This window comes from Lissotriton helveticus, chromosome 2_2 (assembly GCF_964261635.1).
Source record: "Lissotriton helveticus chromosome 2_2, aLisHel1.1, whole genome shotgun sequence".
Classification (NCBI taxonomy): Eukaryota; Metazoa; Chordata; class Amphibia; order Caudata; family Salamandridae; genus Lissotriton; species Lissotriton helveticus.
The window spans coordinates 53,693,865-53,982,222 of record NC_136060.1 but is presented as its reverse complement, the minus strand read 5'-3'; positions in this window follow the sequence as shown (position 1 = coordinate 53,982,222).

Genomic DNA, 288,358 nt, shown 5'->3' with positions numbered 1-288,358 from the left:
GCGGCCGCTACGGACTGTTTGGAATGTTGACAGACGCCGGAGAACCAATCAGCTTCGCTTCACAAAGCTCAGTTGCGCGAAAAGTCCGCGAACCGGAGCGCTGCCCGGTCCGCTGTTACAGATATATATCTTTTTTTAAACGTTAATTTCTCAAAATCCACTGTAGCACATATATTGAGACCTACAAAAGGCACATCGGGCTACCAGTCCCTACAATTTTGCCAAGTTTCGTGCAAATCCATTCAGCCGTTCGGGCTAAAAGTGAGGCCAACCGCCCTATGGAAAACTCAATGTTAAAAACACGTTTTGGGACCCCCCTTTTTTCTCGACCCCCCCTGGACGAACCCCCCCCAATTTTCAGGGGCAGCTCAGAAACAAAATGTGCCATTTTCCTGAAAATTTCAGCCAATTCCGTCCACAAACGCCAAAGTTATTTGACATAGAATTTGTCCCATAGAGAAAAAATCCTAACTATATATACCTACTGGCGACCGCCAGTAGGTAATATATATTACCTACTGACGGTCGCCAGTAGGTAGTTATAGTTAGGACCTAGTTTCCATAGGAAATCCGCGACATTCTATTGGGAATAACTTTGGCGCCAGTTGAGGAATCTTTGCGAATTTCTCAAAGCGGATGGCCTGCTCCGCTCTCCTCCTTCCCTGAAAGTTTTGGGGGGGATTCGTCAAGTGGGGGCTGAGAAAAAAGGGGAGTCCCAAAACGTGTTTACCCCATGTTATTTTCCATAGGATGATTAGACACGACTACAGCCCGAACTGCTGAACGGAATTACAAGAAATTTGGCAAAATGGTAGAATCTGATTCGCATGCTGAACGGAATTACAAGAAATTTGGCAAAATGGTAGAATCTGATTCGCAGATCACGCTTTTGCTTAAATGGTGTAAATCCCTCCAGTAGTTCTTGAGAAAATCAAAAGAAAAACATATATCTATCTAGAAGCGTGCACTGTGCGCGCACCGTGCGCGTATCGGGTGTGCGCGAGCGGAATTCTGATTTGCTGTTAGACGTCTGTCAACATTCCAATAGGTGGAAACTAGGAAGTGTTGGCCGCTATTTTGTCACTCCGAGGCAGAAGAGAGACAAAACCAAAAGTGGAGAATGTGTAAAGGGGGCAGGGTAGAGACTCCCGGACCCCCTAGGCCTTCTCAGGGGGTCCCTGGAGGACCCCGAAGGCAAAAAAACAAATTTTTGGGGAGAAAAATTGCGGGGTGCGCATGGTGCACGCACCCCCGAGGCAGAAGAGAGTCAAAAACAAAAGTGGAGAACGTAAAATGGGGGCAGAGTAGAGACTTCCTGATCCCCTAGGACTTCTCAGGGGGTCCATGAAGGACCCCGAAGGGCAAAAAAACAATTTGTTTAAAAAAAAAAATCGTGATGTGCGTGCACGATGCACGCACCCGTACGCGCACGGTGTGCACAGGTCGGCAAAAAAAAGACCCAAAAAAATACAGTTAAATAACAATTTTGAGTGTTTAGATGTTGCTTGGCTCTAAAAAGAGCCATTGTGTTCATTGAGTGTTTTTTGTACCTACAAGTAAGTACCGATGCAGAGTCTAAAGTTCAAGAGGAAGACTCTGTTTCCCTCATCTGTGAAATGTACACTGTCTCCTCTATAAATGCCTTGCATGTTGTAACGCAAGTTGTTGTGGTATATGGAACCCATACCATAGTCTCTGAGGAAAGCAGAAACAGACTTATTCACATGTTTCCTTGCTTTCTCAATCTGTGAACAATATTGGTTGGACCAGTCCCATTTTTGCCTTTGGCATATATTAGAATATACAAAGGCAGTTTGTGGAAAAAGGGACATCAATTGCCCAAAGGTGTCCTTTAAAAGCATTTCCAGACCTACCCCAGTCAAAGGGCAGTCATTGCCACCAGAGTGCACAATTATGAGGTCAGGGTGTGGGAGATGGAAAAAGGATTTTACCAATGGCATCAATTGATGACATCTCAACCCTCTCTGGCCAATCCACATGATATCCACATTTGGTAAATCAAGGTTGAGAAAGCATCTATTGGCTGCATACCTTTCACTCCAGAAAATAAAGCTGTGTCCTACAATCCACACTCTAAGCATCTTGAAGGGAGATCTGGTTGTACTCAGATGGGCTCTGGAAATGAAATGGCAGTTTGAAAAGTAGGAGTTTAGAAAAAAATGTGGATGAGATTCAGTGCACTTGAAAAAAAAGAAATGATTGGTGGTTTCTGAAAATTCAACATTGAAAACTAGGGTGCATGCTACTGTTTTTTAAAAGGAGAAATGCTAATGGTTGAGAAAAAGTAATTGAAAGGAACATTGCACAGGATAAGCTGGTGTATTGAGAAGTCAAACACCCTTGCTGGTTTGGTTTGCAGATGAACTTTTCACCTGTGTGTTCAGTTAGGTGTTCTATGGAGTGTTACCATGGTAATAGGCAGAGAGAGCAACGGGGGAAGGTTGAATATTATGTGAGATTGAAAGTGCTGCAATGTAGAACCAATTAAAATGTTAGTTTGGTTTTGAATTCGTGTGGGAAGAAATTTCATTGGTTATCTACATGAATATGTGTGGAAAATGAGAGGGAAGCAATGCTATTCTATGGTTCAAGTGACTGGTGCACAATTCAGAGATTCTCCTTAAGAAAATCTGGTGTGTGATTGACACTGTTCTAAATCTACGAAAGGATTATTAAAGGTGAGTTGATAATTTGTAAAGGGATCTATGTTGTGCACTTTAAGTTAATAAGAAAACTGTGTTCTAAAGTAGAAGCAGGAGTTTATTTGTATAGAGTCTGATTCTGAATTTGTCTGCTTTGGGAAAAACATTGTGATAGGAGCATTTGGTATGTTAATGTGTTTGAGGAGATATTTTTTTGCAGTACAGTGCTGTTGTTAAAAATGTAGAGTGTGTACATGAAGTGGTCTAACCACTTACACACTTGTATATCAGGGTTAGAATTCTCAGATAGTCTTCTTGTAGTCTAGTAAACATTCTGGGTGTGCTGCACAAATGCCATAGAAAATCTTTCAGTAGCATGTGGCAGAATAATTTGCTTAGTTGATGTGTTTAAAAACTATGGGAATACATGTACTCATGGAGTGAGTCAGGCTTTAGGACATGCGGTGCGTTATAGTCCTAGCACTTGCATGATACCATACACTGCCCAAACACAACTGCATTATTCTAAACTCATACATATCAGTCCCACCTTGACCCCCTACACTGCCTGAACACCACTGGACTGTCCTAAAGCCTGAAACACCATCCCTAGCAAAACCTGCTAAACTCTTTCAACACTACTGCACTGCTCTAAACCATGAAACAGCACTCCCAGTAAGACCTTCTTTCACTGTAGTAATCATTTTACTGAAATGCAAGGGGATACTGTCATGTGTCTAGGATCACAGTGTGAGTCAGTATTCATTTCTGAAAAATGTGGCAGAATAATTTGCTTAGTTGATGTGTTTAAAAATATGGGAATACATGTACTCATGAAGTGAGTCAGGCTTTAGGACATGCAGTGCTTTATAGTCCTAGCCATTGCATGATACCATACACTGCCCAAACACAACTGCATTGCTCTAAACTCAGAAATATCAGTCCCACCTTGACTCCCTACACTGCCTGAACACCACTGCCCTGTCCTAAAGCCTGAAACACCATCCCTAGCAAAACCTGCTAAACTCTTTCAACACTACTGCAAATCCAGAATCACCATCTTCAGCGAATGCTCCTATAATGTTGAAACATCACTGCACTGCCCTAAACCCTGAAACAGCACTCCCTGCATGATCTCCTACACTGCCCGAACACTGCTCCTGTGCCTTAAACTCTGAAAGAATACCCCCTACTATACCCCTACACTGGGTGAATACTAGTGTCGTTTTCTAAACCCTGAAACAGCACTCCCAGCAAGACCCCCTTTCACTGTAGTAATCATTTTACTGAATTGCAAGGGATACTGTAATGTGTCTAAGATCACAGTGTGAGTCAGTATTCATTTCAGAAAAATGGGGCAGAATAATTTGCTTAGTTGATGTGCTTAAAAATATGGGAATACATGTACTCATGAAGTGAGTCAGGCTTTAGGACATGTAGTGGTAGAAAGTCCTATGCAGCATGTGTGTGAGGCCTCTTAATTCCCAAATAGTCTCCATGCTGTGTAATAGAGATCCTGGATGTGCTGCACAAATGCCATAGAATATCTTTCAGTAGCATGTAGTTATCATTTCAGTGAATTGCAAGGGATATTTTGATTTGTCTAGAAACAGAATGTGAGTCAGTGTGTTTTTGGGAATATTGTGACAGAATCACTTGCTCGGGCATGTGTTTGCCGACATGGGAATACATGTACTCATGGAGTGAGTCAGGCTTCAGGACATGCAGTGCTTTATAGTCCTAGCCCTTGCATGATACCATACACTGCCAAAACACAACTGCATTGCTCTAAACTCAGAAATATCAGTCCCACCTTGACCCCCTACACTGCCTGAACACCACTGCAATGTCCTAAGGCCTGAAACACCATCCCTAGCAAAACCTGCTAAACTCTTTCAACACTACTGCACTGCTCTAAACCCAGAAACACCATCCTCAGCGAAAGCCCCTATAATGTTTAAACACCACTGCACTGCCCTAACCCCTGAAACAGCACTCCCTGCATGATCTCCTACACTGCCCGAACACTGCTGCTGTTCCTTAAACTCTGAAAGAACACCTCCTGCTATACCCCCTACACTGGGTGAATACTAGTGTAGTTTTCTAAACCCTGAAACAGCACTCCCAGTAAGACCCCCTTTCACTGTAGTAATCATTTTACTGAATTGCAAGGGATACTGTAATGTGTCTAAGATCACAGTGTGAGTCAGTATTCATTTCAGAAGATTGTGGCAGAATAATTTGCTTAGTTGATGTGTTTAAAAATATGGGAATACATGTACTCATTAAGTGAGTCAGGCTTTAGGACATGTAGTGCTCGAAAGTCCTATGCAGCATGTGTGTCAGGCCTCTTAATTCCCAAATAGTCCCCATGCTGTGTAATAGAGATCCTGGGTGTGCTGCACAAATGCCATAGAAAATCTTTCAGTAGCACGTAGTTATCATTTCAGTGAATTTTCATTTCTACATTATCAGTCCCACCTTGACCTCCTACACTGTCTGAACACCACTGCACTGTCCTAAACCCTGAAACACCATCCCTAGCAAAACCTGCTAAACTCTTTCAACACTACTGCACTGCTCTAAACCCTGAAACAGCACTCCCAGCAAGACCCCCTTTCACTATAGTAATCATTTTACTCAATTGCAAGGGATACTGTCATGTGTCTAAGATCACAGTGTGAGTCAGTATTCATTTCAGAAAAATGTGACAGAATAATTTGCTTAGTTGATGTGTTTAGAAATATGAGAATACCTGTACTCATGAAGTGAGTCAGGCTTTAGGACATGTAGTGCTAGAAAGTCCTATGCAGCATGTGTGTCAGGCCTCTTAATTCCCAAAATAGCCACTGCCTGAGGTGACATGGTTGCATCCCCTGTACACAGCACAATGTAATGTGGTAGGGCCCGGGGCCCTCATGCATACATAATGACCACTCGGACACACTTAGATAGTTTGTGGAACTGACTATGGACACGTCTCCCCTTTATTGCCAGGATCACATGTCCAGTGATGCCTGTGCTGGATGGGTGCGGGATGAGAATAAGCCAGCCCTCAGGGAGTGGTTGTTACAGGCAATAACTACAACAGTGATCAGACAATCAGAAGTTCAAAGTTCAAACAGCAAGGGTCCATGACTTGACCTGCACAGAATTAGTGGGCCCGGATGCACTGCAGCCAGCACAGGCACAATGCCCCGGGACTGTGACGTGCGGTGCACTGAGGTAGGGCCACGAGATCTGAGCGGGTCCTCGTTGATGTTGAAGGTGAATGTCGCTGTGTGTTTCGGGGGACAGTGGAAGGTGTTCTTCCAGGGCATGATGCAGAGGGCAGAATAAAGCAGAAACAAGCAATATGAGGAGATGAATGCTACAGACTAATTTTTAACACCAAGTCAGTATCAGCTACATGATGATAAAGGCAACTCCCAGGCCAAATATTCAGACGCCACCAAAGTTCAACCAGAGAGTGTCCATGAATTTCGGGGCACAGAGTTAGTGGCACCAGAGCTGAAAGGGGATGCAGTCTGTGATGAAGCCTGTACAATGGTATAAACTCTGCCATAAAGAAATCAAGACTCTGTTCCAAATGTGTGACCTACTTGACCGCAGTGTAGGCCGGAGGCAGTAGTCAGCAAGGGACCACAGACACGTGTCGTTGGAATGCTATGCAGATAGTTGCTGGCACCACATCGAAGGGAGTACAGTGATATCAAACGTCCCATTAACGTATGAACTCGGCCATCATGCTATCAAGACTCAGTTCCAAATGTGGGACCTACTAGACCGCAGTGTAGGCCGGAGGCAGCTGTGGAGTACGTCAACGAGAAAGCGGTGCTGGGGGCCTGTGTCGCGGATGCCAGCGATGGTCTGAGGAGGCTGCCAAGGTAGCAGGCCTCAGGCTTGGAGCTTGCACCGGCATGTGGTGGGGCCTCTTTGACACACGCCGGTGTCAGCAGGTGAGCAGTGAAGCCTGGGTGCGCAGGGGGAGTCAAGACAGGTCTGGGGACCAGGGGCCTGGGGTGCAGCAGGCACACAGGAGCCCCGGCACCACCAATCACAGCATCAGCCTCGTGGTAGGGTTAGAGGCACCGCCCTGGCAGACACATTGGCCATTCCAGAAGAGAACCACACCCACAGCAATGTGCTTTTTATGCACACCCCTAAGCTAGCCTGGCATACGCTGGGCCAGCCCACTCCGCTCACGCTTACAGGCAGGGGACGTTACATGGTTGCGGCCACTGCCCACTACACTCCAAACACCAGCAGTGTATGCCGACATGGACATGTCTGTGGTCTGCATATTACAGCCTGGCCAGCATATTAACGCCACACTTGGCATTGTGTACATTCTCATTCATGGGTCATTTGCCTCCTTCGCACATGCCTGGTTCCCACCTCTCCCCACATTCTGCTATTGTGTGGCTGAGGTGACATGATGTTGATGGCTTGTGTACATAGCTAGCCCAGGTTATCACAGTAAGTTGTCCTGTTGTGTCTGATAGGTGGTACAAAAGGGGGTGGTGATGGACGCAGCATCTGAACCAATCAAACACTCACACCCAGTCAAAAGATCTGGGTTTGATCCATCACCGTTCTTTAGCCCACTCTGCCACCCCAGTTCAGACATGGCTATATGCAAATCAGTCTGACCCTGTGCCTCATGGGAACAGTCCAGCCCGAACTGCCAAGCCATGCCTTCCCTGGACCGGAAACAAGCTTCCGAGGACCGGTTTCTGGCATTACAGCCATCTTCAGCCTGGCTTGCTTGAATCCAGTGGCAAAGTGAGCAAGGGACTCACGTCTGAGCATACCCTGCCACACTTATGGAGGCCAAAGCGGTACAAAAGGGGGTGGTGATGGACGGAGCATCTGAACCAATCAAACACTCACACCCAGTCAAAAGATCTGGGTTTGATCCTTCACCGTCCTTTAGCCCACTCTGCCACCCCAGTTCAGACATGGCTATATGCAAATCAGTCTGACCCTGTGCCTCATGGGAACAGTCCAGCCCGAACTGCCAAGCCATGCCTTCCCTGGACCGGAAACAAGCTTCCGAGGATCGGTTTCTGGCATTACAGCCGTCTTCAGCGCGGCTTGCTTGAATCCAGTGGCAAAGTGAGCAAGGGCCTCACGTCTGAGCATACCCTGCCACACTTATGGAGGCCAAAGCGGTACAAAAGGGGGTGGTGATGGACGGAGCATCTGAACCAATCAAACACTCACACCCAGTCAAAAGATCTGGGTTTGATCCATCACCGTTCTTTAGCCAACTCTGCCACCCCAGTTCAGACATGGCTATATGCAAATCAGTCTGACCCTGTGCCTCATGGGAACAGTCCAGCCCGAACTGGCAAGCCATGCCTTCCCTGGACCGGAAACAAGCTTCCAAGGACCGGTTTCTGGCATTACAGCCGTCTTCAGCCCGGCTTGCTTGAATCCAGTGGCAAAGTGAGCAAGGGACTCACGTCTGAGCATACCCTGCCACACTTATGGAGGCCAAAGCGGTTCAAAAGGGGGTGGTGATGGACGGAGCATCTGAACCAATCAAACACTCACACCCAGTCAAAAGATCTGGGTTTGATCCATCACCGTTCTTTAGCCCACTCTGCCACCCCAGTTCAGACATGGCTATATGCAAATCAGTCTGACCCTGTGCCTCATGGGAACAGTCCAGCCCGAACTGCCAAGCCATGCCTTCCCTGGACCGGAAACAAGCTTCCGAAAACCGGTTTCTGGCATTACAGCCGTCTTCAGCCCGGCTTGCTTGAATCCAGTGGCAAAGTGAGCAAGGGACTCACGTCTGAGCATACCCTGCCACACTTATGGAGGCCAAAGCGGTACAAAAGGGGGTGGTGATGGACGGAGCATCTGAACCAATCAAACACTCACACCCAGTCGAAAGATCTGGGTTTGATCCATCACCGTTCTTTAGCCCACTCTGCCACCCCAGTTCAGACATGGCTATATGCAAATCAGTCTGACCCTGTGCCTCATGGGAACAGTCCAGCCCGAACTGCCAAGCCATGCCTTCCCTGGACCGGAAACAAGCTTCCGAGGACCGGTGTCTGGCATTACAGCCGTCTTCAGCCCGACTTGCTTGAATCCAGTGGCAAAGTGAACAAGGGACTCACGTCTGAGCATACCCGGCCACACTTATGGAGGCCAAAGCGGTACAAAAGGGGGTGGTGATGGACGGAGCATCTGAACCAATCAAACACTCACACCCAGTCAAAACATCTGGGTTTGATCCATCACCGTTCTTTAGCCCACTCTGCCACCCCAGTTCAGACATGGCTATATGCAAATCAGTCTGACCCTGTGCCTCATGGGAACAGTCCAGCCCGAACTGCCAAGCCATGCCTTCCCCGGACCGGAAACAAGCTTCCGAGGACCGGTTTCTGGCATTACAGCCATCTTCAGCCCGGCTTGCTTGAATCCAGTGGCAAAGTGAGCAAGGGACTCACGTCTGAGCATACCCTGCCACACTTATGGAGGCCAAAGCGGTACAAAAGGGGGTGGTGATGGACGGAGCATCTGAACCAATCAAACACTCACACGCAGTCAAAAGATCTGGGTTTGATCCTTCACCGTTCTTTAGCCCACTCTGCCACCCCAGTTCAGACATGGCTATATGCAAATCAGTCTGACCCTGTGCCTCATGGGAAAAGTCCAGCCCGAACTGCCAAGCCATGCCTTCCCTGGACCGGAAACAAGCTTCCGAGGACCGGTTTCTGGCATTACAGCCGTCTTCAGCGCGGCTTGTTTGAATCCAGTGGCAAAGTGAGCAAGGGCCTCACGTCTGAGCATACCCTGCCACACTTATGGAGGCCAAAGCGGTACAAAAGGGGGTGGTGATGGACGGAGCATCTGAACCAATCAAACACTCACACCCAGTCAAAAGATCTGGGTTTGATCCATCACCGTTCTTTAGCCCACTCTGCCAACCCAGTTCAGACATGGCTATATGTAAATCAGTCTGACCCTTTGCCTCATGGGAAAAGTCCAGCCCGAACTGCCAAGCCATGCCTTCCCTGGACCGGAAACAAGCTTCCAAGGACCGGTTTCTGGCATTACAGCCGTCTTCAGCCCGGCTTGCTTGAATCCAGGGGCAAAGTGAGCAAGGGACTCACATCTGAGCATACTCTTCCACACTTATGGAGGCCAAAGTGGTACAAAAGGGGGTGGTGATGGACGGAGCATCTGAACCAATCAAACACTCACACCCAGTCAAAAGATCTGGGTTTGATCCATCACCGTTCTTTAGCCAACTCTGCCAACCCAGTTCAGACATGGCTATATGCAAATCAGTCTGACCCTGTGCCTCATGGGAACAGTCCAGCCCGAACTGCCAAGCCATGCCTTGCCTGGACCGGAAACAAGCTTACGAGGACCGGTTTCTGGCATTACGGCCGTATTCAGCCCGGCTTGCTTGAATCCAGTGGCAAAGTGAGCAAGGGACTCACGTCTGAGCATACCCTGCCACACTTATGGAGGCCAAAGCGGTTAGAAAGGGGGTGGTGATGGACGGAGCATCTGAACCAATCAAACACTCACACCCAGTCAAAAGATCTGGGTTTGATCCATCACCGTTCTTTAGCCCACTCTGCCACCCCAGTTCAGACATGGCTATATGCAAATCAGTCTGACCCTGTGCCTCATGGGAACAGTCCAGCCCGAACTGCCAAGCCATGCCTTCCCTGGACCGGAAACAAGCTTCCAAGGACCGGTTTCTGGCATTACAGCCGTCTTCAGCCCGGCTTGCTTGAATCCAGTGGCAAAGTGAGCAAGGGACACACGTCTGAGCATACCCTGCCACACTTATGGAGGCCAAAGCGGTACAAAAGGGGGTGGTGATGGACGGAGCATCTGAACCAATCAAACACTCACACCCAGTCAAAAGATCTGGGTTTGATCCATCACCGTTCTTTAGCCCACTCTGCCACCCCAGTTCAGACATGGCTATATGCAAATCAGTCTGACCCTGTGCCTCATGGGAACAGTCCGGCCCGAACTGCCAAGCCATGCCTTCCCTGGACCGGAAACAAGCTTCCAAGGACCGGTTTCTGGCATTACAGTCGTCTTCAGCCCGGCTTGCTTGAATCCAGGGGCAAAGTGAGCAAGGGACTCACATCTGAGCATACTCTTCCACACTTATGGAGGCCAAAGTGGTACAAAAGGGGGTGGTGATGGACGGAGCATCTGAACCAATCAAACACTCACACCCAGTCAAAAGATCTGGGTTTGATCCATCACCGTTCTTTAGCCAACTCTGCCAACCCAGTTCAGACATGGCTATATGCAAATCAGTCTGACCCTGTGCCTCATGGGAACAGTCCAGCCCGAACTGCCAAGCCATGCCTTGCCTGGACCGGAAACAAGCTTACGAGGACCGGTTTCTGGCATTACGGCCGTATTCAGCCCGGCTTGCTTGAATCCAGTGGCAAAGTGAGCAAGAGACTCACGTCTGAGCATACCCTGCCACATTTATGAAGGCCAAAGCGGTACAAAAGGGGGTGGTGATGGACGGAGCATCTGAACCAATCAAACACTCACACCCAGTCAAAAGATCTGGGTTTGATCCATCACCGTTCTTTAGCCCACTCTGCCACCCCAGTTCAGACATGGCTATATGCAAATCAGTTTGACCCTGTGCCTCATGGGAACAGTCCAGCCCGAACTGCCAAGCCATGCCTTCCCTGGACCGGAAACAAGCTTCCGAGGACTGGTTTCTGGCATTACAGCCGTCTTCAGCCCGGCTTGCTTGAATCCAGTGGCAAAGTGAGCAAGGGACTCACGTCTGAGCATACCCGGCCACACTTATGGAGGCCAAAGCGGTACAAAAGGGGGTGGTGATGGACGGAGCATCTGAACCAATCAAACACTCACACCCAGTCAAAAGATCTGGGTTTGATCCATCACCGTTCTTTAGCCCACTCTGCCACCCCAGTTCAGACATGGCTATATGCAAATCAGTCTGACCCTGTGCCTCACGGGAACAGTCCAGCCCGAACTGCCAAGCCATGCCTTCCCTGGACCGGAAACAAGCTTCTGAGGACCGGTTTCTGGCATTACAGCCGTCTTCAGCCCGGCTTGCTTGAATCCAGTGGCAAAGTGAGCAAGAGACTCACGTCTGAGCATACCCTGCCACATTTATGGAGGCCAAAGCGGTACAAAAGGTGGTGGTGATGGACGGAGCATCTGAACCAATCAAACACTCACACCCAGTCAAAAGATCTTGGTTTGATCCATCACCGTTCTTTAGCCCACTGTGCCACCCCAGTTCAGACATGGCTATATGCAAATCAGTCTGACCCTGTGCCTCATGGGAACAGTCCAGCCCGAACTGCCAAGCCATGCCTTCACTGGACCGGAAACAAGCTTCCAAGGACCGGTTTCTATCAATACAGCCGTCTTCAGCCCGGCTTGCCTGAATCCAGTGGCAAAGTGAGCAAGGGACTCACGTCTGAGCATACCCTGCCACACTTATGGAGGCCAAAGCGGTACAAAAGGGGGTGGTGATGGACGGAGCATCTGAACCAATCAAACACTCACACCCAGTCAAAAGATCTGGGTTTGATCCATCACCGTTCTTTAGCCCACTCTGCCACCCCAGTTCAGACATGGCTATATGCAAATCAGTCTGACCCTGTGCCTCATGGGAACAGTCCGGCCCGAACTGCCAAGCCATGCCTTCCCTGGACCGGAAACAAGCTTCCGAAAACCGGTTTCTGGCATTACAGCCGTCTTCAGCGCGGCTTGTTTGAATCCAGTGGCAAAGTGAGCAAGGGCCTCACGTCTGAGCATACCCTGCCACACTTATGGAGGCCAAAGCGGTACAAAAGGGGGTGGTGATGGACGGAGCATCTGAACCAATCAAACACTCACACCCAGTCAAAAGATCTGGGTTTGATCCATCACCGTTCTTTAGCCCACTCTGCCAACCCAGTTCAGACATGGCTATATGTAAATCAGTCTGACCCTTTGCCTCGTGGGAAAAGTCCAGCCCGAACTGCCAAGCCATGCCTTCCCTGGACCGGAAACAAGCTTCCAAGGACCGGTTTCTGGCATTACAGTCGTCTTCAGCCCGGCTTGCTTGAATCCAGGGGCAAAGTGAGCAAGGGACTCACATCTGAGCATACTCTTCCACACTTATGGAGGCCAAAGTGGTACAAAAGGGGGTGGTGATGGACGGAGCATCTGAACCAATCAAACACTCACACCCAGTCAAAAGATCTGGGTTTGATCCATCACCGTTCTTTAGCCAACTCTGCCAACCCAGTTCAGACATGGCTATATGCAAATCAGTCTGACCCTGTGCCTCATGGGAACAGTCCAGCCCGAACTGCCAAGCCATGCCTTGCCTGGACCGGAAACAAGCTTACGAGGACCGGTTTCTGGCATTACGGCCGTATTCAGCCCGGCTTGCTTGAATCCAGTGGCAAAGTGAGCAAGAGACTCACGTCTGAGCATACCCTGCCACATTTATGGAGGCCAAAGCGGTACAAAAGGGGGTGGTGATGGACGGAGCATCTGAACCAATCAAACACTCACACCCAGTCAAAAGATCTGGGTTTGATCCATCACCGTTCTTTAGCCCACTCTGCCACCCCAGTTCAGACATGGCTATATGCAAATCAGTCTGACCCTGTGCCTCACGGGAACAGTCCAGCCCGAACTGCCAAGCCATGCCTTCCCTGGACCGGAAACAAGCTTCTGAGGACCGGTTTCTGGCATTACAGCCGTCTTCAGCCCGGCTTGCTTGAATCCAGTGGCAAAGTGAGCAAGAGACTCACGTCTGAGCATACCCTGCTACATTTATGGAGGCCAAAGCGGTACAAAAGGTGGTGGTGATGGACGGAGCATCTGAACCAATCAAACACTCACACCCAGTCAAAAGATCTTGGTTTGATCCATCACCGTTCTTTAGCCCACTGTGCCACCCCAGTTCAGACATGGCTATATGCAAATCAGTCTGACCCTGTGCCTCATGGGAACAGTCCAGCCCGAACTGCCAAGCCATGCCTTCACTGGACCGGAAACAAGCTTCCAAGGACCGGTTTCTATCAATACAGCCGTCTTCAGCCCGGCTTGCCTGAATCCAGTGGCAAAGTGAGCAAGGGACTCACGTCTGAGCATACCCTGCCACACTTATGGAGGCCAAAACGGTACAAAAGGGGGTGGTGATGGACGGAGCATCTGAATCAATCAAACACTCACACCCAGTCAAAAGATCTGGGTTCGATCCATCACCGTTCTTTAACCCACTCTGCCACCCCAGTTCAGACATGGCTATATGCAAATCAGTCTGACCCTGTGCCTCATGGGAACAGTCCAGCCCGAACTGCCAAGCCATGCCTTCCCTGGACCGGAAACAAGCTACCGAGGAATGGTTTCTGGCATTACAGCCGTCTTCAGCCCGGCTTGCTTGAATCCAGTGGCAAAGTGAACAAGGGACTCACGTCTGAGCATACCCTGCCACACTTATGGAGGCCAAAGCGGTACAAAAGGGCCAGGCACTGCACACCACTGGAGTCAAGCTATCCAGGCTGATGAAGGCTGATAGCCAGAAACCGGTCCTTGGATGCTTGATTCCGGTCTGGGAAAGACATGGCTTGGTAGTTCGGACTGGACTGTTCCCATGAGGCAGAGGGTCAGAGCTGATTTGCATATAGCCAGTGTCTAACCCAGGGTGGTGTGGAGTGCAAAAAACGATGGATTTAGGCCCAGATCCTTGTACTGGGGTGAATGTATGACATTGTTCTACATTCTGTCCATCAACTGTGTTTTTTGCAATTTCCACCCCGAGTGGGCTGGGTATGCTCAGACGTGAGTCCAAGGCTCTCCACACCACTGGAGTCAAGCTATCCAGGCTGATGAAGGCTGATAGCCAGAAACCGGTCCTTGGTTGCTTGATTCCAGTCAAGGAAAGACATGGCTTGGTAGTTCGGACTGGAGTGTTCCGATGAGGCACAGGGTCAGAGCTGATTTGCATATAGCCAGTGTCTAACCCAGGGTGGTGTGGAGTGCAAAAAACAATGGATTTAGGCCCAGATCCTTGTACTGGGGTGAATGTATGACATTGTTCTACATTCTGTCCATCAACTGTGTTTTTTGCAATTTTCACCCCGAGTGGGCTGGGTATGCTCAGACGTGAGTCCCAGGCTCTCCACACCACTGGAGTCAAGCTATCCAGGCTGATGAAGACTGATAGACAGAAATCGGCCCTTGGATGCTTGATTCCGGTCTGGGAAATACATGGCTTGGTAGTTCGGACTGGACTGTTCCCATGAGGCACAGGGTCAGAGCTGATTTGCATATAGCCAGTGTCGAACCCAGGGTGGTGTGGAGTGCAAAAAACGATGGATTTAGGCCCAGATCCTTGTACTGGGGTGAATGTATGACATTGTTCTACATTCTGTCCATCAACTGTGTTTTTTGCAATTTTCACCCCGAGTGGGCTGGGTATGCTCAGACGTGAGTCCCAGGCTCTCCACACCACTGGAGTCAAGCTATCCAGGCTGATGAAGGCTGATAACCAGAAACCGGTCCTTGGATGCTTGATTCCGGTCTGGGAAAGACATGGCTTGGTAGTTCGGACTGGACTGTTCCCATGAGGCACAGGGTCAGAGCTGATTTGCATATAGCCAGTGTCTAACCCAGGGTGGTGTGGAGTGCAAAAAACGATGGATTTAGGCCCAGATCCTTGTACTGGGGTGAATGTATGACATTGTTCTACATTCTGTCCATCAACTGTGTTTTTTGCAATTTTCACCCCGAGTGGGCTGGGTATGCTCAGACGTGAGTTCCAGGCTCTCCACACCACTGGAGTCAAGCTATCCAGGCTGATGAAGGCTGATAGCCAGAAACCGGTCCTTGGATGCTTGATTCCGGTCTGGGAAAGACATGGCTTGGTAGTTCGGACTGGACTGTTCCCATGAGGCACAGGGTCAGAGCTGATTTGCATATAGCCAGTGTCTAACCCAGGGTGGTGTGGAGTGCAAAAAACGATGGATTTAGGCCCAGATCCTTGTACTGGGGTGAATGTATGACATTGTTCTACATTCTGTCCATCAACTGTGTTTTTTGCAATTTTCACCCCGAGTGGGCTGGGTATGCTCAGACGTGAGTCCCAGGCTCTCCACACCACTGGAGTCAAGCTATCCAGGCTGATGAAGGCTGATAGCCAGAAACCGGTCCTTGGATGCTTGATTCCGGTCTGGGAAAGACATGGCTTGGTAGTACGGACTGGACTGTTCCCATGAGGCACAGGGTCAGAGCTGATTTGCATATAGCCAGTGTCTAACCAAGGGTGGTGTGGAGTGCAAAAAACGATGGATTTAGGCCCAGATCCTTGTACTGGGGTGAATGTATGACATTGTTCTACATTCTGTCCATCAACTGTGTTTTTTGCAATTTTCACCCCGAGTGGGCTGGGTTTGCTCAGAAGTGAGTCCCAGGCTCTCCACACCACTGGAATCAAGCTATCCAGGCTGATGAAGGCTGATAGCCAGAAACCGGTCTTTGGATGCTTGATTCCGGTCTGGGAAAGACATGGCTTGGTAGTTCGGACTGCACTGTTCCCATGAGGCACAGGGTCAGAGCTGATTTGCATATAGCCAGTGTCTAACCCAGGGTGGTGTGGAGTGCAAAAAACGATGGATTTAGGCCCAGATCCTTGTACTGGGGTGAATGTATGACATTGTTCTACATTCTGTCCATCAACTGTGTTTTTTGCAATTTTCACCCCGAGTGGGCTGGGTTTGCTCAGAAGTGAGTCCCAGGCTCTCCACACCACTGGAATCAAGCTATCCAGGCTGATGAAGGCTGATAGCCAGAAACCGGTCTTTGGATGCTTGATTCCGGTCTGGGAAAGACATGGCTTGGTAGTTCGGACTGGACTGTTCCCATGAGGCACAGGGTCAGAGCTGATTTGCATATAGCCAGTGTCTAACCCAGGGTGGTGTGGAGTGCAAAAAACGATGGATTTAGGCACAGATCCTTGTACTGGGGTGAATGTATGACATTGTTCTACATTCTACCCATCAACTGTGTTTTTTGCAATTTTCACCCCGAGTGGGCTGGGTATGCTCAGACGTGAGTCACAGGCTCTCCACACCACTGGAGTCAAGCTATCCAGGCTGATGAAGGCTGATAGCCAGAAACTGGTCCTTGGATGCTTGATTCCGGTCTGGGAAAGACATGGCTTGGTAGTTCGGACTGGACTGTTCCCATGAGGCACAGGGTCAGAGCTGATTTGCATGTAGCCAGTGTTTAACCCAGGGTGGTGTGGTGTGGAGTGCAAAAAACAATGGATTTAGGCCCAGATCCTTGTACTGGGGTGAATGTATGACATTGTTCTACATTCTGTCCATCAACTGTGTTTTTTGCAATTTTCATCCCGAATGGGCTGGGTATGCTCAGATGTGAGTCCCAGGCTCTCCACACCACTGGAGTCAAGCTATCCAGGCTGATGAAGGCTGATAGCCAGAAACCGGTCCTTGGATGCTTGATTCCGGTCTGGGAAAGACATGGCTTGGTAGTTCGGACTGGACTGTTCCCATGAGGCACAGGGTCAGAGCTGATTTGCATATAGCCAGTGTCTAACCCAGGGTGGTGTGGAGTGCAAAAAACGATGGATTTAGGCCCAGATCCTTGTACTGGGGTGAATGTATGACATTGTTCTACATTCTGTCCATCAACTGTGTTTTTTGCAATTTTCATCCTGAGTGGGCTGGGTATGCTCAGACGTGAGTCCCAGGCTCTCCACACCACTGGAGTCAAGCTATCCAGGCTGATGAAGGCTGATAGCCAGAAACCGGTCCTTGGATGCTTGATTCCGGTCTGGGAAAGACATGGCTTGGTAGTTCGGACTGGACTGTTCCCATGAGGCACAGGGTCAGAGCTGATTTGCATATAGCCAGTGTCTAACCCAGGGTGGTGTGGAGTGCAAAAAACGATGGATTTAGGCCCAGATCCTTGTACTGGGGTGAATGTATGACATTGTTCTACATTCTGTTCATCAACTGTGTTTTTTGCAATTTTCACCCCGAGTGGGCTGGGTATGCTCAGACGTGAGTCCCAGGCTCTCCACACCACTGGAGTCAAGCTATCCAGGCTGATGAAGGCTGATAGCCAGAAACCGGTCCTTGGATGCTTGATTCCGGTCTGGGAAAGACATGGCTTGGTAGTTCGGACTGGACTGTTCCCATGAGGCACAGGGTCAGAGATGATTTGCATATAGCCAGTGTCTAACCCAGGATGGTGTGGAGTGCAAAAAACGATGGATTTAGGCCCAGATCCTTGTACTGGGGTGAATGTATGACATTTTTCTACATTCTGTCCATCAACTGTGTTTTTTGCAATTTTCACCCCGAGTGGGCTGGGTATGATCAGATGTGAGTCCCAGGCTCTCCACACCACTGGAGTGAAGCAATCCAGGCTGATGAAGGCTGATAGCCAGAAACCGGTCTTTGGATGCTTGATTCCGGTCTGGGAAAGACATGGCTTGGTAGTTCGGACTGGACTGTTCCCATGAGGCACAGGGTCAGAGCTGATTTGCATATAGCCAGTGTCTAACCCAGGGTGGTGTGGAGTGCAAAAAACGATGGATTTAGGCCCAGATCCTTGTACTGGAGTGAATGTATGACATTGTTCTACATTCTGTCCATCAACTGTGTTTTTTGCAATTTTCACCCCGAGTGGGCTGGGTATGCTCAGACGTGAGTCCCAGGCTCTCCACACCACTGGAGTCAAGCTATCCAGGCTGATGAAGGCTGATAGCCAGAAACCGGTCCTTGGATGCTTGATTCCGGTCTGGGAAAGACATGGCTTGGTAGTTCGGACTGGACTGTTCCCATGAGGCACAGGGTCAGAGCTGATTTGCATATAGCCAGTGTCTAACCCAGGGTAGTGTGGAGTGCAAAAAACGATGGATTTAGGCCCAGATCCTTGTACTGGGGTGAATGTATGACATTGTTCTACATTCTGTCCATCAACTGTGTTTTTGCAAGTGTCTGATAGGTGTGCATGTTGTTTGGCATGTTGTATGTGAGATTGTAACATGTGCATTCCCAGAGTTGTGAGTTGCATGATTGTGGAGCTTAGGTGTGTGGTGTGTTCATTTGGTACTTACCAACGAGCAATGCATTTCCATAGGTGCCAGCCTCAAAGCGCTGGTTGATTATGGACTGTCGTAAGATGAAGGAGTCTGCCTGGGTAGTTGGCAACGACATTGGTGTAGAGTCCCAGGTGATCCACTATTGCCTGCACATTGATGGAATGCGTAGGCTTCCTGTTGCGATAACTGTGCGCAGTGGCGGCAGGGGGCACGAGTAGTATATGTGTGCAGTCGATTGCCCCCAACACGTGCAGAAAGCCAGCTATGGCATAGAAGCCTTGCTTGGTCTCCAGCTGTTCCTGTGCAGTGTGTTGGAAGTAAAGGTGCTGGGGTACCAAGCTGATGGTGGTATCCAAGATAGGTGTGAGGAACTTGGATAGGGCTGGCTGTGAGACTCCTCTGACTCTGGCAGTTGTTGGTTGGAAGGTCCCAGAGGCCAACAGGTGCAGAACAGCCAGCAGCTTTGTCTGCTGAGGGATGTTGGTTGTCCGCTGTGTTGGTACCTTCAGCCTGTGGGCAATGATGGTCAGGATGTGGAGGATGGTTGTCCTTTTGAGCCTGTAGTGGGCAATGACATCCTCTGGTGTTAAGTCTGTGAGGCTGGTGCGTTTTCTGAAGGTCCGCTGTCGTTGTCTGCGCTGCCTCTGTGTTAGTCCCGGTGGAGGGCAGTGGGGTCCGGGAGGGGTGGCGGGCCTGGATATGGTGGCGGTAGGTGTTGTGGCCCTCTTGGGGCTCCAAGCTGCATGATCAGTAGCTCCATGGCATCTGTTGTTCTTCAGGTGTGGCTCTGGGCTGGGCTCCCTTTTATGGTGCAGGTTGTCGTCCAACTTAACACCAGGTAAGAGCAGGTGTTAAATCCCTGCTGCTAATGCACCTTATCCCCTGTTTTGGGATCTTATCGCTGATCTGGCTGGTCGTTAAGAATATTGCAAAGTGGTGTTATCTTGGCTTTTTGCACAGAAAAGCCTACACTGCATCTCATTAGCGTTAGTTGCCGGTATCAACCATGCCAATGTATTTTGCAGCTGCTATTGCAGGAAAAACTGGCAATATCGGCTGTTAGCACCAGCTTGTGAATAGGGCAATAAATATATCGCCACTTTGGCTCCGATAAAGTGCCGCTAACTCAGCGATAAGTCCTTGAGAATATGCCCCTTTGTTAGCACATTGTGTGAAGTTCTGTCACCCTCTCATACTCTTCAATTGGATAGTCATCTAAGCAAATCTCCAGCGCTCCCTTAATGGAGTCACCTTCATGTGTTTCAATGTGATCACCCTCCCAAATAACAGTTTTCACAGTCTGTGGTGAGAAGACAAGTTTAAAGTTATGGAGACTCCAGCTTACAGCAATTACCGTTAAGAACTAATACCTCACCCTCATTTGGTATCCAACTGCTTGAAGTTGCCTTAACGTTTAAACGGGAGAAAAGCAGTTTTAGGATGTAACTCACAGCAAACCTGCTAAATCAAGAAGCAAAGCTGCTGCAAAACAGGGATTTACATCATAGAGTTTTAACTCCTTAGAGCGCAAGTAAGAACTACATACAACCTTTGATATGTGAGTTGGAGAGTTCTGTAAATTAAAAAGCAAATTGGCAGCAGATGTCCAAATAAATTAAGCCTGTAACTCAGAGTTCTGCTCCTGTTTTGTTGCAGCTGTCCTCAGCACCAAGTCACCCCTGCATGGGTAATTCGTGCACGACATCAACTTTAATTTACATAACATAATAGAACGCGGATCAAAAAAACAAGGCATACAAATATGTTAATGTGTATATTTGAAATTCATTCTCTTTGCGGATAGGCGCACTATTCAATCAGAATTGGTCTTGATAATGAAGTGTGGGGCGGATGGGAGAAACCAGAGGAGTGTAACCCCCAAAATAGCTGGCAAGGTAGCAGGATGTTTGTTGTGTAACTATCTTAGAGAGCAACACGTTTGTTTTCCTGATGCTTTATTGAACAGCAGTTTGCATTCTGGTACTTGTAGCTGCATCCATACCACCCCCACCCGCCTCCCCAAAAGGTACATCCTTTATTTAAAAAAAAGATCATCTTCACCTAAATTAACCATGAAGAATTGGTTTTTCCAGCGCCTTTTCTCTGTTATTAATACTTGCATATGTTTGAATGGGTTAGAGGACATTGGCAGGTGAGAGACACCGTTTTCCATTAAGGCACTGCTTGCAAAGTTTGTTAAGGCAATTAAAGTGTCCTTTAGGTGGGCTACCACAGAGATATGGAAATGCTTTAAAGTTAGTGTTGACCTTGTGAACATAGGGGTTACCCAGTGGACTGGTGTGTCCTTCAAAATGCCCTCTAGGAAATATGTAATTAATCATGCAATCAATATATTTTTTGTAATGGACACAGATTACAGAAAAATCTTTTTAAGCAGAGGTACTGTAATAATAGGACAGAAATCATGAAAATGTGCGTGTTTAATGTCTGGTTTGAAATAGCAAGAAAAGCATATAGGCATCTGGTTCAGATATTAAAAATAACCGAGCATGAAATTGTTAACATTCCGAAGGACATGGCCAGGTGTACGGTATATACCGTGCAGTACACAATCGTTGAACTGAAGGCACATTCCAAAATTCTCCAAGGAAAATAACCCGCTTTTTGTTCTACTGAGAGAATGGCCAAATTCATCCTACAGTGCCTCCAGCTAAAAACCAAAAATCGTTAAACTGTTTCTGCCTTCATTTGTGCTTCACCGTAAACATTACATTTGCAGAAAAAAATAAGCTGTATAGAGTGTGCCCCGATCTGCCGAGTTCAGTTGTAAACCACCACGCGGGAGTTTCTGTTTGAGAGCGGTACGTTCTTTTACTTTTATATTTTCTTTCTCTCTCATCATGGCGGCAATTTGACGAAGGTGCGAAACGAAGCGTTTGGATGCCCCCTAAACAAATTGACTGCGTCCTAAACCAACTCGATAACATAATTTACTGTGACTTTTAAATTCAGTTCGAATTCTGTGGAACAATGTCTGCCTCTTAATTCCTACTATCAAGTAAAGCGAAGGTAACTCGGTGAACTCAATGCGGGCTGGGTTTATGTGATGCTGGGAGCAGCTGGCGTGAAAATGGAAGGGCGTGGCGAGTGGATATATCTGAAAAGCGAGAGTTCCCTGTAGGAGAGCAATGGCAGAAAGGGGCTGTAAAGTGTACTGGACCACAGAGGTGCTTGAAATGTGTGGAAGCGGCAAGGTGGAAGTATGGAATACAAGAAAGCACAAAAGGGGCAATAAAAATAAAGAGCAAAGAGAAGCAGATTAAGACGGTGTATGCAAGAATGTGATTTCTGGGGAAGGGGGCGACGTGATAAGGTGATGACAACAGGGTATGAAGCGAGTGGCAGACGCAGAAAGCATATGAACGAACGTGACACAATAATACGATTATAACAAGAAAATGAGCACATTTGAAGGGTGGAGTTCAAGGCAGTGGAACAAAGGGTGAGTAAAACACAAGAGATGAAGGAATATGAGACAGGATGAGGGCACAAAAGAAAAAGGGAAGCTGAGACTTGGGCCCCCTATCAAGGTAGATATTTGGAAACTTGAGATACTGCTGTCAACCTATAACGTTTTAATGCATCTTTCACTCTTTATTCCCACTGTTTCTGTGTGTGAATGCCTCATTCACTTAGTGCCAAGTTATAGAGAAAGCTGGGAGCCAGGTGTGTTTTCTCGTTTTTTAAATTAAGTTTTTCTAACATGTACATCTACTCTGTAATGCTGTTTACCTAAGGAGGCTACATAGTCATTGTTTTACCAAGGTCTTCTAGATTGTGGTAAATAGTAAAATTATTGACTAATCATCATTTGTATCTTCTTTTCTTGGTTATACACTTAATGCACAGCCTCATGTGTACTCAATCTCTGAAATAATTGATTCTAGATATCAACGCTTTCTGCGCTCTTCTGGGCTAAGAATATAACGTGTACGTATAACTGCATGGGTGTTGTGGTTCACAGAGGTGCTAAAATGGACAAACTTTCAACACTGTAATTTCTATTCATTGTCATTCAGACCTGATTGTGTGATAATGCACATTGAGCCTCGGAAACGCTTCACCGGTCACATACTTGTAGAGAAGCAGGAATTAAATGTTAGCATATGAGTTATGGCTATAGCAGGCTCGGCACCTGAATAAGCCAACACTAATTTCTGAAAGAATAATTATAATTCTTCATTGATGTAATGATGCAAAATAGCACCTATCAAAACCAAAATATATATTTTCTGGGGACAACAAAATCCATGTCCGAAGATGGGTGTAATAAATTAAAAGATACATAGAAACTAGATGAACTAACATAATGTTATAGTTAGGGCTGTGCAAAAAACAAAAGTCAGAATGATAATAATTAGTAAGAGTTGTCAGACAAGGTCCCAGTAAAGCAGTTGACTTTTTGTGGTAAAGTTCAGAGTGGAAGAGATTTAAAATTCACATTCAAGGAAGGTTCCTTGCCGGCCAGATACTTTTGGAGCCTTTACCCAGTAAAGATTTCTACGTTCAGACTTCATCACGTTTTAGAGCACAGATTCCTCCATCTAGGCAAGGTTGCAAACCGTAGCCGAACAGGGCTACATGAGGCTGGATACCTTTTCTGTAACATTCTGCTGAAATAGATTTGCTGCTGTGGAAAACCTCAAAGCAATGCAACCGGAATCTTTGGACCAGAGGCAACGCACATTTGTTGAACTGATTTGGCATGGTTGTCCTGGTCCTCAAGAGATCTTTGGAGCCAAAAAGATTCTAAGTCCCAGGTTTGTTTGTTAGGATGGTAGGAGTAGCACAGAGCAAAGGGCCCTTGGACCTCAGGAAAAGCTACTGAGGTGGAAGGCTTACTCTAGCTGAAGCCACAAGCATAGTTCAGGGAAGGTCCATATGGAAATGGACAGCTGGGATCTTAATACAAATGCTTCTAGGAACTTGTTTTGCCCCTGAAGCTTAACAGGAGGTCAGCCAACTGACCCTTTGAGTAACCTTCTTTATTGTGGGTAGAAGTGGGAGTTGGTCCAGCTTTTCAGGTCTCATCACGTTTCTCAAAAGCAGGTGCAGGCTTTCTTCGGTCTTCCACAGGTCCAACGGTGAGAAGGTGCCCATATTTATGCCTGGCATTAGCCTTTGGTTGGGGTTGACTCCTGACCCCTACCTAACTAATAGGGAAAATGTTCACAGGCGTAACCATACCCACTTTTGCTGCAGTTCCTTTGTGCCCTACTTCATACAATCCCACAGTGACCATTGCTGCACAAATTCAAGATGGTGAAACCCTTCTCACCTTGTGTAGAGCTTGATTACCCACCACAGAGATGTAGCCAGGCAAATGAACAAAGCCTTCTCTGGTCACTTTAAATCAGGTCTAGGCCAACTCTTCTCCCACTGGGATTGGTATACCTGGTATACCTACCTTACTGGGAAACAGAAAATGGCCCTGTCCAGGTGTCAGCTAACATTTGCCTGACAGGATAGGCCTCTTTAGAGTTAATCAAGTTCCTTCATACAGCCCACATGGTCATCCCAAGAGAGGAACAGAACAACTACCCACACACAAGGCATTTGTTCTGCTCTGGTAGAAATGATCACACCTCATCAAGGGGGCTTTTTAGCTACCAGGTAATGGAACTCACGCAAATGGGCTTCTAAAGGCTTTGGGCAGGTAAAAGTTGACTTTATAAAAGTACACTTTCCAAATTATTTATTACAAATCTGACTTTAACTGTGGATTGGACTTTTAATAAATATTTCACAATGTCCAAAATTGTAATTCACATGTGTTTCCTAACCGAAGATAACATAATTACATTTAAAATTGTATCCCAAGGCTTTCCTACCGAACAGAAAACCCTCTGTTAAAAGTTAGGCTGAAAACCGTCAACATTATCGGCGCCCTCTTGCTTTCCTTAAACCTTTTGTGCGCGTAAAACAGCCGCCATTTTGGACACCATGGCTTCCCTGCTCTCGCCGAGAGCCAGCGCGTCTCTCTCTCTCTCTCCTAACTTCGCTGGCAACCCCCCCCTGCTTGCACCTGCCTTGAGTCATAAACCCCTCTTCGGCGCTGCTCTGCCCCAGGCCCTCATCCTGTTCCCAGCGCGACACCTCCCTGCTTCCCCGTCATGACCCCCGGCCCTTTTGATGCAACCCCCTTTTCCCCGTGTGCCCGTTTGTCTTCCCCGTTCCCAGGCCGACACCTAGCTCTGCCGATACCAATCTCTTGCCCCTCCCCATACAATAGGAAGCTTCCCTCCTCAAAGGACCCCCGAGATGATCAAAGCCCCCCCATCCCACGAGATCCGATCGAAACCCGCACACTCCGTGAATCGGCGGAATACCCAGCTGCGCGATGATCATCACCTGTTGTGAACGGGGCGGGGACTTCCACTGTAGCCTTGCATGGGAACGGGCTGGGAAGGGGGGATTCTGAGGATGTCTTTCCTTACATCAAAGTATCAACGAGAATGTGTTACATGTAATAAAGAGATAAACTTGTGTATAAGAGGCCAGGCCTCAGGGATGCAGTTAGAGCACCTCAGAACGATACCTTCTGTCCGTTTCGTTGTGTTCTCCTCCGGAGAGAATAAAAACCTTGTTTCCTGCCTTCCAGTCTCCAGCACCTGCCTCTTCAATAGTTTAACTTCTTTGTGGGTTCAAGAGGCGACATCGCCGGGCAATAATTAAGGATCTTATATTCTGGTTGGTAGTGCCCCCCCAGTTTGTATTTTTCCACAATTGGCGTCCCAAGCGTGGGGCCCATCAGCGACCCATGGATCCAGTGGGAGAGGTCCTGACGACAAAGTGAACGACTGCAACGATCGGGAACGCGTCTGTCCGATAGACCCTCGTCTGACAGCCGATCATCCGAACTTCACTGGTTCCGAACAGACCTCTCTCGAGTGATCTACGGTCCTGACTGGGAACCATCAGGAGTGCCGCGAGGATAACGAAGAAGAGAGGACGATCGGGCGCTGGATTCGGAAGTCAGGAAACTGTCCATGCGGTCCGGGTAAGGTCGTGTTACCACGACAAATTGCGAAAAAATTGCTTGATTGCTTGTTTGTTAAATACTAGTATTGCTCTTTTTGTTTATTTGGAGATTCACTGTCTGCAAACGGAGAAACAACAGGCTCTCTCTTTGCAAGCAGTGGAGGATAGGTAGGGCAGACAACCGTGCTTATTTTTCTCCCCCACTCAATAGTCACCTGAAACTGAGCTGTTGTTCACAAACTATTGTTTCCTGGAGATTCCCTGTCTGCAAACAGGGAAGAGACCACCCTTTTTGCAGATAGTAAAAAGGGTAGGTAACGCAGATCTTTGCGGACCTACTCATTCTCCCCATTGTTATTTATCGGTCTTTTGTTATCTTGATCTATGAGGGATTCACTGTCTGCAAACGGAGAAACAAAGGTCTCTCTCTTTGCAAGCAGTGGAGGATAGGTAGGGTAGCAGCCGTGCTTATTTTTTTCTCCCCCACCCTATAATTGCTTGAAACTGAACTGTTGTTCGCAAAATTATTGTTTCCTGGAGATTCCCTGTCTGCAAACAGGGAAGAGACCACCCTTTTTGCAGATAGTGAAAAAGGTAGGTAACGCAGATCTTTGCGGACCTACTCATTCTCCCCATTGTTATTTGTTGGTCTTTGGTTATTTGTGATCCATGAGGTATTCACTGCCTGCAAACAACGTAGAATAGAAATATTCTGTCTAGTCTTTGCACCTAGTGATAAGATAGGCAGTGCTGACTTTTTAGTCCCTCGTTACGAGCCGTCATGTCTGTCTTCTCCCCACTGATTAGTAGCCTGTTTAGCCCGGACCGCTTATTAGAGATGGACCATCCAGCCCCACTGGAAGGCACCCCTAATAAGGACATGTTCATGAAGCATGGATTGACCGCTATTGCCTATAGTAAACTATGGCATAAATATACAAAACAGGGCCAAGAAAGTCAATGGCCCCTGATAGGATCCTTCGATGATGATAAAATAAAAACGCTAGAAACTGCCCTAGGTAAAAACAAGACAACACCTACTATGCTTGATAGCTTCGGCATGTGGCGAAAAGAAACTGAACAGCGTAAAAAGAAAACTGAGAGTAGGTTGGAAAAAGAGCTGCAAAAAGCAGCCCACCTAGCTGCTCAGAAACTAAAAAAGGAGATAGAGGAAAGAGAGAAAGCTAAACAGAAACTAGAAAGGGAAATGCCAAGCCAGTGTCCGGTTAGAACCCCCTCCATGCTCTACCCTGATTTACCCTCGAAACGACAAGCCAATGAGGACCTGCTGTTAGGTCCCCCTATCATCTACATGCCCCCTCCATATGCCCCTTCTCAACCCTTGGCGCAGCACGCGCCACCCCCAGGTACAAACGAAGGTACCGCCACAGCGTCGGCCCCAATGGCCTCTGTGCCAGCCGAACCCCTTGTATTAAAACCCGCATCAACAACAACGTTAAACGAGCATGAGACTCGAGGGGCTGGCCTTGCAAGAACAAACAGGCTAGACAAAGATGAGCGAGCGGGGATCGACAAAATAGCAAGGACACTGGTAGAAAGGAAGGATGATGAAGAGTACATCACAGATATGTTCAGCTCGTATACAGGGAGTCACAGACGACATTTTACCGTACGACTGTGTTATCATGTCTTGAATACATACGAGGACCGATATCGAGACAAAGGTCCCGAGAGCCTAAGGACTCTGTACCGGAAGGTCGATATCGGGGATGAGGGCGAGTGTGATGTGTCGGACCTCCTTACGCGTACGCTTGAGGTTTTCCGCCACCTCACTGAACGAAAGCCGGGAGCAAAATCCGCGGCCCCCGTAGTGACCGAACCACCAACCGAGCAATCTAACACCATGATGCCGATACGTGAGGCTGCCCCTTACTGGGTTCCCCCTCGAGGTACAGGGACTCACGATGATGCAAACAACCAAGATGCAAAGGGAAGGGTAGTATACAACTGGGTCTACCAGCCATGGGACCGGCAAGAGATACTGACATTCCGGAAATCTCTACCCGACCTACGTAAAAACCCCACTGCCTTCTATACTGAATTGGGTACAGCCCTGGGTTCAACTATCATGACCCTGGCTGACATCGACTTGTTCTTCGGGTTATGTCTACCAGCTGATGTGTGGAAGCAAATCCGGAAAGTCGACCACCTTGAGCTGTTCGGACATACCTGGCCACAACTCGATGACTTGGACAAACAACGGGGACCAGGACAAAAGCCGTTGAAATCCATTCTAGACCTCCCAGATAAAATTGTAGAGAAATTAAAAACCCTAATCCCAGAAAAGAAAGTGGACTGGTCGATAGTAACAGCCTGTCGCCAAAAACCCCAGGAGGATGTATCGGAATACTTCTCCCGGTTTGAAACGGTGTTCTCCGATTACAGCGGCCAGGACATGACCACTGCAACCGGACACCATCTGTTTGTCCAGAATTATGTTAAGGGCCTATCATTGGACATCTCCCAGAAACTACAGGCCAGCGAGAGTAGTTGGGCAGCCTCCAAACCTACAGCGATTCTCCAAATGGCCCAATATTATGAGCATCAGAAAAATGAAAACGATAGGGCGACAGAGAAAAAGAAGAAAGACTTAAAAGAGAGGGTGATGATTGCCAAACTGCAAGGGGTGACTATAGGACGAGACCAATACCGGGGAAACTACCAGACAAACGTCCCTAAGACTGCATTTCCCCAGGACCGCACTCTGACTCCCTACAGTGGACGCACAGACCTTAGAGATGACCAGTGCGCTTTCTGCAAAGGGACTGGCCATTGGAAATCCCAGTGCCCAGTTCTCCTGGAAATGATCAGGAACAGAGACCCCAGGGATGTAGCAAACGGACCGAGACCTAAGGGACCACAACGAGGGCCCCCAAATGACGCGACTAATGACAGATCAAGCAGACCGAATACGTTCGATCGACCCAGACAGAACCAATATCAACAATCTGACTATGACGACACTCACACCTTTGCATAGGACAGCCAAGGGCGAGGGAGGGATCCAGTCGAGCTCTATGTTGACCAGCAGGGCCCTTATGTCACTGCTAAGGTCCTGGGTACCAAGTCTCCATTTCTGGTAGACACTGGCGCAACACGTAGTGCGTTATCTAAACGACTGATTCCAAGGGCACCCTTGTCTGGCTCACTCATAACATCGACAGGTTTCGATGGAACGCCCTCCACCAACCCTTTGTCTGCCCCGATTCTCTTTGACGTAGAAAACAACACCACCGACACCACGTTCTTGCTTTCCTCAAATAGCCCTGACGCCATTATGGGACTTGACTTACTGAAACACTTCCGAGCGACGATTAGGTGTTCTCAAGATGGAGTTCGAGTGTTTCTTTACGACAACCCCGTTCTGCTTAAACATTGTTCCCCCCGACACATGTTTTCCATCACCGACGTCGACGCGTCCCTGCTTGACACCCTACCTCCGTATCTGTGGGCCAAAGCGGATTCGGACGTAGGGCGTATGTTAATTGACCCAGTGCACATTACTGTCCGACCAGACGCAACACTCCCAAAACTCCCACAATATCGGATATCGCCAGAGGGCGAGAAGGCATTGGTAATGATTATCCAGTCACTGATAGACGCAGGAGTGGTAGAGGAAGTGGTTAGCAACGTTTGCAACAGCCCTATCTTGCCCATTATCAAGAAGCAGGGAGAGGGAGATGAGAAAGCATACCGTTTCATCATCGACCTCCGAGAGATCAACAAAGTGGTGGTACCCCAGTACCCTGTGGTCTCAGACATCACCACCATCCTGACCTTGATTCCATCCACTGCCACCACCTTTTCCGTCATCGACCTCAAGAACGCATTCTTCTCCATCCCCATCCACCCAGACAGCCGATATCTCTTCGGCTTTACCCTAAAATCCCGCTCATATAGGTTTTGCCGAGCCCCTCAAGGCTACACGGAGAGCCCTAGCATCTACAGCCAGGCCCTCAAAAGGCAACTAGACCAAGTCCGGTTATCCGACGGGGTGGTGTTGGTACAATATGTCGATGACATCCTTTTGGCAGCCGACACCACCCCTCTAGCGGTTACCGCCACCATTCAACTCTTGCACTTCCTTGCGGAAAATGGCCACAAGGTCTCCAAGAAGAAGTTGCAATTCTGCCTACCCCAGGTCACTTACCTAGGCCACCTTCTGTCCAAAGATGGAAGGAAACTCACCCCTGATCGAATCCAGACCATTCTAGACACCCCTGTCCCTAAAACCCAGAAGCAGGTTCGCTCCCTATTAGGCCTCACCTCCTTCTGCCGACAATGGTTGCCAAACTTCAGCCTCGTTGTAAAACCACTGCTCTCTCTCCTAAACAAAGACGTCCCTTTCCCACTCCCTTGGACTCCTGAGTGTCAAACCTCCTTCACAGAACTACGAGATGCCCTTTGCTCAGCCCCTGTCCTGGGTACCCCTGATTACAGAAAGCCCTTCTCCCTTTACACTCACGAAAGGGAGGGGTGCGCTTTATCTGTCCTGACCCAGGCCATCGGTCCTAAGCAACGACCGTGCGCTTACTTCTCTGCCACTCTTGACCCTGTCGCCAGAGCCTTGCCTGCCTGCCTTCGAGCTGTAGCTGCTGCTGCAGTCTCTATCCGACAGAGTGAGGGGATTGTACTCTCGAATTCCCTCACGGTACTGGTACCCCATGCAGTCGACACCCTCCTGAACCAAACCAAGACGCAACATCTGACGAGTGCACGACTGACTGGATACGAACTAACCTTGCTTGCCCCCCATATCACCCTGAAAAGATGCACCACACTGAACCCAGCAACTCTGTTACCCTTGCCAGAGAACGACCCCAATGTGCACCCCGTACATGACTGCGTGACTCTTACGGACGAACAGACCAGGAGTAGGGTCGATCTCAGAGACACAGCTTTCCCTGACCCCGACGGGGAGTTGTGGGTGGACGGTTCTTGCATCAAACTCTCCGATGGTACCACTTCCGCTGCCTATGCAGTCACCACGGCTCGAACTGTAGTAGAAACAGCCCGCATCACCCAGCGATCTGCCCAGGCAGCGGAACTGATTGCTTTGACGAGAGCCTGCATCCTGGCAACAGGAACCACGGCGAACATTTACACCGACAGCCAGTATGCCTTCGGGGTGGTTCACCATTTTGGGCTCCTCTGGAGGGAGAGAGGATACTTGACCTCACACGGCACACCCATTCTGCACGGGGATTTAGTCTCCGCCTTAATCGAAGCTGTCCTCCTCCCCAACAAACTTGCCGTTATCAAATGCCAGGCACACAAGAAGGTGACAGACATTATTGGACAGGGAAATGCACTAGCCGACATCACCGCCCGAACGACAGCTGAAAATAGAACGACAACACGTATGTACGTGACCAGGTCACAAGCAGAAAACTGGACTGACGCCAAGGACACAATTAGAGACATACAAACGGCTAGCACACAACACGAATTGACTGAATGGGCACGGGTGGGATTGAAAGACGATGAAGGCTGCTGGCGGACAAAAGACACGAACAGATGGTTGCTACCTGATTCATACTTGATTCCCATATTAACCATGGCACACTCCCCAGCCCACATAGGATCAGCCCCCATGATCGAACTTGTCTCCAGGGTTTGGTACAATGACAAGATCCCAGATTCCGCCAAACGCCTGGTCCAACAATGCTTAATATGCCTGCAACACAACCCCGGGAAGGGAACTGTAGTACCCCGGGGGGGATTTGGGGTCCCAAACCACCCATTTGAAGTCCTGCAGATGGACTACATCCAGCTAGACAGATGCCAAGGCCTGAAATATGTACTTGTCGTGGTGTGCGCATTTAGCAAATGGGTGGAAGCATATCCAACCCGTGACAACACCGCTATGGCCACTGCAAAGGTCCTGTTAAAGGAGTTTTTCCCCCGTTATGGCCTCTGTCGTGTTTTATGGAGTGATAATGGCCCCCACTTCGTAGCCAACGTTATCCAGCTCATCCTAAATGGGCTGGGTATCAAACAGAAATTCCACGCAGTCTTCCACCCTCAATCTGCTGGGCTTGTCGAACGACACAACGCCACACTAAAGCTTAAACTGGCCAAAATAGTGGCTACGACGGGCCTGAAATGGCCAGACGCCCTCCCATTGGCATTGCTATCGATGCGCTCTACCCCCACCCGACATCACTTAACCCCTTATGAAGTTGTCTTAGGTCGACCCATGAGCGTCTGGTCTGCCCCGAAACCAACGTCCATTCATGACGTTCCGGATGTCCTAATGTCTGATTATCTGTACAAATTGACTGAAACTTTGTCTGTCCTTCATCAGCAGGTGCGGCAGGCCATCCCCGATGCTTCCAGGGGTCCGGGTCACGCCATCCAGCCGGGGGACTTCGTGCTGATCCGAAACTTTCAGCGATCAAAGAGTTTGGAACCCCGGTGGACGGGCCCCTGGCAAGTGCTGATCACCACTCGGACCGCACTTCGAGTGGAGGGGAAGAAACACTGGCTGCACGCTCATCACTGCAAAAAGGTCTCTCCAGCCCTGGCCACGACAGACACCGTCAACACCCAAGAAGAGCTCCTGAACCGGGACCGACCATCGTTGAACTGCTACCCTGATACAGAGACACTTGAACTTTCAAAACATCCTGACCCCACTGTGCCATCTCGAGAAGGGTATTTCCTGCGTCGAAAGGAGGGAGCTTCGGCTAAGTAGGCCACGGACTAGGTTAAAGAATCTCAGAACGGTGACCCAAACTACCAAGGGTTACCTGGAGAGAAGCTAAAACTGAGTCTGTGGTCCTGCCCACTACCGAGCACCTTGAAGACGAAGATGATGGAAGCGCCAGATAAGAAGATGATGGAAGCGCCAAACAAGAAGCCGACTGAGACAACAGGAAATACCCACTACAGAAATCCGAGAACAGACAGACTCCATAGCTCAAAGACAATTGCACTCTTCATCGTAATCCTCCTCTGTTTTCTCCTCATGACTACGCTCTGGATTATGGAAGAACACGCACCTGCTCACGAAACATTCCTAACCACTGCTCAGCCTACCACCATGAAGGAACATTATCTAATTTCGCTCTCTCCTCAACTAAGAGAGAGGCGAAAGGAGTTTTGGAACAACTCTTTCGTGCAGCTACTTCACCAGCACAATCTTGCCACCAACGCCACCAACTGCTGGATCTGTGGGTTGCTACCCCATGCCACTGGACATTCAATACCATTCATCCCTTCACCCTTCTCCGTCCACGGCTCCTGCCTTGCCTGGCTGATCCTCCTGCAAGAGAGCTATACGGGAAATGCCACTTCCAGCAGAGCTGCAGCACATTCTTCTCATGGGGCCGGGCGAAACAAGACAAAGACACACTTCTGCCCGCTGACCCCCAGCGACTCAATCCAAATGGACATTCCGGCCAAAGAACGAATCGAAATGCAGGTGTTCAACAATCCAACCAGACCCACCTTCTCCTATCTGCGGAAACGAACGGCTGCCACTCTGACTGTGGCCCTGACGGTCATCAACGTCACAGGCCACATGTGTGTAGAAGGACTTGGGACACAGCTGGTGGGTCACAGCGCTTGCCGCTTTACCAGAACTTTGGACTCCACGGATCCACCTTCCTTTGTGTCATCCCCAAACATGTATTTCATCTGTGGCACGAAGGCCTACACCTGGCTCCCCAAAGGCTGGGGGGGCACTTGCTACATCTCCTTCGTCCTTCCTCCAACTTATGTGGCCCCAGCGAATCACCACAGACAAAAACGAGCCAAAGACGTTGAGCAAGCCGACTCAACAGGGGCACAGTTCCTCGATGCTATGAAAGGACTCGTCCCCCTCTGGGGCCCGATGGCAAACAGCCGTGCCATCCGACATTTGACTCAGGCAGTCGAGACAACCATGAACATCACAGCGGGCATCTTTGCCAACAACACTGCCGAGCTCCAAGCGGTCCGTTTGGTGGCTCTTCAGAACCGCCTCGTTCTAGATGTGGTTCTGGCGGACCGTGGAGGAGCATGCCGCATTATTGGGGCCAGCTGTTGTACATACATACCGGACAACTCACCCTCAGTGTACAAAGCCATCGAACATCTTCACAGACTCTCTTCGGAAGTTCACCAAGAGCAAGAAGAATGGTCGCTTGGTGGTTGGTTCTGGGACACCGTCAAAAGCTGGGGCTGGAGACTGCTCACCATTATCCTGATTCCCGTAGTTGTAATATGTGGCCTATGCTTAGGAATTCAATGTTTGCCACCTATGTGTTCTTTATGTGCGAGTTGTATTTTTCCCAAAACTGTGGACATTGGAAGCGAACATATGAGGGCATTATATGATACCGAAGTTAGGAATTTGATGAAAATTGACATTGAGTAAGCAAGTTGGCTAGATATGTTGAAAAGGGAGGACTGTTAAAAGTTAGGCTGAAAACCGTCAACATTATCGGCGCCCTCTTGCTTTCCTTAAACCTTTTGTGCGCGTAAAACAGCCGCCATTTTGGACACCATGGCTTCCCTGCTCTCGCCGAGAGCCAGCGCGTCTCTCTCTCTCTCTCCTAACTTCGCTGGCAACCCCCCCCTGCTTGCACCTGCCTTGAGTCATAAACCCCTCTTCGGCGCTGCTCTGCCCCAGGCCCTCATCCTGTTCCCAGCGCGACACCTCCCTGCTTCCCCGTCATGACCCCCGGCCCTTTTGATGCAACCCCCTTTTCCCCGTGTGCCCGTTTGTCTTCCCCGTTCCCAGGCCGACACCTAGCTCTGCCGATACCAATCTCTTGCCCCTCCCCATACAATAGGAAGCTTCCCTCCTCAAAGGACCCCCGAGATGATCAAAGCCCGCCCATCCCACGAGATCCGATCGAAACCCGCACACTCCGTGAATCGGCGGAATACCCAGCTGCGCGATGATCATCACCTGTTGTGAACGGGGCGGGGACTTCCACTGTAGCCTTGCATGGGAACGGGCTGGGAAGGGGGGATTCTGAGGATGTCTTTCCTTACATCAAAGTATCAACGAGAATGTGTTACATGTAATAAAGAGATAAACTTGTGTATAAGAGGCCAGGCCTCAGGGATGCAGTTAGAGCACCTCAGAACGATACCTTCTGTCCGTTTCGTTGTGTTCTCCTCCGGAGAGAATAAAAACCTTGTTTCCTGCCTTCCAGTCTCCAGCGCCTGCCTCTTCAATAGTTTACCTTCTTTGTGGGTTCAAGAGGCGACATCGCCGGGCAATAATTAAGGATCTTATATTCTGGTTGGTAGTGCCCCCCCAGTTTGTATTTTTCCACACCTCCCACAGTGAAAATAGCTTTTTTGGTCTTTTCAGTGTAAGGGCATGCTTAACATTAAGCTTTACGTGTCCTACTGTTAAATCCAATGCACCCCACCTTATTGACAGTAAGGCCTATTTAGGGGTGCCTTATTAATATTTAAAAGGAAGGTTTCGGCCTGTCAAAAGGGGTTATTATGACAGATCAAATATGTTTGTTCAAAACAGCACAGCCAGGCCACAAAGATAACTCAAACTTTCTCCATGCACTGGATATACACTTGCATGTTATAATACTTATATCATGTGAAATTAAAGCAGTTATAATAAGTTTTATGACATCTGAAAGACATAATTTCTCAGAACACAGTACATAATACAGCGGCAAATTATAGTTAATATAGGGTGGTGACAGATGCAAGAAGGATGTGTACGGAAGCACACGACGTATAATAAATTGAAGGTGGTGAGTAAATTATATATGTAAATTCTAAGTAGCTGTGTGTTAGAAATTTCAGTTATAACTATAACTTTATAATTTCTCCTGTTTGTATAGGTTAAGTTGGGTTTGAATAGAAAGAATAAATACATTTTTCCTAACTATAAACTTGGTTTTGACATTTGTTTTTTTAATGAACTTTAAATGGTTTTTATGTTTTAATAAAAATATGTATGAAATTGTTAGACCTGGCGTCTTTTGATGTGGTTTCCCCAGATTTTTTGGTTTCTGACCTAACTTTGACTTTGTTTTTGCTGACTTTAGGACTCAAATCACTTTACCACTGCTGACCAGCGCTAAAGTGCAAGTGGTCTTTTCTAAAATGTGATTGCAATTGGTTTATCCATGATTGGTATATTTGGTTCACTTATAAGTCCCTAGTAAAGTGGTATACCATATACCCAGGAGATGTAAACCAAATGCTACTAGTGCCCTGTAGCACAAATTGTGCCACCCACAGGAGTCTGCCTGCCTGAAGAAACCTGAATCAGGCTTGCCACCACAGGACACCTGTTTTCAAAGACAAGGGAACCCAAAGGTATACAAGGGACCGTGGGCAACGAGTGCTTATGGAGGAACAATAGATCTCTAGATATAAGAATTCATACACAAATACACATAGAAAATAAATATGTTCTATGCCACAATCTTGTAATAATTAGTATCATAATATTTATTCAATCACATAATAAAAAAAGAACTTAATAAGAGTGGGGAATAGAAAACGACATACACAGGAAAGATCTCAAGGGAAGAAACGAAAAACTCGGACATTTAGAGGGCAGTGACATGTAACAGTTTTACATAGAGCATGCCATGATTTCTGGTACCAATGCTATTATATTTAAGAATCATTTATGCGCAATAGTCATGGTACTGTGTGTGGACTGCATTTCGATCCCATTACCTAATATAGGGATCATCATCAGGTCTTAGATTATGCCTGGGAGTATCTATTATCTGTAAAAAAGAAAAGAAAAGGGTGGGAAATATTAAGGAAAGTTAATAGTAAAAAAAAGGATCTGAGGTAGAGACAAGGAGTAGACCATTATCATACCATGCATAGACGTGAAGCAGTGTTGTGCATCACAATATTCAATTTAGTGTAAAAAAAACATGCTATGTGTGGCCGAGCCATTGCTGGACTACAAGAGAATTGGTAAATGCCTGGCCTAGTCAAGGGAGTGCTGGGAAACAACAATGTTGTCCTAGTGGGGAAAAAACTCCATAGGAAAAGGATGATAGCAATGTGAGCCCGCTGGAGAAAAAGGAGGAAACGGAGGAATAATGGTGTGGTAAACAAGACGGAACAAGGCGTAAACCTGGGAAGCAATGTACAAACCTGCTGACTAAGGTCCTGTGCGAAGTGGAGTATTCGAGTGAATGCAGAGATGCAGACTCGTCCAATGACTGAGGGCAATCACACAAGGAATGCTTGCTCTGTAGTAATCGGAAAGTTGAACCCATCTGTGTTTGGTGAGGGCGATAACCTAAGAAACAGAATGGGCTCACAGTTAAGGAGGCCATGAAGTGAGTGGAGATAAGGAAAAATGGAATAAGGGGGAGTGGTAAACTTACTGCAAGGATGTGCGGAGAAGTGGCTGCAGCTGCAGGGAGTAGGAGAGGTCGGAGCACACCGTGTGAAGCGGATTCAGAGATGCAGACTCGTCCAATGCGTAGGGACAATGCCGCAGGGAATGCTTGCCCTGTAGTAATCAGAAAGATGGACCCATCTGTGTTTGGGTGGGGAGGGTGGTAAACCTACAAAACAGAATGGGCTCCCTGCTTAGGAGGCCATGCGTTGGGCAGAGGTGAGGGGAAAAAGGAATACGGGAGAGCGGTGTACTTATCACAAGGATATGCAGGGAACTTATCACAAGGATATGCGGAAATGTAGCAGCAGCTGCAAAGAGTAGGAGAGGTCCGAGCTCAATGAGTACGCGTACTGGACTGGGGTTCGGATTTGATGGAAATGACAACGATCATTATGAAGGGAGTTGGCAATGCGTGTCCAAGGACGTGGTTGTGGTACAAACTATGGTGGCCATATTGGAGAGGTGGTTTGAGAGTGTTGACTAGAGGTAACCTGTGCAATTGGCAAAATATTAACCCCTGTTGGTTCGGAGGGGATATAATTGTCATAAATGAACACCCAGTGAATTATGAGACAGTAAAGAGAAGGGAAAAGTAAGGCAAGTTCAGTGAGGAAGGTGGAGGGCCTAATCCTAGGAGATTAAAGTGCTCTTAATACTGAACAAGCAACTGGGTAGTGCCCATATTATGTGTTGCAACAGAGTCAAGGACAGGGAACACGGGCACAGTCACCTCAACTTGGCATTTCCAACTACTTGCCAAGCCTTAAACTCCCCTTGTATTACATCAGTCCCCTCTGAGGTAGCTCCCAGGCAGCCCTGAGGGCAGGGTGCTTTGTAAATAAAAGTTAGGACATGCAATTTTTTGTTTTACATGTAGTGACAACCACCCAAGTTCAGATTTTCACTACTGTGAGGACTGCTCGTCTCATAGATTAACATTGGGAATTCCTTAAATACCCATTTTAAGTGTAATTCCTTATTGCAGAGAGTAGCGGCTTTATGTTTTATATTGTTGAATTGGTAATGACAAATCCTCTTTAGTGTAAGTGAGTAAGTAAGTAAATGTTTATCGTTTAGTTAGTTAAAACCTTAACAGTATTTCACATAAAAAGAACAGTAAAATCTCTCAACATTTTAAAACATTATAGGTTTTGTATTGTCAGATTGTTACGAGTGCATGTTTTTAAAACATTATTGGCTGCACATTCTCATATTGTTGCAAGTAATTATCAACTTGTGCCTTCGGTAAAAATCGAACATATACGGAAAAATTCTAACTAAATTGTGGGATTTCCATGATCTATAGTGCAGCTGAAAGTTCAATGTACATGCCTGATGATAAAGTTAAGAGGTTTTAGCCATTTACATAACCTGTACATTAGATTTCTAAAAGTACATGATTTTCACATTCTGCTTCAAAGTTGGTGTTTAAATTTTCAGAGCATGTTCGTAAGATTAAAAAAAAACGTAATCAGTTTACAATTCATTTGAGGATCTCAGGGGTCTAGTGTTGTATGGCGTTTTAGGATCCGAGCGAATTTTCCCCGATTCATGCCCTTATATAGGTACAATTCACATTGCCCTAATATAGGCATAGAAATCATACCCATATTTATACATAGCCCATGCAGTTCAAATACAGGCATGGCAACATCCACCCATACCAAAACATAACAACAATTTCTTGGAAAATCGGCTTAAGCAGTCAGGGACCTCCCTTTGCTTAATATTGATTTGTCCAAGAACTCATGGAGTTTACAAAGAACTACTATTCCCATGGGGTTCTTTACTGATGTCATTATGCCCAACATTACATCAAACTAGGCACCTTCAAGGTATAAATATGCCTTCACTCGCTGTAGCAAGACACAGTGGTTCGGAGCAGTTCGACTATCTACTTGCCGGACGCAGCTCGCTACAGCAAGTGCCGAAGGAAGCCGACCCTCCATCTGACACACTGATCGAGAAGCTGTTCTTTCTCTCGCTGAGAATCCTGCTCCAGTGTTTCCAAGCTCCCCTCATGGGGTATTGGGAAATCGAGTCCCAAGACAGAGATACCATACCTCCTTCATTCTAAACTAAGGTATGGAGCTGATTAGACCTGATTAGACCCTAAGAGAAATCTTGGATAGATTCTTGGCAAAGAAAACCAAACCTATGCTACACAATACTTACTCCCTCCCGGGTACTAGACTTAGGTTAGGTACATTGGGGTAGGCGTATTTTAGAAGCACTAGTTTAGTATTTTTAGTCATGTTTATTTATGAATGTACTTTTATATGGCTTAGAAACCATACAATGCTTTTACAGTATTATTTTATGATTCTAATCTCGCTGTACCCATTATACTTTACAGTCTGTATTACGATTGTAGCAGTTCACTTTACTTGCAAGAGAAAGAAGACTGTTCAATAAACCCTTTTATTGAAACCGCCCGTCTCTCAATTTTCTCTGCACCTCTGTTGAAACGAAGCATGCACGATTGACTGAGTTTCCGCAACTCTAGAGATATATTTCTTATTCTTGGGAAACAAAGTTGTCATGTTTATGCGGTTGTCAGAAACTAATCCCTGCTTGTGAATTCACAAAAAGTTTCTAGCGACCTCTGACCTAGCTGGTACTCACAATTAAGTCTAGTATATTCAATAGAGACCTAGTAGACATAAGTCCTACGTCAAATCTATAGGATATATTATTCCAATGTGCAGAGGCTATTGGGAAAATAGGAACTACACTACATGGCGCCCAATGTTTGATAAGGCCCTAATTTAACTCTAAATACTAGAGTAACTCAGTCGTGCTTTTCACAGAGACCCTTTTTCCCGTAAAATACTCCAATAGACGTCTGGAGTGGGTAAAATCCTATGTATTAGTTTTTGGTTTGTTCAACGTTGAAGGATACAGTGTTCCAAAATATTGTGCACCTTATCTTTGTTTCCTTGAAACTTGCTCTGCAAACTTTCAGTTAACAAATAGTCGGATAGCAAAACCGAGAACGGTAGAGCTACAAGAGGCAATAACGCAACCAGTGGAGCTGCAGCAACTGCAACCTAACCGGGCCTAGACATTACAGGATTCCAACAAGACGACCCAGATGCTGTAATCATCCCGGAAAACTTAAGGAAAACCATCACTATAAAGCTCATAACCAATGGCCTTTAATTTTTGTCATAGAGGCACATGAATATCGGCAGACAGAGGTATTCTATTCATGGATTTTCATCCCTGAAGCAAATGCCGTATCACATGTGTTTCACTTCTACAAAGTAGAGGAACATCCAACTGAATATACTCCTTTCGAGGATGTTGAAATTCCACTAACATACCAAGAGCATGCGCTCTGGTTTAAAGGTGCCCTACAACATCAAAATCACATTACCAGGCTCGGTTCACTAGGTAGACCAAGAGCAACATGGCGGGTACTTGCCAGCTATACACCACATCCTGACATTGAAGAAATGACGGGTGCAGAACTATTAGTTCAACTGAAACAACTAATCAAATCCATAGACAATTGGTTCAATATGTCATGCGGACTCTAACAGTCCAACCTCCTATAAGGATTCCACAACAAACCCCGTACCAGGGGAACACAAATAAAATCACTAAGCGTGGGCGTAAAATCCCTTTCGTTCGCGGAATTTGCGGATTTTTGGCAATTTCGCGATCCGCGAATCGCGCGAATTTGTTCAAAAATCCACGAATTCGCAAGCTGCAGATTTTTTTGCTTGGTCACGCTTGAAAAATACAATATTGCGCGTTGACTTACCGTGATTCTGAGTCCGCCGAGTTGTTTTTCTCCTGGTTTGCGTGTGCTGTGCCATTTTGGATCTTGCTGCGTGATGTCGCGTGAGTTTTTTGACCGCATTTAGGTCATCGCGGTCCGCCATCTTGCACAGCGGGAGTTTGACAACACGAGTACGTCATAAGGGCCCGCGATCAAGCATCGCGGGAGTAAACAATGGCGAACAGGTAGATGCGGCGCGTAGCTGACATCCGGTGGGAGATTTGAACAGCTCGCTTTCCCGAAATTGCAAAAATTGCAATTCTGCACAAGAAATCCACCGCAGGCAGCATAAACCTTCTGAACATCATGATTTTGATCAGAATAACTCCTCAGATTGAGATTTGGCTGCACTTTTTTTGTGGAAGGAGTCCATTTTGGGGGGGGTGGGAGGAAGGAAGTGCCCCAGAGTCTCCAACTTCCTGTTCCTGTCCAGCAGGCTCCTCCCAGTGCTTTGTCCATCTCCTGGTCACTTTTCATTTGGATCTGGAGCTGGAAGGATTACTCTTTGTGGCTGTTGCTGGATATTTGTATTTGAGGACTTTTTGTACTTCACTTTTGGATTTGAGATTTTACAAGTAAGTTGGTGTTGTTTGTTTGGGGCATTGTAGTTGCTGCAACTACAATTTTAAAACTTTTTCCCAACTTTAAAAAAAATATATTGTGGGTAGCCACAGTATCTAGTAGGCCCAGGGTTAGTCATGGGTGCATGATACAACTGTTTCTGTGAGTTTTGTTGAACTTAAATCTCATTTATGTCATTGAATTTTAGCTCACTATATGTGGATTTTTATTTTTTATTTTGGGGTGCCTGTAAAGCCACACTAGCCAGTAGGCCCAGGGGTAATGAGTGGTGCATTGGCCAAGTCTTTCTGTGGGGTGTCTTGAATTTAAACATCATTGAGGGCATGGATGGCATTGGATTGTGGTGATTTTTGTGTGTTTTTCGACTTTTTGGGGTGGGGTTGGGGCCTGGCCATGTGGGTGGGGGCCATTTTTAGGCCTGGTCCAGGCAGGGCCTGGCCATGTGGTGGGGGTCAAGGGGCCATTTTGAAGCCAGGCAGTGTGCTCAGGCCTGCACCCAGGTTGCCTTGCTTTCATCCATTAGGCCCAGGGGTACTCAGTGGTGCATGGACCAAGACTTTCTGTGGGGTGTCTTGAATTTAAACATCATTGAGGGCATGGATGGCATTGGATTGTGGTGATTTGTGTCAATCAATCAATCAGGAGTTTGTTAAAGCGCGACTACTCACCCGTAAGGGTCTCAAGGCGCTAGGGGTGGGGGGGAGTTGGGGGGGTGCAGGTTCCATTCCATCAAGGAGGGGGTCTGTCGAAGAGCCAGGTTTTGAGGTTTCTTGCGAAGATGGGGAGCGATGTTGTCTGTCTGAGGTGGAGCGGAAGGGCGTTCCATGCTTTGGCCGCGAGGAAGGAGAAGGAGTGGCCTCCCGATCTGGTCTTTCTGGTGCGGGGGACCACAGCGTAGGAAAGCTGGGCTGATCGTAGGGTCCTTTGGGGTGCGTGGAATTTGAGTCGGCTGTTCAGGTATGCTGGTCCGGTGCCGTGGAGGGCCTTGTGTGCGTGGGTGAGCATCTTAAAGGTGATTCTTGCCTCGACGGGGAGCCAGTGGAGTGTGCGCAGGTGCTGGGAGATGTGGCAGTGTTTTGGCAGGTTGAGGACCAGTCTTGGCGTTCTGGATGTTCTGTAGCTTGCGGATGAGGTTTTTGTTTATTCCGGCGTAGAGTGCGTTGCCGTAGTCGAGTCTGCTGGTGACCAGGGTGTGAATGACTGTCCTTCGGTGTTCGAGGGGGATCCATTTGAAGGTCTTACGAAGGAGGCGGAGGGTGTGGAAGCAGGAAGATGAGACAGAGTTGATCTGGCGGTCCATTTTGAGCTCGGAGTCCAGGATGATTCCCAGGTTGCGTGCATGGTCTGTGGGGGTTGGCGGGTTTCCGAGGGCGGTGGGCCACCAGGTGTCACTCCAGGCATCAGGGTTTGGGCCCATGATGAGTACTTCTGTTTTGTTGGTGTTTAGTTGTAGGCAGCTGTTTTTCATCCAGTTGGCGACGGCTTCCATGCCTTCTCGAAAGTTGCGTCTGGCGGTGTTGGGCTCGTTGGATAGGGAGAGGATGAGCTGGGTGTCGTCTGCATATGACACGATGTTGAGTCCGTAGGTTCTGACGATGGGGGCAAGTGGAGCCATGTAGACGTTGAAGAGCGTCGGGCTGAGGGAGGAGCCCTGGGGGACTCCGCAGGTGATAGGTGTGGGGTCCGAGAGGAAAGGGGGGAGTCTGACCCGCTGCGTCCTGCTGGAGAGGAAGGAGCAGATCCAGTCGAGGGCCTTGTCCTGGATTCCTGCATCGTAGAGTCTGCGTATTAGGGTACGGTGGGAGACTGTGTCGAACGCCGCTGATAGGTCGAGGAGGATGAGGGCTACTGTTTCTCCTTTGTCCAGTAAGGTGCGGATGTCGTCTGTTGCGGCGAGGAGGGCGGTTTCCGTACTGTGGTTTTTTCTGAAGCCGGATTGGGAGGAGTCGAGGATGTTGTGTTCTTCAATGAATGTGGCGAGTTGGCTGTTGATGGCTTTCTCGATGACTTTCGCTGGGAACGGGAGCAGGGAGATGGGTCTGTAGTTTTTGAGGTCGGTGGGGTCCGCTGAGGGTTTCTTTAGGAGGGGGTTGACCTCGGCGTGTTTCCAGTCGTCGGGAAATGAGGCGGTCGCCAGGGAGCGGTTGATGGTTTGGCGGAGCATGGGTGCGATGGTGTTGGCGGCTCTGTTGAAGATGTGGTGGGGGCAGGGGTCCGTGGGGGCCCCTGAGTGGATTGACTTCATTGTCTTCAGTGTGTCTTCGGTGGTGAGGGCTGTCCAGTCATCAATCGCTGGTTTCCGGGTGTCGGGGGTGGTTGGTGAGGGTTCAGTGTGTTGGTTGTCTTCGTCGAAGTTGTCGTAGATGCTCTTGATTTTGTGGTGGAAAAAGATGCTGAGTTTGTCGCAGAGGTCTTGTGAGGGAGGGATGTCGGTAGACTCGCTGGTGGGTTGGGCGAACTCCTTGATGATGCTGAAGAGTTCCTTGCTGTTGTGTGCGTGGGTGGAGATTCTGTCTTCAATCGCTTTTTTCCTCGTTTCTCTGATGAGTTGATGGTGGGCGTTGGTGGCGGCTCTGAAGTTGTTGTGGGCTTCTGTGGATTTGGTGTTTCTCCAGGCCTTTTCGAGGCGGCGGCATGTGCGCCTGGACTCTCGAAGTTCGTGGTAAACCATCTGGCTTTCTTGGCACGGGTATTGTTGTTTTTCTTGAGGGAGGCTATGGTGTTGGTGCTGTCCGAGATCCATCTATGCAGGGTTCGGGCTGCGGTGTTGGGGTCGTCGTTTTACGCGATGGTTTGGGTGGAGTTGTTGAGTGAGGAGGTGAGCTGGTCATCGGTAATTTTGGTCCAGTTTCTTTGTGGAAGCAGGTGCTGGTGTCTGTGGATGGTGGGTGTTCTGAAGGTGAAGTGGACGCAACGATGGTCGGTCCATGGGAGTTCGGTGGTGTGGCTGAAGGTGATGGAGTTTCCTGTAGTGAAGAGGGGGTCAAGGGTGTGTCCTGCTGAGTGCGTGGGCTCGGTCACGATCTGGCGGAGTCCAATGTTGTGGAGGTTGTCCAGGAGGGATGTGGTGTTGGGGTCCAGTTGATTGTCGAGGTGGAAGTGGAGGTCTCCCAGCAGGGTGTAGTTGGTGGATGCGATGGCCTGCGGGGAGATAATGTCCGTGATGGAGTTGGCGAAGGGTCCGCGGGGTCCAGGGGGTCGGTAGATGAGGGTTCCTCGGAGGGCTGCGGTGGGGCTGGCCAGTATCTTGAAGTGAAGGTGTTCCATCAGTTCTGTGGACTCGTCAGGGAGTGTGCTCAGGCGGAGGCTGGATTTGTGGACGATGGCGATTCCTCCTCCTGGGTGGATGGGGCGGTCCTTCCTGGAGATCTTGTATCCTTGGGGGATGGCGATGGCGATGTCCGGTCCCGAGGTGGTGTTGGTCCAGGTTTCGGTGAAGAATGCTACGTCTGGGGTTGTGCTGTCGAGGAGGTCCCAGATTTCTGTGGCGTGTTTGTGGAGGGATCGGACGTTGAGGAGGATGAATTGCAGGGTCTTCGGTTCGGTTGTGTTCTTGTGGGCGGGTTGTGCTGGATCCGTGTTCTTGGCGGTGCTGCAGGTGTGCCGGCAGCGGTGACAGCTAAAGGGTCCATGGGTGTCGGCTGGTGATGCTAGCTTGCAGTTGTTGTTGCAGCCTGGGTTGAGTGCGTGGAGTGCTGCTGGGTCGTAGCGTTGGCGGGGCGGAGGCCCAGGGTTCCTGGTGCTGGTCGCGGACGGGTCGCAGACGGGCGCAGATGTGCTTGCCTTTGACGCGCCTTCGGTGCACCAGCGGCACGCCCGCAGCCCGCCTCGATCGGGCCTCGATCACCAACACTCAAGAGTGCAGGGGCAGGGGCACCTCACTTAATGGTGGAGCTGCGAGGGTGGGAGAGCAATTTCACTTAATTTAAACACAAGAAAACCTAGGGGTCTAAAGAAAGGTACATTTCGTACACTTAAACCGCAGCGTCAGCTTGCTGGAGAACTATAGTAGGGGTGGAAGACAGATGCGATTGAAAAGAAGAGGTGTGAGTGATTGTGACAAAGAAACCCGCTTGGTTTTGAGGATTCCCATCAAACACTTGTATGATCAAATTCTATCATTTGGTCATCCTCAGGGGTCTGGTGTCTCTAGATCATTGAGACCCAAATGTCCCCTGTAGTGTAGCGGGGCCAGTGCCCACAAGTACTCAGTGACCAAAGATAGACAGAAGATGGGTCTAGGTGCAGTGCAAAAACTAAAAAAGTGGTGAATTTAAAATAGAATAGAGGACAGAAAAATAGATTTATTAAGACACTATCCTCTTCCTAAATAAAAACAGCATGAACAGTGCAAGAATACAGTATGGGAACAAATTACTGCATATCAGGCCAACATGTTTCAACCTCAAAGGGAAGGACCCAAGGTTTTCGTCAGGGCCCTGTTCACAACGTTGCTACTGCGTAGTGACATACTCATAATATATCTTTAAGTATTACAGATCCTGTGTAGTAACCAAACAAAAGGATACAGCGTTAGGGATCAAAACTCCGCCGTGCAGAAGGTTCCAAACAGTGATCTACAAGAACAACACAAACACCCCAAATATCAAACCATCTCACATTTCAATCCTACACCCTCCAGTGTTTCACAAGGGTCAAAAAATATACCACTCACCCTATTCTGCCGGGGAGTAGACCTCACCTCACCTGGACTCTGACTCAGGGATAAAGGGGAGGCCACGCTCTAAAAAAGGAAAACTGAGGCGTCAGGAGTGGAGAACAGTGCAGAAGTGTACTACTCTGCTTAACATATTATCCTCCCCACAAATGAGTCAAGCCTCTATTCCTAAGTCTACTTTTTACACTAACTAACTCAAGAAAAACTAGCTCTACCTAATAACACTCCTCTACACTCATAGTTAATGACCTATATGATGGTCAATGAATTCTGGACAATACAAATAATCATAAGTCCATACAACTCTTAATACACTGTCGCATAGACAGTCACAGTCTAGTCTCAGAGCAAACCTGCCAGGAAAGCCTCTTCACATAGGTCCCAGTAACCCCATGGCAAACCTTACCTCTCCATCGTTGCCCCAAGCAAAACGCTGAGACAGGGGGAGGCAACGAACGGGAGAAGGACCGGTCTTTAAGAACCGGCGCCGGGCCCCGCCCAATAGGGGGTGTGCGTGTGGAGGTGTGCCCTCCATAACTGTCAATCGCGGGTAGTATGCTATTACTCACCGCTTACATTAGAGAAACGGCACCGCCATTGCCTGTTTACCCCGCGCGCCTCACCGGTGATAGTGTCAATGGCTGCGCGCATGCGCAATGGTGATTAGTGAAGTCGCGCGATACTCACGAACTACAGAATGACGTCAATCACGTCTCTTCTGTAGTTCGCACCCATTCTCAAACCCTCAGAGGATGCAAACAACGTTATAGGCATCATGGGCATTCTCTAATCTTCTAAGTGTTGTATGCACAACGGATGTGTATCCCATAGCAAAATGGTCCTCGCTACCCACTGTGTGCAAAACCATCAAATTATATTAAAGAGACACTGCGCCTCTCACTGTAAATGCAGATATCGCCCGCATTGTAGAACTGCCAATAGGGGCTTTTTTGTCAAAATTGCTGAGGGCGACCTCTCCCATGATATAAACAGAGAGTGTCTCCGTGGAAAATCTATAGGCAAACAGATCCCTGCAAAACCTATTAACTGATGCACACTATGTCTAGTGTTAAACGGACTGTACTTCCAAAAGTCCTTACAGAGTGGTCCACGGGATTTCATCATTGAGTCCCTGGCTCTCTAAACGCAATAAATAAATCCATTTTTGTTCCTTCAGATAAAGAAACCGTGTAGGGTTCGTAACATGGTTGGGTATGAATGGTTTCTCTAGGACAACCCAACTGAACTCGTCCTCTTTGTGATTGAGCTCCAAAAAATGTTTGGTCAGTTTGGACACAGTTTTCTTACATTTGAAAGAACTTTTATGTTCGAGCATGCGGGTGCGTACTTTACGGGTTGTCATACCCACATATCTTTTGTTGCACGGGCACGTGAGAATGTATATAACATTAGAGCTGTTACAGTTGGAAAAATGCTTTAGAATCCACGGGCGCCCAGTCCCTATATCAATCTGGCTAGTCTTCTGTGTCAACCCACACATAGAGCAACCCTAGGTCCTTGCGTGAGAACCTCCCATACGGACAGTTCCTCCGGGTTCGCAGGAACTGTTCCACGCATGAGACCTACAGCAAACACGCTGATAATCTCTGTCGACAACTGCAGGTTCGACATTATCCTACCACTCTGGTAAAGCGCTCATTGAAACGAGCAAGCAATAACAACCGCGAAGCCCTCCTGGAGATACCGGTGGAGAAGTCACCTTTAACCAGAATTACTTTTGTTAGCACTTTTAATGAGAAATCCAATCAAGTGCAGAAAATTGTCAAACGCCATTGGCGCATTCTTAACAGCACTACAGATAAGATCGAACCCCCATTGTTTGCTTTCAAGCGTTCTAAAAATTTAAAAGATTGTTTGATACACACCCGGCCACGTGAAGCACGGCGCGAGTCTAATGACACTCTATGGTAATTACCACCTGTACAGGGGCACCACCCATGTGGGGGTTGCTCTATGTGTGGGTTGACACAGAAGACTAGCCAGATTGATATAGGGACTGGGCGCCCGTGGATTCTAAAGCATTTTTCCAACTGTAACAGCTCTAATGTTATATACATTCTCACGTGCCCGTGCAACAAAAGATATGTGGGTATGACAACCCGTAAAGTACGCACCCGCATGCTCGAACATAAAAGTTCTTTCAAATGTAAGAAAACTGTGTCCAAACTGACCAAACATTTTTTGGAGCTCAATCACAAAGAGGACGAGTTCAGTTGGGTTGTCCTAGAGAAACCATTCATACCCAACCATGTTACGAACCCTACACGGTTTCTTTATCTGAAGGAACAAAAATGGATTTATTTATTGCGTTTAGAGAGCCAGGGACTCAATGATGAAATCCCGTGGACCACTCTGTAAGGACTTTTGGAAGTACAGTCCGTTTAACACTAGACATAGTGTGCATCAGTTAATAGGTTTTGCAAGGATCTGTTTGCCTATAGATTTTCCACGGAGACACTCTCTGTTTATATCATGGGAGAGGTCGCCCTCAGCAATTTTGACAAAAAAGCCCCTATTGGCAGTTCTACAATGCGGGCGATATCTGCATTTACAGTGAGAGGCGCAGTGTCTCTTTAATATAATTTGATGGTTTTGCACACAGTGGGTAGCGAGGACCATTTTGCTATGGGATATACATCCGTTGTGCATACAACACTTAGAAGATTATCACCGGTGAGGCGCGCGGGGTAAACAGGCAATGGCGGTGCCGTTTCTCTAATGTAAGCGGTGAGTAATAGCATACTACCCGCGATTGACAGTTATGGAGGGCACACCTCCGCACGCACACCCCCTATTGGGCGGGGCCCGGCGCCGGTTCTTAAAGACCGGTCCGTCTCCCGTTCGTTGCCTCCCCCTGTCTCAGCGTTTTGCTTGGGGCAACAACGGAGAGGTAAGGTTTGCCATGGGGTTACTGGGACCTATGTGAAGAGGCTTTCCTGGCAGGTTTGCTCTGAGACTAGACTGTGACTGTCTATGCGACAGTGTATTAAGAGTTGTATGGACTTATGATTATTTGTATTGTCCAGAATTCATTGACCATCATATAGGTCATTAACTATGAGTGTAGAGGAGTGTTATTAGGTAGAGCTAGTTTTTCTTGAGTTAGTTAGTGTAAAAAGTAGACTTAGGAATAGAGGCTTGACACATTTGTGGGGAGGATAATATGTTAAGCAGAGTAGTACACTTCTGCACTGTTCTCCACTCCTGACGCCTCAGTTTTCCTTTTTTAGAGCGTGGCCTCCCCTTTATCCCTGAGTCAGAGTCCAGGTGAGGTGAGGTCTACTCCCCGGCAGAATAGGGTGAGTGGTATATTTTTTGACCCTTGTGAAACACTGGAGGGTGTAGGATTGAAATGTGAGATGGTTTGATATTTGGGGTGTTTGTGTTGTTCTTGTAGATCACTGTTTGGAACCTTCTGCACGGCGGAGTTTTGAACCCTAACGCTGTATCCTTTTGTTTGGTTACTACACGGGATCTGTAATATTTAAAGATATATTATGAGTTTGTCACTACGCAGTAGCAACGTTGTGAACAGGGCCCTGACGAAAACCTTGGGTCCTTCCCTTTGAGGTTGAAACATGTTGGCCTGATATGCAGTAATTTGTTCCCATACTGTATTCTTGCACTGTTCATGCTGTTTTTATTTAGGAAGAGGATAGTGTCTTAATAAATCTATTTTTCTGTCCTCTATTCTATTTTAAATTCACCACTTTTTTAGTTTTTGCACTGCACCTAGACCCATCTTCTGTCGTTCTTTGGTCACTGAGTACTTGTGGGCACTGGCCCCGCTACACTACAGGGGACATTTGGGTCTCAATGATCTAGAGACACCAGACCCCTGAGGATGACCAAATGATAGAATTTGATCATACAAGTGTTTGATGGGAATCCTCAAAACCAAGCGGGTTTCTTTGTCACAATCACTCACACCTCTTCTTTTCAATCGCATCTGTCTTCCACCCCTACTATAGTTCTCCAGCAAGCTGACGCTGCGGTTTAAGTGTATGAAATGTACCTTTCTTTAGACCCCTAGGTTTTCTTGTGTTTAAATCATTGTATTGGGGGTTTAACCTAGGCTTGGTCGTTAAACTCCCCTAAGACCCCTTTTTCCTGTCTTTGTAATAGAGCAATTTCACTGACAATGAGTCAGTGGTCTTGCTCGCCTGTCCCCGCAGTGGCCGCCATTAAGTAGGGATCGGGGAGGGCTGGACAGCTGGGAGGCGGGAGCGGGGAGGGGAGCTGGATTGGGCCGGTGTTGCTGGGGGGGAGGGGCCGCGGGGGCAGCAGCGGCGGGGAAAGGTAAAGGGAGGAAAGAAGGGATAAAGAAAGAAGGGAAAATAAGCAGAAATAAGGCACAGAAGAGCAGAGATGCAGAAAAGAGCAGAAAGGTGAAAGATAGAAAGGGTAAAAAAACGAGTGAAAACGAGTGAAGGAGCAGAGGGAGAGAAAGGGAAAATGGGCAGAAATAAGGCACAAAAGAGCAGAGGTGCAGAAAGGTGAAAGATAGAAAGGGGAAAAAAAAAAGTGAAAACGAGTGAAGGAGCAGAGGGAGAGAAAGGGAAATGGGCAGAAATAAGGCGCAAAAGAGCAGAGGTGCAGAAAGGTGAAAGATAGAAAGGGGAGAAAAACGAGTGAAGGAGCAGAAAGAAAGAAAGGAGACAGAGGTCCACTGAACCACCAGGGATGAGGCGCAGGGAAACCTGCGGGTGGAGGAGGGCCTCGATCACCAACACTCAAGAGTGCAGGGGCAGGGGCACCTCACTTAATGGTGGAGCTGCGAGGGTGGGAGAGCAATTTCACTGACAATGAGTCAGTGGTCTTGCTCGCCTGTCCCCGCAGTGGCCGCCATTAAGTAGGGGTCGGGGAGGGCTGGACAGCTGGGAGGCGGGAGCGGGGAGGGGAGCTGGATTGGGCCGGTCGTGCTGGGGGGGGAGGGGCCGCGGGGGCAGCAGCGGCGGGGAAAGGTAAAGGGAGGAAAGAAGGGATAAAGAAAGAAGGGAAAATAAGCAGAAATAAGGCACAGAAGAGCAGAGATGCAGAAAAGAGCAGAAAGGTGAAAGATAGAAAGGGTAAAAAAACGAGTGAAAACGAGTGAAGGAGCAGAGGGAGAGAAAGGGAAATGGGCAGAAATAAGGCACAAAAGAGCAGAGGTGCAGAAAGGTGAAAGATAGAAAGGGGAAAAAAACGAGTGAAAACGAGTGAAGGAGCAGAGGGAGAGAAAAGAAAATGGGCAGAAATAAGGCGCAAAAGAGCAGAGGTGCAGAAAGGTGAAAGATAGAAAGGGGAGAAAAACGAGTGAAGGAGCAGAAAGAAAGAAAGGAGACAGAGGTCCACTGGACCACCAGGGATGAGGCGCAGGGAAACCTGCGGGTGGAGGAGGGCCTCGATCACCAACACTCAAGAGTGCAGGGGCAGGGGCACCTCACTTAATGGTGGAGCTGCGAGGGTGGGAGAGCAATTTCACTGACAATGAGTCAGTGGTCTTGTTCGCCTGTCCCCGCAGTGGCCGCCATTAAGTAGGCGTCGGGGAGGGCTGGACAGCTGGGAGGCGGGAGCGGGGAGGGGAGCTGGATTGGGCTGGTCGTGCTGGGGGGGGAGGGGCCGCGGGGGCAGCAGCGGCGGGGAAAGGTAAAGGGAGGAAAGAAGGGATAAAGAAAGAAGGGAAAATAAGCAGAAATAAGGCACAGAAGAGCAGAGATGCAGAAAAGAGCAGAAAGGTGAAAGATAGAAAGGGTAAAAAAACGAGTGAAAACGAGTGAAGGAGCAGAGGGAGAGAAAGGGAAAATGGGCAGAAATAAGGCACAAAAGAGCAGAGGTGCAGAAAGGTGAAAGATAGAAAGGGGAAAAAAACGAGTGAAAACGAGTGAAGGAGCAGAGGGAGAGAAAGGGAAATGGGCAGAAATAAGGCGCAAAAGAGCAGAGGTGCAGAAAGGTGAAAGATAGAAAGGGGAGAAAAACGAGTGAAGGAGCAGAAAGAAAGAAAGGAGACAGAGGTCCACTGGACCACCAGGGATGAGGCGCAGGGAAACCTGCGGGTGGAGGAGGGCCTCGATCACCAACACTCAAGAGTGCAGGGGCACCTCACTTAATGGTGGAGCTGCGAGGGTGGGAGAGCAATTTCACTGACAATGAGTCAGTGGGCTTGCTCGCCTGTCCCCGCAGTGGCCGCCATTAAGTAGGGGTCGGGGAGGGCTGGACAGCTGGGAGGCGGGAGCGGGGAGGGGAGCTGGATTGGGCCGGTCGTGCTGGGGGGGGGGGGGCCGTGGGGGCAGCAGCGGCAGGGAAAGGTAAAGGGAGGAAAGAAGGGATAAAGAAAGAAGGGAAAATAAGCAGAAATAAGGCACAGAAGAGCAGAGATGCAGAAAAGAGCAGAAAGGTGAAAGATAGAAAGGGTAAAAAAACGAGTGAAAACGAGTGAAGGAGCAGGGGGAGAGAAAGGGAAAATGGGCAGAAATAAGGCACAAAAGAGCAGAGGTGCAGAAAGGTGAAAGATAGAAAGGGGAAAAAAACGAGTGAAAACGAGTGAAGGAGCAGAGGGAGAGAAAGGGAAATGGGCAGAAATAAGGCGCAAAAGAGCAGAGGTGCAGAAAGGTGAAAGATAGAAAGGGGAGAAAAACGAGTGAAGGAGCAGAAAGAAAGAAAGGAGACAGAGGTCCACTGGACCACCAGGGATGAGGCGCAGGGAAACCTGCGGGTGGAGGAGGGCCTCGATCACCAACACTCAAGAGTGCAGGGGCAGGGGCACCTCACTTAATGGTGGAGCTGCGAGGGTGGGAGAGCAATTTCACTGACAATGAGTCAGTGGTCTTGCTCGCCTGTCCCCGCAGTGGCCGCCATTAAGTAGGGGTCGGGGAGGGCTGGACAGCTGGGAGGCGGGAGCGGGGAGGGGAGCTGGATTGGGCCGGTCGTGCTGGGGGGGGAGGGGCCACGGGGGCAGCAGCGGCAGGGAAAGGTAAAGGGAGGAAAGAAGGGATAAAGAAAAAAGGGAAAATAAGCAGAAATAAGGCACAGAAGAGCAGAGATGCAGAAAAGAGCAGAAAGGTGAAAGATAGAAAGGGTAAAAAAACGAGTGAAAACGAGTGAAGGAGCAGAGGGAGAGAAAGGGAAAATGGGCAGAAATAAGGCACAAAAGAGCAGAGGTGCAGAAAGGTGAAAGATAGAAAGGGGAAAAAACGAGTGAAAACGAGTGAAGGAGCAGAGGGAGAGAAAGGGAAATGGGCAGAAATAAGGCGCAAAAGAGCAGAGGTGCAGAAAGGTGAAAGATAGAAAGGGGAGAAAAACGAGTGAAGGAGCAGAAAGAAAGAAAGGAGACAGAGGTCCACTGGACCACCAGGGATGAGGCGCAGGGAAACCTGCGGGTGGAGGAGGGCCTCGATCACCAACACTCAAGAGTGCAGGGGCAGGGGCACCTCACTTAATGGTGGAGCTGCGAGGGTGGGAGAGCAATTTCACTGACAATGAGTCAGTGGTCTTGCTCGCCTGTCCCCGCAGTGGCCGCCATTAAGTAGGGGTCGGGGAGGGCTGGACAGCTGGGAGGCGGGAGCGGGGAGGGGAGCTGGATTGGGCCGGTCATGCTGGGGGGGGAGGGGCCGCGGGGGCAGCAGCGGCGGGGAAAGGTAAAGGGAGGAATGAAGGGATAAAGAAAAAAGGGAAAATAAGCAGAAATAAGGCACAGAAGAGCAGAGATGCAGGAAAGAGCAGAAAGGTGAAAGATAGAAAGGGTAAAAAAACGAGTGAAAACGAGTGAAGGAGCAGAGGGAGAGAAAGGGAAAATGGGCAGAAATAAGGCACAAAAGAGCAGAGGTGCAGAAAGGTGAAAGATAGAAAGGGGAAAAAAACGAGTGAAAACGAGTGAAGGAGCAGAGGGAGAGAAAGGGAAATGGGCAGAAATAAGGCGCAAAAGAGCAGAGGTGCAGAAAGGTGAAAGATAGAAAGGGGAGAAAAACGAGTGAAGGAGCAGAAAGAAAGAAAGGAGACAGAGGTCCACTGGACCACCAGGGATGAGGCGCAGGGAAACCTGCGGGTGGAGGAGGGCCTCGATCACCAACACTCAAGAGTGCAGGGGCAGGGGCACCTCACTTAATGGTGGAGCTGCGAGGGTGGGAGAGCAATTTCACTGACAATGAGTCAGTGGTCTTGCTCGCCTGTCCCCGCAGTGGCCGCCATTAAGTAGGGGTCGGGGAGGGCTGGACAGCTGGGAGGTGGGAGCGGGGAGGGGAGCTGGATTGGGCCGGTCGTGCTGGGGGGGGAGGGGCCGCGGGGGCAGCAGCGGCGGGGAAAGGTAAAGGGAGGAAAGAAGGGATAAAGAAAAAAGGGAAAATAAGCAGAAATAAGGCACAGAAGAGCAGAGATGCAGAAAAGAGCAGAAAGGTGAAAGATAGAAAGGGTAAAAAAACGAGTGAAAACGAGTGAAGGAGCAGAGGGAGAGAAAAGGAAAATGGGCAGAAATAAGGCACAAAAGAGCAGAGGTGCAGAAAGGTGAAAGAAAGGGGAAAAAAAACGAGTGAAAACGAGTGAAGGAGCAGAGGGAGAGAAAGGGAAATGGGCAGAAATAAGGCGCAAAAGAGCAGAGGTGCAGAAAGGTGAAAGATAGAAAGGGGAGAAAAACGAGTGAAGGAGCAGAAAGAAAGAAAGGAGACAGAGGTCCACTGGACCACCAGGGATGAGGCGCAGGGAAATCTGCGGGTGGAGGAGGGCCTCGATCACCAACACTCAAGAGTGCAGGGGCAGGGGCACCTCACTTAATGGTGGAGCTGCGAGGGTGGGAGAGCAATTTCACTGACAATGAGTCAGTGGTCTTGCTCGCCTGTCCCCGCAGTGGCCGCCATAAAGTAGGGGTCGAGGAGGGCTGGACAGCTGGGAGGCGGGAGCGGGGAGGGGAGTTTTTCGACTTTTTGGGGTGGTGTTGGGACCTGGCCATGTGGGCGGGGGCCATTTTGAGGCCTGGTCCAGGCAGGACCTGGCCATATAGCTGGGGGTCAAGGGCCCATCTTGAAGCCAGGCAGTATGCTCAGGCCTGCACCCAGTTTGCCTTGCTTTCTTCCATTAGGCCCAGGGGTACTCAGTGGTGCATGGACCAAGTGTTTCTGTGGGGTGTCTTGAATTTAAACATCATTGAGGGCATGGATGGCATTGGATTGTGGTGATTTTTGTCTGTTTTTCGACTTTTTGGGGTAGTGTTGGGGCCTGGCCATGTGTGTGGGGGCCATTTTGAGGCCTGGTCCAGGTACGGCCTGGTCATGTAGCTGGGGGTCAAGGGCCCATTTTGAAGCCAGGCAGTGTGCTCAGGCCTGCACCCAGTTTGCCTTGCTTTCTTCCATTAGGCCCAGGGGTACCCAGTGGTGCATGGACCAAGTCTTTCTGTGGGGTGTCTTGAATTTAAACATCATTGACGGCATGGATGGCATTGGATTGTGGTGATTTCTGTGTGTTTTTTTACTTTTTGGGGTGGTGTTGGAGCCTGGCCATGTGGGTGGGGGCCATTTTGAGGCCTGGTCCAGGCAGGGCCTGGCCATGTAGCTGGGGGTCAAGGGCCCATTTTGAAGCCAGGCAGTGTGCTCAGGCCTGCACTCAGGTTGCCTTGCTTTCATCCATTAGGCCCAGGGGTACTCAGTGGTGCATGGACCAAGTCTTTCTGTGGGGTGTCTTGAATTTAAACATCACTGAGGGCATGGATGGCATTGGATTGTGGTGATTTTTGTGTGTTTTTTTGACTTTTTGGGGTGGTGTTGGGGCCTGGCCATGTGGGTGGGGGCCATTTTGAGGCCTGGTCTAGGCAGGGCCTGGCCATGTAGCTGGGGGTCAAGGGCCCTTTTTGAAGCAAGGCAGTGTGCTCAGGCCTGCACCCAGTTTGCCTTGCTTTCTTCCATTAGGCCCAGGGTTACACAGTGGTGCATGGACCAAGTCTTTCTGTGGGGTGTCTTGAATTTAAACATCATTGAGGGCATGGATGGCATAGGATTGTGGTGATTTCATAGAGTTTGAGGACGACACCGAGGCCTGAAAATCACTTCCTTTTTTCCGTCCTTATTCACTTTTATTCCTGTGTGTCTTTCTTTGTTTTGCAACTTTTACCACAACAAAACTCTAATCACCTAATCACAACAAGTCCATCAGCAGCACTGTCTTCATCTTATTTTCCTTATTGATTTGAAGGTGCCGCAGTCTGCATTCCTGAGGTTCACAACTCAATCATGCTCCTCTATACCCCCCCTCCAGACTCCCCCTATCCATTTCCCTCAAGGCAGATGAATGGATTACGACGAGTCCCCTCAAGTGGGACTGAAATTACTGACTGAGTACATGCTTGCTGATTGCTGACAGAGTTACTTCTGATATTGACAGGAGAGGTTGCCCTGTGGGCCCTCACTTTCTGAAGAAGATGGGGACAAAAAGTAGAACAGGTAATGAATAATTGAGAAGATGGCATGCAATGGACAGCAATGGCTGTCTGGCTCTGATGAAACCAATTGCTGTTTGTTTTTTGTGCATGAAATGATGAATTATATGTCTTGTCTTAGTTTTTATTTAATCTTTTACACAGTAATTGTAACTCATGCTAACTACTCTGTTGTTTTTTTACCTTGTTTAATTCAAATTGTACTTCAAATTCAGGGCCCACTATGTTGCATTTTAGAATATGCAAAATATACCAAGATGATTGATTAAATAATATATCTTTTTTCTTTACAGTCACTCACTGGGATGGATGGATCATCAGTGTCGGTTTACGGAAGAACTATGGCTAATTCGTGAGTGGCAAACAGGTAAACCAGTCTACAACAACTACTACAGCAGAACTACATGTCTGTCTATTCGTGGTATGTAGTGGTCGAGGGCGAGGGAGTGTACTGTTGTTGTTATGCCGGGCAGAGTCTTTGAGGTTTATGTCCCTTCCTAGGGAGAGAGGGGGGTGGTCACTGCCGGATCTAAAGGTATATTATTGGGCTGCAGCAATACAAGGAATGGTTGGATTAATTGGGGGGGCTGAGATGGATGGATGGGATAAGACAGGTTCGTTGGCTATATATGGTCTAGCTCTGGGTACAAATGCTGAAAATATTTTTTTAAGATTTACTGATGGAAGTTATTTTAAAAGAACACGTTTCAAGATAATTATGGCGGCCTACAGTATTTGGAAAGGATTTTCCAAAAAAGTTGAAATAGGGAAATATAGTGTATATACTAGATTCAAAAATAATCCCTCATTACCTAGGGCTGTGTTTTCAGGAATGGTATATGAAGAATGGGAGATTCGAGGCATAAGAATGATTGGCGATATGAGGGACGATAATGGCATCTTACAATTTATAGATTTGAAAAATAAGTATATGTTAAATACAAATCATTTCTTTAAATACCTTCAAATAAGGAGCTGTATATTAAATAAAAAAGGGGGAGCTCTAGGCTTTGGGAGGAGTATAATGATGGATCTCATACAAAAAGGTAATGACTGTACTATAAAAAGATTTTATTTAGAAATGATAAAGTTAAAAAAGGATGATCTTGACAAATGGATAATTAAATGGTCCTCAGATTTAGATATAGCTAGAGAAAGAGATATTTTCTCTGAATCACTTGAGATGGGATGTAAATTACTATGCTCAGCGTCTCTTCAGGCCCAGCATTACAAGAGTTTGTATCATTTGTATTATACGCCATGGAAAATTGCTCAATAGGGGGCGGTGTCGGGCATCTCGTGTTTTAGATGTATGGAGGCCAATTTGTTACATATTTTCTCTACCTGTCCACATTTAGATAAGATAAAACAAGATATCGGGAATTTTTTTCGGAATGCCTTAGACACAACAATAGAGTTGGACTCAGCAACCATTTTGTTGGGAATATCCCCCAACGGACAAATTAATTGTAAATATTTTCTGTTTGTAGCAATGTCGATTTTTAGACTGCTTGTGGCCTCAACTTGGTTAGATCCAAATCCTCCAACGTATCATCAATGGCTTGGGAAAACTTTGTCAATACAAAAATTGGAAACAGCTATTTACTCTAGGAAAGGGAGAAAGGGTAAAAAGCTGGGTATGCAAATCTGGGGTCCTCTGATCCAATGGAAGGTTGGAACTGAATAAGGTATTTAGAGAAATATATGTATTATGGAATGTTAACATATATTATTTGTATCCGTATATATTATGATTGGATCTGTATGTAGTATATGTATTGTAATATTTCATTTTCCCTTTTTTCTTTTATACGTAGCTGAGTATGTGGCTGCCTTATGAAACTCATTGTGCCTTGTCCGTGTAATGGGGGAGAGGGTGGGAAATAAAATGTGGGGAAAAAATTTATCAATAAAAATATTTAAAAAAAAAAAAAAAAGGGACTGAAATTACTGACTGAGTACATGCTTGCTGATTGCTGACAGAGTTACTTCTGATATTGACAGGAGAGGCTGCCCTGTGGGCCCTCACTTTCTGAAGAAGATGGGGACAAAAAGTAGAACAGGTAATGAATAATTGAGAAGATGGCATGCAATGGACAGCAATGGCTGTCTGGCTCTGATGAAACCAATTGCTGTTTGTTTTTTGTGCATGAAATGATGAATTATATGTCTTGTCTTAGTTTTTATTTAATCTTTTACACAGTAATTGTAACTCATGCTAACTACTCTGTTGTTTTTTTACCTTGTTTAATTCAAATTGTACTTCAAATTCAGGGCCCACTATGTTGCATTTTAGAATATGCAAAATATACCAAGATGATTGATTAAATAATATATCTTTTTTCTTTACAGTCACTCACTGGGATGGATGGATCATCAGTGTCGGTTTACGGAAGAACTATGGCTAATTCGTGAGTGGCAAACAGGTAAACCAGTCTACAACAACTACTACAGCAGAACTACATGTCTGTCTATTCGTGGTATGTAGTGGTCGAGGGCGAGGGAGTGTACTGTTGTTGTTATGCCGGGCAGAGTCTTCCACTCCAGACAGCAGTTCATGTAAAATTGGGGCTATGTGGCTTGCTGCATACAATTAGATATGCTTTGTCTGTCTGACAAAGAGCCTAGGTATGCTACATCAGGTTGCTTCACTCAGTGGTACCTGCCTTGACCGTCTGCATGGCACTACCTGAAGCTTGGTCCAAACATCCGTTATGTTTGTGAAATTTGCTGTTTTTCAATTTTTCGCAAATCTGGCGAAATTACCGAAAAATCGCAAATTCTTGAGCGGAACGGATTTTTGGCCCATGCTTGCCGCAGGGCCATGCAGACGGTCAAGGCAGGCACCACTGAGTGAAGCATCCTCCTGATGTAGCACACCTAGGCTCTTTTACACAGACAGACAAAGCATATCTAGGGTTTAGGGTTCAGTGCGATTTACTTGGGTTTGTGGGTTTAAGTTGGTAGGGTTCCCGCTGAGTCTAGGGCTCAGGGCCCGATGCAGGCTCGTTCATAATGATGTTGGCAAGGTTTTAGGGGGGTTTGGTGTTCTTTGGTCCAGAATTGGCAGAATTATGGCCTTTTTGGGTGTTTTGCGGGCGCGTGTGTTTGGGTGAAAACTAAGTGAAAACTAGTCGTAGACCTTCTTCTTCTTCTTCTTCTTCTTCAAAGAGCGCAGTGGTTCGATTTTGTCCTGCCTTGCTGAGATTCTTGGGAATCGCTTGGACAAGTGTCCAGGTAAGTTTCAAGGGGATCGCAGTATTGGAAGTGCTGAAAACAGCAATTTTTTGTGAACCGCGCAATTTGCCATGTTTTGAATATACCAGTATGGCATGTTTTTGGGAGGCTGTTTGGGGGTGTTCTAGATTTGTGAGGGTGAGTCGGGGGTCTGGGAGCACTGCTGGGATAGTCTAATTTTGATTGCGAGTGGTTTGAAGAAAATCCATGGTGGAAAAGGGGGGTTTGGGCCTAGTTGCAGACAGCGTTTTGGCACAATTTAAACTGAGGCCTAGCAGTATTGTATGTTTTTGGGGGGCTGTTTGGGGGTGTTCTAGATTTGTGAGGGGGGTATGGGGGTCTGGGAGCACTGCTGGGCTAGCATAATTTTGATTGCAAGTGATTTGAAGAAAATCCATGGTTGGAAAGGGGAGTTAGGGCCTAGCTGCAGAGCACGCATGGAGTAATCTGGGAACTAGGTCTAAAATATTCTAAGTGTGAGATTTTGCATTTTTGCTTTTTGCCTGTTTTGGGGGGTTCTACTTTTTTTGCGGGTGGGTTGGCGGGTCTGGGGGCATTGCTGGAAAGGTCTAATATCGGGCGCAAGTGGTTTGGACAAAATCCATGGTGAAAAACTTTTTCACTTTTCAGACTTTTCGCTCACTTTCGTGTTTTCTGGGGGCTGCTTGGGAGGTTCCTTGTGTTTGGGGGTTTGGGGGTCTTGGAGCAATGCTGGGCATGCCTAATTTTGGTTGCAAGTGGTTTGAAGAAAATCCATGGTTGGAAAGGGGAGTTAGGGCCTAGCTGCAGAGAGCGCATGGAGTGATCTGGGAACTAGGCCTAAAATATTCTAAGTCTGAGTTTTTGCATTTTTGCTTTTTGCCTGTTTGGGGGGGTTCTACTTTTTTGCGGGTGGGTTGGCGGGCCTGGGGGCATTGCTGGGAAGGTCTAATATCGGGCGCAAGTGGTTTGGACAAAATCCATGGTGAAAAACGTTTTCACTTTTCAGACTTTTCGCTCACTTTCGTGTTTTCGGAGGGCTGCTTGGGGGGTTCCTGGTGGTTGGGTGGGTTCGGGGGTCTTGGAGCAATGCTGGGCATGCCTAATTTTGGTTGCAAGTGGTTTGAAAAAAATCCATGGTTGGAAAGGGGAGTTAGGGACTAGCTGCAGAGTGCGCATGGACTGATCTGGGAACTAGGCCTACAATATTCTAAGTCTGAGATTTTGCATTTTTGCTTTTTGCCAGTTTGGGGGTTCTACTTTTTTGCCGGAGTGTTGGCGGGTCTGGGGGCATTACTGGGAAGGTCTAATATCGGGCGCAAGTGGTTTGGACAAAATCCATGGTGAAAAAGTTTTTCACTTTTCAGACTTTTCGCTCACTTTCGTGTTTTCGGGGGCTGCTTGGGGGGGTTCCTGGTGCATGGTGGGGGTTGGGGGGTCTTGGAGCAATGATGGGCATGCCTAATTTTGGTTGCAAGTGGTTTGAAGAAAATCCATGGTTGAAAAGGGGAGTTAGGGCCTAGCTGCAGAGCGCGCATGGAGTGTTCTGGGAACTAGGCCTAAAATATTCTAAGTATGAGATTTTGCATTTTTGCTTTTTGCCTGTTTGAGGGGGTTCTACTTTTTTGCGGGTGGGTTGGCGGGTCTGGGGGCATTGCTGGGAAGGTCTAATATCGGGCGCAAGTGGTTTGGACAAAATCCATGGTGAAAAAGCTTTTCACTTTTCAGACTTTTCGCTCACTTTCGTGTTTTCGGGGGGCTGCTTGGGGGGGGTGCCTGGTGCATGGTGGGGGTTGGGGGGGTCTTGGAGCAATGATGGGCATGCTTAATTTTGGTTGCAAGTGGTTTGAAGAAAATCCATGTTTGGAAAGGGGAGTTAGGGCCTAGCTGCAGAGCGCGCATGGAGTGATCTGGGAACTAGGCCTAAAATATTCTAAGTATGAGATTTTGCATTTTTGCTTTTTGCCTGTTTGAGGGGGTTCTACTTTTTTGCGGGTGGGTTGGCGGGTCTGGGGGCATTGCTGGGAAGGTCTAATATCAGGCGCAAGTGGTTTGGACAAAATCCATGGTGAAAAAGTTTTTCACTTTTCAGAATTTTCTGCTCACTTTCGTGTTTTAGGGGGCTGCTTGGGGGGGTTACTAGTGTTTGGGGGGTTTGGGGGGTCTTGGAGCAATGCTGGGCATGCCTAATTTTGGTTGCAAGTGGTTTGAAGAAAATCCATGGTTGGAAAGGGGAGTTAGGGCCTAGATGCAGAGCGCGCATGGAGTGATCTGGGAACTAGGCCTACATTTTTCTAAGTCTGAGTTTTTGCATTTTTGCTTTTTGCCTGTTTGGGGGGGTTCTTCTTTTTTGCGGGTGGGTTGGCAGGTCTGGGGGCATTGCTGGGAAGGTCTAATATCGGGCGCAAGTGGTTTGGACAAAATCCATGGTGAAAAAGCTTTTCCGTTTTTGCTCACTTCCTTGTTTTTGGGGGGCTGTTTGGGGGGCTTCTATGTTTTTGGGGGGGATCTGGGGTCTGGGAGCACCGCTGGGATAGTCTAATGTTGATTGCATTTGTTTTTAAGGAAATCCATGGTGGAAAAGGGGAGTTATGGCCTAGCTGCAGAGCGCTTTTGGACTGAATCGAAGGAAGGCCGAAAATATTCTGTGAGATTTTGCATTTTTGCTTTTTGCCTGTTTGGGGGTGTTCTACTTTTTTGCGGGTGGGTTGGCGGGTCTGGGGGCATTGCTGGGAAGGTCTAATATCGGGCGCAATTGGTTTGGACAAAGACCATGGTGAAAAAGATTTTCCCTTTTTGCTCACTTCCTTGTTTTTGGGGGGCTGTTGGGGGCTTCTAGCTTTTGGGGGGGATCTGGAGTCTGGGAGCACTGCTGGGATAGTATAATTTTGATTGCAAGTAATTTGAAGAAAATCAATGGTGGGAAAGGGGAGTTAGGGCCTAGCTGCAGAGTGCGTTTTGGCACAAATTGGAGTTAGGGTTCAACCTGGTAGCAGTATTGCATGTTTTTAGGGGGCTACTTTGGGGTGTTCTAGATTTCTGCGAAAGGGTTCAGGGGTCTGGGAGCACGACTGGTAATGTCTAATTTTGAATGCAAGTGTTTTTAAGAAAATCCATGGTGGAAGAGGGGGGTTTGGGCCTAGTTGCAGAGTCAGTTTTGGCACGATTTGGAGTTTATTTATTTATTTTAAGCTCTTTTATAGCGCAGGAATTCGACCTCCGAAGAGGTATCTCTGCGCTTTTGTTCTTTCCGTGTGCTGAGCCAGACAGAGACATCTGTATGACATTGGTGAGAGGCTACTAGATGGAGAATAGGTGCGTATTCAGGCATTTCCTAAACACAGGCAGATTAGAGTTTAGCCTAAGAGTGAGAGGCAGAGAGTTCCAGAGAGTGGGGCCTTTATATGATAGGGCTCGGCCTCCCTGTCTCTCTCTTTTAATCCTAGGGATCTGGAGCAAGGCTTGATTTTTGGAGCGTAGGGTTCGACCTGGTTCATAAGGTTTAAAGATTTCGTTAGGTACCTGGGGCCAGATCCGAACAGACATTTATGAATGATGCAGCAGATCTTAAATTTCACTCTCTGGCGAATGGGTAGCCAGTGTAGCTTATTTAGCAGAGGACGAGAGGGGGATCTGGCTGGAGCATTTAAGATCAGTCTAGCAGCCGTGTTCTGGGCTACTTGTAGCCTGCCTAGCTGTTCCTCATTAGCAGATATGAGCAGCCCATTGCAGTAATCCAGCCTGCTGATTACTAGGGTCTGCACTAGTGTTTTTCTATGATGGTCTGCTACGTAGGGGAAGACTCTCCGCAATAAGCCAATCACCCTCATGCAGGTTCCTGTAACCTGTGTGGCATGATCTTTAAGTACCAAGGATTGATCAAGCTTAACACCTAGGTTTTTTACAGTTTCTTTTGGGCATGGGGCCATACCTAATTCAGGAGGCCACCACTCAGGTGACCAGAGGAGTGGGGCGTCTCCAAAGAGCATGACCTCCGTTTTGCCTACATTACACTCCAGTTAGGGTTAGCACTTTCGCATTTTTTCTTGGGGCTACTTGGGGGTGTTCTACATTTTTGCGACTGGGTTCAGTGGTCTGGGAGCACTCCTGGGAATGTGTAATTGGGATTGCATGTGGTTTGAAGAAAATCCGAGGTGAATCATTTTATTTTTTACCAAATTGCTTTTCTACGGAGGGCTACTTGGGGGGATTCTAGATTTTTGCGACTGGGTGTAGGGGTCTGGGAGCACTCCTGGGAATGTCTAATAATCATTGCAAGTATTTTGAAGAAAATCCATGGTGGAAAAGGGGTCTTTTCGGCCTAATTTCAAAGTGCGCTTTCTGCTTGATTTTCAACTAGGCCTCATCCCTGTAGCAGTATTGCATGTTTTTGGGGGGCTACTTGGGGGGGTTCTACAGTTTTGCGCCTGGGTTACGGGGTCTAGAGGCACTCCTGGGAATGTCTAATTTTGATTGCAAGTGTTTTGAAGAAAATCCACGGTGGAAAAGGGGGGTTTGGGCCTACTTGCAGAGTGCTTTTTGGCACGTTTTGAAGTGAGGGTTCAACCTGGTAGCAGTATTGCATGTTTTTAGGGGGCTACTTGGGGGTGTTCTACATTTTGCCGACTGGGTCCAGGGGTCTTGGAGCACTCCTGGGAATGTCTAGTTTTGTTTGTAATTTTCTTAAAGGAAATCCATGGTGGATCAGCAGAATTCAACCATAGTTACTATTACTATCCTTGTAAAGGAGAACCAGGTTACGCACTTTTGAAGTGATGATTATATATAATAATAATGTCAGAGCTGAAAACTGAAAGTGTTATTTTTGCACTACACAGCGTACCTTAAATTTTTTTAACTGCTTCGGTTACTGTTTTTTCCCATCAAAAATTACAGGACGGCTTTTACCATGTGCCATAGAACAAACACTGGACTCAGACGCAATCCGCAATTACTCATCAGGCAGCCAGTGGACAGTGTGTCTGGTCACCAATATTGATCAACGGAGCGTAAGATGGAATGGAGGAGTATATCGCGAATAAGAGGAATGGCTGGATGCATGCAACTTCAACAATTCAACAGGACAACTACAACATAAAGTTACAGTATTCTCTCTTAACTTCTCCTTATCTTTTAAATGTTATTGTTGTAAAAAACTATAACTTCTACGAATGTGACTAGGTGCGTTTCTTCTTTGTTCTCTGCTTCAAAGTCATCTCTCCAGCTATTTCATACGTGTCTTTGCTATTTTTATAACTAACTTAATGTACTAATAATAAGTGTTTATTCTCTATGAGGGCAGAAAGGCAAGTGAAATTGTGTAATTAATGCAGCCCTGTACTAGTGTCAATGTCAAATTGTTTCCTCATACTTACTAATAAGATGTAGTAAGTACAACTTTTCAGTAACCTAACCATCCGTTTAGCAAACAACTTCATGCATGCAGTAGTGCACTACCTTTATTTCCCTTAAAAGATTTATGGATATCTTTGAATCCAAAAATGTGTTTCTCTTCATTTGTTGTTTGTCCATGCATTGCTTTTTTTTTCTTCTCTCCACAAAACTTTTCCCAAAAAACCCCATTCCGATCCAATCTTTAAAAACCCTAACCCTCTTCCACCGGGCTGTGTGGTTTTTCATTGAGGTATGACTATGACAACAAGAAATTCCACACACTTGCAGGGGAGGATAAGGTCTAAGCACCAGAAAAATGTTGGAAAATGGAATTTCATGTGCGACATCGTGAATTGAGCATCAAACATCATGCTCGTACACATGACAAATCAAATGGTTAATCACTATGTTTAAGTATCCTTTGCCTTCATAATATTTCTTATAGTAGCCATAGTCCATGAAACTAGTACTTATATTTAGAATACTTTAGCACTGCTTAGGCTACAATTTATGCCACTGTTCTCTACCGTACTATCTATCGTACTGTTTCTAATGCTACGCTCAAGCCACTCAATGTTTCATTTCCTTTTTTTTCATATGCTACTACTGCCAGTGTGTACCACTACTACTACCATTACAACAATGATATTTGATCCGTCGAGGATTCATGTCAACAACCAACCATTTGCCATGCAGGCAGCCCTGTGGCTACCCCTATTCTCAAACACGAATCACAGGTAAGATAAGCATTTTGGAGAGGTAGAATAATGGGCTAGGACTGGGAGGAGAGCAGAGACTGCCAGTACTACTAGTAAAGTACTAGTAGGGCTACTGAATTCACTAACTCGGTTACTGGCACTTTGGTACATTTCAGGACTAGATGTTTCATTCATGCTGGTAAGTTGGAAGAAACCAAACGTCCAGTAACCATCGCCCACCTTGCAAAATACCAGGAGAAGGTCAGTCTGTTACTATGACCAAACAACCTGATCAGCTCTAAGAAAACCGTCCACCAGATGCAAATAGCATGCCCAATACTTGGCTAAAGAGAAGTCTCCATCAGCCCACCCATTTGCCGGAACTTCGTCATTTGGAAGACTATGAGAGAGGGGTCAAGTGTAACCAAATGCTGCACTAGGGCTAACATAAATAGATACCAGACCAAATACTCTCAATATTCTCAGCCAAAGTAGTTGTTCAAGGTAAGAGACAACTGATGGAGTGCAGTGCTCGTGAAAAACAGGTGCAATTAAAAATGGCTTATGGGGACAAAAAATGAAGTTTATTAGGTATTTTCCACATGTCATAGGATAAAAATAGATTGCCTGATAGTGTATAGCAAATTTACAATCTCCCGGCGAGTAGTGAGGTCGACATGTTTCAGCCGTATGGCAGCCTTGCCCGGCTTTCTGCAGGACCTAATTATTGTTAAAAATGCTACTGCAAGGAAAGCAATCAATATAGAAATATATACATAGTGATTTGCACAAAAAAAGAAAATAAATCAGTGGTTTGTTACCACCCTACCCGACATGATTCTCATGTGTATGTAGGTGAGAAGATTTTCTTCATTCCCAGCTTTCTGTGGGAGTATGCCTCACCTCAACTGGCGACTGCTCGGTGATAGAGGCCCCGCTCTGTCTGTCGGTACCTCGTTCCGAACTTCGAGCAGTGGGGGAGGCCCACCCCCACACAAAATATTATTAACGCGAATACTATGTTTTGGTAAGAAAACAAATTCTTAAGAAATATATTCATGGAGTACAAAAATAAAATAAATTAACCCAACTAACCCTCCTACCTAACCCCAACCAATGTCCAAAAGTCCAAAAGTCCCCTTTCCCAAACACCCAATTCCCACCCCCCAACAGTCTTTAAAAAAGGGGCAAGGGACAGTCACTTCCTCCGGTGGCGTAGTGTGGACAGCTGTTGCTGCACGTCCCGCAGCTCTTTGCAGAGGTCCCGGAGCTGGCGCTGATGTTTTTCGGCCAACCGCTCCAGGTACCCACTCTTTTACGGAGGCGGCGCTGACGTACCATCCAGGCTTTGGGGGGCAGCTGATTGTGTAGCTGCTGTGCGGCGGCGGCGGGAGGCTGTCGGGCCACGGCTCCATTTGGCTGGAGGCTTCTGGCTGGAGGACACGGGGGCACTGGAGGAGGCTGCAGTGGTTGCTGTCTCCTCCTCCTGCTCCCGAGCCCACAGCCGCCGATACTCGGCACAAATAGCCTCCAGCTTACGGGCCCTGGCCCGGACAGCCATCTCCTTTAGGGTGAGCTTTTTCAGAGTAGCATCTATATGAAGAAAGAAAGAAAAATACTGTAGCCAATATTCTTTAACATAAAGTCAAAATAATTCAACGGAAAGTTGACTCTCAGTAACACCAGCAAGTAGCAAGCTCAGTATAACATTTTGGCATGTATCTTTCCGCCGTCTTTATAGGCCTGTGACATTACTGGGAGTTTCAGAAATTCCACTAACAGGACTAGGGATGGACTCACTAATACATACATAGTCAGAGAGTACTAAAAAAAGTCTTCTGTTTTTTTCTCTTGTTTTGCAAAAGAAATTACTGGTACATGCACTTGTGGTAGTCGGCATGGCAGCTCATTCAGCTTGCACCCAAGAAAAACAGACACAAGCCATGATGACGCAGACTCGCAGTACTTTAAGCAGTACATGCAGGTGGGGATAGGAAGCTCTTACTTTTCTATAGGGGTGGCTCTGCCACTGGCCATACTCGGTTACATCAAGGGCTACTGCTCAATGTAATGACATTTTTTGCACTGCCCCCCCGGGCCTTTACTACAACAAATGAAGAATGAAGATTATTCACTTCTGATCATATATCTTTATCCTGCTGATCACATGATCCTTGGTTATATGATGGATGCCTTTAGGTGCTTTGTTTTGATAGATTGAGTGAACTACAGCGATAGTCCACTCATGACACAGCTGAAATAAAATTATTAACATAGGGAGTGAGTGTGGAACCCATAATTGGCGGAGGAAGGGACTTGACTTGATATAATGTTGTCAACTATACAATCCATACACAATAGATGCTGTGCAAAGTAAAGTACTGTACTGTTAGTCAAGGCAGGGAGTATTTGTGATCAATCACAAATTCTAGTATTTGGATTTCCTCAGCTTTGCTACTCTGGCACGGACATGCTGTTCAAAGTAACAATCTTTATCCACTCAGCGTCTGCTCTACTACATCATACACCTCTGCTATTGATGAGGAAAAAGAAGATAACAGGCTTCCAAAGTACGTCTATCATTCTTCTTAATGTCTCAAATGTACCAAGTTTTCTTTTTCTCAACAACCAACTAACACCCTTTTCATTATATTTTTGAAACCACCGTCTTCTTCTCTTGACTTGCATTCAAAAACCCCATTCTTTACAGTCATAAATGTTAAGACTCGCTCGTCCTTCGTTTCACCCTTCTTTCACTTTTCGTTCTTCACATCCCTAAAGTACATCTGATATGACTTGGCTTCACGATAAAAGTTTGCCAGCTAAGTTGAAGTCAAATAGAGGGGGCCATTGCTTACCCGAGAAGTACCGCCGCTAATGCTATTATAAGTCAAGGTTGACTGTCTTCGCCGTGATAGCAAAAAAGTAGTTCTAAATTAGTAACTGTTCTTAACAGTACAGTGTACATGTACTAGTGTACTGTACAGTACATCATACACTCCTTTGCGAGCCTACTCAAAAATGTCAATAAGTAAGGAGTATAATAACTTACCACCGTCCCCCGCGGCTGAGTCTTCCCCCATCTCCTCCTGGTGGGGCCTCTGCATCCGCCCCTAGAGTGGAGCCCTCCGCAGTGCTGGCCCCGGCACTGGTGGTCATCTGTGCCGTATCAGATGTTGTGACGTCTAGAAAAAACAAGTCATATTTTCAGATGCCATACACAACCCCCTATTTCGTCTCGTAATGGAAGGAAATGTTTCATAACACATTTTTCATTACTGGGATTGAAAAAAAGTAACGGTATTGGGGAGGGTGTTAACTTTTTATATGCTTATTCCATTAAATGCTACACTTCTTAGGACAACTGATGAATGCTTGCTTAACGTGCACCAATTTTCTAATTACAGAAAGAAGATTACATTGCCCTTCTGCCAACAGGACGATTCACCAACTACTAGTAAGTCATCACCAGCAGTACTTTGAGTACTTTAAAGAAGGTGGAGGCTCCCGCACAGTTTTTCTAATAATTTCATGTGTCTGTTAACTATTATGTTAAAGTAATTTGATTCTTGGGAATGTTGTTTAAACTTTTACATCATCTATCAGCAGTGCTCGCTCCGAATACTACGCTATTAAAAATAAAGAAATATTTTTTTCATTTCTTAATTGAAAATAAAACTTTAAAAATAACAAACACTGTGTGGTTTTTGTTCACGAGTGAGTGAGCGGAAGGGTTTGAACTACTGCACTTGGCAGTCATGTTTCAGTGACTCAGATAGGCGGGACTCGGCGGTAGTCTTCTTCTGTTCTTCTGGGTCGTAAAATCATTGGTCAGACACACTACATAGTCGGAAAGGGGATTGGGGGTTCAACTTCTGTTCTGGGTCAGAGTTTTGTTTAACACCGTTTGCCGACTGGGCAAGTTTAGCTTCCTACACAGACCGACTCATAATCGTAAATAGTAGTAGCACAGAGAGTGATGGTAGAGGCAGGATAAGAATGTAGAAAGTAGTCTAGATTAGAAGAAGATCAAAGACTATTTTGTAAAAAATAGAATTAGGAAACAGTTTGTAATGAATAGGAGCTGTAAAAGTTAGGGAAGTATAAGTATTAATATAACAATAGAACAACTTACTGAAGCCAGCAGAAGAGCCTGCAAGGTACTGCTATGACTGTCCACCTTCTTCCACCGGAGTCTCAATGGTGCTGCTAGTCGCCTTGCCCTGGGAGGTGCTGATGATCATAAAATAAAGAAACACAACATGGATGATTGTTTTTTTGAAATATTTGATTTCTTTGACCACAATTTAAAATTATCTCGGGGAAACAAATTAGCAAAAATTGCACTACATGTATTAACCTATCTGATCTGTTCAACTAGGAGGATACTACTAGTACAGTATTGCTGGATTCGCAGACCGTCTACTTGGAAAGTTATGTAAATCACCAACTAAACCAACAACAAAAAGGTTCGACTACGACTGCCGGCACTCAGTAGCATGCGACGTAACAGACACAGTCCGTCATCAAGATTGTAGAGCACTAAAAATGTCCTACTACTACTACTAATGACAGGTTATAATATACTCAACCTATCAATCCATCACTATCTCTTCTTCTTAGTGGCAGCAGAAGTACAAAGGAAGGACTAGACTTGACTCTCTAGTCTCTCTAGCATTATGCAGTTCTGCTCAAATGAGCACAAAGTTGCAAACAAGTAAGCATTGGAGCAACGCCACTGAGCAGGCGAGTACCTGCAATCACAGAAGCTATTTAAACATTAATTTACCTGCAATGTAATTGAATCTGCAGCATTCTTGGTCTTCGGGAAAAACATATATTAGCAATATAACACAGAGCAGAAGAAAAGAAAGTAGTTATTAAATAGCTACTCACCAAGGCCAGGGATCTCCACACCTAGCAGGTGGTGCAGGTCCTGGTCCCGGTCGAGGACGTCATCCCACCGGTGCGTCGCTTGGCCGTAGGTGCGCCGGCCCCCGACTCCCTCCGCATGGCCCGGCACACCTTATCCCACCGCTGGCGACGCTCTCGGAGGCCATACCCTTGACCGGGCCTGCCCCCTACTGCCACGGTCTTAGGGAGGTGGCGCAGAACAAAAAATATCAGTGCGGCCACCTCCACCGCGGTGAAAACCTTCCTGGCCACTACATCAACTCTCCTCAATCGCCCGCAAGGGAGCTGGCTACGGGGTTTGATTTGCCAGCTCCCTTTGCCATGGTCCTGGCCGAAAGAAGAAAAGATTAGGGGGAAGAAAAAGAAAGAAAATGAAAGAGAGAGCTAAACCAAAAAAGTAGTTATAAAGTAACAAAAAGTTGAACAAAAACACAAAATATAGATCTAGACAAATAGAGAGATAGATAATGAGCAAAAAAGAGCAAAAAAAAGTTCAAAGAAAGAAAGGATGGCAAAGATTCAAGCAGGATTCAAAAAGCATGCACAGGACCATAGCAATGAATGAAAAACAAGATGGCCGCGCTCATTGAGGACTGCGTGGGTAAGTTCGCGACATATTTCCCCCGCGGGCACGCAAAAACACGCACAAACTCGTAATAGCGCGCCGCACACAACGCAAGATTGCCAATAGCGCCCGGAAACGGAAATACGCAACGCGCACAAGATGGCCACGCCCATGTACGACCGCATGGGCAACCTCGCGGTCGGTGCGTTGCAAGCGGTCCGCGAATACGCAAAAAACCCCGCAAGCACACCCAAAAAAAATCCGCAAATTTCGCCCATACTTACACCACAGATTTTACAATCAGTCATTGGTAAATTGCCCACAAAAAGGGAACAAATCCCATTCCGGATAGCTAAAAAAAAGTACTCAAATAGAGGCAGTATTTCCCGATACCACCCCTCATGAGAAACACAGGATTCTAACAATCTGTTTACCAATGGGGATCGCACCACACCTGGAGGACTGTGACACTTGGGGTACAGTCTTTGCTGCAATCTACACAAAAACACATGGTGTACTGTCTATGGCGGTAATACCAGATGTCCTGAAACAGATTCAAAATGAATACGGGGTAGAGCCTGCTTTAAATCTGGGTATGAAACTACTGAGAGATTTCAAACAGGTCTCACTTATAATGTTAGCTAATATTAAAGGTGAGGCAGCATCTGTGACGATCCACCAAAAATTAAGAGAATTTGATTCAACTGAGCAACCATATGAACTGAAAAATCCTATGAAGAGTTTGGGTGGGAAACCAGTTAAGCCCCAACTAACAGAAAGTCCTGAAAAGGTTTTTATTAAAAACACTCTCACTATTCCCAGGAAGAAGTGGGAGAATAGTAAACAAACTTCTAAAGTGAAGTGTTCTCAATCCCGAGGAAGGTCTCCTCAAAAGGAGCCCTCTGAAAAGAGGTATAACCTCAGGAACAGGGATAATTTGAAAAAACCTGATAGATATCAAGATACTGATACACGTTCCTCTCTTATCTTTCAGACTTCCTCACAGAAATCGGAAAGAAGAGGACGATCAGAACACAAAGAAGAACGAGTGAAGGCCAAAGACGATCAACACGTTCCAAAAAATAAGAAAACCCAATTCACCAAACAGAAGGTAGCAGGTCTAAAAATCAGACATGAAGAGGATCTTGAGGACACAACTCAAGAACAGGGAATGGGCTCAAATGATGCAGCAGAAGTCACCATAGCTCGCAAAAACTTGAAGGATCATCTGGAGATAGTGGCTTGAATGAATACATCCAAGTTGAAACTGCAGATACCAGGGTTAGTGTCCCACATACATTACATAACACTCCGGATGGAGGGGGACATAACTAGAAAAATAAGAGTACTCTTTTGGGAGCGGCTCTCTAAGGGTTATGACATTCTTCTAGCTGAACAAGACTGGCCACCTGAATTTGTCAGGGAGTGCCCACACGGTGAGCATATCATTATGCCTGCATTCTCAAATCATATTCCAATTCATAAAGAATATACCTATGCCAGGAAATGGGCAGTAGCCCAGGCTCCTGCATTATATAAAAATCATGTAGAATGGGATGAGGATTCTCCTCAACATAAAATCCAGTTAAAAACTCAACCAAATGCACAAAAGCAGTATCCAGTTAAGCAAGAAGCTAAAAAAACAGGTCAGGGAGATATTAGATCAGCTTTAATACCAAGGGGTGATTGAAAAATGCACCTCATAAATTAACAATCCTTTGTTTCCTGTCTCCAAATCAGACAATACATATCGTCTAGTTTTTGATTACAGACATTTAAACACTTGTTGCAAAACTTTTGCAGTACAAAATGCACACAGTGCAGCACTAATGAATAACATTGTGTTTAAAAATATAAAACCACATTAGATATTTCTAACGGTATCTTCTGTCAAAACATTGCACCGGAAAGCAGGTACTTGAACGCTTTCTCAATTATGGGAACACGGCATCACTCTGTCGTCTCCCCCAGGGATTCAAGAATAGTCCAGGGTTATTTTCAGCCAGGGTAACAGAGTTATTACAAACCTATGATGATGAGGCATTATCATATGTTGATGACATTTATCTAACAGATGATGACTTGGATAGGCACTTGAACAGGGTGAACACCATAATACTTGGAAGGAACACATACAATTATATCTGCGCTACATTGATGATATCTTCATCATATGGAGTGGAACAACAGAAAGCCTGTCAACAGAAATAACAAAACTGAATGCCATTGACAAGAGAATACAATTCACTTTTGAAATACACGAACAGTCCATTAATTTTTGGGATGTAGAGATTAACAAAACATCTACAGGCTTTGCAACACACCTGTAAAGAAAGCCCACAGATAGAAATAACACCTTGGGATATGATAGTTTTCATCCGCAACCTCTAAAACAACACTTACCATACTCTCAGTTGTTGAGAGTTAAAAGGATCGTCTCAGACCCCTACAAGGAAAAATAACAGACCGAACATATGATCCAACAGTTTAAATTAAGAGGATATTCAGAGGAAATACTTGAACAAGCGTCTATCTGAACAAACAATAAAACCAGAACTGAAATGCTTAACACACAACCCAAGATTAAGGAAGAAATAGTCATGTGCGTCAACACTATAAGAAAATCATAAAAAAACACTGTATTCTTTTGAAAATGGAACAAGATTTCAATAAGATCTTTGAACAAGAACCAGTGTTTATATACACAGGAACCAAGAACATAGGAGAAATTATGCGAAATCCACCAACGACAGTCGACAAAAAATCATACAGCAGCACCACCCCATGTTGGAACTGCAATAATTGCCACAACATCATTCAAGGAGGATATATTACCCACCCTATGAAAAGGTACAGAGTGCACCTAAAAGTCAACGCGACATGTGACACGTCAAATATCATCTACATGCTAAAATGTCCATGTGGGAAAGCCTACATAGGCCTGTCAGAAAGAAAATTAAAAATACGTATGAATGAACACAAAAGCAACATCAGGACTAAAGTCGTAAAATCCACAGTAGCATCCCATTTTATTGAGGCCCAACATCACGTTAGTCAAATGAAAGCATGCGTTCTTGAAGTAGTGGAGAAGCGTGAAGGAAAGGACAACGGAAACACTTTACTTATGAAAGAAAATCATTGGATTTATTATCTGAACACCTTAAAACCTAATGGAATGAATGAAAGACTGGAATTCCAATGTTATCTTTAACCGCATGCGTGCTAGCGGTTTTCCCGCTGCGCGCTGTGTTTTTGAAAAAGCCGCGTTACATGACGAGCTGAGCTGGTCATGAGCGTGCGAGCGGCGCAACTCATGATGAGCTCAGCTCATCATGAGCGCGGAAGGGGTTAAGGATGATCATTTATTTGATCCTATCCTCAAAGACTCTTTTTTGTCATTAAGTGCCCATTGGACTGCTAGCAATGAACTTTATTTAGCAGCACAAATTTTAAATTCTATTGTTTTCTGCACTTAAGTTGAACTGAACTTAAGATTTTACTGTCTTATTTTTTATTGTTTGGAATATTGAGAGCACCCATTGTTTATCATCATTGCAACATTCCTTATTCGTAATCAGCGTTCGTTTTGAATTTCCATCTTTATTAATAGCGCGTAACAACTTACATACACCTCCTAGTACAGATCACGTAACCGGACGTATAGAGGTACGTACACCTTTTAACATCACTAACAATAACCGGCATACACATGAGATCCATGAAGCAATGAAAAGCCCCTCACTCGTTCACATCGGTAAGCGTCTCCTTTTAGAAATAATGCAGCCGCGAAATGCACGTAAGCTTAGAAGCGCGTACTGAATCCGTAGTAAAACGTTACCAGAATACCACGATATACTTAACTTCCGAGCACGTTAAAACTATCAAATGTTAGTAAACGTTACTGATACCTAACACCCTTAAATCGGCAAAAGCATGTATCCTCATAAACGCGCACTGAATGTTTTAATGGAGCACAAGGATGGCCTTCACATCCGGGACAGCATATTCGCCAAACAGTCACAAGGTGAATTTAACTTCTAACATGCACTAGTTCGAACGTTTAACGTAAGGAAACATAATTCAACGAAAGCGACTCTGCTGACACGGAACATTACCGTTTACTATCTTCATTATTAATCAAGTGGTGGATATATTTTTCGGGTGGTTGTTTTAAGCCCGTTGCTTAAAACAATATATTATTCTTTTACAGATATTCCCCTGACGAAGGCTCTGTGCCGAAATGCATAGGGAGATGTGAGGATTGATAATATTTGTGACACAGATAAAGCATTATGGGAAATGAAGTACCATTCGTGAATGCTATGAAGCAAATGTGTGAAAGTAACACATTAAAGAATGAAGCAGCAAACTAGAAAATTTGAAAAGAGCTGTTTATTGAAAATGTTGTTGTTGTTTACAGCACATCAACCTGTGCTCAGGGAGACACCCAATGATAGTGGGGTTGCTACCAAGGTATCAGACTATTACACTTACGGGCAAGGAGTGATTCCCAGGAGCACGGCAACTTTAATTATTCTTAGGATTATTCACAAGCAGTGCACGATCAAATTGATCACTGTTGACATAGACGTCATCTATTTTTCAAATTGAATTTTCTGTACTGATTGACTGTACAGTTGCACTTGCTTCAATAAAGTAGAAGCATCATTTCATTGTTGTTCAATGCTTCCTTTTGGAAATTGGAGTCTTCAGTTGTTATTAAAGCTTCCATCTGAACTTCCTGTATGGTAGCGAGAGAAGAGCGGTGGCTACCCAAGAGGTCACATGGCCTACTGTTGAGAATCGTCCACATAGTGTGGTTTTATCAGATCAATTGAGACAAATCTTTTGTCTCGATTGCCAGCAAGTGGTGGAAGAAGGACTGCTCTGGTTCCTTTGACACCCAGGACAGGGACAGGCGCTCTGTAAGATGGCCTAAATTCTTTTTTGCCCACAATTTTCTCTCTGACCAGGTTACCAATTGCCAGGCCCCAGGCAGGGCTTGCTTTTACTGTTTTCACTTCCCCAGTGGAGGTGTGTTTACTTGGATGTCGCTTCTCGAAGCTGTGAATTCTTTTATGTCCTCTAAGACATCCCAGCGGTCATTGATTTCAAATGGTGTTTCAGCTGCCACTGTGCTGACACGATCGAGGTTGGGTGCCCAAATTCTTACCCCAAACAGGAGCTTATTATGTCTACGACCCCCCAGGTATTTTCTTGGCATATTGTTTAGTGCCCTCTGGAACCCATATCGGTGATTGACCCAACTGCCACCCATGCCTAATACTGTTGCAGTAAAGGACTGCTTGCAGTCACGGTTTTTCCACTGGACTACTGAATTTCCCTCAAGATGATAGGGGGAGGAGTACCGCAAGTTCCCACCCAAACTTCCCATGGCTTCTTTGTAAGCCCGAGAGCTAAACACCAGGCCCTGGTCGGAATGTAGTGTGACAATTGTGTGTGCCCCGATAAACTCTAGCAAATCCTTTATAACAGTTCGAGCATCAGCCGAGCACTGGAGCCATACCCAGAGGAATCTAGAGCATGACCCCACTGCCACCAAGAATATACTTGTAAGCCCTGTGTGAGTGTAAGGGGCCGCAATGATCCAAACAAACTCATGCAAGAGGTTTGTCTGAGATCAATAAAGGTGTTTGTGGTGGACGTGCTACGGTGGAGCCCTTCTTCTGCTCGCAGATGTCACACTTAAGGACAAAATGCTTTGTCTGTTTAGTAACTAAATGTCCAGCCTCCAAATACATGACAGAATCTGAAGAGAGACCCCTTCACATTCCACAACCACATAACTGTGAAGGACTATAAACTCTGACCCAGATCTCACAGACCTGCACATCTTTCCCCTGGGGAACACCACATCGCAATAGCAGTATTACACCTTTTACTTGTATTGTTACCACCTGGAATGTTTACTACTGCAAATATTTTTAAATAAGATGGTTATGGTTTATTGTACAGGTAAATAATGCTGAGAACAACATACTGGGGAGTAATTCCAATTGCTCCTTCCGTATAAGCAGGCCATGTTAACATAGCCAGGGCATACCAACTTGTCTCCAATATTTGAGTCCACAGCTAGCATTACCACAGCTATCACATTTCTTTAAATGTCCAACTAACTAAATTTTATTCACTGTAATCCGTCACACCTTGGTATAAACATACACACTTCAATGCCAAGTACATACGCCCTTGAAGACTACAAGGGTGGCACACACAGGGAAGATAGATTAAGAAAGCATACCCAAACTCATTTAAAATAATTTACATGGTCTTTCTGAGAATGATGCAACAAACCTGAAACACAGAGCACTCCAGGATTTCCTTGAATCTCTGAACTCTGACTACTACTTTTTCTCTAAAAATGGTTTCATGAATACAGATCTAGATTTATTTTCCCAAGAGTTACAAGGCTAAATAAACATCTTCCTGAACCACCCCTCCCTGCCTAGGCTCATTCCCCTATAATGCATCACACTACTCGCACAACATTTTCTGTGCTATTCACCAAACCTCTTCCGCTTGACCTAGACCCATGTTCTCCTCTTCCACCCACATGACAGTTTTTGTAATCAAGCAATTGTTGATCACTTATCCTTTCACCTGGATCCTCTAGATGTGCAAATGTCCCTGTCTAATATCAAGGCCAAAAAAGACTACCTAACTAAAGAAACCAACTTAATGTCCACAGACCTGAAACTCAAAAACCTCACAATTGTGAGCATAGAAAACATTGCCTCTCTGAAACTGTTGCACCGGTGAGTCAACCACGTCAATCATACATTGCCTCTCTCACCTTAGAAGCAATGAATAATACTCAAGGAAATCATTCAGTGATCTGACAGAAGAAGAAACTCTCAAAATCAGCACCACAGAATCAATCAATGAATCAGTCAGTATTTGTAGAGCACAGCAAATCACCCGTGAGGGTATAGAGGTGCTGGGTTTGCTGGGCTTTAGCTGAAAAGCAAGGTCGAGTCTCTTCCTGAAGTCTGTCAGTGAGGGTGATGTTCGGAGGGGGAGAGGGAGGGTGTTCCAGGACTTGGTGGAGAGGTGGCAGAAGGAGTAGCCTCTGCTGCAGCTATGGCGAATGAGTGGTGTCTGAGAAAGGGCGAGGAAAGTGGAGTGAATGTTTCTGGGTGGTTGGTGGAAGGTCTGGTGGTGGTTCATATATGCCTTGCCCATGGTCGTGGAGGGCTTTTTAGGTGTGTGTCAGTAGTTTGAAAGTTCATCAGGTACTGGGTGAAGTGGGTCAGTTTGGGCCGGTTGAAGCTCAATCTGGATGCTGAGTTTTGTATCATCTGGAGTCTTCTCATGAGTATGGTGATGGTTTCTTCACACATTTTGTGGTCTTAGGATAGCTGGTGATTAGGGCTTGCATGACTGTTTTTCTCATGCTTATGGGGTGTCATTTGAAGATTCTTCAGAGGATGTGGAGAGTGTGGAAGCAGGCTAAGAAAACTGTGTTGATCTGTCATTTCATGGTGGTTTGCTGTCCAGGATGATGCAGAGGTTGCATCATGTTTTTTTGGTGTGGAGGTGGGTTCGAGTTCAGTAGGCCACCAGGAGTCGTTCTAGGTGGAGGTATGGCTGCCAAAGATCAGCGCTTAATTTTTGTTGGTGTTAAGCTTCAGACAGTTGTCCTTCATACAGGTCATGACGTTCGTCCTGTAGTTCTGAAAGTTGTTCTTGGCAGTGGTGGAGTCTGTTGAGAGTGAGAGGATGAGCTGGGTGTCACTGGCACAGGATATGATGTTGACGCTGTGGACTCTGACAAGGATGGCTAGAGGCATCATGCAGATTTGAAGAGGGTGGGGCTGAGGGATGAGCCATGAAGGACACTGCATATGGTGCTCATGGGTTCCTAGGTGAAGGGGGAGGTGGATTCTCTGCATGTGTCCTGTCAGGAATCGTGCAATCCATCTGAGTACATCTCCCTTTATACCGATCTGGTGTAGTCTGTTGATGAGTGTGTGATAAGAAACAGTGTGGAAAGCTGCAGAGAAGTCATGAAGGATCAGGGCAGCTGATTCTCCTTTGTTGCGTACGGTGCAGATATCATCTGTGTTTGTGATTACAGAGGTCTCAGTTCTGTGGGTGGCAAGGAAACCAGATTGGGAGGTGTCAAGGAGGTTATTTCTCACCAGGTGTTCAGTGAGCTGACTGTTGATAGACTTTTGCAGGAAACAGGAGCAGTGAGCTAGTGCAGTAGTTCTGGTGATCGCAGGGGTCTGTGGAGGGCATCGGGAAAGGTGACTGTGTTGATGGATGCGTTGAGGATGGTGATGAGTTGGTGGCTGATCTTGTTGCTTCCTAGACTGAAGAGGCAGTGAGTGCAGGGGTCGTTGGGTGCTTCGGAGTTTATGGAATTCATAATGGCTGTGGTTTACGGTTTAGAGAGCCGTGGCCATACAGTGAGATGTTGGTCGGATGAAGCTTCCATTGGAGTGAGGAGGCTGAAGAGGTCAGTGGGTTGGGTCTTGAAATTACTGTAGATGGTGGATATCTTTTAGTGGAATTGATTCGCTAGAGCGTTGGAGAGTTCCTGTGAGGGAGGCATCATGTTCTCTGTTGCTGTTGGGCAGATGAGCTCTTTGATGATGTTAAAGAGTTCCTTTTTGTAGTTGGTGCTAGCCTCAATGTGGTGTGCAAGGGCATCTTTTTTCACGTCTTTGAGTCATTGGTGGTGTTTGTTGATGGCTGATTTGAAGGTTGCTCAATCTGTATCATCTCTACTGGTGCACCATCTTCTCTCATTTGTTAGCAGTTGCGTTTCATTGTGCTGAGTTCCGGTGTGTACCATCTGGCTTCTTTGGTGGGTCTGTGAGTTTTGGCTGGTTTAATGGGGGCAGCTCAGTTGGTAGCATTGGTAGCCCAGGTGTTGAAGTTCCCGACTGCCTGTTTCAGGTCGGTTGCGGCGTAGGGTTGGGTTGTGTGAAGATGTCCATTGGTGCTGTGTCACTGCTCCAGCTGCGGAAGGCATTGCTGGAAGTGTTGGGTTGGTGTAAGGTGATCCTGTGATGGCAAAGCAGAAGATGGAGTGGTTGGTCCTGTTGAGTTCCGTGGTATGGCTGTATTTGACTCTGTCGTTGGACATGAAGATGGGCCAGTGTGTGTCCTGCTTTGTGTGTGCGGTCTGTCATCGGGTGGCTGAGACAAATGTTTTCCATTCATTACAAGAGGTTAGTGGAGTTCGTGTCTGTGGGGTTGTCCAGGTGTAAGTTGAGGTCTCTAAGGAAGATGCAGTGCTTTGAATCAATGGCGAGTCAGGCACTGAAGTCTGTGAGGGCATCGCAAAGGCAGGTGTGTGGTCCTGGGATTCTGTCAGCAAGGGTAACTTTGAAGGTTGTTTTGTTGTCTGTGTGGAGTTGGAAATGTAAGTGTGATGTTGTTTTCAGTGATGGTGCTGAGGATGGATCTTTGTGGATGATGGCGATGACATCTTTGTGCCTGTTGGGGCAGTCCCTGTTCATCATCTTCTAGCCTTTGAACATTGCACTGGTGATGTTGGGGGCAGAGGAGGGGTTGATCCAGTGATGAAGGTTATGTTGCGGGTGAGGGTGGAGATGGTGTTCAAGACTCCGATGGCATGTTTGTAGAGTGAACTGGCATTGATCAGGGGGCATCGTAGTGGTTCCTGGGTGATGTTGATTGGCAGGGTGGGCATGGCGCTGGTTTCTGTACTGGAGGATGGTCCTGGGTTGCGGGTGAATAGAAAGCCGTGGCAGGTGAAAGGCTTTGGGGTGCCTTCAGCACACCATCACCGTATCTGCTGTGTGGCTGCACTATAAGATAAAAAGAAGGGGGAGTCCATATAACCCTCTAGAGCCTAGCAAGATAGATAAACAATAACCGTAAAAAAAAACAAGTTGTAACTTTTGGCCTCTGATGAAATTGCTGACCCAGTGTAATTCATACATTTTTTCTAAAAGAAATGTGGAATCTATTGATGGAATTTGTGAAAGTATTGTTGTGGAAATTAAAGGATCACAATAACTTAGAGGTGAATTTCTTTTTCAAAGCATTTACATAATCAATTGGTATTCCTAAACAACAAATGGTGAGTCACAACACATTATTAATATTTCAATCTGTAAATTCATTGTATAGACTTATGTCAGAATTGAGACAATGAAGTGTTAACAAAAAATAGGTGAATGGGGTGCCTGCAAAGGAGGGATGATAGACTCTTCTTTGGTCAACAATAAGAAAACCATCTAAAGGAACCAACACTAATTTATTTTAGACCAACTGATACACCTGTCAAATTAATTGAGTCAAACACTAGTTTTATGGTCTAAACTCTGATGGGTTATTTTCTTTCTTTAAGATGAATGGTGTTAATCCTAAGTAGTGAAAGTCAATGTGTTTTGGCCTCCAAATATGTTCTCCTCAAGACAGTGAGGGACCGGAATCACTCAATCTACAGTTGGTTGTGACTAGAGTAAGGAGCTTTCCAGTGAGGAAACTCTGGGGATCACTTTCGGTTCCAAGACCAAATGTAATGGGGAAAGTATGAAAAAGACAGGCTCTGAAAAACGTACATGCCTCAAAGTTGTAAGTGGTAGCTGAAAGCAGTCAAATCCTTTAAAAGTTATTCAAAACAGCATACAAAGGGGAAGTATTGTTTCCCCCTGGATCCTCATTCATTCGGCAGTGCCTGGATGTGGAGTGGAAGCTGTGATCCCTATATCGTAAACGTGTCAGGTGCCGCGCTGATGCCTCCATTAAGTAGGTCCTGGGAAGGCATTGGGGAGGCAGGAAGCTGGTGGCTGGGAGGTAGAATGCGGGATGCGGGCAGAGAATGAGCAGCAAGGCCTGCTGAGCTAAACAGCAAGAGCAATGCAAACTAAGAGAAAGCACACATACGATTAAATGAAAAAAGTGGCAAAATATTAAGACTAAGGGGCTGATTTAGATTTCAGTGGATGGGTTACTACTTCACAATGGTGACAGATATCCCATCATCCAAAATATAAATCCCATATAGTATTATGGAATTTATACTTCGGCGGACGGGGTATCTCTCACCCTTGTGATGGAGTAACCCCGTCCGTCTAAGGTCCTAAATCTAAGAGAAAGCGCAAATAAGCACAAACACAAAAAACTAAAAAGAAGTGCCAAAAGACAAACGAATATGAAAGAATATGCACTAGTATACTAGAAATGAGACGAAGTAAGCACAGATACAGGGAAATTCAGTGAAAATGAATAGAGGCCAGATCAGGCTCAACAGTCTACTATTGCTAAGCAACTAACAGTGCGGGCAGAAGGACAGGAGGAGAGGCACACATCTAAGCAGCTTGGAGGAACTGTCAAAGTCAAATACTTTATTCGGTTTTTAAAAATAAAAAAAAAACATAAAAGTTCACAGTAAATACAATTTACAATCCAAATATTAAAATACATTTTGAGAGACCAAAGTACAGTAAAATAGGGTCCCAGACATAAAAGTTCTTTTCCAGTCCCGGCTTAAGGCAATATCAAAAAAATGTATAATTAATCGTTGGAATTCATAGTTGATCATCGTTACATGTCCAGATATTCAGGGAGGAAAACACGGGTTTATGGGGTAGAAATCATGTAGATCCCATAATGATATTGAGCCATCTCTTACTTGAGGGGGCCGAGTTTTCAAGTAAGGGACAATATTTCGATCTTTAAATCGCACAAGTACCAGGTCCCCGGCAACATCTTTGGGAAGAGAGCCCAACCAACCCACCTTTCTAACGCTCCTTATTGCTCCGTATAAATTACGGGGCAGTGGCCTATGTTTTGACAGCCAGAATTTGGTTTTATTAAGTAAGTCATGTTGTCTCTCAATTTTGCCAGATGGAAGGGCAGGTACACCCGCAAGGATGCACACGTATGGGGCCGCTTCCGGGGGTAAATGGATAGAATTAACTTTATTTAGGCCTACTCTAGGTGCGGTCGGATGGGGAAGAGAAGCTTTTACGGGGTATTTAACTCTTTTTTGCCCTGGAGTGCTAGGGCCAGCAAGTTGTATTTGACGGATTTTTTCCTGCACAGGTGATTTTAAACCTAAGTGGGTAGGAGGTGTCTTCGGGCAATTAGATGCGTCACTGCATTGATCAACCAGTGAGTTTGACTTAATGGCTTTCTCTATCCCAGAAAGCCTATCCCCTAACATGGTAATTTTTTCTGACAGTGGGGCTATCATAGCGCTAACCATTTGTTCGATGAGGGGTAGTATGTGCAAAAGGGGAGGGGGTGTTATAGCTTCAGGAACCTCAGCAATCGGTGGGATCGTTGGGGAATTAGCAGAGGATGGAGTACAGCACCGTTTTAAGGTTATGGGATCATTTCCACCTTGATTAACATCGTTATGTTTCCTTTTCACAGATGGGACCTGGGGGAGTTCAATACTTTGCGTGTTCGTGCTGCGGGATTTGTTTGATAATATGAGGGGATCTAAAAGAGTAGCCATATCTGAAGGTGTACTAGCGCATTTGGTCATGGGTGGAGTTTCCAGTGTGGCATATTTGGTTTTGCCTAGAAGGTTTAACTCATCCAGCAAAGTATACGTTTGCCCAGTGCCAGCCTCGCCGGTTGTATGGTCCCTCTTGGAAGTCATGGTGGCAATAGGTTATAGGGCAGTAAAGTATGCAGGAATCCACAAATATGGAAACGGAACAATTAGAGGGGGTCTTTGCCTTGTGACTGGTATACCTTCAATATGTCAGCCGAAAGGGGGGTGGCCCGTCCCGTCCTTATCCGGCCTTTGGCTTCGCCCCGGGCTATGTCCCGCGCGCGTCCCGCGTTGCGGGATTTAGAGCGAGATTTATACACTACAGGCGGGGGGCGGGAACGCCGAGGGAAGAGGCAGCAGCTGTGGAGCAGGGAGACTGCTGGTCCTCGCAGTCCTTCGGCGTGTGGTGCAGACTCAGTCCTTTCCCCTCACGGAGCCCCACACAAAATCAGAAGCGCTAGCAGAGCGCAGAAATCCCACGTCGTCCTCCCGGTCAGCAATACGCTGTGAGCGGCACTTGGAGGAACTGGCAGAAGGACCTGTTCAATAGGGTCACGTTGCGGTCTCCTTCAAGTAGGTCCTGGGAGGGGCACTGGGGAGTTGGGAAGCGGGCAGTGGGAAAATGGGGAAAGAACAATCTGAGAAAAAAATAAAATGTTTTCACTATTCAATTGTCCCCACTCCAAAGCTCCAATGCATCCTACTCAATTTCAGAGCTGCTGCAAACGCTGCACTGAGATAGCATAGAGCAATAACCTACATAACTGAGGCATCCTATTCCTTACAGAAACCTGCCTAAATAACTCTGCCATGCATCTGATGATCATCTGCTGGTCTTAATATTGCCTCCTGAGTATCAGACATTACAGATGGATCATGAGGGTCATTCTTGTAGGGGATAGTAGTTATCCACAAACACTAGCTTAGCCTTAAATACATCAGATATATCAGCGCACCTACTCTACATTTGAATACTGGAAATGAGTCTCTATTGTCCTCAATCAATTACCTCTAAGATATAAACAATATACTACCCACTATAATATAACCAAATCGTCATAGATCTCATTATGAAACAATACCTCTCTTCTCCAGCGAATTTATTTGGGGGGCTGCAACCTCCACTTGGAGTGATCATTTATTTCCTTGCCTATGACCTTATGCAACTCTGAGTAACCCCCACCCATTTGAAGGCTCTATCCTTGATCGACCTCTTCACCAAACCACTGTGTTGATTCAATTCATGGCTCCTCTGGTCTGGTCTGGTCTGCCCTCTTTCTTATTCTTTTACAACTTTATTTTGAAGGTGTTCTATGCACAGGTGTATCCCTCAGACATATCATTTTAACCAGGTGCATGAAACAAATTGACTCCTCTAAGCTATCCTCCAATATCAGATCCCATATTGCATGTCTTGATGAACCATTATCTACTAGCCAGCTGACAAAAAGTTGAAATAATACTACAAAACATTATGGATGAGATGACACCAAGGAAACGAAAAAAAGAAAAAACAAACATGTCTGCATATTGTTAAAATGATAATCTAATTGAAGGGAGAAAACAACTAGACCTGGAGGAAAATTTGCGTAATTTCCTATGCTGAAGTTATGCAACATGCCAAAGAAAATAGACAAAATTATTTGCTGTTATGCGAAATGCTGGATTTGGCATTTTGCACAATTTTTTTAACGTGAAATGTCATCTACTCATATTGGGTATGTTTGTATTTTCCCATGCATCTGTGACAGGAGTTTTGCCACAACAAAGTCTCAGTTTTGTGACATGGTGGATTGGCATGATCTCCAGCATTTCACATAACAATCATAACATGAAATGCTGGAAATTCCATTCCAATTCCTAAAAACTATTTCAGTCAGCTTGGACCATAAAAGTGCACACAAGGAAAATGCTTGCACAAAACAAATGTAAAATGAGAACAATCATTTGTAGCTACGGATGTGTTTTTAATTTAACAGAGTTAAGGTGCATTGAAGAGGTCATAAAATGGAGGATACGGGCAAATCGTGTCTCAACCTTTCCGAACCAACTATCAAGAATCTTTTCCCTTAAGAAAGGGCCACCTCAGGGATAAAAAGTTGCACATACAATTAACAGAATAAAAAACCTATTTCATCAGCAGATTTTGTATTTCAGACGTTAAATAGATAAAAAATGTAAATAAAACTACTAACAAATGGTAACGATATGTACATTTAAGAATTAGATAACAGATTTAAAAAGATCCAGTGCATGCGCTACATTGAAGTTAAAAATCTGGATACTGCAAAAACAATGGGCTTGATAGTGTCAAACTTCAGGACTCTAAATGCCTTCTCACAGTGCACGAAACCCAAATTCCTGCACAGCTGGCAGAGTGGGCTAAAGAACGGTGATGGATTAAACCCAGATCTGTTGACTGGGTGTGAGTGTTTGATTGGTTCAGATGCTCCATCCATCACCACCCCCTTTTGTACCGCTTTGTTCACCATAAGTTGGCAGGGTATGCTCTAACGTGAGTCCCTTGCTCACTTTGCCACTGGATTCAAGCAAGCCTGGCTGAAGACGGCTGTAATGCCAGAAACCGGTCATAGGAAGCTTGTTTCCGGTCCAGGGAAGGCATGGCTTGGCAGTTAGGGCTGGACTGTTCCCATGAGGCACAGGGTCAGACTGATTTGCATATGGCCATGTCTGAACTGGGGTGGCAGAGTGGGCTAAAGAACGGTGATGGATTAAACCCAGATCTGTTGACTGGGTGTGAGTGTTTGATTGGTTCAGATGCTCCGTCCATCACCACCCCCCTTTGTTCGCCATAAGTTGGCAGGGTATGCTCAGACGTGTGTCCCTTGCTCACTTTGCCACTGGATTCAAGCAAGCCTGGCTGAAGACAGCTGTAATGCCAGAAACCGGTCCTAGGAAGCTTGTTTCCTGTCCAGGGAAGGCATGGCTTGGCAGTTCAGGCTGGACTGTTCCCATGAGGCACAGGGTCAGACTGATTTGCATATGGCCATTTCTGAAATGTGGTGGCAGAGTGAGCTAAAGAACGGTGATGGATTAAACCCAGATCTGTTGACTGGGTGTGAGTGTTTGATTGGTTCAGATGCTCCGTCCATCACCACCCCCTTTTGTACCACTTTGTTCGCCATAAGTTGGCAGGGTATGCTCAGACGTGTGTCTCTTGCTCACTTTGCCACTGGATTCAAGCAAGCCTGGCTGAAGACGGCTGTAATGCCAGAAACCGGTCCTAGGAAGCTTGTTTCCGGTCCAGGGAAGGCATGGCTTGGCAGTTAGGGCTGGACTGTTCCCATGAGGCACAGGGTCAGTCTGATTGGCATATGGCCATGTCTGAACTGGGGTGGCAGAGTGGGCTAAAGAACGGTGATGGATTAAACCCAGATCTGTTGACTGGGTGTGAGTGTTTGATTGGTTCAGATGCTCCGTCCATCACCACCCCCCTTTGTTCGCCATAAGTTGGCAGGGTATGCTCAGACGTGTGTCCCTTGCTCACTTTGCCACTGGATTCAAGCAAGCCTGGCTGAAGACAGCTGTAATGCCAGAAACCGGTCCTAGGAAGCTTGTTTCCTGTCCAGGGAAGGCATGGCTTGGCAGTTCAGGCTGGACTGTTCCCATGAGGCACAGGGTCAGACTGATTTGCATATGGCCATTTCTGAACTGTGGTGGCAGAGTGAGCTAAAGAACGGTGATGGATTAAACCCAGATCTGTTGACTGGGTGTGAGTGTTTGATTGGTTCAGATGCTCCGTCCATCACCACCCCCTTTTGTACCACTTTGTTCGCAATAAGTTGGCAGGGTATGCTCAGACGTGTGTCTCTTGCTCACTTTGCCACTGGATTCAAGCAAGCCTGGCTGAAGACGGCTGTAATGCCAGAAACCGGTCCTAGGAAGCTTGTTTCCGGTCCAGGGAAGGCATGGCTTGGCAGTTCGGGCTGGACTGTTCCCACGAGGCACAGGGTCAGACTGATTTGCATATGGCCATGTCTGAACTGGGATGGCAGAGTGGGCTAAAGAATGGTGATGGATTAAACCCAGATCTGTTGACTGGGTGTGAGTGTTTAATTGGTTTAGATGCTCCGTCCATCACCACCCCCTTTTGTACCGCGCAGCTGGATAAGCCAGCGCTGCCTGGCTGGTTTGTAGCCATGGCAAAAAAAGAAAACATGGAGCTCTGACTCTTCCTCACAATTGCAGGCAGGGCACCCTCGCAAGTACGTTTTTGACCATTTACAGGAAAAGGCACGGAACAGCAGGGTACCAAATCTAAACTGGATGTATAGTTTCCTTGCCAGGATTGGTTGGATATTAAACCAGGAAGGGCTATATTGTGTACTCTTCTTTAATTGTCAGGAATTCCGCTGTCAAGTGTCCTAAAGCCGAACTCCCTTGGATGGCTGTAAGTTTATTCATTCTATAGATTCTTACTAATTCTGAGCATGAGGTTGCAAGACCTGCTTCCTCTGGATTGCTCCAGAGACTTGGTTTGCCAAGCCTACTGCATTCATCCCTTACGTATGAAAACCAAGGGATTGTTTCTACACCCGGGAACCTTAATAGCTCTTTTAATTCTGACCAATAAACTGCCAGTTACGGGGTCACCCACAATCTGTGCCAAAAAGTTAGGGGTCTGTAGGGGTCTGAGACCGACCTCATCCCCAATTGGTCTATTTCCTAACTCCAGCCATAGGGGGATTAGGGGGGTACGGGAGACATCGTTCACCACACATCCATTTCAACGTGGTACTATTACATCGTGGTTTTCACTACGCAAGTCGTTACAACGACTTGCACTAGAGGGCGCTGTTGACTAAGGAATAGTGTAAATGACTGTTTCCAACACCTTCCCTACTGTATGTAGACTGGAGTTGGAATAGTAATTCACACTATTCCTAAGTCCAGCGCCCCTCTAGCACAAGTCGATGTAACGACTTGCGTTGTGAAAACCATGATCTAATGGACCACGTTGAAATGGCCTTCGATGTATCATCATACATCAGGGTGGTACTGGAGGGGAGGCCCAAAGTCTGCTCATAAAATGATTCTCTACTTTGCTCATGTTACTAGAACAACAGTGATCCCATAATTCAGCCCCATACGTTGTTGCGCTCCTGGCTTGCACCTTATAAATCTCTGCTATAGGCCCAGCGAGTTTGAGGAAGGAATTCCTATATCATTTTACATTTTCCCGGTGGTCTGGGCTAGCTTGAGCCTAGCTTTGGCTATTTGTGGTCTCCACTCCATGTCTTATGACAGGGTGACACATAAATATTCAAATACCGACACCCTCTCCAGCATAGTGCTATTTAGACAAGGGTTGGAGCGGGATGTATTGGCTGGGTTGAAGACCATGAACTTGGTCTTCTCTGTGTTAATCTCCAGCCTCCTGTTGTTGCAAAAGATGACAAAGCTATCAAGAACACTCTGGGTCCCAGTGGGCGACTTGGACATTAAAATGGTGTAGTCTACAAACATCATTGCTGGGACCTTTCTGCATGCTAACTTCGGGGAGTCATTGTCCTTTACCTCAGTAAGTTTTAGTTGAGCAATCGATGTGTTGATAAAGAGGCCAAACAGGGCAGATGCGAGCACACACCCCTGCCTTACACCTCTGTCAACTGGGAATCGGAAAGTTAATTCACTGCCTTTCTCACACCTTACTTGGGAGAGTTGCCTTCGTGCAATCTCATGAGCATACTCAAAAGGTATGGGGGATCCACAGGTCTCTAAGTACCCCCCATAATTTAACTCTTGGTACCAAATCAATGGTTTTCCAAATTAAAGGTTGGAGTCTATATATTTGGTCGACGGTAGTGTTCTTTCTGAATCCGGCTTGATATGGGCTCAATATTTCGTATTCTTCTATCCCCCCTGGAGCCGATCAAGAAGTACTTGTGCACATTTTTTGCATGACATCGATCAAGCTGATCGGTCTATTGTTTGCAGGCAGAAGTGGTGAGCCCTTTTTAAGAACTGGGACGATTTCTGCCCCTGGAAGGTTTCAGAGATCGGCATACCTTTCATGATAGCATTAAATAAAACCCATAAGTAGATCCCATATTTTTGATTAGTAATTGGTCCTTAGCGGAATTGTGGGTATATCATCATTGAGGCTGAATGCTTCCTTCATGGTATATAAGGCCTGAAAGTGTACTTTCCATACTTCTGCTGCTATGTTTGGTTCTATTGCTGGCTTTCCTTAACTACTGCCTGTGCTAACTATAGACCAAAATTCCTTCCTATCTTTGTTGGATAGGGCGGTTTTGAGGCTGTCACATCTATTCAGTTCTCAGGTCTGTTTTGCTTGTCAGGTGCTCTCTTTATACAGCACCCACATGTATTTAGTGAGAGACTTATCCTTAGCTTTGAGGGCCTCTAACAAAGCTGGTTTCGTCTTTCAGCAATTATCATTAAACAGGATTGAGTAATCCGTTTTTTCATCTTATAGTGTGTCTTTGGGCAGAATATATGAACCAATTCAGATGCCAGATCTGCATGCAAATCTGCAACTCTGTTAATGGATAGTGAATTACCTGCCACTGTGACAGCTTCTTCAAATTCTAGTAGGACTGGCACAATTGCTGTGTATAATGCGGTCAGCTTTTTGTGTGACTGCTGGATTGCCCCTCACTTTATTCTTCTCCTATTGTTGGAGAGTATTAGTCTATTGTGGGGGCAACTGCTGACCATGGCAGTTCCAAGGTCCGGCATCTCCAATGCCATGAACAAAGCGTTGTGATCGGTGTCGTGCCATGGAAGAACAGAGAAGTCAAGAACCCTTTGCCATAACCTAGTCTCCACTAGAATGTAATCCAGGAAAGTGGTTCGGCCTATTCTGTTAAATGTTAGGTTCCCCAGTGTGTCCGGTTCTGTACGACCATTGCCTGCTCTCAGGAAGTGGGTCAATGTGATCGCATTGATCTGAAGTGCCAGCGGGGACCAAGCCTTAGTTGGTGGAATTTGAGGATCAGCGATCAACCATCATGAATCCTCCTCACTACAGATTGTGTCAGTGATCTCAGCAAGAGGCTCGGATTAACAATTAAAGTCTCCCCACAACCAACCACATATTTGGGAGGACAGTGGGAATAAAGAAATTCAGTTGGTCAAAAGTCGAGGATTTCTTACTCAGACTTACAGGCCGGGAATAGATGTTAATGAAAGCCAATTTCAGCTTGGTGGAAAAACACATTGAATGTCATTAGATGAGGGGTTCAGCTGATTAACTGTATAGCTCAGATGTGAGTGAGCCGATCCAAATACTTAGGCTCCTGGACAGTCTACCCCTAACCCCCCCCCACCGAAGTCGCAAGAACGTTAAATGACGCAAACCCCACCCTTGCAGAGTCTTCCCGTGCCCATGTTTTCTGGAACTTGCAGATATCATTTGGTCCACAAAAAGCCCCCAATCAGGGCAGGACAGTTTGCTTTTTAGACCAGCAAAGTTCCACATTAGGACCCTCAGCTTACTACATGGATTGTGCTTGTCGGTTGTAACATCAAAACATAGGTATTAGGGGTTTGAGTACCCCCTATTTGTGCCGTGGGGAGGTTACTAAGTATTCTAATAGGTTATTCTGCCCTTGTTTCGCTGATGTTTGGTGGAGCAGGTATTGTGGCACCTAGTGGTCAAGGGAACTCTTCCCATAACATTGCTACACCACAGGTCACCTGTTGTGTTAATATATCCAGGTCCTTTGAATCTGTCCCTACCCCGGAGGTGGTGGACTGACTTGGTTGACTGCTACCGAGCTCCTCCAGTTCTCCAGGAGACCTCGAGGCTCTCGTTCCTTGACCTGTTCCCCTTATCAGTGCTTGTCAATCCACTTCTTCCAGAACCCCGAACCTATGACCAACATTTTGATGTTCTAGTAGGCACCTACTGGGATCTAAGTTGGTTTTGATCATATCTGGTATATAGCAGTGGGAATAAAAGTAGTCCAGTGGGAGGGCCCTAACCCCAGCATGGGGCTCTTGGGAATTGCATTTCAATCAATACATTTGTATAGCACGCTACTCACCCATAGGGGTATCAAGGCGCTAGGGGAGGGAGGAGTGCCGCTTCTGCTTGAAGAGCCAGGTCTTGAGGTGTTTCCTGAATGTGAGGTGGTCCTGGGTCAGTCGTAGGTGGGAAGGGAGGGAGTTCCATTTCTTGGCCGCCAGGTAGGAGAATGACCTTCCTCCGGCGCTGGTTCTGTGGATCCGTGGGACGGTGGTGAGGGCGAGGCTGGCGGAGCGTAGTTTGTGTGTTGGAGTGTAGAATCTGAGGTGTATGTTGAGGTATTCGGGGCCTATGTCATGGAGCGCTTTGTGTGCGTGGGTGAGGAGTCTGAACGTGATCCTTTTGTTTACGGGGAGCAAGTGCAGGTCTCTCAGGTGGGCTGATATGTGGCTGTGGTGGGGTATGTCGAGAATGAGTTGTGAGGATGCATTCTGTATGCATTGGAGTCTTTTCTGGAGTTTGACTGTGGTTCCTTCGTATAGGGCATTTCCGTAGTCTAGTCGGCTGGCGACGAGGGCCTGGGTAACCATCTTTCTAGTTCCGGTAGGGATCCATCAGAAGATCTTGCGGAGCCTGCGCAGGGTGTTGAAGCATGATGATGAGATGGCGTTGACTTGCTTGGTCATCGTGAGAGAGGAGTCCAGGATAAATCCCAGGTTGCGTGCGTGGTCAGTGGGTGTCGGTGCAGTGCCCAGTGCTGTGGGCCACCAGGAGTCGTCCCAGGCGGATGGGGATGGTCCGAGGATGAGGACCTCCATCCTGTCTGAGTTCAGTTTCAGACGGCTGAGTTACATCCATTCAGCGACGTTTTTCATTCCTTCCAGGAGGTTGAGTTTGGCGGTGGCTGGGTCTTTGGTGAGGGAGAGTATCAGCTGGGTTTCGTCGGTGTATGTAAATGTAAATGTAAATGTAAATGTAAATGTAAATGTAGTATACTTGTAAAGCGCACAGCTGCCCCAGCAACGGGGCGTCCCAGCGCTGTATAACTCTGGGGAACCCGTCCTGGCTTTCCCTGTGGGATGGTCCCTTGCTGGGAGTCCCCAAGGTGGAGCCAGGCATCCCCGGAATTGGTGGGGCCGTTGTGGAGATTAGGCAAGCTAATGCCCAGAGTTGCCGAGTTGAACCCCTGATTAGAGTAAGCACCGAAGCGAGAATTATCGAGTCCGCTGACCAAGGTCCACGACCCTGCCGCGTCGGGAATTGAACCCTGGTCCCAGGCTGACTTCTGCTCTCAGGCTTGCCGCCTCTAACCAGTGAGCCACACTACTCCACGGGTATGAGATGATGTTGAGGTTGTGTTTGCGTGCGATGGTGGCGAGGGGGCTCATGTAGATATTGAAGAGGGTTGGGCTGAGCGATGAGCCTTGGGGTATGCCGCAGATGATCTCGGTGGCCGCAGAGTGGAAGGGAGGGAGGCGGACTTTCTGTGTTCTGTCGGAGAGGAACGAGGCTATCCAGACCAGGGCTTTGCCTTTGATTCCGGCGTTGTGGAGGCGGGATGTTAGGGTACGACCGCAGACTGTATCAAAGGTGGCCGAGAGGTCTAGGAGGATGAAGGCGGTTGTTTCCCCGTTGTCAAGTAGGGCCCTGATGTCGTCGGTGGATGAGATGAGGGCGGTCTCGGTGCCTTGGTTGGCTCGAAATCCGGACAGGGATGGGTCGAGGGATCCATTGGCCTCGAGGAATGCGGTCAGCTGTTTATTGACGACCTTCTCGATGACTTTTGCAGGGAAGGGAAGAAGAGAGATGGGGCTGAAGTTTTTGAGGTCTTTAGGGTCTGCTGTGGGTTTCTTCAGTAGGGCATTGATCTCTGTGTGCTTCCAGCTCTCTGGGAAGGTGGCGGACACAAGGGAGTTGTGTATGACATTCCGTAGGTGGGGAGCAATGATGGTGTCGGCTTTGTTGAAGATGTGGTGAGGGCATGGGTTGGAGTGAGAGCCGGAGTGGATGGTGTTCATAGCGTGGGCGGTGTCTTCGTTGCTGATGGGAGTCCAAGCGCTGAGGTTGGTTGTAGGGGGCCTTGGTTCGGTGGCTGGGGGTGGAGTCTGGGTGCCGAAGCTGTCGTGGATGTCGGCGATCTTGTGGTGAAAGAACGTGCGAGGAAGTTGCAGAGGTCTTGCGATGGTGTGATGTTGTTGCTGCTGGCGCTGGGATTGGAGAGCTCTTTTACGATGCTGAAGAGTTCTTTGCTGTTGTGTGTGTTGTTGGGCAGCCGTTCTTTGAACGATGTCTTTTGGGTGATGCGGATCAGCTGGTGGTGTTTGCGGGTGGCGTAATTGAGGAATGTTATGTTTTCTGTTGTCTATTCGCGGCGCCAGGCTTTCTTGAGGGTTCGGCAGGATTTCTTTGATTCTTTGAGGTCGTCGGTGAACCATGTTGTTTTCCTGTTGCCTGGCTTGCCTAGGGGGTTCTTCAGTGGTTCAAGGGCGTCGGCGCTGTTGACGATCCACTGTGTGAGGTTGTGGGCTGCGTCGTTGGTGTCAGTAGTGTTGATTGGTGGGTTCTGGCTCAGTGATGTGGTTAGCTGGTCTGCGGTGATTTTGCTCCAGCATCTACGGGGGATCTATTGAGGGCGGTGGTGGGATGTGGTCTTCTTGAAGGTTTAGTGGATTTAGCTGTGGTCGGTGCAGTGTAGTCCGATGGAGTGGCTGAAGGAAACTTGGCTGCTGGCAGAGAAGATGGGGTCGAGCATATGGCCGGCGTAGTGGGTGGGGGTGTACACCAATTGCTTTAGTCCGAGGTTGGCGAGGTTGGCGAGCAGGGTGATGTTATTGTCATTGTTGTTCTCCAGGTGAAAATTCAGGTCCCCTAGGAGGATGTAGCCTGATGAGGCGAGGGCATGTGGGCTGATGAAGTCGGCGATGGCTTCACTGAATTGTGTGCGTGGGCCCGGGGGTTTGTAGATGAGGGTTCCTCTGAGGGTGGTCTTGGGGTTGGTGTGGATCTGGAAGTGTAGGTGTTCGACGGTGGTGAGGGCATCTTCGGAGTTGGTTGTGACGCCGATGGTGTTCCTGTAGATGATGCCGATTCCTCCTCCGGTTTGGTTGATGCGGTCCTTTCGGGTGATCTTGTAGCTGTTCGAGATGGCTGTGGCAATGTCAGGGACTGAGGAGGTGTTCATCCAGGTTTCTGTGAGGAAGGCGACGCTGGTGCTGTTGTGTCGAGGAGGTCCCAGAGTTCGACGGCATGCTTGTGGACAGAGCGGGTGTTGAGCAGGATGCACTTGAGGTGGTTGATGTTGTTGCCTGGTCCGGGTGGTTGGTGCAGGTTCGGATGCAGGTGAATTTGCAGGTTTGGCAGGAGAAGGGTCCGTGGGTGCACTTTGGAGTGGCTTGGTAGCAGGCAGATGGTCAGCCAGTGTTGAGTGCATGGAGGGTGGTGGGGTCATACTTCCGGCAGGGGCCAGGGGTTCTGGCGCTGGGCACGGTACAGGCGCGGACGGGCGCAGACCTGTTTGCCTTTGGCGCCCCAGCGGCGCGCCCGCTGCGCACGGCCGCTGTGCGGCCTCCATATGAGGGGCTGAGGGAGGGAGGAGCAGCTGGGAGGCGGGAGCGGGGCGGCCAATGGAGCACCAGGGGGGCAGGGCCGCAGGGGAGGCAGCGTCAGGAAGCGCGAGGGAGTGGAGCGGGAGGGGGGTTGGTACAGAAGAGAAAACAGGGGCAGGGGGGAGGGCACAAAGGGCACGAGGGGTAGCAAGAAAAACAGCAACAATGACAGAGAGTGACAAAAATAAATCAAAGCAAAAACCGAGGAGAGCAGCACAGGACGGACTCCGTCAGCGATCCTGGTCACAGCGGGTGGCAGCAGCGGGACAGCGGCACAGGAGGACCATGTGGCGGCTGAAGGGGGTGACCTATCTGGTGTCAGGGTCAAGGGTTGCTACCTTCACCACCACGCGGCCTCCATATGAGGGGCTGAGGGAGGGAGGAGCAGCTGGGAGGCGGGAGTGGGGCGGCGAATGGGGCACCAGGGGGGCGGGCTGCAGGGGAGGCAGTGGAAGGAAGCGTGAGAGAGGGGAGCAGGAGGGGGGTGGTACAGAAGAGAAAACAGGGGGTAGGAGGGAGGGCACAAAGGGCACGAGGGGTGGCAAGAAAAACAGCAATAATGACAGAGAGTGACAAAAATAAATCAAAGCAAAACCGAGGAGAGCAGCACAGGACGGACTCAGGCAGCGATACTGGTCACAGCGGGGGGCAGTGGGACAGTGGCACAGGAGGACCGTGTTGCCGCTGAGGGGGGCGACCTACCTGGTGGCAGGGTCAAGGCCTTTCTGACTTATTCGCCTACATATGGGCTGAGGATTTAAAACATTGATGACCATAGAGTCCCTTTGTAATGCTTTTTGACTGTTTCCCATCCAACCAACTCTGCGGACCATTAAAGTTTCCCCTACCCTGTCATAGGGGAGCTGTCTGTGTAGCTTGCCAACCAAAACAGGCTTTTGTTCCTGAGGTCCAGATGTGTCTCCCTCTGGCCATTTTTAAGTGCTGGTACTCCTGTCAATAGGATCACGTAAGGAGATGAGGCTGGGGGTAAATTTATAGTAGGCTGGATCATTACTTCTGTCCTGCCCACTGAAAACTCTCCCCAGCCTACTCTCTCCAGGCCCAGTTGAAATAATATTGTTTTTGTTTATGCCCCGCGTGTTGTGCATTGTGTTGTCATATCCAACCTCACAATTAACATTCCATGACGCTGTGTAGGTAATGTGATCTTGTGCCTGCTGTACAATTAAACCTTGCGCAGGCATCTGGGTGGTTTTGCCTCTGAAGTGAGTGTGATCATTGGCCCGACTAGGGCCCCAGACACTGGTGGAATCTTGATTCCTTGGCATACTGGGTCTGTCTGAAGATGTCAAGCTTGAGCTGTCTACCTGGCAGCTAAAATTAATCCCCCTCAATGAGGTTTGTGTGGTGTTGGTGCATATGTGTGCTTGCCTGGTATTCCCCAAATTGTGTATGCGATCAGCTAGGGGGGATCTTCTTCCTTCACAATAGCTCTAAGTTGGGTCAATAGGTACGCAAACAGGTTCTGCATCCAAGATGGATACACTATATCTGTTTAAGTGCTTACAGTACAATCTACAGTTGCATCAGGGTTATCCAAAGGCTTCACGCTAGTTTTGGGCTCCCTTTAAATTTCTTACTTTTGTCTGCCCCCCACTTACTTGCGTACGCTTCCCATTCTTGGGTAGACTAATCGCAGCACCCCCTTTCGGGTTTCAATTTTTGGTAGGCTTCTTGTCATGGGGATGGCGGAGGCACAGTTGCCCTAGGTGTAAAACCTGGGGTAGCAGTTTTAGAGGTAGATAGAGTTAACGGCAGGAGACAAAGATCTGGGGTTAATGACAGTCGTCTTTCGGTGAGTTTTATTTCTGATGTTACCGCACCTATGGCCATATGTAACTACCTACTGATTGAGGTTGGGGGCAGTGAGGATGAGGGGTTACTTGGAATTGAAGCTGTTTAACAGAGCAGGTACTTTCCCCATTTTTGAACCTCAGGGGATCCACAATATAACCTTCCAACTAGAACCACAGAAAAAGCACCTAGGATTAATATAATCAACAAGCCACAAGATATGCAGAGAGTAGAAAAAATGGGTAAAGTGGGAAGAAGATTTCAACCTGTATACTCGCAGCTCTAACGAGTAATTAATCCCCACTCAAAAAATACAAACGGTGCACCAATTATTGAACATAAACACAAAAAGTTATGAAGTCTGTGTCCAAGGTTATTCTTCAAATCTTCCTTTATTTGTTCTTAGTTAGTTTAAACATATTAAGTCGAGTGGAACAGCCAACGTGTTTCGTCCAAAGAGTTGGACTTCTTAAGGGCTGTAGAGTAACAGATATATACACGAAAATCAATATACAAAAACATTTAAAACATTAAAGCCACAACCTGGACATTGTGACCAAAAACAATTACATCTTTACAGAACAGGCTATGTACTTGTGCAATCATGAAAAAGTACTAGATATGGACTTGTTCAATAAATATACGACATACACAATAACAACATCTACAATGACAGACCAAGACAGAACTATGTACAACAATATATTTACATAAAACAATAGCTGACTCCAAAACCTTTTATCATATAGCGTAAAACACTGTCGTACTCCCCATCAGAGAAGTTTATTTGATTAAGAGTCCGGAAGGGTTTTGAGGTGTTCCTGAGTAGAGACAAGATTCCAGAAATGCAGATTTGAGGAGAAAGAGATAGATTTCAGAGCGAAAGTGCTTCTTGTGGGATAAGATGACCAAGCACCAAGAGAACAAACAAAAAAACACAGCTGGAAAATATTACACTGATCATTTAAAAAGAGGCATGAATAAGCATAGTATATGGAAAGTCCCTATACTGAAAATATCTATTTGAGCATGAATGAAAAATAGTCTTTACTTGGGTATTTCCCATTATTCATTTAATATAGGGAATAGCAGGTTAGGTGCTATTTTCTTACAGGGTTCCACTGTCGATGATTATATGGTCTAGTTTCCTGACCTCCTTTTTTTGCACTAACCTGCCCCACTTATCTTAACACATTACATTTTATATACGTTAGACATGCAAGGTTTTAAGGACAGAAGACAGAAATTGGCTTAGGATTTCTTTTTACCAGGACAGAATGTGAGAGGAATGGTATCTGGTGGCCCGAAAATAGAGGGCCTAAAAACTAAATTCCAGAGACTGGAGAAAATGAAAATTTTTAAGAGATGTCCAGAAGGCGGCATGGCACCACACTGACAAAATGCATAGAGAATGCGAAAATTCCTAGAGGACTCCGAATATTATTATTTCCAACTTTTGAGGATCTCAACTATGAGTCACTCAAGTAATGGGAGGACAACCTCTGTGATGCATCATTTACCATGATGCGTATATTGACTAAACATGCAGAGAAGAAGAGTTCCAAATTACAGTCAGAGATTGAGGAACTAGAGAAGGAGGTTGCATCCTCCAGAATTAAAAGAAACAGTAAAAAATACTATGATATTCTAGACAAGATACTAGAGGATTATCAAATTTAGTAGACCTGGGCGGCAAATTCCATTCCGCTCGCGGAATTTGCGGAATTTGGGTAATTTCGCGTTCCGCGGTTAACGTGAAATTGCCCAAATTCCGCCCACTCCTAAAATAACCTTACGGGACAAAAAAGTTAATAAATTCAAGAGGTATGAGAAAGACTATAGAGACGGGAGGATCTATACATTTGCACACAAGTAAGATAATGTTAAAGTACCACAGGAGGGAAAGAGAACCTGGGAAGAAATATCTGAATTGGCTTCTGCAAGTGGCATCAGTTCCCTCTCGGTGGTAGCAAGATCAGTTCCCACTGAAGAGACACCGGAAACGCCAGGGACACTTTTGAGCGGAAATGGAGAAACTAAGACTGGGGGTCAAAAATATAAGAAAAGATCAAAAACAAGAAGGGGGGGAGAGATGGCAAGATCACAAACAGAAACAAGAGCGTAAGGAATGAGACTGTAGCCATGTCGACCAGATCCAAAAAGATCCATAAAGAACTAGAACAGTTCATACGAGGGGAACACACTGAGGGTCCCACACAGGAGCTAATGATTGTTAATCAGGGTTCCACTGTCGATGATTATATGGTCTAGTTTCCTGACCTCCTTTTTTTGCACTAACCTGCCCCACTTATCTTAACACATTACATTCTATATACGTTAGACATGCAAGGTTTTAAGGACAGAAGACAGGAATTGACTTAGGATTTCTTTTTACCAGGACAGAATGTGAGAGGAATGGTAAACAGAAACAAGAGCGTAAGGAATGAGACTGTAGCCATGTCGACCAGATCCAAAAAGATCCATAAAGAACTAGAACAGTTCATACGAGAGGAACACACTGAGGGTCCCACACAGGAGCTAATGATTGTTAATCTTTCTGACAGCATTCTTTCTGAAACTGATTTATCTGTATTGAGTAGAGGTTTGGGGTTTTAGCCAACCCAATTTGGCAATGATGTTGAAATTTTTGTTGATTTATGCAAATGTGTATGCTTATTAAAGCTGAAAGATCACTAAACTCGTAATCCTTCTTTGTCTGTTAAGGAAACAGGGGAATGTACACCACCCACTCATACAGTTTCGGACTTACATGTGTTACAACTGATGTTATCACCACAGGATGACAAACTAACTGACGTTATTATATTGAGGGCAGAACTGAATATTTCTGAAAATGTGAAAATTGGTAGTGGTTTGAAAACATGTTCCAAATTTACCCCAGTAGGAACGCACCCGAATATTGACACTTTCAGTGAGAAGTTTACCAAGAGTTTTTAAAAAACTCCTATAACATCCCATCCCCTCTAATAAAATCAACTATAATCTCACTGTGGTTGAATACAATGCACTAAGGGAACTTAGATCTGACCCCTCCATTGTGATCAGAGAGGCGGATAAGAGGGGAAACGTGGTGGTGATGCATAGGGTGATGTATATGCAGGAAATTGACTGCCAACTAGCAGATAAACACTGCTATGCAAAAATATCAGGGAATCCGACCAAAGCACTCAGTAGCCATATTAATATGAGACTGGTCGAATGGTGAAAGAGTGGCCTGATAAGTGATGATGAATGCAATTACCACACGGTTAGAGAAACTTCGTTCCCCTGCATATGCGTATTCCCCAAAATACATAAGGGGGCCCCTTCCCACCTGGATGACCAATTATCTCTGGGGTTAAATCTCCCATACAGAAATTGTCTGAATACGTGGACAAATTCTTACAATCCCTGGTCCTCAATCTGCCATCTTACATCAAAGACAGTAAAGACATCCTCAATAAGTTCAAGGGATTGGTGTGGTCAGAAAACCTGCTTTTTATCACTATGGATGTAGCCAGTCGGAATACATGCCTGAAGAAGGAGTTTGGGGTTAGAGCCTTGGAATTTTTCTTTGGACAGAGAACTACCGATCACTATATGCACAACGATGTATTATTGGAAATGACAGATATTATACTGTCCCAAAACTTTTTTTTGCATGACAACGAATGGTACCATCAAGTGCGGGACCCCGCAATGGGTTCCAGGTTTGCCCCTGCTTATGCCGGGTTCTTTATGGGTTGGTGCGAGTGGGAGCATGCCTGGGGATGCCAAGCTGCAAATTGGATAGAACATATAATTTTTTTGGGGCAGGTACATCAACGATGTTATCATTGTCTGGGATGAACCTGCCCCCAAACTTTTGGAATATCAAACATTTTTGAACGACAATCCCTTCAATGTACGATTTATCATCAACTACAGCAAGCAACATATGGAGTTTTTAGACATAGACTTTTTTGTCCAAAATAATTACATACAGAGTACCATTTATCGCAAGAATACCGCCTGCAATAATACCTTACACTTTCACAGTGCATACCCCAAACATGTGATTAAAAACATCCAGTATGGAGAAATGATGCGCACCAGGAGAAATTGAAGTTCTGATGAGACCTTTGCCAAGAACATTCAGAAAGCTAAATATTGCTTTCTGGCAAGAGGATACCTCCCAGGAACTATTGAGAAGGCAGAGAGGAGAATCGTAGACATACCTAGAGAAATGACCCTGATAGTTAAAGCTCCCAGAAGTAATAAATTAGCTCTGGTCTTAACACTCAGTACAACAATCAGAGCGATAGGGTGTACAACCTGCTTAGGAAACATTGGCACCTCCTGACGGACATACCTAGATTGAGAGTGTTCATAGCCCCGAGACTGTAAGTGACATACAGAAGAGGTAAAAACCTGAGAAATTGGTTAAGTCCTAGTTACCACACCACACTTAGGATGGAAACTTGATTGTCTCATGCTAACACGTTATTTCTACCTGCAAAGACTGCAATGTATGCAGACTAAGGAAGGATAAAACTAAAACTATCAGTTTCAACACCGGCAAAGTATATGATATTAATCGTCTGATTATTTGCAAGATAAAATATGTCACCTATATTGTGTGCTGCCCATATAACAAGATCTACGTGGGCAGTACCATTAGGCTATTGAAAATGAGAATCCAAGAGCATGTGCATGCGATTCGGAAAGGAGATTTAAATACCCCGTCACTTTTCACATGCAAGAAAATCATGCAAACAGTAGCGATGTCTGGTTTATGGGAATTGACCACATATCAGTTAATCCCTGAGGGAGGAATAGGGAGTTCTCGCTAGGACAGAATGAGGCAGGCTGAATCTGTAAACTACACATTGTGGAATATGGACATCATTGTGATGAAGAACTACACTATTTTTTGTAAGAATTTAGGGGCATATTATCAAGGGGGTTTATCTCCGCTTTTTTGGCTTTAAAAGCCAAGAAAGCGGAGATAAAATTATCTCCCTATTACCTAGCTGTCGCTAACACCAGTTAGCGACAGCTAGTAGGAGATAGCGACCATCTTGGGCCCCGCTTTGCATGTCAGTGATATTTATCACTAATGACATGCAAAGTGGGCGTGCCAAGATGTTAGCGACTGGAAACAGTCGCTAACATCGCTATCTCCTATTACCAACTTATGGAGATATTCGCGCTAAGCGCGAATATCTCCAAAAGCTAACACCTGCCCTGAGCAGTTCTTAGCCATGTTACCCAATGGGAGGTGGATAACATGGCTAAGAGCATTAGCTCGATAATGCATGAATATCGCTGACTTTTCAGCGATATTCATGCATTGCGGCCGATTTTTATCGCATTTGCGATAAACCTTGGTAATACCAAGGTTTATTTGCGATAAAAATCGCCGCAGCTCAGCGGTAAATTTTTGTCTCTAACCAAGCAATAGCGATAATCATCGCTATTGCTTGGTAATATGCCCCTTAGTCACTACTCCAATCTTTGTTTGTTTCCTCCCCGCGTACGTGCTGGATGATATGACATTGTTGAAAAAAGTGCATAGATGGTGAGAAAACTTACAATCTCTCCTAGATGTTTTCTGTTAAAACTTTTCTAAATGTAAAGCGTTTCAGGATCATCAAGTATCATAGCGCGTTTTTGCATTATAGGTGCTGTACTCCTGTTTTTTCATTTCTTTCTTGTTTATCCTAGAATTAAATATATTTTTATTTTTTCCTCTTTCCTTTCCTGTGCACTCATATCAGTCTGTTCGTATCAAGGGGTTTATTATGCCAATATAGGTTATTCAGGGTTCTTCTCGGTTGCCCTTGCATATGTTATATTATTCCAAGATGGTGCCCACAGCGTTGGCACTGTTCGACTCCCAGCTCGCTGTAGTTTTTCAAATACATGTGGGGGAATACTTTTTTTTCAATATGGTTTTTCATCGTAGCATGCTAAGTCTGGAATCATTTGTTGGGTCCTGGTATCCTCCGCCATCCCTTATCAAGAAGAATGCTCCAAAAATAAATTCTTTGAACATCTCGGTGGACGGGTTCTGACATACTATTCAAAATAAATATAGGTTATTCAGGGTTCTTGTCCGTTGCCCATGCATATGTTATATTATTCCAAGATGGTGCCCACAGTGTTGGCACTATTCGACTCCCAGCTTGCGGTAGTTTTTCACATATATGTGGGGTAACACTTTAATTTTCAATATGGCAGCCAATGCAGCATGCTAAGTCTGGAGTGATTCGTTGGGTCCTGGGATCCTCCGGCATCCCTTATCAAGACGTATGCTCACAATAAATGTTCTTTGTACATCTCAGTGGATGGGTTCTGACATACTCTTAAAAAAAAATGTACTTACTCATTTACCTGTCACTCGTACCCAATCAACTAATTAAGGCTTATTGTGCTCATTTCTCATGGTTGTGAAATTCTGTGACTTACATCATATTCCCGGTGCTCTCCAGCTTCCTTCACAGGGGAATACATGCCTATTTTTGTGCTATTGACTTCATTCTAAGATGGCGGCCCTTCTGCATCGCTACAGCACTCGTGTGTGCCTGCAGTATTGTGACAAACCCAGCACAGCTGTCCCGCGTTTGTAATCAACATGGGCTTTAAAAATGGTGATCCTTTGCAGTGTCAGTCTCTCCTGACGACGCTGTGTAAGCAGGCGAGCCTTCGTTGCGGCTCCCAACACTTATCATGGTAGGTCCCTCTATGTGAGGGTTGCGTCGATCGTACACAGGGTGGGGAGAGGCTCACCTGGATTAAGTACTACCTTCTAGCAAAGATGGGATCTCCTATCTCTTTCGGCCATAACAGCGGGTGATTAAAGGTTGGGAGGGAGGAGTTTGTGGCTCTCTCCCTTTTTCTCTCCTCCGGTGTCTCTCTTTTGTGGTCCCAGGGACCTCGGGTCACAAGTGTAGACATATGCTGTTTTACTTATTGAAAAAAAAAACTGAACTATTGTCCATTACAATAGGCACACTATGAGGTAATATTCCTGCTCTCTTGATGTGACAAGTTCACTCCAACATGAGCATGCACCATTAAGGTGAGGGACACCCGGCACACTATTAACATGTTTCTTCGGAAGACTAACGCAAACTCCATGAATGACACTCTTGTTCTCTACTTATAGGTGTGGAATGCTTGATTACCTCCGGTTTGGCCCCCCTCGAATATATGTGTGTTCATAATATTTTTGCTTTTACTTGGACATCTTTGTAGTCTAGTTTTCACTATTTATACATAGTATTGTTTCATCCGGACCAAGTGAATATTGGATATTGGTTTGGATTTGCCCTTGTGCCATATATTTATTTGGAGTATTCTCCGGGCTATTGAGACATGTTATTTTTTTTCCCTTTTGTCCAGATAAACTGGTTGCTGAGTTTTCTATTTTCCTTATGCTGGGCATTCGTATCTACCATGGACAACCTCACGTGATAACTTAGGAGTGCCTTGATATGGTGCATATTTATATTAATTGCCTTCACATGCCCTTCTGTACCACCTTTGGATTTTGGTTTTTCTCTATTCTCTATAGCCTATTTTTCATTCATGCTCAAATAGATATTTTCAATATAGGGACTTTCCATATACTATGCTTATTACTGGCTCTTTGTAAATGATCAGTGTCATTTTTTTCAGTTGTGTTTTTTGTTAGTTCTCTTGGTGCTTGGGCTTCTTATACCACATGAAGCACTTCCGCTCTGATATCTATCTCTTTCTCCTCAAATCTGCATTTCTGGAATTTTGTCTCTACTCAGGAGCACCTCAAAACCCTTCCAGACTCTTCTTCAAATAAACTTATCTGATGGGAGTACGACAGTGTTTTACACTATATGATAAAATGTTTTGGATTCAGCTATTCTTTAATGTAAATATATTGTTGTACAGAGTTCTGTCTTGGTCTGTCATTGTAGATGTTGTTATTGTGTATGTTGTATATTTATTGAACAAGTTCTTGTGTAGTACTTTTTCAAAAGTGCACAAGTGAATAGCCTGTTCTGTAAAGATGTAATTGTTTTTGGGCACAATGTTCAGGTTGTGGCCTTTTAAATGTTTAAATATTTTAAATCTTTTTGTATATTCATTTTTGTGTATATATCTGTTAGTCTACAGCCCTGAAGAAGTCCATCTCTTTGGACGAACCACGTTGGCTGTTCTACTCGACTTGATATGTTTAAACTAACTATGAATAAATGAAGGAAGATTTCAAGAATAACACTGGACACAGACTTCATAACTTTTGTGTTTATGTTCAATAAGTGGTGTACCATTTGCTTTTGTTTTGCTATACACTGTTCAAGTCCAGTAGTGGACTGCACCGTGACAGTCGGTGCATACACCGTGTGCATACCGTACTTGGGTATTTCCCATTGTTCATTTTATATAGGGAATAGCAGGTTAGGTGCTAGTTTCTTACAGGGTTCCTCTGTCAATGATTATATGAATTAATCCCCGCTCCTTGAGATTTGTACTAAATAGAGTTAAGTGAATACAAACTAGTCATACAGCAGTCAGTAGAGTGTCTCAGGAGCAACCCAGTCCACCACTGTGGAGCATGATAGGCAAAACTCTTCCCTTGGAATATTTAGGAGGTACTCTCCTGATCCCCTCTGCAGAAACTCCTCCCGGTTAAACCTTGGGTTCTGCTGCGATGGGACCAATTAGTAGCGGGTGACTGCGCGCATTTCAGCACGAAACAGGCAGTATAAAGAAAGAATAAACACGCAAAGTCTTACCCGCGCGTTTCAGTAGAAAGTCATAATCAAGGGGGGTGGCCCTGACTCTTCCTGGTAATTATGGGCAAGGACGAGCCCGCCCTTGGCCCGGGGTTTGCCCGGGCACGGACGGCACGTGTCCCGCACTGGAGGGGATGAGGCAGCACTTTTATGCACGTAGACAGTGCACTATCTAACCAGGAGCATTTTTACACTAGAGAACAGAGTAGTACGCTAGTAAAATGCCAGGTCATATAAGCCTGGAACTGTTCATAGCAGGCTTTTGTCACTCACTCAGAAGTGTAAACCCTCTCCAACTGGCTACTCCCTTCTCCAAAAAGAATATACCAGTCCTTCTCTGGAGCACACCAAAAATATGGATCTCTATACCTCATAACATGAGGAGCATCACCAACATGGACATATTCATAAGAGAACATCAACTGTTCCAGTGCCTCCCTTAAATCCATGACCTCCCTTGGTAGCATCATCTGATCAAAACACTAGCAAATAATAAATAGGGGTATTTCATAGACTGCAATAAAAGACATTACAGTAATTGGGAAGCAAAATGCACCTTCAAGAAGAGAGAGGAGACAATGATTTTATTTCAGATAGAAGTGAAAGAGGTGAATTTAAGATGATTCTAGAATGTGGGAAATTTGGAATTAGCTTTAGGTTCCAGGGTCTGGGAGTTCCAAATAGTGATTGCCACAACAGGAACAGGGTGCTTCAGTGAGTTATTGAGGCATGAACTTCCAGTGGTCGACATTTTCAGTGTTCTTAGATATGTGTAGATGGAGAGGAGCTGATCAATTAGATAGGTTCTGAGACCATGTGTTGCAAGGAAGGTGGTAGTGGTACAACATGTGCTGAAGTCCCTGGCCTCGTTCCTGGAGTTACACCACTCTCTCCATGATCTGCAGGCGGGGTTTCGTGCACATCACAGCACCGAGTTGGTGATGCTCTCGGTGCTGGACGAGCTCAGAGGGATGGCTGACAGCAAGAAACCGAGCGCCCTGATACTTTTAGATCTATCGGCGGCGTTCGATACTGTTAGCCATACCCTGCTCTTGGATAGACTCGCTAATTTCGGGATTCGAGATGTGGCCTATAGGTGGTTGGAATCTTTCCTAGTAGGGAGAACACAGAGGATTCAGCTGGGGGATAAGGTATCGGAGGTGGGAAATCTGACATGCGGGGTCCCCCAAGGCTCCGCATTGTCCCCACTCCTATTCAACCTATACCTGCAACCACTGATAAGCTCCTTGGCAAAGATGGGATGTCGCGTGTTCAATTACGCTGACGACACCCAACTATTATTGAGCATAGAGAACACAGCGAGGGCGCAGACTTATGCGCAGGATGTTCTAAGATTTACAGTGAGTTGGATGACTATGAACCTTTTGAAGATTAACCCTGAAAAAACAGAGGTTCTAGTTGTATCATCTACATGTTCCCCATGGAGTGACTTGTACTGGCCTCAGGAACTAGGCCCAACTCCTAAACCAGTGGATAAGGTGAAAAGCTTGGGCATTAAGATTGACAGTGAACTGTCAATGTGTAGTCAGATCTCCTCCATAGTAGGGACCTGCAATGGTCTAATTAGACAATTGCGTAAATTAGTCCCTCTTCTATCCCAGTCCATGCTTCGCACTGTAGTCTCTGCCACGATAATTTCAAGGCTGGACTACGGAAATGCCCTTTATTTGGGCCTTCCAAAAATCCTGATCAGTAGATTGCAGGTGGTCCTAAATGACGCCGCACGTCTCATTTTTAAGCTTCCAAGAAGATCTCATGCTTCTCCACTGTTGCAGAGCCTCCATTGGTTGCCTATTGGGCAAAGGTCTGTTTTCAAAAGTTTATGTATAGCCCATAAGGCAATCTACGGTCAGGCACCCGTTTACATAAAGGAACGGTTGGAGGTATATAAACCGGAACGAAGACTAAGGTCCTCAGACGCACAGTTGTTGGTGTGCCCCCGGTTCAGGTTGGCCACAAAAGGTGGGAGATCCTTTTCTGCTTTGATACCAAAAATTTGAAACAAACTACCTGAGACCCTCCGTAAAGAAGGTAACCTCCTTCGCTTCAGAAAAATCCTAAAAACAATTTTGTTTAGGGATGCGCTGAGCTCAGTTTAAACATTATGTTGCTCTCCTCCTTCTGATAATTATGTAGTTGTTGCCCTTCGGTCATAAGCGCCTTGAGACCTGCCGGTGAGTTGGCGCTATAAAAGCCGGAATTAACAATAACAATAACAATAAAACAGCAGTCACGTCCCCTGGGAAACCCTAACTGAAATGGATAATTCTGATTTCAGGCTTGGAATTAGTTGAATGCATTCAGTGCTTAATTTGTAGAAAAATTAGTGCATGAGGCCAAGGTTTTTCCAAATTCCAATGTTACCTAGTTTTGACTCAACAGCATTCTTTTTTCTTCTGACATCCTGCAATATCTAATTCTCTTTCACCTCACTCTTGACAGTTCTTATACATCCCCACTTTCTCCCCTTGTCAGTGTTCTCATACATTTCTTTTCCTCACTCTTTCTACCTTTTCTGCCTTTCTCTTTGTTGATAAAATTCTGATGATAAAATGTCAGTTTTGATCCCAAAAATTTATTGCCAGTGTCCACCTGCAATCACTTGGTCAAATTATGCACTAATTTGAAGTATTTGTGGAATGATGTGTAAGGACCTCTTCCCAACTTAAAGAAGGCTAAATTTAAATGCAATAATCAATAAAACTGAACCACAATATCTATATACCAGTTTCGGAGAGGATTGTCTCAAAGACCCTTATCCACGTGGTCACACACAACAGTGTATGTTATGTCCTTTGGGGTATTGTTATGGTTAAAAATCATCATTGGGTCTTTTTCACTTCAGTGTCCCGTTCTCCAAGTGAAATTATCTTCCAATCAGGAGGGGAGCTGTCTACGGTGAAGACAATAGGGATGTTGGTGACGTGTGGTTCAAAATTACATCATATCCTATAAATGTAATGTATTAAGAATTAAGAGTAAAAAAGGATAGGGAGAGGAGAGAAAATGATAATGCCTATACTGGTCCATCTCCATTTGGTTATCAGACCGGAGTGCTTCTTCATTTCTCTCCCGTCCCGAATGTCCATGTCTACCCTAATCTCATGAGGCATTATAATTTTCTCTATAAAGGCAACAAATGGTGTCCTTAATGAAGATTTGGTTAGGGAAATCATTGTTCCTTAGATGAGGATCCATCAGTTAAAATACTTACACAGTACTTGAAGATCACCTTGAAATATGTAGGTAATCCACACACACAGACCTTACGAAAGCCTGTAGGGGGTAGGATACAACTGAGATATGTTGACCTGACCATCTGATGTGTGGGATCAATAATTTGTTCTCCCATCGCCTTGTTTTATTCTTATCCCATCCTTTTTACTCTTAATCAATTTTATTTACATATTAGAAGGTCATTTTAAATCATGTCACAGACTCCAGAACTGTCTTTACCTAGGCAACTCTCCTACTGGTTGGAGGATAATATCACTTGGAGAAGGCGACACTCTAGTGAAAAATACTGATGATAATACTACCCACAACATGACCCCAACGAGGATAACATACACTGCTGGGTATGACCATGTGGATGAGGGTCTTTGAGACAACGAGGCTATGGAATGTAGTTATTGTTGTTCACTTTTTTTGATTATTCATACTCAGGCAGATTCTATGCTTAACAGACAGGGAGGTGGGCAGGAGAGCTTTTCTAAGTCATAAGCGCATACAAGGGACCACCTTCAGAGCTCAATTTCCATTTAAATCCAATACATGGATAGCATCATGTGAGGCTTCTTTTCACCAACCTATGCCACTCCATTATTATTTTTCTGGTACATTTTGCTAAGTATAGTATAGACAAAAAAAGAATGAGCATTTTGTCAGCCAGCAAAAGAACGATCAGCATTTCCTACTTTAGACAAAATTCTAGATATCACTGATTGCTGGTGTTTTTTTCTTTTAATAAGCTTTTGTATTGTGTCAATGTAGCTAGTAGACAAATATGGCTTGCAAATAAGAAAAATATCATTTATTTTGTGATATTAATGGAGGTAGAGCACAGCAAAAAAGTTAATATAGGTTGCCTAAAAAGAAAAATGAAGACAGGCTAGAATCACAAACGTCTCAAGAAAAGAAAAAATGAACGCAAATGTGTCACCCTTCAACAGTGAGTTAGCTCACAGGTTCATTCCAAGACTGTGGCTGAGTGTTAATGTAGGTGATTGAAGTGAAAATGAGAATTAATGCGTCGAGAAACTGGTTTAGCTGCTTATTAAATAACATTACTGCCAGGGAAAGGAGAAAAATGAGAATTCACTTCCAAAAAAATAATCTTTAATGGGAAATTAAGCTAACACAAAATCTATTTTTAACTACATGTCATATAACATTTATATATTATATTTTTATAATTGCTAATGGAAGTTCAATTTAAGTTATATTATCAGATCCACTTCATAGTTACCACCTGCTTAACTGTGATCCTCGAATGAGTACATTACATGTGTCTATTACTCATACAAGAAGTATAATTTCGCGCTATAAAAGTTTATATATGTATGTGATATATGGCTAATGACTGATTTTACAAAAGTTAAAGGCAGTTATGTTGTTTTTAGGTGCACTTTGGCTGTGTTCTACGTTACACCCTTGGATATAGGTAAATATTAGATTTGATATTTTTTCTCAACCTATTCCTACTTTATTAAAGTGGTAATAAGTAGAGAAAATGATTTAAAAATGTCTATATATTTAATAAAAGGTGTATGAGGTACTGAAATTCTTCCTGGGAAGTGCAGTGTACTTATAAAAATGAAAAACAAGAGTTACAAATTTACTGTCTTACAATATAGTTCATCAATATTGTGTAGTACAGTGTTTTTTCTATTTTTAACATAGTTAAATCTTTACAAAAAAGTCTGTGAAGTACTGTGGTAATACTTACAAATTAATGCACTACTCCCTTAACTGGTGTAAAAATATGTAGACAATTTTAAATATGTGATAATAGGTAAGTATCAACAATGAAACCTACTAATTATCTTTAACTAAGAACCTAACCCAGAACGCAGCAAAATGCCGAACCTAGCCAAATCGTGCTGAAAACGATACAGCAGCCTTTTACATCTGGTAAACACAGCTATTAGGCAATCACATACTACCCTCTCATCTGCATGTACCATGGTATGCAATGTACTTACAGCAACACAATATATAACTACATATTTTAAAACTTATAACTTTAACACTACTCAAACTATTTACACATACTACCAAAATTACCATTTCCACATCATAATGTACCTTTATGCCTCATTACATCTACATCTTTTTACCCACTTTCACACTATAGCAGTTTCAATTACCATGCTCCACTCTTGCCCCTCTACTCTATGCCACTCCAGTATATGTCACTTCACTCTATGCTATTACACTCTACTCCATGCCCTAAATGTCACTCCTCTATCTGCCCCTCCACTGTACACCAATCCACTGTACCCCACTCCACTCTACTCCACTCTATCAGGCACATGCATCATGCGATTAAGAAATCGCAAAATGTGCGAATCGCAAAAAAAATGCATTTGCAATCGCAAATTACTGTGTGGCTATGCATCAACCCTATTTTTGTGAAAATATCTATTTTTTCGCAAAAATAAAAAATCGCCGAATTATTCTGAGAAAACATTTGCGATTATTTATTTGTGATTCTCAAATACAGAATCACAAATAAAGAATCGCAATTGAAATGCATAAAAAATCGCAAATAGCGATTTTCCTAGAAATCGCAAAATTGCAATAGCAAATTAAGAAGGGACACAACCAGGTGGTAATCTGAAACAGCTGCAAATCAACAGAAACTGATTTAAACACACCCACAATGAGCTACCACGAGTCAAAATGGCAGGGCTGTACCTGATGGCGAGGAGGATGAGGCTGCAGGCTGCTTGACAGAGAGGGAGGCGAATCAATGAGCGCATCTTCAGGGTCCGCATAACTTTGCTAGGACAGCAGGAGGACGAGATATACGATAAGTGTAGGCTGAATGCAGCAATGATACATGATCTCATCAATGAATTGGACCCCATCCTGCAACACCAGACACATAGGACCAATGCAATCCCAACGCATTTACAGGTTTTATGTTGCCTACATCTACTGGCGTCAGGCAGTTTTCAGGGTGTAATTGCAGTAGCAGGAGGTGTGTCACAAAGCGCATTGTCAAGAATATTCAAAGCATTCCTTGATGCCATGATGGTCCGAATAGATAGTGTCAACAACAGGGAGGGACGTGAAGGGACAATATTTAAAGGGGTCCAGTGTGCATGTCCCACATGCTGAGCAACAATAGATTGCACACGGTTCCCCTGAGGATGAGTGATGGCGTAGTGCGATAAGCTGTCTTCCTCTCTACCTCATGTATGAGGTGTTAACGTGCCTCAATCCAGCAGGGAAAGGTATCCCTTGTCGGAACTAGGGATGCCTCACACAACAGACTGGTTTTACGGCTGTTGTCATGTCACCAGTTAGTCATATCGTAACATCATCGGCTCCCTGCTCCAGCGTCAAGCCGGCGCTGCAATGCCTGACGGGTAGCACGGAGTGCTACACTCTTGCGGAGATCTTTTGTTCCTATGCCGATAGGTGTAAGGGTGTGAGGGCCCTAGTAGGTGAAGTAGTGAGCGTGAGTGAGGTGAATTAAAACAGGTTGGTGTAAACTACGGCTTAGGTTTTATTCATGTAGTACACCACCTGAAGTAAAAACGTGTGAGGGGCAGTGGGACTGCAGTAGCTACGAGGAGTCAGTCCCATTCAACCCTCAACTGTGAAGCGGTCAACATGTTTCATGCCTATAGTGGCAATTCTTCAGGACCAGACAGAGGTGCTCATAAACTTAGTGATTGAACTGGAAGCCCCGCATAAGGCTGAGGCTTCAGTAGTATACAACCTGTTGGGTTGTTGGATCCAGCCGGAGAGGGGTTCCTGCGTCAAGGGATACCCTGTAGGAAGAGAAGTAGAGTTCAGCTCGTGGATCAAGTCCCCCAGTAGACATATCAGGGGGGTGTATCTTACTTCCCTACCGTGAAGCAGTGTATGATGAGGTGGGGAAGACAGAGTAAAGACACTACGCATCAAGGGGATAGTGAGTCTCACTTAACAACGTTGCTGGGTAAAGGTTTCCAGCAGACATGAAGTGTATCCATAAGCCAGGTAGGTATTTAGAGGTGTAGGAGTACACATGATGTTAAAATATTAATAAAAATACAAAATACAAAAGACCAAAGTGACAGGATATCACGCCAGCCGGCGTGCCCCTGCACGTTGTGATGGCAGTGCCTCAGGGTATATTAGAAAAGGACTATTAGAATCAACGGAAAATCGACGGAAAGTCGAGGGACTTACCCTCACTGGTGGTCGTAAAGGCCCCAAGGCTGCTCCCGTGGGGTCTGTGCAGGTAGGGCAGTAATCTAGAGGGTTTGAAGCAGATGGTTATTAATTTATATGGACAGATGGCATCTGGGAATGGGAACGTTTCCGAGTGTCCCAACACTGGGGACAGCAAGGGGGAGGGGTCGGTCAAGGTATCAGTCCGTGGCGGGCCCCCACACAAACACTCCCGGCGTACTCAGGACAGTCACACCACCCAGGGCGGTCGCGGTCCGGGGGAGCACCAGGGCGGGGCCGGCTTGGCTCTCCTACTGGCATTGGCCGCTGACCGGTCGGCCGGCCGCCGATCACCGCCAAGCGTGGTAGGGGGTATCGAGGGACGCTTTGCGGAGGGGCCGAGTCAACCCCCAGTCCAGCGGTCGGCATGCCCGTTGCGACGCCGCCCGGTGCCCCACCAATACCGACGGCCTCGGAGGGGGCCGACGCCTGAGGTCCCTGAGGGGTGTCAGAGAGAGGAACAGCACCGAGGACCCCACCATCGTGACCGGGCTCCTGGCGGTCCATAGAGTTGCATCACCGGAAAATCCCGGTCCGGAAACCTTACCTCTGTAGAGCGGGCTGGTGAAGTCAGTACCTAGTCCCACGTCCAGGCGCGCGGAGTCGCCAGAGACAGCCGTGATTGTAGACTGGTTGGGCGCCCAGATAAGGAGTGGAAGCCGGAGGCGTGTCAAGAGGGCGGCTGCGCGGCGCACCGGTGTGACGTCAGAGCGTCAGAGTGTCGGTGCCTGCCGCCATGTTGGAGAGGGAGAGAGGGAACGTCACGGAGGTCGCTGGTGCTGCAACCATCTATTGTTAGCACAACGAGAGATCACTCCTGGCTCGCTGTATAAGGGACAGGGTGCACTGTGGGGCTCTCAGAAGTTTAGGACAGCCGGGGTGCACAATAGACGGTAGTGACTCAGTGCGAAACCCTTCGGAGTGCACACAAGACGGTAGTGACTCAGTGCTAAACCCTATCGAACAGCAGTAGTATGGAAACCATGTGGTAGATGGTATAATACATAACGGGGAGCCAAGTGGCCTATGGTGACGCCCTGTGTAGTGTGAGACTGTTGGTCAGGGGATGGATACAGGCAATGGTCCTGCAGGGGTTGGGGCGGGGACAAGGAGAAATGTGGGCCCAGAGCTGGTCGAATGACTGCTGTCATCTGCTCGGTTCTGCTCCTGTGGCAAAGGTATACGTCTGTAACGAGTCTCAGAAGGCCAGCATTAAATAGGGGACCAGTTGAGTATGAAAGTAGACCCTGGGTCAGCCAGAAGGCAAGACTCTGATTGGCTGAAGTATAAGTGGGTCCCACTAGTAGTGAGGACCTGTAAGAAGGATCACGAATAGTAGATACAACCGTGTATTGAGTGCAGTGTGCAATATGACTCTGAAAACCGTCAGTACCAGGATGAAGGAATAATGATAACAGTCAGGTTTAAGAGCAGATCCGTGGACAGGGCGTCTATCTAGACAATGTGTTCCACGGGACAGAGTCATTCAAACCCTCAGTGTCTAGACGGAGACGGTGTACCCATCTTTGCTCCAATCTAAAGAGGGCCTGTTGTTTTAATGAAGGATGCCATTCTAGCACAACCCATTGAATGTCCTCAGCTGCATGCCCCTTCTCTTGACAGTGAGCATATAGACGCGTTTGTGTCTTTCTACAGCGTACGTTGCTGTTGTGTTCCATGATGCGTGTTTTCACAGGGCGGGTCGTCATCCCAACGTATTTGAGTCCGCAAGGACAGGTGAGTAGATAGATGCAGTTGCTGCTATTGCAATTGGTGTGTCGGTTTAAACACCAAGTGAAGGTATCAGTTAGTTTGACAACTGTCGTTTTGGTTGTTTGCGGGCACACCACACAGTTGCCACATCGGTGATGTCCCACCACAGGGGGCAGGTTCCGACAAGGGATACCTTTCCCTGCTGGATTGAGGCACGTTAACACCTCATACATGAGGTAGAGAGGAAGACAGCTTATCGCACTACGCCATCACTCATCCTCAGGGGAACCGTGTGCAATCTATTGTTGCTCGGTCCGAATAGATACACATATAAGTTTCCCTACCACAGCCCATGACATTGCTAAGACTAAGCAGGAGTTTTACCAGATTGCAGGCTTCCCACAAGTACTGGGTTGTATTGATTGCACCCATGTGGCAATATGTCCCCCAGCAGCACAGGAATATTTGTATAGGAATAGGAAATATTATCATTCCCTCAATATTCAGGTTGTGTGGAATGTCAAAAACATCATAACGGACATTGTGGCCCAATTTCCCGGCAGTGCACATGATTCATATATCTTCAGGCAAAGTGGCATTCACACCCGTTTTGAAATGGGAGAATTTGGAGAGGGACATTTGCTAGGTAAATATGTGCAATACAGTAATACATTCATTGTACGTATGTCAATGTCAAACAACCACTGACAGCCTTCACTTCCTCACATGTAGGTGATAGCGCATATGCCTTGCGGAATTACCTCATGACCCCTTATCTCAATCCTACAACTGCCGCCCAAAAGAGATACAATGCAGCACATATATCAACAAGGAACGTCATAGTGCGCATATTTGGGCTGCTGAATAGCCGATTTAGACGCATTCATAAGACCGGTGGAGCACTAAAATACAACCCTGAACAATGCTGCAAGATAGTGGCAGCATGTGCCATGCTGCACACAATTGCGACAAAGGGAGGTTTGGAAATGGAGCTGTCTGACAGTGACTCAGATGATGGGAACCAGCAAGTGCAACACCACCGCGCCCTACAAGGATCAGGCGCAGCAGAAGGGCGCAGGCGAAGATTGGAGATCACACAAAATTACTTCTAAGGTGAGTAATGATTGCACAATCACAGTATATGTAAAGAAAAGTAAGCTTTATGTAAACAAATTATGACCAGGGTGTTGAAGCACACTTTCAAAGTGAGTAGTGGCACAAGAGTCTTGCAAAGAAACATGTAAAGATTAAAAGGAACAATTACTTGAAAGTCAGTAATAAGGGCACATTGTAACAATGGGTATGTCACCATCTTAGAAAAATAATGTGCATGGGAGCCTAGAGTTTTCTCCCACGAACACCCTGACGCCTGTCAGTGGCAGCATCTTATTGCCTCACGTTGGGAGTGGAGGGGGTGCAGCTGCGTGTATTGCGTCTCACTGCAGTGGTAACCAGCATTATTGTACTGCCCATGCTTGAGGCACACTCGCTACTTTCTTCCTGCGCAGACATGTTGCCTCCACTACTGGATGCATTCATCATCTCAACAGCATTGATTACTTGGTCTAGTGCTTTGGCTACATCTCTGCTATAATGACACATTTGGGTTTACATGCCAGCAGTGCAGTTGTAGTGGCCAGCCTATTGTTTGACTTGACATGCAGTTTGAGCTGCTGCATGAGTTGCCGATGCTGTCTATTGTGCAATGCATTCCCCTCCTGCATGACCTTGGTCAGTTCCTGCACACTATTGGACAGTACTGCTATGTTTTCTGCCATCTTTGCAATTTCCATCTTGAATAACCGAGTGTTCTTGCTCTGCAGGCGATGTGTACAAAGCATCTGTCCCTCCAGGCCACCCCAGACCTCATTTGTCTGCTCCACCTGCTGTGGTCTGCGTGCTCTGCGTCTTCTTCGTCGCACTCTGAGATTGCCTCTATGGGTCTGTGCTGGTGTAGTTGTGGTGCTAGTACTTTGCCGAAGGCTGACCTCAGGTGCTGCATTGGCCTCATCATCTGACACCATGGGAACCAGTGTTGGGACAGGTGACCTACGGGAATGTGGTACACATGACTGTGTAGCTGGCAGAGCTGGTGTGTCTTCATGTTCAGATGCCCTGGAGTGCTGCATTTCCAGGACCTCACTATCCCCGGCCTCACCACGTTCTTCATCTGTGAGGTTAAACAGTGCAAGACAGCATTAATGTATGCTTGTGAGGTCATGTCACAGTTGACAATTATTTCATGTGAACATCTGCTACACTATTTGTATTTGTTTTTTACATATGTGTGTGTTTGTCATTGTAACTGATTGCCCTGCCTACATCTCCCATGATGCACTTCCCTTTTTAATAATAATTGTAGTAAATGCTTTACAGTGTGCACTTATGCTGTGTTGAGCTCAAGTTCTGACTTAAGTAAGTGGGACCATGGCAACATGCATTCCTCTTACCTTCAGATGTGTGTGCAGCTCCTGAGGTGTCCAGCTGCGTCACACCAACAACAGCTTCAGGCTGGATTGTGGACTCCACCAAGTCCTCCAGGGGAGTTTTTCCAGTGTCTGTTGGTGTTCCCCCTCCTGTTTTATGTGCCGCCTTCAACCGGTCTGCAATGCGCACCTTAGCCCAACTGCGCAGATCGTACCATCGCTTTTTTAGCTCTTCATTGGTGCGGTGTGTCATCCCAATTGCAATAACTCTGTTCTGGATCCGGATCCATATTTTCCTTTTCTCCTGCTCTGGTACCTTCAAAGAAGCTTTGCCAAACAGCTTGTCATCGCTGTGCACTACTCCCTCAATCAGTGTTTCAATTTCTTTTTCAGAAAATTTCCCTTTTCTTTTCCTGCCTGTTTGGCTGTCCTCTGCAGTTTGTGCAGCTTCCATTTTCAGTTGTTTGTCAGGTGTTTTCAATCTCTCTCTCCAACTCCTCTTCTGCTCCCAGAGCCAGCTCCCTCCTCTTCCTGAGCCTCTGCACTGAAAATGAGGCTTGAAGTGCAGACTTCCTGGTTCTGATGTCATCAACATGCATCAATGTGCGACTCCGGTAATTGCGAAATCGCAAATTGCGAAATCGCAATTTGCGAAATCGCATGAACCAGAAATCGCAAATTATTCTGCGATTTTTACTGATTCCTTTTTTTTGCGCAGATTGTATAATGCATCACGTTTTGCGATTCTTTATGTGCGATTCCTTAAAAATCGCAAATAAGGAATCGCAATCTCATAGCTTGATGCATGTGCCTGTTAGCCACTCCACTGTGCACTATTACAGTCTACGCTACTCCATACTTTGCCACTGTAGTTAAAACCACCCCACTATTTGCCTCTCGACTCTATACTACTCCACGGTACCCTATTTTACTATGTGCAACTCAACTATATGACACTATATACTATTCTACTCGATGCCACTTCACTGTACACCACATCAGTATACACCGCTGTACTGTATGCTATTACACTGCATGCCACTCCATTCACTGCCACTACACTGTATGTCACTCCACTCTACGGACATTTATTGTACACTATTACACTGTACACCACTCCATTCTATGGCAATCCACCCTACACCACACCACTACAGTACTCTATGCTATTCCACTGTATGACACTGCACTCCATTCCATTCTCCTCTACGTTATTGCACTATATGACACTCCACTCTATGTCGCTACACTGTATCCCAGTACACTCAACATTATTTCACTCTACGCCATTCCACAATATGTTTTTACACTGTATGCCACAACAGTCTACCCAACTACACTCTAACCCTCTCCACCTTATGGTATTCCACTCTAAAACACTCCACTCTACTCTACTTCTACTGTATGCCACTCCACTCCACTTCACTCCAGTCTATGCTACTCCACTCTACACCACGCCACTCTATGCAACTCCACTCTATGCCACTCCACTCAATGTCACTCCACTATACACCAGTCCACAATATGCCAGCCCATCCTACCATACTCCATTCTACATGACTCCACTGTACACCATTTTAGTGTACATCACTACACTGTGCACCAATCCACCTTACACTATTTCACTGTAGGCAACTCCACTGTATGCCACTCCACTCTAAGAAATTACGCAGTATGCCACTCCACTTTATGCAATACTACTGTATGCCACTATACTGTACACCACTCTAATGTATGCTATTCCACTGTATGCCACTCCACTGTATTCCACTACACTGTACTCACTCTACTCTATCCCACGCCACACTATGCCACTCCACTGTATGCTACCCCACTATATGCTTCTCCACTCTGTGCTATTCCACTGTACACACTGCCACTCACATCACTCCACTGTACGCTATTCCACTATATACCACTCCACTCTACCATGCTATTCCTCTCTATGCCACTTTACTCTACACCACTCCCCTGTATGCTATTCATCTCCACACCACTCTAATGTACACCCCTCCACTATACGCCACTTCAGTGTACACCAATCCACTATAGGCTAATCCTCTCTATGCAACTACACTCTCCATCAATCAACTCTACACCTCTCCACTCTGCTACATTATTCCATTCTATGCCACTTCATTATATACTATTCCACTCTACACCACTCCACCATAGGATATTCCACTCTAAAACACAACACTCAATGACCCTCCACTGAATGCCACTCTACTATATGCTGTTCTACTCTATGCCACTGCATTGTATTGAATTGAATTTTTGAATTGAATTGTTTATTTTATTGTTCAGTTAGTTAAAACCATACCAATATACCAAATTCTAATTTAAAAAATCTGCGTCACATAAAAATTACATCTCTGTAGAAAGTTATATCATTGTAAAATGCTTGTCATATTATTACTATGATTTAACATTCAGTTTGTGCTCGTGGATTCGTAAACATTTAATCAATTTGCAGTTCAATTGGGGGTCGTTGGAGTCTAGTCCACATATGATAGCTGACCTGCACGATCTTATGCCTCTATCCTGAAATGCTCGCCGCAATATTGTGGATCGGGCTGGTTGTAATGTCTGGCTGTGCATACAAGATGAATCAAATCTTCTTTTTTATAACCAAAATGCCGGCAAATTTCATTTCCTTTTAGTTTCCAGTGAGGGGCTTCCGCAAGAGTAGGGAACTGTCCGAACCTTAACATTATTAATTTCCTCTTTACATAGATGGAATAAGTAGAGTCCAGATAGGCTGCTTGTTCTAGGGTTTTATAGGTGTTGATCAGGGTCCACTAGTGACTTCTTGTGCGAAAAAGATCTTTATCAGTCAGTAATGAGTGGAACCTTGCAGCTTTATTTATTATTAATTTGAATGCTTCGTAAGGCATTTGTTTACTCCACAGCTCACTTGTGCTTGTGATCTTTAAGTAGTGTTCAAGAAATGTGTGTGCTGGCGAATATTTATCTTGATCCATTTCCTGCCATAGGGATTCAATAAGGCTGTTTTTTCTACATTTTGTTTTATTTGATACCATACTTTTATGTATGAGTAGTGCCTACCCAATGTTTCATTCATTAGCCCGAACTACAAGCACATCTGAGCTGGTGAGGCAGTCTTTGGAAAAAGAAGAACCTTTTTGTAAATGTCACGTTATTAGACTGTTTAGGGTTTCTGCGTCATTTCCATGCATTGCAGCGCTGGCATATGATAATGTTGGCAGAGCTTTGGCTGACATTATCGTTAGTAATGGTTTCCAGGACGGACCCTCCAACTTCTTTGCCAGGGTTTTGAGGGTGAATGTTGGGCCCCTTCTCGTTGTTTCGTGTACTTTTGGTGATCACGAAACGATAGTTTGTCGTCAATGAAAAATTCCAGACATTTATAGCATGATACTTTCTCCAGCGGGTTACCCTTTAGTCTAATTCGTTGAGTCGTAGCTGTCCGATTTGCAATAAGCATCGTTTTGGTTTTTGAGAGATTTAATTCTAGGTTGTTTCCCAACAGAAATTTGGAGAGTTCATTTAATAGCCTTATCAGACCTACCTTAGTCAGGCTTAAGAGAACAATATCATCTGAGTAGGCCAGGTGCGATAATAGAAGCTTTTGTAATTTAGGTGGGTGTGAGTTAATTTCATCTAGTTTTCTTGAAAGGTCTGAAATAAATAAATTAAAAAGGTGCGGTGCTAGGACCCATGCCTGCTTTAGAACCATGTGGGTGTACACTTTCCTTGATAGTCTGTCTCCGTTTCCAAGTTTCATATGTACCCAGGTATATGTATAAAAAAGTAGTAGACCTTTCAATATCCTTTCAGGTATTCCCCAGGATTTTAATTTGGACCACATGAGTTTCCGATCGACACTGTCGAAGGCAGCTTTTCGATCGATGTAACAGCGGTGGAGATCTTGTTTCCTGTTTTTACATCTTTCTGCGATCAACAAAAGCGACAATATATTTGTAGTGGTTCCTAAATCCAGTTTGATTGAGTGGTATTAGGTTACAATCACTAAACCATTCAGATAGATCTTTAAGGATTAATGAGGCAAAATATTTGGCTTCTACATCCTGTAAGGCAATTAGCCTATAATTTTTTGTACTCGATCTGTCCCCTCCTTTGTAAATGGGAGTAATGATTGATCCTTGCCAGCTTTCTGGGATTTGATTGATTAATTCTACATCAGTGTTTAGTTTGCCTAGTATTGGGCTCCAGTACTCCGAATCATATTTAAAAGTAGCCTGGGGAATAATCCACATTTGCCATTTGGACTGGGAGCACCATCACTTTTGCCTTTCTTTATTATATCTGTTATTTCTTCTGTTGTGTGATTTACTCCAGTGATCTGCGATTGTATTCCTTTTTCACTAATGTGCTTCACAGTTGGTAAATGGAAGTTGTCCAGGTCATGTGGTTGTTCTTCTTTAAATTTCTCCCTGAGGAAATTAACCCACTCCTGCTCCTGTATATGCGATGTTGCGATATTTCGAGGCCTCCACAGGTTGTTTAGCTACTGCCCGAATGTATTTAAATTTGAATGTCTTAAATCATAAATTAGTTTAGACCAGAAGCTCTCAGCCTTCTCTCTTTTAAGTTCCCATATTCTTTTTTTGAATTGTATTCTCATTTGTTGAAATGCTTTCCAGCATACGCCCTTGGATTTTTTCTGCCTCAGTTTCCTTTGAGCTTTTCTTAGTTCTTTTTTTAATGCTTGCAGATCTTTTGGTAGATTTCTTGGCTGGTCATTGCTTTGGACCCTAGTTTCTACCACTTTCATGGTTTTCGCTAGTTTATCTAGAAATAGCGAGCAGGATTGTATTCCGTTAATGGATTCTAGGGTTAACTCAACCAAGATACTCTTTATTGTTAGAAATACATTTGTTTTATTCATGTTTGTCCATTTCAGGCATCTTAGATTAACAGAGGTAAGTTCGCCCTCAGGCAAATTGGTAGGTTGATGTCTTGGTGTATCAAGATTGAAGATGACATGCTGGATTGAGTGATCACTCAGTGGGGTAAATTCTATGTAGAAACGATCTAATATCGGTATTAAGGGGAGAGTTACAAGTGTGAAGTCTAACGTTGAATGCGCACTTGGACCATAATATGTTTTTTCTGGGGGTCGATCTTCATCATTTCTTCCGTTAAGGACCTGCATGCCTTGAAATTCAATATCTGTAACTAGTTGTTGACCAATACGGTCCGTGTGGTTGTTCCCCGTACTGTCTTGCTGTGGTACACCCCAAAATGAGTTCTCTGCAATTAGAATATCATCGTAATATGGAGTGAATATCAAGTTTGAATTAAAATCGCCTGTTACAATCATACTCAACGTCGGGTCTTCGCAACGTAGTTTTGAAACTGTTTTAATTAGAAAGGCGTTTTTCTTCCTTTTTATTTGAGCCTTAGATGTGTATAGTAATTAATTAATATTATCGTATTAGTTGTGTTTACATTTTGATCTGAGACTTTTACAATTTGTATGTTGGGATCCGGGGATTTCAGCTGTTCTGTTGATATTTTTAACGCTGTCAAGACATACACAGTTAATCCTCCTTGCCCTGCCGTAGAGCTTACTTTTTTCCACAGCCAGCTACTTTGTAGTGGACATAGCCTGCAATTGGAATGTCCTCTTGCGACCAAGTCTCTTGCAGGGCTATGATGTCACAATTTGCCCACTCCTTGAGCGGGAGGCCTAAACTCTATGCCCCATCACTAAATGCTAGTGGAAAATGATGCTTTCCACTATATGGCACTCCACTCTATGCTATTCCACAGCATGTCACTACACTGTACCTCTCTCCACTCTATGCCAATGCACTCTAAAACACACCACTGTATGCTATTACACTGCTCCACACTCCACTCTATGCCACTCCATTCTTTGCCACTCAACTATACACTGTTCTGCTGTTTGCCACTCCACTTCCCTCTATGCCACTCCAATCTATAATACTCCAATGTACCCTATTCCATTCTGCAACTCCACTCTATGCCACTCTACTCTACGCCAATCCACTGTGCCCCACTTCCACTATACACTATTCCACTGTACGCAATTACACTATACACCGCTCAACTCTATGCCACCCCACTCTAGTATGCGATTCTACTCTATGGCAACCCACTGTATGCCACTCCACTTTATACCACTCCATTGTACGCCACTCCACACTATACTATTCCACTCACTGCCACTCCATTCTACAACACACAACTCTACACTATTCCACTGTATGCTGATCCACTCTATGCCACTGCACTCTAGGCTATTCCGCTGTATGCTATACACTCTACCACTCTCCACTCTACGCCACTCCACCTTCACCACTCCACTGTATGCTATTCAACTGTATGTGACTTCACAGTACTCCACTCCACTCTAGGGCACTCCACTCTATGCTATCACAATGTATGCAACTACACTCTACACCACTCAACTTTATGCTATGTAACTATATGCCACTCCACTCTATCCAACTCCACTACACCACTTCACTGTAAGCTTTTCTACGCTACTCCACTGAACCAAACTCCGCTGTATGCAATCCCACTGTACACCACTCCTCTCTACACAACTTTACTCTATGCCACTCCAGTGTACACCACTTCATTGTACACAATTCCACTCTACACTACTCAACTGCATGCTATTTCAGTGTATGCCACTCACTATATACTGTTTCACTGTTATGTTATGCGGATTTGTAAAGCTCACGGCTGCCCCAGCAAAGGGGCGTCCCGGCTCTGAAACCAGATATGTATGCTGTTCCACTCTACGCCACTCCATTCTACACCACTCAACTCTATGCTATTCCAATGTACCAAACTACACCCTATAACACTCAACTCTATGCTATTGGACTCTATGCCACTGCACTCTATGCCAATTCACTGTACACCATTGCTCTCTATGCCACTCCACTCTATGCTATTCCAATGTACCCAACTAGACTCCATACCACTCAACTCTATCATATTGGACTCTATACCACTGCACTGTACACCACTGCTCTCTATGCCACTCCACTCTATGCTATTCTAATCTAAGCCACTCCAGTCAATGCCACTCTAGTGTATACCACTTCACTGTAAGACATTCCACTCTATGCTACTCCACTGTATGCTATTTCAGTGCACGTTACTCACTGTATGATGTTAAACTCTATACCACTCTACTCTATGCCACACCACTCTAAAGTGCTCCAATGTATGTTATTCCACTGTACGCCACTCCCCTCTACAACACTGAAGTCAACGCCACTCCACTCTATGACACTGTACACTATGCTATTCCACTGAACATAACTCCACTCTACCCCACTTCACTCTATTCTATCCCACTCTATCCAACTCCGCTTTATGCCAATCCACTGTACCCCACTCCACTTTATACTATTGCACTGTATGCCACTCCACTTTACGCTACTCCATTGTATGCCACTCTTCTTTACCCAACTCTACCTTACTCCATTCCACTGTGTTCCTCTCAATAACAATATACTCTACTCAACAACAGTCTACACCCCTCCACTGTACCACACTATACTCCACTGTTTAGCACTCCACTTTACACAAATATACTCCTGTAAATGCCAGTGTACACCACTCTACTTTATTCTATAGTACGTTACAACACTCTGCTCCACTCTACACAACTCCCTCTATGCCACTCCACTACAGTTGATGTACTCTACTCTATATTATACTACTCCTCTTTACTCAAGTGTACTCCACTACTGCACTCTAAGTCACTCCACTGTATGCTATTCTATCTCACTTAACTTTACGACAGTCTATCCCACTTCACTCCACCATACTGTACCTCACTCTACTCTAGTCCACACCACTCTACTGTACAACACCTTAATCCACACTGTGACACTCTACTGTACAGCATTCTACAATGCTTTCCAACACTCTACAGCACACCAGTCTACTCCACTGTACCACACACCACTTTTGAACAAATTTTTATTAAAATAAAAAACATTAAAATTCAATGAAAAACCAAAGGTTAAACCTTTCTTATTGTTAGGAAAACTTACATGTTCCTTCCATACAAACCAGATTTAAAATATACCAATGTTCAGTAACAATATAACATTTTAACCTTTAAAAACTATAGTAATTCACCAGTTATAGTTATAGTAAGATACTATAACTCGTGCCCTAAGTTAACCATTGCTCACGCCACTCATGCACAGTTTTCTCATCAATAATTTAATTGCAAATGTTGCAGTGATATTATCTTTTGCATAGAAGATGTCATGAATAATGTAATATATGGCGTAATTAGCAGTGCATGGCAAGGGCACGAGTTATAGTTATTATAACTGATGAATTTCTATAATTTATAGGGTTTAAAACACTACATTGTTGCAGACCATTTAACCTAGCTATACCGTTACTTTAACCTCTGGATTTTTCAGTGAATTTCTAGGATTTTTTAAAACGTAACGTAACATTTTATTACCTTACGTAAGCCAACCCCCCGCCGCACACGGCCATGTGGCAGGGGGGCTTGCCAACCTCTCCCCTCTCACAACACCCTAAATATAAAGCATATTTATCATCTTTCTCTAAAAATGACCAATAATTTAAATTAAATATGTATTTCAATAGTACCCACCATACAATTATTATTATTGATTACTAACAATTGTTAATAATGTTTTATTAAACCACATATGTGTGACTCTTTTTTCTTTGGATAGTTTTTATTATTACATTTTGGGGTGAAAAATGTGAAAATAAGTGGTCAGAAATATATTAGTTGTTCTGTAAGAAATATAAACATGTCTCTTAGTCTGTCGTTTAACAGTTTACATCCCAAAATAATGGAATCATAAAAATAACCACAAAAAGGCCTTGTGTTCTATGTGATTCATGGCATCACATAAAATGCAACCACATAACCAGCCCCTAGGATTACTGCAATCCAAGATGAAGAGAAAGAGCTCCACCCTGTGAAATGCTTTTGAAAAATATGGTAAATTCCCCTGGGGTCATGGTTTCAATGACCAAGGAGTCTAACTTTTTTGTTCTTCTAGTTTTGCTAGGGGGCTGCAGAACTCAATATAGCCCTCCCACAACATTATAAAAAATGTGACGGTGTCCCTGCTCCTTCTGGGGACATTAGAAAAATATATATAAATAGCCCTTCCCGGGCATTATGGGAAGATACTTGAAGGAGCAGTGACTTTGGCCACTCATTTATTATTTCTTTTTTATTTTCTGTGTATCCCGGTCCCTCCGGGGACACGCACTATTATTTTTTCTATAGGGCCTGTGGGAAACCCCAGGGCCCAAAAGGCGTTGCCGGCTCCCAGCAAGCAGCCCTATGGAACTACACAGGAGCCACTGTTCTTTTATAATTCAAGGGGTGCCCTGTGCCCAACTGGAGCACCTCAGAACATTATTATGTTTGCGGGATTCAGGGGGAGCCCCACCGGCTCACGTTCTTGCAGGAGCCAGTATGCTTTTGCTCTAGGTGGCATACCAAAGGTGTTAGCTAAGGGCCATGGTACAACTAGTCCCTCGCTGGGGGCTGGATGGGAAGGCCCAGGTCCCCACAGTCCTGCCAGCCCCCCCCCTGCTTGCACCCATTGCAGCTGCAGTGGGAACCGGCATTGCTCCAAAGCTTTGGAAGCAGTTGTCCTTTGCTCCTGCGGGGTGGGAACATTCAAAGCATTTTCCCGCCCAAGTGAGTGGACAGGGAGCAGCTTTATGCACCCTCCCAGTGGGAAAACTTTGCAAATTCCCTCCCCGCACCCACAGACAGGAAAATAGATGGTATTCAGGGGGTCGGGACACCAGGACACCATCTCTAAGGCAACTCCTAAAGATAGCGCCCCTAGGGCCACTGTATGCCTCAGGGAGGAGGCAATGCAGCCCCCCTTATTTAAATTACCACCCCAAGGTATGGGGCCCCCGGGGTCTCTCCTGGCCCGGGGAGGGTTGCCTCCTCCCCTTTATTTTTAAAGTACATCCCCGGGGCTTAGTGTACCCTCTTGAAGGCTTGAGGCCCAGACATGGGTCCCTTGCTCACGTTGTCACTGGAATCAAGCTAGCCTGGCTGATGAGGGGTATTATCCCAAAACCGGTCCCATTATTCTTGTTTCCGGTTCAGGGAAGACCTGTTTTGGCAGTTCGGGCTGGACTGTTCCCTTGAGGCAAAGGGACAAGACTGATTTGGGTATGGCTGGGTCTGAACTGAGGTGGCGAAGTTTGCTAAAGAACGATGATGGATTCAACCCAGATCTGTGACTGGGAGTGAGTGACTGAGAAATTTCAGCACTCTGTTTATCATCACCTTGTGTTTTCTTTGTTCGCCGTAAGTTTGCAGTTTATGCCCAGATGTGGGTGTCTTGCTAACTTTGCCACTAGAATCAAGCTAGCCTGGCTGATGAGGGGTATTACCTCGAAACCAATCCCAGGATGCTTATTTCCGGTTCAGGGAAGACCTGGCTAGGAACTTCAGGCAGGACTGTTCCCAAGAGGCACAGGGTCCAGACTGATTTGCATATGGCTGGGTCTGAACTGAGGTGGCGAGGTGAGCTAAAGATCAATGATGGATTCAACCCAGATCTGTGACTGGGTTTGAGTGTCTGAAAAGTTTCAGCACTCCGTCCATCATCTCCTTCTTTTTACTTTGTTGGTCCTAAGTTGGCAGAGTATGCCCAGACGTGGGTACCTTGTTCACTTGGCCATTGGAATCAAGCTAGCCTGGCTGATGAGGGGTATTACCCCGAAACCAGTCCCAGGATGCTTATTTGCGGTTCAGGGGAGACCTGGCTAGGCGCTTCGGTCAGGACTGTTCCCATGAGGCACAGGGTCAAGTTTGATTTGCATATGGCTGGGTCTGAACTGAGGCGGCGAAGTGAGCTAAATAATAATGATGAATTCAATCCAGATCTGTGACTGGTGGTGAGTGTCTTAAAAGTTTCAGTGCTCTGTCCATCATCTCCTTGTGTTTTTTTAAAAATATGTACATACACACATATGTATACACACATACATGTATATATCAATATATATAAATTGATTCACGTCGGTTCAGTTTCAACAAGGATTGCAGCGCTCACCACGGGTGCGGTGTGGTTCTGCCTCAGGGAGCCGCATCCGCATCTGGCGTAGCAGGAAACTTACTAAAGCAGACAAAATTCCATCCGAGGCTCAATGGAGGGCCGTGATTTATGTCCTTTATTAAATGTGAGTGACCATTGAGCATCAGATGGAATTTTGTCTGCTTTAGTAAGTTTCCCGCTATTCCAGATGCAAGGAAGAATTCCGCCTCGCCTGAACTCCTGCTGATTCCCGGAAGGGGTGCAAATCCTTCACGGCCTGGAGCCGCCGTGTCAACATGTTCCAAAAATGCCCAGCAAGCAAGGACACACTCCGTTGCAGTAAGGTAACCACCTTTATTTCTAAAATAAACAGACAACTTTCCATCCCCTTTGAAGTCCTCATGGCCTGACGCATTTCAGAGTGCTTTAACTCCTTCCTCCCACGCTGCATTTACCAATGTGCATTGTGAAAAAAATCTACATAATTAAATAGGCACACCGGAGGCAAATTCAAATGGTTTTTAGCACGAAGGGGAAATGGCAGCACATGCGTGTTACTGGACACTCATGTTGGCCCCTGAGGAAGGTGTTAAAGCACTCTGAAACGTGTCAGGCCACGAGGACTTGAAATCTAGTGACTAAACTGTGTGAATATGTGTATTAGTTTGTCTGTTGTTGTGTAAGCTGCTGCATGTGTTGGTCAATAGCTACATGAGTATCTATATGGGTTATTGATTGGCTGCCTGAGTATTTGTATGGGAGACTTAGTGTGTATGTGGGTGGGAGGTGTGTGACTCGGTGCATATATGTTTGAATGGTTGATTCACTGGGTGTATGGGTTCAAGAGTGTATGTGGAAACAGCTGTATGGGTGGGTGAGTGTGTGTATGGGTGTGTTAGTGAGTGAATGGATGCCTCAGTGGTGTATGTTCAAGTAACAAATATGTAAAAGGCAGTGTATGTGAGAATTGGAGTATATAAATGACTATACGTGAGAGTCAGTGATTGTGAGAGTGGCTGTATGGATGAATGTGTACTTGTATCAGTGAGTGTATAAGAGAGTAATTATGCATTTCTTTCTGTTTGAATAAGTTATATGTTGTGTATATAACTGTATAGGTCAGTAAAAGGAAGTGCGATTGATACTTTGCATGACTGACTAGGTGTGTGAGTAACTGTGGACGAGTGCTGGTGTGTGAGTGTCTGTAGGTGTATGAGTGCGTATGATAGTGTTGTATTGATGAGTAACTGCATATATGAGAGATTGTATGGGTGAATGAGTGGATATGTGTGTAGAACTAAGAACCAGTGAGTAGATATGTAGTAACTGGTATTGGTGTGTCTATGGTTTCAAAAATGGTATTCTATATTTTGGAGTGGGTGTATCAAAGTTATATTAGGGTGTGAGGAGGTGCATTTTTATTTTTATTTATTATTTATTACATTTATATGGCGCAACAGCTACCCTGAGGGTTTCCCGGTGCCTTGGATCTGAATTCGGTTTAGTGAGATGAAAAATTGCAATAGGAGTGTGGAGACTATTGATTAAATAGCCAAGTTTTGATACCCTTTCGAAATTGAGGGTAGCTTGATTCCAGACGTAATTCGAGCAGCAGTGAGTTCCACAGAACCGGGGCCAAATAGGCAAAAGAGCGCCCGCCCAATCGTGCGCGTTTGAATCTAGGGACAGAAAAATTAGCCTGATGCATTGACCGAAGGTTTCTGGAGGGTAGATATTTATGTGCCAGTTTACATAGATAGGCAGGAGCTTCCCCTGTGCCAATCCTGAACATATAGCACAGGGCTTTGAATTTGACTCTATTGGCTATCTTCAGCCAATGCAATTTCTTAAGATGTTCCGTAATGCTTGTTCACCCTGGAAGATGGAGAAGCAGTCTTGCGGCTGCATTTTGAACGACCTGAAGTCGATTGATGATACATTTATTGGCTCCTAGATATAAGATATTCCCATAGTCAAGTCTGGAGCCAATAAGGGCCTGTAAAACTGTTCTCTGCGCCCCTTCAGGAAGTTGCCATAGGATTTTCCTCAGCCATTTAAGGATGGCAAGACAAGTTGAGGCAGTTTTAGCAGTTTGGGCAGCCATGGACAGTTTTTCATCAATTATCACCCCCAGGTTACGTGCGGATTGGACCGCTACCGGGGTAGGGCCCATTTCCGCCGGCCAATGAGTAGGGCCCCAGAGTTCTTTGTGTTCCCCGAAAATGATCAACTCAGTTTTGTCCCCATTAAGTTTTAGTTTCTTGGTGTGCAGCCAATCTGCCATTCTCAGTAGCCCGCTGCGAAGGGAGAAGGTGTTGGACTTATCGGTGGTTGATAAAGAGAACACTAATTGAGTGTCATCCGCATAGGAATATATAGTGAGACCCATTTCTTCTGCTATTTTGGCCAGCGGGGTCACATAAATATTAAAAAGCAGCGGGCTCAGTATGGAACCCTGGGGGACCCCATATGGGGAGTTTAAGACATCGGAGGTATTGTTTTTAGAAAAGACCTGGAAAGTACGATGAGAAAGAAATTGTTTCAACCATTCCAGTGCTGCACCTCTTACCCCTATGTCCTCCAGGGCCTGAGCCAGGGCTTTGTGTGAGATGCATCATGACATCTCATATGACATCACTGATGGCATCATCCATGTGACAATCTGATGTGTGTGGAACACACATTTACAAGCCCCACACACATCAGATTGTCACATGGATGATGCCATCAGTGATGTCATATGAGATGTCATCAGTGATGTCACTGACCATGTAATGAATGATGTAATATGTGACATCATCAGCAGTGCATTGTGGGGACACGATTTATAGTTAGCTGAACTAACTATAATGGCGGAATTTTCTATGGTTTTGTACGAGTGAAATGCCCAACTAACTGTAACGTCCCTGAAACCTATGGTTTTTTCAGTGAATTTCTTAAGGTATTTTAAATGCTAATTTCTAACTGTAACATGCCTGAAGCCTATTGTTTTTTCAGTGAATTTCAATAGTTTTTTAAATGCTAATTTCTAACTATAACGTCCCTGAAATGTATGTTTTTTTAGTGAATTTCTAAGCTTTTTTAAATGCTAATTTCTAACTATAACAGGCCTGAAACCTATAGTTTTTTCAGTGAATTTCTAGGGTTTTTTTTAAATGCTAATTTGTAAATTTAATATTTATGCAACCTTTTATGTTTTTCTGAAAATTACAAGCTTTTTTTAAAAAGATATTTTGTAACTCTAATATTCTATAAATATTTTCTTTTCTTTTTTTATTTAAATTTAATTATGTAATGTCCTATGTCTTTTAAAATATTTGTATATCTTTTTTTGTGTTGCGTGGCCACGCGTAACGTCATATACGTATGGGTTTGCATCATGTGCGCGTTTCGTATGCGACGTGTGAGCGGTGCCGGGACCCGCGTGACATCATATACGTGCAGAATGAGTGGGACCCGAATACCTTTGCAGGAGGCCCCACCTTTTCAAGTGACTTCCTCATCACCGTTTTGGATTGGAACATTTCATGCCATTTTGCTATTGTTTACTCTGTCTGCTGAAGGGTGCCCTGTGTAATAGCATAGGGGTGCCCGTCAAGTCATCCCGGTGATTCTATGGTGACCCTTGTGGCTGGGTGAAACATTTTATCTTTTATATGAATGCTCATCATTAATCGGTTAACACTGGTACAAGTGCCCCGAAGGCCTCCTGCATAACTTCCCATCGCTTCCGCCCATGCGCTATTTGGGTTGTCTGACATGCCCTGCTCAGGCAGAGGTGGGTCACCATAGTTGTGCCCTTTTCAGGAGCCCAGAAGCCTTATGTACCTTCCAAACAGCTTGACTAGCCCCAGAATGAATCAGTGCGCTTCCTGTCCGGGGGGCACAGGTAAGGATGATGGTACGAAAAACCCATGTCTTCCCTCAAATGCCATGTCCCTAGCATCCCATACTGTACTATTGTCTTGCTGACAGTTGGGGGGGGGAAATTACACTGATTTATTACAGTAAGGAGAAACAGTGGGATTTAGACTCATGAATGCCCAGTTGCCAGTCCCTTCACACCAGGGTGGGTGGCAGCGCCCCTTTTTGTACCCCAACCTTACATTGATATCTTCATATCTCTGCGTTTATGTGAGTGCATAGGCAGCTGCAGTTGCTATCCCAAATTATTTGCTGCCTAGGGAGGCAGTAGACAACTGGCTCGTGTAACCCCCATTTTGTAGATATGTTACAGCCGGTAAGCTTAAAGAGACCCATTTAAAAAACATGCCGGCTTAATTTAGACATCGCCTTTGATACCCATGCTGTTTGCCTTACTAAATTCAAACACTGCCTATAGTTGCGATGCAGTTTTATTATAGTTGCAGTGACCCGTGTACAATGGCGTTAAAAGGAAACAACTTGATTCGATTGAGGATAGGTGGTACCACTTCTTACCCCATGTCATGTGTTCCCAGTAAGCAGACTGTTGAAGGTGGTTTCCAGTGCCTTTCCCAATGTCCTTTGGTGACGAGTCCGTTTGCAGATGAGTGATCCCGTGCTGCAGGCCTTTAAAACATGCCCTCACATCTGCCCACAAACACGTAATAATAACTTGCCTCATATATGTTGGACTGTAGCGACCCCACAAGGATAAAAGGCTAAAATGCGCTATCCCTTAGGCAGACAACATGAGCAGGGCATATGCACCAACTTTGAAGTGTACAACAGACACCTGATTGCAAATACACAGAACGAGAACTCGCTATGTATGGCAGGCTGTCCCCCCCCAAATAAAGAAAACCTGGACATATTTATGTTTGTTGTACGCCTGGGCAAAATTACGTGTCTTGCGCAGCATCACTGGATATTATGCGTAAGGCGGGATTCTAACCTTGTTCCCTATCCCTCCCTCGTCAACTCTAATTGTTATGCCATGTCCTCTGCGGGGGAAAAAGGGCATCTTCATGTTTTTATATGCCTGCGGAATTATGTGACTCGCCCGGAGTCACCGAACATTGAGCCTATGAGGGGACTTGAACCTGGTTTCCCATCCCAAAATTGGCAGCTCAAGTACTAATGCTACATCTTGTTAACACGATTATGTACTCTGCACCCCTACGGGCGTGTCACGGACAACTGTCCACCCCACCAAAATGATAATTGGCTTTATTTGACAATGTGCACCACACCTAGAAGGATGAAAGGCTGATGTGCCCGGCTTTCCCACAAATAAGAAAGCTTTGTTATCTAGTGAACCGTATGATGAAATGCGGAGCTGTGCTGCCCACATCCGTGGCAAAACAGGCCCATGCTGTTCATATGTCGTGGGGTGCAACAGACACCTGCTCACACATGCCTACAAAATATGGTCTTATCCAGGCGGGTGTATAGACCTTGCAGGAAGAAAGGCCGGGCTGCCCTGCTAACCTTCCTGGGCCACCCTGGAAGGTGCGGTTCAGTAATGGGGGGGGAAGCGGGGAGGAAGTGTGCAACAGACACCTGCCTGGCCGCAAAAAATGTAATAACGCCAGCATACATTTTCTGTGAGGTCTATGCCGAGGCTTGGACTCGGGTCTCCCGGCCCAAAGGTAGCCACTTTGTTTCTTACACCACACCCCTAACTAATGGCTGAGTGAAGTCAGAGGTGTTCAACTTGGGACCATGTCATGAACTACATATTCCTGGAGTGAATGCTTTATTCCCCAGAAGCACCAGGGCAGACTCGCGTCGGAGCATTCAACAGCCAAATGTGCTTTTATCTGAGTTTCTAAAAGGAAAGCCCTCAAAACAGAAGCAGAAATAGTCATAGACTATGTTTATCTGGCCGTATTTCACGGATCATTCCGACTTTTATCTGCTTGCAATAGGGACTCTAGATACTTGTGCATCTTTTTTTAAATTTGTATTTATGTATATTTCTTCAAACAGTGAAACAAACGAACAGCATAAAAGGAAAAGAAGAGTCGCGAGTGAACTACAAATTCTTTACATGGAGCTCCCTCAGATTCTGCTGCTATGTATGTGAAAGTTATCCCGATGTCTACATTAACGCGTGTTTTTCACCATTCCAAAGAAGTGCCGATCGAGCTACAAACTGAAAGTAGGTTGGGACCTGACCAACAACTTCAGAAAGCTCAAGGTGCTCAGGTGTGAGTATACATTCTGCCCTGCTTTCAACTGGGCAGCAGGGGCCACAGGGCCCGGGTATCCCATCCCACACTTCTTATGACCCCAACCCTGGCTAGAGCCGACCCCACCAGTGCACGCCTTCCTGGCATCCCGCCGACGCGCTGTGTGCCCCTCTGCGGATCGCAGTGACTCCGATTCGTGGCAGCACGGGTGAGCGCCGACCCCAGCACTGCATGCCTTCCTAGCTGCCTCCCCATCACGCTCTATACTTGTGCCCTAGTGCCCCTTGTAATTACTGTGAGAGGAAGATGTATCTGTGAAAACACAGGTTAAACCTGGCTTGGGGTGTTGAACCAGTGACTTTCTTGTATTTTAGGCTCAAATTTACAGCTCCTGCTGACCCTCACAAGCCTGGACAGGGACCCCTGAAGCCTCATCCCATAGGGCTCGCGCACTTGGGATAGGGTGGCGCTGGATAGGCTGGCCCTGGATAGGGTCTGCTCTTTTTACCCACTAGGATTGGTGAACGGACCCTTCAGCTTCCTTTCCGCACTGACCTTAGCCTGAGCGCCGTGACTGTTGGGGGCAGCTCTGTTCCCAGATTCGGCCCACTGGGAATGCTAGATATTCAAAGAAGGGTGTGACCCGACATCAACCACCTCAGCTCCCTCGCCGTACCCAGGCGGGAGCGTCCCCCCTGCACTCTGATGCTCGTCGTTTACACCCTCAGCCTCCTGCCACCAAAATCACAACAAACACCACGATCCCCACAGTCGATGGAGAATGCTTTTACTGTACTCTGCGGCTCATGATCCAAATTGATTTGCTGTCTACAGCAAAAAATCTCGACCTTGGAGTATGAAAACATGGAGCTGCGCTGTCCCATGAGGGGGGGCAAGACCGCGGCCCATGTACCAGTATGGGAGAGTACACCCACACCTAATCCTAACCCCTAAACCTTATCTGCTTCAGTACAGCATAGCGCAACACTCCCCAAAGCCCTGCCCCACACTTAGTAGAGCACACTGCTCTCAAAGGGGGGATCTCTAGAGGCGCTAGCAAGAAGGCAGTGGTGCCAAGGGGACCCCTCTAGGCGATAGCAAGTGAGCGGGCACCAATGTTCCCTCTAATTTTTTTCCTCTGTTTGCGGCAGTGGAGGGTCTCTGTGCGCTGCAACCATGGCTATGTGCGCCAGGAACCAAACCGCGCGTGTCTGCGGCTCCAAATGGCACTCAAAACGTTTACTTTACAAAGTGAAAAGATGGTCCATTTTCACACATACAGTGCCACAATAAGGGTCTTAAGAGCAGTTTGCAAATTGGATAAGCACGCCATGACATGATTTGGTTAAACTGGCCTGTTCTGCCCTCTGTTCCACTCGTTTTTCCCTTGTTTTTGTTCCCCTCTGCCCTTTGTTCCACTCTTTTTTTTGTGCCTTTCTGCCCTCTGTTCCACTGGTTTTTCGTGCCCTTCTCCCCTCTGTTCTATTTGTTTTTGTGCCCTTCTGCCCTCTGTTTCTCGTTTTTCCCTTTTTTTGTGCTCTTCTGCCCTCTGTTCCACTCGTTTTTGTGCCCTTCTGTCCTCTTTTCCAATAGCTTTTTGTGCCTTTCTGCCCTCTGGTCCACTCGTTTTTCCGTTGTTTCTTGTGCTCTTCTGCCCTCTGTTCCACTAGTTTTTTGAGCCCCTCTGCCCTCTGTCCTACTTGTTTTTGTGCCTTTCTGCACTCTGGTCCACTCGTTTTTTTCCCTTGTTTTTTGTGCTCTTCTGCCCTCTGTTCCACTCGTTTTTTGTGCCCTTCTGCCCTCTGTTCTATTTGTTTTTGTGCCTTTCTACCCTCTGTTTCACTCGTTTTCCCCCTTTTGTGTGCCCTTCTGTCCTCTGTTTCACTCGTTTTCCCCTTTTTTGTGCCCTTCTGCCCTGTTTCACTCGTTTTCCCCTTCTTTTTTGTGCCCTTCTGCCCTCTATTTCACTCGTTTTCCCCTTTTTTGTGCCATTCTGCCCTCTGTTTCACTCGTTTTCCCCTTCTTTTTTGTGCCGTCCTCCCTTCTGTGTCACAGCTCTTGTGTGCTGTGAGGACGCAGGGCAGACTCTGGCCTTTTGTTTAAGTATTGCTGTTAATCAGAGCCCCTTCATGGGCTCCGATTAACAGCAGTACTTAAACAAAAGGCCAGAGTCTGCCCCGTGCTTTCCTAGCAAAAGTGTAGACAGCTTCCAAACACTATAATTGAAGTGGACATGTGCCACAACTAATTTGTTTTGTGTTTTGCTACTATTATTTATTTTTCACAAAAAATAATTGCCTACAGTCAGGTATATATATAGGCTTGATGTGCCCGAGGTCTTTTGCACTAGGACAGACTAGCTCACCCAAAATGAGGCCAAACCACAACTAATTTTTTCCAAACATTTTTGAAGGGTTGTCCATTTAGTAGGGTGATCTGAGAGAATGGTATGTAATTGCTACTACAAACGAGCATTTTTAAAAATAGCTTTCTCTGTTGTCAATGACGGTGTCCCCATATTTAATACCAAATGTATAAAAAAATTGTAAGCATTACTATAGAGCTCTTAATAAATGAAAGGAGCAATGCTTTTGGAATGCAGCATTCATTATATTCCTTACTAGGACCCATGTGACTGTTGGTGGTGAGTTTCTGAGATTTGGTGGCGGTAAAGAGAAATTTCATTTCAAAGAGCAGTCTCTGTGGCCTGTGCGGTGTACAAGGCTGCAATTGAATACTATGGAATAGGATCAGCACATCTCCCCTGGCTTGTGTGGTGGTTTTTACTATTTGGAAGGGCTATTCTCACCACTCATTGTGAGCAGTCACCTAGCAGAGTCTACGTGTACTTCCAGTAGCAAATATTTTCAATAGCATACTTTTTTCGTTTTTGAACTGAGTAGGGTTTTTCTAATCCTAACGCGTATTTTGTTTCTAACTGTGCCCACTCACACACTCAAGCACCTACTCCCAGAACCACTCACAGAACCACTCACATATTCATTCAAGCACTCATTCACCCACTCAAAGACCCACCGAGAGACTCACACACACTCTCACAGACTCACTCAGAGACTCACACACCCACTCAGGAGACCCACTCAGACACTCTTGCACCCACTTACATACCTACTCACAGACACATACACCCACTCAGGGACCCACTCAGAGACTCACACAACCACTCACAGACCCACTCAGACACTTATGCACCCACTTAGAGACTCATCTATCCACTTACAGACCCTGTCAGATACCCACTCACAGACCCACTCAGACATTCATACATGCACTCACATATCCACACAGGCATTCACAAACCCACTCACACAGCCATGTACACACCATTACAGACACTCACACACCCACTCAAAGACCCATACAGCCTCTCACACACCCACAAAAACACATACCCACTCAGAGACCCATACAATTATTTACATACCCTCTCACCTATCTATACAGCCACTCTCATAGCCTACTATCAAAGGTAACAGGTTAAAGTTGGGAAATATATATATGTTTTTTTTTAAACATAAAAATTCACTGGAAAAAACAATGGTTACAGGGATGTCATAGTTAGGAAATAGATGTTTTTTAAACTTAGAAATTCACTGAAAAAACTAAAGGTGGCAAGGACGTGATAGTTATGCTCACATTTCGCTCATAAAAAACAGTGAAATTCAGCATTTATAGGTATCTGAGCTAGCTATAACTTACTCACCAGCAAAGCACTGCCTATGACCTCACATATTACTTCACTAGTGACATGGTCATTGACATCACTGCTGACATCACTGATGACATCTCAAATGACATCACTGATGACATCAGTGATATCATCATCCAGTGACTGTGAGTGTTTTAAAAATGTTTATGAGTGTTAAATATATATACCTAAGTGTATTGGTGAATGAGTGGTTGTAGGGGGGACTGTATGGATGACTGAGTGGGTATGTGACTGACTGTATAAGTGAGTGATTAGGTGTCTCAGTGAATGTATGGGTGAGTGGTTGTGTGAATGTGTGTATCTGTCCGTCAATTGATGTCTAAGTGGGTGCATGAGTGTCTTAGTGGGTCCGGGAATGGCTATATGGGTAATCAATTGTTGGCAAGGATTTGTAGTTATGCTCAGATTTCACTCATACAAAACCAGTGAAATTCACCAGTTATAGTTACCTGAGCTAGCTATAACTTACTCACCCGCAAAACACTGCTTATGACCTCAAATATTGCATCCCTCATGACATGGTCAGTGACATCACTGATGACATCTCAAATTATATTACAGATGACATCAATGATGACATCATCCATGGAGCCACTCAAACACCCACTCAAGCTCACAAACAGCCATTCACTTACCCATACACCCACTCACACAGCTACTCACCCATACAGTAACTTACACAGCCACTCACTCCTCCATACAGAAACTCACATGTGTACTCACTCACCAATATAGCTACTCACACAACCAGTCACTCACCTATACAGTCTCTCAACTGAGCCACTCACTCAGCCATACAACCACCCATACAACCACTCACATGTCTACTCACTCACTCATACAGCCACTGATATTCTCACTCTCTTATACAGCCACTCCCACGTCCATTCAGTTAAACACTCACCCATACAACCACTCACATTGTCCTTCACTCTCCAATACAGCTACTTATACAGCCACTCACTCATACAGCTACTGACACACCCACGTATTCACCCATATAAACACTCACACACCCACTCAATTGCCCAGTCACTCACACACCTAAACACACACAGATACACACTCGCAGTCATGTGTTACTGTGTTATAGTTAGGCTTAGATTTCACTCATACAAAACCTGAGCTAACTATAACTTTCGTGACTTACAATGCACTGCTTATGACCTCATTATTACAGCACTCATGACATGGTCAGTAATATCACTGCTGACATCTCAAATGACATCACTGGTAACATCTTCCAGTGACTATGAGTTATTTGATTTGCCTATATCTTTGGTACCGCTTGATGAATCTTCACGAATCTTCACAAAATGTATAATAAAAAATGGTGCAAATCATTCTTATTGAACATGGAAATTTTTGTGGCGATCTGTAATGTTGGGGCTGAGAAAAGTGGGGGAGTTAATTCCTTTAGGACCTTGGAACATGACTACAGTGTGAACCGCTTGATGGAATTGCACCAAATTTGCAGAAAGGTGGCGTTTGGTTCACAGATTACACTTTCATGGTATTTGATGTAAATCCATTCAGTAGTTTGTGAGAAATAAAGGAAGTCCAAAGTTGTATATCTGAGGTTGCACAGCCTTCATGAATAAATACAAGCTTGTGCAGAGATCTGCAGAGCTCTAATTATTTGCCAACACTCCAACCAGAAGGTGTTGGCAGCCATCATGGGACTCCGCTACAGCCAAGTCCCAAACAAACTAACAAAAAATGAAAAGGGGGCAGGGTATGAGTACACTAGCCATGTAGCCTTTGCCCTGGGGTCACAGCCAAATTTGCAAATATTTGCAAACATCGTTCTGAGTGGAAAAAAAACAAGCGCGGTCTCCCCCACTTGTTTTTCATATAGCCCTCGGGAGGGCCAGGTCCTGGGAGCATGCATAGGATAGGAAAACATGGAGGGGAGCATAATTATGCCCAGGTACCAACACTACTTTGGGGCTTATCCAAATTATTTACGGGGGGCTCGCAGACCACCCCGGACCCTCGGTGCACCACCTCCCCTGGGCCAAATACCTTTTTTCAAATGAAGGATTGGGCAGCTCAGCTCCCCTCCCATGCCATATACAACCCTGGGGACCACAACCTCCCCAGGCCAGCCTGTGGCCAAAAAAGGAGGAGACCATGCGTGCCCCCTCCTGTAGGCAATAAAGGCCCTTGGGACCAACACCCCCTCAGGGCCGGCTCCTGCTATGTCCCGGGTTGCCCACCCAGGGACATAGCTGTTTGCTTTTGCTTGGCGGGAGCTTTCAAGCAAAAGCAATCATTCCTATTCCAGCCAGCATGAGCTTTCAAAGTGCTCCCACTTGGAGGAAGTGGAGTTTTCATCTTTTTCCCAGCTCATAGATATGCCGGCAGAGAAAGTGATGAAACTATTTCTCTCACACACAGGGAGCTGAATTTGCAGCAGTTCCCTGCATGCTAATGCCATGCCCGCTGCTGCAGGAGGCAGGAAGCTGGCTGTTATCGTGCTCCCCCCATGGTCCTACAGCACACTGGCAGCCCTGGGTGGAACCAGGGCACCCACGAAGACATGGCCGGGCCCTTGGGGATGGAGTTCCTGAAGAACTCGGTAATTTTCGCTCAGGGAATACTTACTAATATAACAAGAACTTGGCACAAGGCTCTGAAAATATTAAAAAGACATCTTTATTAAACACAATTAAGTGAGGCTACGTCACCCAACTGCCTTAGCAATTGAATGAGGCAGTCTCCTGAATGGTTTCAGCACAGACCTTTTATACCATTTATTATGCCCTAGGCACACATTTTCTATTTGAAGTACATTATTGTTGGTCACTCCCAGGACGTGCACACAAAGCACTGTATGATGACAAACCCACTTTTCAGTTTGTCCAGCCCAAAATTAATCAGCAAACAAACCCATAATAAACATTCTTCTTTAGACAAGCTGGACAAGACCCATAATGAAAAGGCCCGCAGCCCACATCATAAATAGACCATAAAGAAGGAACAGAAACAGATAGGAGCAAGATAAAGGGGTGTGTGTGTGTACAATAAACATTGCAATGTCCTGCTCTTTGATCTCTATCTGACCAGCTGCCTAACAAGGAACTGGCTCAACGAGGTCAGCCTCGGGCAAGGGAGTCAGCTTTCGCCAGGTCATGCAGGAGTCAGCACAAACCCATGCTAAGGTTATGTCCTTAAATACTTGTTCTGCCACAGTGAGGGCCTACTGAAGGGCAATCCACAAAATGGCTGCCGTTCACAAAATGGAAGACAAGGGTTCAGTACGAAAATGACGATTTCGAGGTGAAATCGTTACTGGAATATGACGAAAATGCTTGTACATAGTGTACTAGCCATTCTCGGTCTTTTGATATAAAAATCGTCATGCTACGACAAAGTTCATTACACGAGTCCAGAATTTTCAGTACCACAGACGCTCCTTTTGCCCTTACATAGGCAATAACCTATACTCACGCTAGTCTGAGTCCAGGTCTATATTTATCAAATCATCAAGATGTTGCTGAAGCATAATCCTATTACTTAGCGACTCTCTCGGGACAGGTCTCCTTACACACGCAGTAGCACAAAGGCAATATATGGCAGGACCAACAATTAGTGATGTTCACTTCTAACTGGTGTCGATGCAGAAACTGTACAAAAGGAATTATCAGTAAACTCTGACCTCCTAACTAGTCCATGTTCAGGTAAAATCTGGAAAGAATGCAAAGAAGTAGAAGTAGGAAGAGACATAGGTTGGGAGGTGGGTACAGATGTGAATTGGGCAGCAAAAACAATCCCACCCATAAAAGACAATGCCATGTTTAAAAAACACTAGAAAACACGTCATTAAGAACATATAGACAAAGTAGTGACCGTTATTACAAATGAAATCATAATTTTTCACAACCCTAAGCAAAAGGTAAATCCTAAAATTATTTAGTAACATTGTAGGTTTTCCTATGCATTTTCTGTAATTTATTATATGTTCAAGTGAAACAGTGGTGACCCTCATTAATGCTCTGAGGTGAAAAGGGGATACTCTTCCACAGGAAATGGACTTTATTCTGCTTTTACTAAACAGAAACGACTTTAAAATAATGCCTGCAGAACAATAAAATCATTCTCCTAACACGTAGTCTATAAAATCACACGGAAACCTCTTGTGAAACCAACTATGCCCAGAGTCTGTTCAAAAAGCCTCGCTGGCAGATTTCTATTGTCCAATCAAGTCTGCTCCCGTTGTTGCATGGGCCTTTGGATTCGGGCCTCCTATGCTCTTGATGTTCAGTATCTGTTGGAGTGCCCTCCTGGCAAACGCTCATAGCTCATTCACAAAGTCTCAATGTCTCAAGGCAGTGCACCGTATCTCTCCTCTGCGGCAGACACTACATATATTGTGCGCTTTATTGGTCAATGGGCACAGACCATCTCGTGCAGACCCGGGACCATTCTCAGACTCCAACACTCATCATTCAGTGTCAGAGGACGCTCAGGCCGCTCTTTCATGGGCACCAGAATGGAGTGCCTTTTGCCACTATTGGATCCTCCGGTGCACTGCACTACTGTTGAAGCAAAGGAAAAAGGGGTGCGTGTGTGGCCAAAACTCAGGCCAAGGGGCTCAAGGGACTGCACACTGTCAGAGGTTAACCAGCACATACTAGGCGCTCTTTTGCACTGCTCAGGGGACTGCACACTGTCAGAGGTTAACCAGCACATAACAGGTGCTCTTTTGCACTGAAATCTCAAGGGACTGTGGCAAAACCAGCTCCTTCTTCTTTTCTGATGTTGAACGCCTTCTGATGAAGCAAGTGCGATGCTTTAAACAGTTCATTGTACAACAAGGGGACTGCAAACAGGTGGCCTGCGATCTTCAAAGGAGTGGCCACATGCCATGGGACAATTCTGCGTTGAAATACACTGTCATTCTTAAAGGCAATACAAAAACAAAGGCAATAGGCCAAACAGTGCCTCTAGGCTCTTCAATTGGGTTTCCGTGTGAGAGCATATCTTTCATCATCATAGCGACATGGGAATTCTATCTGAATGGATGTCCTCACACATAGTGGCATCGTCTAATTGGGTAAACACATTTTATCTCAATTATTACATATAAGTGTTCCTAAAATCCTCATCTAGAACATCTCAAAAGCGGGATCACATACAAATTATCATAATAGTTGTGCATCAGGTGGGACTATGCAATGCAAAAGCTAATTATCAAGATGCGGAAACAAAAGACAAGAGATAGAGAGTCCTGGTATTTCCATTATTTAAAATACATCTGGTTCATTAAAATTAAAGCAGCAGAAAAAGGAACTAAAAACTAAATTAGAATAGGCATTGAATTTGTCATTTTAAAAAAACGTAATGTGTCTCCTATTGAGGTGGAAAGCTTATCTTACTATATTATTGAGTCAGTTAATCAGTCCTAACAGTCCTAACAGTCAGACTGGAAAAACATAGGCCTAAAGAAAATTCTTAGAAACCAGTCTAGTTATGCAGCAGGGAATTATACATAAAATGGGGGTCCATGGTACATTACTGCAATCTGAAAGTGCGAACCTGAACAATACACTGATAATAATAAAAGCTGACTGGTGAAAGGAATACGGAAAAGAGAATAGGACACAGCTAAAAATCTCCAATAACTAGGCCTGATGTGCTTGGGTGATAGTCAGGCATGTGACAAAAAATGAAACCTGGTTTCTTTTATGGTCCAAAGCCATAGGAAGGCCACTTAGGAAGCAGAATAAAAGTGACTAATGTGATATAGAAATTAGGTCACCATGTACAAGAGTCACAAATCTATAATTTATCCTTACGTCCAATCAGGATATATAATTTTAGGGCTGCCTGTTCCTTACAGAAAAGGGCAGTATCGTGACTACAAATGACACAATTTGCTGTTTATTTTTCTTCAATACTTATAGCCAAATTTGACATACACTGGTGAAGTGTTGTCTGTCTGGTTCACAATATGTAAAGAAATCATATCTGTGAATTTTAGTATCAGCGAAAATTTTACCCAACTGTTGACAGCGACACGTATCGTCATACATGTCCCTCACAACAACACGGGTGAATTTGTAATAATTTCTTAAGCGGCAACATACAACATAAAACATGCAAAAACGCACAAAACGGACGTCAAGCCATCAGATATACTCGCTGTAAAACGATAGTATATATAAATGAGCGGTGACGCATAATACCGTGTAAGGATACCCTCCTGTTTGACAGTAGATCACCAATAGTTGATATCTGCTGTCAAATACAACTTTTGGACACATAGAACCAGCAAGACTAATTCATGATAGAACAAAATACACAAACATGAAAAACGCATGGACATTTCTTTTCAAAGGAGTTGCGCAGAAAAAAAACATCCCATTTCAACCAACCAAACTCACGTGTCTTGAGCCCCAGAGCAATCCATGAATGATCTGTGAGTAGAAACGAAAAGGAAGAAAAAAAATACATAGCACACAAAGAGAGACATATACAATATGTATAGATAATACATATAATAAACAGACATCAATTGTAACTTTTAAGCAGAAGACAAAACATGATACACATTAACAAACACAAAAATAAATTTCCATTACTTAACTGTTACCATCTTGTCAGTCACCTTGCAACATGAAGCCTTTTTAACTTTTAGAGGTAAAATCCTTTTCCTGACACCTAAAATTAGCCTTGTGCCACAATCTCCATGAAAAAAAAAAAACGTCTTACTTGGCAAATCGTTCTTACTTATTAATGTAGGCTTCAAAATTTTAGTAAAAGTCTGCATCCTATTTTTTGTCTAAGACTTAATGCAACACTTCGTTTTCTGTCAAAATAAAAACGACTAGCAGACATTATTTTTTAGAGCAGAAATACAAATGTCATGATGTTGGGATTTTTAAAGAAACCTTTCAAGAAACCTTTTTTATATTTCCCTTTGGAATTAAGTCTTTAACTTTAAACCAGAAATTCCACCTTTCAGAGGCCTGTTTAGCAATGTTATTCTGCATTTCACAGAGACAAGGCTCGAATTTAAAAGGTCACAATGCCAACATGACAGAGACAGAAGGCCTACTACATTTACTGTGAAGGGTTCACACATACCAGTTTTTAGAACAAATGTTTGCTACCACCCTATACAATGGTACTCATTTTAGCAACCTAACATTGATGAACGTCTGAAATGGGCCCCGCTAAATTTAGAACCTTCAACCCTGATATTAAACACAAACCTCTGCACCGGGCACATCGGCTCACCGAGCTATGAAAAACAACCTAACAGCCCACAAGTTTGTATTATGCACAAATGTATGCATTTACTGAAGCCAAAGACACTTTCAATCTATGGTAAATGACAAGAATCTGTGTTAAAAACCCATTTACCTCAATTTCGACTTTTATCTTTGGGGAACTTAAAAATAAATATCTGATAATTGTTTTACATATTAATCATCCTCAGGATGTTCTTTACACGTTACAGATATTTGACATTCGTCATATCTCATGTAAATCCTTGGAAAAATGAGTTTTTTACGCCTGCGCCAAGTGAAAACCAACATGCAAATTACCTAATTACACCGTAACACATAACTTAAATCACATTTTAATACTAGGAGGTCATAGTATGAGTATTAAGCTTTATAAATATCAAAAAACGATTTTAAAAAGCATTTATTTTTTTTCTCAAATAATTTTTCCATGATTAATACTTTTTTGTTCAATGAAACCAATTGTCTGTTTTTATGATAACTCCACATATAAAGGTAAACTGCATCCCTTTCCTATCATTTTTAGATGCATACATTTATGCGCTTACGCACAAAAAGCCTAACTTAAAACATGACATTTTTCCCGCCATTTTTAAAAGGCAATCAGTATTTAGCAAAAGAACCAAAAATATACTTTAAAAAAATTGCTTAAAGAGAAGAAAACCCCATTTGGAATGTCTTCCAGTGATACAAAGTGATGAACCTTATTTTTGTAACCCTCTAAAACACTATTCTGAAATGAAAAAATCCAACTGTGCTAAGTCCTGGGCTAAATAAACATTCCAATGCTATTTATGGCCTTCGAAAAACAACATCTGCTGCCTTAAGGCAGGAAAGGCTGAAACCTGGAAGAGTGCTGAAACCTGAGCACGCTTTCAGTTTTACTGAAAACAGACATTTCAAGTTTTTTAAAAATGCGCGTGCAAAAAGATGCATTTAAATCTAGCAAGAAAAATTTACTTTAGCTGAAGTGTTTGCCTTTAAAAAACGCTACAAATTTGTTTTGCTACCAAAGGCACAATTATTTTTGAGGCCCTTCATATTCCTAGTGAATGTGAATTTTAACTTATCTATTTTAAGCATTTAACAGTTTGCACATATGCGTTTTTGCTTAGTCTGTAAATTAAATAGCAACACATAGCGATTTTTTGCATGTGACATAGAAAATTGCTGGAGTTTTATTTAATTTCTACTTAATATTAATTAATCTGACATTTTACTTAACAGACTGAAAACATCAAGAAACCTACAAACACATTGAGCTTATTGCAGACATAAAGAGAAAAGATAAACACTCAGGACACGCAATACAGCGCTGTAGCTATTACTGAAGTTACACTAATGAGAAAAACCACATGGACATTATAAACACACATTGAACCCACAAATCGACACTCAGGACGAAAATAAAGCCATTTGTAAATACTAGCTAAGTCATATTTACAAGAAACACGTCTCAATAGGGTTCCAAAAGACTGCAAAAAACATAGCCCAACAGACTGCTGTATGTGCACGAAGCCACAATACACTTAATTCATCCGCTTTGGCTGGCAGAACACCAAAAATCGTTCTGCATATCTCCATTCAATAAAACTGCACAGAACAAAGGATCCTTGTTTTGTATTATGTCATATTTTAATTCCCTGGGGATACAATATCACCAAGGAAGAAATATGTTTTTAAAAAAAATCTAAACCTATTTAGATCTTTAGGGGAAGCCGGCTAATCCAAACGTATACAAAGTTGGCCAACACAAATCTCCAAATTCGCTAAGATCAGGCATCTTATAACTCACTAATCTAGCTTCAAACTTCAAGGAGCTATCTCTATCGATACACTCGTAAATATTCAAGACCCTCGGTTTTTGAAAATTGCAATATTCAAATAAAACTAAGGACAAATCAAACTAAGAACCAATCAAAATCAAAGAATCAAAAAACAAAGGACTGGGAGCGACCCACTTATACTTAACTCTTACTTTTACTAATCAAAATATTATCCAGATTCTAACTGTCAAGTTCTACATGACCTAATGGTCTTTTTAAGAATACTCACGCCAAAAAGGTTATCAGTCAGGAGTGACATCATGTGGAGGATCAAAAATCAGGAAGGTCAGAAATATACTGGGCTGCAGAATCAAAGAATCTCCAGAATCCCCGTGCACAGAGTACCTTCTTAGTAGAATCTTGCTCTGTCCTCATTCATTTCAGTCTCCTGGCATGATCACTCCCACAGAAAGTCACTTCTCTGATGAGCCCCACGTGGGGCGCCAACTGAAGAACTCGGTAATTTTCACTCAGGGAATACTTACTAATATAACAAGAACTTGTCACAAGACTCTGAAAATATAAAAAAGACATCTTTATTAAACACAATTAAGTGAGCTACGTCACCCAACTGCCTTAGCAATTGAATGAGGCTTCAGCACAGACCTTTTATACCATTTATTATGCCCTAGGCACACATTTTCTCTTTGAAGTACAATATTGTTGGTCACTCCCAGGACGTGCACACAAAGCACTGTATGATGACAAACCCACTTTTCAGTTTGCCCAGCCCAAAATTAATCATCAAACAAACCCATAATAAACATTCTTCTTTAGACAAGCTGGACAAGACCCATAATGAAAAGGCCCACAGCCCACATCATAAATAGACCATAAAGAAGGAACAGAAACAGATAGGAGCAAGATAAAGGGGTGTGTGCGTGTAAAATAAACATTGCAATGTCCTGCTCTTTGATCTCTATCTGACCAGCTGCCTAGCAAGGAACTGGCTCAACGAGGTCAGCCTCGGGCAAGGGAGTCAGCTTTCGCCAGGTCATGCAGGAGTCAGCACAAACCCATGCTAAGGTTATGTCCTTAAATACTTGTTCTGCCACAGTGAGGGCCTACTGTAAGGGCAATCCACAAAATGGCTGCCGTTCACAAAATGGAAGCCAAGGGTTCAGTACGAAAATGACGATTTCGAGGTGAAATCGTTACTGGAATATGACGAAAATGCTTGTACATAGTGTACTAGCCATTCTCGGTCTTTTGATATAAAAATCATCCTGCTATGACAAAGTTCATTACACGAGTCCAGAATTTTCCGTACCACATTCCCACGGCCTAAATCGGCCTGGGGAGGGGACCCCATTTCACTAAAATAAACCTCAACAGTAAGCACTTACAAATATAAAAATAGCAAGTGCCCCTGTTGAAGCTCCACTGTAAAGGACATATGATCCTAACTTCTGGGCTTGGCAAAGGCAAAGCAAGTGTGTTTTCTCTGCAATTCCATATTGAAAAATGATCTGAAATCCTTCGTGGAGGTGACTGCATTGTGGATGTATTGGAGTGCAATCTGTATGTAACTGTGATGAGTGGGGTCTTTCTTGTCCTCTCCTGGCGAGAGCAGAGTACATGGTTTTCCCTTTAAATTACTAGGAGAATGCAAATGTGGAAATCACATGGACGGGTCCCTATTTGGCCCCGCCCACCTTAGTAATGTCTAAAGTTCTTCCTGCCTTTTGGCAGGATGATGAACAGGTTAACAAGCAGCCCTCCCAGCGCATTTTCCTCTGATTTTGGTGAGGTGTTCTTGATGCCCCGGAATATGAGGACATCTCCAACAAGCATAGAAGCACTTACTTCATATAGTTAAGAGGAAGGGCCCTTATTTGATGGAGATTTACCTATTTGTATTCTCGTCCCATTCTCTATAGGAAGACACTTATATCTGGATAAAGGCGCACCAGGAATAATCACATTGCCAAAATGCACACAAGGTAACTGGTGACATTTCCTTGCACTCCATTATGCAGCTGTAGTGTAGAATACGTACTGGACATTTTCCCAAGGAGGTAGCACTTAGTAATTAACCAATAGAAAGAACTCCACTTGCATAGTTATTTTGTGCAAAATTGTAGACTTTTGTTGGATAAAAGGGCAGGTGTGTTTTTTTTGTAGCCAGGTCACTCACACAGCTACTGACACATTCACACAGACACTTAGACACCTACTCACATACTCAGGCACTAACACTACCACTGACAGACTCACTCAGACACACACAATCACTCACAGATGCACTTAAACACTCACTCAGACACTCATGCACCTACTCACAGAGACATACAGTCACTCACAGACCCATGCAGACACTCATGCATCAACTCACAGACCCAATCAGACACATACACCCACTCACAGACCCACTCAGACACTCATGCACCCACTCAAAGACCCATAGATCCACTCAGAGACCCACTCTGAGACTCGCACAACCAGTCAAAGACCTACTCAGACACTCATGCACTCACTAACAGACTGACTCACACACTCATGGAGGCACTCACAAACCCACTCAGACACTCTGACACCTACTCACAGACCCACAGAGACACTCACTCATACTTGCACTCACACATCAATTGAGACACTTATGCAGGTACTCAAAGACCCATACAGACATTCACACACCCACTCACACACCTATTGAGACACTGATGCACTCACTCACCCATCCACTCTCAAAGTTGCAGTTTACAGGTTACAGTTAGGAAATACAATTTAAAAACCTTAGCAATTCACTTCAAAAACAAAGGTTGCAGGGATGTTATAATTAGGAAACAAGATTAAAATAACTTTAGAAGTTCACTGGAAAAACAAAGATTACTTAACAGAAAAAAACATATATTACCGGGATGTTATAGATAGGCTCAGGAACCAGTGAAATTCAGCAGTTATAGTTAGCTAACTTAACTATAACTCACATCCCCGCAATACCCTACTTATGACCTCACATATTAGATCACTCATGACATGATCAGTGACATCACTGATGATATCACTGATGACATCTCAAATAATATCACTGATGATATCAGCCACACAATCACTAACCACCCACTCACCCCTATAGAACCTTTCATACACTCACTTCCACACAACCATTCACAAACAAATTCACATACCCATACCAGTACTTACACACACCCTCACTGATTCATAGATCTACACACACATCCACTCACTCACCCATACACCCCCTCACTAATACAGCCACTGACATATCCACTCATACACTGTCAGTCACCCATAGAGCTTCTCACACAGTCAATCACAAAGATATTTACTCACCCATATAGTTACAAAGACATTCACTTACTTACTCATACATATATTAGCATGTACTCACTCACACATCTACTCACTCACCCTTAGCCGTAGACACGCTCACTCACCCATTCAGCCACAGACTCACCCACTCGCTCATCCAAACAGGCAGTCACACACCCTTACTCACCCACATAGACTCTCAAACACGCATCGTGGTACTCAGGCAACCAATCACACATCCATTCAGCAACTCACATACCCACTCACACACCCATACTGCCACTTAGACATCAACTATGAGACAGATACAGACATTAACACAACCAGTCACTCACCTATACATTCACTGAGACATCCAATCACTCACTTATACAGTCATTCACGCACCCACCTACAGAATCATCCATAAGGGTACTCATACACCTACTGGATGGATGGGTGGATGGATGGATAGATGGATAGATAGATTAGCACACAATCCATCTGAGGTTTACTGGTTAATGACAAAATCACTAAAGACGAATCATCAAAGGGTGTGAGAATAGACATTTTTCAATTTAATCATAGCTCTAAGCCTATATAAAAGTTTGTTGAACATTGCATTGACTAAGATGAAGTTGGATACCGTGGGCTAAACAGTAGAAATGTGCATACCAACCCTGTTTTCTTGTAGTGTGGAGACGATCAAACTAAAGCATGACCATAAGACGTGTGTTGGCACTGGAGAAAAGGGCGAAAATGATAGGAGGCCCCTTTGAGCTTTGCAAAGTAAGGGAACGATGCAAGGGTTTTAGTCTCCTCATACAAAAGAAAATTCTGACCACAGTGCCCCAAGAAAAGTTCACATTTTGAACTCTCAGCTGCATTTTTTAATCTTCCCGATGTTCACTGCTACTGTCACCATAATATGACTTATTTCGCATCAAGGGCTTGACGGAGAGTATTGAAGAAAATACATTCAAAGGGTCAGAGGTTTAGAGAATGGTAAAGGGGAAGGAATTCCCCTATTAATAAAGAAGCTCTACTAGAAAGAGGTCCACCACTGAAAAACAAAATTTCCTTGTAAAAAAAAGGTTCCATGACATGTACTAGTGCACATTTGTATAACTACTTTTGTGTGCTGTTCGAAATTCTATAAGTGTAAATGTTATGCAAGTGACTGGTCCTGAGAAATTGTGACTCACCATTTTAGTAGTGCTCCTATTAGTGTTCGAGACCTCTGAAAAAGTCAGAAATGTGTTCCAAATATAGGAGCAAATTTGCAACTTATTTGTCAGATCTTTTGTGTCTCAAGCCTCGTTTTTGTGAATATGAGACTATTTCCTAACAAAGTCAGCATTTGTGAAAACTTTTTGGCTTTTAGTGACAAAACAGTCTTCAATTTAGAACCAAAATTATTTTAGATCCAACACACGTTTTCGGCCAATGGCCAAATAAAGGACATTGAGCCAGCTGAAAATCGCTCATGCATGTTCCTGAAATGAACCCACAACCAGTTTAACAACATCACTGTGAATAGTAAAATATTTAAATTATTGTATTTGTCCTGTGGAATAAGTTGCTGTTTTGTGATATGAACCCCCACATGCATCATTGTGTCTTTTGCATTTCTTAATTTGCGAAAAATAAGGAATCGCAAATTAAGAAATGCAAAATGATATGCATCAATATTTTCGGTATTCTTTTGGGATTCGGTAAAAATCGCAATTTTTACCGAATCCCAAAGAAATACCGATTTCTTAACTTCATTTTCGCAATTCCCATTGATTCCTATGGGCCAAAAGGCCCATAGGAGTCAATGGAAATTGCGAGTGGCACTTAGAAAATTTCATGGGTGCAGGGGGGGGTCCAAAGGACCCCCCCCATGCACCCCTGAAATGTATTTTTCGCATCATGTTGCACACACACATGTCCTAAGGACATGTGTGTCCGTAACATGAATGTTGAAAAAAAAACATTTTACACATTTTACACACTTTTTCCAAATTTACCGAGTGGTTCAACCACTCGGTAAATTTGGCACCCTATTTGCGAATTTTCACTTTTTAAAAAAATGATGCATTGCTTTTCAGAAATCGCACATCTGCGACTTCTTAAAAGCACCCGCAATTTTAGAATTCTCACACATGTTACGAATTCTAAAATTGCTTCATGCATCCCAAAAAGCACTTTTGCATTCGCAAACGGCCGATTTTAAGGAATGGCACCGTTTGCGACTACAAAAATGCTTGATGCATGTGGGGGTAAGTGTACTTAATTCTAATGTAAACAGATTCAATTTATCAACTGGATGAAAAGGCTGAGTCAGCCCTGCCAGATATTAAAGCTGAAAACGGAAAAATAGCTATTGATGATGCTGCAGTTACCAGTTTAGACTTGGAGAAAGCAGATTAGACAAGTGGCCTCATTCAGCTCTCTCAATGCTCAATTCAATACTTCATTTGGTGGCCAGACTGATTGCTTACCTGAAGAAAATACATTCACATCCTCACCATAATCTGTGAGGTCGCCTGGCTACCAGTGCTTATTTTGTAAAACAAATAAGTGCTAGGCCTCTAGTCAGGAGGCCTCTGCAGCTTGCACCACCAACTGCCACCGCCAGCTCTGCCAATGACAGTACCAACACAACTTTTAACCAGCACACTGTCACAAGTCTGACAATTCGAACTGTATAAAAAATAGCTTGGGCGGCAGGTATTTATTGTTTTTAATGCATACTGAATTAATAAACAATTGTTGTTCTGCTCATCTCTACACTATACAAACAGCAACACCATGTGGTAGCTGTCATAAGTGCTGGTGCCAAAACTTATGTGCTGGTGCTGACAATAAAGTGCTCGTGGTGAGCACCGGAAACTACCGGCTCAATTTAAGCACAGCTGGCTACCAGTGAATGTAAGGATCACACTTAAGATCAGAACATAAGAGAATTTTTATTTTGAGTCATCACATTTTAAGATATTTACTAAATGTTTGATGGTCAGATTGTGTTTTTTAACAGACTGGAGGTGTTTCACATAGTAGGTCCAAAGAACTGTGGCACCCCAGTTGGAGAGCTACCTCTAGGAACCGAGAAGAATAGCAAGGAAGATGAATCCAACATCCAAAAATGTTTTCTGAACTTCCAGAACCCTTGTTATGTAAATTATGATGCGTAAAGCAAAGTGATTTGAGAATAATTCTTTTCTAACTAGGAAGGCCATATAGCTCCCTGTTGTATTCTATGTTGTCCTGCCTCTGGCCGTGGAATGTGGAATCTGGAATCATGCACTACATGCAGTTGGTTCCAGATTCCCCTCATTCTGATTAGGCGGTTGCTGAGGCAGGAGCCCTTATACTTTATTCAAAGCTATAATAAACCCTGCCTTTATTCACTTACCTGGCCTCCGATGTTCAATCCATCTACGATATTTTGGCGACGATCCTGCGAACCCTGTTGGCTGCGACCTCCCCTCTGCCATCACGTCTTCTCTGCGGCTGGTGTTCCTGGTGCTGCTTCTGCGACTCGGCGCTCATCCTCGAACTTGCTTGGCGCTCATCCTTGAACTTTCCGGTGATGTCCTGATGGTGCCGTGAGTCTGCTCTTGTTTTTCCCGATTAGGGAAACAAATTATTATTTTGCCCGTCAACGGTCATTTGCGGCCTTCCCCGAGTCCTTGTTGCCAGGCGACACAAGCATCGCGCGCATCTTTGCTCGCGCTGGGATTTCACTGTCGTGCGCGCACCACGTCATCACGTCTCCACGTGCAAACAGCACGCACGGCGGCCATTTTAGATAAATATCAATTTGCCAACCACGAAGTGATGTTTCTTGCCAACCACGTCGCAAAGCCCTGATTTAACCGCTCCAACCAATATCGGAAGCGGTGCAAGATACGTCATATTCTCAGAAGTGGCAAAAAAATATTGACTAATTTTACGTAAACTGAGAATAAGGAATAAAATTAAGAGAAATAAATGAAATAAAAAAATTAAAAAAAACATTTTTTTTATTTTTTCATTTGTTTCATTATTTTCCAAACTGATAATTATATCTTGCACTTTTACAAGGAACTAGTTCATCATATTCAGCCGTCTTGCACTTTTACAAGGAACTGGTTCGTCATATTCAGCCGCTTCATATTAAATTTATCTGTCTATCTTCTGATTGAATATACAAAAAAAAATTTTCTCCTGCCTCAGCCTAATTCCACATTGATTTATAATTTCTTACTACTATGGCCACGACAGCGCATTCCACCATTGCACCTCCTCCTCCATTTCTGGCCGAAGGAGATACACCGATCTTAGAATGGGAAGAATGGATTGGTGTCTTTGAAAATTATCTTGAAGCCATTGACGGCCTTAGATTTCCCTTGTCTAGGAAAAAAGCAATTTTACTAAACTCTCTAGGCAAGGGAGGTCAACATGCATTCAAGTTCTTGCCTGAATTACGTGGTGCAGATGGTGAGCTGGTTGATAACCCATATATGGAAGCTAAAATGAGACTTGAAAAGTACTTCGGAAAGAAGGTGAACATTGTCATGCAGAGACACAAGTTTTACACCATGCCTCAAAAAGATAAAGAATCTGTTGACCAAATGGTTACACGTCTTAGAGAACTTTCGTTGAAGTGTGATTTTGGACCCATGACTGATCAGATGATCAGAGATCAACTAATCGTACAATGCAAGAACAAAAGGATGCATCAAAAACTTTGGGCTGCGAAAAATCCAAACTTAACGGAAGCCATAGCAATTGCAAAGGTAGTGGAAGAAGCTGACAAATGCATGGAAGAAATGCACAGTCTAGAAGCAAAGAAGGATGATTCCATATATGTCGTGAACAAAATGGACAAGAGTCTCACTTCCACGGATGTCAAGTCTAAAACCTTTGTTTCAAGTGATGTTAAACCCAAATTCTCGAATTTTAGACAGAGAAATAGAAATACTGTTTCAGTTGGGAAGAGTAAATTTATGGGTTGTTTTCGCTGCGGTAGCATGTCTCATGCAGCTGATTTTGCAGGTTGTTTTGCCAGAGACAAAACCTGTATGAAATGTGGAAGGAAGGGCCATATTAGCAAGGCCTGTAGGGCACCTTCCATTAATAAGGTTGCTTTTGTTGATGATGACTATGTTCCTAACGAAATGTCTTTATGCATTGAAGATTGTGATGATGTAGAAACATGCCTTAGCGTTGGTCTTCAGAGGCCAAAAGCCAATTTTGTGGTAAATGGGGCTACCATAACGTTACTTGTTGATCCGGGATCTATGCATTCCATATTTCCCATGTCTTTATTCAAGAAACACTGGCCTGATGTGACGCTTCAAGTGAGTGACATCATTCCTAAAGGGTACAGTGGACAAATTATCAACATTATGGGCGTTATGGATGCTTCATTTGAATTTAAAGGCAGATGTTCTTCTGGTAAAGTATATATTTCAGATGACGGTCCGGCAATTTTAGGCTGGATACAGCAATACGATTTACACATTATTTTAGACCCGCGTTCAGCAGAAAGTGTCTTAGTAATTGATGAATTCCACAGTATTGATGTCATTTTAGATAAGTTTGCTGACGTCTTTCGCACAAATTTGGGCAAGTTGGATGGATACATGCATGTTATAAAGCTGAAAAAGGATGCCTCTCCTGTAAGACATCCTCTCAGGAGAATACCCATTGCCATTCGTAAGGAAGTGAAAGATATGTTGGATGACATGCAAAAACAGGATATCATAGAGCCTGTAGAAGTGTCAGAGTGGCTTTCGCCTGTGGTAGTCACTAAAAAAAAAGATGGGAAACTGCGTTTTTGCGTGGACCTCAGGTCCCTTAACCAGAATATTGTGGTGGATAAGTTCCCGCTCCCTAACATTTCTGAGATGGTGCTGTTAATGGACAAGGCAAAATTCTTTAGTAAACTGGACCTCTGCTCAGCATACCACCAGGTAGTGCTTCATCCTAAGTCCAGGGAACTTACTGCTTTTATTACTGTTGAGGGAGTATTCCAATTTAAAAGATTACCCTTTGGGTTAGCTTCCGCAGCCAGTGTGTTTCAGCGCATGATGCATTCTTTGTTTGGAAGCTTAAAGCAAGTCCACTATTTTCAGGATGATGTTTTAGTAACAGGGATTAATGAATCCGAACATAATGATAATCTAGCCAAGGTGTTGCATATCTTTTCTGATGCGGGTCTCACCCTTAGAAAAGATAAATGTCAATTCTTGTTAACAGAAATAGATTATCTAGGATACACTATATCACATTCAGGTGTCAAACCCAAGGAAGACTTGTTAAAAGCCATCAGGTGTGCTCCCCTTCCTTCAAACAAAGAGCAGTTGAAATCATTTCTGGGGCTAGTGGAATATTATTCCAAGTTTGTCCACAACTTCTCTCACAAAACTGAAGCTTTGAGACTACTTCTCAAGAAAGGTGTACAATTTGACTGGGGTCCACTACAATCGGATTTGTTTGAAACAATCAAGTTAGAGATTGTCAATGCAGGTATTCTTTCCACATTTGAACCGGGTAGAGATACATTTGTGACTGTCGATGCAAGTGCTTATGGCATTGGTGCTATCCTCTCTAAGAGAAGGTGTGACTCAGAGAAAACAGTAGCTTTCGCTTCACGCACCCTAACGGCTTCAGAACGCAATTATGCGGTCATAGAACGTGAGGCGTTAGCTGCTGTTTGGGGTGTGTCGCACTTTCGTACGTATGTATGGGGCTCACACTTTTCTTTGAGAACAGATCACAAGCCTCTCCTCAAAATACTGTCGCCTAGGGGTGCCAGTAAAGGTTCTCCTCGTCTCATGAGGTTTGCGGCAAAGCTACAGGAGTATGATTTCTCATTACAGCACATCTCTGGTTGGAAGAACGTCCAAGCAGATTGCTTGTCCCGCCTTCCCGTTGATTGTGGAGAGTGCTATGACTTTGATGATGAGACTGTGTGTCTGGTGGATGATTTCAATGATGCTTGCTCAAATGGTTTTAATTCTATCTCTAGAGAAGAGTGGCATCGGGCAGTTTTAGCTGATTCAGATTTTGCAGAACTCATCACCGCCATTCGCCTGGGGTGGAAACGTGAGGGTGACATTAAACCTGCTTTGCGTAGTTTTGTACAGATACAGGAGGAGCTCAGTGTAGGTAGCTCTGATGATTTTGTTTTGCGGGGTGAAAGATTCATACCTCCCAATCCTTTGAAGAAGAGGTTGTTTACTCTGGCCCATGAAGGTCACCTTGGTCAGAGCATGACTAGTAAACGCCTCAAGACTAACTTTTGGTGGCCAGGTCTAGATGATGATATAAGGTGTTGGGTTGAGAACTGCTTGATGTGCAAAGAGAGTGAAAAGAGATTAAAGGTGCTTTCACGTCCCTTGGAGTCTATCTCCAGCTGTGATGATCTACCTTGGAGTAAAGTCTGTCTAGACTTTATTGGTCCCATGGACTACTTACCTGCTGATTGTCGGTTTGCGACAGTTTTAGTGGATGTATGTTCGCGATGGTTGTGTGTTGAGTTCATGAAAAACATAACCACTGAGAGTGTGATTGGGTATCTTAGGTCTGTCTTTATGAAAGAAAGTTTTCCTTGTATATTATTGACGGACAACGGTACACAATTGACATCCTCCTCTATGCAGATTTTTCTATCCAATCACGGCATTAGGCACATGCATACATCCTTGTATAATCCACAGGGGAACGGCATTGTGGAGCGCATGAACAGACTAATCAAGGGTGTCATTCAATTGGCCGTGCAAGGTCAACGACATGTTCGTAGTGCTGTGGAAGAAGCTGTTTGGTCCTACAATACCACGGTTCACAGTGTGACCAATAGAGTTCCCTTTGAAAGCATGAGAGGTAGAATTCCCAAAACTAAGATGGTACCTCAGTGGTTGTTAGAACTTAAGTCTCAAGGGTTTGAAAACCATGGTGTTAGTCCCATGAATAACAAATGTTGCTTCAAGGGGAAGGTTGGTAGAGTTGATGTTGGTGACTATGTCAAAATAAAGTTAGGTAGGAAAGAGTCCGGGGCGAACAAATTTTCAGACCCTTTTAAAGTGAAAGAAGTGCACAAGTGGCATGTTGTTCTTGAGAATGGCCAGAACTGGAACTTTAGGAGAATTGCTCTATTTGCGAAAGGGAGTGGTGGTGTTGCCAAGGATGTAATTGATGTTGAATCTGATTCTGGAAGTGCTTCCTGCTCCAATGGTTCTGGAGTCGTTGTCAATCCCAAGATCATCCCTAGTGGGTTTGGGCGAGTTAATGAGCAAGTCAGGGTGCCTGCACAAGTGGATCCTCGCTCCTCAAGACAGCGTAGTACTCCCAGGAAATATGTTAACTTTGTGTTATATTGAACTTTTCTTACATTTATATTCTCTTTAGCTAATTACTCTCCTTGAGTAATTTCACGTACGTTTCATTACAGGTTTATAATTTTGTGATGTATTACCTATATACCAGAGTTCATGACTTTGCAATGTGTTCATTGTATTCTTTCTTGTTATTGTTAACCTTTCTTGCTTAGGTCATATACATACATTTCCAGTGTGTTGCCATCTTACAATATATTCTTGTTCCGAATGTAAAGTTTACATGCTCTCTTCCATGTCATTGCTGTATAATCACATGGTTTATTCTTTGTTCATTAAGAAGAGAGGATATGTTGTATTCTATGTTGTCCTGCCTCTGGCCGTGGAATGTGGAATCTGGAATCATGCACTACATGCAGTTGGTTCCAGATTCCCCTCATTCTGATTAGGCGGTTGCTGAGGCAGGAGCCCTTATACTTTATTCAAAGCTATAATAAACCCTGCCTTTATTCACTTACCTGGCCTCCGATGTTCAATCCATCTACGATACTCCCTCATGACATTTGGTCAACCTTTGGAAGTCTGGAGATAATCTTTAGTGGAAGAACTACACACTCTGTTATTCAATTAGAATTTTGACTGAATAAATGTGTTTACTAAAGTGACTCTATAAAATTAAAAATTAAAAATGTCAATACTCTAAGTGATTACTATCGGGGCTCTGTGACGAAAATCCAAAAACTATAGTACTTTTTATATATATATAGAGAGAGAGAGACGTAGGTCAGCCTTTATCAGCATGCCTTCATTTCTCACCAGTGGAGAGGGATAGGGACACAAGCCCATACACTGAGACCAGAATGAACAGTGCAAACATGTTGAAGTTTTCACATATCCGTCTACGTGCACTGTCCCGATCTACAGGGTGTATCGGGAAATTAACATTATCCTTGCTAAGCACATGACAATGAATATGCATATTCTCTGCATATGTCCTGTACCGTATTGTACATCAGGTAAACACGTGGCTTGAATAAATAAGAAAGGTGACAGGACATATCACTAAGGCATATTCAAATTAACAGGACAAAGATTTTAAAGGGCTTGTTTCAAGTATGTGAGATCTCTCAGATAGACATTATTTGACCCACTTTAGATCCTGACTGGACAATGGAGTGGGACACTGTTCAAACACTGTTGATGGAACTAATAGAATCAAGGCACTCATTGCTTTTATCAGCTATTATCCAAGTATCATCAATAACAGAGGTGGCAATAGATTCCATGCCCATCTCTGCCTTTAAAAGAGATTTAAACGGGTCTAATTCACGATTTGTTGCCACAAAGCACTGCGGTTGCAGAGTAGGTCTATAACTGTATTGATCCATTGGACCCCGGTGTTCCCATTGCTTCTTTGCATTCCTCTGTTACAGTGCTTGACCTGAAAGAACGATTGACCTGAAACAATTGTTAGGGCGGTTAAGCAGCTCTGTCTCATGATATTGGGCGAGCTGGCATGTTTGCATGCAGTAGGTATTCAGTTAAATCAATTACCAAGACAGGAATGCTATAAATAATGGAGATATCGTTTAGCAAGCATTGTCATTCAGGTGATCTCGAGGTTCAAGATCACCTCAGCATTTGTCTCCTGAATAGAAAATCTACTGAAAGGCTAGCCAGAGAGGTACATGATTCTAGAGATTTCATATTTAGGCACATTCTCTTCTATAAAAATGTTGATAAGAGAAGTATTGATTTATATCAGTCATAGTAAGGATATTATATTTAATCATTGGTAGGTTGTATAGTATTTCTCTCATTAGTGCACAGTTTGTGATTCGAGTCAATGAATGATAGCTCTGTCCCCTTTTAGCTCATGTGTAATAATTAATAGTTGGATCATTTCAGGGGACTCTGGGTCCCAGGAGACAGCGTGAGACAGTGCACGGATCCAAGGAGCAGGAGGGGGGGTGGAGCCACCACACAGTATTTAGCACCGACTCCAGTTCTGCCGCGTGGGAAGAGTTGAATCACTTCAGAGAACTCTGTGGTCCAGGAGACAGTTCTAGGCAGTGCACAGACCCAAGAAGGCAGAAGGGGGCGAAGCCACCACGTGACATTTAGCGCTGCCTCTAGTCCAGCTGCAGGAGGAAGGTTGGATCACTCACAGGACTGTGTCTTAGGAGACAGTGCAAGGCAGCTGGAGGGGCCGTAGCTACCACATGCTATTTAGCGCAGTCCCTATTCCCGCTACTTGGGGAAAATTGGATCACTTCGGGGGAGTCTGTCTCCTAGGAGACACAGAGAAGCTGCACATGCACCCAAGGCGGCATGAGGGGGCAGATCCACCTTGCGCTATTTAGAGCTGCCCCACGTCCAGCTGTGTGGGGAAAACTGGATCACCATAGGGAATTCTGTGTACCAGGAGACAGCACAAGGCAGCACACTGACTCAAGGCGGCAGGATGGGTGAAGCCATCATGTGTTAATAAGAATTGCCCCTAGCCTTGATGTGCAGAATGTACGTGGGCCTTGCACTGGCCAAGCCTATGCCAAAGGCAGGCCTATCTTCACCCCTCATCACCTGAGGAGGCTGGGCCACACCTCTTCGCTGGAGCATAAAGCAGCTATCCTGACAGTGCGAGGTTAACATCGTAAGAAAGAGTATGTAGAGGACTGCTGAAAAAGGCACTGCTTTAAAAAAAAAGAAAAAAAAACGCTTTTGTTTCATTTTTCAAGGGCAGGCAGTGGTCCCTGTGACCACTGCCCGCCCTTAAAAAATATTTCTGCATGCATTTGCAAAGGGCAAGGGGTCCCCTAGGGGCCCCTTCCCATTTGCGAATGCATTAACACCTATTTGAAGTAGGTGGTAATTGCAAGTGTTTTGCGACCGCAATTGCTGTCACAAAACATTTGTACATGGTTTTGACACTCGCTATTTGGAAGGGAACATGCCTTCCAAATAGCAAGTTGCAAAACCTATTTAGCGAGTCACTAAATTGGCTTTGTACATGGCCCATGATGTTTTTGCATGCGCCAACGGGTTCGTACATATGGCCATATGTGCTTAAACACACTGAATCTGAACTGGATCGGGCTTGGAAAAAAATCCCAAACCAATTTAGAAATAAAGAGAACATTTCAATAACTAAAATGAGACCAAAATGACAAAATGAAATCAGTAGAAGAGATATTGAATTTCAAAGTTTTAGGTAAGTAAAGTGTTGAAAAGCACAAAGTGCCACTCGCGGTTATCTGCTTGTGATAGACCAGGGGAAAGTCACATGTTCAGTTCAATGTGATGCGGTGGGGGCCGTATATAGGGTTCGTGTTAGTCCTGCTGAAAAAGTGACCTTTCCAAAGACTGGCACAAAGCACAAAGAGTTCTGTTTCAAGTAGTGATGGCTATGAGGAGCAGGGGGAGTATCGATGACAGTCATTGCTCTAGCGCAAGCAGCAGGTCTGGATTCACGAACAGTCATTGAAGAAGCGCAAAGATTTGGTCGGGCATCCCAGAAGTTCTTTGTTGGACCTTAGAATTGGCGATTATCGTGAGCTATCTTTGCTGTAGTGCAAAGGCTTGAATTTGTGTGGGTAGTTGTGTCTGGAAGTCACTGTAGCATAAAGATTTGGATTCACGTGAGCATTGCATTGGCCATTATCATGAGTGGCAGGGTCTTGCCGTGATCGAGTCAGTTTATCGTTACGAAGAGCCCAAAACTTCAGGATTACACTTTTGTTATCAAGGAGTGCACTCTGTCCAAGCTCTGGGGAGGCACCTCTTGGGATCAGGGACTATCTCCAGCAGAGGCTAGCAGGGTTCAAGCAGGTCAAGTTGCAGGTCCAGGAAGGTCCAGTTGCAGCAGGGCAGTTGGGAAGTTGTAGTGAGGCTTCTGGAGCTTGCTGTGTTCCTATAGCTCTGAACAGGTCAGCCAACTGACCCTTGGATTCATTCAGGTTAGCCTGCGATGAAGGAAGAAGGTCAACTCTTCCTTCTCAGAGAGCAGAGCATGCCTTAATCAGGAGGGAAGTCCTGAGGGGAAAAAGATAGACCTTAAGTGGCAGGGTAGGCCTCTGATAGCAGCAGAGCAGTCCTCTGGTGCAGAGGGCTGTTCTTCTTCTGTAATATCCATAGACCCAGGAGTATACTGAAGAGGTGCTCTGTTGGTCCAATATTTATACCTGGTGCCAGTCTCTGAGTGTCAGAGGAGCAGGGAACAACTCCCCCACCCCCAGCCATCCTGCCAGGATGTCCGAGCCTGATTGGTCCTAGTCACTTTTTGTCTGACCTTCTGGGAGGAATAGCAAATCCCAACAGCAGAGCCATTCACAGTCATGTGAGCAAGGTCACTGGCAGGGGACACCAAATACAAAGAAAATGCCAACTTTCCAAAAGTACAAGAAAACATGTCAATAATAAGGATTCCTACCGTGGCATTTCTCAGGACCGCACAAAACAAATTCAGGAAGAGATTTCAAAACTACTATAAGATCGATTCGATGAAGATATTTTGGGCTCAAATGAATTTGAGTATTTCCAAAAAGCAACCCCAAAGATTCCAGTGATATATTTTCTGCCTAAATTGCACAAAGATGCCCAAATCCTTCCTGGCTGGCCTATTTTATCAGGATGTGATTCAGTCTTGGAGCCAATATCACAATATGTAGACATTTTTTAAAGCTGTTCCTTCAAGATGTTCCCTCATACCTTAGGGACACCATGGACTTTATTAATAAAGTCAAAGCGCATCAATTAATCATACCGGACCAATGGATGGTGACATTTGATGTGGTGTTCTTGTACATACAAATTCCACAAGACAAAGGTTTGGAGGCAATTGAATTATTTTTGGAAACAAGACCCCGTCCCCACAGAGTTCCAACAAAATGTATACTCAAGTTGGCCATCCTAGCGCTGAAAAGGAATTACTTCAAATTTGAAGATAAATTATTTTTCCGGTTAAAGGGGACTGTCTTGGGATGTCCCTTTGCGCTGGAAATGGTGGTACTCTTTATGGCATTTTTTGGAGAAGAAATACATCCATAATAACAATACGTTTTCTAGCCATATTGCCCAATATCTGCGGTATAGTGATGGCATTTGGTATCTATGGGACGGCAAAGAGGACCAACTCATGGCTTTTCATGCTTGGCTGAATAGTAGAAGCCCTGACATACAGTGGCCAAACTATTACCAACACTCACGAATGGACAGATCCAATGGAAACACAACGAGTTTTCAAACAGTAGGACAAAAAATTTGGTTTATGCAATAATTTGCCCTTGCAACAAGATTTTTATTGGTAAAACCAATAAAGACATTAAGCAACGCATAGTCCAACATAAATCTTGTATCAAGACAAAAACATCATCTGCATCTTTGGCAAAGCATTTCTGGGAGATAAAACTCTCAGAAAATGATTTTCGGTGGATGGTTCTGAGTGTTATCCAGCCAAACCCAGAGGAGGTGATTTGGAAGCCAATCTGAAAAGAAAAGAAGCATACCTCATTCTGAAATTCAACTGAGCGAACCAAGGCATGAATGAAATGTATGAAATCAATATATTATAAGTAATTCCACACCTATACCAGAGATTCTGATTGTTTCTAGAAACCTACATGTACCAGAATGCATTGGAACTATGACCCAACAATGGATTACTCAGGTCAACCTTTAACAATGTTACAGAACAAGGCCATGTTTCCTACCAACTCCACAGAGCAAAATGAAAGCACCCGAGGAACTATAGTACCTAAAGTAGGTTTGGTTTTTCAACGCACTTGTTAAGTAAATTAACTCTACTGTTAGGTTCCTAGTTTCAGTGAAGTCCTTTATTAAAACAATGGACACAAAATGTATTAACGTCATGAGAATCGAGAATCGTGAACCGTACTAGCTCACCACCCACACTGGGGCCTGGTTCTAGTGTACACAACCGGTAGCTGCATTCTGTTAAACAAGCCAAAAGATTATTCTGTTTCCTAAAATAAGATGTTCCACTTTCATCGCATGTGATGAGTTATTTGTGTACTTCACGACCGCCTTCTAGGTAAACCTACCCCAGCAACGTGCTTGTTTAAAAGTCCCTGCTGCTCCACTCGGCCAGATTTCATTACATTTACAAAACAGCATACCGTCTTGATCTGCTGCTCTTCGAGCCAAAATATGTATACAAGTGAAATACCGGGTGTTACATAACAAGCTGACTCACGATTAAAAAACACAACTCATTTTGAATCCCCTCTGTTTGCAGACTGAGGACATCAGCTGAATTCTAACAGGATTGAGCAGAATTTTCCAGTGTGCACAATGCATCCAATGATGTAATTGGCCTTCCTTTGAAGATACAAGGTAACACTCGATTAAGGTTATAAATAAACGTTCTTCACTCCATAGAGGTCACTGATTACAGCTAATACAGTGTCTTATACACTTTTCAGAGAAAAGCAAGAATATTTACAGCCCTTCTTCTGTTGAGAACCCCCAGCCACCAGTGGTTCAAAACGCGTCTGCGAAACCCATCGGGGATTTCATTATTTTTTCATCAGTATAGACAGTGTAAAAGAAAGTGTACAATCATGAATCCATCCATATCTTGGAACCCCAATGAAAGTATAAAGGTGGTCATGTTATTTTAGGGTAAAAATGATGTAACCCTCTGGCCAAAAAGTATTGGACTGGTTAAAACAATTGACTTCTAATGTGTGTTTCTACATGCACCAGCAATGTTCACAACTTTTTTTTGTTGAATTCAAAGCACCCTTAGCTATGTTAGGAATGAATGTGCAAGAATTCTTGCACTGTATTTTTTACACCATTGTTATTATCAATGTAGCAATGTACTGTCATCGTTTTTTGACTTTTGTGTGGTACATGTGATTGATGTTAAAGATGAGTAGTGTTCCTTTTTATGACATGTTAAAAATAAAATAATTATGTCTAATGGATTGTAAAATGAATACACAGGCCGAATTTATTGAGTAACTTGTCCTTGTTCTTGAGTAAAGTGACTTGTATCAACACATTTCATTTGGGGCTCACCTCTGAGGCGGAAAGCCGGAGGCTAGCGTTTTTAAGTGTGTGCATTTGTTTATTCTTTCGTGGCATTTCATTTCAGTTTTTGCTGATTTTTAAACCAAGCATTCTTACCTCTGCTCACACCGCATCTCCCAGCGCAGCAGACTACGTGCTGACGCTGGGGAGAGAGTGCTCACAGCTGCCATACTGGGTGGGGAAAGGGTTGCGGTCCAGTTGCCGGCCGCATCCCGCCCTCCCAAGCTATTTAAACACCTACTATAGCGCGAGCGCGCTGATTTCATTTGGGGCTCACCTCTGAGGCGGAAAGCCAGAGGCTAGCGTTTTTAACTGTGTGCGTTTGTTTATTCTTTCGTGGCATTTCATTTCAGTTTTTGCTGATTTTTAAACCAAGCAATCTTACCTCTGCTCACACCGCATCTCCCAGCGCAGCAGACTACGTTCTGACGCTGGGGAAAGAGTGCTCACAGCCGCCATACTGGGTGGGTGAAAGGGTTGCGGTCCAGTTGGAGGCCGCATCCCGCCCTCCCAAGCTATTTAAACACCTACTATAGCGCGAGCGCGCTGATTTCATTTGGGGCTCACCTCTGAGGTGGAAAGCCGGAGGCTAGCGTTTTTAACTGTGTGCATTTGTTTATTCTTTCGTGGCATTTCATTTCAGTTTTTGCTGATTTTTAAACCAAGCAATCTTACCTCTGCTCACACCGCATCTCCCAGTGCAGCAGACTATGTGCTGACGCTGGGGAGAGAGTGCTCACAGCCGCCATACTGGGTGGGGGAAAGGGTTGCGGCCCAGTTGCTGGCCGCATCCCGCCCTCCCAAGCTATTTAAACACCTACTATAGCGTGAGCGCGCTGATTTCATTTGGGGCTCACCTCTGAGGCGGAAAGCCGGAGGCTAGCGTTTTTAACTGTGTGCATTTGTTTATTCTTTCGTGGCATTTCATTTCAGTTTTTGCTGATTTTTAAACCAAGCAATCTTACCTCTGCTCACACCGCATCTCCCAGTGCAGCAGACTACGTGCTGACGCTGGGGAGAGAGTGCTCACAGCCGCCATACTGGGTGGGGGAAAGGGTTGCGGTCCAGTTGCTGGCCGCATCCCACCCTCCTCCATACTGGATATAAGGACGAAGTCATCTCGTCCGCGCAGCGGGCGGGCGCAGCGGGCGCGCCGGCGGCGCGCCAAAGGCGCGGCAAAGGCAAGCCCGTCTGCGCCAGTTCGCGCCGAGACCGGGCCGAGGGCCATGACCCCTGGTCCTGTTGGGACAGCTGAGCACTTTTTCTATTCTGCCGCTGATCTTCTACAGCTAAGGTCAGTCCATGGTAGCAGTTGCCCCCAATACAATCCTGAGCTCATTTCCCAAACGGCAATTTCTACCTGTCCTAGTTGCACTTCTCTCTTACCTTTCATTGACAGCAAAGCTCGTACCAAGTTAGGTTCCAGCAACAAAACCAGGAAAGTGATCATTGCACTCATTAATGCCAGATCCCTGGGAAGGCACAGACAGGAAATTCAGGATTTGATTTTAGATAATAACATAGACACATTGTTTATTACCGAGACCTGGATGGACGCCGAATCAGACCCAGACCTGGTGGTCGCTGTACCGCAGGGATTTACGGTACACCGACTAGATAGACAGGGAAAGAAAGGAGGAGGATTAGAGGTTATCAATCGAAACAGCTTTTCAGTGAGAATATTCCCAATTCCCTCTACAAGCTGTGAAGCTTTTCAATTCGCCATTAAGGTGACTCCCTCGTGCAATCTTAAGGGAGTACATATGTACAGACCGCCTGGTCCACGCTCTGTTTTTCTGGCCAATCTTAATGCATTGATTGAATCATTGGTGACTGAAGACTCCTTTATAGTATTGGGGGACCTGAATTTTCACTTAGAGAAGAGGGATGATGCTGACTCCCAAGCACTAATGACCGACCCGGAAAGTTTGGGGCTGGTTCAATTGGTTAATGCTCCCACACATGAGGCCGGCCATACTTTGGATGGCATTTTTTCCAATATAAATGGGTTAACAGTCCAGGATATCCTGCCTCTCACATGGTCTGATCACTATGCCATTCTTTGTGCTCTCCCCATCACTGACACCCCGCAATCCGACAGGTCCACTCAAATCAAGAGCCTTTTAAAGTATGGAAGAACATAGACAACGCAGCTCTCACAGAGTTGCTGACCAAGACCCGCCCTAATATATCCAAGGATGCTAATTTAGCCGCCAATCAATTTTCAGATTGGATAGCAAATGCGATGGATCTACTGGTTCCATCCAAGATCGTTTCAAGAAATAGAAAGGTGCCTTTGGCTCCTTGGTTCTCAGAAGAACTCAGGAAACAAAAGCAAGAATGCAGAAAGCATGAAAGATACTGGCGTAGGTCTTACGATCAGGTTAATAAACTACGCTATAAGGAGACACAGCTTATGTATAAAAAAATGATTACAGAGACCAAAAAGAAGTTATTTGGAGACCAAATTGATAATGCCAAGAACTCCAGTAAACAGCTATATGATGTAGTGAAACAACTGGCTGGGAAGTCTTCAGATATAGCTCCTATTCCATCGCAGGCCCTCTGTGACTCTTTGGTGAATTTCTTCTTTGCCAAAGTCAATGACATTTATTCAGAGTTTCCTGTTAAGGATACACCGGTCCCTCTAGCAACTTGCATTAACCCCCCTGACTGTTCACTCGTCCAATTCGAAGGACTGGAGGAGAAACAAACTAGGGACATCATGCAGTCTATAAAAACAGGATCGGCCTTGGATCTGTGCCCCCCCAAAGTTTATTTGCCGGTAATCGATTCCATCAGCAAAGTTATCACCCAAGTCTGTAATGTGATATTCACATCAGGGATATACCCGGACATGCTGAAAAACACTTTTTAAAACCGCTCCTTAAAAAATCAGGTCTAGACAAGAACCTGTTGAAGATTTACAGACCAATAGCTAGTCTCCTGTTTTTAGCCAAAGTGCTCGAGAAAGCAATGAATGTTCAGTTGTCCCACTATATCGAGCAAAACAATCTGCTAGATGACTCACAGTTTGGGTTTCGCAAGCTCCATGGCACCGAGAGGGCCCTTATCAAAGCTGCTGATGATATCATAATCATCAGAGACCAGGGAGGGACAGCAGTTCTTATACTGCTGGACCTATCGGCGGCTTTCGACACGGTCAATCATTCCATTTTGAGTGACCGTGTCGAAAATCTGGGCATTCTATCTAGCGCAAAAGACCTGCTTGCTTCGTTCCTTTCCAGTAGAACACAAGCTGTAACGCTGGGACCATTTAAGTCGCCGGAACTTGCTCTACCCTGTGGAGTTCCCCAAGGCTCATCCCTAAGTCTGACACTTTTTAATATCTATGTGTCGGACTTAGCAAGAGTTAATAAAACCTACCAGATGAGCCTTACCTCCTATGCTGATGATACTCATCTGGTGCTTGCTATTAATAACGATGGAGAACAGGTAGCGGCACGCTCCCAAGAAGGTATGTCAGCAATCAAAGACTGGATGAACACCAATTGTCTCAGGCTGAACTCCGAGTAGACGGAGGTAGTCATCTTCGGGAAGATCTCCCCACAATGATCATCAGTGTTGTGGCCTCCATCCTTAGGAGCCTTACCAACGCCATCCGCAAGGGTAAGAAATCTGGGAATTGTCTTTGATGAGAAGCTTAATTTCGCAGCACACGCCAATCAAACAGTGGCAAACGCTCATCATAAACTCAGACTAATAAGAAAGATTATCCCGTTTCTCTCAGAAAGCGCTGGAAAAACTGTGGTGAGCACACTTGTGCTTTCTTCATTAGATTACTGTAATGGCTTATTTGCCAATGCGCAAGCCCGGGTAATCTCCAAACTACAAATGATTCAGAACGCGGCAGCAAGATTACTCTCCAGGACCCCTAAATTTAAACCGATTAGTCATACAATTAGAAGTTACCATTGGTTAACAATCAAAAACCGGATTAAATTTAAATCACTCTGCCTGACTTTCAAAGCTATCCATAACCAAGGGCCGAAGTTTCTCCAAGAGCAGCTTTCGACTTACCGTCCGTCCAGACAACTTAGATCGACGACGCTGCATCAATTAGCGGTACCTCGCACTAGAACGGTTACCTGGGGAGACAGGCGCTTTACGGTGACAGCAGCCAGACTCTGTAATTCTCTTCCATTAACTATCAGATCGAGTTAATCTCTTCTCCAGTTCAGGAAATTGTTGAAGACGTGGTTGTTCAACCAGTAATGAGTCTGCTACCTCCCTTAGTGATAGGCTGCCACTCTTCAGAGACCTCTAGTGAAATCTTAGCGCCAAGACGCCCAAGGGCATACGCATGCGCTTTACAAATTGTAATAATAAATAAATAAATAAACCACCTTTCTGCTTATTTCTTGTACTTTGTCAGAAGCCCAAGGTGGTTGTTGTTAAGGGCCCAACCACCCATGGTTTTAACTTACTAAAAGCGGCATTTTCAGAATTGTCACTTAAAATCCGATTTTACCATTGAAGAGGATTTCAAATCACAATTCACTTGAGTCCAAACTTGACATCCCCATCGTTTCCAAATCAAATGTTAGCACTTATTAAGTGTAGTATGGTAATTCAATGTTATCCAATGGAAGAGCAAGGCCTTACTCTAGTGAAAAACAAGCATTGGCATAGCCAATAGGTCTTGCCTTTGGGACCTTTTAAGTGTTTAGCTAGAGCTATTGGCTATGCCAATGTGTTAAAATGATGTTGTAGAAAAGAGTGGCTGCTCTCTAGCACATTGAAAAATTGTCATAAATAAAAACGTGTTGGTTCCTCTGATTCACATTGTAAATGGAGACCCTGACATTGTCCTTCTGGCTTCTGCTTATGTTACAGTCCACTGGTGTACATTAGTGTAAAAATTGATAGTGCAACACCGAAATGAAATATTGTCTATTGAAGCACCCTTTTTAACAAAACAAGCACCCTTTGCAAGACCAAAGAAACTGACATGGACAACCTGTGTGCAGCACTTCGTAATTTCCATAACTGGGGTCCAGTTCTGGTGAGACCAGTGCATTTCTTTGATGTCATAGAACCTAATGTTATTTGTTCCCAAACTGCTGCTCACTTGTCGGCCTTTTACCGTGGATTCTGGCTTTGGGAGTAGGCACTGTGATGTGACACCTCAATTCTAATAACTTATTAGAAATAAGCATCCGTGTCAATTTTGTCAGTGCAGATTATTCCTCGACTGGAATAAAGAACTGAGATTTTGATTTATTTAGGAATGTTATGCTCCAGCGAAGTATGAAATAAATAAATATGAATAAAATAGACTTGTTGCTTATCGTTAATTAGTATTTGCCAGTGAGATAATATTCTAAGAATGAAATAATGTTTTTTTTATTATTACTAAACTGGATTAAGTAGAAGTTTTAAAGAAGTCTAAAAAGGCTACAACACACCTACACAAGCATTCTAACAGATTAGTTAAACAAACATTGATTCGGGCTTTAAACAATGCTTTTCAAACACCAAACTGTAGAATGTTCCAGACTAAGTTGCAGCCAGGAGCATTCCTGCACAGCACCCAGACTGTCACGTTGGCCATCTTCGGCGGGACACTTGGCTGCAGAAAAGAGGTGACCGGATATACTAAACTCCATCAGGCCTGGGTTGGAAACTTTGCCAACGTTACTTTGCCAACGTTTCAAAGAAGAACGTTTTCCAACTTTGTGGGTATGTTTTAATTTTGCACAACCCTGCGAAAGACTAAAGAAGTGAATGACATTTCCTAGAAGAGAAAGAGTAAGGCACAGTTAGTACCTAGGTCAATATCTCAGAGCGTTGCAGCAGAAAGAAAACAGGTCTCCTGAAGATAGTGCACTTGGGAAATGCGGAGACTTTAATGGGCACCGGGACTGGCTTCATTGGACGATCCATCGTTCACCACATGAGGTGGCCTCTAGAGAGAAGTCAAGGAAAAGTGGATCCACGGAGGCTAAGAGGATCAGAAGCAAGTAGAAGAAGAGGAGCAGTGCCCATAAGGCCGTAAAGATGAATGAAGCAGAAGAAAAAACGTAGAAAAAAACAGTATGGACCAAACCTGCACCCAAAGGCTAAAGCCTATGACATCAACACCATGTGAAATACTTTCCACACAAGAAACAATAAGCCTTGGCAGGAGGATGCCAAGATTCAAATGTTCTCCCAGCATATCCCAGCGTGGGAAAGCACGCCACCTTCTGCATGCCATGAGGACCAATGCAAGACGGTCCATCTGCATTGTTACAGAAACCAGGCTATAAGTAATGCGTGACCTGCAGTCTGCAGGTTACAGAAGGTTCTACGCAGCAGCAGCATTAACACACTCGACTAACAACACTACTTCTCTTATATGGAAACTGGCATGCTAATAAGGCACAGAGGGTGGATGCAGCAGAGAGATGACCTGGCCCTGCACTTGAAGGCCTGCAGTGGGCAAGCGGATGTGCCCGAGCTCCCCAGGTGCCGCCAATCGATGACCTTTTGATTGTGGCAGTGTGAAAGGGTAGCTCCATCGAAGTGTGGGAGGTGAGCCCTGCAAAGCCCGGGTGGCAGTGGAGGGGGGGTGGTAGGGCTTGCTGTATAACAGGAAGCAGTCAACACTTGCCCCCTTCATTCACACAGGTTAGAAATGCAAATCAGGGCCTTTGTCTGGGGTTTTCCATCTTCAAGGATGCCTTTGCTTGCCCTGACACCCGCTGAATCCTCCTGCTGGAGCTTAAATGGCCCTGTCACCACCGGCCATACTGCAGTTAATCACAGACGAGAACTTGGCAAATAGAGGAAGCCTTCCAACTCTGGTAAGCCAGAGATTGTGTGGCTGGACACCAAAATCAAAGCCATTTGAGGCGCATTTGTTCAAAAATGTGTGAATTCTCCTAGTTATAAATAAGTTGTGGAACTGTGTCTGTGGCAGGATGGACCTTCACTAGATTTTAGAGGTGCTGTTTTCACAATACTTCAATTATACCTTAAATATTTGGCTTATGTTTTCTCTTCACCTACTTTTTCCCAGTGGTGAGCGTGTGCTAACTTTTCATGCATTTCACCCATGCCCTCTGTTGTGCAACTTAAAATTGATTAAGCAAGTAGATCTCGGATAGACAAGATGTATTGGCTTTACAATGCTGGTTTTCATTACGATCGAAGGGTGCATTCTAGGTCCTTAAACTACAACTTCCGTTACGCATCTGGAGCACTACTTTCACCATATGGCGACTTATTAGCGAAAGGATCAATGGGACTTGTGGTCCCTATGTAGTACGGTTACGCATGAGAAACAGTCACTAAACTCAAGTTCCCAGCAAGCCCCTAGTCTCCGCTAGGAGTATGTGGCAGGTTCTGGCTGCACCTGCACCTGCGTAGAACTGGTGGGAAAGATGGTGCTTCTGCGGGTTGTGCTATTGCTTCTTGTGGGCACCTCCCTGAGTTTGGGCTGTATCTGAAATAGATTTAGCAGGAGCTTGTGGCGTGCTAAAAAGCACAAGAGCAAGTGAGTGCCAGCACATCCGACGCAACCCTAAGTAGCTTAATGAGCGGCAAAGGAAGATACTGGTTTCCTGAATTGTGACGTTTGGCGTCAGAAGATCAGGAAACTAAAGAAAGCACACCTCAGTATTGCAGCAACCATGGGCTACACGTTACAAATACAATTCATATAAGGAAAAGGAACAGAGCACGGGAAGCACGCAGCGTGAAAGGGTACTATTTTAGTCATGGCAAAAGAACAGAAAATGAAAGCGTGGAATGCAGCTGCAGCGGGGCATGAGTGGTGCGCTTTTGCTCGTGTAAAATCTGACACAAAACAGATGACACACCTGGCTCTTTCCACAAGGCTAGTCTCTCCCTTCTGCTCTTCTTCGCATCGCAGCGCTGAGAAGCCCAAGGGTAGTCACGCGCTTTATAAATTCCATAAACATAAACATAAACATGAACATAAACTGCGTGCGCCGCTGCTCGTAACTGCAAGCCGTAGGCTGGAAGTCCAGAGAGATTCCAAGAAGTCATTTTCCTAGAGTAGTGCAGGGTGCTGCGCTAAGCTCAACCTAATGAATACAGGATTGTTTTCACTACCAGAACATGTAAAACTAAAAAACACATGCCCTACTTTTAAATAAAATGCAACCTGCCCTATGGGTCTATAAGACTGACCTTAGTGGTGGCATATGTAATAAAAAGGAAAGTTTAGGCCTGCCAAAAGGATTAGTTGGTCAGGTCGGAATAGCAGTCTAAAATCGCACGACAGGCTACAGTGGCAGGCCTGAGAGATTTTTAATAGGCTACCTTAGTGGGTGGTACAATGAGTGTTAGAGGTCCACTAGCAGCATTTTATCTACAAGCCCCGGGTATATGGAGTACCACTTTACTAGGGACTTACAACTAAATTAAATGTGCCAATTGGATGTAAGGTAAAATGACCATGTTTGAAGAAAATAGCACATGCACTTTAGCAATGGTTTGCAGTGGTAACGTTTGTAGAGTCCTGAAGTCAACAAAAACAAATTCAGAAAACAGAAGGAATTAAGGCAAAACATTTGGGAGAAGACCACACCAAGAATGTCAGGTCCAACATGGCTGATCTATAGTTTGGAGAATGGATTTTATTCCATCAAAGCGACTGAGTAAAATACTCTTTCGCACTGACAGAGAACCCGTAATCCGAGTATTAAGAAGTGCACTGCCCCAGGGGACATCTCTAGTCATGGACAAGAACCGCCATCAATGCAGTTCAAATCACTTAGTTAAAAGTTTGACAGATGGTACCATACATCGAACACATATGTTTTTTTGTTTTAAAAAAAACTAAATCCCAAAGGGGGATTTTGTTTTTGAATAAACAAAAACTAATGGTACCCACACCATGGTAGTTGTTTCTTAAGTGTTGCCATACCTTTACCTTAGCTCACCTTCCCTACTGCTCACCCAGGGTGAGTGCTGGAGTGCTTGGTGATGAGCGGAATGCTGAACGCTTTGTGATGTTGTAGAATGCATGGGTGCTTGGTGATGTGCTGAACCAAAAACACAAACCTGCAACACAGCACTCAAGCAGTACAACTTAGCACTGGGGTACGTCCAACCTCACAACTCCATACTGGGGTACACCCAACCCCACAACTCAGTGCTAGAGTATGCCCAACCCTACAACAAGGCACTAGGGTACTCACAAACCTACAACTCTGTACTACGGTACTCCCCACCCTACAATTCTGTACTAGGGAACTCACACACCTACAGCTCTGTGCTAGGGAACTAACAACCCTACAACTCTGTACTAGGGTATTTACCACCATACAACTCAGCACTAGGGTCCGTCCAACTCTACAACTCAGCACTAGGGTAAGTCAAACAGTACAAGTCTGTACTAGGGTACTCACCACCCAATAACTCTGTACTAGGTTACTCACAACCTTACAACTCTATACTAGGGTACTCACAACCCTACAACTCTGTACTAGGGTACTCACAACCCTACAACTCGGCACTAGCGTACTCACCTCCCTACAACTCGGCACTAGGGCACTCCCAACCCTACAACTCTGCACTAGGCTACACACAGCCCTACAACTAAAACCTAGAATGCAAGATCTCCCCACACACACACAATTATTAAACACAGAAGAACACAAGTCAGAGTACAAGACTCTATAACCATTGAGAAAGAGTAAATTCAACTCGCATTTAGCATACATTTAATCAGGAAAACAGAGCAGCATACCCCCATACACCACCCAAAAGTGTAAACAATAAATATCCACACCAAATAATCAGACTAGGTTACAACAGCATGAACAGAAACTGCTAATGGCATGATATAAACAAGTCAGCATAGTGACAACAGAAATAAAAAGCAAAATAGTAGAGCAACATCAGTAGCTTGAAGTGAAAAGTATAGAAAGTACCAGAAAAACTCCAGGTTCTCCAGATGAGTGATATCTCACCCGGAAGAAATCAAGCAAAAAAAATGATACAATTGGCTTTCTTCAAGGTGCTGCAAAATGCATCCAGTTTAAATGTCAATAACTGGTTAGCTGTTGAAATTACTGACTCATCCACACCACTGATGGCTCCCGCAGTATCTTAATGAGTTCCAGATTCTTAATTAGTTCAATCTCCTGCTTACTCTTCTCGCGAGGTAACCCAGAGCTAGTTGCTCCTTCACACATTAATGAGTCACTTCGCCAACACAGTCCCAAGAAAATCTGGTGTGGAGGCTCGGCCGTAGAAGGTTGCTCCAAACACAAGTTTCAGTGCAGTAGAATGTTGCGCTCATCGTAGGCTTCCACAGAATACCTCTAAATGGCCGTAATTGCGTCATACTACATACGATTCAAAAGGAAGTGGAGGTTGTTGCAGACATTCACTTCTTGATATCATGACGTCATGCTCCCCGCACTTACTACACCTCGTGCTTGCCTCAGTGAACATGATCTCCACCCAGCAGCAGGAGTTGACCTCGCAAGCTAAGGAATCCATGGAGAAACAAATGCCACACACTCACTCACGCGTACAAGTGAGTCAGTTATTTACAACTGTGTGGGTCAGTGTAAACAATACCTACATACAACAAGTAACTCTGGAACTTACTGTGACTAAATATGAAATGCCTGGTACCATCCCACAACAACCTTCATCATTCAGCATCAAATAGCTTCCATCCGAAAGCAACATGAACACCAGCTGAATCACGGCAGCTGCGGAACCCTTCAAGTGACAGGATAAGTTGGCAAGTGAAGCGTTACAGGCTCCCGGAAGCAAAATATCCTTGCAAACTAGACACCCACTTAAAGCAGTTTCACAGTCTGAACTGCTGAGAAACAAAATGTGTGTCCCCATTCCTGTATCTACATCTGCATGGTAAAACACAGTACTCATGTATATATCCCTCTTGCAGCATTTCATACCTGCCTACCTGCCGGTACTTTAGATAGTATTGAAATTGGAATGTTGTGACTTGCAACACCATGCCATGGATTAACTATTCTGTGGAAGGTAACTCAGCCACGGTGAAAGGAAATTGGTCCAATTTTCAATGTGCAACATTGTATATCTTGCATCTCTTTGTGAAATTTACATCTGTCTTTCCGTTAGATTGTATGCAGAAAACAGAGTTGTGCCGTTGATGTAGTGCCAGCGCACTTGGCCAGAAAGCAATGCTTGTAGCGTCCAGCTTAATAATAGAATGTATCGCAATTGCGATTGTCCATGTTTTAAAATAGACAAATCCTGTTCCATAATACCTATAGCAGAAGATATAATGTGACCCATTGTATACATTCTAGATGATAGTGTGATCATGCCATTGTCGACCACTGCCAAAGCCTTTTCTAGGTTAACCTTGTAAAAATCATACAATTTCTCAGCTGCCTCCTGCTGGGAAATTTTCCATACCTCATTGTAAGTAGCATACAAGCAGTGCGTTTTAGAAGGCTTTTGGGAACTAACAAAAAATCCCTATCATCCATGTCTGAGAGTAAGGACAAGTGTTGTTTCATCTGGGAAAGTGTTGAAGGTTTTAGCCATTCAAGGTTCAACTTCCCAACACTGTAGGATGTCACCACCTGAGTGTTCAGTTTGTACATAACGCCGGTCAGGCTTACGGATACTGAGCCCCTCGGTGGTACCTGTGAATCGTGACTGACACCTATTTGTGTTGATAGGCCAAACCAACCATCCCTTCCAATTGGGGTCTGATGAATTGTAAGGACCATTGTGTAGTATGGCATCTAATGTATCTTCACTGTGTTATGTGTAATTTTGCCATCCCTCCAAGTATGTAAGTGAGGAAATCTGAGGTAGGTTCAAATCCTTAATATTGGCTAACCCAAGACAGGAAGTATGTTCCACTGTGTTGCTTAGGGAGATCATCTGATGTGGTATGAGGCATGTTCTAAATAAAGCCTCAGTTCCCTGAACTTGCCATTCTTTTGTCCCCCAGACAAATGGTGTGTCTATAGAGTCCCTCCAAACATCGACACACTGTAAAGACAGTTGGGTAATAAAGGAAGCAGAGTATATCTGTTTTGTGTTAGTGAGCATAGTTTTCTTTGCAGGTGTAGGTGCAAGCTTGTAATAATAAGAGGCTGGGTCTGATGATGAATAAGCGAACTTCTGTACAAATGTAGCTGAACTACCTTTCGGAGGGGTTTGGCAATGTTCCCATTGATGTAAGAGAAAACATTAGGTGTGACACGTGCCTTGTACAAGAAATGATGACCATAGTGTTGGTAACAAAACATGATGTCAAAATTAGATGTTTCATCATACAATTCATCATTTGAAAATGCAGCAGATTGTTCGAAATCAGAATAGTAATTACAGTTTCAAAGTCCCAATCATCAGAGAAAGTACTAGAGGTGATGGATGATATCACTAAGTGAAATTTTAAATAAGTGTGGTATTTTTAAAAGTTCAGTAGGACCATTTACATCATAAGAAACTCTGTCCCATACTATTCTTTCAGGAACTTGAACTTCTGTAATGTTCACTGAGGACCGGTCTCTGTGTTCAAGGTGTGATAGTGCATGTGGTGCCTGGACCAAATTCACATGTTGTACTGCTGAGCATTCTGGGAGATAATGTCCAAGAAAAAGACAGTCACTATACCAATCCAAAGGACTAGGAACAGTGGACCAATTGCAATCCAGAGCTGTATCCACAGAGAAACAAAGTAAGTCCTTTTCAGCCAAAGGTTAATCACAAATTCGTTATGTTTGGGAAACAGGCAGTGTCAGTAGCTCAGGTTCGTTTGGATCCAAAGAGAAAGTATCAAAATTGATGAAGTAGCCAGACGCAGTTTGATCTATCTTTGGTAGCTCAGCAGGTTTTGCAGAACTGGCAGATGCCTCGGTTCAAGACATGTTCACATAGAAGTCAGTATTAGGCCGAATTGAGATACATATTTCATTTGTAGTTTTTTGCCGTTCAATATCAAAAGGTACAAGTGCCATTCAGTGGTTGATAACTCCTTCACTTCATGAAGTAGAATCTTCAAATGTTATCAATCTTTCTGTCTGAGCTTCCTGTATGGTAGCAAGAGGAGATCTGGTGCTACCCAGGAGCCCACGCGACCTACTATTGAGTATTGACCACATAGTGTGGTTGTATCGGATCAATTGAGACAAATTTCTTTTCTTTCTTGCTGGCAATGGGTGGAAGAAATACTGTCCTTGTTCCTTCGACTGCCAGGACGGGTAAGACGGCACATATTTTTGTTTGTCCACAATCTTTCCCCTGACCAGGCCCCCAATCTTCGGGACCCAGGCAGGTCTTGCCAGAACAAGTTTCATTTCTCCAGTGGTGGTGCATTTTTACTTGGACGTTGCATTGTAATGCCCAGAATTCATTGAGTTCCTGTAAAGCAGCCAGACGATCATTGATGTCAAATGTTTTTTCATGCACCACTGTGCTGCCACAGTCGAGGTCAGGTACCCACATTCTAATCTCAAACAGGACTTCGTATGGTGTACAGCCCCTCAGGGAACTTCTTGGAATGTTGTTTGGTGCCCTCTGCACCCATATAGGTGACTGACCCAACTGCCACCGAGCCTAATACCCTAGCTGTTAAGGATTGCTTTAAGTCCTGTTCTTTCTCTCCACAATCAAATTTCCCTCTGGATGATACAGAGATGAGTACTGCAATGCTACACCCAAACTTCCCGTGGCTTTTTTGTAAACATGTGAGCTAAATGCAGGGCCACGGTCAGAATGTAATGTGTCAATTGCGTATGTCCCTAGGAAGACTTGCAAATCCTTTATAACAGTAAGTGTGTCAGCCGAATGCAGAGGCCAAACCCACAGGAATCTAGAGCATGAATCCACTGTCACCAGGATGTACCTGAAAGCCCCACCAGATTGTAGGGGGCTGCAGTGGTCCAAAAAGACACAGGTGAGAGGTCTGTCTCATATCAGTAATGGTGTTTGTGGTGGACGTGCTATGGTGGAACCTTTTATTTTCTGACAGATGTTGCACTTAAGCACATAACCCTTAGTCTGTTTAGTAGACCAGGCCACCAATAACGCTACTCCAGTAGTGAAATTGTTGCAGCGATACTTGCATGTGCCGAACCCAGATCCTCGTGTGAAGCAAGAATTTATCCTAATCTGCGATCCATGTTTGGTATTACTCTATCCCCGACTCCTGGAATTTGAGCATATAGAATGTTTTGCACATCTTATTGACAGGAGTACTTGAGTGGAAAACCTTTTGGCAAGGCTGAGTTGTTGTTGCGCATAGCGTTCACAGCTATCATTATCTATCTGTCTATTCTCCTACTAGAATGAGTGATTGCAGCAATGGCAGCAATTCACACTGTTCCCTTGGCAGCTTCATCAGCCAGTGAATTCCCTTTAATGTGCACTCCAACACACTGATGACTCAATGTGTGATTTACATGAGCCTGTGGCAAACCTTTTCTCAGCTCTGCCACTCGTTGAGAAAGTAACTTGTGCTTTTTTGTGCAACCTTTGGAATCTCTAAACCCATTTTGGTGCCAATAGTGAAGATACACATTGTATGACTGGACACAATAAAATGAATCTCACACAATGAGTTTGGGGGATTACCGATCCCTATTTTTAGTGCCAGTATCAGGGCTTTTAGTTCTGCACTGTACCGTGCAATCTCCTAGAGACTGCTTCTGCGTATTACTAGGACAGAACTTGCTGTCCTGCCTATGTCCCTTCACAATCACACATACAGCGCTGTATTGATGTTTACTCCCTACAGCAGGCTGGGCAGATTCGGCCATGTAAATGATATATTCATACTGATATAGTTGCATTATTTCATTCAGGAGAGGATCTTCGTATTCGTTCGGAATGCTTGTGTTTTTAATGTAGAGTCTACATCTGTTACAGCGAGAGAATCAGCCCATTGTATCCATCACGGATTGAGTTATTTTGGGTTTGGAAAGCTTGCTTTGGTAATAGCCTCTAATGTTGGCACCGGAGTCACAACAATTATGCTTTTCCACTGAGCTAATGCTCTTTCTCTCACGCAGTCTGTACTGCTGTCAGTATTTTTTCTGTGGAAGCAAAACGCATTTCAGTGTTCATATACATATGTGACTTATATGCAATGGGTACTGTTTCACCTTCATTGAAAGTGAGGTAAGTGTACCCCGATTGACACGTGACTACACGGATCACCAAATTAGTGGTGTTTACACGTGTGTGTAAGTGTTCGGAAGCTATCAGGTCAACTTGTACGGTACAGAGAATTTCTGTGTGTTCCTGTGTCCAAAGGTAACCTGAATAATCAGGTCTGATTAAGTCATAGAAAGGTTTTACCTTTTCTGCTTAATCCAAAATGGATGTTCTGCCAAAATTTAGGAATCCTAAAATGGATTGTAAACCTTTCAGAGTCATTGAAGGTTGGAGCAGAACACATGTTTCCCCCGAAAAATAGCTGGCAGGCTTTTCCCATCTCTTAACAATTCATATCCCAAAAATAGGACATTGAGGTGGGTATTTTTTTTTTTTTAAAGTTGAATCTGCAGCCCAAAGTGGCAAACCCCACAATTATGTTGTTCACCCATTGCAAGTGATCTAATAACTCGTTGTCTGTCAGATAAATATCCCCTACATAGGACAATGCTCCCTCATCCCAATGTTACTCTTGTTGAGAACAATCCGGGGCTATTCTTATACCCATCGGGCAGTCTACAGTCTACAGAACTGGCGCTGAGAGCCGAGGGCCAAGAATGCTGTCAAATATCTGTTTCCAGGTGCTATATTTTGGCAGGAAAATCCATTTGAGATATCTGTTGTTGTGTATTTCTTACGCACAATGTTATTAATTAGTGCAACACTGTGTGCATTTTGTACTGCAAAGTTTTGTGTGCATGTGTTCAAATGTCTGTAGTCTAAAACTAGACGGTCTGAATTGTTGGGTTTCATTATGGGAAACAAAGGATTATTCATGTAAGAGGAGCAATTCTCAATCACAACTTGGTATTCAAGTTGATTTAAGATCTCCCTGACCTGTTTTTTTGCATCATGTTTTATTGGGTACTGCCTCTGTGGAACAGGAGTAGATTTTAATGGGATTTCATGGTGAGGTGACTGTAGTGACCTTCTTAATAAGATAACAACCCACAATGTAGTTCTTAAGTATTTATTTCAGGAATAGTTCATGAGATAAAAAGTGCATGCAGCAGATCAGGCAGGTAACAGCATAATGATCTCATAACATTCTTACCATCTGCAGAACACAATACACTAGATTCTATTAAATAGTACAATTCTATTAGTAATTAAAGAAACATACAATCACCACACATCCCCCTTCTTTATAACAAATAAGAAGAAATGATCACAAACTTACAAACGCACAAAATCATTAAATTTACTTGGAGTACGAATAGGTCTTCCTTAGCTGCTTGACTTGATTACTCCAGCATTGTGTATTTCATCTGCAGCAGGAACATGAGTAACTTCTTCTGCAGGAATTTCTGGTACATGTGTGGAACTAAAAGTGGAGATAACAGGACCAGAAATAGCACCACCCGTTATGCTAATATCAGGAACAGAGAGCTCAGGAGTACCAGTGGCCATCTCAACCTCTGAAGTACTAACACCTGGCATATCTACACACTTAGAAGCCTCTGCCACACCCTGCACAACCCCTTCCTCAAAATCTGATAAAGCATTTAACCACCAATAATCTCTACAACCATCCTTAAAGTTTTCTGGATCAAAACTAGCTTTTGCCAAAGCTATACGACTCATGTGATGTATGCTTCCATCCTCAAATTGAACAGTTTTCTTCATCACCTTGGTGATTAGCTTAGGATTCGAAAAACTAGGTTCCAATTTCCCTTTCCAACTTTAATTCTGGCCCACTGTCCAACTCTCACAGAAACTTCTTTAGTACCATGTTTGCTATCAAAGAATTCTTTATTTTTCGCTTGGGAGATACTAATGGACTGCTTAACTTGATCCACATCCCAGTCATACCTTTTGCTTCTACCAATCCAGCCGGGATTGATTTTGCAGTGAGGAAATCTTCCACACATTAAACCTAAAGGACTTTCACCAACAGTGTCATGAATAGTTATCCTATAAGACCAGATAAGTTTGTTAAGTTCATCCTCAAAATTCTTATTTGCTCTCTTTGCCAATTGCAAAACTCCCTTTATAACCCTATTCACCCTCTCAACAACAGAATTACCCCTAGGATGGTACAGTGGCGTAAATTTTTGTTCAATTCCGATATTGCCCAAAAATATTCTCATTACCTCAGACTTGAATTGAACGCCATTATCCGTCAAAATTGAAGCTGGGAAACCTTCCCTTAAAAAACACTTTTCCAGAAAACCAATTACCGCTTTTGTGTCCACTGTCCGAACTATCTCAACTACTAACCATCTTGAAAAAAGATCAACCAATACCAAAATGTACTTACAAGAACCATCCTGCCAACATACAGGTCCTAGAATATCCAACGCAACACATTCCCAAGGTAAATTCGGACATCCTAGAGAAGATAAAGGAGGATTTAGAGTTTTTTGGGTTTTGTCTGCACTCTCACAACTGATATATGCGCGTACTTTTCTTTCTATATCCACATCAATCTTTGGCCACCAATACAAAACTTTTATATTTCTCTTGGTGGGAGAGATTCCTGGATGTCCCTCGTGGCTTATATCAATAATTTTATCTCTTATACCAGAAGGAGGTACAATTCTTCCTCCTCTGCAAACAAAATCCATCTCCATGCTTAATTCATCTCGCACCTCCCAAAATGGCCTCAGTTTCGGATCAATTTTGGCTTAATTTGACCATCCATTAGCAATTTTGTCCTTTATTAAATGCAAAATGTTATCTTCCTCGTATTCCTTCTCCCAGACTTGTCTAGAAAGACCAGGAACGTCGTCAAACACACCAGCTACACAGTAATCCTTCCATGGATCATTGTCTATTTCTTTAAGCGGTAAATAAAATCTACTCAGAAAATCCACTATCACATTCTTTGCACCAGGAACATACTGCACATCATAAACAAAATCTTGTAACCTCATTGACAATCTGGCAATTCTAGCAGAGGCCCTGGAAAGACCTTCAGTGGTGAGAAGCTTTGTCAAAAAAAATTTCTTTCCCCACACGAATTTCCTATAGTACTCCATGGCCCATACACACGCCAATTCCTCTCGTTCTATGACCGAATACTTTTCTTCTGCAGGAGATAATGAACGAGAGGCAAAAGCTATAATTACTTCATTGCCATCATTGGACACTTGTGTAAAGACGCCCCCAATACCAGTGGCACTCGCATCTGTAGTAATGACAGAGGCAGCATGAGGATCAAAATCCTGTAACGTAGGTGCTCGTGTAATATCCCTTTTTATGTTTTCAAAAGCTTGTTGACACGCTTCACTCCATTCAAACGTCACCTTATTTTTCATCAAAAGGCGCATTTCATACGTCTTTTGAGGAAAATTATTAACAAACTTTGCGTAAAATTCTGCTAACCCCAAGAAAGATCGCAGATCGTCTTTAGATTTGGGTGCAGTTGCTTTGAGAATGACCTCAACTAACTCCGTCTTGGGTTTAATGCCAAACGTTCCAATCTCATGTCCTAAATATGGGACAGACCTCTCTGAGAACTTACACTTACTGCCAACCGCTACCAACCCATTACTTTTGAGAATCTATAAAACTTCTCTAAGGATGGTGTCATGATGTGTTTTGTCTCTCCCATGATCAAAATATCGTCCTGGAAAAAGACAACTTCAGGAATATGACTGAATAAGTTAGACATCAACCGCTGAAATACCGCAGCGGCAGATGATAAACCAAAAGGCATTCGCTTAAACCTATAACAGCCAAAAGGTGTACAGAATGATGTGAGATGTCTACTGTTCTTATCCAAAACTACCTGATGATAAGCGGCTGAAAGGTCAAGCGTGGAGAACCATTTTGCATTTCGTGTTAAGGAGAGCATTTCATCAATCCTAGGGAGCGGGAATTGGTCCACCAAAATGTTATTATTCAAATACCTTAAGTCAACACACAAGCGGGCCTTCCCATTGGATTTTCGGGCTACGACCAATGGTGAAACCCACTCAGCCGCTTCAACAGGCTCAAAGACTTTATTTGCTAACATTTTATCTAGCTTTCCTTTAACCTCATCTCGAATTATAAAAGGTATGCTTCTAGCCTTATGAATTCTCGGAATTGCTCCTTCCTTTAAATGAATCTGATGAGTAAAACCCATATGACTTGTAAATACATCAGGAAACTCTTTTAGTACCCACTTCTTGGTGTCCTCAGATTCACAGGAAACTAAAACCTGCTCTTTACTGTTCGGATTAAGAATGATATCTAATAGTTTCTGGTCCTTCCACCCTAAAACAGATGGACCAACTCTGGCAACGTACAGCTTCCCAATTGCTTTCCTCTCTTTAAAACGAAAGATTAAGGTTCTAAAACCCAAGAAATCAATATCATTCCCTGTGTAGCTTTCAGCGGACACGTAAATGGTTTCTAAACAAGGTCCTATTTTGTCAATAAATTGATTCCTCCAAACATCTTGTGAAATAATCATGAAAGGAGACCCAGATCCCGCAGCCAACTGAATGACAATGCCACCCACTGAAACCAAACACAACGATTTAGAAGAGGAAGAACCTGTAATGTTCACTACTACATTTTTCCTTTTAATAAGGTTAATATGTGACTCATTCTCTGATGACGAAGAATTGTTTTCACTCTCTTCTTGCACACATGCTATTTTGCCTTTTGTTTAGATTTGCGATTGCAAACTCTCGATAAAATGACCAATCAGTCCACACTCCAAACACTTTGCAGACTTGGCTGGGCATCTTTCATAAGTGGCGGAATGTGTGTAACTGCCACATCTGTAACACACCACATTACTTAACGTTTTCTGTTCCCTACCTTCATGCTTTTTCCTTTCAAAGCTAGTAGGTTTCTTTTTCTCAATTTTTTTTTCATTGGTGTAGAAGCTTTTCTTTTCTACAACCTTCCCAACCACCTCATCCGAACTCTTTTTATCCTGTGAGAGGGTGACTTTAGCAAAACGTTCTGAAAGTTCTGCCATTTTCACCAAATCAATGATATCCTTTAAACAACCTTCACCCTCCACCCACAATTTCTCTTGGAGAGTTCTATTCTTAGTATACATCACTATTTGATCTCAAATTAAATCATCATGCAACTGTGCAAATTTACATTTTGCAGCCAATTTCTGCAAACTAGAGACATATTCTTCTATAGATTCGTGTTTCTGTTGTTTCCTGTGGAAAAAAGAATGTCTGGTTACAGCAATGCACACTGACGGAGAGAAATGATCATCAAGGTCTACAATTGCTGCCTTAAAAACATCTAAATCTCCCTCAGCACTTTGATGTTTATGCATTTTATTGAAAATACGTAACCCCTCAGGTCCTAAAGAGTACAACAACATTTTTTTTTTCTTTCAGGAGTGAACACGCCATTCACATCTTCCAAATTTGCTATATAATTTAAAAAGTACTCCTTCCAGTCCAACCATGACACGACTGCCTCTCCTGGGATCGATAAAAACTCTTTTGGAGAATTAATTTGTAAGTTAGAAAGGTGAGTGTCTCTATTTGGATTGGCGTCTCCTGTCGGGTTGGATCTTGAAGCGGTTGCTTCAACTGACATCTTCAAGTTTGAGTATGCCAAAAAAAATAGTTCAAAAAGTAGAATCCTAAAAGTCAAAAGTACTGAAATGCTTAAAACAGTAAACACTGTCCTCAAGAAAAACGAGAATAATAGTTGAAACTTTGTGAATAAACTTCAAGCATGAATCCTATGCTGCATGCACTTGCAAGTGGAAACAACCTCAGAAACATTCAACATTGCTGCTTATACAATCTGTACTTCCTGTAATATGCGCTCGAAATTGTGCTTCCTGTAATATGCGCTCGAAATTAACAAAAGATGAATACCCAGAAAATGAAGCCGTGAAGACGCTCTTCGTTTCCGTGATTGCGTTGCCAAGACAACCTCAAAATGGCCGCAATACGTGAGCGTGATGACGATTACGGACGCCAACGCATTGTCGTCAGAATCACGCGAGCGCGCCTCACATTCAGCTTTCCTGAGGCTTCGCCGGTGCGTGATTTGAAAAATGGTGAGAGCGCGGCACTCGTGAAATCCGGTAAGTGTTGCAGCAGCTTTTCATAACACAACAACGCTTGGCGATTGAATCAAACGGTGCAGCTTTCAAACAGAGCTTCAGTCACTCGCTCATCAAAGCGCGTTCAACAGACGGTCGTTTCCATAATTATTCCTTTTCTTTTATGTTGAAATGCAGTCATTCCTTAAAATGTACACGCGAAGTTCGCAGTTTTTGTTTGAGCCTTTGAGCCACAACGTTCGTCACTTCACCAGTACGCAATTCCAAAACGTGAATCACCTTTCAGGCTTATCCTCTATCATCAGGTACTCACGATTTTCTAGTTAAATCTCAGAAGATTTTCAGATGATATTTGTAATATTGTACTGGTAGTTAAACGTTGTGCCCGTCCTCGTTGCCAAATCTGTAGTGACCTTCTTAATAAGATAACATCCCACGAAGTAGTTCTTAAGTATTTATTTCAGGAATAGTTCATGAGATAAAAAGTGCATGCAGCAGATCAGGCAGGTAACAGCATAATGATCTCATAACATTCTTACCATCTGCAGAATACAACACACTAGATTCTATTACATAGTACAATTCTATTAGTAATTAAAGAAACATACAATCACCACAGTGACTCAGCATCTCACCCTACATGACTGCTGTAAAGTGGAGGAACTAGCGCTAACGCCCTTTCCTGCGAGTATGTGTGTTTTAGTGACTCTAGAACGAGGTCGAAGAAAGCCAGTAAAATTATACCTTTCCCCTTTGGGCACTCTATGAAGAACTCAGGTGGCCAATCTTTTTGAGCCAAAGGGATTTCGTATCCATATGTCAGGTTCTCACAAAAGAGACCTTTTACTTTCCTGGGTATGTCCCCCTCCATTTGGAGTGTAATCTTTTATTTTTTTTATGTCCTCATTTGCCATAACCTCCTTCCACAAAGAGAAGCCAACCACCATGCGTGTCCTGCCTAGAGAGACATATAGGTCTTTAATCTCTCATGTCCTTTCCCAAGACACGATTTGTTTATTGGCGGAAGACCAAATCACAAAGACCAAATCACAAAGATGGATCAGAGGGAGATGGGCAAAGCCCTTTTTACTCCAGCACGAGGTGTTCAAGCTGAAGGACCCATGATTTTGTTTCGAGGGGGCGACGTCCCGAAGGTCCCTGGAGCATAGTAGGCATAATCATAGGACCCGGGGGAAAAAAACCAACAAAAAAAAACCCGGAACTCCTATCTCCAGTAGATCAGCAAATCCCAAAAAGACAGATTTCTTTTACTACACAATCTGGCCAAGTCTGCCTTTGAAGTTTCATATAGTGACATTAGCCAGGCTGCGTGCGATAGAGCATTAGAATCGACCCAGTGTTTACAAATTTGTCGTCTTGCCAAAATATTAGAATAAAAAAGGAGAGTCTTTGCTTGGCCGGTTACACTTTCCTCAAATCCAAAGATTATTAATGGAAGAGTAATGTTCAGTAGTGTGTTTAAGATAGATTCCAGGGTAACTTTTACTTCTTCCGAAAAAGCATAATGGCAGGACAGTCCTTGAACATATGTATGTCTGATGCTGCCACAAGGTTACCCTTATTACACTTCTTTCCAGGGAGAAATTTTGAGAGCCTTAGGGGGGAGATATAGGCGCGGTGCAGAGTAAACAAATGATTGCGCCTCAGCCACGCTGGTTTAACTACTCTATAGAGGAAAGTGAAGGATCTCATCCATAAATCCTCGCACTGAAGGGCCAATTCATTTCCCCATAGCTCGTCTGGCAAAGTTAAATCCCTATCCGCCTCCTCCACTATATTCCAATACCAGATTGCCACCTCTTTACCTCCCTCTCGCATTTCTACCAGTTGTTGTTCAAAGTGACTGTGTTTCCCCAGTTGGAGACCCGTCATACCTGCTGCTCGGGCCCAACTGTCCAGCTATGTGAATTTAAAACTGGATAGAGCCGGGACTACCCTGTCCCGCAACACCTCCCAATCTTGTAACCTCCAATCCGCCAATAACTCTCCCCATCTAGTTATCCCAGCCTCCTTTAAGGGGATTGCCAGACTGTCCTGCAAGCATGGTGGCTGCCCTGGAGAATCCCACACAGGAGCAAAATTTGAGAAATAAGGTAACCCAACTTTCTTTCTGATCTGCACCCAGGTTATTATGGCAGACTGTAGGGTCTTTAGTCTCACTTTTTGGAAAAATTTCATATCTACAAACTTAAATAGAAATCCGTCCGGTGGAATATCCACTCCTGCTAACATGGACCTGAACATAACCCCCATAGATGAACTTAGTGGAGTTTTAAGGAGCATCCTGGAATAAGTCAGCTGAAATGCCCAGGCATAGTACAACAAATCTGGTAATGCCAGCCCTCCTTTCTCCCTCCTCCTTCTTAACTTCTTCCAGGCCAGCCTGGCTGTTTTAAAGTTCATACAAAAGAATTAATCTTACGCTGGCTTTTGTCCAATTTTTTAAGATCAAACACCAAGGGGATGGCATTAAAAATGAAAGTAAACTTTGGGAGGATGGACATTTTAACTAGATTCGTTCTCCCAAGAATAGAAAGTGGGAGAAACACCCAGGATTTCAGGAGTTTTCTACAATCTGTAGCAACCCGATCTAAGTTGGTCTGTGCCATGTTTCCTATTTCTTGGGTAATTCGTATTCCCAGATATCTCATAGATGTTGCCACTTTTAATTGTGAGTTGGGAACAATCCAGATCATGCTCTCCGTTTTACTGGTATTGATGTCATAGCCAGAGATCCGCCCAAACTCCTCTGCCTTTTTAATTACCGTTGGGAAAGCTCTATCCGGGTCAGATGTATAGATCAGAATGTCATCTGCATAAAGAGCTACCCGCTTCTCCCACTCTCCAAATAGAAATGGGGGAATGTCCTCTTCTTCTCTCAATACTTGGGCGAACACATCAATGTATAAGTTAAATAAGAGGGGGGGAGCGGGCAGCCTTGCCTGGTACCTCTGGTGATTTTTAGGGGGTCTGTTAAGGCACCATCAACCAACAATCTGGCCCTTGGGGCCCTGTACAGGAGCTCGATAACCCGACAGAAAACCTCCCCCAACCCAAACCTTCTCATCACCTCCACCAGAGAGGGCCAGTTGACCCGATCGAAAGCTTTGGTGGCATCCAGAGTCAGAGTGGCCACTGGGAGAGAGAAGTTGGAAGCGATATCAATCGCGCCCACTAAGTCTCGGGTGTGATCAGCCAACTGACGCCCCTTTATGAACCCCCTTTGGTCCAGATGGATTATTGAACCAATTACATCCCCCAATCTAACTGCCAAAATAGATGTGAAAATGTTGTAGTCGTTGTTTAGGAGAGAAATTGGTCTATAGGAACCACTCTCCAACGGGCTTTTACCTGGCTTGGGAATCAGCATGATCGTGGCTTCGTTCCAGGAATCTGGGGGGACCTCCCCCTTCCGGAGAATACCGTTAAAGAGGGCCGTCAATGATGGAACTATGGCTGAGCTTAACCCCCGATATAGTTCTCCAGGTAACCCATCCGGGCCAGCCGCCTTTCCCTTCTTTAGATGACCAATCACTTTCCCCACCTCCTCCTCTGATATTTCCCTCTCCAGATGGGCCCTCTGTGATGCTAGCAGGGTAGGTATGGCAACCTTATCTAGCCAACTTTCCCTAGCCTCCGGATCATTCCTGACCTCCTCCTTATATAATTCCTGAAACAAATTTTGAAAAGCAATCCGTATCTCCCGGTCCGAGGTCCTAGGAGCAGCCTCTCCTTCTAGTTTGATCTCCCTAATGTGATTTTTTTGCTTGGTCCGCTTTGACCTTCCAAGCCAGGACCTTCCTGGCGGCTTCCCCGAATTCAAAGTGAGAGATTTTACTTGCCTCCCACCTTTTAGTTAGCCTTTCCTGTAATATTTTTTCGAGCTGACTTCTCAGCTCGGCCGGTTTTTCTGCCTCTTACGCTGATGCCATCGCGGAACCAAGCTTTTGATCTATTTGGGCCAGCTCCTGCTCAAGATTTTTAATTGTCTCCCGATACACTCTCCATCTATACGAGGCACTGTTAGTTATACAGCCCCTCATATAAGCCTTCATAGCATCCCAGACTGTTGCAATTGCTGCGGAATCCAGATTTGATTCCAAGAAGAACTTCGCCTCCACTAACAAAAAGCTATTTTCCTCCTCCTCTAAAAGAATCGTACTATCAAAAGACCAGCAGGTGGCTATTATCTGTTTACTAATCTGAAGGTCAAATATAATTGCTGGATGATCCGACAGATGTGAGGGAAGGTAAACCAACTCCATCAGTGAGTCTTTTAAACAATAACTAAAAAAAAGCATAATCAATTTGTGACTTATGTTTATATTTAAAATTTTGAAAAGAGACCCCCAGTTTATTTCCTGACTTTTCCCTCCATACATCCGCAAGACCCAGATGTTCCATTATATCTACCAGGGTCTGCCTTGATTTGGATAATGTAAGCGCTCTTGACTTGGAAGACTTGTCTAATAATGGGTTGAGTACTATGTTAAAGTCTCCAACCCAAATAACGGGATCCTGTGAAACTGTAAGGTGGTTCTGGATTGCTTTCAGATAGGAGGGGTCATCTTGGTTCGGCCCATAATACCCCACAATCATGTAGGTCACATCATCAATCAATATTCTGGAGATGAGCTATCTCCCGCTGTAATCCTCCTTATATTCCAGGACTTGAGCTTTAGCCGTTGTTTTGAAAATTATAAGAATTCCTCTTATATTTGCGTTTTGGTCCGTGCATATAAACCTGTCCACCCATTTCTGCTTCTTTAGCATATCACAGACCTCTACTTTAAGTAGATGCGTCTCCTGAATGACAATGACCTGCGCGGGAGAGTCTCTCAAATATTGTAGAATTTTATACCTTCTGCTCCTTACTCGCAGGCCATTGACATTCCAGGATAAGAATTTTAGGGGGATCATCTAATTTTTACCTTTTCCACCTTCTCTTTTCCCCAGCCTTGGGAACTTCCTTACAGAGAACTGAAATATAGCATGTATCTGGTGATAAAGGCTCATAGAGCCTATCAAACAACTAGTCTTTACGAGGTCTGACTCGTATGGAATTTTATTATTTTTCCCACTTCCCCATTGTGCCCCCCCTCCTCCCTCCCCACCCCTGGAAAACCCCTCCTTACTTACACCAGCCAGATGTATGGCCAGCTTTACGTCCTCCCCACATCCCACTCCCTCCTACCCTGCTTTGCTACATGTTTTGTAAAAAATTCAAGTGCACGTGCCGGTTAACCCCCTCAACTGCTGAGAAAAAGAAAAAAAACTCCCCTATTAGTGTAGCAGTATTATGCCTATTAAGGCATTTCTCTGTTTCTTTTTTTTCTTTCTTTTCTTTGCTTTCAAACCATGCTTTATTACTTAGATTTTAAACATATATACAATTTTTTCCCTTTTTTTGACCATTTTTTCTTTTCCCTTCATCCAATTTTTGTTCCCCTGATATTTTTTCTTTATTTCTTCCTTTACTTTTTTTTCATTTTCTTTTTTTTCTTTCTTCTTCCCTTCCTTCCTTGATCTCTCTCTTTGTTTTTTGATTTTGGAATATAGTGTCTGATACTTAAATCCTTAAACCCATTGGGTGCCTTACTATATGTCAACTGGAAGTGCTAAAAGTTTACGACCTAATCGCTGCCCCTTACCGTTTAGGTTATCTAGACAACCAACTAGCTTGGGGATTTTAACTCCCCCCGTGAACTCTCCCCCATTTTCCCCAAGAATTCATCCGTTTCGAAGGGAGATCGGATATTGTACATTTTATTATTGTACATCACCCGCAAAAAGGCAGGGAACCTCATCTGAACCGTAGCCCCAGCTGCTCTAAACTTTTCCATTCTCTGACCCAGCTCCCATTGCCGGTCTAGTGTGGCTTTCGAGAGGTCTGATCTAACTTCACAAAGAAAGTCAGTGGCCTTGAGTGTCTTGGCCTTCAGTGCGAGATTCAGGATCTTCTCCTTCAATGTGTACATCTGGAAATTTATCAGAATCTTTCGTGGTTTGGTTCTACCGGGGTTAAGGCGGAAGGGATCTCTGTGGATCCGCTGAATATCTTTATCTAGTAGTTCAACTGTTTCATCTAGTTTTAGGGAGTCCTTCAAAAGCGCAACCACAAAGGATTTTATGTCATCCCCTTCTTTTCCCTCAGGGACATTCAAAATCCGGAGATTGTTCCTTTGTGAGAAGTTTTCCAAAGACTCAACCCTCTCCTTCATAGCCTCCCCTTCCCTCTGTAGAGTTTGAATCTTGGAATCAGCCACCACCAAATTCGCCTTTATTGACCCCACCGCCCCCTCCAGGCTTTCCGTTCTCTGAAACAGTCCATCCATTTTTTTCCAGAATTTCACAGTCAGCCCTTATGTCATTTTGATTTGCTTTTGAGACTGCAAAATCACTCCTTATCTCCTCCCTCATAGCTGACATACCAATCAAAATGGTTTCAAGAGAGCTAGTGGCCTCCCTAGGGAAGGGGAAAGGGGAGGGGAGGGAGCTGGCAACAACGAAACCACGGGGGTAGGAAGCTTGCATGCTGGGTCCATCCCGTTTAAGCTCTGGGTTGAGTTAAGCACGCTACACTCTGCCATATTTACCGGGTTTACCGGGTTTTCCGGGTTGATTGCCAAAACCTGGGGAAGCACTTTTAAAAAGGAACGGAGGGAGGGGGTAATACGCACTGTACTATTTTATACACTCTTGTTCTTACCCCTCCTTTTTTTTTCAACCTCTTCACCCCCTTGAGCCCCCCCCCGTCTCTTTCTCCAGTCCCGGATTTATCTGATGCCCAGCCTACCTCAACCTCCTCTTTAGACGCACCTCCTGCCTTCAACAACTTCTCTGCCTCGCCTTCCCCACTGGGGCTTTTGGTTTTGTGACCGCCTTTCATACTTCTTGTACCCTTCCTTCTTCCTCGCCCTTTCCCCTTGCCTTTCAGGGGTGTATTTTTAGGAGTTTGCTGGCTTAGATTCAGTTTTGGGGCCGTCCCGCCCTCCAGAGCCTCTTCCCAAACCCCCCTGTCTCCTTCCATTTCGTGGTGGCCCCCCAAACCCCCTCTGCTCCCTCTGTCAGGTACGGTCACTGCGAGATCCCCCGTTATACCTTGGCAGTCCACCGTGGCAGTCTATTCCCCAACCCCCTCTTCCCCTGTCAAACCTCTGTGTAGGAGCCCGCGAGCCGCCGCCCTGCATCCTCACCTTAGCTCCACGTCTGCTTGTCTCCACCTTGGAAGGAAGGTGGGGGGTGGGGTCTCCCGACCGGAGCCAAGCACATCGGCTCCCTCTTCAGAATCCGCTCGGAGTCAGCCGGTGTCAGGATGCCAAATGCCGAGTTGTTTCACTTTTTCTTCAGATGCCGAGCGGTCGAGCTGCTGGGCTTCCGAGTCACTTTTTTTTTTTTTTTTTTAAACATCTAGCGCTGCATTCCTCTCATCAGGGAGACCTCTTCGCTACCCAGCCATGCTCAGCCATGATTCGCCGTGATCCGCGAGGTATGTGGAGTATGCCGGCTCACCGCAGGGTCAATCGCTGCAGAGTAGGAGCGGATGGGAGAGACGTGCGTACCGCGCTAGCCTGTGGCCGCCATGTTTTCCCCAGCTACTCATTGGGAGTATAATCTTGTGTAAATAATGTGGGACACTAACCCAAGTATCAGGTGTCTCCACCGTAACATGTTCATTCTACGCTGCTGTTACCAGAAATTCCATCATGTTCTGGCATGTAATTGTTACTTCTGTTGCGCTGTCTAGCATCGTCAGAGCCCATTCCCCGTTCAGTAGTAGAGTCCTCAGAAGCCTGAGCATTTCTTTTTTTAAGGCCAGCTACCTTCTTCTTTTTAAATTGAGGTTTAAGTTTGGGTTTATCTTCTTGTTTGATAATATAGTCTGAAGTGCAATGTGTGTCTCTTAGCTTGGATTACTCTTCTGATCTGTGCTCTGACCATACTTCCCTCTCCACGTTTTTTGATGAACCCTGAAAGGAACGAGCAGAAAGTGTATTGGTGTCCTGATACATGTTAGGTTTTTTAATATTATCACGGTTTCTGAGGTTGTATTTTCTATGAGGGCTCCTGTTGAGGAGACCTACCCCTTGATGCATTCTGCTTATTATTATTTTCTGTTAGTTGTCACATTTCTTTTTAGAAGAATCTGGTACTTTGAGTTATCCTTTTTAGAATTACTTGCCACTTGTGGTTTCATAGGTCCAGCTCCCAAATTATCTCTACCAAGTGCAGCATTGGTTTCTTCATTAATCTTAGGTAGTTCTTGCACCTGTTGTGCAGGAGTGACTTCCCTTAGGTGTTGGCGTATAGCCACTACTGCTGCCTCCCATTTTATGTTAGCTAACATAATTGTGGATACCTGGGCAAAATTGCCTATCACTTTCCACCCAAAGTTCAGGGCAGGTTCTGCCCCGTAGCCATTCTGTATTTGTTTCAAAATGTCTGGTAAAACTGCTATTGACGAGGTACCATGAGTTCTGGTATAAAAGGCAATGAAAACTTTACCCCAAGTGGTACATTCCTCTATTGGGGAAATCTATCATCATTGGCAAGCAAATTGTCAGTATTCTGTGTTTTTCTTGCGAGCCATTGTGAGGAAATACTGCCTTAAGCTGTGCTATTTTCGGAGGTATCCCGAACGGCATCTGCCGCCATATCGTGTAGTTCCTAAGAATACATAGGATCTGCATGTTTAGACAACATAAACTAAGGGATTGGTGTCCAGACTGATTCCAGACACCCCCAAGGATATGTCAGCCTTTAGACCAGCTAGCTCACAGTGCCACCATAAGCCCCTTTAACCGTACCAATTAGCAAATAATTCCTGGCAACTATCGAACATGACAACCCTTGATCCTTCAGGGAGCGTGGAAACAGTGCAGTACCTTTTTATCAGTTGATTGTGCTCACTGAGTCTCAGAGAGAGACACAGAATAAACTATGGGGACATTTTCAATAAGCATTTATTGAACAAGCATCATTCTAGTATAAAACATGTTTGTTGCAACAACCATTAGACAGAAATAAATGTATAAGATTACAAGCACCAACAGAGTAAATAAAATGTAGAATTCTACCATGGTGCTAAAACAGTGAATATATGCAGGCATATAAATACATGACTGTAATCACGTGTACTCCTTTGATGCAAACTCTAACTAAGTGTACCTAAGTGTACCTAACATGTATGTAGGTGTATAGCCAAGAATCCCCTTAGGAAAGAGCCAACCCCATTACCTGATGGGAGAGAACACAGGACACCGTCTTGGTCTCAAGTTGAAAACCCAGCAAGGGATGTCAGACCGCTGCATGTTCTAGGTTCTGCAGGCCAGGACCTCAGCGTCTAGTGTCAGCGTGACGCTTCTCCTCTATCTAGTCTTGGTATGGGTCTTTAATACCATAAAGATAGCCTCGGGTTCCTTACACAATCGATATGTTGTGAGTAAGATTATGCAAATGAGCCTAAAACAATACCTGCGATCATGCAAAGCAGTTCTTTCGCCCTAGGATGAAGATGACCATGGCTTTTACACAGAATATGTTTGTGCTGGTATGTACGTCATGTGCAGGGACTTTTCTAAGAAACTCATGCATAATAAATTAGGCTAGTTTCCAGGAAACGGATTGACATTTATTCAGCACATAACTGCGTAAAGGGTCAGTGCTGGTACCCTTATGCAGAGCAAGGTTGAACAAATATAGGTAAAAGGTTGTGTAGCTACTTAGGCCTAGATTGGGGTACATTGGGGTACATAACAATGCACTAAAATAACAAAAAGAATTGCTAGAATATTCCTAAAGCAAACAATACTTCCTAAAGCAATCAACACTTCCTAAAGCAATAAATACATTAAATTCTCCTCCATCCCCTTTCCTTTGGGAACAAACAGATACAGCATACTGTGACCAGAAAGGACGTGGAGTCACATACAACACACCATACCTCTGACCCAACAAGAATCTCAGGCAACGCACTTCACACTGTAACCAAATACACAAACCTGCAACACAGCACTAGGCAAGCCAACTCAGCACTGGAGTACACCCAACGCCACCACTCAATACTAGGGTACTAACCCTACACACCAAACTAGGGTATAGCCAACCCTACAACTCGGAACTAGGGTACATCCCATCCTACATCTCTATAACCCCATGTTATTTTGGGCAGTAAATGAGAGTAAAAACTGGCTATTTGACCACCCAGTCTAAATTGGGCTGGCTGCCGAGTGCCCACACCTCACTGTGTCAGGCTGTCGGAGGAATAGCTAAGCTACAGAGATAGATTAGTAGCCAGATTTGGTGGCTTAGTGGACTAATGCATCCACTACAAGGGCCTGTGTTCGACCTCATGATCACAGGTTCAAATCCCAGTGGGTCCACCTGGCCTTTCATCCATCTGTGGTCGATAAAATTGTGTTGGGTAACAAATCTGTTCTTCAGCGCCAAGAGACTTTGTTGGGGTGAACGTGCGCTTTACAAATACACGTTATTTTATGTTATCCATCACTGACATATTTGAGATCTGCCCGACTACAAATCTGGATAGTGAACCATCAATTTAACAGAGTACTCTCCCTGCCAAACTCTAAGTCAGCTCCTTAGTCTTATGGTAATGGAGCGTAGCGGTGTTTTAGCAAGGTTCAAATGTGGGAGTCAAGATGCAATTTATTTTGAGTCCAAGGTGAACCCAAAAATTTGAATCAGGTAAAAATCTTTGAGGAGATTCCTGGCCCATCGACAGCATACTATTGAATGAAAATTTAAGATCTATCAGTAAAAGAGGAATTCCAATTTTCACTGGGTTAAGTTTGAGTCTCACTTGACAAATTCATATTTGATTTTTCAACAGAAAATTGCGATGGTTCAGTTCTTGTATATAGCAGGGAATTCTTGGCATAATAAGATTTAGCCAGATTACAGATGGTTTCACCTACACCTTCAACAGAGTTACAAAATCAAATTGTAAACTTGCTTCTTCGAATTTCCACTTGTGTCTAAACTACTCCAAAGAAGCTGCGACTGTTGCATCTTACCAATGAGAATTCCTAAATTTCTTCTGTAAATTTCAATTTTGCATGCATTTTGAATGGCATTCATGTTTTGCAGATGGATTCTGTTTTGGGGAGATCTATCCGTCTTACTGTTGTAAAGAATTGGATGAGGAAATAGATGTGGAGGGGATGATGTTTCAAATATCCATCTACCATTGTTTTTGGTGTCATTAACTCATTTTTTTAACCAGGCAATCCTCACAATTTGTTAAGTCTCGACAGATCAACGATAGGTTTCAGGTCATAGCTTCGTGTATTTCTATGATTAGCCCATGAAGAATTTAAAATACATTCCACGATATTTAATAAAATATATTATTTACATTGAGAAATTCACTAGAAGAGAAGAGCCATCCATAGCCAATACTTTCTTCTATTGTGATAATTATCTCTAGACTTCTGTAGAGACATAACAAACGGAAGCAGAAACCAGTCGTGTTCAATACACCCTTTTAAAAATGAAAATGTTTAGAGAAATGCATTTTATTCAGCACTTAATTTTTCATTTCTTTGATTTTCCCAAGTACCAAAACACAAGAAAGAGCAGACGGCCTGCCCTTGTATAAAAATGTGAAGTAAAGTCAGACGTTTTCAATTTCCTTAACTTGGTACATTTATTTTTTGATGCCTGGCTTGGGAATGCGCTGCTCCAGCATAATGAAAGCACATTATTTAAGTTTTTGTCATTGACAGACTCAGCCCGTTGGCACTGTCTGCAGGCCATTTTCACCTCCCTCTCTTTCCGTTCGAAATTCTGAAAATGGCCTCGCGAAAGGCCCAGTATTTATTTTGTGAAAATGTCATTGCAGATTCTGCACTTTTTATGCGGGTAGCTTTTGACAGATTTCTTCTTTAAAACCGAGGCACTGGAATTCTTTTTCAAAGAGTATGCGAGCTTTCCAAAACCGGGGGTGGGGGCTGGGAACTTGACTGGAACACAGAGTAGCATCAAAACGTCCGCCCTCCTTCCAAATGAGGACTGGAAAAAAGTGTGACTCACTCGTAAGATGTTTATCACAGCAAACCAGAGGGCCAGGAATTCAAACCCAGACAGCATCCTTTCTCAGAGCACAAGAATAATTTCAGACAAACGAACATATTGCATTTCTTTCTTCTGGAAAATCAAAACAACATTTGCATCCGAACTGTACACTGGCTTAATGCAGGCGTCTTTTAATGTTCTCTCACCCCACATACGTCTCTGGGAAAAGCAAATCTATATTTGCTCATGTCACTTTGTTTTCTGAAGGTGACTTGATGGCAGGCACTTAAAGTCATTCAGTAGTCTTGCAGCTAATGGCTTTGTTGTGTCTTTTCTATGTGTACTGCTGTGGAAAACACTTAGGTGAAACCAGACGTTGCATACGAAAGAACCTGGCAATAAAACCCATTCAAAAGCTGCCTGTATATACAAAACACATGCGTGCAAATCTGTACTGGAAGAAACAGGGTAAACAATAAATCCAGGCAGCAATATTGTGGTTTGCCACCAAGCCAAAAGTAAATAAGCATTGGCAAAGCTAATCGGGCTGGTGTTGGCAAGAATGCAATACGTTTTATGCATTCATTTTTCTTTGGTAAATATATATGATATGCAAATAAAATGACACCTCAACATATTAATATAACGTAGAACCCTAGCTAGCCAGCAGCGTGCTGTATGCTCTGGTGGGTGAAAGAAACTTGTGAATGACACCTGAACAGATCAATGAAGAGGTCTGACCCAAAGAGGGAGCGGTGGTTTCTTTGGATAAAGAGAAGTGTGAACAACTTAGCATTGACCATCTGCACATGTTCTTGAATGTGTCCTTGTCTGAATTCATGCTGGTGAGAGAGCGCAAACTGACCTAAATGTATGAGTGCATCACACTTACCCGTAGTAAGCACAAATCATGAGGAGAAATGCCATGAGTGCTAATAGTATCTGAAATTATATTCTGAATGTATAGCTAATGTAGAGATTTAAGTAGAAGTGGAACTAATACAGAAATGTGTGACACTGTATGATTTTATTAGATGTGATTATTTCTGAATCCATGTCGTGTAGCTGTTAAAATGTAAGATGGTATGTGGTTAAACGCAGAATGTGGTAGGCCTCAGGGCCAGAGCTAAAAGGGAAGGTGTTTCTTTCCACGACATAGATTGAACTAATGTTTTGGTCATTGCATTAATGGGCCATGATTTATAGATGTGTTTATTGAATAATAGAATAAGAGTATTAACATGCTTTAATTAATGAAGAAGTTGAATGCTATAATTATTATGAGAAATGCTGTAGGCCTGAAATGTTTTAACATTGATTTACACGTACATGTCTGGGCCAAGAAATGTTGCGAACCTTTTTGGAAGTCTATGAGAGTTGGGATCTTGGCTGCAGATGTCTGTCTGCAAGAGAAAAGGGGGAATCCAATTATAAATGAAATGAATAGAGGTCTGTTCAGTAGACGGCCCAGACATGGAGGAGGGTTCCGGAATGTTTAAGGGGTATCAGCGGGCCGGAGAAGAGTCTGAGAAGCAAGGTCAACTCCAACGTATGAGGCCCAACACAAAGCAGCATGGAAAAAGCCAGAAGCTACACCACGTGAGGGGCGTCTCGCGAGGGGCGTCTCAAATGTTGTTGACTGTTTTGTATTAGGGACAGCACCCCTGGGTGGAGTTAGAGCAGATACCTGAGGACCCTTTAGAGAGCGGATGGGTAGGCAGAGAGGGGTCATGACTGGAGAACTATAGGTTTTCACCAAGAGACTTAGAGTGAGTGACTTCCCTTGGGGGTCATTCACTGCTGACACCTTTGTTAGGTTGGGATTTGGTTAAGTAGGGATACCATCTAGAGCAGGGTAGGGACAGCCTAACCTGTGCGTTTTCCTCCAACTTAAATGAAGGAGAGATATGCGTCAATGCTGATAGCTTTATTATTCTTAGAACTTGTGTTAGTAATTTCCGTTGCTCGTCTGAGGGCTTTCAGAGAGCACATGTATGTAGTTGGACCTGTGTATCTCGTGAATCTCATTCTGAGATGCCTGTATTTGCAGCTTATCCTATCCTTACAATAAACTTTTGAAAGCTAGAAGTTGTTTGTGATCTTTTGGAGCGGGGTCCTTGATTGGGTGAACTAGCTTGGTGAATAGATGCACTTTCTTCCTCAAAGACAGGCAACAAAGGTTCAGTCGACCAGATCGAGGTTTGGATCAATAGTGATAAGGTATCGATCAAAATCTCGCCCTTCCAGTTGGTAGCTATAGAGGATGGTTGCCTTCTTGAGGACGGTGACCTAGGCCAGGTTAGCTTACCCCAAGGCCCCTAGAAATGGATGATCGGAAGAACCGCCCGCCGAAAAAGATCCGGATGACGTGAGACAGAAAAAGCAGCAGTATCGGTCGAGAGTGAGTATAAAGGGTCATGCGTGTTAGATTGCGGTGTTTTTGTATTGTATCTATGTTGTAATGTCTGGCGGAGTTGAATGTCTGTAGAGTGACTGTGGAACAGGTTGTGAGCGCGCGCAACCGGTGGAAATCTTAAGTTCAAGGAGAGCTTAAGTGGTTCGGGTGTATCGGACACCCAGAGTAATTGTTAACTAGTGTGAAGGGGGTCATGAGGTACCATTGATCACCCGAAAGACCGAGATAGGGGGAACGTAAGAGTGAGTGCGTGAGTAACGGACGCTGGTCGGAGGTTACTGTGTGTGTAAGCAACCTATCAGAGAGACGATAGACATTTCGTCAGTTGTGTTGACAATTACATATAGACTGTGGACGTACAGTCGAGGGAAGTGACCGCTTGGTCGGAAGTAGTCATTTTTCGGTGTATGAATGGGACGCATGCATGACCGGGAGACGAGTTGAGAAAGGAGGGGTGCTGCTGCGAAGCGGAGAAAAGTGACGTCAGGAAGTGTCGCGCAGTGATTGGCCGACAGGAGAAAGACCGCGCTGTGATAGGCCAGCTAGCAAAGACGTCAGAAAGTGTCGCGACGTGATTGGCCGACCGGAGAAAGACCGCGCTGCGATAGGCCAAGTTAGCAAAGCCGCGACAGGATTGGTGGATTGTCATCAGGAAGTAAACAGAGTAGCGAGGCTGGATATTGTGCGCATAATTATGAAGTGTTTTAAATGGCTGAGAGCGGTGTTTAAAAAAGAGAAGCAGGGATCGTATGAAGGGGAAGAAGCCCCGCCGGAGGGTACGCCGGCTCGCTACATGGCAGTGAATGTTGGGTTGCATACGATCCTTTGGATATCAGAGTGGAGTAAGATTACGGAAGGAAATGAGGAACTGACGTTCCCGAAGTACGGGACGTTCAGATTAGAGGTGTTACATCGATTAAAATCAGTCATGACCTCAATGAGACCCTTGCCTAGACCGACCCAGTTTGAAGCTCTTGATGCATGGATTAGGGCAGCGCATGAAAAGAATATGAACAGACGACAAGAAAGGGTGAAACGATCGGTAAGGGCAGTGCAGGATGCCAGGTGGGATGCGGATGCTAAAAGATGGAGAGTGCATAACATGGAAGTAAATAAACTGTACCCAGTGTTAGAGGTGCCCGGAAATAAAAGCCCCCTAGAAGAAGATGATGAGAGCGAAACAGAGGATAGCCTGATAAACAGATTATTGACAGACAGGCCACCCCCGTATAATAGAGCAGGGGGAGAGGTCGAGCATAGTGAAGGAGAAAAGGGGGGCAATACAGGAGAGCATGGACCGCTTCCCAGTTCAAAGTGGGATCCTGAGGCAAAGAAAGAGCTGTCCCAGCCTAGTCAGGTGCAACAGGTAGTCGGGAGGTTTGTGGTACAAAGAGCGCCGGAAACGGAGAGCGCCACATCCTACGCATTACCAGATGCACTACAGGTACCTGTTACCATAGGTCCTATAATATCGATATATGACCAAGAGAGAGCAAGAGGGGAAGAACGGGTACGGAAGGACAGAGAAAGAGCAGGGACGGCAAGGAGGAACGATACGATTAATTCCCCAAGTCAGATGCCGATACCAAGAGAGTGGAGCACCCCGATGCACACAGCAGGGGACCCAGGAGGGGATCCCGGGGGCCCTAGATGGCCATTGGATCTGAGGGGATCTGGACGAAAATCCTTTCAAGAGCTAAATGAGTACATGAAGAAGTGGGATGAGGCAGTGGAGGCTCACAAGAGCATCATAGCTGCAGAAGCTGAAAGGGAAAGTCAGGACAGCAGAGCTCGGACTCACTGCGGGGCTGGGGAGAGTAGCCCGGAGTGGGACTGTAGAGAGAGAGATAGTAGGGGAGTCACCCATTGGGCCCGGAGTGGAGGTAGAACAGACCTGGAAAACGGGGGCCCCGGGAATGGGAGGGTGGCGCGCCCAATACTCAGTGAAGAGGAGAGGAGAGCGCAAGAGTACAGAAACAGCTTTAAGTGTCCACACTGTGTGCCCGGCACCAGAGAACTGAATGGGAGTTGTGAGAGGTCGCACCATAGTCCCTGTGATGACGGAAATGAGCGCAGCCCAGGGAATATGGGGAACCAGGAAGGATCGTATCGGATACTGAGCGATACTAGGCAAAGGGAGAGTAGCGACCAGAGGGAAAATAATAGAGAGGCGTACTGTGAAAGGAGAGAAGAAGAAGAGAGTGGGCAGAGCAAGAGTGGGGGTAACAGGCCCGTGTTCCATCACCTTCCAAGATCGGATGGCCGAGCATGGGACCTGGAGAGATGGGAGCAAGGGAAGGCACTCATTAACTCTCCCGAGCCCAAACGTAGAGCTCGAAGTTGGGATGGTAGGGAGACTAGTGAGCCCCCTTCGAAAGACATATTGCGAGCTGAGATAAAAGCCAAGAGACTCGATGTCGCCAGCTTAAGGTCAGACCTGGATGACATGATAGATGGTACCCTGCCTTTAGAAAGAATGGAAATGTATGAGCAAGATGAAATACTGTATATGGCAAAGGACATTACTCGAAAGGCGAGAGCAATCCATGAGAAGTTAGTCGAACTAGCAGGCAAATATATGGTGGACCTGTCAAGAACCAAAGCATTACAGGGTAACCACAGGCTACATTACACAGATCGAGACCTAGATGAGAGGAGAACGATTGGGCTGAAAACGCACATAAGGGAACTGATCACTGGAATAAGGACATGGAGGGCTCTAGATAAGTGGGAAGAGAGGTGGTCCAAGAAAGGGACCGTCAGGAGAAGCACGCTTGGTATGACACCAGGAGGACTGCAGGGAATAGAAGCTTACCCTTTGCGTGAAGTCGCAAATGGGAACTATGTGCATGTCCCTTGGAGTAGGGGAGATTTAGCTGCTTTTACCACCTCCTTCCCCAAATTGCGGGAAAACCCAGTGGAGTGGTACAAGCAAGTCGAGAGATTTGTAAAAATCTCAAAGGTCCTATGGATAGATCTGAACACGCTGTTTGACATTGTAGTACCAGGAGATCTGTGGACAGCATGCAAGGTTAGCGCTGAGTGGCCCACAACGGAGCCAGAGAGAGATGCTAAGACTAATGGGCCGTCCGAGATTGTGATGGCAAAATTCGAGAGAGTGATGACTTGGCTGAAAGAGAAAGTGCCAATGCAAGACATAGATTGGGTCAGAATAGACCGAACCAGACAGCAACCTAAAGAGACAGTCCACGAATATTACGAGAGATTGCTGAAGGCGTTTAAACAGTATAGCGGCTTGGATGTAATGGATCCAAAAGACATAGGGCAATTCGTGTCCAAGTTCGTCCTGGGACTGAGACCGGATATTAGTTTAATGATTCAGCAACACTCGATTTGTTGGCAAAGTAAACCCCTAGACGAAATACTGAGATATGCCAGGTACTGCTGTGATGAGATAGACTCCAAGGCTAAGAAACTAAAAGAAAAGTTGATGGTGGTACAGATGCAGGCAGCAGGGAAGGGGGGACAGCAGCAACAGCAGCAAGGAACAGGTACAGGAGGAAAGAAGCAGTACAGTCAGAACAAGGGCAACGAGGAGAGTTCCACCTTTAGACCCAGATTAGACATAGCTGCCTTGAAGAAAACGACTAGGTGCCACCAGTGTAACGAGGTGGGGCATTGGAAACGCGAGTGTCCCTACAATGTAGAGATAGGAGAACAAGAGATAGAGGAGGAAGAGGTCCAGAGCGCGCCTACAAGAGGGGTGATGCCATACCAGGGAAAGGTGCTCAAAGGGGGGGGGGCTCCTCCCCGAGCCCAGTTCCCGCAACCTCCTCGAGTAGGGACTATGGGTAAGACCTATAGACAGATGCCCCTGTTTGTAGAAGGAGAAGAGTGCTATTATGTGGGCACCCTCGGGGCAGCCTTGGAGGTGGACCAGAGGGGACCCTATGTCGAAGCAGAAGTAGCAGGGTGCCCTACGACATTTCTGGTGGACACAGGAGCCACTAGATCCACGATCAGATCAGCTGCAGTTCCAGACCTGCCCATGTCTGGAGAGACCATACAAGTGGTAGGGGTCGCAAACAGGAGAATAACCAGCCAATTGACAGAACCAGTACAGGTGAAAATAGGGAAGTACAGCGATGAGCACCAGTTTGTGGTTTGCGATTCAAGTCCTGTGTGTCTGCTAGGCAGAGACCTGTTGTGTAAATTGAATTGTACAATATACTGTGCACCTCAGGGAGTGGAGGTATTGACCAATGATGATGACGCAGATTTCAAAGTTGCAAACTCAAGAATATGCGTGGAGCTGTACCCTACTTTGACAGTAGATGAGCTCCCCTGGGACTTGAGGGAGACAGTGGCACCAGAAGTATGGGATTTCACTGGGGAAGAGATAGGATTGGTCAAAGGGGTGGACCCAGTGAAAATTGTAGTGAAACCGCATGCTGAGTTCCCAAGAACACCCCAATATAAATTGACTCCAGAAACGATTGCAGGCATAAAACCCGTGATCGAGTCCATGATTAAACAGGGAATACTGAAAGAAATCGTGGGTAGTCCATGCAACTCCCCGATTATGGGTCTGCAGAAACCAAATGGGAAATTCAGGATAGTGCAGGACCTTCGAAAGATTAATAACATAGTCGTTTCGTGTTGTCCAGTGGTACCGAACCCATCAGTGATACTGTTTCAGATTCCATTCCAAGCTGAGTGGTTCACTGTGATCGATCTTTGTCAGGCTTTCTTTTCGATCCCTCTGGACGAAGAAAGCCATTTTCTTTTCGCATTTAAGCTGGAAAATCGCGTCCTAACATGGTGTCGTATTCCTCAGGGGTATACAGAGAGCCCATCGATCTTTAACCAGCTTTTGAAGAAAAATCTTGAAAGTCTAGTGCTGCCCCAGAAGTCAGTTCTGGTCCAGTACATAGACGACCTCCTCGTGGCGTCAGAAACAGAAGAAGCTTGCAGGGAGGACTCCATTGCTTTGTTAAATCACCTAGCTGCCAATGGGCACAAGGTGTCCCCGGGAAAATTGCAGTACTGCCTGACAGAAGTGCAGTACTTGGGACACAGAATAGAGAAAGGCAAACGAAAGGTGTCACCAGACAGGATAGAGGCGATCATGAAAATGAATGCGCCTAAGACACAGAGAGAGGTCAGGATGTTCCTAGGGATGGTGGGTTATTGCCGACAGTGGATCGCGAACTTTTCACTGAAAGCAAAGCCCTTGCAAAAACTGACGCACAAGGAGGTGAGCGATCCGGTACCATGGGACAAAGACTGTTTGATGGCATTCTTACAGCTGCGAGAGGACCTGTGTCGTGCTCCGGCATTGGGAATGCCTGATTACAATAAACCATTTTTGCTTTACTGTTGTGAGAGAGAAGGTTGCGCGTTGTCTGTGTTAGTCCAAATCCATGGGAATGCCCGTAGACCAGTTGCTTATTTCTCGGCTACTTTAGACCCAGTAGCCGCAGCGTTGCCCGGATGTCTCAAATCCGTTGCTGCAACGGGTGTCAGCATTGAGAGATGTGAAAATATCGTCATGGGGCACCCGTTAGAGGTGTGCGTGCCCCATTCTGTTGAACTGTTGATGACCAGGACCAAAACACAGCATCTGACCAACAGCAGGCTCACGCGCTATGAGCAAGTTATTCTTGCTGCAGAGAATGTGACCCTCAAGAGATGCTCTGTTTTGAACCCTGCCACCTTGATGCCACTCCCAAATGATATCGAGGATGATGATGAATGTACAGACCATGACTGCCTCGATGTGACTGAACTATGCACCAAACCCAGACCCGACATCGTAGATGAGCCACTGACTGACCCAGACGAAATTTTCTTTGTCGATGGCTCATGTGTAAGAGACGAAGTTGGGCAGTTGAGAGCAGCTTATGCTGTTTGTACAATTACTGGAGTTGTGGAAGCTGGGTGCCTGGAAGGAGTACACTCCGCTCAGGTAGCCGAGATTATTGCCTTGACACGTGCTTGCTTGGCAAGCAATCAAATTCGAGTCACCATATACACCGACAGCCAATATGGTTATGGGGTGGTTCATGATTACGGGCAGTTATGGTCTCAAAGAGGGTTCATGACCTCTTCAGGCTCTCCCATTCGCAATGGAGAGTTTGTGCGCCTGTTGTTAGAGGCGTTGCAATGCCCAGCAGGTATAGCAGTTGTAAAGTGCACCGCACATACCAGAAATGAGGACTTCGTTTCGAAAGGCAATAGATATGCTGATGAAGTTGCGCGGTATTGCGCGGAGCAAGGGTACTCTTTCACAGAGGTGGAAGTGGGTGGAATAAATGTAAGGACTGAATTAGCCATGATATTGGAAACTGTTGATACTTGGGATGAACTGTCAAACATGCAAGAAAATGCTCCTGATTCTGAAAAAGAAACATGGGAAAAGGCAGGATGTGTAATGGGTGAGTCCCATTTTTGGGTCTCAGCAGACGGCAGAGCAGTGTTGCCCAATGAGATGGTGAGTCCAATGGCCAGACTCATACATGGTCCCGTACACTTAGGGAGAGATGCTATGTTGAGAGTGTTTAGACAGACTTGGTACAATCCTAAGTTTAGAATAGCAGCAGAAGCAGTGTGCCAGCGTTGTGTGACCTGTCAGCAGCTGAACGTAGGGAAAAGAACACCAGTTGCACTGAGTCACATAGGAAGGTCTGGAGGTCCATTCAATCGAATGCAGATAGATTTCATTGAAATGCCGAGGTGCAACCGCCTCCGCTATGTCCTGGTGGTTGTTTGTGTATTCTCCAGATGGGTTGAGGCATACCCTACACGTAGGTGCGACACCCTCACAGTGGCTAAGTTACTGCTTAGGGAACTCATTCCGCGCTTCGGGGTGCCGGCCTTTTTGGAATCAGATAGGGGAACGCATTTTAACAGCGAGCTTGTGAAGATGATTTGTGCAGCTCTGAATATCGATCAGAAGTTGCATTGCAGTTACCGACCAGAAGCCTCAGGAATTGTGGAGCAGATCAATGGCACGATCAAAGCCCGAATTGCAAAAGTGTGCTCCTCAACGACCCTGAGTTGGCCTGACGCCCTGCCATTGGTCCTCATGAGCCTTCGTAGTACCCCAGACAGAAGAACGGGGTTGTCACCACATGAGGTGTTAATGGGGAGAGCAATGAGGCTGCCATCTGTCCCAACTACTGCACTGTTAAATATCACAGATGATATGATCCTAGACTATTGTAAGGGGCTGTCTGACGCCATTCGTTCTGTGTCCCTTCAGGTGCAGGCTGCCGAGGTTCCATCGTGCCAGGGCCCGTGTCATGACCTGTATCCTGGGGACTGGGTCCTGGTGAAAAAACATGTGAGAAGAAGCTGCTTGGATATTCGTTGGCGTGGGCCCTTCCAGATCATCCTGATCACGAACACGGCTGTGAAGGTGGGAGGCCTGCCCAATTGGATCCACGCGTCACATACGCGAAGGGTTCCAGCACCTCGGGAAGAAACAGCTCCTCTCTCGGATAGACGTCCAGCAGAGGACCGAGAAGCCATAGAGGGGGCTAGCCAAGCTGTAGAGGTGTCAGCGGAAGCAGGGAACGAGTCTGACCAAGCTGAGGACGGTCAGTACAACAGCGAAACAGACGACGCTACAGAAGGAGAAAGTAGCTGGGAGTACGAGTCAGACACTGACAGGTCTGACAGAGAGCGAGAACAGACAAGAAGGAGAAGGAGTAGAAGGGCACGTGGAGAAGCTAATTGGCCGCAAAGAAGGAGCTCTAGCCTGAGGTCAACTCCAGAGGTAACCCTTCCTCCGATATCAGAAGACTCAGACCCGGAAGAAGGTGCTCAGGGCGCTGAAGCACCGGACCGAAGAAGGTCAAGAAGAGTGCGTGTGCCTAACAGAAGATACTCCACACCTGAGTGGACATATCTGGCGACAAATGTCTGTGAAACAGGAGACAGGGAGGATCCGAGCGGTGGTGGTGTCCAGTTCTGAGCCCATCGTCACCGTGGAAATACGACTGTTGGTACCCGGAGTCGAACAAGAAGGGTCACTAACATTCATGCTCCCCAGACCTCCCCGCCTCAGCAAGTTAAAACACATGTTTCTCTCAGAATTGCAATTCCCCGACTTTGGTACAACGATAACAGCACATGAAGAGCACAATCTTCGTTTGGAAATACTGAACTTTGCTATCGAAGCTGCAGGCACAAACCTGATAGTAGACTGTTAAAAGGACTTTGTAAATAAAACGAGCAGAAAAAGAAGATTACCTAGCGCCCAGGAAGCAGAGAATATTAGGGAACTTCCCTTGAGTTGATGGAGAAGGGCTAGGGTTGTCTTTATTGAACTGTTAAAGGACTTTTGCGAAGAAGGTTGTCAGCTTCCAGTTGTGTGGATTCTAAAGACAAAAGGATTAAAAAGAGACTGTAAAGGAACGAGAAGAAAAGAACTTTTTGCTAAGATAAGAGAGAGCCATATTGTCTGACGAAATGGAAGCCGGCACCCAGAACCGCAGAGCTAAATGTATAATAGGTACACTAATAGTAGGAGTGATAATATTAATAGCTTTAGTGGTAACAATTTCTTATGTAAAGGGACATGAGGAAGAGGCAAAGGTAACTGATGTGAAATCTGTAGAAACGCTTACACCTACTGTTGCTGGTGAGAAAAGGGAAAACATTCAAGAGAAAGCGTTATTAGCTGCAGAAGCCCGCAGGTTACACGTAGATGAGTCCCAAGGAGACTTTAGGTCAAATGCTTATGCTAAACTCTTATATGAATACGTGGATGCCATGGAGGTTAAGGACTGTTACGTCTGCATGCAGTTGCCGGCGTCTGTAGATGAAGGCATTAGATATCATCACCTCCCGCTGACATATGGCATTACATGTAGCTTATTGCTTAGTATATTTTATGAGAGAGATAGTTTTGAATACTATTTCTCCAACTATGATTCAGTGTTGCCAGAAGTCCCAAATTATAAGCAGATGAACAAATGGGACTACTGGAAGAGTGAAGACAGACTGGCTAAGTTCTTCATTCCTTGGATTACCTTAGATACTTCACATGCCCGTAGAAATAACCTGACATGCAAGGTGTCAGAAGTCGAGAAGAAGTTCATAGGGCAGGTGGATGATCGTTACAGGAGACAAAAGATTTTGAAAAAATCAGGACAATGGAAAACAGATTGGACCGAGGAAGAGAAGGCACACAAGAGAAAGGGTAGTAGTGGTCCAATAGCTTTAGATAAGACGCAGAGAGGAAAGCTATGTCTTCACCGAGCCAAAACGTATTATGAAAATGTATACGTGGGAAAAGTCGACTGTGAACATGCTTTCAATATAGAGTACTATACTAAAGATTTCCTGAAGGGAATGCAAGTGATTCCAAATGTGTATTTTGTATGTGGAAGAAATGCCTACGTGAGACTACCTGACAACTGGTATGGATCATGTTACCTAGCAATTGTCTTCCCCAAAATATATCATGCACAAGACTTAGAGATCATTGAGGGCAAGACATCATCGAGGGGAAGGAGAGATGTAGGAGATGCAGAAATGGTTGGAGATGTCTTTGGAGCTATGTTCCCTCTTTTGGGTCTAATCCTTAATGATGTTAAAATTAGACGACTGGCAACAGTCGTCGACAGGTTGTCTGCCAGCACTGCTCAGTCCTTAATGCTGGTAGAAGGAGAGATGCAATCGATAAGGGCTATGGTTCTTCAGAACCGTCTTGCGTTAGATGTCCTACTAGCAAAAGAGGGCGGAGTTTGTAAGGCTTTGAAGGTCCAGGAATGTTGTACTTACATTCCAGACAATTCAAAGCCCCTTGAGAAAGTTATTAGGAACATAACTGATATTCACAAGGAGATCGAAGACTTGAGTAGAGAAAATGTCTGGGAAAAGGTGGGCCACGGAATGAGTAAAGTTGGAGGGTGGATTTCCACCTTAGGCAAAAGCTTTGTGTGGTATATACTGAAACCTGTCATCATAATATTGATCTGTGGGATCATAGTGTGGGGATTGGTGAGGGTATTCAAATGGTACAGAGCAAAAAGGTCAGAAAGGGCCCAAAGAGAGCAGCTGCAGAGATTGGCTGCCATACAAGATAATCAGTACAGGAGTCTGAGGGCTCTGGAAGCGCAGAGACAAGTTATGCTAGCAATAACTACAGTTTAAATGTTAGTGATGACCCCGAGAGGTCATCAAAGGGGGGAACTGAGAGAGCGCAAACTGACCTAAATGTATGAGTGCATCACACTTACCCGTAGTAAGCACAAATCATGAGGAGAAATGCCATGAGTGCTAATAGTATCTGAAATTATATTCTGAATGTATAGCTAATGTAGAGATTTAAGTAGAAGTGGAACTAATACAGAAATGTGTGACACTATATGATTTTATTAGATGTGATTATTTCTGAATCCATGTCGTGTAGCTGTTAAAATGTAAGATGGTATGTGGTTAAACGCAGAATGTGGTAGGCCTCAGGGCCAGAGCTAAAAGGGAAGGTGTTTCTTTCCACGACATAGATTGAACTAATGTTTTGGTCATTGCATTAATGGGCCATGATTTATAGATGTGTTTATTGAATAATAGAATAAGAGTATTAACATGCTTTAATTAATGAAGAAGTTGAATGCTATAATTATTATGAGAAATGCTGTAGGCCTGAAATGTTTTAACATTGATTTACACGTACATGTCTGGGCCAAGAAATGTTGCAAACCTTTTTGGAAGTCTATGAGAGTTGGGATCTTGGCTGCAGATGTCTGTCTGCAAGAGAAAAGGGGGAATCCAATTATAAATGAAATGAATAGAGGTCTGTTCAGTAGACGGCCCAGACATGGAGGAGGGTTCCGGAATGTTTAAGGGGTATCAGCGGGCCGGAGAAGAGTCTGAGAAGCAAGGTCAACTCCAACGTATGAGGCCCAACACAAAGCAGCATGGAAAAAGCCAGAAGCTACACCACGTGAGGGGCGTCTCGCGAGGGGCGTCTCAAATGTTGTTGACTGTTTTGTATTAGGGACAGCACCCCTGGGTGGAGTTAGAGCAGATACCTGAGGACCCTTTAGAGAGCGGATGGGTAGGCAGAGAGGGGTCATGACTGGAGAACTATAGGTTTTCACCAAGAGACTTAGAGTGAGTGACTTCCCTTGGGGGTCATTCACTGCTGACACCTTTGTTAGGTTGGGATTTGGTTAAGTAGGGATACCATCTAGAGCAGGGTAGGGACAGCCTAACCTGTGCGTTTTCCTCCAACTTAAATGAAGGAGAGATATGCGTCAATGCTGATAGCTTTATTATTCTTAGAACTTGTGTTAGTAATTTCCGTTGCTCGTCTGAGGGCTTTCAGAGAGCACATGTATGTAGTTGGACCTGTGTATCTCGTGAATCTCATTCTGAGATGCCTGTATTTGCAGCTTATCCTATCCTTACAATAAACTTTTGAAAGCTAGAAGTTGTTTGTGATCTTTTGGAGCGGGGTCCTTGATTGGGTGAACTAGCTTGGTGAATAGATGCACTTTCTTCCTCAAAGACAGGCAACAAAGGTTCAGTCGACCAGATCGAGGTTTGGATCAATAGTGATAAGGTATCGATCAAAATCTCGCCCTTCCACTGGTGTGTCGTGAGTAATTTTTGTAACTGAAGTGACCTTCTGGTCACAGTCTAGTGTTTCTATGTTATGTGTTTCCATCAGCCACTCCTTGAAGGCTGGCTTTCACACTCACCACACGCCCATCCACCACAGGTGTCAACACGTGCCCTAGACCAATTGCCAGAATCCCAGTTATGTGTCAGCTTGCATTAGTTTACTAGCACAAGGGTGTAGGGCTCACAGCATTACATTGGCGATGAGCAGGCTGGAACCGCACATGTTTGTTCAATAGCCCTGAAGTTGGCGAGGGTGAAGTGTTGCCTGTATTGAAGGCACCCCTGCCAATAAGCTGCACCCGGTGGGGAAAGAAGATGGTGCCCGCCTGAGCTCGACCCTGCAGCAGCTGCCTACCATGAGCCTGCGCCAGGACACCAATCGCAATGTCCCTAGAGACAAGGAGGGAGCGCTGACTGCGTGTCCTGTCTGCTACGACCTCCATGAGCAAATTGCGGACAAGGCAGAGTGCCTGCCGACCAGTCGGCCTTGAGGTGAGCCCACAGGGTGGAGGAGGAGCAGCTGAGATGAGGTTTCGATTGTACTTACCACTTTTAATGCACATGAAGCGTGGAGCACTGTGCCTAGTGCATTCCACATTCCACTCACTTATCTGGATCCTGTGAGCCTTCATTCATCTTTCAACAGTTTACCTGGCAGAAAAAGGAGTGGAGTGCCTGGTCTGGTGCACAGGGCCCTGAGTGCTGGAGGTGCATAGCGCTGACCCCCTGAATGGGAGCCCACCACGCACCTCAAGTACCCACATGAGTAGACAGATGGACTGCGCCCACAGTAAAGCGGGTGAAGGGCCCATCAGCATGAAGAGTGTGTGCATCTAGAAAGTAAGAGCGGCTGCATGCTGCCTGCCAGCCCATTGTGCACCCCGGTATGCCCCAAAGTACTGTCAAGAAAGTGTAGAGTGATCGGGTTGGACGGAATTCCAAAGCGGTGCCATCAGCTTGAGGAGTCTGAAAAGAGACCGCGGAGCAGCTGTGCTGCTGTGGATATGTCCATGCCCCCATCCTCACTTAACTGTTTGCTGTAGGTTGTGCTGTGCCAGTGAGAGATGGGGCAGTATGGTGGGTGGCCCTATGCCATCCATATGGGCTATTGACTGTTGGTGCGATACTCTGCTTGGAGTGGGACTGGGCCCGCACCAGTTTTCTGCGTCCCAAGGCCGCAACAACTTAAAATGAGTGTCAGACACAGCACCATCTAGAGGACACTCACTGCACCACACCCCAGGCAACTGCTGCCTCAGTGCAGGGACAGAGACTCCTACGGAATCCCTGCTGCACTAGTAGTAGCGGCCTGTGCCGTCCCAATTTGCCCCCAGGAAGAAAAAAAAATGAAAGTGTAAAAAGAGCCGCTGTACCCTTTTGGTTCTCTGCAGCAATGTATGTACCTACCTGCGTGGCGAGGGGGGAACTTTGGATTTTTATGATGCTAGTGTCGAAGGCCGCTTGAGTAAGGTGACAGCCGCACCACCTGGCAGCCCGCAGCATCAGCGCAGCTGACCGGCTGCAGCTCAGAAATCCTCAGCAGTTAGCCGATAAACTACTGAGAGGGGAAAGGGAGGTCTTTCCCCTAGGACACTTGTTTCTTTATGCCCTCGTGGGGAAGGAGCAAAGACTTCAACAGTACTGCTGCCAGTCAAGCAAGGCCACAGATATTGGAAGAATCATCCCCAATTGCCTTAAAAAGCCTGCCAGCCGACAGAGACCAATGTGCGCAGAACTTGCGATGCTTGTGAGTGGAGCAGTAGTCCTATAGTCAGGGCTGCCAAAGTGATATCACAGGGACAGGATAACCTGCCAGCGCCCAAGTATTTTCTTTTCTATTCTAGATACTTTGGCTGCCCGTCTACCAGTGGGTGAGACTTTGAGACAGAGGCAGTCAGGAATAGCCAGAACGGGTGCTGAGAGTGCGACATACCCCCTGTTGGCTGTTGGATGTTACTGCAAGGAGGGGAGAGGGTGTAACCCACTACAAGTGTAATCAAGCAAGGCTTGGGTCCATAACTCCCCAGAGTGGACCACCTCAATACTGAAATAAGCAAACAGGATGTCTGGGGGTGGTATTTTTATTAGTTTTTTTTATTTCTTTTTTATTGTTAACACCACGAACTCCGAGTACACAGCTTCAGGCCTACAACCTCATGGGCCGGCTGCGTAGTATATCTATGGCAGATGGATAATAATCACTATTGTACACAGCCCATATGCCGACAACCTGGGGGTCCGGCGGCGAGGTCATTAGAGCAACTAATCGGTTCGCGGTCGCCGCCGCTAACAACACTAGGCAAGAGCATCATGTCTCAGTACTAATTGCATCTTCGAGGGCCACCACTCCCTCCCCTCTATTATTCCGCAGTTGGTATTCAAGATAAGTATGTCCGTGACTTAGCAACAAATCAATAACTACCCCAACTCCACAACTAGCCCTCCCCCTCCCCCCCGACTTGTGAAGATCAGTGTGTGCGGCTATAGAGTGCACGCTCCCGTGCTGTCGAGCTCTGCGCTGTAGCTGCCCTCAATCTCAATGCACTCTTCCGCAACGTCTGTAACACATCCCCTACTGTCCCCAGTGAGTATCTGACCCCATTGTAGTACTCCAACTAACTTAGTGATGAAATTTTGTCCGTGTCGCACCCTCGCCTGTCTGTTCCACGTCCTCAGCACTCCCCTTCTCGCCCTGTCTAGCATTACGTTCTCCAAACCATTCTCACAGCCACAAACTCATTCCAGCCGAGGCTCAAGCATCAAGTTATTATCGTCTTGCTGACCTATCGCCGTCTCCTCTAGGCCCGCAGACTCCTCACCATCCCTCCCAATAAGGTAGGATTGATACAGGGCCCAAACATTTTTTGGGCAGCTTTTGGGGGGCAGCAGTTCGCTATAGTGTTCCGCTTGTGTACTACAGTACAGCATGTTCCTCGCCCATCTGCTTCTGGTTGGGAGCGGACCTCTCATCCAACAGTGTGCTACCACTATCCTTGCCATTAGCATCCCCATATCCATGAGTCTGCGGAGTGCTACTGGGAGTCGCCTGGAGTTGCCAATCAGCGCCAAGTTCGGTTCCGGGGGGATGTCAACCTCCAGGATTCTGCTCATTTCCGAAAACACGTCACCCCAATAATTCTGGAGGCCCGGGCAGCTCCACGCCAAGTTCAGAAAATCCGCGTTAGAAGCGTGGCACCGCTCGCAGTGTGCTGTGGACCTCAGTCCATATCTGTGGAGTCTCTCCGGGGTGTAATACACTTTCTGCAGGAATTTAAAGTGAATCAGTCTATGCCTGCCGTTAAGCGATATACGCGTAGTGCTTTCGCAGCAGTACCGCCATGTCTCATCATCCAGCGTCAACCGTAGGTCTCTCTGCCACTCTAACCTAGCTTTTAATAGTGGATGTTCCCCCTGTGATCCAGCCACTCGATATAGGTTCGTGAGGAGCTTCCGAGGCTCCCTAGTCTTGTTGACGTAGGTCAGTTCGAGGACGTCCGGGGGTTCTGCCATTGTGATTAGAGTTGTGATAAACCATTAATTCCAAAGTTTTTAAGCTTTATTTCGCTTATTTTTGATATTTCAACAAAGACATTCATACATCAATAGAGCATCTCTTTTCAAAGAAACACCACATTAGTAATCGCACAATTCAAAATGGGGATGGGGATACCTAACCTATTGGTGGGTGTTGTCAGAAGCTGCTGAGGGAAATATTATTTAACATTCCTCATGACACACCCCATCAACGTGTGGGACAACTCAGTGGTATCAGATTTGCTGCCGGTTTGGAAGCAGAGTAGCATGCTGGATTAATATTTCCCGCAGTATAGAGAAAGAACTAAAGGAAACAGATACGGCTTGAGAGCAGCTGTTGTTTAAAAGCGTCCGCATCAATTATGGCTTCTTCCGATTTTAAGATAATGGACTGACACCCTTGAGTTGTCCCACACGTCACATGCATTTAAAGCTTCGATCACAATATAAGACTTGAAGCAACGTTTCTGGACATCAGTTCCTGTGGAACAACTCCACACCACAATTAAGACGCAAAATACCAAGTCCAAGTCCTGAAGAGATTTGTTAGGGATTCGAAACGCGCTGGCTTTGAGTATGGGGGACTGTTGATGGGATGTGTCGTGAGGAATGTTAAATAATATTTCCCTCAGCGGCTTCTGCCATCACCCACCAGTAGGTTAGGTATCCCCATCCTCTCACAGGCAGGACAGGAAACATGTGTTTCGAAAATGAGTAACTGTCCATCTGGTGTTAATATGAATGTAGTACTGGTTAAATTTCAGGCTGACACACATGAGTTATTGATGTTTTTCTTGTGATACTGATTTGTTGTTATTATTTGTTTGCAAAAACGTTCCATATATTATTATTTTTTCTCATAATTTTTTTTTCATTATGTAAATGTTGTATATAGTTCTATTTCAAACGTTTTGGAATTGTGCGATTTACTAATGTGGTGTTTCTTTGAAAAGACATGCTTTATTGATTCATGAATGTCTTTGTTGAAATATCAAAAATAAGCGGAAAAAAGCTTACAAACTTTGGAAATAATGGTCTAAGGTTTATCACAACTCTAATCAAAATACCCCCCCCCCGACATCCTGTTTGCTTCTTTCAGTAACCCACCACAAAGCAGCAAAATCCACAGAAGGCATGATGCGAACATGCACAGTGTGTGTGCCCTGTCTGAGGCTACTGCAAGAGATGAGATAGTGCTGCACACCCCAAGTAAAGAATAGGCATGCAAAGCACCTGTAGAGGGCACCAATGATTAAAGACTAAGAGCTCGTGGTCAGAGGTGTGCAAAGATCCGCATCTGGAGATCAGACAGCACAGGCAGGAGCCTGGGAGTGAAAGAGCTCCACGAGGAAGAGCAAGAATATCGTCAAATCATGTGACAGACCCTGCAAAGCCTGCATGAATTGAGGCAAGAGCTAGTGCCAGGATCGAGGCATATGCGCAGCCTCGAGGCACATGCGACATTGTCGTGTAAAGAAAGGAGGAGGAAGAAATTATAATGACCCTCCAGTTAGGGAGTGAAATGCCAAGAAGATCCCTCAGAGACAGGGCCTATGGAATTACAGCAGAATAAAGAAGACCTGTGAGAGGTCCACAAGAAGAATCGAGTCCTACAGATGGGACAGGACACAACCAGGAGGTCCATGTGAAAAGAAGATCACAGCGGGAAGCCTGGTCATGTGACAGAGAAGAAGAGAGTCAGTCCTAGGCGTATGATGTGAACAGTGAGGTTCAAGTGTAGTGCATTTCATATGGAGAGGCCTGGTCAAAAGGAAGAAGAGAAGAAGAATGTGGCAAGAAGTCACAGTACCATGTTGAGAAGGACAAATTGAAAGATAGAAGAAAAAGGGAAGGTTGATGATAACCAGTCACCCAGAACATCACCAAGAAGGGAAAGGTGATGTTAGACCAGTCACCCAGAAAATCACCAAGAAGGGAAAGGTAATGACGAACCTGTCACCCAGAGGATCAATGGCCGTTATTGTTGATTGTCATCACAATTCAGTGCATCAATTTAACCACCTAAGAAGCACCGTGCATCTAGAGAGGAGGGATATGTTGGCGAAACAGATGGATAACAACAAGGCATCCCTGGCACTGCAAAAGGATGGCAGTGCTAGGGATGCCAACTGTGAGCCCAGGAGAGGCTGACGCCTGCTGAAGAGAACACTTTCGTCCATAGTACAATCCACCCTTGGGATTGCTCGAGAGGTATGGATGTGGCCCTGTTGGGAGTTCATCAGTGACCCCTTGGCATGGCCTATGAGAGACCCCTCACACAGACAGGCACAGTCCTATGGCAAGCCAGGGGCAGGGGTCTAAGGGATTCCCATGCAGAGCAGAATCCCATCAAGAGAGATGTGTCTGCAGCTTCTCCACAACAGGTATCAGGAAGTACAGAAACTGCATATGGAGACCACCTCACTCATAGACTATCCAGTAGATGCCAGTGCACCAGAGTCTGGCTGGCAAGAGTACACAGACATTGAAACAACCACCCCAGAGACAGAGCCAGTGACTTGGCAGTGATGCTGTTGGAGATTCCTCCATGGCCCCATGGTATGGCATGGGAGGGATACTGCACAGTCCACCCAGCTTCGTGGAAGCGCAGTGAAAAGGACCTGAGAGGAGTCCAGTGGGAGTGGAATCCTGAAAAGAGAGGGAACCCTGAAGTTGATCCACCAACGGGCACCGGAAAGCATTACAGCATCTGAGGAAGACTCTTCAACCATCACAGTAACATAATCTGTCGTTGCAGGTATATTATCCATGGAGCCAGGGCGCCTTTGAAGAAATATCAGCAGCAGACTGCACCATTGCTCCAGATGCACCATCCAGTGAACTTTGTAAATAGACTTCCACACAGTGAGACCAGGCTGGACTGGACCCAGAGTGCCCAGGTGGACTGTAACAACATGGACGAGCAATTGAGAAATCTGGATTTCATCCACAATACCATTCATGCCCAGAGTACTCTGGTGAAACTATGAAGGCATACTGTGATGCGGGTGCTCCCAGCTGCACCTGTCCCCTCATCCTGTCCTGCAAGCAACCTGAATAGACTCAGTGGAGTTTTTGTTTTGTTATTTTGTTATCTCCCACAGGTTGAACTTGTTGCCCATCTTTAATAAAGTTTGGGAGGGATGAAGTGAGCGGCTGGTCCATGTCTAGTGTTTCTATATTACATCTTTCCACCAGCAACTCCTTGAATGCTGGATTCCACACTCACCCCACACCCATCCATGACAAGTGCCATGGGTCAGATGACCCTGATAATAAAGAGGGCATGATGCACATGCCCTAGGCCAGTTGCCAATACCCCAGCTATGTGTCAGCATGTATTATTTTACTAGCATGAGGGTCTAGGGCCCACACTATTACGGTAACCTCAATATTAACAAACAAGATAGCATTCCAAATCCCACTTTGGATTTTTTTAGCATTATGATCCTGCAAGGTACATTGTTGATAACTGAACAATATTTGCAGTTTTTTACTTGATGTCGCTGGAAAAAAAGTGTATTGAAAAAACTCCATTGATATCAGAGTGGTTATAATCAAGCATGATAATTCAGCTATAAAATGTAGAAAGAATGCAAACTTCTGGCATAGTGTAGACAAATAGTCTATTTCGATGTTTAAGCTACAGGGCCCAATAGCGTATATTTAAATAGACAACTTTAGGCAAAATACATTATGGAGCTTGTGATGCAGCTAAAACTGACTCTAGGTGAGACAAAAAAGGTTTAATGAGAGCATGTCTAGTGTTTCACACATGATTGTTTGGCATGTCAGGACCGTATATGTTACTCTAGACCCCCAACAGATGGACAGAAACATTTTGCTCATTTTATGTATTCCTTGACCTCAGTGATGCTAGGTGAAGTAGCCACAAAGAGCCCAATGGATTCAATGTACACAAACATATTTTGATTTAACTTATAGAAGGCACGTTTAAGCACAATTCAAAACAGAATAAAAATGTAGGAATAATAAAAAAAAAATTGGGGTGGGATAAAGAAGGTTGAAATTGTTGGCAAGATGCATGTAAAGGAAATCCAAGAAAAAAAATATGATATTAACTACATGGGATTGCTAAGGATTCATGGTCAGTGATGATTTTGATGCTGGCACACACATTTGTGGTTACTTTTGTTGCACCTGTGGAAGAAAGAGTACAAATGCAAACATTGAAACTGAATGTGATTGACACAGCCATAAATTCAGATAGTTTGGACACAAGCTGGCATTCCATCTAGGAAGGGAACAATGCTTGGTGGCTTTCTAAGGCCAATGAGTCTGTTAAAAAACGAGAGGAGAGTGAAACAGAGGCTTCATCATAGATTGATAAGCAGGAATACAACAATCTTGTCACTTGAAGACGTGTACTCTTGGAAGAACCATTATTTCACATTGAGGGGTGTCAGATGTTGCCTGCTTGGCTTTCAGCGTAGACAGTTGGGGACACATGAGGACTACCTATGCTGGGTGCAGGTGCACTAGTCTCTGGCTTTTCCAAACAAAGGCACGAGAGTATACAGAGTGTGGTCACCATAGGGATTTTGACACTGAGAAGAGGGCACTAACTGGAGGTTTCCGTTCTCTTAACATGCTGTCATGATAGAGAACATGTTGGAACCTAGGTTGGGAATTCTGAGCCCAGTAGCTGGCATGAGAATGTCCTCTTGGGATACACAAACCCCCAGGAGTGTGGTAGAGAATGATGGGTCCCTTTCACATGAAGCCAAAGACGCTCTGAGAATCTCTTCCTTACTGGTCCTATAGCATCAGCAGTGAAAGGGAACAAGATGTTTTAGGCACCTAAACTGACTGTGGCCTAAGATACTTAGCACTGGAATATTTGGTTTCCCCAATGCTGAAAGAACACAAAGTGGCTGGATGCTGTTTAGGGAAATCTACCCCTTAGCACGTTCCCACAATTGTTCTTTTATTTTTAGGACCAAGTATTGCTAGCATAGTTGAACTTTGGACAATGAATAATTGCTGTCTAATCTCTTACAGCATGCAATGTGTTTGCTAAAGCATGTTTACTGATTGGCAATGTGCATATTTGGTTGCTATGTGAGTCCACAGTAAGTGTACACCAGGACTGCATTTGAGAGGCTACTACTACTGAATTGACTTTTCAAATAGATGTCTCTCTAGCCTCGAGCTCTAATCTGAGGCATGAACTTCCTGAGAATTTACCATTCTGCCAGGAGAAACTTGGCCTTTTGGCCTGCTATGTGCAGGCCATCAAGAATAAGGGGGAACTTGGTCACAGACTTGGCACTGAAGGGTCAGACCCATATGTGCTTAGCTAAAACTTTCGAGAGAAAGGAAGAAAGGTTTATAGATTTCCACACAAATACATGTTCTGCAAACATGTAAAAAGAGGAAAAATGCAACAAATGTCTTTAAAGAAAAAAATCAAAAAGCTAAAGTGGCACATTTCTCCGTGGGAGACATAACACAGTGTGTTCCTCCTGAATATTGTCCGCCAGTAGAATAATCATTGTCATGTCACAATTATATTTCCTCAAGCAGATAATCTTCTGGCAGAAATAACACTTTTGAATTAAAGTGCATTACCACTGAATGTCGAGAATTCATTGAATTTCGAGGATTCTCCGTCGCCATTTCTCTTAATCAGCCCAGCAGTCCTTAACTCTAAACGCATTATGTAGTAATGAAGAAAATATAGCTGTATATCGGTGCATGAACTAGTTCTCGATCAAGATCTTATCAGAATCTTCATTAGCAAGCCTTAACCATTGCGACCATCCCACGCTTTTGAGGACCTATTTTAACATACCTACAGATCTGTCTTTCAATGAAATGCTACCTCAGATTACGGGTCTAAACTTTTCTGTGTTTACTATAAAAAACATTCATAGTCACTACTTATTGCATCTACGTGCAACATTTTTTATTAAGGCCCCAGTTCATATGTGTTTACTGATTTCTTTATACAACAATAATAATAACATTAATATTTCTATCTGCGTATAATAACATAACTGTGGATACAAAAGAAAATGGAAACAAAACGAATAATGCTCGAGCCGGGCTTTATGACCCTCAATCTAATTACTAGCGTAGTGTGATATTTATGTGACACAGACATTATTGATTCAGCAGTAAATCAGGCATTGATCTGTTTACGTCTGGGCTCGGCACGCCTGATTCCCCACTTAAGTGAACACCGGATGAAGGAATCAAATACACCTGTCCGCGTTAGGCGTGCAGGCTTTCAATCTTGCGTACTCCGTGGGAACGAGTGGCCTGAAACGACGCAAGAGCCTCAAACTCTCACGAGAATGTGGAATTTGGCAGCGCAGTAGGAAGCGAGAAGGGCAGGAATTCTCATTATGGGCTGTGACATTCCTGTAGACTCTAGATATAGCTGGGAGCGCCCTACTCTGGTCGGCAACTGCTATTTTAATCAGTAGCTAGCTCTGAAATTGCAAGATTCCGCAGTAAAAACAGACAGCCTGAAACATACAGTTAAGGAACCCAAAAATAAGCAGACCACGTCCAAAACGCCCACAAGAAACTTCACTGAACAAGAACCCGTTCCTTGAAAAAATATGTTTTAGAGAGAAATGGCGTTTCTTACTTTCTACTTGAAAGGTTTTGAGAATCTTCTTTTATCTGCTTCTCTTTAAAGGCAATCTCGTGTTGTTTGAAGTCTTTTGTGCGACGACTCTGCCGTGACATTGGATGTAGCGGGAGAGACAACCTGAAGTGAAAGACATGCTCGATCCACGTGGCCATAACCAGCTTCCGACTTCACATTGGGTGGCCCGCTCCCATCATATCAGCACAGAAAAGAAAGTTTCATTTGCAGACTGACAGCTGCGTGCGCCGTTCGTGCCTGTTCTTTTCAGCACAATCGAAGGTTTTGCTGGAATTGTATTTTCTAGCGCTGACGGTTCTTGAAGTTGATGCCTGTGTAATTTGGCAGGTTAGGACGCGGACACAATGTTAGTTTTGCAAAAGTGAGCAGCGCTTTATTACCCCTGAACTGGAAAGACAATATTGCCAGAGAAAATGAGCTGGATATATAATATCTTTCACCCTGAATGAAAGGGGGGGGGGGGGGGGGGTAGGTGTATATCTCAAAAACCTATGGCTCTTCAGACTGTCGCCTCTCTAAACAAGGCAATACATTTAGTTTTTGCCACATTTACACATTTATTACAGGTTTACAACTGACATTTTGTGTACGTTTGTAATAACAATAATGGTATGTGAGTTAGGTAGTTCAGCAGTGGCTCTTTCCGGGATTCAGTTAGTTCATCAATATATTTTGGACGTGTAATGGAGGCAGTTGGGCAGACCAATGCAACACTTTAATACGGACAAAGTAAACCACACCACTCATTTTGTGCGTGTGGAAAATGTTGCTTTATTACAGTAGCAGGAGACCGAGCACATATTGCATCCACAGCCCTTCCTACATACACTCTGGTATTGTCCTTCACATCAAAGTAATACATTGAAATAACTGGAAGCACTCACACTCTAAAAATAGTATCATCTCTTTGGCTCCAATGCCCGTTCTCTCTTTACAACTTTTTTCATAACTTGGTTTCAGCTCTTCTTTCTCCCAGCTAGCTTGCCCCCCATGGACCCGGACTGCTTATCTCTCCCATTCCCACTCTTCATTACCCCATGTTCCCAGTTTAAGAAGCTATGTCATATATAATTTAATGTCCCTGAGCCTTTTTTTGCACCCATACTTCCAGTGATGACACAGCAGTTACATCAGATCTATCTACTCAATCCAGCATCCACTAAACCGCTACCTCCAAACCATTATAACAGACAGGACAAGTAATGGGCTACCCACAATGCATGAGAGTGGAATTTCCTCTGCATATGCTTCTGGATGGGCTTTACCGACCTACCATAATGCAGCAACGATACACCACTATACTGCTGGCCACTACAATGTCTTCTTTCTGCCCGTCCCGAATCTTCCTGAACAAAGAGGGATGTCCCATCCCATGCACAAGGGAAACACCTTTCAAATGTACAGGCTGCATGGACATCTTTTGGCTTGTGCAAAAGTTTGTTGATTTATGGAGGTATAATGCAGCGCACATATTACATCCTCAGCCATTCCGGTGTACACTCTAGTAATAACCTTCATTTTAAAAACTGGGTTTCTGGTCGGAAGAGTTATATGCACCCTGTACAAGCAGGAACCACAATCCTATTCAGCATATGTCAGAAACACACTCTAAATTAATATGCGCTCACCTCCTGGTAGCTTGGCACAGAGCAGCCACACTTCAAACAGTAAATCAATGAAAACACCACACAAAAAGATGCCACACCTGGTTAGAAAAAATGTAATGAATTGAATAAGACCAAAATGACAAAAACTCGATAAGTGGCTTTGGAGTTATGAATTTCTAAAAAATAAACTGAAATGTAGCTCCTAGAAGCATAAACTGCCAACCAGGGATATCTGGTTGAGCAAGACTGGGTCAAATCCATAAATTCCAGCTGACTGCAATGAAGAGGGGTAAGATATAGTCCCAGAGAAGTCCCGCTGAAGTTTTGCCTTCTGAAGAATTGTGCCAAGAGTCCTGTTTAAAGGGCAGAATTTCACTAGCTAGGAGCAAGGCGGGCATCACTGGTGGTGGTTTCGGGGCATGAAGAACCACCGGGCATTGTGGACAGGTGGGCTGGAGTCTTGTTGTTGTGAGTGGCAATGCTTGATGTGCGAAGAGACAAACTTGCGACATCTAGGGCTGATCTTTTGTGCGAGAAGCATGGTTCTGGAGCAAACTGACCCATTCGCGAAGAGCCCAAAGGCTTGATTTCATGAGCTAAAAACCTATTTCAAGGGCCCAGGCCCTGAGAGGCACCTCTTGGGGTAAGGAGCTTGTTGAAGACGGGATGGTGACCTACTGGGAGCCTGTTATGTGCCTGAGGCTCAGCCTGAGGCTCAGAACAGGAAACCAGTAGACTAGCCCTTTGAGTCACTCTGGGGACCTGGGATCAAGATGGGTTCTAGGTTGAGTTCCTCTTCCCCAGGATGGAGGCCAGCAGGTCAGCACAGCTGGGCAGCAGATCCTTCAGAGCATCTGTCCAGAAGAGTGGCAGTCCTTTCAGCTGCACAGCAGCCATTATTCCTAGCAGAGTATGTGGAAAATTAGTACGATTTGGTAAACATTATCTGCGCCATCTTGCCTTTTCCCCTGATGCCACACTTTTTGTCAGCTTATCGATAGGCCCGCCTCCTAAGACGAAAGATTTTAAATGTAATGTTTATAGCTCCTTCACCTGGGTTCCTACTTCTTTACTTATGACCGCCACAGTAGACATGGATAGGAAATAGGCCAGCAAGATGTCTTGGAAATGTTAAAGGGAGGACTGTGGAAAATTAGTACGATTTGGTAAACATTATCTGCGCCATCTTGCCTTTTCCCCTGATGCCACACTTTTTGTCATACTGGAAGATAACAACCTAGGCGGAAAATTTTTTTAAAAAATTGCCTACCCAATGGCCACAGGACAAAAGTGGAAAAAAGTGCAGTTTCCAATAAAAGTAGTACTATCTATATATATACTAAATAAATTTTATTTTTAAGCAAACCAATATAAAAAATGCATATATTTCAATACAATAAAATTACAATTCATAAAAAACAAATTAACAATAAAAAACACATAATGTTTTCTTTTACAAATTACGAAAGATGGTGTGTCTAGTTGTATGTCAACGCGTTTCGGCGTCCAGCGCCTTTATCAAGACAGAAGACACTTTTCTGAAAATAAAAACATATTTTAGTACAAAATATAAACAGAGTAAAAACCTACTTCCCTATTTCAAAGTTAACCTTTATCATGTTACTACAAATGAAATATTACAATTAAAACAAAGGAAACTGCAAAGAAGCGAATTATTTTGTCCTGTTATAAATGGCAATGTTTTACACCTCAAAGATGAAGGCAAAAGTTGGCGTTAGCCTCTACTTTAGCTCACAAATTCATGCTTTCATAGTTTATTTTAAAAGATAATTCAAGATTTTTGATATATCATTGATGAAACCATTATGTCATATCAACTCAGATACACATTTCATGCAAGCTTTTTGATATATCATTGATGAAACCATTATGTCATATTAACTCAGATACACATTTTCATAAACTTTTAGTGCTTTCTGCCTTCTAATTATGGGAGTCGAGTATACAATAGTAATAGGTACAATTTACCAGAGATGTAACATTGTATCAAGTCGAGGAAGGCACACATTCCACTAGATCTTCCTATTGACATTTTGCTGCTATCTACACTTTAGTCGAGGGGAATGGATTTATGTTATTCAATCAAACCTTATGCACTCCTTGCATTAAATACATATTGCTTAGTGAGATTATGACATGAAGATTATAGATATTCTACTTCGATTAAGAAACTGGCCAATACCTAGATAAACAGCACAATTACTCTGAATAAAGAAAACTAATGTTTAGATCGAGTAAATTAGAGATTCACTGTAACAGTATGATTCAGGAGGTGTAATAGAACTCTCTAAATAAACAGCACAATAGCTTTCAAATAAGGAAAAAGGAAAACAGATATTTATTCTGTTTTCCTTTTTCCTTATTTGAAAGCTATTGTGCTGTTTATTTAGAGGTTTGATTGAATAACATAAATCCATTCCCCAAAAAATCTTGAATTATCTTTTAAAATAAACTATGAAAGCATGAATTCGTGAGCTAAAGTAGAGGCTAACGCCAACTTTTGCCTTCATCTTTGAGGTGTAAAACATTGCCATTTATAACAGGACAAAATAATTCGCTTCTTTGCAGTTTCCTTTGTTTTAATTGTAATATTTCATTTGTAGTAACATGATAAAGGTTAACTTTGAAATAGGGAAGTAGGTTTTTACTCTGTTTATATTTTGTACTAAAATATGTTTTTATTTTCAGAAAAGTGTCTTCTGTCTTGATAAAGGCGCTGGACGCCGAAACGCGTTGACATACAACTAGACACACCATCTTTCGTAATTTGTAAAAGAAAACATTATGTGTTTTTTATTGTTAATTTGTTTTTTATGAATTGTAATTTTATTGTATTGAAATATATGCATTTTTTATATTGGTTTGCTTAAAAATAAAATTTATTTAGTATATATATAGATAGTACTACTTTTATTGGAAACTGCACTTTTTTCCACTTTTGTCCTGTGGCCATTGGGTAGGCAATTTTTTAAAAAAAATTTCCGCCTAGGTTGTTATCTTCCAGTGTTTATTTCCCTGACCTAGGGGTACATGTTCTATTTGTGTAAACAGGGAGCCCTTGTTTGATGCAAGTGACACTTTTTGTCATACGCACCCGCCATTTTAGGTGCCTCGATCAGAACCACCCTCTGCACGCCACTGGCCCCCAGCACAGCCCTTCGCCCTCACAAGCCCCCACGCACTGGCCACCCCCCCCCCGCTCTCACATGCCTTGGGTCATAAACCCCTCTTCAGCGCAGCTCTGCCTCGGAACCCCATCCTGTTCCCAGCGCAACACCTCCCTTCACTCCTTTCATGGTCCCAGGCCCTTTTGATACAAACCCCCTTTCCTGCGTGCCCGTTTGTCTTCCTCGTTCCTCGTTCCCAGGCCGCCACCTGGCCCTGCGGATACTGTTTATTGCCCCCCCCCGTACAGTAGGAAGCTTCCCCCATTAAAGGACCCTCGAATTGATCAAAGCCCCCACCCTATGATATCCGATCAACCCCACACATTCCGTGAATCGGCGGAATGTCCAGCTGCGCGATAATCATCACCTATTGTGACCGGGGTGGGGATTTCAACTGTAAATGTGTGTGGGAACGGGCCTGAAGGGGAGATTCCGAGGATGTCCTTTCATACTTCAAAGCATTGCAAGAATGTGTTACCTGCAATAAAATTCATAAACCTGTGTATAAGAGGCCAGGCCTCAGAGATGCGGTTAGAGCACCTCGTGACGATACTGGCTGTCCGAACTGATGTGTTCTCCTCCGGAGAGAATAAACCTTGTTTCCTGCCTTCCAGTCTCCAGCGCCTGCCTCTTCATTGATTAATATTTTGTGGGTTAAAGAGGCGATACCGCCGGGCAACTATTGGTTGTCCTTGACCTGTTTTTACAAGTATCCACAGGTCCAGAGTGTACAGAGATGGTGGTGTCACAGGTCCAGTACTTATATGCAGTTGTGCCTTTGAAGTGGGGGAGATTTCAAAGAGTCCCTGCCCTTGCTCCAGACACACTACAGGGGGGGGTATGCATCACTTTGTGTTTGGACAGGACACATCCTATTCAGGTGTAAGAATCATCTCCTCCCTCCCATCCTGCCCAGGATGGTCGAGAAGGATGTGAATGGCCCATCAGTCACACATAAGTTTCCTTTCTGTGTGGCTGTCTAGAGGAAATGCAGAAATCCCAGCTGTCACCCACCCCAGACTTGTATTCAGAGACAGGCAGAAGGCACCAAATGGCTAGGGTAAGAATATGACAACTTTCTAAAAGTGGCATATTCAGAATTACAATTTAAAATCCAACTTCACCATAAGTTGTGATTTTAAATTGTAATTTCAGAGACACTAAACTTTAGGGTCCCATCTCTTACCAATTGGAAATCACACTTATAAAATGTAGTAAGGAAATCCCAATGTTATCCTATAGGAGAGATAGGCCTTGCAGTAGTGAAAAACAAATGTAAGAGTTTTTCCCTACCAGGACAAGTAAAACGAAAAAGTATGTCATACTTTTTAAGTACACTGCACACTGCCCTTGGGCTGACCAGGGCCTACCTTAGGAGTGACGTATATATATTGCAAAGGAAGGTTTGGGCCTAGCAAGAGAGTTAACTTGATAGGTAGACACAACAGCTTAAAACCACACCTGCATGCTCTAAAATGACAGGCCTGAGACATGTTTAACAAGCATTGGCATAGCCAATAGGTCTCGCCTTTGGGACCTTATAAGTGTTTAGTTATCCAGTACAATATACTTGGTGCAACAACATCAACTGTTGCATGGCTAAACACTTATAAGGTCCCAAAGGGGAGACCTATTGGCTATGCCAATGCTTGTTTGTCTTTATTACAACAGCTGTAGTAGACAGCTAAACAGTGATGACACCAGGGTAGTCGATGGGAGGCAAGTTTGCATCTGGACTGATGGGGAGCATTGTTGCAGGATCTCACAATATTTATCCCAGTAAATACTATCTAACAGAGCCATGTAATTAAATAACAACACATACTCAAAACACAATACTGCATTTATAGTTGTTTCTTTTGTAGTGCTTAGGGTAATGTAGTATATTATTTTTAAGATTACTTACATTTGTATGTCTATCTGTCACATTGAGGGTGATGTCTTCAGCACTGGATTTGGTGTGCAAGTTACGGTTTGAATTTCTTTGTGCGAGTTATGGACTGCAGTACTAACCACAAATTTGCACATTTCAGTGCCTTTTATTGTTTTAATTTGCAACTGCTGCATTGGCCACTGGAAATGTAGAAACTAAAGCTAGGGTCATAAAGTCAAATAAAGGAAGCAACAGAAGAATTACGTTTTAAGCATGAGGTTGTTTCTCCGTGCATTCATTTTATGCATTTAAGTGTCTCGCTTAATTTTGCTTGTTGTTTGAATTCCCTTGTTTTAACACAAACTTCCGCTGGACTCAATACTCAATAAGCGGCTCCTGAGGCGTAATCATTTAAAAAGGGGGGCAGCAAATGAGCATGAAGAAAGCAAACACCACTGACAGCTCAAACCGAGAGATTACCTAGAGTTGAAAATGCGTACATAATAAGGAGTTGTTAGAGGAAGTAAGCAATTATTAGGGTTAAATGAAGGTTGACTGGATGGTGAACAAGTAGTTCTTGATTCAAATTTCTCCAAACAGCACCTATTTGTTTACACAGGTTGCTACAACTTAAGTTACACCTCTATTGCAGACACTCATCACAAGAAGACAATGAAACAAAAAACGTACAGGAACATTTCCTCAGATTCGCTCATGCCCTGCAACATACAGCACAAAGGCAGAGCTGCTGAAAGCATGCTTCTGCAACAGACCCACAAAGGGCAAGCCTTACTTCCTCACAGCTACCATTGTTTTTCCTTCCCCGGGGGGTGATGCGTCCAGCAACGTGCTCTCTCCCCGTTAGTACAGCTTGGTAAAGCAGAGATCGCACAGTCATAGGGAGCTCACCTGCAGCAGCCGAAAGACAGAGATGTGTAAAGTCTGCCGGGCGGCGGTGTTTCTGAATTACAAGCCCACCAGAACCGATACAACCCCACCAGTGTACAGGGGTGCATGGTACTGCAGGCAGAGGCGGTTAGGATCAGTTTCCAGTACATCATTGCAGCGTGGAACGCACCCGGGGGAGCTGCGTGCGCATGCAGCAGCTCGTCTGTAAACGCACTGTGGCATTTTAAGAAGTTTACAGTTCACACAACATTGGCCTATAAGAGGATTAAAAGGATGCAGGAATGGAAATAAGGCATTTAGTCAGACAATGGGTGAAGAGAAATACCGAAATTAAAAAAGAAAAGAAAAGGGAAAAGACGCGGAAGTGCAGAACTCATCTATTCGCCGCACCAGAAATCAGTAGCTGGGGTCGAGCCCTATGCCTCCGAAGAAGACAGCAACTTGAGCGATGACTAAGGTCTCGAGCTTCTTCATGACAGCTGACAAGCACCGGGCCTCAGACCGCGACGACGAACCATCCGCTATGGCCCTTACCAAAGAAGATGTTATGTCCTCACTTCGAGACTTTAAAGCGGAATTACGTAAAGAACTTTGTCAAGACATTCAAACTTCAAAAGACCAGCTAAAGAACGATCTTACCACACTGCCTGACCCAGCAACCAGCTTCGATCAGGTGGCGGGATCTGGCCTAGACACAAGACAGAAGAATCAATGGCAAACCAACGGAGGGAGCGAAACCTGAAGAACTAGCAGAGATAAGGCAGATCCCTTCCCTCTTTCATGCTCTGTCTCTCACCCTCCCCCACCGCTTTCCCTATTTCATTCTTTGTCTACTTCCTCTGCTCTTATCCCCTCTCCCCTGAATCTCTCCCCTTGCCTGCTACACCGCCTATCCCCCTGTGCCCTTTTAACTAACCAATCCTTCCCGCCTTGTTGGGGAAAGATCCAATTATTCTACTCTGGAGTCTCAGTGATCCCTCTGAGAGAGTCCACAGCACCAAGGGAGCCACTCACAGTTGAGGTATGGTATGGCGCCCCTTGCCAAAGCACTCCCTCTCCCCTTTTTGGGGATGGATCCAGTAGGTAGGCCTTGGAGTCTCAGAGACCCCTCTTAGAGAGTCCACTGCGTAAAGGGAACCTCGCGCAACGGAGTTGGGGGAATGATACCACCTCCCCTGGAAACACTGCTTACTGGACTTTGGATGCAGCTATTACTCGTCTACCCATTTGTGTCCCCGTCCCCCTCCCCCTCTTCTTTCATGCTGTGTCGCTCCCTCCCCCCTTTCCCTCCTTCATTCGCTGTCTACTTCCCCCTGCTCCTATCTCCTCTCCCCTTACCTGATTTTTCCCTTACGCATAAGTCCTTATTGTTCATCTCGACCTAACATGTAACTATGTAGCTATGTTCTAATAACTGTGTAACCTTTGTAACGATGTAACCTGCAACTATGGTCTGATACTTATGTAAAGCGCTCTGATACCTCCGGGTCTAGCCAGCGCTATATAAAACCTTTCAATAAATAAATAAAAAAAACAAGCATTGGCCGCGCGGCCTTGAAAGTGGCACGGCAATCAAAGTGAAAGTGATCGCGATCGCGGGCTGTAAGGGTGCCAGCAAGTGATGCACTTAATGAGCCATGACAAGAGAGGAAAGCCAGATGGTGCCTCTTCTCGTAACTGTGCGCGTAACCGCACGCTCTATGCCACACAAAAAACTGTGGTCGATTTTTTTAGGCAGGGCAGCTTTCTTGTGGGAAAGAAAAGGGAGCGAATTGTGCTGTAATCCGAAACATTTGCATCTTAGATTATTTTTATTGGGGAGTGGGGCTGTTTTTAATCCTGGGATGTGGCGCATTTGCTTCAGCACAAATATGGTGCAGCTCTATAGACTTTCATCCATTCCTATGCTGTACGGTGTCAGTAGTAGTTCTAGGAGATAAAATCTGGCCAAAGGCCACAAGATGACGGCATTGGTAACATGTAGGAGTATAATAGAATAATTTAAAAGCGCTAACACAATAAGGTGCAGCACTGTTCTTACTTGCATGTCGTTAATGGCACACTATCCTATTTCTTTCTTGGCCTGCAGCAGCTTATTCTGTGATAACAGAGGCAGAAAAGACATTGCCAGCAAGTCTTTCGTGCGTGCACCACCAACATAATTACAGTGGCAACCTCCCTTTCACTAGAGCAGAGTTTGTCATACAAAACCAACACAGTTCAAAGTCCAAACAAGCGTGTGCGCCTCGTGCTAAAAGTGGGAGGGTTGATGGGAGTGCTGCCGAGAGCACACAAAGCGTTTCCCTTGCGGGTGTGAGCCAGGTGCACCATGTATTTGCAAGATAATTACAAACATATGGTGTCAAAGCTCGCTCCTGCAATGGAATCACCAAACGTGCACGCGTTGCCATTGAAAGCAGTGCAATGCGTGCACTTTTTTGGGACACAATCTGAATCGATGGCTAAAGGTCTTTTTCCTAAGCAGCGCATGCACGCTGCATTGGCGAGACCTAAAAAGGGTTATGTAAGTGGGTGGACCAATCAGTGGTGCAGGCTCACTAGTAGTAATTAATATACAGGCTGGGTTCAACACTTCAGTTCAAACTAATGCATTGAATTAACGGCAAATCCTTCCACCCTCTAGACAAATCAGCCTGTGCCAATTGGCTCTAACTCCCGTTTTCCTCACTCCAACTTTTTTTGTTACCTACTGTTGGGCCTTCTGGGCCTATAAGTTAGTGGCAGCACCCATTTGCCCCTCTACTCCATTCCTTCATGTATTGAGTTCAGCCAGTCCTGCACTGGGATTACTAGTACCCAATTACCTTAGAATCCACTGTTCCTTCATGAAATGAGACCTATTCGTTTTCATGCCTATTTGCCCCCGTTATCCTTCAGCTCTACTGACTTTCTATCTCTTGGCCTGCCTGCCCACACTTGGACCATAGCTGCCAATCTCCCCTTCATTGCTCTATTTTGCTAACATAACAATCCTATATCGAGCCTTGTTTATTTTCCCTCAGCTCTTTTATATATACCAAATAAAACTATTTCATGGATGTTCTTTCTGTCCCCTATAACCTCTGTCAGCACTGTACCATCAAACAAGGGGCCCAGCATTTGCCTCCTCAACTCCACGCACCTCCATCACCAATTCCCCCGGTCAGATAACCTTCCCTTTCCAGCCGATAAAAAACAGAATAGTCTTCAGTACTATATCCCCTTCCATATGCCAGTTATCTCTGTTCACTACTAACCCCACAACACAGAAGTCTCCACTGGCACCTTAACTGCCCCCAATTTTATGTGTCTATTCCTCCTGGCTGTTTGCCATGCAGTCACTAGCATAGCAGCTGCTCCATTTCTTTACCAAATGAAGGATGTCTCCTTCACTGCAGAACCATTAATTTGGAAAATGTACATTCTTCAGCTGCTCCAGTGAAGTTCTGGGGAAGTGGGCCCACTCAATCCCCTTTACACTACTCCCAGCGGCCAACATTGCAGACTGTCTTCATCCATTCATTGTGGAGTACCATAGCTAGAAACACTTTCTTGTCCCTGTCCAAGCAGTGTATGCCCCCTCTAAGTGCCCACACTAATGTTTTGAGGAGTGGATCCCAAGCCCCTAACCTCACCATCTCCATTACCTGATTAGTACACCCTGATGTCAAGTTTTGTAACCTCCTAAGTGATGGCACCATAGCCTCCATATTGTGTCCACCCTGGGCCCTTGATTCCCCAGCTCTGTCTCACTTAAGGGTTTTGCTCTCATCAAGCCACCCCTTCTTTTCCTCCCTTATTGGTCAACCCACAGCACCAGCCCTTCCTATCTTTATGTCCTCATCTCTAAGGAGACTTTGCCAAATACTTCAACCAAAACAATTCTTGTAACCTCACTCAAGCTTTATCAAACATTTACAACGATCCTGCCCCCCAGGCTGACCCTCAACCAAACCTGTCCCTACCATTTTCCCTCTTAAAGCTGCACCCACTTTCAACGCACAAATTGATATTCCATCTCCCATCTCCTGTTCCATGAACAGCAAAACAGTATGGTAACAACCCTTAAAAAAAGCCCCTTTGCCACTAGTTCTATGAAATAGCCCCAGTAATCATTTTTACTGCTTCCCCTCAACCACTAGTCCAAATGCATGAATCCAGGCCTTCACTGCAAACACTGAGCCCCTCATGTCAGTATCACCAACTGCAAACACTAGCACCCATGCAGTGACTTTCTGACTCCTCCCATGTAACAGACTCACCATATGCTAAAAAAACAAGCATTTGCAATGCAATAGGTCTCGCATTAGGACATTTTGAGCTATTGGTCCTGTAAATGACAATTTTTTTATTTATGTATTTTTGAAAATAGCTAAATTAATAGCTTTGTTATTTACAATGCCAATAGTTATAACTTTCGCAAATGTGACACCAATAGCATTTGTAATGCAACATGTTTTGTATTTAGTTGACTTAGATGTATTGATATTACAAATAACAATGGCTTTTAATTTTTTTAAATAATTAATACTTAAATAAAAGTGATTGTAATTTATAATGGCAATAGCTTAAACTTTTGTAAATAACGTTTGTGAAGATTATGTTCAGTGAAAATCCAAGAACAGAAGTGAAATATTACATCTTTTTGTGACATTTGTAATAAAGCTTGAAACATTGAGAGAACATATTTGAACCAGTGATGCTGTGGTGGTGCTGAGTGATGCTGTGGTTGCGCTGAGTGATGCTGTAGTTGCGCTGAGTGATGCTGTGGTTGCGCTGAGTGATGTTGTGGTTGCGCTGAGTGATGCTGTGGTTGCGCAGAGTGGTGCTGTGGTTGCGCTGAGTGGTGCTGTGGTTGCGCTGAGGGGTGCTGTGGTTGCACTGAGTGGTGCTGTGGTTGTGCTGAGTGGTGCTGTGGTGGTGCTGTGGTAGTGTTGTGGTGGGGCTGAGTGGTGCTGTGGTGGTGCTGTGGTGGTGCTGAGTGATGCTGTGGTGGTGCTGGGTGGTGCTGTGGTGGTGCTGAGTGATAATGTGGTGGTGCTGAGTGGTGCTGCTGAGTGATAATGTGGTGGTGCTGAGTGATAATGTGGTGGTGCAGAGTGATAATGTGGTGGTGCTGAGTGATAATGTGGTGGTGCTGAGTGGTGCTGCGGTGGTGCTGAGTGGTGCTGTGGTGGTGCTCAATGATGCTGTGGTGGTGCAGAGTAGTGCTGTAGTGGGGCTGAGTGATAATGTGGTGGGGCTGAGTGATAATGTGGTGGTGCTGAGTGGTGCTGAGTGATAATGTGGTGGTGCTCAGTGATAATGTGGTGGTGCTGAGTGATAATGTGGTGGTGCTGGGTGCTGCTGGGGTAGCGCTGAGTGATGATGTGGTGATGCAGAGGGCAGAAAGGCACAAAAAACGAGTCTAACAGAGGGCAAAAGGGCAGAAAAACAAGGGAAAAACGAGTCTAACAGAGGGCAGAAGGGCACAAAAAACGAGTCTAACATGGGGCAGAAATGCACAAAAAACGAGTCTAACAGAGGGCACAAAGGCACAAAAAACGAGTCTAACAGAGGGCATAAGGGCAGAAAAACTTGGGAAAAAGGAGTCTAACAGAGGGCAGAAAGGCACAAAAAACGAGTCTAACAGAGGGCAGAAAGGCCCAAAAAAACGAGTCTAACAGAGGGCAGAAATTTGAGATGTTGAAAGAGACACGGCCTGGCGGCCGTGAAAGTACGGCCGTGGCCAGCAACAGCAGGGGTGAATAATTAGGGGGAGGAGAAATGGCGCTGCAGCATGTACAACTAGAATCCAGGTCACTTAAACGATGCAGGACAACGGATAACCTGGCACTGAAAAACAGGTGTTTATTGTTACCAAATCAACGGAGCTCGTTTTATCGACCTCAAACGTATGAAGGGCTGAGTGGACCCGCCAGGATTCGAAACCAAGACCATGGGATCGAACAGGGGTGCATTAATCCACTGAGCCACCAGATACACATCTTATTTCTGGGGAAGGCGGGTATGATTTCTTTAAAATTATTACTTTGTAATGAATACCTTCAATGGAGTGAGGGATATAACTTGATGCGAAAACGCTTAGTGCTTAATTTATACAGAGATTGAGCGCAGCCCAAAATAATTCGCAGAAGCCCGTGGCCAGCTGATTAAATGTCTACCCTGCCGAAAAATAAGGATGCGTTGTTGGTGTCTCTTTACTCCACTATCATCCCTCCCTGCCCCTTTAACTCACTCGTACCAGTTCCTGCTGTCCAAGTTCCTACTGTCTCCCTTTTGATGTATTTCCGCATATATATCCCCCCCATCGTTCTCATTTATGCCCCCCCAGCTTGCTCGTCATTAATGTGAGATGAGGAAAAAGTAGTGCCGGTCCACAAAATGAAGGTGCCCCGCCCCCCCCATCAGCAACCACCGGCTCAAATTAAGCACCGACCACATGTCAAAGCAATACACTTAAAAAAATGAAGAGACCATCCCGTTTTACATGAGATGTGTTGCATGATTTACAGAACTAAACATTTGTCAAGGCTCGGCTCTTGCGCAGGATTTTAGAGCCAAGCCAGGCCACTGGCTCGGCTCTCCCAGTTGATTTTTGGGGGGCTCGCCTACCTCCAGTGAAAGTAAGCGGTGTGGTAGAGGTCAGAGGGCGGGAGTAAAGAACCACTGAAGATGCGATGGAGTGAATACTTCCTCGGAGCAGGAGGCAGCTGCAAGGATACAGTAGGGAGCAAGTTCTCTGCCAAGAGGCCGGCAGAGGAGACGCAGCAGAGGAATTAAAGTTACCACATAGTATGAGTGTGCTTTAAATTGAATACAAAAAATAAGACATTTGGAAAGTAAAAATGCAAATGCACGATCGAAAGGAAGATCTGTACTGGAGACAGTTTGAGACCTCAGGGAAGGCAGTAGGCACCACTGCAGGTTCGGAAGTGTGGGATCACAAGCGCGGTCACTAAGCGCCATGAAACAACCCTAGGCAAAACTAGGCACTTTCAACTCCTTACCCGTGTGCACATCACCCGCACAGAACATTACCTGGCTCCAGCACGCACGTCACCGAGCAGCCCGACGAGGAGTAGAAGTAAGTCCTGGCTTTGGTGTCCCGCTCAGGCGCTTTGAAGTCCGGGTTGGCGCACCAGCTCCGCTCCACGGTCGGCGGGAGCAGCGGCTCGGTCTCCATTGCGGTTCGGGGCCGACTCAGCCAAGCAGTTCTGTGCCTCCAACCCCCTGAAGTCCCCCTCAACAGGATTGCAGGACTGTCAATTAGTTCATTAAAAATATAGCGCTTCTATATCTTCACACTCGAAAAGTACTTCCTCAGAAGACGGAGTTAACACTGTAATTTGTTTTGCTCATATGATTAATTAGATAAACATTTTAAAACTTTCCTGAGTCTTTTATTACTTAATGAATAATAGGGTAAATGAACTTAGGTCATATCATAAATCACGACTCAACTAAAATAGATCCATTGATTAAAGAGAGGGCTTCAGATCAGTAATAGATTAGAGAATTGATAAGCAAATGAATCTACAATTTTAGCCCTATAAATTTGACCCCCCAGCGGTGTTCACTGGCCTATATGAATGAGTGTCTTTTTGGGGCCAGATGAGTATATAGTGATAGATGTTCACAGGTTGGTAGCATGCTGGATCAGTCCTTAGGCAATAATCCCTTAAAGTATCAGTCCTAGTCACCCCGTAACCAGGATATACTGCCTGGACAATCTATCAAAGGCTTGACATCCCCAAAAAACATGTACAGAGAGGAAGATATATAAACACATGTTCCCCCAACTTGAAGCACTCTCACTGCACCTGGTAGGACAAACTGTCCCCTACTCGAGGGTTTCACCTACTGATGTCTGCCACCAGCATACCATTGGCCAGTTTGGCAATGTCCTGCCAAAGCAGATACAGGAGTGATTGACCCGTTCTACCAAGTGAGGACGTTTTTTCCATTAACATACTGCAGGCATCAAGTTATTCAAATACAATATAAAACATCTACAAATTGCGTTAATTCTACTAGATCATTGCAACTTACTTTGGTTAATATACGCTTGGCATCCATGCTCAAATTGCCAGGAGCAAGTTTACTATCAGTACTAGTGAGATGAAAAACTTCTGGGGCATCTCTAAAAGCTTTGTGATGGGACCCAAAGAGGCGCAACTAGTAGTCCTAACAAGATGTTCCCAAGGAAAATGTCTTACTGTTGAACCACATACTCTAGAACTGCCTTGCAAACATTCTACTATTAACAATTATCATATTCTACCTCACATAGCAGATTAAATCACCCCTATTGCTCTAAATTTCTTTCCCTCTCTTTAACTTCAAATGTCTACTACATCTATGCATATTAACGTTTTCTGCCCCAATAGTACTTATCTTTTTCTTATTAGCTGAGACTTTGGGGGCGAAGTTAATATCTTATGCTGACTACAATGAGCTGCTTTTCACATGTGAAAAAGAACTCGATGTAGTAGCCATTAAAACCTTTCTCTTCTATGTGTTTAAATGGCTAACCACCAACAAACTAAAAGGTAACCCCAACAAAATGGAGATTTTCTTTCTTGGCCCAATTATGGCAGATTTTGGGAAGACATTCTGGCCTACTGGCACTCCTTTCTCCCAACTTTTCCTCCCCCCAAGCCCTCAACAGAGAACGGTATTGAATTTAGCAATTAAATTGGACACTACCCTTACCTTCTAAAACACAAATTCATTCTCTGGCTGGCTCCTATTTTGGGTTGTTACGATCCTTGATACAATTCTGCCTCTCCTTTATTTTGAAGCAAAGAAAATGCTGATTCAAGCATAAATAACTTACAGACTTGATTATGGAGATGCACTTTACTCGGCTCTTCCAGATTATATTCTCCATAGACTTTAAGGGAGGCAGAATGTGGCAGCGCAAATTCTTCTCAACCTTTCTCCTTAAACTCACGTCATTCCGCATCTGAAAGTGCTGCACTGGCTGCAAATTAAAAAAAGGAATCTTTTTAAAACCCTGGTCCTGGTACATAATGCCTTACATAATAAAGGGATACAAAAGGGAATGATGGACGGAGGGTTTGAGCAAATCAAACACTCACCCCCAGTCAACTGATCTGGGTTTAATCCATCACCATTCCTTAGCTCACTCGGCCACCCCAGTTCAGACATGGCCATATGCAAATCAGTCTGACCCTGTGCCTCATGGGAACAGTCCAGCCCGAACTGCCAAGACATGTCTTCCCTGGACCGGAAACAAGCATCCTGGGACCGGTTTCAGATTCATAATCCTCATCAGCCAGGCTATCTTGAATCCAGTGGCCAAGTGAGCAAGGGACTCACGTCTGAGCATACTCTGCCACACTTAGGGTGAACAAAGCGATACAAAAGGGGATGTTGGACTGAGCGTTTGAGCAAATCAAACACTCACCCCCATGAGGCACAGGGCCAGACTGATTTGCATATGGCCATGTCTGAACTGGGGTGGCAGACTGGGCTAAAGAACGGTGATGGATTAAACCCAGATCAGTTGACTGGGGGTGAGTGCTTGTATTGTCAACGCTCCGTCCATCACCATATTTGATTTTGCTTTGTTCGCCATAAGTTGGCAGGGTATGCTCAGACGTGAGTCCCTTGCTCACTTTGCCACTGGATTCAAGCAAGCCGGGCTGAAGACGGTTGTAATGCCAAAAACCGGTCCTCGGAAGCTTGTTTCCGGTCCAGGGAAGGCATGGCTTGGCAGTTCGGGCTGGACTGTTCCCATGAGGCACAGGGTCAGACTGATTTGCATATGGCCATTTCTGAACTGGGGTGGCAGAGTGGGCTAAAGAACGGTGATGGATTAAACCCAGATCAGTTGACTGGGGGTGCGTGCTTGTATTGTCAATGCTCCGTCCATCACCACCTTTGGTTTTGCTTTGTTCGCCATGAGTTGGCAGGGTATGCTCAGACATGAGTCCCTTGCTCACTTTGCCACTGGATTCAAGCAAGCCGGGCTGAAGACGGCTGTAATGCCAGAAACCGGTCCTCGGAATCTTGTTTCCGGTCCAGGGAAGGCATGGCTTGGCAGTTCGGGCTGGACTGTTCTCATGAGGCACAGGGTCAGACTGATTTGCATATGGCCATGTCTGAACTGGGGTGGCAGAGTGGGCTAAAGAACGGTGATGGATTAAACCCAGATCAGCTGACTGGGGGTGAGTGCTTGTATTGTCAACGCTCCGTCCATCACCACCTTTGGTTTTGCTTTGTTCGCCATAAGTTGGCAGGGTATGCTCAGACGTGAGTCCCTTGCTCACTTTGCCACTGGATTCAAGCAAGCCGGGATGAAGACGGCTGTAATGCCAGAAACCGGTCCTCGGAAGCTTGTTTCCGGTCCAGGGAAGGCATGGCTTGGCAGTTCGGGCTGGACTGTTCCCATGAGGCACAGGTTCAGACTGATTTGCATATGGCCATGTCTGAACTGGGGTGGCAGAGTGGGCTAAAGAACGGTGATGGATTAAACCCAGACCAGTTGACTGGGGGTGAGTGCGTGTATTGGCAATGCTCCGTCCATCACCACCTTTGGTTTTGCTTTGTTCGCCATAAGTTGGCAGGGCATGCTCAGACGTGAGTCCCTTGCTCATTTTGCCCCTGGATTCAAGCAAGCCGGGCTGAAGACGGCTCTAATGCCAGAAACCGGTCCTCGGAAGCTTGTTTCCGGTCCAGGGAAGGCATGGCTCGGCAGTTCGGGCTGGACTGTTCCCATGAGGCACAGGGTCAGACTGATTTGCAAATGGCCATGTCTGAACTGGGGTGGCAGAGTGGGCTAAAGAACGGTGATGGATTAAACCCAGATCAGTTGACTGGGGGTGAGTGCTTGTATTGTCAATGCTCCGTCCATCACCACCTTTGGTTTTGCTTTGTTCGCCATAAGTTGGCAGGGCATGCTCACACGTGAGTCCCTTGCTCACTTTGCCACTGGATTCAAGCAAGCCGGGCTGAAGACGGCTGTAATGCCAGAAACCGGTCCTCGGAAGCTCGTTTCCGGTCCAGGGAAGGCATGGCTTGGCAGTTCGGGCTGGACTGTTCCCATGAGGCACAGGGTCAGACTGATTTGCATATGGCCATGCCTGAACTGGGGTGGCAGAGTGGGCTAAAGAACGGTGATGGATTAAACCCAGATCAGTTGACTGGGGGTGAGTGCTTGTATTGTCAACGCTCCGTCCATCACCACCTTTGGTTTTGCTTTGTTCGCCATACGTTGGCAGGGTATTCTCAGACGTGAGTCCCTTGCTCACTTTGCCACTGGATTCAAGCAAGCCAGGCTGAAGACGGCTGTAATGCCAGAAACCGGTCCTCGGAAGCTTGTTTCCGGTTCAGGGAAGGCATGGCTTGGCAGTTCGGGCTGGACTGTTCCCATGAGGCACAGTGTCAGACTGATTTGCTTATGTATGAACTGGGGTGGCAGAGTGGGCTAAAGAACGGTGATGGATTAAACCCAGATCAGTTGACTGGGGGTGAGTGCTTGTATTGTCAACGCTCCGTCCATTACCACCTTTGGTTTTGCTTTGTTCGCCATAAGTTGGCAGGGTATGCTCAGATGTGAGTCCCTTGCTCACTTTGCCAATGGATTCAAGCAAGCCGGGCTGAAGACGGCTGTAATGCCAGAAACCGGTCCTCGGAAGCTGGTTTCCGGTCCAGGGAAGGCATGGCTTGGAAGTTCGGGCTGGACTGTTCCCATGAGGCACAGGGTCAGACTGATTTGCATATGGCCATGTCTGAACTGGGGTGGCAGAGTGGGCTAAAGAACGGTGATGTTTTAAGCCCAGATCAGTTGACTGGGGGTTAGTGCTTGTATTGTCAACGCTCCGTCCATCACCACCTTTGGTTTTGCCTTAAATAATAAAGGCGCTGTGCATTTGAGGGGGAGGATTTGTGCCTATCCCCCCCCTCAGCAAATTTATGGTCAGCCTACAGATACCTGGCCAGTATTCCAAACATCCCCTGGGCCAGGACTGATGGCAGATCCTTTTCTTATCCTGGGCCTGTGGCCCCTGAATAAGCTTCCCCTGGAGGAACTTCGTTCAATATCTGAGTTGGCCAACGTCAAATTATTTTTTTTAAAACATGGCTCTTCCAACAAGCATGATTTGACGTTAAGTATTGAAGCAAGGGGCCTTACAGTTAGCACCAGGACAATTCTTGGGGTATGCACGCTCTGTATAAAGCTCATTCATCATCATTAAAATACGCCCTTAAATTACTTCCTGTCCATCCTGGCTATGCCAGATCCAGGCTACATGCTTATTCACTTTTTGATTTACCCCCCCCCAAAAGAAATCTGTTCTTAAACTTTCCTGCTACCAGCCTGGTATTCAATAAACTCTGTCTCCCTTGTGCTTCCCATGTCAAATCATACAACCAACTATCCTCTACTCAACCAGATTCTATCTATGCCTTACCATATGTACTACAGCGGGAAGCAGGCTTCTTTGTGCTTAAGGAATTGCAGTTCCTTCTGAACATGAGCAGTGGCAACTGCTGATGTGGCATCTGATGGTTCTGCATTACATACTTATGTTACAACTCTAGTCTTCTCCCAAGCTCCCTGGGCAGAGAAGTTGTTCCATTCAATCCGCCCATGGTCCGCATTCGAGGATGACAAACCACAGATATGTTTCAGTAGTGTGAAAAAAAGACAGTTGTGTGGGAGCAAGTTAAACTTACACAGACTTTATCCTTCAGCTTAGCTCGACAGACTAAAAGTACCCTGCAAATAATCTAACGTAAAAACCATCCATCTCATCCCTCGCCTTCAGCACATTAATTCACCAGCAAGTCTATAAAGATCCCTCACAGCTTCAACTTCAAATGTTTACTACATCTACTCACATTAACTTTTTGGCCTTACTTGCTCCTTGTTTCTTATCACATTGCTCTTGAATCGCCCACCAATTTCCTGTACAGCCTGCCACACTAGGTTCTGGGTTGCATTCAAACTTGATCATTGAAATGCTCCCCCTCAAACTTTCTGTTTTTAACCTTCTCTGCTATCCATCAGCTTTACTCTTTCTACCCATCAGTTGAAAGACACTCCTCCATGTGTGTTTTCTGTCCTCTCAAAAACACATATTTTACTCCAAAATTCATACAAAACATCTATCACTTATGTCAAATAAATACTATTTCTTAGCAAGGACAGTGACTCCATCATGACTGTACGTCAGTGGCACCTTGCACAATAAATTCACATGGCTTAAGACCCCGATCTTCATTGCTCTGCAGAAACCAGAAACCTCTCTATTAATTTCCTCTCTCACCCTTTTAATAGCTGCCAGCTTTCTTTAACCCATGCACCACCGTCACGGAGTGTACTAGTGTTTAAAAAAAACACTTCCTACTCCCATTTGACCTTTACTATTCTCAAATTGCACTTGACGATCTTGTTCAATTCTTTCCCGGACCATTGGACCGGATCAATTTTTCTCAGATGAAAAAGTGACATCTGGCCTCAGCGATTTCGCCTTTAGTTTCTTAAGTACTGTCAGAAATTCTTCATATCACGTGCCACCTAGACCATACACATTCACATCACCCTTCTATTCCTCCAAACCAAGTCCTAGTATAAAAAAACACGGCCTCCCTGCATGTTACCCAGCCCATTTTACAATCGATTTGCCATATATCCACACTTCCTAATTCTAATCCAGTGCACTTGCATAACTGTCAATAGAAACAACAAACTAGCAATCACAGTATTCCATGCTGTCCTCCAGGTCAGATTTAACACCACATACCTCTCGACCTCCATCATCCATTACCCTTCAACCTGTTCTAACCCAGTCGTGCCAGAAGAAACGAGTGTTTGTTCATTCAAACACATCAACTCTCCTAACATCCTTCAACCCCATGCCATCTTAATAGCTAATGTGTCTCACCCCCCTGTACTCTGAAAAAGTTCTGAAAGCTCTACCTGGACTTTCTTCTCTGCCCTCCAACAACCTCTTCATCACCTTCACCGCCTTCATTCCAGTGCTCGCGTGGACTGTTTTACTATTTTGTTAATCCTAATATACACCCTTTCATCTTCCATACAGACATCCATTCACAACAAAATCACATACTTCCAGCAAACCTCTCTCAAAAATCAGGAAAGCACTGAACAATAGTACCATAAAAATGACCTGACACACTGAAAACTCTCAAATGTATGCACATCCAAATTTCACCTAGGCAACAATTCCATTCAGAGAGTCCACTGTAATCGTTTGCATTCTATCGTGTCTCTTTACTTTCTCTCTTGATTACGCTCAATTTACTCCTTGCCTTACCTACTGAATTTAATACTGATGGTCTTTTTTTTGCCCGCTAAAAGAAGTAGAAGGAAGCAAAACAATTCAAGGTTATACTTACAAATTAGTCATGGGTTAAAGGATCACAGACTCTGGACTTCATTTGATTGGTTTATTATAAGACCAAAAATAATTGAATATAAATGCATCTCAATATCAGAGTATATAGGTACATGAAAATCAATACAGAGCTGAGTCTACGAATATAATTCATTCGGCATAAAAGGCATAATGTGACGAACTCCAGAATCAAAATGCAACCTAGAATCGAAGCGGAGTCCAATTCTCTTTTCATTAAGAAGTAAAACAAAATATATCTTTCCCTACACTACTCTAAATGAGGATCCTGCCTATCTCCCTTGTATCATAGCCCAAAGGTGTCAGCACGTGTTGACTTCCTAAGAAGTACTCACGTCAAATGGGTCTGATAGCTTAAGGCTATGGAGCTCGCTCTAAGATGCTCCTTCTCCTCCCAAATTGCAGAAATCTCCTGAATCTGTCCTAGCGCATCATTCAAAAAGACAATGTTCAGCCCCCCAATATGTCACATGATAAACTTCTCAATTGCAACTTCTCTGTACTCTTCCACAGGAGCAGTGTTGTTCAGCTCCTTATCAGTGGCCTTGGTTCCCAGATCAGCCAGACACCGAAGCCGTCCTCCCTTTTCGTCTTCTAGTCTTCTTCAATACAATAGTCTCCTTAAATCTAAGAATAACGAGCTTAAATTCCTGCAGTAGGATGAGAACATTATGTCTTCGCATTCAAAAAAGATTCATTTAATTTTTTCTTGAGCAACCAAGGAGAGACGAATATTCAAAACAACCTGCAGTGTTGGGCCTACAGTACTGGCAACTTAAACAATACACAGTTACATTATATGGGTATAAGTCATCTTGCACATTATGCATACAGGAATTATAGGCTTTTCTAATACATGCAAATCCTACTGAAATGTGAATAAATGCATCTTAATAGTCATGAAGCACTGCAAACGATAACATGTATGTGAGTGCATTTAAACCATGAGTATATTGCACCCATACAATTTAGAGTGCTGTAAGCGCTCTATCACTCTCTAGCACCACATTCAAGAATGTGCTTGCGCTGTTCTCCCCCATTGGTCTCTCATTGAGCTGGTCCCTAACAGCTTCTTCCTACCGCTCGTTGACCCTGCTGTGCTGTTAGTGGTCTATGGAGCCTCAATGGGGCCTCATACTGTCTATGGTCCTATTTTCTTGGAGCGGCCCACATTCTGTACACCTCTCAGAGGTCCCAGTCTTGGTCCATCCCTTCTGCTTTTCACCCTGCCTCAAGAGAGCTGCATGGCAACTCTGCCCTGGGTACCACAGAGGGTGTCTACCTCTTGGGCCTTCTTTCTATCCCTGGCAAGGTGGGGATCCTAATACTATCTTACAAACATCTCTGAGACACATTTACAGACATATCTGAGCCACATTGAGGACCAATGGCATGTCTATCTGAGCTCAGACATTGAGGAAGCATCTTACATTTTACTTCATGAATAGCAAGAAGAGCTTGAGGGGCATATTATCAAGAACGTGTGATAACCATTGTAAAAGTTACTTACCGCAACTTCAACATCACAGTCTATCGCAGGAAAAATATGCTGTGTTAACCAAGCATTCTCAACATGGCGGTACCATGCGATAGTCTCCAGATAATGCGTCAAATGTCCACGTTAAAATCAATGCCACGCCGCACAAATACGAAACGCAAATGCAATCTTGCGATGAGGCCAATTGCGGCACAAAATGCACTGAAAATCAGCAACAGGCCTGCAAATCCCACCCGTCTGGAGGGAAAATGCACCATAAAAGCTATTGAAACAACACACCAGAAACAATCCAAACAGAGGCCAACAATCCAGAGGCGTCGGCCTCTGCTCTCGGTCAGTGTGCATCCATGTAGCAACATGGATGCACCCTGACCGAGCGCAGAGACCAAAACGAACCCCACAAGCTCCACAGACCATCAGCAAGGAATAACGGGGTCGGGGAAGGCCAAGGAGAAGAGGGAGCGGTAGACATTCCGCAGCAAAACCAGATCAGCATCACGAAGGTGACAGAACACTACCATCAACTGGCCCACAACTAGACTACCGGTAATTCAGTCGGAGTGCCGAGGAGGCCAAGAGGCGCTGGCATGATGTGACAACCTAAACCAGGCACAAACCTGCTGCCAACAGGAAGACTGCAATGGCAACAAATGGTGGGAGTCCTGCACCACAGGAGGAACTGGAGGAAACCAAGGCCACACTCATCAGTGTGGAGACGGTGCAGGAAGTAGGGAGTACTCGAGAGGACCTGACACAACAGCAACAGGGTGAGTAACGACCAGGGACTGGGTGCAAGGGGGAGATGGGCAAAATGGCACAAATGCACAATGTGGTGTAGCACCCTGCACACCCACAATTACCCTGGATCATGTCCCTGATCCCCATGGCACACTGCTGCACACACACATAACAAGAACAGCACACCCACATTGACAACAAAATGGTACAATGTGCAAAGATGACACAGCAGAATAGAGGACAAAACTGGCTCCGCACACGCACTGACCTGACAGAGCTGGAAACTGTGAAATGGAAATGTGCGCGTACAACCTTACATCCATCATGTAGTCCAAATATAAACTGTCCCGCAGCAATATTCAGCACCTCCCAAACAGTCACAATGCACATTGTCATACAGTCTGCGTGTAAACAAGAACAATGCGCCAACATACATGTCAACACAATTTCAACATGCATCTCCCCTTCACATTGCAGAGGGCCACACACCCACCCCCACATGGCACCCCAATGCCAGGTGTCAGCACACCAAAAGGAGGTGGCCGAACAGGTTTGGGGGGTCCAAACCCATGGAAGGCAAACTAGATCACATATTTTGGTGTCTATTATCCTTTAGGGACCACCTACACCACACAAAGGAGACCCACACTGCCATAGATACACATGCAGATGCACATTCACAGTACAGAACCATGCCCAGGGGCATGCAAATAGCAGTCACACACCCACGTTGGCTCTGCGTACGATGGCCCAGGCCACTCCCCTTATGAATTGAGTGGGTGACAACAAAGCTACATGTCCAAGCTCCAATCCGCTGCCTGCAGTGACATATCTGCGCCTGCTGTACACAGCACATTGTAAAGTTGTAGGGCCCAAGGCCCTCATGCATACAACAAGACTACAGGGACACATGCAGATATAATGTTGAACTGGCCACAGGCACGTGCACCCGCCCCTTTATTGGCAGGGCCACATGTACAGTGACGCCTGTGCTGGATATGTATGAGGTGAGTGTAAGCCAGCCTGCATGGAGCGCCTGGTGCTGGCAACAACTTGATCAGTGGACACCAGTGCAATGAAAACAGAAAACACCTGCATAACAGAGTCAACTGCTGATCAACATGGCAGGAGCCGGAGTAAGTCCAGAGGTCACCCAACATGTAAACAGAAGTGTCCGTGAGTTGCAGTGCACTGAGGTTGGGGCACTAGAGCTGAGCGCGTTCATGTGAAGAAAATGTCTGGGATTGTGTCCCTTCAAGATATTCCTGATGCAGATGTAGTGGGTGTGTTAGACCTGCATCATCTTCCTCATCAACGTCCCAGGTCTCTCTTACTGCTTGAGGTGACATTGTTGCACAACCTCTCGACAGCACAAAACTCAATCAGTAAAGGTCCATGGGTTGCGATGCACTGAGTCAGTGGCACCTGGAGTGCTGAGCAGGGGATCAGGCAGAAGATGGCATCCACGACAGGTGCGAGCAACTCTGCCAGTCTGCCAGTACCACTGTTTCGACTCTGGCAGATGGCGGTTGGAGGTGGTCCTGGTGATGGTGGCGTGTGCCTCATGAGGTGATGCGACGTCCAGGCCGGTCAGGACTCAATTTGATGTGTGAGCCCTGGTGAGCCGCAGTTGAGGCTGGAGGCAGCAGACAGCAAAGGGCCACAGATACATGGCGTTGATGACCCAAGGGCCATCGCCTTAGAGGCCATCAAACATCTCAGAAAAAGGGGTCCCAAACTGACCAGCACAGAGTTAGTGGCCCCGGATACACAGCGGCCAACACAGGCACCCTGCCAAGGGACGGTGATTTGCGGTGCACTGAGGTAGGGCCATGCGGACTTGGTGGGTCCTCTTTGATGTCGAAGGTGAATGTGGTGGATGATTGCGGGGGACAGTGGAAGGTGTCCTCCAGGGCATGATGTGGAAGGTCTGATTTTATCCGGAAGCAGAAAATGGTGGGGTGGAAAGCAACAGCCAAATTGCCAGAACCAATTCAGTATCAGCCACATGAGGATGAAACTACCGCTTAGTCCATAGACTCGGACGCCACCAATGTACGACCAGTGAGTGTCCATGAATTCCGGGGAACAGACTTAGTGGTACCGGGGCTGAGAGGGGATGCAGTCTGCGATGATGCCGATACACTGATATAAACTCCTCCATTCCTAAATCAAAACTCTTTGACCTACTGGACCGCAGTGTAGGCTAGAGGCAGCGGTCAGCAGTGACCCATGGCCACGTGCCATTTGCTCGCGATGCACAGAGTTAGTGACAACAGGGCAGTTGTTGGTAGTGTTCGATCACCTCCGTAACAATGTCCTTTTTTGCTCCTGACTGCAACGTGTCATCCTCTTACACCTCTCCTTGCGTGCAATATGTACTCTGCCATTGAAAAATCGATGCTCAGTTCCAATTGTGCGACCCACTGTACCGCAGTGTAGGTGGTAGGCATTTCCAGCAAGGGACCACAGAAACATGTGGTTGTGATGCTATACATAGACTTGGTGTCACCACATCAAAATGAGTACAGTGATGTAAAGTCTGCATTGCCATGTGTACCTGGCCATTGCATGATCAAGACTCAGTTCCAAATGTGTGACCTACTCAAGCTTAGTGTGGCCCAGGAGCAGTAGTCCGCGTGGGCCCACAGACACGTTTGGTTGTAATGCTATGCACAGACTTGGTGACACCACATCACAGGGAGTATAGTGACTTCAGCTCAGCCATACACATCATCCTCAATCATAGCGTAATCAAGACTTAGTTCCAAATGTGTGTCCTACTAGTACGCTGTGTATGCCGGTAGAGTACGTCAGCGAGAAAGGAGTACTGCAGACCTTGCTCGTGGAGGAGGTGATGGTCATAGCAGGTTGCCAGGGTTGCGGGCCTCAGGCCTGGAGCTTGCTCCGGCACATGGTGGGCCCTCTTCAAAACACGCCGGTGTCAGCAGGTGGGCAGTGAGACCTGGGTGCGCAGGTGCGGGTACAACTGGTTTGGCGACCAACGTCCAGGGGTGCAGCAGACGCACAGGATCCCAGGCAACTCTGCTCACGGCAATGGCGTTGGCCTCGTGGTGGGGTGAGAGGTGCCGCCAAGGCAGAGACGCTGGGCATTCCAGAAGAGAACCACACCCAGAACTACCTGCCTTTTGTTCACACCCCTACGCTGGCCTGGCATACACCGGCCCAGCCTACTCTGCTCACGCTTCCTGGGGGGACATAACAAGCTACATTTCCAAGTTCCTCCCCACTGGCTGGGGTGACCTGGTTGCATCCACTGTCCACTACACTCCAAACACCAGCGGTGGGTGTCGACATGGATATGTGTGTGGTCTGCATACTGCAGTCTGTCCAGCACATCCACGCCACACTTGGCATTGCGTACATTCGGGAAACAACCGTTTCAACGCAACTTTTACCACAAACTAACTTTACAAGCATTTTTTACAACGCCGGATCCTTTACAACGAATGTCTTTACAACGCATGATATTACATCGCAGATGCCTTTACAACGCATGCCATTACAACGTAAGTATAGGTAAGTATATAATTTTAATAAACATTTTATTTAAAAAAAAATTAAATAATTAAATATTACTTTTTTTAAATATATTATAAAAAATTATCATTTAAAAAAAACTTAATGTAAGTAATTTTACTATTAATTAAAATGTTTACCCCTACATTATCCAGCACTTACCCTACTATTACACCCCCCTGGAGTTAGAATAGTAATTTTTACCCCTACACTATCCAGCACTTACCCTACTATTACCCCCCCCCCATGGAGTTAGAATAGTAATTTTTACCCCTACACTATCCAGCACTTACCCTACTATTACACCCCCCTGGAGTTAGAAAAGTAATTTTTACCCCTACACTATCCAGCACGTACACTACTTTTACACCCCCCTGGAGTTAGAATAGTAATTTTTACCCCTACACTATCCAGCACTTACCCTACTATTACACACCCCTGGAGTTAGAATAGTATTTTTTACCCCTACATTATCCAGCACTTACCCTACTATTACACCCCCTGGAGTTAGAATAGTAATTTTTACCCCTACACTATCCAGCACTTACCCTACTTTTACACCCCCTTGGAGTTAGAATAGTAATTTTAACCCCTACACTATCCAGCACTTACCCTACTATTACACCCCCCTGGAGTTAGAATAGTAATTTTTACCCATACACTATCCAGCACTTACCCTACTATTACACCCCCTGGAGTTAGATTATTATTTTACAACACCTACATTATTTAAAAAAAAAATATATATATATATATATATATATTTAAAAATAAGAAAATTAAAGTTAAATAAAAATTAAATTAAATTGATTTTAATTAATTAAATGATTTAATAATATTATATACTTACCTATACTTACGTTGTGTAGGCATGCGTTGTAAAGGCATCTGCGATGTAATATCATGCGTTGTAAAGACATTCGTTGTAAAGGATCCTGCGTTGTAAAAATTGCGTTGTAATGGTAGGTGTTGTAAAAGTATGCGTCGTAACGTCATACATCCCGTACATTCTCATTCCTGGGTCACTTGCCTCCTTCACACATGCCTGGTCCCCACCTCTTCCCACATCCTGCTATTATGTGGCTGAGATGCCATGCCGTTGATGGCTAATGTACATGGCTGGCCCAGGTTCCCACTGTAAGTTGTGCTGTCGTGTTTGGTGGGTGTGCATGTTGTATGTGAGCTTGTGATGTGTGCATTTCCTGTGTTGTGAGTTTCATAATTATGGTAGCCCAGGTTGATGATGGACTGTCGGAAGGTGTATGGCTCATGCACACTGCCTGGGGGATTGGCAGCAATGTTGGCGGTGATTCCCAGACGGTCCACTAGTGCCTGTACATTGGTGGGATACATGCGCTTTCTATTGCGCTTAATGTGTGCAGTGTTGCCAGGGGGCACATGTAGGACATGTGTGTAGTCAATTGCCCCCTGACATGTGTGGAAAGACAGCTGTGGTGTAGACGCCTTGCTTGGTCTCCAGCTGTTCCTGTACAGTGTGTGGGAAGTATAGATAGTGGAGTACCAAGCTGATGGTGTCGTCCATGACCGTTGTGAGGGACTTGGATTGGGCTGGCTGTGTGACTCCTCCGACTCATGCAGATGTTGGTTGGAGGGTACCAGTGGCCAACAGGTGCATCACGGCAGCATTTTTGTCTGAGGTGGGATGTTGGTTGTCCGCCTTGTTGGTACCGTCAGCCTGTGTTCAATGGTGGTCAGGATGTGGAGGATGGTGGATCTTTTGTGCCTGTGGTGGGCTAAGACATTCTCTGGTGTTGGGTCTGTGAGGTTGATGCATTTTCGGAGGATCGCTGACTTTGTCTGCACTGCCTCAGTGTTGGTTGGGGGGCGGTGGGGCTCCGGGGGGGTGGTCCTGGGGGTGGTGGCAGTGATGTTGTGGCCCTCTTGGGTGTCCGGGCTTCATGTTCAGTGGCTCCATGGCAAATGTTGTTCTTCAGGTGTGGCTCTGGCCTTGGCTCCTGTTTGTGGTGCAGCCTGTGGTCCGCCTTTATACCAGGTCAGAGCAGGTGTTAGTTTCATGAAGTTAACGCCACTTAGAGCATGTTTTGTGATCTTATCGACGATCTGGCTGGTCATTGAGAATGTTGCGGAGTGGAGTTGTTGCGGCGTTTTGCTCGGGACTACCTACTCTGCATCTCATTAGCCATATTTGCAGGGGTCATAAGTGGCGATGTTTTTTGTGGCTGCTATCGCAGGTAAGCTGGTGCTATGGGCACCAGCTTGTGAATGGGGCGATACATTTATCATGAATTTGTTTGCGATAAAGTGCCGTTGTTAGAACTGGGATTTTCTGGTTGGCTAAGGCTTACGCAAAAAGCTAGGCAGAAACCACCATTCTAGTCAGGGCAAGGGAATTACACGCCAAGATAACCCCTGCTCACGCCCTTGGTAGCTTGGCACGAGCAGACAGGCTTATCCCGGAGGCAATGTGTAAAGCATTTGCGCACCCACACAACAGCAACAACATCCTAGACACACCACAAAAGGAACTCCACACCAGGTTATATAAAAATAACTTTTGTATTGGCAAAAGACATCAGATAGTAATGAGACCATATACATTGTGCCAACTGGCACGGGCAATATTCACACAGGATTATTTACACCAGGACAGGGCCACATGGGCCACTGTCAGAATCAACACTTAGCAGAAATAGCACTTCTAGAACTTAGAATAAGTATAGCACAAAATACCAATTATAGGTCACAACCAGTAACCACTGGTAAAGGTAGGTACACACTACACAATACTAATAACCATAGGCCTAGATCACGCAGGGACACAAACTCACTAGTATAACATACTAGGAAAAGTAAACTCCTAAGCATTAACACATTTAGAAGTATAACACAAACATAAAGGCAAAGCACATTACGCAGCAATCATATTTAGGCCTAAACAGTATAACTACAGTAGGCAATCTCTCACTAGTCTAAACACATTAGACTCTGCCTCCTAAGAATAAATCACATTTAGGGGCGTCCCTCACAGTGAAGTAAACTCTCACTGACATAAACCCACATAGGTAAAATAACCTCATAATCATAGTAACATCACATTGCGCAAAAATCACATTAGGCAATTATCATTTTAAACATAGTAAAATCACATTGCGCAAAAATCACATTAGGGCCTTGCGCCCTACCCGCATACCAGCCCCCAGGCCAGCTGGCCATCTCAAGAAGGGGCTTAAATGCCCTTTGTCCAGAATGTCAGGGCGCGCTGCCAATGCAGCGCCAGTCAGGGGTGCGCCACCGGCGCAAACCTAAACGTTGCAGCTGCCCACTAAGTGCTGGGCAGCTGGGAACAGTAACAGGGCCTAAACGTTGCAGCTGGCACTAAGTGCTGCGCAGCTGTAGAACGTCTGGCACCTCTGTGCCATCTCTGTCCCTCCTAGGGACTTTCACTCCCATTGCGCCTAAACGGTGAAGCTGCCCACTACTTGCTGGGCAGCTGTAGGAGATAAACTGATAAACTGCAGCAGGGGGGCTCTCAGTAGCCCTCAGGAATAAAACTGTGCCACATGCTAGAGCCATCTGGGCTCTGGAACCACCACCGTACCAACGATGGAGCACTCTAGCTTCTGACCTCAATTATGCCCCTATAATAAAGCATAGGCCCCTCTGGGCCTGGGCAAAGACTGGCCGCCAAAGGTTGGGAGCCATCTGGCTCTTAACATAAACATGCCATCACTGTTGGAGCCCTCCAGGCCCTAGGGCAAACGCTGTGGGGCGTTGGAGCCACACGGGGCTCAGTAAATAGATAATGTCCCCCTGTGAGCCATCTGGCTCTGCAACTTACTGGGGCCTCGTTGGAGCCATGGAGGCTCTGGCATGAATCTGCCCCGTGGAGCACACGGCTCCTTAAACCGCTTTGCGCCACTGGGGACCAGCACTGGTCCCTCTGGGGCCCCTCAAAGAAACATGGCCCCACGGTTAGACTACGGGCCTCTAAATAATCTTGCCCCCTGAAGTTGGAACGGCCCGCTGCCATCTGGGGCCGCTCTACCTGCCGCCGCCACCACCAGACTGTGCCTCAATCAGACACTGACCCTCAAGAGCCCCTGCCCTACAGGGCCACGGTCGGCATGGCAAAGCACCTGCAGAGTCCCCCTCTAACCCTTCAGAACTTACCGGGCTGCTCTCAGGGGACTTCTAGTGCTGCCATGTCCTTCCTCGCTGCGCCCGGTCCCTCAACTGGGCCTGGCCTCCTCCAGACACCGTGGGGCTCCCCCTCAGTCACGGGAGCCCCGGACACCTCTCTCCTTCTTCCGGCTTCCTCTCTGGGCGGCGGGCGGCGCAGGACTTCCTCTCAAAACCGACGTCCCGCCCGCCGTCAGGCACTACTGTGCCTGGCTTCCTGTTTCGCCACGGACTGCGGCGGCGAGACCTTCTTGGGGCACAATGAGGGGTAGGCTCACTCGAGAGCTAAAATAAACAGCATCGTGGGCATTCGCTCGGCTCTCACAAATGGGGTGGGCACCCGTAGCGATTAAAAACAACGCGATCCATGGCCACAATGCAGGGTAGGCTCCTGCCATTCAAAATACAAAACTAGAGGCCATAGTCAAACAAAAGTACGGTGGGTGGCATCCACGCCCCTTGCAACATCACGGTGACCCCACTGGGGAATCCCCATGAGAGGGGTTCCCTCATCAGGGCCTGCAGCCTCAGTGCTGCGCAGCCCCCAGGTTCTCTTCCTCTGGGGGATCTAATCAAGAAAGAAAGCAAAGCGCTCCCAGGGCAGCCCAAAATCCATAGAGCTAGTAGAAGGGAAGCACAAAACAGGGATCCACAAAGTTCTCCAGGCATCCAGGGGCAGGGCAGGGCCCAGGGAGGCAAGCCTTCCCCTAGGCCCCAGCAGCAGCATGCCCCTGGTTGTTTCAAGTTAGGAAAAACAAGAACACTGACATGGGGTCACAGCCCCACATGTATACAGCAAAATCCTTTGTCTATCAGGGTGTAGGCAATGTGAGAACCAGCTACATCTGGTTGTGGGGAACTCCTTTTCACTGGCCAGGCTAGGGTCATCAGATGCACCACAGGGGGTGGAGCCAGCATTGTGTGGGGAAAGCCCAGCCCTATTCAGGTCCCAGGTGCAGCCCCTCCCTCACATCAGCATGCTAATCTCAACACTCACCACTGGGCAGACCCATCCTGACTCCAGGAGCCCGGCTCACCAGCCTGCTCCAGCCAATCACACGCCAGACACAAATTACACAAACATGCCAACTTCTAGAAGTGGCACATCCACACTAGACACAATCATGCCGCATACATCATTACGCAGCATTCAATCTCACGAGTTCGCACATCCCAAACTCGACCCTTCACTCCCCACACATCAGGAACTACCATTGTCGCACATATCCCTCATGCATTCCTATGGGAGGGCAGGTCACTCACCACACATACACAGAGAGCTCACGCACTTTACACTGTACCACAGTGAAAAAGTGCGCAGAGGCCTAAAATCACCAACACCAGGTTACAGAAACAGGCTAGGAAAAAGCAAAAAAGTTTCGGGGTGAACCTGCCAAAAAGGGCCAGGTCCAACAGCCGTTAACTCAGCGATAGCTCCTTGAGAATCTGTGCCTGAGTGTGGTATGGTGTGACTTATGAGGGGTTGGGAACTGTGAGCTGCAATGTAAAATAATGTATTTTTGCACTAACACAAGCAGCCTTATTCTCCTATTAATATTAATATGAATCTGAATACTTTTACAAGAAACAGCATAGTGTAAGTGTCACACAGAACCTACAGTGGGAAGACTCTTAATTTCTGCACATCTGTTCCGTGGAACTCATATAAAATGTGGAAGAGCACCACTTGTCGAGTCTTTTGAATGCTGCTAGTATAATACTGTTCTGTATTTCTAATCAGGATGTAGTGGTCGACCGAATTACAAGTAAGCCATTTGATGCTGAGAGGAAGTGTTTGCTCTCAATTTTTACTAATATAAACGTATTCCACCTTCTAATGCTTTTAGCTGGGAAGTGAGTTACTGCGCATACTTGGTTTCAGTTATGGTCTCATGTTGACCACCTAGAGGTATTTATTTGAAGTGCAATCTGGAGACACTTCCATCACAATGAACACGGATATACACTTGAGACAAAATATCTCCATTCAAATAATTTTTCTCACGTGACATAAAGTGAAGAAATTACATGATTTTACGATTTATGAAATACACTAGATTTAATGTAGCATAAACAACAATTCATAATCCATGTAATAAGTGATGAGGAGGCAAGGTGTAATTTGATTAAATATGACTAGTTTCATGAAGACCACAAATTGAAAATAAACTGTTGTGAGCCATTTAATGAGGTCAGTGGGCAATGCAGAGCAGTGTTAAGAAGTAATTTCAGCAGTGAAAATATGCTGCAAACATTGGCAATAATGGTTTAATAACAATGGACTCATTCCAGGAGAACAAGAAGTGCTGCTTAAGTATAATACTATTCAATGTGCTTATGAGTTAACTGGCAGATCCTCCAAGGCATGCTTAAAATTCACAAAAATATCAGCATCGCAACGTTTCGGAATAAGTAGTGCCGGACTTCACTTGGCGGCAGAGAGGTACTTCCTCACAGGGTGGGTTGCGGGATATCTGTGAGCATATCCGTTAGAATAGCCCCAGACTCTCCACTCGCAGTGTGCACAGGTCCAATGCCAGCCTTTCTTTAGAAATGTGTGCCTTCCCTACTGGGTGGTGCAATCTGTGACTACAACCCCAGCTCCCCCTGTTAGAAGTTTGATCTCTAGTTGGCAGAGGTATTCACCCTATCGAAGTAGGGACCACAATCCTAGTCAGGGTAAAAAAAATGCATAGTAAAAGATAACCTGTGCTCACACTCTAGAAGCTTGGCACAGATTAATCAGGCTTATCTATAAAGGCAATGTGTTAAATATTTGTGCAACACACACAAGCACAATGAAAACACCACAAAAATGCTACACACAGGTTTAGAAAAATAAAGAATTATTTTATGAATAAATCAAAACCAAAATGACAAAAATCCAATATGTAAAACCAAATGTATTGATTTAAAAGTAGTGGTTAGAAGTCAATAGCACTAACAGGTTACTTGCGGTTGTGCTGGACCAGGGCAAATCCAAAGTTCAGGCAGATCACGATGGAGGGTAGGCTGGTGTGGTATTGGGATACTTGTGCTATCCAAGCACGGGAATATGCTTTGCCACAAGCCAACTGCATGTTTTGATTCTTGTTCCATGATTGATGCTGGAACGATGTCTGCGTGAGTTCAGGAAACGTTTATTCAGTTTCTAGAGGTCTACACAGGCATAGTGAGCCTCGATCGTTGGGTGTCTGCATTTCGTTGGAATAAACTACATTTAAATGCATCTGGCTCTTGTGAATCATTTCAACGTACTACATCTTGGCGACGATTTGGTTTCCACGCCGGGCAGACACCCACCGACGTCCTATCCTTCATTTTCACGAATCGCTTCATTTCCACGTCGTGATTCATCGGACCAGATCACTCCACAGGCTCTTCTTCATCTCTGATTGCTCCTCCTGCATCTCAATATCGGCTCATTTGGGATTTTCGAGAATCGTCCTTACTGTTTGCTGAGTGGACGTCCTTACTTTCGAGGTGCCACCATATTGCTTTGTGCACTCAAGTTAGTGACGCCAGCACTTTTTACGTGCAGCCAGCATGTTTTGATTCTTGTTCCACAATCGATGCTGGAACGATGTCTGCGTGAGTTCTGGAAATGTTTATTTAGTTTCTAGAGGTCTATGCAGGCATTGTGAGCCTCTATCATGGGTGTCTGCATTTAAACACATCTTCCTCTTGTGGATCATTTCAATGTACTACAGCTGGCTAAAGTACCCATGCAGGGCCCGCTGAAAAAGTACCTAAAATGGAGCAAGCTTCGGCGTCAAAGACTTGATACGTCAAGGTGGATGCTTCGATATCGAGTCTTGCAGTCTGGGCCCGTGTTGTTGTCTAAACCCTTTACGATGCAGCTGCTGCATCATGGTCGAACATCACAGTCGGGTCTTGTGTCATTGTCGAGCCACGCAGGAATGTCCTCGGATCAGCAATATATTGGTGTCCAAGGGCACTGAGTCAGGTCTGATTGGTCCAACATCGTCACTGTATCTATTTTGAAGAAAAACAGTGGCACAAACCACTTCTGAGGCCCATGATTGGATTGGCACCTCAAGCAAGGGAGGACTCACAAATGGCAGAGTCCAGCAGCAAGTTTGCAGAAAGTCTTTAATGGCCCGTAGACTTCCGAACAGGGGGTAAGTCAGCAAGCCCTTGAAGTCATTCTGGGTATAAGTAAAATGGCATTCAGATTAACTACGCCCAGGACGGATGTGCAAGACATAAATACACAATATGATACAATATGCTGCATAGTTTGTGAGATAATGTCAAGTAATACAACAAAACTGTAATACTTGTGTACTTTGCACTGATTGTGGTAAAATAAAATGGTAGACAGTACTTGATAAAAACATTTTTAAAATGTGCAGTTCATTAAAAGGTAGAAAGTAAAGCTGGAACATTTTTCATGGGCACTTTAAAATGGACAATCTGGACGGCAGGACTCTATGGTCCTGTGGAAGGCATGTGCTGAAACACGTCAACTGTCCATGTAAATTTGCACTAAGGGTGAAGTAATAAAAGGTGCTGCTTGATTTTTACTGTATTGAGAGAAAAGCAGTAAAAACTATGAAAATGTTTAATGCAACAGCTGTATTGCATGGAACGTGCACCCGAATGTGAAGGCGAAGCAGAGAATTCTGGCAGCACCAGCTTGTCATATCATGGAGGAAATCTCCAACAGTTCTGCCTGAAATGAAGTGGAACCCGCAAGTGGAATAGTTGCAGAGAGCTCATGGAAAGAGGGGAAAGTAGTTGCAGGGTAGGAGGAGCGAGATTACAGTGGTGATAGCCAATCACCTTAGAGGGGGTGTGGAAACCTTTTTCACTGTCTCCGGACCTGGCTGATAGCTCTGGGATAAGAGTACCCGCGTACCCATAAGCTTGTGGAGATGGCCGAATGACAGATCAAGTGACCTGGCGCAATGTACTAGGGAGGCTCCTGAATACGAAAAATCCATGGAGCCCAGCAGCCCAGCTGGGGAAACAATTTAAAAGGGCAGCAGTCGCTAGAAATACACAGAAAAGAAAAGCTAAAGTGCAACAAAGGGATTTTCGAGTTTTCTGAACAATTATAGCAGAAAAAAGGCAACGACTATTTCAAAGAGCAAGTGAGCTCTTGATTGACAACAAAATAACAATGGAAAACACAACCACAAAACAAATAGAGGACAAAAAGAGAACTACTGATAATATAATCAGGGATTTGGAACATGTGCGCACTAATGAGTTAAACAAGTGGTGGGAAATGACATCATTACAGAAATACATTGAATATAAGAGAATCCCAAAAGGATTAAGAATATTAATATTACCCACTTTGAATGATTGGGAGGAGTATCTCTAAAAAAATGGCAAGATAACACAAATTAATGCTCATTTAAATTAATGCGTACCTTCGCGTGTCCTAATGCACAGCTTATGATCTCACAAAGTACATCACTGAAAGTTTATATGGGATGTGAGTGGGTGCGTCAGAAAATCTGTGGATGATGTCATCAGTGATGTCACTGACCACATCATGAGTGATATAATACGTGAGGTCATACACAGTGCATTGCAGGGGTGCAAGTTATAGCTAGCTCACTAACTATAATATCTGAATTTTATTGGTTTTGTATGAGTGAAACCTGAGCCTAACTATAACATCCCTGTAACCTTTGTTTTTTTCAGTGAATTGCTAAGGTTTTATTTCTTCCATCTCCTAACTATAAAGTCCCTGTAGCCTTTCATTTTTGTCCGTGAATTCTCAAGGTTTTTTAAAAGCTAATTCCTAACCATAACGTCCCTGTAACCTTTATTTTTTTGTGACCTTCTATGTTTTTTTTAAGTAGTAGTCACGTTTACAGAGGGGTGGAGAAAGGGGTGGAACCTCCAGCAGCTCTCAGGAATCCCGCTCTCTAGGAATTACAGGAAGTACCAGGAGGCCTTCTTGACTACAAAGGTCCCTCAGGAGTAAAGTGGATTTCATCCCTCAAAACAGTAGCACACAACGACCAGCGTTTGCAGGGTAGTGGAGAAAGGGGGCATGGCCTCCAAAGACCTCTTGGCAATCCCTCTGTGTGGGAATTTCTAGAGGTAACAGGAGGTGTAGTTTGCCCCCAAGGATGTCCTTGGGGGCAACTACCCCTCCCGTTACCTCCAGTAAGCCCGACACAGCGTGATTGCTGACACCTTGTAGGAGGCCACGCCCCCTTTCCCCACCACTCTGCAAGTGCATCTCCTAGCACACAACTAGTAGAGGGAAGAAGTTGCCTTGGCTTTTGGGCTTATTTGGGGGCTAACTACCCCTCCTGTTACCTCCAGCAAGTCCCACACCGTGGGTTTGCTGAGAAATGTTTGGTGGCCATGCCTGCTTTCTCTACCACTCTGTAAATGGCCTCCTGGTGCACTACTAGTTGGAGGATGAAGTCCCCTTGGCTCTTGAGAGTCTATGAGGGCCAATTAGCCCTCCTGTTACCTCCAGTAGGACCCACACAGCTGGATTGCTGAGCGGTAAGATTTATAGATGCAGACCCTAACTGTCAAAATTATGAGTAACCCTCGCCCAATGATTTTGCTTCACCAGTTAAGCACCTCAAGGGAGCCCACCAACTGGTGTGTGAGTCTCTAGGAGCAGTAGTGGTGGGAATGTCAAGTGGAGATATGCTCAAGGGTTATGACCTTCACACCATTGCAGTCTTGAAGTGGCAGCATTACACCCAGGTGGCTTAATTGTATCAGGAAATGGTGCAGTCCCACAGCACTGGGAACGCATGTACTGGGGCTTGGAGACTGAACTGTGGGACTACAGGCATAATGCCCTTCTCTTCTCCCCATGTGATGGCCCTGATTTTGTCTGAGATGTTTTGTTAGCCAGCGATAAGCCCAGTAAAGTAAGTCACCCACCTTTAAATTATTGGGCCATTAGGTAGCCAAAAACTCAGTCAGCGAAGGCTACTGTCTCCACTTGCCTGAGTTTGATGACCCATTAGAGTTCAGTTAATGTCTTTTTAGCAAATAGAACCATCATTGATTAAATCATTCACTTGTTAAATTTTTTAATACTTTTTGAAACTGCATTCAATCTAAAATCTGTACAAAATAATTCTTGTCTTCTCAATTTTGAATGAGATGTCTATCAGTTATTTCTATGCAATTTACACAACTTCAAAGAACCAATGTGAATTTTTGAAATGCACCTACAAACTGCAAAAATAACTCTGAAATGAAGTACATCAAATAAAGAACAATCATCAGTGCTTGCTACTTTGGTGGCTCATCGATCAACTACTTCTGTATTTTTTCTGTACTATTTAGATCTCAGAAGGAAAATAAGATGAGAATGAGGGTGGCTTATAAAGCAAGCAATGGAAAAGCAAAATGTCTCATCTAAATGAGAGCTATTGGCTTTGCCAATGTCTTTTAGCCATGTCGTAAAGCAAAGTGGCTGCTGTTCAGCCTGATTAAAAGTTAGTGGTGTGGAGTAGAGGAGAGTATCATAGAGGAGAGTGGCATAGAGGACAGTGTAGTAGAGTGGAGTGGCGTAGCATAGAGTAGAGTGGTGTACAGTACAGTGGCACAGTGTGGTGTATAGTAGCGTGGAGTGGAGTGGCAGAGAGCACAGTGACATAGAGTGGAATGGAGTGGTGTAAGGTGGAGTGACATGTAGTAGAGTGGTGTACAGTACAGTGGCACAGTAGAGTGGCGTACAGTAGAGTGGCGTAGAGTGCTGTAGACTGATGTAGAGTGGAAAGGATTTGCATAGAGTTGAGTGGCATAGGGTAGAATGCTGTAGAGTAGAGTGGCCTTTAGTGAAGTGGTGGTGAGTGCTCTAGACAGGCATTCTGTGGAGTGAAGTGATGTAGAGTGGAGTAGCGTACAGGGGAGTTGCGGAGATGAGTGGTGTAGAATAGATTGTTATAGAGTGGTGCACAATGGCATAGGGTGGCTATGAGGAGAGTGGTATAGAGTCGAGTGAAATAGTGTAGAGTGGAGTGGAGTGGCATTAGAAGTTTATTTGAGAGTAGATAGGGTTCACCTCAGCAACAAACTGTTTATTTTACATTCACAAAGGGGACACATTTCAATTCATGTGCATCAATGCTCAATCTGCAGTAGTGCATGCACCAGGTATCGCAGACCCCATCATCTATCACAAGCGTGGCGCCCTCTTTATGACAGAAACATGCTTTACCCCACCATCCGTGCAAATATGAATCATCCTTCTTCCCACAGGCTATAGCATTTTGCACATTAGAAGAGAAAGAATCTTGTTGTACTCCTGAAGTCCTCCTGGATATGCCCCCCCAAGCAAGCAAGTTACACTCAATGCCATTGCAGATAACTGGTTGATATCCACCACTCAAATTACTTTCATATTTCACTATACTAGTTCACCACTAATCCTTATGGCTTCTGGAGTAGTGTGCTACTCATCAAGAAAGTTTTTCAACACCTCATTTGGGGTAACAAGTGCTATATAAATGCAAACCTTTTCCCCTCTTCTATCCCTCTGCTATACTTCTGAATCCAAATAACTGACTAACCTATCCACCACTCAAATTACTTTCATATTTCACTATAATTCAACACTAATCCTTTATGGGTTCAGGAGTAGCGTGGTACTTGCCGAAAAAGCGATTTGACGCCTCGTCAGGGGTAGTAAGCGCTATATAAATGCAATTACAATACAATACAATAGAGTGGCTTGGTGTGGAGTGCAATGACATAGAGGGGAGTGGCATAGACTGGACAGGCATAGAGTGGAGAGGTATAGTATAGAGTGACTTAGACAGAAGTGAAGTGGGTGGTGAAGAGTAAAATGGCATAGAGTGGGGGAATGGGGTAGAGTGGCATAGAATTGATGTTGCATGGAGTGGCGTAGATTGGAGTGGTGGATAGGAGAGTTGAGTGGCATAGACTGGAGTGGTGTAGATTATAGTGGCATAGAGTGGCTAGAGTGGTACAGTTGCAGGTGTAAGTAAGTAAAGCGTCAATAGAGACAGAAGATAGGTTGAAAGCAACATAAATGAGAAGCAGTATGGCTGTGTTGAAAGCAGGAAAGAACATTGCTCATCCAGGAATAATACTAAAACGCTTAAAAAATTACAAAATTGTGCATTGCACAAATATGAGGAAGAACAAAGATGAGGAAGAACACATGTACTTTGTCCATGCTCCAGAGAGGAACGTATACAAGAAATTAAGGGAAGTCTATGGCAGCTAAGCAATTCAAAGATTCTAATAAGAGCAATATTTGCTCCTCCTGGTCAGAGACCTGCTCTATCCCCCAGCAGCTCCATTGTTGTGCCGCTGCCGCTGACCCATTCACCTCTGAGCTGGTAAGTGTTCGAGGCCCTCCTCCACCCGCAGGCTCCTCTCTGCACCTTATTCCTGGTGGTCCAGTGTGAGAGCCTTGCTCGTCTGCTGGTTTCCGCTTCTGTCTGTATTGTCTTGTGCCCGTTTTTCTATCTTTTGTTATTGTGCCTGTTTTTCTGTCTTACTGTTATCCGCTTCGCTGCGGCTGACACTGCGCCGCGGAAAAAAAATTATCCTCCACACAGCCCACCGTGACATCAGACAGCCGCCGGCCATCCGATGCATGCAAAAGGTTATTGTGCCTCTGTACTTTTATTTGGGATTTGTTTTTGGTTGTTTTGATATTCTCTGTTTTGTTTTGTCATTTTCTGCCCATTATTCTGCCCATTTCCCTTTCCCCCCACTGCTGCCCCCGCGGCGGCTCCCCACTGCTGGTTCCCGCTCCCACCTACCAGCTGCGCTTCCCTTCCCTCGTCCCTATTTAATGACGGTCGCTGTGCGGCCGAACTACTGGCCCGCCAAAGGAGCCCCAAAGGCAAGCCTATCTGCACCCGTCCGTGACCCGACCCCGACCAGCGCCAGGGACCCTGGATCTCCGACCACCAACTGCTACGATTCAGCTGCCCTCCACACACTCAACCCTGGAAGGAACAACAACTTCCAACTCTCCATGCCGAACACCACTCCTGGACAGTTCTCCTGCCGTCACTGCCGCCAAACCTTCATCACCCTCAGCACCACGTTGGCTGCTGCCCCCATGCTGACGCCAACACCACCTAAGCCCTGAGGTGCATCCTCCTCAATGTGTGCTCCCTGCACAGGCATGCTGTAGAGATCTTGGACCTCCTTGACACCCTCTCTCCAGACGTCACCTTCTTCACAGAAACTTGGACCACCTCCACCTCCACCTCTGCCCCCAACATCGCCACCACTATCCCAGACGGATACCAGATCCAGGGGAAGGAACACCCCAACCACCCAGGAGGAGGACTTGTCATCACAAACACGAGCTCCCTCCAACTCACGAACTCCAGCTCGAGCAACAGCCAGCCCGCCACAGAACATCTCAATTTCCAGACCCAGACCGGTCCCAGAATGACCCTAAGCAGCACCCTCACCTACAGACCTCCCAGACCTTGAACTACATTCACCACTACCATTGCCGATTTCATCGTGCCCCACGTCATCGCCTCCTTGGACTACATGCTCATCAGAGACCTCAACTTCCACCTCGACAACCTTAGCGACCCCAACTCTGCCATCCTCCTGGACAACCTTGCTAACCACGGACTGCGGCAACTCGTCACCACCCCCACCCACAAGGCAGGACACACTCTCGTCCCCATCTTTGCTGGAGGTAACAACACCCACTTCAGTCACACCATGCGATCCCCCTGGATGGAACACCACTGTGTACATTTCCACGTAGACAAAACCACTGTACCCAAACCTTCACCCCACCCTCCGCAAAGGAACTGGAGCAAAGGCACCGAGGAGCAGCTCAACTCCACCCTCAACAATGCTCCCCCCTCCACCTCAACCAATGCCAACCTCACAGCCAAAGAACTCCATAGATGGATCACCACCTGCGCTGACGAGCTCGCACCCCTACGTAACACCGACAGACAGAGCCCCAGAAAGGCCACCTGGTTCACCCCTGACCTCCAAGAATCTAGACGCACCTGCAGACGTCCACAGAAGAACTGGAGAAACAGCAAATCATCAGAAGAGCACACTACCTACACGAAAGAATACCACCAACGCATCAGATCCACCAAAAGGACCTTCATCTAGAACAAGATCCTCGCCAACACCAGCAGCTCGAAGAAACTCTTCAGCATCATCCAGAAATTTGCCACCCCCCCCAGCGAAACCAAAGAAATCACCCTTTCCCAGGACCTCTGCAACAAGCTTGGCTCCTACTTCCGTCTGAAAATTAAGGGCCTCTATGACAACTTCACTGATCAGACACCTGACTCCGAAACTACTCCCTCCTCCAGCAATGCCAGCCAGCCCATCATCTCCTCCTGGATCCCAGTCACCACTGAAGACACCACATCTACCATGAAAGGGATCCACTCAGGAGCCCTCCCAACTCCTGCACCTGCACATCTTCCAAAGAGCCGCCACCACCATCACACCAAAACTACAACACACCATCAATGCCACCTTCGAAACCGGCCTCTTTCCCGATGACTGTGTAGTGTAGCTCCTATTTTCCCAATAGGCTCTGCGCATTGGAATAGTACCTACAGCAGTAAAGGCCTAGGCCAGACGTTAACTAGGTCTACTACTGTCGATACTAGACTTAATTTTTGGGTTTGCCAGCTAAGCTCAGAGTTCGCTAGAAACTTTCTCGAATGTTCAAGGAAGGATTAACTCCCCTGATTAGACAAGAAGGGATTTAGTTTCTGACAACCATAGAACATGACAACTTTGCTCTCCCCTAATCAAGAGTCAATCTCAAGAGTCGTGTGAGCACAAGGCAATTATTTTACTCAGTCAGTACGTGCATTCTTAGTCTCATCAGAATGTAGAGAAAAGGAAGAGACGGGCGTGTTCAATAAAAGGTGTTATTTATTGATCAGTCTCTTTTCTCGTACAAGAGAAATGGATCGATATTATTGCAATACTTATAGTTAAGTAAAGTGCATACATTAGAAGCAATAGTATAAAATAATACTGTAAAAACATTGATATGGTTTCTGAGCCATACGATGTTTAAAATGATTAAAATATATTTACATACACATATACATTTGACTAAACGTACTCAACTGGTGTTTCTAAATACGCCTACCCCGTGTACCTGACCTAAGTCTAATGCGTGGGCGGGAATAGAAAGTTACAGCTTAAGTTAAGTTTGTTTTTGCCAAGTGAATAACTAAAGAATTCTCTGTGAGGGGTTATTCAGTTCTGTACCTGGAAGTTAGGATGAATGAGGAATGGTATCTCTTTCTCTGCTCTCGATATTCCAGGCTGCCTGCGAGGGCTGCCCAGAAGCGCCGGTGCTGGGTCTCTCGGCTTGAGATAGCAGCGCGTCTCTCAGCGCGTCAGGAAGGCGGGGCTGCTGCCAGCGGGGTCTGCTTCTGCTCTCGGCTTCGGCAAGTATGGCTGCTCCGTCTTGTCACCACGCGTGTGTTTGCATAGGGCAAGGTCGGCAATATTTATACCTTAAAGGTGCCGAGATTGACGTAAGGATGGACATAGGTACGTCAATAAAGATGTCATACGACTTGCTCGTTAGCACATTCTTTTGCAAAAGTTCTCTGTGAAATCAAAACAATGGCCGCACGGATTTTCCAGGTTGTCATAGGTTTGATTTGTTATGAGAACGTCGTATGCCTTATCAGGGGCTGGAGGAATGTCGCTTGTCTAATTAGATCTCAAGCGTTATGACCTAATCAGATAACACGTTCCTGTGCCGTAGTGTGACTGCGTCAGATAACGGTATCTGCATCATGGGGGTTTTCTTGCCTCATGGGCTGACTGTTAGTTAACTAGCTAGGTAGTTTAACCAGATTAGGGTCAGGAATAGGGGGATCGATTCAGAACCTATAGAAATACACGACACCCACTCCACGCTAACTATGGTCATATCTACTAATCTATGCATAGTATAACATAGTACAACATACTATAGAGTATAGTGTATACCTTACCACCCCAAAATACATAAATGCATTTCGAAATTTTCAAATATACTGAAAAATTGCAGTCATATATATTGTATGCACTTAAGCTATGAATTAAATGCAAAAGTAAACACGCATTGTAATGCATTATTGCTTTTTGGTATATGAGAAATACACATGAAATGGCTCTTAATATAGCTATACAGAAAGGAAGGTCGAGACCATTTCATCACATAATAAAATATTTGTGAACATACCAGCGGGCAGCTAAAGTCTATATAAAGTATCTAAAATAGAAATCTTAGTTCTCTAGGAATAGTTTCTTACTCTAAGCAGAAGATCAGTGTCCCGGGGAAAAAATATATAGAAAAATATTTTAAGGGCTTGCTGAAAAAAGTTGCTGTCCGTGAACTGGATTGTAATTGTTCATGTGACTTTATTTTTTAAAAGTTGAAGGCCGAATTCAGGGAACGCCGTGTGCGAGTTTACTCAAAAGTCTCTATTTCTGTTCCGGAGAGAACATCATATCATTCAGGCTTTCGAAAAAACTGTCAACAGCTTCATGGGAAAGTTCCACTAAGTCGGAAATAGGGGTAACCATGCATTCATGCGCATGATTGTCTCCATTGACATTCTGATTTGCATTGCTGACAGAAGGTCGTACCTGTTCGATGCTGTTTTCATCTTGAACTTCACTACTCTTCAATCGTAGTGGTGAAGATTCCAGGAATGCCGTCATCAGAATTGGCAGCCTTTGAGGGCAGCACAGTGCGTGAACCTTGGTAGGAACCAACAGTGTATCTGCATCCACTGGCGCATCTGATTGTAGCGTCAGACAGGTGTCTAACACGCATTCTTCTCCGCATAGCAGACACCTTAGTACAGGTAAAACACACCTTTGCCACATTGGTCGAAATGATAGAAACCAAGTCATGTTTAGGTCTCTAAGCCGGGAGAGTCCCAGGATTTTTGATATCCGGTCCCGGTATCCAATGGCTAGGATCGTATCTTCCATTGTCGCGAGAGTTTGATCTGTGACATGGGTTGCCATAACGAAAAATAAGGACTAGGAATAGGATTCCTGCAATTAGTCCCAGGATCAGGGGAAGTCCGCCAAAAATCGAATGGACGAAATCTGGAAAAATACCCAGTATGGCTTTGAATGGTGTTAATGCCATCGAAAATACTGTCTTAAATACCTTTGAGACCCCAGTGGTATCAGAAATATTTAAGATTTCGCTCAGGATTTCCGCGAAATGTACGGGGGAATTAGTCGATAATAGTGTATGTATCTCTGCAGTCGTCCTTGCGACTTGTAGATCATATGTTTCTTTTGATGACGTGAGCCTTGTAGGCGTCTGTAGAAGCACTGTTTTCATTCTGCTTAAAGTATCTATTCGAATAGAAGTAATTTTCAAACCGGGCCATGCCCTTGCCTCCCTGTCTGGTAAGGAGCTGGGGAACAAAGAACGTCCACAGCACTTGACCTTCGCCGTCGTGGTGACGAGATAAGGAGTCCCGGGCATAAGACTACAACATCTGCGGTCTACAATAAGAATGTAACTCCCATTATAGAGTCTTTGAAAGAATGGTTCTATTTCAGTTGCAGGTGCGCCTTGCTGGTGACATGAAAGGTTGTATGAATTCCCTTCACAGGCTCCGTGCAAACTAATTCCGTTACACAGAAGCGTGCCGCTTAGTGACATAGCACAATTGTTGCCACTAAGAAACACTTTCTGTCCTTTATTACTGACACATGCATGTGAATAGGGCAGGTTCCAAGTTGTTTTAAGGTACCCCTTTCCCAATTTCTCGTACATGCCAGCCTGTATATATTTTTGGCAGTATTGAAACCTGAAGGTTGAGATTGGAATATTTATGAATCCGTGGATTATCCATTCACTGACAGGTCGTTCTGACATTGTCATCGGTAATCTTTCTAGTTTTTCAATGCTCAAGATTGTATAATCAGCACCCTTCTGCGCCATACCGATTTGTCTATCAGTAAGGTTAAAGATTTGGAATAGTGACGTTGTGTTGATTAAACGCCAAGGCACATAGCCTGAACTTGTAACGTCCAGCCAAGCTGTACAATAGAGCGCAATTGTGACTGACCATGTTGTAATAACAGTAAGTCTTGCGATAATATATCGATTGCTGAAGACACAATGCTGTCCAATGAAAAAATTCTGGAGGACAGAGTCATTAACCCATTGTCCACTACAGAAAGTGATTTTTCCAAATTAATACGATCAATTTCACGTATTCTCTCTGCTGTTTCAATTTGAGTAACCTTCCAGGCCTCATTGTATGCTGCATATACAGAGGCTGCTATGAAACGCTTTTGACGCTGTTTGCGTGGTCCCAGTATGAAATCACGCAAGTCAGCACCATCAGTAAGTAAAGTTAGGTGTTGCTTAATTTCAGGCAGTGTGGAAGTTTGTAGCCATTGAAGGCATAATTTGCCCACACTGTAGGTTGTTATTATCCCTGGGTGATGTCTTTGAGGATATCTAGGGTCTGGCCTGGTCATTTTGAAACCCTGTGTTTTATTCAGGAATCTATCTTGACAGTGATTTGTATCTGTGGGCCAGATCAACCATTGTTTCCAATCAGGATGTGTTCTGTTTTGGTTAAGTATATGGTTTATGTCTATTTCTTCATCTGTTTCAGAGCTATTGCTAAACATTGTTGGCTTTGGAATAGACGGGTTATTTAAATCTTTGATTTTGGCTAAGCCAAGACAGGTGGTTTGTTGAACAGTGTCATTTAAAAATATCATTTGTTCTGGGATCATGCAGGCTCTAAACAAAGCTTCTATACCCTGTACTTGCCATTCTTTTGTACCCCAAACACTTTTCAAATCAACATTTTTGTCCCAATAATCAAATCCAAATGTATTCATTTTTTAAAAGAATGAATCTGAATATATCAATTTTGTGTTGGTTATCATGGTTTTCATCCCTGTCTTGTTTGACAATTTGTAATAAAATGTTTCAGCATTAGTTATGTTAAAACCTGAAAAATATGAATATTTGTCATAAACGGTTCTAGAGCTCCCTTTTGGAGGTGTAGCACAATGTTCCCATTGATTATAATTTAAAACATTTCTAGGTTGTGCAGATTTATGCAAGAAATGGTTACCATAATGGTTATAGCAATACATACTATCATAATTTGTAGAACCTTGCAAATAATCATGTTTTGTAAATTTAGCAGACATTACTAAGTCAGACATCATATTGTTTATACTTTCAAAGTCCCAATCATCAGCAAATGAGTTTGGTTTTGCAAAATCACTCAAGGAGATCTTGATTTGGTGTGGATATTTCAGGATCTCGACCGGACCATAAATTTCATAGTCAGTGTTGTCCCAGGCTACCCCACCAGGTATTGGAATTGCTGTGAAGTTGGCTGAAGAAAGTTCTGAAGAAAGTTCTCGTTTCTCGACGTGTGAAGATGTGTGTGGTTTGAGGACCAAGTTGATGTTCTGACTTGCTGTGTCCATTTTAGCATATTTTCCCTCAATGAAGCGTCCCAAGGTAAATACCATGATGAGCCAAAGTATGAGGATAAATGCACCAAAACCCACCCAAAATTCAATCCATGGAGTAACCAGATATGTTTCTTTCAGTTGTTTCAAAAGTTCCTTAGCTTTGTCTTTAAAGGATTTTGATGATGGCTGTGTCTTTTGTTCGCTGAAACCTTCAGAGGAATCATCGAAGTTGATGAAGTAACCAGATGCAGTTCTGTCAATTGTTCCAATTGGTTCAGGATTTTTGTTTCTTGCAATTTCACTTGGAACTTCATTGTAGATTGGTGTGTCTCTGCTAAATGTCTTTATTTGGGTTTTCAGAGGTCTGAGTTCTATTGCATTGTTGCATAGTCCTTGTTGTTCTTCTTTAGGCGTTTCGAATGTGATGAGCCTCTTTGTTAGGACCTCTGTACTGGTAGCAAACCTTGGTGTTCTGCTACTTATTGGGAGTCCACTTGGCCTACTGTTTGTTATTGGCCACATGTTGTGGTTTTACCAGGTTGATGGATACAACTCGGTTCTCCTTTTTTCCAGCAAGTGGCGGTAGTACAACTGATCTTGTCCCGTTGACAGACAAGACAGGAACTGCTTTTCTGTAAGAAGGCCCAAATTCCTTCTTTACCGCGATCTTCTCCCTGACTAGATCCCCGACTTTTGGAATCCAGACAGGTCTTGCTGGGACAGGTGGTGATTCTTCAGTGGTTGTTGGCTGTTGTTTCAACTGTATGTTGCTCAGGTCTTTTCTTGTTTTGTTTAAGTCCTGCAAAATAGCCAAACGGTCTTTGACATCAAAGGTTTTTTCTATTACCACTGAAGTCTGACTATCAAGGTCAGAGATCAACATCCTAGTTCCGAATAATAATTCGTACGGACTGAATCCCTTCAGAGAATTTCTTGGCAAGTTATTTAGACTACGTTGGACACTTATTAGATGTTTGACCCACCCAGCTCCCGAACCTAATGTCCTTTCCATTATAGATTGCTTTCTGCCTTGGTTTTTTCTTTACACCATCCCATACCCTCAGGAAGGAAGTGAGAAGATTCCCGCTGGGCTGTGCTCATTTGGCCATTCTTTCCCCCCCCAGGCTGGATTGCCTGAGAGAAAAAAAAAAAATGGTCGAACGTAGCATGCTCTTAGCGTATATGCCATTTAGACTCGCAAATCTTGTATAACAGTCCGGACGTCAGCCGAGTGCTGTGGATCTACATTATAAGTGGAACTAGCCTGTGTATGTTAATCGCAAGCCATTCTTTTTGTTGGTAATATTATCTGCCTTGATACGACGAGGTATTAAACTGCTTCTCTCCCCACTGCGATCTCTGTTGCAGTTTGGGCAGTTTTTTACAAACATGGTGTAGTGCAGGCTCATGCCTGGCCACCAGTACCGTGATTGTAATTCTTCCAGAGAATCTTTTAATTTAAGGTGTCTGAGACCCTCGCCCATGTGTGCGTCTGCGATTAACAAGTGTCTCCTGTCCATGTTTGGAATCACTCTATCCCCCACTCCAGGGATTCGAGCAAAAGGGACGGAGTTTGCATCGATTATGTATGTATAATTGAGTGGATAGTTGATCGGTAACGCTGAGCAGTCGCCTTTTGATGACGTTTTCACCGCCAGCATTGTTTCACCGTCAATGTATTTTAATGTACGCTTTTTTCGATCTACGGGAGCCGATTTAGTGGCTGCCGCTGCGGCTGTTTCAGCCAATGAATTCCCTACAACGTGAACGCCATCACGTTGATGACTCAGTGAGTGAGTCACGTGAGTCTTTGGTAGTTCTTTTTTTAAAAGAGCTACTTGTTCCCAGAGAAGTCTCTGCTTTATTGGTGCATCTGTGTCATCTTTGTAACCGTTCTGAATCCATGTCTGCAAATCCTTGTTATATGCTTTGACGCAGAAATATGAATCTGACACTATAAGCGTCGGGAATTCGCGATCCGCATTATCTAGCGCCATTTTCAAAGCTATTATTTCAGTTTGTAGTTCTGAATTAGTTTCTACTGAGTGTGATTTTGTTAATAGAGGTTTTAATATACCTCCGCGCCACACTTCTTTTGTGATCTCACATGTGGGATTGTATGCATGTTCTCCCCAAACGGAGGGTTGAGCATGTCCGTCTGTATAGATTACACAGGCGTAATGTCGTAGAGGCAGAATGTTGATTGGCAGAGGATACGTCTTTTCATATTTTAGATTTTTTAATTCTTCTAGTTCTGGATCAAAGTAGTAGTATACTTTGTCCGTTGTAATTGAATTCACCCATTGTATCCATTCTGGATCTAATGTTGTTGATGGTAAATTACACGGTGTTGTTAATGCCTCAAAGGCTGATTCAGCTGTTCTGACTGTGATATGTCTACCGTCAGCTATGTCTTTTTCTCTAGCTATTGCGGTTTGAACTGCTTGAACAATTTTTCCTTTGTTGCTGAATCTCTGTTCAGCTTTTGTGTACAAATGTGATTTGAATGCAATTGGTACCTTTTCTCCCTCATTAGAGGTCAGGTATGTGAATCCGCATTTCCCTGGGATGACTCGGATCACAAGGTTGCGTGTATTATCACGGGTTTCTAATTTTGTCTTAATGAGCATGTCTGTTTGTAAGGATCTCAAAATTTCTGTGTGTGTTTGAGTCCAACTGGATCTTTTAAAGTCTGGTTTAATTAGATCATAAAGGGGCTTGACCCTTTCTGCGTAATTTGCAATGTATGTTCTTCCGAAATTTAGGAAGCCTAGAATTGACTGTAGGTTTTTTAGTGTTTTAGGAGCTTGGATTACGGCACATTTCTCTAGGAAATTGTCTGCCAGGCTTTTGCCTTCACTTGATAACTCATATCCTAAGAATAGGACTGTCAGATGGGCAATTCTGGACTTTTTGAAGTTGAATTTGTAACCCTCTGCAGCGAAACCAAGTATTATGGTGTTCACTCTTTTCAAGTGAGTCTCCAAGTCATCATCTGTTAAGTAAATGTCATCGACATAAGATAATGCTTCATCATCATATAGTTGTAGTAATTCTGTTACTCTTGCTGAGAATACCCCCGGGCTGTTCTTGTACCCCTGGGCTAACCGACAGAATTGTTTTTGAGTGCCATTTACTGAGAAAGCTGTTAAATATCTGCTCTCTGGTGCTATGTTTTGACAAAAGAATCCATTGGAGATGTCCAAGGTTGTTTTGTATTTTTTGCGCACTATGTTATTCATTAGTGCAGCACTGTGTGAGTTTTGCACTGCAAAAGTTTTTCAACATGTGTTAAGGTGTCGGTAATCCAAAACTAGACGGTATGAATTGTCTGGTTTGGAGACCGGAAACAAAGGATTGTTCATTTGTGAGGTGCAAGTTTCAATCACCCCCTGGTATTCTAGCTGATCTAATATTTCATTTACTTGTTTTTTAGCTTCTTGCTTAATTGGGTACTGCCTTTGTGCAGTTGGTTGTGATTTTAGCTGGATTTTGTGAGGAGGAGAGTCCTCATCCCATCCTACATGATTTTTGTATAAAGCAGGTGCTAAGGCCACTGCCCACTTTCTAGCAAGTGTGTATTTTTTATGAATCGGTATTTGATTCGAGAAGGCAGGCATAATTACTTCTTCGCCATGAGGGCACTCCCTGACAAACTCTGGTGGCCAGTCTTTTTCAGCTAGAAGGATGTCATAGCCCTTGGATAGGTTATCCCAAAATAGTCCCCTTATTTTCCTAGTCTTATCTCCCTCTATACGTAATGTTATCTCGTATATTTTGTGGGGCTTGCTAACTCTGGTATCTGCAGTTTCCACTTGAAGGTATTCATTCGTGTCCACTGTCTCCAGATGATTCATAAGGACTTTGCGAGCTATGCTCACCTCTGCTGCGCTGTCTAGCATTGTCTGAGCCCACTCTCCGTTTTTCAGTTGTGTCCTCAGTATTCTCGGCATTGTTAACTACCTTGATACTGGCTACCTTCTTTTTTGGAAATTGTGATTTCTTTTTCAGTTGAGCAGGTTCCTTGTCTTTGGACTTGGCGTGCTCTTCTGATCGTCCTCTTCTTTCCGATTTCTGCGAGGAATTCTGAAAAGATTGAGAGGGACGTGTATCAATGTCTTGATATCTATCAGGTTTTTTAATATTATCCCTATTTCTAAGGTTATATCTATTCCCAGAGGGGTCACTCTGGGGTGACCTTTGTCTCGGGTTTGGAGATTTCTCTCTTCGCCTAGGAGACCTTCCTCTGGACTGGAATTTCTTTTCTTTAGGATTGGATTGTTTGTTCCCATCCCAGTTCTTTTTTGGTGAATTATTATTATTATTAAAAAACATTTTTTCTGGACTTGTAGTCAGTTGCGGTTTTACCGGTATTCCACCTAGACTATCTCTGCCTAGTTCTTCATAGGATTTTTCTATGATTCTGGCAATTTCAGCTGGTTGGTCTGCTATATCTGTCTCTTTTAACCTCTGGCGGATCGCCACGTTTGCTGCTTCACCCTTTATGTTGGCTAGTAATATAGCCGAAACCTGTTTGAAGTCTTTTAGTAATTTCATACCAAGAGTTAAAGCAGGTTCTGGACCGTATTCATCTTGAATTTGTTTAAGCACATCTGGTATTACCGAAATAGATGGAACACCGTGCGTTTTTGTATAGATGGAAGCAAAGACTGTACCCCAAGTGTCACAGTCCTCAATGTGTGGTGCGATTCCCATTGGGAGACATATAGTCAGAATCCTGTGTTTTTCCAGCGGGGTGGTGTCAGGAAACACCGCCTCTATTTGGGTAATTTTCTGTGCCAACCAGAATGGTATCTGTTCCCGTTTAGCTGGAACTTTACCTAGGCAGGATTGGATGTTCTGTGGTGTAATTTTATTTGTGTTCCCCTGGTGAGGGGTCAGCTGTGGAAGTTTAATCGCTGGCTGAATTGTTGAAGTCCGCATTACATACTGAACTAATTGTCTGTGAATTTTTAGTAGTTGTTTTAGCTGTATTAACAGCTCTGCTGCAGGCATTCTTTCGATGTCTGGATGTGGTGTGTATCCGGCTAAGACCGGCCACGTTGCTCCTGGTCTTCCTAAAGGACCGAGCCTTGTAATGTGATTGTTATGTATTAGGGCGCCATCAAATAAGAGCAAATGCTCTTGGAATTTGAGTGGTACTTCCACCTCCTCGAAAGGAGTGTACGTTTCAGGAGGTTCCTCTACTTTGTAATAGTGGAAGTACTTTGTTACAGCATTTGCTGCTGGAAAATGTATCCATGTATAGTATACCTCTGTCTGCCGATATTCGTGTGCCTCAATTACGAATATGACTGTGCCACCTCTAGGTGTCAGTCCATTTTCTATAAGTTTTAAGGTTATAGATCTCCTTTTTATGACCGGAATGAGTATTATATCCGCGTCTGCTGCTTGCATGGTAGCATCAGCATCTGCTATTTCAGTAGCTAATCTAATTGCCTCTCTTTCTCCATCACTGTCTCCCATTTTACTGACAGGATGGTATTATTTTTATTTGCAGATCAGGTTTCTTATGGAAACAGAGATTAGATGCACAATATTCTGGAACTGTTTTATCCTTCAACGTTGACTAGACCAAAAACCATACATAGGAGTTCCCTCCTGCGAGGTTTTGGAGGATATTATAACCTTTCACCCACTCCAGACGTCTTTGGAGTATTTGGGAAAAGGGGTCTGAGTGAGAAAGCACGACTGAGTTATTCTAAATGTCTTACGTTAGTTTTATCGCCCTTTCCAAACACGTTGGGCGCCATGTAGTGTAGCTCCTATTTTCCCAATAGGCTCTGCGCATTGGAATAGTACCTACAGCAGTAAAGGCCTAGGCCAGACGTTAACTAGGTCTACTACTGTCGATACTAGACTTAATTTTTGGGTTTGCCAGCTAAGCTCAGAGTTCGCTAGAAACTTTCTCGAATGTTCAAGGAAGGATTAACTCCCCTGATTAGACAAGAAGGGATTTAGTTTCTGACAACCATAGAACATGACAACTTTGCTCTCCCCTAATCAAGAGTCAATCTCAAGAGTCGTGTGAGCACAAGGCAATTATTTTACTCAGTCAGTACGTGCATTCTTAGTCTCATCAGAATGTAGAGAAAAGGAAGAGACGGGCGTGTTCAATAAAAGGTGTTATTTATTGATCAGTCTCTTTTCTCGTACAAGAGAAATGGATCGATAATATTGCAATACTTATAGTTAAGTAAAGTGCATACATTAGAAGCAATAGTATAAAATAATACTGTAAAAACATTGATATGGTTTCTGAGCCATACGATGTTTAAAATGATTAAAATATATTTACATACACATATACATTTGACTAAACATACTCAACTGGTGTTTCTAAATACGCCTACCCCGTGTACCTGACCTAAGTCTAATGCGTGGGCGGGAATAGAAAGTTACAGCTTAAGTTAAGTTTGTTTTTGCCAAGTGAATAACTAAAGAATTCTCTGTGAGGGGTTATTCAGGTCTGTACCTGGAAGTTAGGATGAATGAGGAATGGTATCTCTTTCTCTGCTCTCGATATTCCAGGCTGCCTGCGAGGGCTGCCCAGAAGCGCCGGTGCTGGGTCTCTCGGCTTGAGATAGCAGCGCGTCTCTCAGCGCGTCAGGAAGGCGGGGCTGCTGCCAGCGGGGTCTGCTTCTGCTCTCGGCTTCGGCAAGTATGGCTGCTCCGTCTTGTCACCACGCGTGTGTTTGCATAGGGCAAGGTCGGCAATATTTATACCTTAAAGGTGCCGAGATTGACGTAAGGATGGACATAGGTACGTCAATAAAGATGTCATACGACTTGCTCGTTAGCACATTCTTTTGCAAAAGTTCTCTGTGAAATCAAAACAATGGCCGCACGGATTTTCCAGGTTGTCATAGGTTTGATTTGTTATGAGAACGTCGTATGCCTTATCAGGGGCTGGAGGAATGTCGCTTGTCTAATTAGATCTCAAGCGTTATGACCTAATCAGATAACACGTTCCTGTGCCGTAGTGTGACTGCGTCAGATAACGGTATCTGCATCATGGGGGTTTTCTTGCCTCATGGGCTGACTGTTAGTTAACTAGCTAGGTAGTTTAACCAGATTAGGGTCAGGAATAGGGGGATCGATTCAGAACCTATAGAAATACACGACAACTGGAAATGTGCAGAAGTAAGACCCCTACTCAAGAAGCCCACAGCAGATCCCACTTACCCCAAGAACTACCGATCCATCTCCCTCCTCCCCTTCGCAGCCAAAGTCACAGAAAAGACTGTCAACGTCCTACTAATAAAATTCATCAAAGAAAACTACCTCTTCAACACCCCCAATCTGGAATCCGCAGAAACCACAGCTCTGAGACCTCTCTGCTTGCCGCCACTGACAACATCTGCACCCTCCTCGACCAAGGCCCACCGCAGCCCTGATTCTGCTCGACCTCTCTGCAGCCTTCGACACCTTCTCCCACTGCACACTCACCACTAGACTCCATGATGGCGGCATACAGGGAACTGCGCTCAACTGGCTCCATTCTCACCGTCAGAACCCAAAGAATCAGACTTCCACCCTTCCTCTCCGCACCAACAGAGGTAAACTGAGGAGTACCCCAATGAATATCGCTCAGCCCCACACTCTTCAACATCTACGTGGGCCCCCTCACTGCCATCATCAGACAGCATGGATTCAGCATAGTATCCTACGCTGATGACACCCAGCACATCCTCTGCCTCACCAAGGTTCCCCTCACCACCAGACTCAACTTCTAGCAAAGAATGAAGGATGTTTCATCCTGGATGAGCAGCAGCTGCCTGAAGCACAAATCAGAGAAGAGAGATGTCCTCATCCTCGGACCCTCCCCCTCTGCATGGGACAAAACGTGGTTGCCCACCGCCCACCGCAGCCCACCCACCCCCACTGACCACGCCCAAAACCTCACATCGTACTCGACTCCTCCCTCTCCATGACCCGCAGGTCAACGCTGTTGCCTTCACCTGCTTCAACACCCTCCGCATCCTCCAAAAGACCTTCAAATGGATCCCCCCTAAATCAAGAAAGACCATCACCCAAGCACTCATAACTCGCATACTGGACTAAGGAAACGCCCTCGGCGCCGAGATCAACAAGTCTCTGCTCAGCAAACTCCTGACCATACACAACACCACAGCCAGACTCGTCCTTGGCATCCCTCGACATGAACACATCTCCCAACACCTGCGTAACCTCCACTGGCTCCCCGTCGAGAAGAGAGTAACTTTCAAGATACTCACACAAGCCTACAAATGCCTCCACAACACCAGACCTGAATATCTCAATGATAGAATCTCCTTCTACATGGCCACGAGGAACCTCCGATCTGTCAACCTCGCCAAACGCCCGCACATCTGCAAAGCAAGAATGGGTGGAAGAACCTTCTCCTACATCGCATACCTGGAACAAGCTCCTGATCATCCTCAGATGCGCCCCCACTCTGCACATCTTCAAGAAGACCCTCAAGACCTGGCTCTTTGGTTGACCCGAGCTGCCACCACTCCCCCCAGCGCCTTAAGACCCTCACGGGTGAGTAGCGCACTTTAAACTCCCTGATTGATTGATTGAGAGTGACAACAAAAATAACACATTTTTATGCTGTGGATGGGTTGTTCGCTTTATAGGTGAGACATAAAATAATCTGTCATTCCACACATATTCGAAGAAAATAACTGTGTTTAGCAAAGCAAAACTTGGCCATACGATACAGAAAAGTATTGTAAAGCGCACTTCAAAAAAAGAATCAAAGAATGTTACTTTAACAGTCTATGCGTTTCAGTGAGGATTCACACTCTGGTGCTAACTTTCTTTGCCTAATTTCAACTAGGAGGATGGTCAGAAAAGTCACATTGAAAAAACCTTTCTTCCCACAATAGGCGTGAAGTTATCAATGGGTTTAGGAAACAAGAATGACACTGTGGGGAATATTCTCAAGTACTCATCACCGATTTAGCAGCACTTTTCCGCCACGAAAGTGGCAATGGATTTATTGCCCTATTTACAAACCTGCGCTAACAGCCGACATCGTCACTTTACCTGTGATAGCTTCTGCTAAAAACATCGCCAAGGCTGACAGCAACAACTAACGCTAATCATATGCAGAGTAGGCATTCCCGTCCAAAAACTCACGATAACACCACTTCGCGATATTCTCAACGACCAGCCAGATTGGCGATGCGGTCCAAAAACATGTGATAAGACACGTCAGTATCAGGGACTTAAGATCTGCTTTTTTCTGGTCTTAAGTAGGACAAAAACCTGCAGTATAAAGGGAGCCCAGCCCAGAGCCACATCTGAAGACCAACAGATGCCATGGAGCTACTGTTCATGCAGCTTGGAGACCGAAGAGGCCCACAACACCCACCACCACCCCCAGGACCACCCCCACCCCCAGGATCACCCCCCTAGACTGCGACCGAGGCAGAGCAGAACAAGACAGCGCACCTTCCAAAAATGCACCAGTCTTAGAGACTTAACGCCAGAGGATGTCATTGCCCACTACAACCTCAAAAGGACAACCATCCTCCACATCCTGGCCCACATTGCCTACACGCTGACGGTACCACAACAGCAGACAACCAAAATCCCTCCACAGACAAAGCTACTGGCTGTGCTGCACTTGTTGGCCTCTGATACCTTCCACCCAACAACTTCCAGAGTCGGAGGAGTCTCACAGCCAGCCCTACAAAATGTCCTCACACCTGTCTTGGATGACATCATCAGCTTGATACCCCAGCACCCTTCACTTCCACCATACTGCACAGGAACAGCTGGAGACCAAGCAAGGCTTCTACACCATAGCTGGCTACCAGCACGTGTTGGGGGCAATTGACTGCACACATGTCCTACTTGTGGCCCCTGCCAACACTGCACACAATTACCGCAAAAGAAAGCACACGCATTCCATAAATGTGCAGGCAATAGTGAACCACCGGGGACTGTTCACTAATGTCATCGCCAAGTTCCCAGGCAGTGTGCATGATTCCTACATCTTCCGACAGTCCATCATCAACCAGCGCTTGCAGGATGGCACCTATAGAAATGCACTGCTCATTGGTAGATCCCAACGGAACACACGACACACCTCAACTCCACAATCATACAACTCACAACTGTGGAAATGGACATGAAACAAAATCACATACAACATGCCAACCAACGTGCCCACCTACCAGACACGACAACACAAGTAACTGTGGCAACAGTGGCCGGACATGTAGACAAACCATCCACAAAGGCATAGCCCCTCTGCCACACAATTGGAGAATGTGGGGAGAGGTGGGAACCAAGAATGTGAGAAGGAGACAATTGACCCCTGAATAAGAATGTACACAATTCCACGTGTGGCTGTGTTGTGCTGGACAGTCTTGAGTATGTAGAGCACAGACATGTTCATGTGGACATATACTGAGGGTGTTTGTAGTGTTGTGGACAGTGGATGCAACCATGTTACCTCAGGCAGTGGGGAAGACTATGGAAATGTAGCTATGTCACCCCCTGTAAGTGTAAGCATAGTGGGCTGGGCCGGCGTACGCCAGTCCAGCGTAGGAGTGTGAATAAATAGCCTAGGGCTCTGGGCATTGTTAACTTCCGGGAGGGCCACCAAAGTAACTACTGCACGTGTCTCTGTGTCTGCCATATCCTGAATATAGGCCTACACCTTCAATGGCCAAATTTACACTGGCAACGAGGTGGCTCTGTCACACGCCACCTGGAGCACATTTTGTCATCGCCTCCAGGGGCACGTCTGCCAGGGCGGTGCCCCTCACCTGTCAGGAGGCTGATGCTGTGACCGGAGGTGCCTGCTCGATCCTGTGCGCCTGCTGTACCCAAGCCTGCTGGTCCCCAGACCCGTCCGGCACCCAACGGTGATTGCCCGCCCCTGCACACCCAGGTCTCACTGCTCACCTGCCGCCACTGGTGTGTCTCCAAAAGGGCCCACCACGTGCTGGTGCAATTTTCAAGCCCGAAGCCCTTGAGCTTGGCAGCCTCCTCAGCCGATCGCTGGCTTCCGCGCAACAGGCCTCAGCACACCCTGCGGCACTGCACTGCGGAGTTCTGTGTGTGCTGACTGCTCCCTCAGGCCTACACTGCGGTCCAGTAGGTCTCACACAAATCAAATCCAGACCAGACCTCCAGGCCTGCAGCATCATTGCAGGCTGCACACCGGCTCAGCTCTTCAGGTGGGCCTACCTCAGTGCACCGCAAGTCATCGCCACGTGGCGGTAGGCATGTGCCACAATCAGTGCCACCGGGGCCACTACCTCTGTGCACTGCAAGTCATCATCCCATGGGGCTACCCCACAAGCCCGCCTCCAGCAGCCAACAGCATGTTCTTGATAATGCCACTAGAGCCCGTCACAGTCACAAGCCACACCCGTCCCCGGCAGGCCGCTGGAAAGCCTGGGTGGATTGTCTGGAGATGTACTCCGAAGCACACAACATCCCAGCGCCGCGGTGGCGGACCACTTGTAGGCATGTGCAGAATGTGAAGAAATGCCCCGGGCTCTGGGCGTGGTACAGTTCTGGTCTCTGGGCGTGGTTCAGTTCCGGGCTGGTCATAAAAGTAACTCTGGCATGTGTCTCTGTTGTAGTGTAGGCGCCACCCGGCCCTTAATCGACAATGTTGCAATTTAGCATGTACCATGAGGGCGGGCTTGTCCAAATGGATAAAAAAAGGAGCGCAAGGCCTCTTGGGGTCTTGGCTTATACACACCAACTGTTGTGTGTGTATCTTCATTGCCTCAGAATAAGCCAAAGGCCTAGCCTCAATCGCAGCATGAGTTCAGCCAGGCCTGAACTCTACATCTGTGTCTGCCCTATCCTTACCATAGGCCTATACACATGTGGCCGCCCACTTTCAACTGCCAACATTACAGTGTTGTTGTCAGGCTTGGGGACATGCGCAGACAGGCAATACAATGGTGTGCTGTAGAAGTGCAAGTGATGCAACCGCGCAGCGCACACAAGTAAATAGGCTTGGGAGGAGGGAGGAGCAGCTGTGAGTCTACGTAAAACACACTGATCCAGCACATTTGCCAGAAGCAATACATAGCAAACATGAATCCCCCTTGTAAGTCTGCCAACACAGCATGCAGAACCACCAATGTAAACTAATCTCACTTATCTCTCACAGGTGATCAAGGAAATGCACTCTGCCCATGGATGATGACACCCCTCCGATCTCCGTACACCCCGGCCCAGAGGCTGTACAACGTGGCCCACAAACGCACCAGGGGCATTGTTTAGCGCACATTTGATGTGTTAAAGTCACATTTCAGGTGCTTGGACATCACAGGTGGAAGACTCCTGTACAGCCCAGAAATAGTGTGCAAGATAATCATTGCATTTATTTATTTTATTTATTTAACTTATAAGGCGCACAGCTACCCGCAGTGGGTTTCCCGGGGCCAAGGGACAGATTAAAAGAGGAAAGAGAGAGCAACCATATATCATTGCCAAAAGAGCCAGGCCTTAAGTCCTTTGCGGAAATCGGGAAGGTTAGTTTCAGTTTTTAAGGCAGCGGGCAGGGCATTCCAGAGCTTAGGACCAAGGTGGGAAAATGAGCGGCCGCCCATCTTCACAAACCTAAACCTCGGGGTCACAAAATCACCTTTGCCTGAAGATCTAAGGGAACGAGTGGGATGGTAGGCTTGGATGAGTTCTTGTAGGTATTTGGGGGCCATGCCTTGTTTAATCTTACATATGTAACAGAGAGTCTTAAACTTGATTCGGCTGGCAATTCTCAGCCAGTGGAGATCATAAAGTGATTGTGAAATGGAAGTTCTCCGCGGAACATGGCATAGAAGCCGTGCAGCCGCATTCTGCACAACCTGAAGTTTTTTCAAAGTTTCTTGATCAGCTCCTAAATAAAGAACATTGCCATAGTCCAGGCGGGAGACAACCAACGCCTGGACCACCGTCCTTTGGGTCAGGGCAGGGAGCATCCAGAGAATTTTGTGGAGCCATCTTAAGATGGTAAAGCAGACAGAGGCCACCCTTACTACCTGCTGCCGCATAGAAAGATTCTCATCAATGAGAAATCCGAGGTTGCGAACCTGGGCAACAGGTTTGGGAGTAGAGCCCATTTCCTTAGGCCAATGTTGAGGGCCCCATGAGTCCCTCCCTTTGCCCAGGATGACAACCTTGGTCTGGTCTCCATTAAGTTTTAGGAAGTTACTTCGCATCCACTCAGAAACCTTAATCAGTCCTTGTTTAAGGGTTGAGATGCTGCCGTCTTCCACACTAGAAAAGGAAAAAATAATTTGCGTGTCGACAGCGTACGAGAATAGAGTAAGACCAGTTTCCTCCACAATGGTGGCCAGGGGTCTAACGTAGATATTAAATAGTAGAGGACTTAGAATAGACCCCTGGGGAACAACGTACGCTGAGGAACAAATTTTGGAAGAGGCTCCCGCAGAGAAGACCTGAAAAGTGCGGTTATTTAAAAAGGAAGCCACCCAAGCCAAAGCAGGACCCTCAACTCCCAAAGACCGAAGTGATGCGAGGAGGATGGAATGTGACACTGTATCAAAGGCCGCACTCAAATCAAGTAATATGAGTGCAGATGTTTCTCCGCGATCAATACAGTGACACAGTCTCTCGGTGACTCCCAATAGCGTTGTCTCAGTGGAGTGATTTGCCCTAAAGCCTGATTGAGACAGATGTAAAAAGCCAGAGCTTTCCACAAAGTGGGTAAGATGTGTATTAATATGCCTTTCTAAGATCTTGGAAAGGATGGGCAAGAGGGAAATTGGCCTGTAGTTAGACAGTTTGGAAGGGTCGGCACCGGCCTTCTTCAAGAGAGGAATAATCATTGCATGTTTCCACTCCGGTGGAACAAAAGCCTCTCTCAAGGAAGAATTCAAAAGCTCCTTCAAGACACAGCGAGAGTCCATACCAAGTTGCTTCAGAATATTAACCCCTTCGCTGCTGGCCCGTTTCCGCCGCTGTGCGGTAAATAAAGGAACAGGGCGGGGCCGTGACGAACCCCAGCCGTCATCAGCACACGAGCACCGCGGAGCATGACGGCTGGGGTTCGTCACCAGCATGCAAGGGGTTAATCGGCAGAGGGTCACGCGGGGAGCCCGATTTAATACTATCCAAACATAAAGCAAAGGATGTGTCGTCGAAGAGTGCCCAAGCAGCAAGATTAGTTGCAGTCAGGCGCGCTACTGTGAGTGGATTCAAACGGCAGAGTAGATTCCCAGGAAGGAACAGGGGAGCCCAAAGAATCATATCCAGAGTCTGGGGAATAGGGACAGTATCAGAGCCTGCCAGCTTCTTTACCACTGAAAAGAGCGTACGGGAACAGCTTTGGGCATGTGTGACGGTGTTGGCAGTATAGGTGCCTCTTGCCAATCTGCACTGTTTATGATATTCACTAAGTGCACCTTTATAGTCCACTTTACGGGCAGGTGAATAGGAGCGCCTCCATTTCCTCTCAAGGGCCTTGCATTTGGACTTCATATCCTTTAGATCTTCTGAAAACCACGGTACTGGGGGCGGTGTGGCAAGGAATGTTTAGGCACCAGAGGAAGAAGGGTATTAACCGCAGCATTAAGCCAGTTCGAAACAGCCAAATCGAACGAAGGTAGTGACAAGCTGGTATCAGGCAAATTCTTAGATAAGAGAGCATTAAGATCATCAACGTCGAGTTTACCCCAACGTCGAAAGCTCTCATGTGTGTCTCCAACACTTTTAATTGCAGCCTTTGAAGGTGTCAAAAGGAACTGAACTGCAAAATGGTCAGACCACTCCAAGGGGAGAGCAGAGAGACTACAGGTAAACGGGAGGTTAGACAGGATGGGAGCCAATAAATGCCCTGCCGTATGTGTAGGTCCTGAATTACGTAGAAGAATATTAAGAGACTCTAAATCTGATAAAAAAGATTTACTGAAATTACACTACGGATCATCTCAATGCAGATTAAGGTCACCCAGAATGGAGAAATTAGCAGCTTTTAGCAAAAGGGGGGCAATGGCATCAGAGAGGGAAGTGGCCCATAAGCTAGGATTTCCAGGGGGGCGGTATATCAAAAGGCCGGACAGAGTCAGCTGAGGATTAACCGCAAGTTTAAACTGAGCAGCCTCACAACCCTGGAGAGGAAAAGCTTCAAATTTACAGCTATAACTCATTAAAAAAATTACTGCGATGCCACCGCCTTTGCCAATGTCTCTATCCTTTCTTAACCGTAACGTAGTCAGGGTGAAGGGCCACCGCGACATCGGGCCCTGAGCTGGCATGCAGCCAGGTTTCGGTAAGAAACAGACCATCAGGTTTTTCAGCATTAAGAAAATCAAAGATATTATTTTTATGTTTAGAGAGTGACCTGCAATTAATGCTCCAGAACCGTAGGTCACGGCAGGCAGGTGCTTTAAGACTAATTCTGGTGTAACGCTGGGCTGTTTTCATTACCTTACTATAGGTCATCCTACCCAATGAAAATCCACAGTGAAGGCATTTAAAGCCATGCATGTTGTGTATTGCACAACATATGTGTACGCACCATTGCCCCATGGATCCAATTGCCAGATGCACCGGACGACGATGAGGAAGATGAGGCAGGTGGACCACACCCCACCACAGCTGCAGCAGGAATAGCCCGAAGGAACACAATCAATAACAATTTCTTCACATGAGCACATCACATTGTAACTGTCCATAACAATCATGGAACAGTACTCAATGACCACATGAGCATGTGCAAATGAATTCATTGCAACACACATTCCCTGTGTGCATGTCAGTCCTCTGCATTAGTACATCACTCTGACAAGTGTAAGTGCAACATTAAGTGCTAACAATCTCACAGATAGCAAATAGATGGTGGATATGTCACCTATGTACAGAGAGGCTGTTTAGGGTGTTATGTATTTGAAATGCCATTTCAGGGTGTCAAATGTAGTACATAATCCCACTCATCAGCGCATCACATTTGTACAAAAACATGACATGAGGGCTGTCATTGGTGTTCAAAAAAGACAACAGGGTGTCATTTGGGGTCCAATATGAAGTTTCAGGTATCAATAGGGGTCAAATATGAATCACCCTAATGCAGAGATGCACCCTGTGACTCAGGTCCCACAACATGAGCAACATGGACGTAAGGGAGAAGACATCAGGGGCTGTGGATGTGTCTGAGTGTGACCTGCTCCTTTACAGATGTGGTCCACACTCAGCCACCTCAGTGTCGTGGCGTCCAAAATGTCATGATAATTGGACTGCAGCCATGCTAATCATCATGCAGTTTCACTTGCATTGTCAGTGTGGCTCATGGACCCGCAGCATTGCTGGGTTCTGCAGATGTGCATGGGTTTG